Source organism: Martes martes (assembly GCF_963455335.1).
Source record: "Martes martes genome assembly, chromosome: 5".
NCBI classification, from domain to species: domain Eukaryota; kingdom Metazoa; phylum Chordata; class Mammalia; order Carnivora; family Mustelidae; genus Martes; species Martes martes.
Genome location: NC_137892.1, coordinates 82,440,109 through 82,728,466, shown reverse-complemented (window position 1 = coordinate 82,728,466; position 288,358 = coordinate 82,440,109). Strand labels below are relative to the sequence as shown.

At 42.3% G+C, this 288,358-nt stretch overlaps 2 protein-coding genes across 2 annotated transcripts; one reads left to right on the top strand and one right to left on the bottom strand.

The window, feature by feature from the left end:
* Positions 1–56,469: 56,469 nt before the first annotated feature.
* STK32A (serine/threonine kinase 32A) lies at positions 56,470–182,338 on the top strand (the record flags this gene model as incomplete). The annotated part of the gene is made up of 11 exons (XM_080804263.1): positions 56,470–56,521; positions 86,976–87,031; positions 88,212–88,363; positions 123,801–123,974; positions 145,405–145,442; positions 152,867–152,956; positions 161,018–161,115; positions 165,835–165,951; positions 168,518–168,643; positions 169,705–169,833; positions 182,270–182,338. 11 exons carry the CDS (start codon positions 56,470–56,472, stop codon positions 182,336–182,338), a joined length of 1,101 nt encoding a protein of 366 aa, XP_080660389.1.
* A 6,403-nt stretch (positions 182,339–188,741) lies between these two features.
* On the bottom strand, positions 188,742–248,118 carry DPYSL3 (dihydropyrimidinase like 3). Its single transcript, XM_080804455.1, has 14 exons — positions 247,984–248,118; positions 221,111–221,199; positions 216,871–217,055; positions 213,843–214,007; positions 211,748–211,809; positions 210,689–210,769; positions 207,073–207,141; positions 203,716–203,836; positions 199,818–199,974; positions 199,003–199,144; positions 197,304–197,474; positions 195,890–196,069; positions 193,390–193,552; positions 188,742–192,040 (listed from the first exon to the last, which is right to left on the bottom strand). Exons 1-14 carry the CDS (start codon positions 248,020–248,022, stop codon positions 191,952–191,954), a joined length of 1,713 nt encoding a protein of 570 aa, XP_080660581.1. The 5' UTR covers positions 248,023–248,118; the 3' UTR covers positions 188,742–191,951.
* Between the last annotated feature and the right edge of the window lie 40,240 nt (positions 248,119–288,358).

Here is a 288,358-nt window from a genome sequence, read left to right as displayed (position 1 = left end):
AGGGTCGCAGGGGAGAGGGAGACCCAGGCTTCCAGCTATGGCATAAAAGGCCCAACATAGGGAACATGGTCAGGGATACGGGGATGGCATTGTGTGGTGGCAGATGGGAGCCATACAAGTGGTGAGCACAGCATAACACACAGCAGAGGCGAGTCACTATTGTTGGACCCTGACATTAATGTAACACTGCATGTCAACTACACTCAGATTAAAAAAAAAAAAATTAAGGTTATTTAAATAAATAAGGAGGCTACCATGCCACTTGGCACAAGGGGTGTTTCAAGTAGCTCTTTACACATCAGAAGGGAGAAGGGGCACAGTGTAGACTGCACAGCCTCTGAAATCCAACATTAAACTCACGTGGGGCCATTTTCCCACTTGAAAAGCCCTCAGAACCACTTTTTTTTTTTTTTTGACAGATCTAGTTTCTTAATGGTTGCCATCTTACCCCTAAAGGCCATCTTTCGATACCAGCTTTCTCCTCCTTGTTCCTCTCTCCTCCTTGCTAAGGCACCTCTATAACTCACATCTTTTCTTTCTAAATGTGTGGCAGGGAAGCAGCAAGCGGGTAATCAATGCAACCCACAGGGGATTGTACACAGGCTTGTGCTAAAGCTCAGTTATTTTCCTGAGGGAGCAACTTTAGAATTGAACTACTATTTACTGACTGCACAGTCAATGCCAGACAACAGTCCAATCTTTTTTGCAAAGCAATTTCATGCCATCCTCTCAAACAGGCTACAAACAAGTTACTATTAATATCTCCATTTTGCAGACAAGTAAATTGAGGCACAGATTATTTAAGCAACTTGTGCAAGGTCAGACACAATAACAGACTGAAACATTATAAAGATAGAATAAAACTCTAAACAAATCCATTGTGTATCCACAACCCAATAAGAATGAAACTCAGCAAATGTCCCCACCTCTGCACAGAAAGTTGGACATAAAATTCAATGAGGATAGAACAATAGGCCTGGAATCAGTTGCCCCCTCATCTCCAATGTGTGATTCTTAATTTGGAGGCTTTCTGAAAAGTCAAGATGCAGCTGCTTCAAAAGGTAAAAATGTGGGGCGCCTGGATGGCTCAGTGGTTAAGCCTCTGCCTTCTGCTCCGGTCATGGTCTCAGGGTCCTGGGATCCAGCCCTGCACCCAGCTCTCTGCTCAGTAGGGAGCATGCTTCCCCTGCCCCCTGCCTGCCTCTCTGCCTGTTTGTGATCTCTGTCTGTCAAATAAATAAATAAAATCTTAAAAAAAAAAAAAAGATAAAAAAATGCATCGTCACTAATTGATCTTTTTTTTAAAGCAATTTATTAGCAATTTATGACAGATATTTCTGACCTCCACCTCATCTTCAAACTCAGCCACCAACTGCCCTATTTCTGTCCTCCACTTTAGGCCCAGCCTGGGTTTGGGACTGGAAACTGACCAGCAATGGGCTGCAGGTACCATCCACCTTCATCACCTTCTCACTCAAAAGAGCCCCAAACTGGGATGTCTGGGTGGCTCAGTCGGTTAGGCAAGCTGCCTTAAGCTCAGGGCTTGCCTTCAGCTCAGGTTATGATCCCAGGGTCCTGGGATCTAGTCCTGTATGGGGCTCCTTGCTCAGCAGGGAGCCTGCTTCTCTCCCCACCTCTGCCTGCCACTCTGCATGCTTGTGTGTGCTCTCTCTCTCTCTCTCTGACAAATAAATTAATAAATGAAATCTTTTTAAAAATAAAAAAAAAGAGCCCCAAACTTAATGGATTGATTTTCCCACTCTGTCAGACTCTCCCTACTTTCAAAACAGCCTTTTAGCAATGTTTTGAATCCCTCCAGATTGGGAAATTCTCATCCAAGCCCTCTTATTCCACAAGTGAAATGTTTACCTAAGGCGTGCTTGAAAGTAACAAGGACAGCCATAACCGTGGTCAGGTTTACGGAGCTACCTGGATCGGAGCTTTACAAAACATAGGCTATTTTCTGCTAACAATGATGATCCAGTAAGGGCTGCTTATTTCCATTTTTAGAGTTGAAAAAAAAAAAAAGGCTGAGAGAGGTTAACAACTTGCAGAGTCACACAGCAAGGAAGTGCAGGAGTGAGTCTTTGAGCATAACTTCACCTGCTCCAAAGCCAGAGGATTTCCCCCTTGATCCTTCCTCACTGCGCGTGCTCCCCGGCTCTTCTCTCTTCCCAGTCTTCCCAGTCTCTCCTGGTTCCTTGAAACGTCCTTTTCTCTTACATATTCTCTCAAATCCAGGTCGTCACCTTTCTCATGTGAGGAAAATCCCCACCTGAGGCAAAGAAGACCATGGGAGGGGAGGAGGCAGGCGGGGGAGGGGGCGCTGCCGGTGGGGCTGCCACCCCTCCCCCAGCTCCCCAAGACCTGCGCTTCTCCCCGGAGCCTTGGGAGAAAATCCTCCTCCTTCTGTCCTTCAGGAGCTGAGCATCCCGTGGCAAGCTAGCGAACCTCTGTGAGCCTTAGTTATCGCTCCTCCAGATGAAGAGAATTCTGGCTGTCCTGTCTACCTAACATGTATGAAATCTACGCTGATCATTTTGGCAGAAGATTGCCATATGTAACTGCATTTTTATTTATTTGCTTTTGAAGATTTTATTTATTTGCCAGAGGGAGAGAGAAAGAGCACAAGGAGGGGGAGTAGCAGGCAGAGGTAGAGGGAGAAGCAGACTCCCCGCTGAGCAGGGGGCCTGATGCGGGGCTCGATCTTGAGCCAAAGGCAGACCGTTAACCGACCGAGCCACCCAGGTGCCCCTGTAACCGCATTTTTAAAAAAGTTTTATGGTCAACAAACATCAGCTGTGCAGATTCCATGTAACAAGCACTAGGCTGAGGGCCACACGTCAGGATTTTAACATTCATAGCAATCATCAGGTCCCAAGTAGTGCTGATGAGATCCCTGTGGCTCAAAGAAGGCAAAGGCCTTAAAGAGTATAATCAGAAAAGAGCCGATATATCGTATATAAAACATGCTGAGGTAGTTTTTAAATTGTGAGGAAGGAGACCAAGAAATCTGAACTTGAATACATGGATGGGTTTAAGATTCAGAAATTCCTGTAAGAACCAACCATTATGCTAGCTAGGAAGGTACCTAAAAATAGCTCATTATCCTTCTGGATTGCATAAAGCGCTTTCAACCTAGGATTATGGCTTGTGATCACCTCTCTGTTAGCTGGTTTATATCGCGCTGTGAGCTCTTGCCACATAACCTTATGCATCTCCTAAGCCCCTAACATAGCACCTGAATTAAATGAAATGGAATCTTCTTGGGCAAGGATAAAGACAATATGGTCATTAAAATCTTACCCACCCTTTCTTTTTAAGTTTTTTTTTTTTATTTTAACTCCAGTGTAGTGAAATAGGTGATGGGGATTAAAGAGTACACATATCATGATAAGCATGGAGTAACGTATAGAATTGATGAATCACTGTATAGTACACCTGAAAATTTCACCCGTTCTCTGGTGCAGACACAAGCGAAAATCTCCAAAGAAGAGGATCCATATGACTGATCTCTGGAGAGGCTGATACTAACATTACTGATGTTATAATTAATAACAGTTCTGATGCAATAAAAATGAAATTGTGTTCTTGGAAGTTATGAGATATTTGTTAAGGTCATTAATAAGGATGAAGAGGCTGAACATAATACTAACAACTAACTTTATCAGACAAAGAGTCATGCAAAGTATTTTTTACTGTGTATTTTTTTTCCATTTTCTCTCTACTCTGGTGTTAAGGGAATCATAACATCTGGCTAAGGACATCACTACTGGGTGGATTACATGCAGTTTATACTATTAGTGTCTATAGGTCATAGATGAGAAAAATGAGCCTTAGAGAGTTGAAACCATTTGCCAAAGTTTATATATCTAGTGAACTGCAGATCTAGAATGAGAATTCATGTCAAGATCAAGTTTAGAGTGTGAGCTTGGACCTCCATGCCCCCAGCCTCCCTTTTAGGTGTGAAGCCCAGCTCAAGGCAGGTGGGCCTGAGCTCCACCCTTAGCAGCAAAGAAGAAAAGCCTGGAAACCAGCACTCATCACTCAGCTTGCTGCCTCCCCTTCTCTGGTGCCCTTTCCATCAAGTTCAAAACATTCTCTTCATACTAGGCTGTTAACTTTCTTCTAACTTCCTCTTCTTAATGAGGCTTTACTCCACTCAAGCATGGCCTTACTAGCTGCCCTTCTTCTCCATTGTAGCTGTTGAAAAATCACACCTAAGCAGAAGTAGTATAGTCAGGGGTATTGTAATAATGTCGTGGGGTGACAGATGGTAGTAACACTTGTGGTGGGCACAGCACAATGTATATGTTCTGGTGTTGTACACCAGAAACTAATATAAATTGTACATCAATTATACTCAAAAAAGGGAAAGACAGACAGACATACAAAGGAAGAGAAAAAAAAGCAAAACAAAAAGAAAAGGAAAGAAAAGAAAATGCACATCCTTTCAGTCTTAGTACCAATCAATAGTCCATCTTAGGGAATAGATTTTCTCTCCCTTCACGCTTCTGCATTTGTCATCAGCCTCCGAAGCCAGAATGCAGAAAGGCTGGAACCAAGTCAGCTGTACCTTTCCCAAATACTGATAAGTCAGCCACGGAAACCTGAGTGCTACAAATGCCTGGCTGCAGACGTTTGGTTTGGTAGCAAAACAGATACTGTAAGGGGCCCAAAATAAACCATTCCTGAAATCACCTTCCTCCCGATGCGCTAACTGACAAGCAGCCCAGGCACTTCATTTCCCAGGACCTCAATGCCCATAGCAGCCTGAACACAGGAAGTGGCATGGTGTAATTGAAAGGGCAGTCATCTTGAAACCTGAAGACCAGCTTGGCTGTGTCTCTTGCTTGGTACACAACCTTGGGTGGGTCATTTAACTTATCCGACTCTCAGTGTCCTCAGACATGAAATGGAGCTAATATTCTTCCTAATGGTATGTCATCCAGCATGCACATAAGCCAGAAATCTCCAGTCATCCTTGTTTCTTCCCTCTTCCCAATCCCAACACCCATTCTCTGAATTCCATTGATTCCATGTCTTAAATAACTCTCAGATCTCCTTGTCTCCACTCCCACCAGCTATGTTAGTTCAGGCTTAATATTGTCCTCACTAGACTAACACTAAGTCCTTCTAGCCCATCTCCCTGCTCCCAGTCTAAGCACCACCATCAATCCCTTCCTCTCATTGAAGACAGTTATCTTGCTAAAGTGCACATCTCATACTGATCCTCAGTAAAATCATTATGACTCTCCATCATTAACAGAAGAAAATACAAATCACCAGCCTAAGATACAAAGTCCTCCATGACCTTGATCTTACCTCCTTATAACAGCAGGAATCTTTCAGATGCTAGTCCCTGAAACACCCCTCCACTAGGCTTACTCAAAAGGCAGAACCTGGCTTCTGAAACTAAAAAGACCCTGGGCTGACCAGGTATGACCAGATCTGAAGGCTCACATCTCATTGGGAAGCAGATTCTCTCCATCTTTTGCTTTGTTTTCCTCCATAGTGACATTAATCTCGATTAGGCTCTTCCTATTCAATAACCAATTTGCCCCCTAGCTGTTTCAGGTTTACTAATTAATTATTTCACAACCTTTTGGGAAGAGAGCATCTTTTTCTCACTAATTTCAACACCAGGCAAAGTCACAATGGTCCACCTTGGGTCACTGGCATGTCCCTTTACCAAACATTGTTCCTAACAGGAATAGGGTGATGAAGCAAGTACACCCAGGGAGAAGTGGACAAAGTCAGCTGCGCCTAAACTACATGACTTAATAATAAGGTTACCTACAAACATCAGACTGTTACCACCAAAATAAGAAGAAAGGATGCTCGCATGGCAAAAACGCCACCTAATTTATGATTCTTACCTACAAGAACTTCTCTCCTACCCGGAGCTCCTAAATTTAGTGACTGAAAACTACCATTTTATCTTGTCCACTTTGTTTATTTTGTTAGTTTCTGAGAGGTCAGGAATTCAGAAATGGCCCAACCAGGCCTTTCTTGGTTGGGGTCTCCTATGGTTGCAGTGAGATGTCAGCAGGGGCTCAGGTGGCCTAGGTGTCACAGACGGCTGCCTCACAAGGTGACTGCTCATGCTGTTTGCCGCCAGCTCAGCGGGGCTGTCCACTGAATGCCTACACGTGGCTTCCTCAGCATGACCGCCTTGAAACAGATGGCCTTCTTACATAGCAGCTCAGGACTCCAGGCATTCTCTTCAATAAATGGTACTGGGAAAATTGGACAGCTATGTGTAGAAGAATGAAACTCAACCGTTCTCTTACACCATACACAAAGATAAACTCAAAATGGATAAAAGACCTCAACATGAGGCAGGAATCCATCAGAATCATAGAGGAGAACATAGACAGTAAACTCTTCAACATCAGCCACAGCTACTTCTTTCAAGATATGTCTCCAAAGGCAAAGGAAACAAAAGTGAAAATGAATTTTTGGGACTTTGTCAAGATCAAAAGCTTCTGCACAGCAAAGGAAACAGTCAACAAAACAAAGAGGCAACCCACAGAATGGGAGAAGATATTCACAAATGACAATGCAGACAAAGGGCTGATATCCAGGATCTATAAAGCACTCCTCAAACTCGATACACACAAAACAGATAATCGTGTCAAAAAATGGGCAGAAGTCATGAACAGACACTTCTCCAATGAAGACATACAAATGGCTAACAGACACATGAAGGAATGTTCATCATCACTAGCCATCAGGGAGATTCAAATCAAAACAACATTGAGATACCACCTTACACCAGTTAGAATGGCCCAAATCAACAAGACAGTAAACAACTAGTGTTGGAGAGGATGTGAAGAAAGGGGAACCCTCTTACACTATTGGTGGGAATGCACGTTCGTGCAGCCACTTTGGAAAACAGTGTGGAGATTCCTTAAGAAATTAAAAATAGAGCTTCCCTACGACCCTGCAATTGCACTACTGGGTATTTACCCCAAAGATACAGATGTAGTGAAAAGAAGGGCCATCTGTACCCCAATGTTCATAGCAGCAATGGCCACAGTCGCCAAACTGGGAAAGAACCAAAATGTCCTTCAACGGATGAATGGATAAGGAAGATGTGGTCCATATACACTATGGAGTATTATGCCTCCATCAGAAAGGATGAATACTCATTTTTTGTATCAATGTGGACGGGACTGGAAGAGATGCTGAGTGAAATAAGTTAAGCAGAGAGAGTCAATTATCATATGGTTTCACTTATTTGTGGAGCATAAGAAATAACATGGAGGATATGGGGAGATGGAGAGGAGAAGGGAGTTGGGGGAAATTGGAGGGGGAGATGAACCATGAGAGACTATGGACTCTGAAAAACAATCTGAGGGTTTTGGAGGGGTGGGAGGGTAGGAGGTTGGGTGAGCCTGGTGGTGGGTATTATGGAGGGCAAGCATTGCATGGAACACTGGGTGTGGTACATACAATGAATTCTGGAACACTGGAAACAAATTTTAAAAATAAATAATTTTTTTTTTAAATGAAAAGTAATTAGACTAATAAAGAAGGGGAAATTTCGACAAAAGAGAACCTCCTGGCCACAGGTATGGAGACATGGAAGAACAGATGTGGGAAGAAGAGCAAGCAGTTCGTGTTCTCAGTACCTAAAGTATAAGACAGAAAAGGACAGGTTTCTGGAGGCTCTAGCTAGTGAAGTTGTAGGCTGTCCTGGTTTTTCAAGTAGTAGAGTCTCTGGAAATCTCTGACTAGCTGGGAAGCTGGTTACTTACCAAAAGAATTCAAGAAACAATTGTGGAAAACTGAGCTCGAGGGAATTTTAAAAATTATTGTGTAGTGTTTTGTCCAAGCCAAATGGAATAGATATAGATATAGATATCCAGTTCTGCTTTTTACCATCTAGGAGACTTGGGGAACAATTTATTCATAGATTCTCTTTTATCAAACAAGAATACATAATATTTCTACCTACCTCGAAGAGGTGGTGGCAAGACCACAAATGATGGTATAAGGAGAAGCTCCTTAAGGAAAAGGGTTATTTTGCCCAGTCAGCTTCTCTGCCATTTCTAGTGGTGAGAAAACACTTCCCTTTCCTTCTTTCTTGGGGACCAACCTCCCTTACCTACCTCCATGTTGTGAGCATGTGACCTTAGTCAAACCAGTCATAACTATTTACTGATGACCATATTGAACAACATGGGCCTAAGCACACGCACCAGTTTGGTTCACAGATAACCAGAATAAATCTTATAATTCAGAGAAAATTTGGAAAGGAGAAGCTTTCTTTCCAATGGAGGTGCTAAGTCATTTTAGTTCAAACCAAAACCCACTGAAGGGCTACAACTAGTAAGGAAATGCCCAACAAAGAAGGCCACAGAGGAAAACAGCAGAACAAAGAGATGGGTAACTAATCAGATGTGATCAGACGTGAAGGTCTGGCTCCAGCTACCCTTAAAATACACTGTAGCTATTAACTAATTTCCATTTTTAAGTGACTTTTCCTTTTGTATCTTAAAACTATAAGGAGTCCAAATTTATATATACCCTATAATTTATGGTAATTTACCTATAGATCTCCTCCTTTATCTGAATATATCCTTTACTTTTAATATTACATTCTGACTTTCACTTCAAAACAATATCCAAAGGCTATAATTCAAGGAAACTTTCCTGGAAACAAATTACTCAGACATACTATATAACTGAGAAAATTGACTGATAATAATTATCAGCAAGATATGTAATTTTTTTCTTAACAGCTTTATTAAGCTATAATTCACATATCACCAATTCATCCACTTAAAGTGTACAATTCAATGTGCTTTCAGTATCAGAGCCAAGAAATCATTACCAAATCCGCTGTCATAAAGACATTCCCTTGTATTTTCTTCTAAGAGTTTTATATTTTTGGTACTTAATTTCCCTGATCCATTTAGAGTTTATTTTCGTGTATGGTATGCATACACAAGGGGTCCAATTTCATTCTTTTGCATATTGATATCCATTTGTCCTAGCATCATTTGTTAAAAAAACTAATCTTTCCCCCATTCAATTGGCTTGGCACCCTTGCTGAACACTGGTTGATTACAGTTGTAAGGGTTTATTTCTGGACTCCCAATTCAATTGCATGGATCTCTATTCTTACTCCAGGACTGTATCGTTTAACTTACCACAGTTTTACAGCAAGTTTTGAATTTGGAATGTTAAGTCCTCCAACTTCATTCTCCTTCTCCAAGACAATTTTATTTTATTTTTTAAGAAATATTTTATTTATTTATTTGATAAAGAGAGACACACAGCTGGAGAGGAAACACAAGCAGGGGGAATGGGAGAGGGAGAAGCAGGCTTCCTGCTGAGCTGGGAGCCCAATGCAGGGCTCCATCCCAGGACCCTAGGATCATGACTTAAGCCGAAGGCAGATGTTTAATGACTGAGCCACCCAGGCGCCTCTCCAAGACAATTTTAGCTAGCTATTCTGGATCTCTAAATTTCCATATAAGTTTTAGGAATGACTTAACAATTTTTGCCAAAAAAAAAAAAAATACAGCTGTTTCCTGACTGAGATTACATTGAATCTATAGATGAATTTGGCAAGTACTAACATCTTAATAATATTGTATCTTCTGACCAAGAACATAGGATGTCTTTCTATTTATTTAGATCTTTAATTTCTTTCAACACTGATTTCTAGTTTTCAGTGTACAACTCTTGAATCCCTTTGATTGAATTTACATCCTAGTATTATCTGATGCAATTGTAAATGTATTTTAAAAGTAAAATATTAATTTGGAATATCCAGTAGAATTCATCTGCAATATTCATTAGTGTACAGAAACTCAATCAATCATTTTTTTAAGATTTTATTTTTAAGTAATCTCTACACCCAACGTGGGGCTTGAACTCACAGCCCTGAGCTCAACAGTGGCACGTTCTACTGACTGAGTGATCCAGGTGTCTCCACAATCAATCTTTACATATTGATTTTGTGACCTGCAACTAGCTGAGATTGTTTATTTTTATAATAACTTTTTAGTAGATTCCTTAGAATTTTCAATATATGAGATCATGTCATCTGCAATAGAGATAGTTTTGCCTCTTCCTTTCTAGCCTAGATATCTTTATTTCTCTTTCTTGCCTAGTTGCTCTGGCAAGAATTCCAATACAATGTTGAATAGAAATTATGAGAACAGTTATTTTTTTTCTTGTTCCTCATCTTAAGGGGAAAATTAAGTCTTCTCCCACTAAATATGAACTTAGCTATGGATTTTTTGTAGAGGTCTTTTATCAGAGGGAGGAAGTTCTCTTTTATTTACTATTTGTTGAGCTTTTTTTAATCATGGAAAGTTACCAGATTTTGGCCAATGCTTTTTCTGTGTTTACTGAATGAGATATATTCTTGACAGAATTATTGACTTCAAAGAAAAAGTTTCTTAAGCATATAAGCAAGACAAAGTCACTATAAAGAAAGGAAAATCAAATCGCCATTGGAATTCTGAACATCAGTGTTTTACCTCAGAAGAAAAGGGAGTAACATATCTAACATACAAAAGGAAAGTAAATGCAAGCCACAGATTTTATATCTAGCCAAACTGACCTTCAAATATAAAGACAGATGGCTATCAAAATATAAGAACTCAGAGTATAATGTTACTATAAGCCCACATAAGCTATGACTATAATTAAAGCAAGGACTTTAAAAATTATAACAAATCACTTTTAAATAAAATTTTTAAAAGATTTTATTTATTTATTTTACAGAGAGAGAGATCACAAGTAGGCAGAGGCAGGCAGAGAGGGGGGGGAAGCAGGCTCCCCACTGAGCAGAGAGCCCAATGCGGGGATCCATCCCAGGACCCTGAGATCATGACCTGAGCTGAAGGCAGAGGCTTAACCCACTGAGCCACCCAGGTGCCCCTTAAATAAATTTTTAAAGTGCATCTTTTGGAATAAAAATAGCTCACCAAAACTAACTCTAGAAGAATCGGAAATTACAAGGAGAGCTTTACCCATTAAGGAAAGTAAACCAGTAATTAATAATTTATTCCTACACACACAGAAAGTACAAGACTTCCAGAGAAGAAAAAATACTTCCCAACTCATTTCATGAAGCTAGAATAACTTGATATGAGGACAGTGAGAACAAGGAAAAGTAACAGCTAGATGAGCTTATGAATGTAAATGTAAATGCCCTAAGAAAGTATTAGCACTAAGTAACTCTGGCACTACAAAAAAAAACATTGCCTAGGGGCCCTGGCTGCCTCAGTCAAAAGAGCACGTGACTTGATCTCAGGGTCATGAGTTCAAGCTGCATGGTGGTTATAGAAATTACTTAAATAAATAAAACTTTTTAAAAAATTACCTAGTTGTGACCAAATTGTGTTTTTTCCAGTAATATAGCAATAGTTTAATATTAGAAATTTAATCATTTTACAGTATTAAGAGATTAAAAGGGAACAAAATAGTTCATCTCAATATATGAAGCAAAAACAGGCATTAAATACAATTTGATTCAATACCCATTCATGATAAAGTAATTAGCACAGAAGGAATAGAGGAAAAGTTTCTTAATCTGCTTAAGGACATCCCTTTAAATAAACTTTCTTATTGCTTAGTGTTAAAGGAAGAAACAAACCACTCATTATTTAGATATGATATGATTGTCTAGACTAAAAAAGAAAAGATAATATAACAAACATGTTTTGCTAATTAATAAAAGGGTTCAAATGCATTTCTATTATCTATTATTATTTTATCCCTATTCTCTAACTAGGAATAAAAAGTTAGCAAATATAATTTTTTAATAGTACAATGCACTATTTTAGAAAGATTTAACTAAAGATACGTAGTATTTCTAAGGAAAAATCATAAAACTTTTTTAAAAGATTAAGATTTAAATAAGTGTAGAAATAATTGAGAAGAATCCATATAGTAAAAATGTTAATTCTTCCAAAATTAATTTATAAATTGAATTCCACTTAAAATATCAATTTTTAATGGATTTTGGCAAGTCAGGTTATTTTTTAGATTCCACTTATGAGTGAAATCATATGGTATTTGTCTTTCTCAGTCTGAGTTATTTCACTTAGCATAATACCCTCTAGGTTTAGCCCTGTTATCTCAAAGAGCACATCTCATCCTTTTTTGTGACTGCATAATATTCTTGGGGGGGTACCACATCTTCCTTATCCATTTGTCCATTGATGGACACTTGGGTTGCTTCCATATTTTGTCTATTGTAAATATGCTGCAATGAACATAGGGGTGCATGTATCTTTTTGAATTAGTGCTTTCATTTTCTTTTGGTTTATAAATCAGTTTTAAAATTAATGTATAATGCAAAGGTCCAGGAATAGCTCAGAGAATTTTAAGAAAAATCAAGTTTGAAGGCAGTGAGAAACATGAGAAAAAAATTAAGTTTAGAATTTTTTTACTCCCAAATATCAAAATTGCAAAACTATATAGGAAATAAGATAACATGGCATTGGTAGATTTAGATAAGCTGACCACTGGAACAAAGCAGAAAGCTCAGAAACAAACCCATACATATGCATAAATTGATCTAAGTCAGAGAGGGTTGTTGAAGGTCAGTGGAAAAATGACAAGCTATCTACAAATGATACTAGGACATATATGGGTGAATGATAACTGGACTTTTACTACAGACCAAACCAAAAATCGCTTCTTGATAAGGATCTTAATATAAAGAGAAAACCCTCAAAATGTTGAGAAAAATGCACCAACTTTATGACATTGGAGTGTTTGTTAAGCAAAATACAAAATGCATGAAGAAAAATTAATAAATTTAATGATATTAAAATTAAAATGTTCTGTTCATCAAAGACACCAAAAACATATACAATATATATCAAATCCAAAGATTTTGTTACTGACAAAAGATCAGTGTGTGTGTGTGTGTGTGTGTCCCCCAACAGGTGTATATTTTCTACGTATCTATAAGTAATAATAAATTTGAAATATCGGTAAAATATATGAAGCCAATATAATAGAGGAAACTCAAGTATAAAAAAGCAAACAAAATGTGTTCACATTCACTAGTAATCATAAAAGTGATCATTAAAACCACAATGGAAAACCACTTCACACCTATACAATAGGCAAAAATATTTAGGGAATTGGGGAAGATTTGAAGAAAGAGGATATTTCACATACTGATGGGTATGAACTGATACAGCCCCTTCCAGAACAATTTGGCAACGTTTAATTAAGTTGAGCATATTCCTACCCTAGACCCATTCAGTTCCACTTCTAGCTGCTACACACAGCTACTTTCACTCACAGGAAGATGGAACGCTACATAACCATACCCATCATCTCATGAGTAAACAAATAATTTGCGGCATATTTATAAAATGAAACGTTACACAACAGTAAAAATTGCCAAAGCTACAGGTAATGACATGGATGAATCTGGGAAAATTCATACCGAGGAAAAAAAGGCAAGTGACAGAACAGTTACCATTTGACACAATTTACATAATATTATAAAACAAGTAAAACAATACTAAAAATAATAAAGCTATATAAATGTGTAATAAAAATAAAGAGAGCTGATGGAAAGAATAAATACCAAAATGAGATCTGTATGACCTCTGTAGGTGCAAGAAGAAATTTAACTGGATTGCTCATGATGCTGGTGATAGATACTTAGCATGGGTTATACTATTCTTCATACTTTTTTCTATGTCCAAAACATTTCAAATAACTAATAATTTTTAAAGAGAGAAAAATCTCACACTACCATGAAAAGATGTTAGACAATAAAAAGAGCGAAAATATATCAACACCCCCATATATGCAGTGCCCATTTAAAAACAAAACCTTGGGGCGCCTGGGTGACTCAGTCAGCTAAGTCTCTGCCTTCAGCTCAGGTCATGATTTCGGGGTCCTGGGATCGAGTCCCACACTGGGCTCCCTGCTCAGTGTCAAGTCTGTTCTCCCTCTCCCCCTCCATCACCCTCTGTGATCTCTCTCACTTTCCCTCTCTCAAATAAATAAAGATGTTTAATAAATAAAAATAAAAGCAAAAACTCAAAGGAAACACACCTGCAAAATCAAAGAGTGGAAAGATATATGCTATAAAGTTAACAGTACTTAACATTTGGTGTTAGGCTTATGGTTTTTAGTTTTATTTGTGTTGTCTGCTTCATTTTCTCTAGGGAGCGTAATTAGCTGTTGAATCTTAATAAACATTTCTCAATATCACAGTTTTAACAGTGACAATCAATGCACTTGTGCTGAAATGTCTTTAAGAAGCAAACACAAGGGTGCCTGGGTGGCTCAGTTGGTTGGGCGACTGTCTTCGGCTCAGGTCATGATCCTGGAGTCCCAGGATCGAGTCCCACATCGGGCTCCCAGCTCCATGGGGAGTCTGCTTCTCCCTCTGATCTTCTCCCTTCTTGTGCTCTCTCTCTCTCTCTCCCTCTCAAATAAATAAATAAAATCTTTGGGGGAAAAAAAAAAAAAAGAAGAAGAAGAAGAAGAAGCAAACACAATCCGGGATGCCTGGGTGGCTCAGTTTTTGAGCATCTGCCTTCAGCTCAGATCATGATCTCAGGACCCTGGGCTAGAGTGCTGCATTAGGCTTCCTGCTTGGTGGGAAGCCTGCTTCTCTCTCCCCTACTCCCCCTCCTTCTCCCTCCCCTACTCCCTTGCTTGTGTTCCCTCTCTTGCTGTGTCTCTCTCTGTCAAATAAATAAAACCTTAACACACACACACGCACACACAATTAGAAAAAAGCTTCCGAGATGGTTAAAAAGTGGACCCAGTCCTCCATGAGGTTCCCGATTGGAAACAGACGGTTAAAAGTGGAAGAGGTCCCTAAGTTCAGCAAGCATTGCACTTGAATTTCAGTGCTCTCTGACATTTTAGACAAGCGGATTGTCCCCGCTCTGCCTTTCTGGTTCCCAGAGAGGAGCTAATGTCTTTCCCAGCAGTGTGAAATAGCTGTCAAATATGTCTTTTTTGTCACTGCCTTTTTCACACCAACTGGTCTACTTTCTTTTTCAAACAGGGAAAAGATAGCACTGCAGCTTTCCCCCAACTATAGAAAATGGATGTAACTGAAGCATAATTTGTGCTGGGCTTTTGTTTTTCACTCACGCCTTCGTGAAGATGCCGGCTCTCAGAGTATGCAAGGCTTCGCTCCTTGCTCTCTGGCCCAGCTTGTGAGCAAACAGCAACAACAAAAAGAGTGTGCATTTCTCCGCAGGATTTGACTCCTGAAAAAAAAAAAAAGTATTATAAAGGAAAGGATTTTGGAAATGTCAGGAAATGTAGGAACCGTTGTTGGTCTGGTTAGTCGTTTCACAAATACTAGAAGCCATTGACCACCTACACAGCACCCGTATTGAGACTCCTTGTTAACTTATTACCAAACTATTATCTCACCTTTTCTACATAGCTCGGAGCTTTGAAATTATGCTGACTCCATGTTCAAGGTCAAGGTTGGACCTGGACAAGCCTAAGTCAGCCAAAGTAAATCTCAGTTCCCCCAGACAATGTGATTCCTTCAGTTAACGTTGACTAAAGACAAGCAGCACATTCGTTCCCTCATAGGGAGGTTTAACTAAATTTGGGGCAGGGAGGTGAGCACCAAAGATATGCCCATCTGAAGCCAGAAACCACGTAGACACTGTCTACCCTACGGGAGGTTGGTCACTGGATGATACTGACACCATCAAAATGGGTAAGAACTTCCTAAATGTTATTTGTTTTTACACTAAAATTTTTGAAAACTTCTGTTGCAACTTTAATGGTGCTAGCCCTACCCAGTGGTAATTATTTTTAGGACATTCTCATTCAAACGTGCATATCGAGCTCCAGCTCATCTCTGCTACCAGTTGCCAACACCATTTCATTGAACTCATTTGTATGAAAAGGCAATGTCCTCTTTTCTCTGTTATTGTCTCATTTTCTAAGGCACTAACCTCTTAATGCCTATTTCAGGCAGTGTGGAGGCATTGCCTGGCACTGGTAATGAGCTTCCACTTCTGTTTCTTTCCTCTTGGAAAAGACACCCCAACCGCAGGTAAACAACTAACAAGCATTTTGCAAAATAAAATTTGTTAAGCATAATTCCTTGCAATAGACTTGTTCTAAGTTTCATCTTTCCTGGTGAATTTGAAACATCTTTTCCTTCACTGCCAAATGCCACTGACTGTTCAAGTCTCTAGTATTTTTCCCACATTAAATAACAAATATTATCAAAATCAGATAAATGGCTTGGTTTTTAGTATTAGAACACTGTTGTCAAAGACTTGTGGACCAACACCCACAAAAGAAAGACATTTTTGCATGTCCTCTATAGAGGAGCTTTGAGATGATAACTCGTGATAACTGGGAATGGTTTACTCCACCCCAGGACTGGCCCTCATAGATGGATGTTGCATTTCTCCATTTCTGTCCTCTGCAATTTTGCGTTTCCAGGTGGCCAATTTTTTGGAGTCAGGAAAAAGCTAATTTGCATTAACTAGCTCCCAGCAAATTTTTTCTAGAAATGCTCTTGAATCCGCCCCTTCTTGCATCCATCCCAGCAGCTACTGCCCCATTTCAAGGCTCCCACCCAGGTTACTCCAACAAACTTCTCTCCATTTCTCCTTTTTTCCCTTCCTACACCTTGTTGCTCCAGAACTTTCTTAGAAGGTAAATCTGGTGATCATATCACTTTCCTATGTAAAGCCTCTCATGGCTGTCCACTAGCCTCAGAATAAAATTCCAGCATCATGACTTCGTATTCAAGACCCTTTGTGATCTGCCCCTGACACAGGGATAGCCATGTGCCTGACCACTCCTGTCTTGTGGCTCTAGTGTACTACACTCCTTCATGGCACTGACAACACTGGCACTCTGACAGAATAGAGTGGGGCCACATTTTGAAAGAAAAACTTTTTAAAAAAGATTTTATCTATTTTTTTGTTTTAGAGAGAGAGAGAGACAGAGCATGAGCAGGGGGGCGGGGGGGGTGGTGGTGGTGGGTGGAGGGATGGACAGACAGAGGGAGAGGGAGACTCCTTGCTTAGCACAGAGCCCGACAGGGCTCAATCCCATGACCCTGAGATCATGACCTGAGCTGAAATCAAGAGCCAGACACTCAACCAACTGAGCCACTCAGGCACCCTTGAAAGGAAACTTTTTAATAAAATCAGTTATTTCTTCCCTACATTTTAAAAAAGTTTTTCTTTTCACATACAGTGCTTTAAAGTCCCCAACATAGTTTCCAGTACAGTATGAGGTAGGAATCAAGCTTTATTGTCTTTCACACATTAACTAGTTGAACAGATGGCATTTAACCAACAAATATCCTTAAGGTGGTCATTGTCAATTTCTGGAATATTATACCTACAAGAAAGCTTAGAAATAAATATCTTTGGGGAGTATGCAAATCTCCTTAAAATTTGGCCCCACCCAGTTTTCTGTGTATAGAGGACTTCTTAAGACACAAAGAGTACAATTCAAAAAGAAACAAAGTTGACAGATTTATCAAACTTCATCAACAGGACCTATAAACAAAATTAAAAGATCAGCTGCAGGGGCACCTGGGTGGCTCAGTGGGTTAAAGCCTCTGCCTTCGGCTCAGGTCATGATCCCAGGTTCCTGGGATCGAGCCCTGCATCGGGCTCTCTGCTTGGCAGGGAGCCTGCTTCGCTTCCTCTCTCTCTGCCTGCCTCTCTGTCTACTTGTGATGTCTGTCATATAAATAAATAAAATCTTAAAAAAAAATCAGCTGCAGACTGGAAATATACATTTATCACACATATTTATTGGATAAGGGGAGACTATCTAGGCTATATAAAGAGCTCAACTAAAATAAATAAATAAATAAACCAGAAATGTGGGGAACAGGTTTTGAACAGGCTATTCATAGCAGAGGAAATTTAATAAATCTGCTAAAAATGCTGAACATTCTTATTAATCCAAATATGTATGATAAAATTATAATAAAACTACTGTACACTTTAAAATTTGTTAAAAGGGGCGCCTGGGTGGCTTAGTGGATTAAGCCTCTGCCTTCGGCTCGGGTCGTGATCCCAGGGTCCTGGGATCGAGCCCCTCATCAGGCTCTCTGCTCAGCAGGGAGCCTGCTTCCCCTCCCCTCTCTCTCTGCCTGCCTCTCTGCCTACTTGTGATCTCTGTCTGTCAAATGGGTAAACTAAATCTTTTAATAAATAAATAAAATTTGTTAAAAGGCTAGACTTCATGGTATGTGTGTTGTTGCTGTTTACCAGAATTAACAACAGAAACCATGAAAAGCAGCATCACACTCACCAGAATAGCAAATAATAGGCCTGTGGCTACCAAACGTTGGGGAGGACAGGGCAGTGTCCTTTGATCATCCCTTGGTCCCCCTGGTGCTTATGGGAATGTAGAATGGAAGAGCTACTTTGGTACAGAGACTTTTGCTGAACTTCATGGACCGTGTATGGGGCCCTGGGACTGTGAATCTGGCTTAGGGTTTTTGAATCTGGAGTAAGAGCTCAGTTTATAGAATGAGCAATGCACGGGATGGAAACGGCTCTATCCAGAGATAAAGCAGGAGCCTAGTAAAAAGACTGTCCCAGAAGAGCATCAACACAGAGGGCTCTACAGAGGGCCCAGCTCTAGCTATAGGTCAGCATGGCTGAACAGGTGGACAGAGGGACAGAGCTAGAAGGTTCTCAGCAAAGGAGGAGAGACCTCCCAAGGCTGTGTCATACAGGACTGTTCATGAAGGACTCCACGAACGTGTTTGCAGCCTCTCCCAGCTGTGGCAAGTGTGAAACCCATCCCAGGTAATCAGGAAATTCCTCTACACTGGATTCGGAACTTACCCACCTCCACATTGGGGAAGGAAGAGTCAGGTTTTTCTTGGAGCCAGGATCACAGCCCTGCCTAGTTCATGGTTTAAATACTAGTCATTTTGTTTCAGAAACGAATCCTGCCCCTTTCTCTCTCAGACTGAAGAAAAAAAATTAAGCAATCAACATTCATTGAGGGACATCTTCATGCCAGCACTGTGGGGAATACAATCTAGCTCGAGATACTGTCCGTCCTACGCTCCAGGCTCTGGTCCTGGGGAACTCAAAACACTATTTATTTCAATATTAACATGACTTCTTTCTGTCATGGTTTCCCTCCTGCTTTCCATGAAAATAGCCAGACTCTTTGTATTTCTTCTTCCTAGGATTTTTTTGCAGAAATGAAGTAGTAGATTGCTGGAGGACAGCTCTCCTCTTCTCCCTCCCTCTCCATTCTCTTTTGCTCCTTCGTACTCCCTAGAGTGGAAATCTGAGTCTGTGAAAGCATTTACCATAGGGCAAGAGGAACCAGGAGAGTACCTTCGCAGGTAGCCAGGAAATTCTTCCATCAGTAACACATCTTTCCTGTTGGTGGTCCCAGTCTTCCTGACCCTGAGGCCTACCTGGAGAAGTGAGGCACTAGGTCCCCAACCTACACAAAGGCCCTCCAAGCAAGAAACACACGCAGCAGCTGCTTGACTTCAGGAGACCAGTGTGGACTAAAGCCCCAACTGCAGGTACCTCCTTGACCCTTGACACTCTCTAAGTAAGACCCTTGGGACTGTTAGGCAACTGGGGGAAGCGAGAGTTGGGGGGAGCCCCAATAATGACAATCCCGTGGGGTGGGGGCTCAGTCATACTCAATTCAATTCATAAGCAGCAATAAAAACCAACGGGATGTTACTTGCACACCCTTGCTTGCACAGTATTAACGCTCATATCATCTCTACACGTGAAATCAGAGAACGTGAGAGCTGGGGTGATCCTTAAAACTCGTCCACCTTCCTCTTGCCATCACATCCAAAAAATTGCTTAATTTTTTTTCTTCAGTCTGAGAGAGAAAGGGGCAGGATTAGTTTCTGAAACGAAATGGCTAGTATTAAAAAAAAAAAAAAAAGAAAGAAATGGCTAGTATTTAAACCACGAACTAGGCAGGTCTGTGATCCTGGCTCCAAGAAAATCCTGACTCTTCCTTCCCAATCCAGCAAGCCCAGCGATTGTTAAAGGCGGGCAAATTACAAAATTACAGGATCACAAGTAAACTCACCCCGGGTATTTTATCCAGCACCTTTTCCACAGGCTCACACCACTCAGTAGGAAAAGAATGGTGCTCTGAGAAGCTGGGACATCCCTAATCATTTTAAAGTGAGGAAACAGTAAGAAAAAAACAAGTATCTCCAGGTACAGAAGCAGGAGCGCTCAGAACGCACGCTGAACTTCAGAAGCAAACACTGCCTCATACTGCCCTCTGGTGGATTAAAATAAAAACGCCTCTGCTCAGCACGGCTGCGCTAAATTCAAAGTGAGCTTGAAACTCAAATTTAAAGAATGGGGGAGTGGGGGGAAGCCTTCTGTTCAAATTCAGATCCTCTTTACAGCTTCATAGATATAAAGCCTCTGATCACTAGGACTTTTGCCCCAAGGGAAATGCTAACATGTTGGACATATGTAACAGAAGCAGGTAACCAAAGAGCGGTTTTGGTCCCAGCTCTGGAACCCTGGAGATATTGCCCAGTCTCTCTAAGGCTCATTTTACCCATCTGTAAAAGGGATACAATAATAGGACCTCCCCTTGGAGAGCCTGAGTGGCTCAGTCAGTTAAGTATCCGACTCTTAATTTCAGCTGGGTTCATGATCTCAGGGTGGTGGGATTGAGCCCCATGTCAGGGTTCCAGGCTCATTGTGGAGCTTCCTTGGGAGTCTCTCTTCCCTCTGCCCCTCCCCCCACTCACGCTCACACACACACTCTCTCTCTCAAAACAAGTAAATAAAATCTTTTAAAATCTCCTGATGTGTAAATGCTGAGAACATATTCACTTTTTCAAACTTTATGCAGGAACAAGCAGACTCTTTGGGCTTTGAGGTGGCAGGGGGCACTGCAGTGGAAAACCAGTTTGAGTCTTCTGGCTAAGTGATTTGATTTCCATCAGTAAGGACATGGGAGCACTACCTTCATTTAAAAATGTATGGCACATAAAGTAGGAGGAATCCCAGAGCAACAGCTGCGTCTTCTGGGGAAAGGAGGGAAAAGTGCCCACGACTGAATGGGGCTTTTAAAGTTAAAGCTTCTGGCATTTGCTCTAGGAGGCAGTAGGTCACAGTGATCAGCATGTGGTTATTTTAGGGTGAGATGCACCAGCTCTGCTGATGGCCAATGTACCTCTTTCTTTACTTGTTAACTTTAAAACTTCCAAGAACTCAAAAGCACATCCTAGGGAGCCAGACTGCCAGGTCTGAATCCCAGCTTTGTCAATTGCCAGCTGTGTGAATTTGCTCTTCTCACTGCCTTATCTGTGTTCAAAGAGCACTTGGGAGTCTCCAGATAAAAAGCAGTTTTTCCCTGCATCATATGAGTTGTCTGCATATCTCCTTTCTTCAGTACACCATGATCACCTAATAATATTAACAATACTAGAAAATATTTCTAGAGCTTGTATCTCATCCTTCCTCTTATGAGTTGAACAATTTATGTGCACTCTATCAGTGAACATTCATAGCAACTCTAGGACAGGGTTCTTTTCTTTTCCATTATATGGAAAGAAACAGCACAGAGGATCAAGTACCTTGTACCCAGCTCGCACAGTTGGTAAACCATCCTTTGAACTCAGAAAGACTGACTGTGCACGGGATTACTCAAAGTCGGGATTACTCAAAAGGGGATCTGCAGACCCTTGACAGTGCCCAAGGACATACTGTTGAGGTCTTCCAGTTCATCTCTAAATATATTTTTAGTTTTTGCATTTACTTTGATATCTTAAAACACTATCAGCACTTCTGGGCTATCTGGATGACCACTTTCTAAGCCAATACAAGTGCATGAGTTTGGCGCCTGCATTCCCATCCGGGCTTACGCTCACATTGGCTCCTGGTGGCATCCCTCACTTGCCACAGGCCACTGGGACAAGGACAAGGGAAAATAATATGTCAATGCCATGTTCAAGCTATGTGAAGGCCAAATGATCATCCCAAACAAAGGTGTCATGGAACTTTTAATGGAGAAAAGTGGTGGCCGTATTGAGACATCATGGCCCAGTGTACCTAGAGGCATGGCCCATCGAAAAAAATTCCACCAGAGAAACACTGCCAGATTCCTGCTGTGAGTGGTGGTTTAATTTAGTAAAGTATGATTCATTTTCTCCATTAAACTGTGTTCATTTGAATTTTTTTGGTTTTATTCTTTGTTCAATCTACAAACATATTCGACTTTACAGTTTTATAGTAACGGTAAATATAAGAAACATATGCCTAGATTTATGCTTTGACTTATCATAAGCAACATTATAATAAAAATAAATTAAGCAAATTAGCTGACTGTAAGGTTTTTGTTTTGCTTGGTTTTCATTTTAAAAGAGTGCATTCCCTTAATTGTGAGAACACGGTATTGCACTGCAGTGAGCGTAAGGGCTGTGGGTCTAATGGAATGGTTTAGAGCTTGGGCTCAAGTCACACTGGATGGCGCTGAGGCTCACTCTAACACCTATTACCTGTGTGACCTTGGTCAAGTCACTGCCCTTAGATTCAATTTCATAATTGCCTAAATAGGAAAAATAGGGTTTCTATGAGAGCAAAATGAGAATATGAGAAGCAGTGGACTTGGCACAAGAGATCTGAGTAGAGCTGATAACATGAACAACAGACCACATGAAGACAATGCTTGCCCAATGAATATCCATCCATAGACTTTGATACACGTCTTGCCTGGCTGTGATTCTGAGCTAGGAACTTACTACATGGAGGGAGAGAATTCTCCCCAATACAAGAGAGCTTATAGTTCCTGAGGTGAGAGGTAAAAACCACTGCAGTAGATATGCAGCTATTTCATTTCTGAGAGCATTTTCCTTTTATTTTAAAGAGTAACTTTCAAAAATCTGGGACAGCTTCCAATCAGGCAATTAGAATGGTTTCCCAGAATTCGTTTCTGATTTCCCGCCGAACACATTTTTTTAGACCTATCTTCCCCACACATGCCTGTGGTCCAGAATATAGGAAATTTACTACAGATGCTGCTTTATTTCACTAGGGAGTTAGCATCCTGCTGACCCATGGTTTGGCAAATCACTTGGAATTATTTCAGCGGAAGAAAGGTAATATTTATAAGAAAGAATGTGGTTCTTAAACACCATGAATATTCAATTGAGACCTGATGACATTTTAAATAATTATGTAATAACATTAACCACTATGCCATTAGCGATGCCATAAGTGAAAGAAACCTGGCCATTTGTGGCCAATGCTGTTCAGTATACATTTTAATGTCAGTATCAGATTTGATTCTAGCTTGCCTGTTAATAGAGTGAGCCTGAAAAGTTGTCTTTACTTCTTGTTCTCTTAATAGCCGCTACTTCCAACTGAGAAAGAACATTATTTTGATAGCATGAGTTTTGGCAACTTGTATATCTTTTATTTCTACCTTCCCAGCAGGGTCTTCTAACCTAAAAGCCTGTTATAATTACTATAATTACTGTCATGGTACGTTTCATTCATTCATTGATTCAGTCAGCAAATAATTATTGAGTGACTACTCTTTGCCATGCACTCTAATAGCTCCTGGGGATTCGGTAGTAGGAAAAGAAGACAAGTTGTTTGCTCTCAAGGAGTTTATCTTTCATTGGAGAAGTTAGAAAATAAATGCAGAAGCAAGTAATTAAGCAAGATAGTCTTAAATTTGAATGACTGTTAAACATGATGCTATCATGGTAATAAAGCAAGTCCATAAATGGTGAATGAGGCCTCTGCTGGAGGGCTACTTCAATCAGGATGGTCATGGAAGTTCTTCCTAATTAGGGGAGTTAAGAGGTGAAGAATTAGAGGAAGTTGGCTGTGTGAGGATCTGAGAAACAGATCCTAGGTAGAGGGACCCATTAAAAAAAAAAAAAAAAAGCTGTGAATGATAAAGGAGCTTGAGCAGACTCAAGGATCAGTCAACACATTAACCTGAATGGCTGAAACACATTAACCAGAGGAGCAGGTAGTAGAAGACATTGATAAGCCAGAGCATACCAAATCTAGCAAGTCACGGTAGAATTCGGATTGCGTTCCAGATGAGGTAGGAAACCACTGAAGAATTCTAATCACGGGAGTGTTGGGATTTGGTTGCTGTGTGGGAAACACAGTATAAGGAATCCAGAGAGGGAAACCAGGCAGGACACTATTATTGTGGTCCAGGTGACATATGCTGATGGCTTAGACTGAAATTACACAAAAGGATATGGAGAGAATGGAGTTAGAGGGAAGTAGATGGATCCAATCCACGTTTTAAAGTAGAACAGAGGGAGATGTTACGACTTATTGTTTCTTCAGTGTCTTTGGTGTGGTTGTTTTTGAAATGGGAATCAGGATTATAATGCCCTGTTGTTTTCACCTACTTTGTTGAGACCCAAAGAGCTGTAATAAATTGTATGACTCTCTTGGGACAGAGTGCTAAAATCCACACCATCCAACAAAAATACACTTCTGTCCAGAGTTCTGAAACTTCCTCCTGCTCACTAGGAGCTTGCAGGCTAAAATAGAGCACATTCACAGAAAAGAAAAATGGAATGAACACGTTTGCCACATACAGTTTTCATTACAAAAAAAAAAAAAAAAGGAGGAGGCTATAAACTACAAGAACAGCTGTATTTGTTCAGGTTTTGCTGTGTGGAATTTGTGGACCATGTCTTTTGGGGCCATTTTATTGATAGAAATCACCTTCTGTTTACTCAACCCTGATAGATTCCAGATTCCTTGTTTTTGTTCATTTGTTTGTTTGTTTTGTGTGTGTGTGGGGTGTGTGTGTGTGTGTGTGTGTGTTGCAAAACAGTAGGGCAAATACTGGTAAACTATTAAAGCCTGAACTGGCTTGTTGCGAAGGAAAAATACTGGGTTGAAAGTAACATAAAAGGAGATAATACATGATAGTCATACCAAAAAATAGGATTCACAAAAATATGATTCACATGCTTAGCAGGGAGCCTGATGCGGGGCTCAATCCCAGGACCCTGGGATCATGACCTGAGCTGAAGGCAGATACTTAATAAGCTGAGCCACCCAGGGCCTCACAAAAGACATTCTTATGAATTTTCCCAAAACAGCCTCAAATCCTCCCTATAAGTCAGTTGTTCCCAATCTCTCTCATTATGGAACACAGAAAATCGAGATATTTATATAGGATACTGGAGCAAACTGAGAGAGGTTTGAGAGTATCTATATGGGCTGAGAGAATTTTTATTACACCTTACTTGTATCATTATAAAAACAAAACGCAAAGTATTATAGATTTGTCTAAATATGTACTTTGTACAAGCTCCAAATAATAGCTTGACACAATTCTTGATCAAGGCTTTTTGAATAATGAGTCTTCAAATTCAGGTTAGACATTATCCATAAAACACCTATTTTTTACTCAACTACATGATTTAAAAACAAACACAATTTTCAGAAAATATTTGCAAAAATTGGTTTTATGTAAAGGTTCTAAGAGTTCCTCTACCTTTTTTGACATGCATTGGGATAATGAAAATAGGTTTTAAACTTTATCCCTTTTTTCTTATCAAATGTTTCAGAAGAGAGATGGAATTTCCATGAGTCAAATTTACATGCTTGTTTACAGAAATTCTGAAGTCAGTTTGCCTAACACTAAAGGCACACACTCTACTGTAAAAGGATAGACATACTTCATATATAAAAAGACAGATTTGGACATCCAATTATAACTGCATTAACCAGATCCCCAAGTCTAGCTTTCCAGTCCCCCTATCCCTAGTGGCCACATTTTGGGCATTGTGACATGCTCTTTGGACAACCAGATCATGAAATTCTCTGGCCACTCTCTTTGTTCTTTGCCCACAGTGGGAAGTTGTGCCAAGAGAAGGCAGCTACCAGTGCAAGGCAGCAAATCTTAAGGTTTCATCGGCCTCAGAGCTGATTCAGCTGCCTGGAAGAGTGGGAGTGAGGATAGGAATAAATTTTGATGTAACCAAAAACAATATGGCTATATTCAAGAGTGTCACAGAGCACTGGTTGGGACACGAGGCTGTAAAGCATATAAGGAAGATACTGATGCAGATGAAGAAGCAGATGTTGTCAGAATAGTAACATGCCTTGCTGACCGTCCCACAGTTAGAATGTAGAAGGTCGGGGCAAAATCACGCTTATAATTGCACATTCTTTCCACTACACCTCATTTTCTCTTTCGAGGCAATAAGCTCCGTGGGAGGAGAATTAGAAAACTCAGCAGCACAGACTCCAAATGGTCTTTGGGGATTCACATTTATAAGGTCATGTTTTCAGCTTTTATGTGATGAATGAGAGCCTATAAGGTTTGGTAATGCAAAAAAGAAAAAAAAAGATTATGCAAAACCATTTACTTCTCCCCTTTTCGAAGGCTTCCGTTTATCCTGCAGTGATACAGTGGGAATTAATTCTATTTTAGCTATTGGTTTTATAAACTGAAACAATGAGTAAAAGCTTCCCCTTCTTCAGAAACCAGATGTCGATAAGCTGTCCACTATAGTCATTGTTTTGGTTTATAAAAATAAACTATGCCTCTTCAGCTGACAGCCTTGCTAAATCAGACTGTCATGGCAGTAGCATGCCAGCTGCCTCCACACTTGGCTCTTCCACAGTCAGGAGGTGGGACCTGCTGTGCTTGCTAGAGCCCTGTAGAGAGCTGAGACAGCAGAGCTGGTGAACGGATTCCAGGTGACTCCAGGGTGGCACACGGGCAAAGAGACGCAGGTTCTTTCGACAGCAAAGCACACGAGCCTCCCTGAAACTGAAGGACATTTGCTAAGGGAGGCACGTAAGGGTCCCCCCTCACCACCATAGGTGCTATTACCCAGAAGTGACTATCCCTCACCTGTTACCAACACCTCAGCAGCCTATGCCCCACGTGACTCTGCCTCCACAGAGTTACACATAATCCTAAACCACCCCAGGATAGAGGAAACCTGCAGGTGGGGAGTAGGATCAGGAGAGTATGAGAGGAAGTCTCCATTTTGGGAAAGTCCTGAGCTGGCTGCGTACTTATAGTCAGCATGGACACACCAATATGGCCATGATGGTTGTTAATGACCAGTGACCACTCTGTTGGGCGAACACCAGTGCCAGACAAATGCTAAATATTGTCAGCACTGCCCATAATAATATGTGTTCAGGTGACACCAAGAACTATGACGTACACAGGAGATATTTCCCTTGCAAACGTTTCTTTCATTATTACTATATACTATCAATGAAATGAATCATTGGGGACTTGCATATCAAATGTTTACCACCTAACATTCTCACAACAGTCCCAATTAGGTGGGTATTAGAATTACTGTCATTTAAAAACTTTTTTCCCATTTTTTTAAAGATTTTATTTATGTATTTGATAGAGAGTGAGAGAGGGAGTACAAGCAGAGGGAGTGGGAGAGGGAGAAGTTGGCTTCCTGCCAAGCAGGGAGCCCGATGTGGGACTGGATCCCAGGACTCTGGGATCATGACCTGAGACGAAGGCAGACACTCAATGACTAAGCCACCCAGGCACCAGAATTACTGGCATTTTAAAGGTGTAGAAACAGAAGAACAGAGAATTAAGTAAATTTATCATTCATATAGAGTATTAGTAGAGATACAAAGTCTCAAACTCAGGCAGTCTAACTCCAGAGCAAGATATATCTGTACGTTTGTGTATATGTGTGTTTAAGGTAGACACGAAACAATAAAACAATAATATATATTCATAAATCAAAAAAGGAAGTATGGAAGACACAAATTCCCACCCCACCAGTGGTAGCCTGGTCAACAGAGAATAAATAGATACTTCTTTTGGAGACATAGGTTAATGCTATGGCCTGAAGATTGGTATTCCCCTAAAGTGTTCTAATCTCAAATTCAAATATCCAGTGTGATGGTATTAGTAGGGTGGGCCTTTAAGAGGTGTTAAATCATGAGGGTGGGACCCTCAAGAATGGGATTAGTGCCTTAACAGAGGGGCTCTGGAAGGATCCCCAGCCTGTTCCACCAGGTGAGGACACGGCAAGAGTCACTGGGTATGAGCTGGGAAGAGGACTCTCACCAGAACATGACCATGCTGGCACCTTAATCTTGGACTTCCCGGACTCCAGAACTAGGAACAACACATCTCTGTTGTTGATAAGCTACCCAGTCTGCAGTACTGTATTACAGCATCCCAAATGAACTAGGACTGTTAATATTGTTAGTTTTTGCATAAGGGAAAGGTTCAATGTATACCGTGTATTTCAGTAACTCCTCATTTGCTCAGAATAACAGAAAAACAACTCAGGATGAGCAGAGCACATTCATTGACAGTTTCAGTCAATAAGTATTCAATAGTGAGTACCTTCTGTGTTCAAAGTATTGTGGTCAACACCGGGGGGTACAAAACTTGGACCATGCTCTTAAGAAACAGTCTGGAGGTGAATAGGGATTATAACACCCCAAAGCAGCACACAGCAGTGGATATTCACTCACTTGTCCTTCAGGGGACCATTTCTGAGGAATATTCTACAAGCTTCTCAGAGGGATCCCACAAGGTATAACCCCACTGACTACAGTTAAGACCAGCTCAGTAATCCTCTTCTCTGTTACCTTTCCTCCTTTCCCTGTTTCTGTCTTCCCAGTCTTCCTCTCCCTTATTCCTGTTCCCTAGAATCGCTTCCCAAAATAAACTGTCATATTCTGCTTTAGAAGGGAACCTAGGCTAGGCGGTTGGTATGCGAAATGGCCCTAGAAATCAGACCCTAGTCCTGAAGTTGGGATTCTAGAACTAGATGGCCCACCTGTCAGAAAATAGTCAGGACCCCTTTGCTGGTGGTGCATGGATGCAGGGAAGCCCTGTCACTGGCTGTCTCCCTGTTACTAAGACTTTTACCAAGAGTGGACTAGGATAACCTGGAGGTGAAGCACTGTCTTCTGTAGTAGTAGTAGTATAGGTGAATGGTAGAGGGACAATTGCTATCATAAGTACGGAGTTAGCTACTTCTTACTAATGCCTTTAGAAGCTTTGAATTAAAAATGGACAGTCTCAGGGTAACCACCTATCAACTAAAAAAACACAATGGAAGTCATCTGTAGTCCACAACAGAATTTCAAAGGTTCTTATCTCCTGCAGCCACAGGATAGACAATGCTGAAAATCAGACCTAGGATTTAATAATAAGAGTAGGAGAGCTACAAAGAAGATTATATATATGACAAACTATGGGGTATCGGTCCTGTCATCTTTAACACCATGTGTGCATTGAACTAAAGACCACCATATATTATTGTGTCCCTGAGCAACTAGAACATGAGTTGGGGACCAAAGACTGGACATAGGATTATTCTTACCCAAACTGCTAGAGATCTATTGAGTAATTTGTGTTTTCTCTCCCAAAAAATTTAGGATTTTTTGGATCTCAACTTCAAACCCCTCATTTGGGGACACTTCAACCACACTGTTCAGAGAAGGTTACACCCAACTTGAGGCTACAACCACCACCTGGTTATTTAGGACTTCTTATACCAAGCAGGCAGGCAAGGGAGTTGCAGGGGTACTGATTCCAATTTACAGTAACTATAAATATATATACCCAACATCAGAGCACCCAAATATATGAAGCAAACACTGATAGAATGGAAGGGAGAAACAGACAGCAATACCATAATAGTAGAGAGTTTTAATAACCCCACTTGCAATAATGGATAGACCAACCAGACAAAAGACTGATAAGGAAACAGAGGATTTGAACAACACTACAGACTAAATGGACCTACCAGACATTCATAGAACACTCGACCCAAAAGCAGTAGAATACATATTCTTCTCAAGTGCACACAGAACGTTCTCCTGAATAGATCACGTGTTTAGTCACAAAATAAGTAATAACTAATTTAAGAAGATTGAAATCTGCCACCTATATCTTCTGACCACAATAGAATGAAACTAGAAATCAATAGCAGGAGAAAAAATGGAAAATTCAAGCCTGTGGAAATGAGAAAACATATTCTTAAACAATCAATGAGTCAAACAAGAAATCAAAAGAAGAATGAGAAAATATCTTGAGACAAATGAAAATAAGATACAACATATCAGAACTTATGGGATAGAGCAAAAGCAGCACCTAAGAAGGAAGTGTATAGCTACAAATGTCTACAAGTAAAAAAGGAAGAAAGACCTAATGGGGCACCTGGGTGGCACAGTTGGTTAAGTGTCTGACTCTTGATTTCCACTAGGGTCACGATCCAAGGGTTGTGATATCATGCCCCATGTCAAGCTCTGTGCTGTGCATGGAGTGTGCCTAAGATTCTGTCTCTCCCTCTCCTTATCCTCTTTCCCCCTCCTCTCTTGCTTTCTCAAAAAAAAAAAAAAAAAAAAAAAGGAAAGGAAAGAAAGAAAGAAAGATCTCAAATAAACAATTTGACTTTATACCTCAAGGAACTAGAAAATAACACACTAAGCCCCAAATTAGCAGAAGGAAGGAAATAATACAAATCAGAACAGAAATAAACAAAATAGAGATTAGAAAAACCATAGAAAAATCAGCAAAAATAAGAATAATTTTTAAAAGAGCAAAAAAATTGACAAACCCTTAGATAGAATAAGAAAAAAAGTGAGAAGACTCAAGAAAATAAAATCAGAAATGAATGAGGAGACATTATAATGGATGCTAACAAAATTTAAAAGATTATAAGAGACTACTGTGAACAATTCTATACCAACAAATTAGAGAAACTAGAAGAAATGGATATATCCCTAGAAATATACAAGCTGCCAAGACTGAATCATGAAGAAATGGAAAATATGAACAGACCTATAATAAGTAAGGAGATTGAATCAATAATCTGATTTAGTGATCAGGGGGAATTCTATCAAACATATAAAGAAAAATTAACAATAATCTTCTTCAAACACATCCAAACTTATTTTATGGAGCCAACATTATCCCAATAGCAAACAGAAAAAGACAATACAAAAAATGAAAATCATAGGTCCATATCCCTGATGAGGACAGATGCAAAAGTCCTTAGGAAAATCACAGAAAACAGAATCCAATAGCACATTAAAAAGATCATGCACAAAAAATAAAAAAAATAAAAAAATAAAAAAAAATAAAAAGATCATGCACCAGGGCCAAGTGGGATTTAGGCTTGGAATGTAAGGATGGTTTAACCTATGCATATCAATCAATGCAATACATCACATTAACAGAAGGAGGATTAAAATCATGTGATCATCTCAATAGAGAAAAATCATTTCATAAAATTCAATACTCTTCCATAATAAAAATATTTAAGAAATGAGAAATGGGAGTAAATTACCTTAACACAATAAAGTCCATATATGAAAAACCCATAGCTAACATCATACTCAATAATGAAAAACTGAAACTTTTTCTTTAAAATTAGGAACAAACAAGGAAGCCCACTCTCACTACTTCCATTAGTAGTGGGCAGACAGACTGACAGAATAATTAGGGAAGAAAAAGAAATAAAAGTCATCCACATCAGAAATAAAAATATGAAATTATCCGTGTTCACAGATGACATGATTTTATATGTATAAAACCCTAAAGACTTTACACACACACTCACACAACTGTTCAGACTAATAACTTAATGTGGCAGGGTTGTAGGATACACATCTCTACACAAAAATCAGTTGCATTTCTAACACTAACACCAAACAAACTGAAAAGGAAATTAAGGAAAACAATTCCATTTATTATGGCATCATAAAGAATGAAATATTGAGGAATAAACTTAACCAAGGCAGCAAAAGACAAACTGAAAATTCTAAAAGACTGCTGAAAGAAATTGAAGAGGACACAAATGTGTTCATGTCTGGCAGACTTAAGATTGTTAAAATGGCCATATTACCCCAAGTGATCTACAGATTCAGTGAAATCCTTATCAAAATTCTAACATCATTTTTTTTTTAACATTTAATGTCTTTGCTAAAAAATAGAAAAACAATCCTAAAAGTTACATGGAGCCCTAAAGATCCTGAATACACACAACAATCAGTAATAAAAACACTGGAGGATTTACACTTTCTGATTTTAAATATTAAGAAGCTAGAGTAATCCAAACACCGTGGTACTGACAAAAATACAGATGTACAAACAAATCGAACAGAAGAGACAGCTCAGAAGTAAAACTACTGTATACAGTCAAATAATCTTCAACAATGATGCCAACATGACATAATGGGGAAGAAACAATCTCTTTAACAAAGGTCCGGGAAAAAGTGGGTATCTGCACATAAAAGAATAAAAGTGGACCACGATCTTATACTAGAGACAACATAGATTAAAAACTTAAATGTAAGACTTGAAAATATACAACTCCCAGAAGAACACATTGGGAAAACTTCATAACATTGGTCTTGGCAATGATTTCTCGCTTAGGGCACCCAAACCTCAGGCAATGAAAGCAAAAATACACAAGTGAGACATCAAATTTAAAAGCTTCTGCACAGAACAGAAACATCAACATAGTGAAATAGTAACCTGTGAGAAGGAAGAAAATATTGCCAAGATGTGTGTGTGTGTGTGTGTGTGTGTGTGTAGTGTACTGATTGATTGATATCCAAAAATATGTAAGGAATTCCTACAACTTAACAGCAAAAACCAAATTACCTGATTAAATGATGGGCAGGGGACTTGAACAGACATTTCTCCAAAGAGGACACAGAAAAGGCCAACATGTATATGAAAAGATTTTCAACATCCCTAACCACGAGGAAAATGCACATCAAAACTGCACTAAGGCATCACCTGAAGACCAGGATGGCCATTATCAAAAAACAGAACAAAACACAAGAAAATAATAGCAATGTTGGTAAGAATTTGGGGAAAAAATGGAATTCTTATAGTCACTATGGAAAACTGTATAGAGTCTCCTCAAAAAAAGAAAAATAGAACTACCATATGATTCTCGATTCCAGTTGTAGGTATTTATCTCAAGAACTGAGATCAGGATATTCAAGTGTTATCTGCAGTCTTGTGTTCATGGTAGTGATATTGACAGTGGATAAGAATTAAATGCAACCTAACTATCTATCAACAGATGAATAAAGAAGGAAAATGGGGTACACAGACCCCCATGGAGTATTATACAGCCATAAAAAGGAAATCCTGTTATAGGCTATGACACGGGTGAACTTTGAGGACATTATGTTAGGAGAAATAAGGACAAAGAAGGAGAGTTTTGAATGATTTCACTTATATAAGGAGCCTAAAGTAGTCAAAGTCATAGAAGCAGGAAGTGAAATGGTGGTTGCCACATGCTGATGGAAGGGGAAATAGGTAGTTGCTATTTAATGGGTATAGAACTGGAGTCAGGCAAAATCAACAAATTTCCAGGGGTCTGATGTACAGTATTGTGCTTACAGCTATCAATACTGTGTTACCCGGTTAAAGATTTAAGAGGGTAGATCTCATGTTATGTTTTTATTGTGATTAAAAAAAACTAACTTAAAACTAACATTTTGCAAAGGTATTTACCTAAACCTATAGCATTAACTTTCCAGAGAACAAAATTAGAAATAACTACATTTCAGGTTTCTAAAGAGCAGCTGTAATACCTCTTTATCACCAGAAAAATGTAACCCTTCACATCTTACCATGCCACTGTGGAAAATGATCAGAGCAGCACAATTAGGCACTGTCGGTGGAAGTCAGGAAAGGGGAAAAAAAAAAAATTGAACAGTGGCAGTACTGTGTTCACTCCAGAAAATGGAAAGAATGCTTCTCTTCATCTATAACATCATTTTCTTTGACTTTCTGGTTGCATCTGGGATGAAAGGAAACTATTTATAACACAAAGATTATTTGTGCCATATCATCAAGTCGACATACAGCAGGGGCAATGGACTTTTTGTTCTTACCCAACCAATAATTTGGAAGAGTGTATTTAGCAGATAGTTATAGGCTATAAGAAGAAAAGGGTATCTGCTTGGCAAATTAGAACTAATTGGGGAAAATTAGCCTACTGTCATAAACCATGAATAATCATCATGATTGAGCAATAATTTTATTATCATAATTTTTACATAGTATGGCAATTAATTAAGGAATTATACTGAAGCACAGTATATAATTTATGTTTTCAGTTTTCTTGTGCCAAGAAACAGATACAATACTCTCTCTGTGCCACAGAGAGGCATGCTGAATATAACCAGCACATAAGGCAAAACCTGAATAAAACCAGGTATTTTTAATCCGTGAGCAATACTCCAGTTTTTACCTGGATATTCCACTTCTGTACTTCCCCAAAGGCTTTAAAAATATTTAAACCTGGGAACAAGGAGGGGAACGATAGTTTGAATTTGTATCTGCCTTTGTATGAGTTCCTTATCTGTTTGGTAACCAATTTCCGGATGACAGAAACGGCGCCAAGCAAGGCAGTATGGCAGAAGTAACTTGTGTTTACATAAGTGGTGATCAGCATGGTCATGGGCTAATAACCAGGCATAGAACTGACATTGACCCTGGGCAAGGGCCTCAGCTTCTGCTGGAGTTCAGGATCATGGGTTGAAATCCTGTTTGTCTGATTCCATCTCTTCCTAGGATGGCTACAAGGGCAAACACTTAGCACAGGCCTTTTGATGATTAAGGTAAGCTAAAGACTTGATAATTCAATTAAGTTATCAGAAGGATAAAGAACACTCTCTGGCCTGCTAACTAGTCCTTTACTTCAAATATCAAAGCCTGAGAAGAATAAAGAATGTTAAGACACTATTATAGAAAGTCCTTCTGGCAAGTCAAAGGCATGAAATAAATTGATTCAGTTTCTCCATGAGGTGACAGTGAAGCATCCTTTCTTAATCAGTTCACATGGTCTTAAATCTTGGTGCCCTATGCGTGAGGGTACTAAGTAAAGGTTGAAGTTCAGTTTTTAAAGCCCAGTGTTACACTGGGCTTATTATAGGATGTCAAATTTGTGACCTAAAGTAGAGACACACCTTTCAACAGAGAGGGCTTTTAAGTATACCACATAGGGTAAAAATGCATCCAGTCAAATTGCCCTTAGGAAAGCTCCGTATGGGAGCCAATATAATACGTTTCAAAATATCCAACAAAACCAACTTTCTCTTCCTTATTAAAACATCTGGGTGCATCTGGGTGGCTCAGTCAGTTAAGTGACCAACTCTTGGTTTTGGCTCAGGTCTTGATCCCAGCATCATGGGATCAAGCCCCGGGTTGAACTCTGCACTCAGCGTGGAGTCTGCTTGAGAGTCTCCCTTTCCCACCTCACCCTCTCTCAAATAAATAAATAAACAAAGAAACTAACTAGCTAACTTAATAAATAAGTAAATAAACAAATCTTTTTTAAAAAATACTTTTTTAAAAAATTCTGACTGAACACTACAATTAAGTGGGTACCTTGCATCCAGGATTTGCTACAATTAAAAAAAAAATGTATTTGAAAATCTAGAATCATTCTCTGTATGGAGTTAGGTTCCTGGTTAAGCAAACAAGATATTCCTATGCAGCTTCTCACACAAGAGGAATATACTCATTGAGTGGAAGGGTGATCAATCAGAAAAGCCTGCAACATTTCAGTTATTTACTTATTTATTCTCTTTCTCAAACTATCATTCATACAATCTTGTTGCCTCTTTGACCTTCCCACTTCCTCCTCCCCCTCCTTTAGCAGAGCACAAATAAGTGAATTTACATACATTAAATATGCTCTCACTGTGATTCCACTGCAGCACTCAAGGCAGATAACATCAACCAATCGATACACAATTTTCTCCCATGAGGTCCGAATTGGACCTGACGTTCCTTCCCAACACAGTACTCTGGCCAGCCACTACCAGCTGACCAGTGCAGGCTCTCTGACAGTCCATAGAACTTCTTCAAACCACTTAGGTTCTTCGCTAGTTTTAAGCTTCATCTCTGTATATAATTAAAGAAAGAAAGCATTAGATAAGAAGCTCTCCAGCCCTTACTCTGAGATTCTATAATTTCATAATCCTTCAGATAACAGCATGGGTCAGCAGACCAACAAAATCCATCTCGCTGTTTTGTTATGACCTGTGAGCTGAAAATGCATTTTACATTTTTAAATTATTGGGAAAACTCAAGGTATAATAATATTATGTGACATGTAAAAAATATAAGAAATTTATATTTCACCACCCCAAAAAGTAATTTAAATTTCACTGTCCATGAATAAAGTTTTATTGAAAAATAGTCTCTCATTTGTTTACATATTGCCTATGGCTATTTTCACACCACATAGAGTTGAGTAGCTGTGTCAGAGACCATAAACCCTAGAATTTTAAAAATATTTACTAGTTGACCTTTTATAGGAAAAGTATGAACTGGAGTATGATGAAAACCTGTAGATTGAATGTCAGGTCAAGAGAACTGGAATCTACCACAGAGATATAAAGGATAAGAGCAAGTAACAGAACATGAATGCATATACTTGTCAAAATATTGTTAAAATGTCTATATTACCCAAAGTAACCTACAGAGATTTAATAAAATCCTTATCAAAATGCCAACAGCATTTTTCAAAGAACTAGAAGAAAAATCCTAAAATTTATATGAAACCATAAAAGACCTCAAATGACCAAAGTAATTTTGAAAAAGAAAAGCAAAGCCGGAGATATCACTATTCCAGACTTCAAGTTATATTACAAAGCAGTAGTAATTTTTAAAAGTATGGCATAAAATTTTATACTGCCATCAAAATAGATATAGATGAATGGAACAGAATAGAAAACCCAGAAATAAACCCACAATTATATGGTCAATTAATTTTCAAAGAAGTGGGAAAGAATATCCAATGGAAAAAAGACAGACTCTTCAATAAATGGGTTGGGGAAACTGGACAGCTACAGCAAAAGAATGAAACTGGACCACTTTCTTACACCATACAAAAAAATAAATTCAAAATGGATTAAAAACCTAAATGTGGGAACTGAAACCATAAAAATCCTAGAAGAGAGCTTAGGCAGAAAGATCTCTGACATTGGCATAGCAACATCTTTCATTTTCAGGATGCATCTCCTGAGACAAGGGAAATCAAGGGAAATAAAAGCAAAAATAATCTATTGGGACTACATCAAAATAAAAAACTTGGGGCACCTGGATGGCTCAGTGGGTTAAAGCCTCTGCCTTCAGCTCAGGTCATGATCCTAGATTCTGGGTTCGAGCCCTGCATCGGGCTCTCTGCTCGGCGGGGAGCCTGCTTCCTCCTCTCTCTCTCTCTGCCTGCTTCTCTGCCTACTTGTGATCTCTGTCTGTCAAATACATAAATATAATCTTTAAAAAATTAATAAATAAAATAAAAAATAAATAATAAATAATAAAAAAACTTCTGCACAGCAAAGGAACAATCAATCAAACTAAAAGGCAACCTATGCAATGAGAGAAGATATTTGCAAGTGACATATTGATGAAAGGGTTAGTACCCAAAATATATAAAGAACTTGTAAAAAATAATAATAATAATAATAAAATTTTAAAAAAGAACTTGTACAACTCAATTCCCAAAAAACAAATAAGACAATTAAAAATGGGCAGAAGACACGAACAGACATTTCTTCAAAGAAGACTTCCAGATGGCAAACAGATACATGAAAAGATGCTCAAATCATTCATCATCAGGGAAATGTAAATTAAAACCACCATGAGATAGCACCTCACACAAGTCAGAATGGCTAAAGTCAAAAACACAAGAAACAACCAATGTTAGCAAGGATGTGGAGGAAAAGGAATCGTCTTGCACTGTTGGTAGGAATTTAAACTGATGCAGCCACTGTGAAAAACTCTATAACGTTTCCTCAACAAGTTAAATATAGAACTACCCCATGATTCAGTAATTGAGCTAAAAAATACAAAAACACAAATTCAAAGGAATGTATGAACCCCTATGTTTACAGCAGCATTTTTACCATAGCCAAATTGTGGAGGCAGCCCAAGTGTCCATCAACTGATGAATAAATGAAGAAGAGTACACACACACACACACACACACACCACACACACACACACACACACACGCATATAATGGAATATTAATCAGACATAGAAAAGAATGAAACTTTACCATTTACAATGACATGGATGGAAGTAGAAAGGACAATGTTAAGTCAGTCAGTCAGGAAAAGACAAATAACATAGGATTTCACTCACATGTGGAATTTAAGAGACAAACAAATGAGCAAAGGAAGAAAATGAACAAACAAACAAACAATGACAAGCCAAGAAATAGACACTTGAGAACAAACTGATGGTTACCAGAGAGCGGACTAGGGTGGGAGATAGGTGAAATAGGAAGGAGATGGGGATTAAAGAGTGTACTTGTCGTGATGAGTACCGGGTAATATATGGAAGTGCTGAATTACTACATTATATACACGAAACTAATATCACAATGTACATTAACAATGGTGGAATTAAAATAATATATATTTTTAAGGTGAATTTTGTTATAAAATTTATATTATTTTTACTGTCTTATAAAAATTTGTTATAAGAAAGTGGCACCAGATATAAAAATTAAAAAGGAGCCAAGAATTTATGGGGAGCTATAAAGAAGAAGTAGACCTGAAAGTAGGGGCTCTGGGATAGAGGTTACTCTGAAATGTAAATTTAACATGAAATTTGTCAATATATCATAATTCAGCTAAGAAATAAGTTCAATGAATGCTCTGCGTTGGGTGAATGTGTTCTAGTCTTTTTTTTTTTTTACTTTTTACTAATTATGATTTTTTACAGTTGTTTTTACAAACAATTACTTTTTATAATTGTTTTTATAAAACAATTACTTTTTAGCAAGTAATTTAATTTCTCTAACCTCTACCTCAGAAGTTGAAATAAGTTCCTCCTTCTCCCATAGGAATGATGGAAGGAATTATTAGGAAAAACACTCCAAACTCTAAATCAAAGTATGATTATTGAGATTTATATTTATGTTAGAATGACGATTCTTTTAGAATGGTTAATGGTATGCATCTACATGCTTTTACAAGTCTTTGTATCTGCAATAAATTATGCAGACTTAACTCCAATTATGCTTCTGATTAAATTTTGATTCAAGCAAAATAAAGATTGTTTAATACTAACTAGCAATATAAGTGTCAATAATTTGAACTAGTTTGGAACCTAACTGCTCTCTGTAATCTTTACAAAGTAGTTTTTTCTTGTTTGAAAGGATTTGAGGATAATGACTCCATATTATCTCATTAGCCGATATGTAATGTGCTGCTTCTTCAACACTTGTTAGGATTTGGGTGACACTCCGTTCCTTTTACTGCGGGAGAACAACAGAGAAGGAGAGAATAACTGGGCAGCAGAGGGAACATAGTAAATGTCTAGTGAGAGTAAAGTGTTAAAGTTACAAAATTAATTAAGAAGAAAAATGTCTTCCACAAGAACATTTATCTAACTCTCCATGGTTGGAAGAAAGATGGCTTTCTGAAAGAAGCTGGAAATAGAGTAACTGAGTAATACTCAAATAAAGGTAGGAAAATTGAACTGATAATCTAGACGGTTTTCAAACTCCTAAGTATCATATATCATATTCAAGTTGCATTGGATTGATATACAGTCTCTAAAACTGTCTCCCGCAGTTCTTAGTGACAGAATTTAATCTGTCTGAACTTTAGATTCTGTATTAGTACAATGGGAGAAATTATTCACCCGCAGGTTTCTGTAAGGATGAAGTTCACAGAGTAAGCACACAATAAATGTTAGCAATATTCCCATAATTTTCTAGTTTTGTTCAGACATTGCAAAAAGTGTCAATACTAATGAGTCATTACATTTTAAAATACATATATTTGCACCTTTTGTTTTTACTTAGAGTTAAGGATTTTCTTTTTTAAAGATTATTTATTTATTTATTTATTTGACAGACAGAGATCACAAGTAGGCAGAGAGGCAGGCAGAGAGAAAGGGGGAAGCAGGCTCCCCGCTGAGCAGAGAGCCTGGTCTGGGGCTCAACCCCAGGACCCAAGATCATGACCTGAGCCAAAGGCAGAGGCTTTAATCCACTGAGCCACCCAGGCGCCCCAAGGATTTTCTAATTATACTGGACATAAACAGATGTATTTTGTAGCTTATATTATTTAAAATTGTCATTTCACATGATATTTTTTTTTTTTTATTTTTTTAAAGATTTTATTTATTTATTTGTCAGAGAGAGAGAGCGCGCGAGTGAGCATAGGCAGACAGAGTGGCAGAGGGAGAAGCAGGCTCCCTGCGGGGCAAGGAGCCCGATGTGGGACTCGATCCCAGGACGCTGGGATCATGACCTGAGCCGAAGGCAGCTGCTTAACCAACTGAGCCACCCAGGTGTCCCATCACATGATATTTTGTTACATGCTAAAATTCATTGAAATGTTCTTTGTTGTTGCCTAAACTACCCAGATTCATGGAAATAGTTCAGGTTCCTTATCCTTGAAGTGTAGATAATAATGGCTACCCAGAATCCGTGCTGTCAACAGTTAGTTAACAAAAACTGCCTTTTTGCAAGTAGGTGTTCAATAAAAAAAAAAAGTTATCTTTATTATATAACCATTCCCTTCAATCAGTGGAGGTAATTTTGAATGGATTACCACTGCTGTAATCTTGTCAGCATGCATTCCACAAGTATTGGTGCAAAGGCAAATTTGACAAAACAAACTAGCCTGCTATTTTGCAGAGAGAGTAGGTGAAACTTTCCCAACATATCACGTTGAGCATAACATGCATGGGAGAGAAAAGCACACCTGAGTCCCTTCAAATAATCTACCCTATGCTCTAGTTCTTCAAGTTTATCTAAGAAACAGAAAGCCCCAGTCAAAGGAATTCAAAGAACTCTCCAACAAATGCCCAGAATAATGGGGTCAGTGTATTGGGTATTGCAAGACATGAACCTGTCTAGGTTTGCCTTGGACTGTCCGCATGTTAGCACCGAAAGTCCCCATCTCAGGATATTTCAACTCTGGACAGAGACAGTTGGTCACCCTCACCATACATCATACTACAATTTCCATGCGACTACGGCAGCACTGGACAGAAGCATGCAAATGACCCCATCTAGTCTCTAACACATGGCAAGTCCAATCCCAGGAATGGGCTAATGACACCTTCAGAGGCGCAGCGCTAAACCCAGGGAGTGTGTCAGATGACAGATGAACTCCACTATTCTAATTCCACATTTGTGAATGTCACATAGGGGAAAGAATTGTGTCATGGCCAAAGGCCCAGACCTTGATACCACATTACTGAGGCTTCTACCCTATGACTCTGGGCAAGGTCTCCATAAGTCCCACTCTCCTGAACTGAAAATGGATATTTTTAAGCAATGAATGAGAGGGTGCAAATGAAGTTTTGGGCTCAGTGCCTGGTGCATAGAAAACACTAAATTATTAGTAATAACACTAATAATAATAGTAACAACACTAATCTTATTACTATCGTTAGTTTTAATCTATTGTTTTTCTTTTCCATTATTATTATTATTATTATATTACTATCATTTTTAGTTATTGGCTACTTAGAGCAAGAGAGATACAACCAAAGGTTTTCACTAAAATCATGTGGACTTTAAGTACATCAAGGTAGACTGTTTCACACTTGAAATTTTCTTAAGTCATTGTGAACTGTGTCATGCTGATCTGAACAATTTACAGACAGTTTTTGAAAAGAGACCTCTTTGACTATGACAAATAGACCCAAATTGCTCTAGTAATTCAACTTTGAGACACGCTATTTGGTCCTTCTAAAAGGCTCCTTTCAAAACGCTCGATCTTTACAACCACCTGCTAAGTCCCGAGCCGTTCTCTACAGAAGCCAAATAATTAAGAGCTCTCACCACAGGACAGGGCCCTAAAATAAAGAGAAAGTACATCTGAAATGACTGCATATACCAACAATACGATGGCAAAGACCGCAGAGGAAAATTTTGATTCAGAAGGTAATTCTTCATGAGTATAAGTAATATTCAGAAGGTTCGGCCTACTTTGGGATCTAAAAAAAAGCAAAATGCACCATTTCTCTTCATTCTATTCCTCTTTTATAGTTTAATGTTATAATTTGTTTTAAATCACTCCCAGCAGAATGTACAAAATGATGAATTAAACAGAATGGTAGAAAACTGAATCAGTCACCTCTGGAGGACCACAGTCCCTTTCTTGGATGTGCCCTGAATGGAGATGTGCTCTGAGAGGCACAGAGGACAGTATTTTACCCTCAATTTCATGGACACTTAAAGATATCTCATGATTTCCTACTATGACTGATACCCTGGATTGTTTCATATTTGCCTTTTCCAAACTTCTCAGTGAAATGGCCTCCAAAAATAGAAAAAAATTCACAGAATCCTCGGAGAGAAATCTCTAATTACAGTGTGGATAGGCTAGACTGAGAAACAATTTGTGTCTAAAAAGGTCGGTCCCACTAAAGGAAAAATTCTATTCCCAAAACTACATATTCAGGTATAAGATTCCAGGGCGAAATACATTAATCCAATGAAACTTAAATTCATCCTATACATGGAAAAGTGTATTTATACAACTATGGATTTTTAAATATCTCCCTAGACAATTAAAATAAGAAATATAATTTCATTAGACATATTTTCCATTGTTAGGGCACAACTTCATATCATCCACTTTACTCTCGGGTCATATGTAAGAGCAGCTCGTTGCAAAGACACCTCCGTTAGAAAAGAACTAACAGAAAGGAAGGAGAGGGGAATTGATAGATAAGCACTTGTTAGTTTGCTCTGTTCTCTCAGGAAATATCAAGTCTACTGCCTGCTCCACCATCATGCTCTTGGATATGCTAGTGTGTGGGTGTGTGGGTGTGGGTGTGCGCGCGCGTGCGCCCACACGCGTGCAGTGGGGCATGCATGAGCTGGGGTCCAATTAAATTGTTTATAGGTGTAGTCCCAAAAGCTCATTTCCACTTTTGTTTCCCTTGCCTTTGGAGACGTGTCTTGAAAGAGGTTGCTGTGGCCAGTGTTGAAGAGGTTACTGCCTATGTTCTCCTCTAGGATTTTGATGGATTCCTGTCTTACACTGAGATCTTTCATCCATTTTGAGTTTATTTTTGTGTGTGGTAGAAGAGAATGGTCGTTTTATTCTTCTGTGTATAGCTGTCCAATTTTCCCAGCACCATTTATTGAACAGACTCTTTTTCCATCATATATTTTCCCTGTTTTTTTCCTAAGATGTTTTGACCATAGATTCGAAGGTCCATATCTGGACTCTCTACTCTGTTCCACTGGTCTATGTGTCTATTTTTGTGCCAGTACCATGCTGTCTTGGTGATCACAGCTTTGTAATATAGCCTGAAATCAGGCAACATGATGCCTCAACTTCGTGATTCTATTTCAACATTTCCTTGGCAGTTCAGGGTCTTCTCTTGTTCCATACAAATTTTAGGATTGTTTGTTCCAGAACTTTCAAAAACGCCACTGGTATTTTGAGTGGAATGGCATTGAAAACATAGATTGCTCTAGGCAATATAGACATTTTAACAATGTTTACTTTTCTGATCCATGAGCAAGGAATATTTTTCTATCTTTTTGTTTCTTCTTCAATTTCTTTCATAAGTGTTCTGTAGTTTCTAGAGTACAGATCCTTTCCCTCTTTGGTTAGGTTTATTCCAAGGTATCTTATGGTTTTTGGTGCTACTGTAAATGGAATCAATTCCCTAATTTCTCTTTCTACAGTTACATTGTTCATGTATAGGAAAGCAACTGGTTTCTGTGCATTGATTTTGTATCCTGCCACATTATTGAATTGCTGTATGAGTTCTGTAATTTGGGGATGGAGTCTTTTGAGTTTTCTACATAAAATATCACATCATCTGTGAAGAGAGAGAGTTTGACTTCTTCTTTGCCAATTTGAATTTCTTTTATTTCTTTTTGTTATCTGACTGCTTCAGCTAGGACTTCTAGTACTATGTTGAACAATAGTGGTGAGAACAGGCATCCTTGTCATATTCCTGATCTTAAGGGAAAGACTCTCAGCTTTTCCCCATTAAGAATGATATTCACTGTGGGCTTTACATAGATGGTTTTTATAAAATTGAGGAATGTTCCCTCTATCTCTATCTCTGAAGAGATTTAATCAGGAAAGGATGATGTATTTTGTCAAATGCTTTTTCTGCATCAATTGAGAGGACCATATGGTTCTCGTCTCTTATTAATGTGTTCTATCACACTGATTGATTTGCAAATGTTGAACCACCCTTGTATCCCAGGGATAAATCCCACCTGGTCCTGATAGATAGTCCTTTTAATGTACTGTTGGACCCTATTAGCTAGGATCTTTTTGAGAATTTTGGCATCCATGTTCATCAGAGATATTGTTCTGTAATTCTTCTTTTTGATGGGGTCTTTGCCTTGTTTGGGGATCAAGGTAATGCTGGCCTCATAGAATGAGTTTGGAAGTTTTCCTTCTGTTTCTATTTTTTTGAAACAGCTTCAGGGGAATAGGTATTATTTCTCTTTGAATGTTTTATAGACTTCTCCTGGGAATCCATCAGGTTCTGGACTCTTGTTTTTGGCTAGGTTTCTGATCACTGCTTTAATCTTGTTACTGGTTATTGGTCTATTCAGATTGTCAACTTCTTCCTGTTACAGTCTTGGTAGTTTATAGGTTTCCAGGAAGGCATCCATTTCTTCCAGTATGCTTAATTTATCAGCATAGGGTTGTTGATAATAATTTCTAGTAATTGTTTCTATTTCCTCAGTGTTAGTCATGATCTCTCCCTTTTCATTCATAATTTTGGGACTTTATCAAGATAAAAAGCTTCTGCTCAGCAAAGGAAATGGTCAACAAAACAAAGAAGCAATCCACCGAATGGGAGAAGATATTTGTAAATGACACTACAGATAAAGGGCTGGTATCCAAGATCTACAAAGAACTTCTCAAACTCAACACCCCAAAAAGCGAATAATCAAGTCAAAAAGGGGTAGAAGACAAGAACAGACACTTCTCCAAAGAAGACATATGAATGGCTAACAGACACATTAAAAAATGTTCAATATCAATAGCTATCAGGGAAATTCAAATCAAAACCACTTTAGCAGCAATGTCCACAATAGCCAAACTATGGAAAGAGTCTAGATGTCCATCAACAGATGAATGGATAAAGAAGATGTGGTATTTATATATACAACAGAATACTATGCAGCCATCAAAAAACTTGAAATCTTGCCATTTGCAATGACATGGATGGAACTAGAGGGTATTATGCTAAGTGAAATAAGTCAATCAGAGAAAGGGAATTATCATATGATCTCTCTGATATGAGGAATTTGAGAGGCAGGGCAGGGGGTCATGGAGGAAAGGAGGGTAAAAAGAAACAAGATGGGACTGGGGAGGGAGACAAACCATATGAGACTCAGTCTCATGAAACAAACTGAGGGTTCTTGGAGGAGAGGGGGGTGGGAGGGATAGAGTGGTTGGGGGATGGACACTGGGAAAGGTGTGTGCTATGGTGAGTGATGTGAATTGTGTAAGATTAATGATTCACAGATCTGTGAATAAATAATGCATTATATGTTGATGAAACAAATAAAGCATTATATGTTAATATAATGCCCAGCAGGGACAAAAATTTTAAAAAGATTAAAAAAATAAAAACCACATTGAGATACCACCTTACACCAGTTAGAATGGTAAAAATTGACAAGACAAGAAGCAACAAATATTAGGGTGTGGGAACCCTCTTACACTGTTGATGCAAATGCAAGTTGGTGCAGCCACTTTGGAAAACAGTGTGGAGGTTCAAAAAGTTAAAAATAGAGCTACCCTATGACCCAGCAATTGCACTACTACAAAGATACAGATGTAGTGAAAAGAAGGGCCACATAAATGCCAATGTTCACAGCAGCAATGTCCACAATAGCCAAACTGTGGCAGGAGGAAAGATGCCCTTCAACAGATGAATGGATGAAGAAGATGTGGTCTATGGAATATTCCTCAGTCATCAGAAAGGAAGAATACCCAACTTTTGCATCAATATGGATGGGACTGTAGGAGATTTTGCTGAGTGAAATAAATCAGAGAAAGACAAAATTATCATATTGTTTTATTTATATGTGGAACATAAGGAATAACATGGAGGACATTAGAAGGAAGGGGAAAATGAAGGGGGGGGGGGAATCAGAGGGGGATACAAACCATGAGAGACTGTGGACTCCAGGAAAAAAACTGAGGGTTTTGGAAGGGAGGAGAGTGGGGGGATGGGTTAGCCCAGTGATGGGTATTATGGAGGGCACCTATTGCATGGAGCCCTGAGTGTTATACACAATGAATTGTGGAACACTACATCAAAAACTAATGATGTATTATATAGTGACTAACATAACAATAAAACATAAACAAACAAACAGTTTATAGGTGAATAAGATCACTCCTTCCCCTCCTGCTACAACTTTATCTGATCCCTCATAAGGGTAAATTGTAAACTTATGATGTAAAGAACAAAATCAAGAGCAAATGTCTGTTTTTTTTATAATACACGGACACTGTTTAAGAAATTAAATCATTTGTATATTTTGAGCTGTCATTCACAAATGGTTTGCTCAAATAATCTGAGGAATTGATATCAGATAAGCCAGGTTTGAATCTTTGGACTTTAAAACAACTTTATGGGACTGTCCTTTCTTTAAAGTTGTGTTTTTAATTATTATGATATAGAAGGGATTAAAGTTGCATCATATAGGGAGCCTGGGTGACTCAGTGGGTTGAGCATCCAATTCTTGGTTTTGACTCAGGTCATTTCAGGGTCCTGAGATCAAGCCTCATATCACCTAATAATGTGATTATTAAGGACCCCACCCCCCATGCTCAGCACGGAGTCTGCTTGTTCCTCTTCCCTGCTCCTCACCCCCCACACACTCTCTCTAGAATAAATAAAATATATATATTTTTTAAATTGCATCAACATATGCACACACCATACAGAGAGGAAGCCTGTAGTTTAATGGAAAGGATACTGACTTGGTAGTAAACCAGAGCTGGAAGTTCGGGAATTTTACCTAAATCATTTTTCTGCTTTCTGTCCTGAAAACAGAAGACAAAACCACATAATTTATGGGTTTGTCATCTAGATAATATAAAGTGGCATTACATCTGTCACATCCAGGATATAGCACTTGCTATTTTCTCTGTGTGTTGTGCCTTTGTCTTCCACAACCTTCAATACTAAAGCTCCATCATTTTCTCGAGTACAACTAGTTCTCTCTTGCCTTTGCACATGCTGTTCCTTCAAGCTGGAACAGTCTCTTCCCCTTCCCTATGCACAATTAACTTGTACTCTACCTTCAGGATTGAACTTGGGTATAGAACTTCTGTGACATCTTTCTTGACAGCCCTAGACTAGACTGTACACTTCATTTAAATGCTCATGGAGCATCCTAACTTCTGATCTCCTGCCCCATCACCCTGTATTCAAATTGCCAGCTAACCTGAATCTTTAATAGGATGAGCTCCTTAAGAAAAGTATTATCCTGCTCACTATTGTAACTATGTCTGGCAGCCGTGATCTTTCAAGAGTCAGTGCTGATGAGGGAGCATTTCACTTTTTATTTTTTTTAACAAAAGAGAGATATTCAGTGTAATAATAACAATAACAATAATCTGATTCTTACGTACACCCCTACACCCGTCATTGTGCTAAGCGCTTTCATGCATTATCTCACTTAATCATTGCAAGATTCCTTGGGAGCAAGTACTACCAGCATCCCTATTGTACTGACCAAGAAACAAAACCCCCTCAGAGTCTACATTACTTGCCCAAGGGCATGAAGGTATAGGTGGTAGAATCAGGAAACAAACTCAGGTTGGCCTGACACTGACAGTATTTTTTCTCAATGACAATGTTCCACTGTGCATGTTTCCTGGAGAGTGATTATATTAGTCACATCTCAATGAATGCTGTGGAATAAATAAGATCTAGATGTGTATACACATTAGGAGCCATAAATGTTCATCTCTTCTGTGATTTCATCCGTACCCATTTTTCCTCGCTTTCTCTTTTTCAGTTAATTATTTTCTAATGAGCAGGTAAGAGAGAGTAATTTGATACTAAGTCTATCCTTTATTTTGAACACCAGAAATTCAATGTTCCCATTACATCTTAGGGTGTTTTCCTCTCAGTTAAACTATGTCACACTCACAGGCTGAGAGGTGAAGGTAGAGTGATCTGTAGTGTGCGTGAGCTAGAACACCTGTGCCTCAAGAGTGGGGGCGGGTTTAATTCATCATTGTGTCCCCTGCCATGGCACTATCCCCACTGTAGACAAAGGATAAACCCTGCGGGAATGGGTTATGAAAGAAATCGTGAACTTGACTCAAAGAATTGTAAAGGCAGTTTAGAAACTGTAAATATCAGTCATCTCATGACACTGAAAAACAAAATAGAGGGTCTTTCTAAAGATAATATGTAGAAGAAAGCTTCAGGCCATTCTGGCAAGCAGTAAAGTCAACTGTGTGGGTAGAAGTAGATAAACCAGGTAAAACCGGACATTGACTTGAATTCGACAAAGATTTGGTACCTTACTAAATACGAGACATCAGATCAGATTTTTATTTTATATCTAAGAAGAATTTTCTTGTCACAAGACAGAACTCATCTTTTTAGTAACCGAATCATTTGCGTATCAGATCAAGAGAAAATAAAGGTTTGTCTTATGTGAAAAGGACAAAACAGTCTTCAGCTCTAACAAGGTCCACTTCCCTACAAAACACAGCTGATGGTTTCCCATTATGTTTACACTTCAAGCTACTTTCCATGCCATAACTCATTCTTCAAATCTTTTTCCCCATCTTCTGACTCCCATTACCTCCTCAGGCTCCCATTCCAATAAACTTGATGTTTCTCCTCAAATATTACGTTTTTGTGTGCCTCTAGTCTCCAGATCTGAACTGCCTTGCTCTCTAACTAGTGATCCTCCATCCTTCAAGACACAGCTCAAACATCATTGCACCTTCTGGCGCCTTCCGGCAGAGCTAACTGAGTCAGCCAGTGCTCTCCAATGGCTCCCATTTGGGCATCCCTCAGTCTTGGGCTATAGTCATGCCTCCACCCAAACCACAAAAGCCTCACGTCCAGCCATTCTTTCTCACCTGTGTCTGTACCCTTTAAGCAGCCCAGGAAAGGCCCATTTATGTCACAGGAATATTTGTTGCTTTGAGGTGTAATATGTCTCCTTCGTATTTCCTCCTGCGCTAAGCAATGCAAAGAATGATAGAAACATTTGGTTATTTTATTAAACACTTCCTATGTACTGAACACTGGTTCAACACTGTATTTTATATATATAACAGTGGATAAAACTCCTGCCTTCATGGAGACTGCCTTCAATGGGCGAAGTATAGCAAAGAAGTTACAAAAGGAAATTAGTTCTAGTTCATGGTGAATATTGAGATGGAAGAAACCAGAGTGTGTATGGGGGGAAGGGAGAAGTCGTGGGGAAACAACATGAGGTGAGGAGTTGAGGGAAGTTCTGTCCGAGCTAAAGAACTGTGAGCTGACAGCTGAATGGTGAGGAGTGCAGAACCATGTTCGTGCATAAAGAAGGCTCATTCAGATGTCCTGGCGTGTGGACAGGCTCAGCATGATCTTCAAAGAGCACCAAGCCAGGGTGGCTAGACTGGAGTGAGCAAAGAAACATTCTAGATGAAGCTAGACAAACTGGCAGGCAAGAGACTGTAGAAGGCCTTGTCTGCTGGAGTAAAGACCATCACTTTATTCTAAATGCAGTGGAACCCAGGGGACAACTTCAAGCCGAGAATGGACATGGCTGGAATTATGTAGTATTAATATTTATGTGCTAAGCCATGATATATAGACATATATATATATATATATTTAAAGTTCTGGTTATCTACTTGGACAACACTTGCTCACAGGCTCACAGATTTACTTTTCCCCTTCATTCTCCTCTCCACTGGGGGGCTCCAGAGATTGTCAGAAGTATCTGGCCTGGTTTGTCTCCCAACTAACTTGGTATGGCAGCCTCCTTAGTGTCTCCAACAGCTACATTTGAGATAGGCAAGAGAGAATAAACAACTGAATAAATAGAGAATTACAACACAATCAGCTCTTGGAAACAGGTCTGCTTTTGACAGACTACACGTGAGACCGTAACGAGAAGCACTATTTTTCCGAAAAACCTATGGTACGCCAAGCTTTACGTGACAAGACACATTATAACTGATTAGTTTTATTTTAAGCAAAAGTGACTGTACCAACAGAACTAAGATTTATAGAAGAGATCTGAGAAGTACTGGGGCGGAACCTGCTCGCCTGCTAATTAAAATGATGATGTTAACAGTTACCAGTCTCTAAAGGTTTACTCCGTGCTGTCTAGCACCATGCTAATTGCATTAATGTATACATTATCTCCTTGAGTCCTCCATGAATCATAGCCGATATGAATGCCCACCGTCTGCTTTACTGAAATTCAAAAAGGCTCAGGGCCCTTAAGTAACCTGTCTAATATCTCCAAAATATTAAGTGGTGGAGTTGGCTTTTGGGTAAAAGACTGTCTGACTCCAAAGCCCTTTATACTAACCCGGACACTAAAATGAAGAGGCTTCTGGAGACTTCAGTTCTAGTCTCAGCCAGCTTTCTTGCAATTTCCGTTTTCCCGATGGTAAAATGGTTATCATTATCTCCCAGGAAGAGGTAATAATACCAGTCCAACAAATCTGTAGGGAATGTCCATGCCATGAAGATACCTCGAGTGTTTTGTAAACGACAAGATACTACTCATAAACAATGTATTTTTGGCTGGGTGCCTGATTTTTGCCTTAAGAAGAATAGCCTCTCCAAAAAATGAATTCCTTAAGACATGATACTTTTTTTTTTCTCCTCAATTTCGTTGCCCTCTTTCAGAACTTGACTCCAATTCCACATTCAATGTTCATTTAAAGCATCTGTTCCTCTCTCAGGTTCTTCCCAAGGTGTTGACAACCTAAGGGAAATTTCTACTGGGCTCTGCCAGCAACTCACTGTGCAGCTTTGGGCAAATCCCTTCCTCAAGACCCCACATGCAAATGAGAGAGCAGGTTTGTTGGAGGTTCAAGGTTATTCCACATTTCAAATGACTACAGTAGAATGTAGCCCAGGGCTGAGATAAAAGCAAGAGGAGAAAAGGGGCTAGCTCATACTAGGGTACCAGACCTCTGAAACGTTTGTTTCATGAGTAAGTCATGGGGCTCTTGACCATAAGGTGACCGCTGACTTGTTCAAAAATTTCAGCAGATATTTTAAGATGCAGCGGACACCCTTCTAGGAGCTGCTACTAAAAACGTTGAACAAAGCCAATCTGCTTCCTGCGCGCTGCTCAACGCTCCAACTAGATAGACCAAAACAGGAGTCTGGAAAAGACATTTCAGCCACAGATGCGTTTTGTTTGACCAACACAGTTTTGAACATTTTCTAAACTTGCCAATGTTTTTAAATAATGGGAGATTTCACACAGAAGTTCTCGTTGCTAGCTTCTCTTCTAAAATCCGAATGTTTGGCAACACAGAGCTGGCATTTCCACATGGCAGGGAAACGCTGGAGCTGAAGAGAAGCTGTCCCCAGCCCACCCCAGCCTAGACCTACACCCTCCATCTCCGCCCTGCTCCGCGAGCGCCCACGATCCCCACCCTCGCCGCGACAGAAAGCAACCAAGTGCCAGCTCTCTGGTGTCTTATGCACGTGCGACAATTGGGTTGGTGGGAAAACAAAAGTTATTTCGACCTTATTGATTTACTACAAAGGGGAAGTACAGAGAGCGGCAACGGGAACAGCACAAAGAAAGTTCCAGGGGGATGGCCTCCGTGTCTGTGTCCCCGTCCCCCGACCCCTCCTCCACACGCAGAGGTCGAGGCTGACCAAGGTGCGCGGAAAACAAACGGGGACGGGGGCTGCGAGCAGGAGACCTAGGTCTGGAAAAAGTTTACGTTACACTCGGTGAGAATTTTCTTGTCCGTGCCTCAGTTTTCCCAGCAGTCAAACGAGGAAATCTGCTAGACCAGAAACAAAAGATGCTTCCTGTCGGGCCCTGTGAAATTCTCCATCCTCTCTTGGGTTTCCCGCAATACCCGACTTCGTCTAACAGGAAATCGCGCCCTTCTCCATCCCAGTCTGCGGGCCCGTAGCGCCCCCCCGCCAGGTCCCCCGTCCTCCGCTGCGCTGCCGGGGCGTCTCGGACGGGAAGGGGGTCGCTTCAGGCCATCTGGGGCTCGGTCTGGGAAGTTGGGGCGCGCTCCGCTGGCGGCGGCTCGGGACCGTGCCAAGGAGCCTCGGGATCCCCGCCACCGGCTCGGAGCCGCGCCCGCGTCGCTGTCCCCCGTCTCGCCCTCCCTCGGCGACGCACCGACCCCAGGGGACTGTCGCTCTCCCAGGCAACTGCCCGGCGGTTTCTGGGGAGGGCGGCGACAGGGGACGCCCGCGGGCTGGCCGCTCCCCTCTGCCGGCCCCTCCCGGAGGAGCTGCGCGCTCGGGTGGCGCTCGGAGCCCCGGCAGCCGCAGGTGCCGCCCGCCCTGGGCCAGTCCCGCGCAGCCCCGTGCCCACCGCCGCCCGCCGCCGCCCGCGCCCGGGCAGGTAGGCGTCTTTTCCTTGCTCTCTCCTCGGCTCCGGGAGCCCTTCTGCTAGCCCCCGTGCCCCGGGGCGGAAGCACCAGTCCGAGCTTCTTGAAGGAGAGGAGAGAGAACCAAGATCGAGGTGAGTGGTGGTGTAGATTTTTATTTCTTTTAAATAAACCTGCATGGTCAGGGCACTGCTGGGAAGCTAGGAAGTTAAAGGGGAAGAGAAATAAGACAAAGGCGGGTAGTCAAGACAACCCACCACAGCCAGATAGGGCTGGGATCAAGCCCAGCTTCCTAGTTACTGTGTACCCCCTCCTTGTCCACCAGCCTCTCACTGACTCAGGTCCAGACCCACACAGACTTCAATAAATGTTTGCTGGGTGGAGGTAAGCGCCAGGTGTTTCTGACTGTTCTCTACCCAGCTTTGAAACCAGCAGAAACTACCTTTGATGGTTGCCTCAACTCCACAAGGGTGTTTTCCCTAAGCCGGAAGAATTTGAACATTTTTACACAGAAAAATAAAATGCGGTGTATTCACACCGTGGACTGCTATGCAGCCCTTAAAAAGCAGAAATCAGAGCTTGCGAGACCAGCCTGCCTAGATCACAAAGCTGTAAGGGGAAATGATCACAGCAAGATGCGAATTGTACCTTCTAGTCCATGTCATTTAGGTGACTTATCTTAAAACACACGGTATGTGTAAAATAAATAGAAAGGGGACTGTACACCATATACACAATTGTGTCTGTCTTTGGGAAGTGTGCAAGGGAAACTAATTTGGCAGGGGGGGGTTCAGGTAGAAATATTGTTTACCTGTAATTTTTACTATATAAAAATGAGGAAGCGAGGTGGATGAAATATAACCAGTCTAACAGAATGGTGTGGTTTTTCATGACATTTTCTTTCTTGCTGTGTTTCTGTGTGTTTCTGAGTTTAAGAAATTCTGTATTTCAAATGCAAACTAAGTTAGGTGCATGAGCTATGGCAGTGAACGGAACAGTTCCATCTGTGAAGTGGCAACTTTCTCACATCACAACATAGGTGATTCAGTTCCTAAAAGACGACACCTCTTACTTAAGGGGTCTTAGCATCTTAGAAAAGCTCACCAGTTGACAGCCTCCCAAAATGCAGGCCGAAGCTCGTACGTTAGCCTGAGAAAATGAGTCTGTGGTAAATAATCTGATAACTGGCCAGGTCAGGGGAGAATCTAAAAATTTTCTGTGTCCTTATAAGACACATTTCTTTCTCTCTTAGATTTTCCATGTTCAGGATGTTGGTTTGCAGGGGTGGTCACTGTCCTCTAGACATCTTCAGGTGATTCTCGTGTCACCCTACAGACTCCATGCCAGGAGGTCAGGACGATGTGGGTTTGGCAGAGTAGAGTACTGTAGCTCTGCTGGGTCCTATGCAGCAAAACCGGAAGGATGTGTCTCCATTTTCCTGCCAGAGATCGTTTCTTTCTTTCTGGATATGGGGGGAAATTACCTAACTTGGTTATCCCCATGGGGAGAAAGTGGGAAAGACAGTTCTAACCTGGCTAGGATGCATCAGGTCCAATGGAGAAGCCATCACATCCACCTCCCCTTTCCCCAAACAGACACAAAAGTAGTTTCCTGTTGACATATTTCCTTCCCGCTTAAAAAATCACTGGATGTTTGCTGAACAAAATTGTCTGCATGTCAGGATGGAACTCTGAAACGTGGCAAATTGTGATAATATTTCGCTCTCTTTCTCTGTCTTGACAACTTGCAAGGTCAATGTTTTGTACATCTTATGCTACAGGAACACAGGCTACTTGACAAAAGCCTGAGAAGTGAAGAAAAATATAAGAATGACAGGATTGGGGCGTGGTGTGAAAATTATGTGTCTTAAGGTTTTACGCACAAAATGAAAGAAAATGTGATCCCAGTCTACAGTGTTAAAAATCTCAACTCGTTAAGATCAATGTTCTCTTTAGGACCAGTCCTCTCTAATGTGGTTCTGTCCTCCCACTATTCCCTGCTTATTCTGGGCTCTAAATGCAATAATAAAACACAGAAAGCACCCCATTCCCTTCTCCCTGGCCCACAGTGAAACACTAAGGGCATCATCCCACTTGCTTCCTCCTCAGCCCCTTTTATAGTAAAATTAAAAGCCCTTTTTTTTTTCTTTTTTATTTTTTTAGGGAGCATACAGAGTTGAGGTCTTTTTGTCCTCCTGATGTCAATAATTCCCCAGGGTTACTCGGGCCACCTGTTACCACCTGCCCCTCCCCCATACCATTTAATTGGTTGCTTCCTAATTGCTGACTCTTCCTTTGCTCTCCATTTAATGATTCTTTTTAAAGTCCCTGTGGCACTTAGCCAACTGTTGGCTTTTAGTATGAAAAGTAGCATTTCCTTAATGAGTCTGCCTTCCAAATGCAGGCTTTACTTACATTTTCCTAATGGGAAAATGAGCTTTTCTTCTAGACTTGCCTAGGAGCTTCTCAAGTGCTTTTTCAGTAACTCCCATCCTTCCCCCAGGTTTGCTTGGGACCCTTTCTTCAATTCTAGCTCTAATCTCTATTTCTGTCATGTGGAAAAAGTCCGAGAGGAAATCAATGAGCAGATGTTAAAAAAAAATTATATATAAGGAAATACAGTTACTATTAAAAATAGTATTCTATTCTTTGCAAATTATGTACCAGGCATTGTGCTAATTGCCTTATGGACATTATCTCATTAACTATATCCCAGGAGCTGTCTTTGTCCCATGAGATTTGCTCAGGCCATATAGCTGAAATGAATTTTTAAACATTGTTTTGTATAAAATCTGGATCTTTACCCCTTTTTTCGTCAGATCTGTGTTTCCGTGTGGCAACAAACTTTTAGATCTGAGAGTAGTGACTTCTTTTAGATGGAGCCTGGTTTCTCCAGGTGACCAGGGTCCCCTCCAGGCACTGACATCCTCCACCTGGCCCAGTGCATGCACCTGCATTTGTGCCTGGCTTGAATAAGGCATGGGAGTTTGTGATTCCTGAGGAAGGCACTGTGGTTTCCATCATCTTAGAGACGAGGGGTCAAGTAATTGGCCCAAAGCCATTGTTAAGTGTTAGTTTCAGAACCAGAACTCTGGACGCTGCCACACTTGATCAATTTCAGGGAAAGTTTTCCAAATGAACAAAGCCATAAATGTACATTTCTTCAGGGGTGTTAGCTCTTACACACATCCCTTTTTGAAGCTTTAGGGTGGCCAACAATCATGGAACACTTATGCTGTGAAAATACTTTCAGGTATTGTCCCAAATCACATTTGATTTGCCTTTGAGGAGAGGACCATCATCATCTTCAAGTTCAGGGGAAGGGGGGAAAAAAGAAACAAGTTTAGTGAAATTTAGCAGTTTGCTGGTGAGGTAAAGCCCAAACTCAGACCTTGTTCTTTTTATGTTGTAGTACCTTCCACAGTAGGAGGAAAGAGGTGGGAAATGTATTTTTATGACTAAAAAAATGATAAAGTTGTTGCTTCAAACATCAAAAAAAATGTTAACAAATAATATATTCTTAACAATATAGAGAGTCACAATGAAATATTTTTATTACATACTTCTTAAATACAACATTGTTGGACCAGATTTTAAACTTGTTTTCTTACTTAGAGAAATATTTTGCTCCCTTCCTTCTCTGTAAGTCTAAGACCACTACCCATGAGGCCATGTAGGGGGTTCTCCCAGACACCTGATGTTCTCTGTACTTGTGAAATTATCATTTTCAACACAAAAAGATTCTGTTCTAGGGGTACAGATCAGGAGAATATTGCAACCACAGTTCTGTGCTCAGGGTTCCTAGAGCCCACCATATTGTAAGGATACCATTTCTTTTTCTCTTCCAGATATCGAGCTAAGGCTTCCAGATCTCTGTTGAGTGAAGATGAATGTTTCTGCCAGGAGAGTTTAACTGGAGGATCTGGGTCTAGGCCGACTTGACCATGGGAGCCAACACTTCAAGCAAACCACCAGTGTTTGATGAAAATGAAGATGGTAAGAATATGTGATTACTGTATATAAAGTATAGAATTTTGCAGAATTCAAATATAAATACTTTGTTTCATACGTAAATCATAGTCTAAGACTAAAAGGAAGGAAGGAAGGAAGGAACCAACCAACGAACTACAAGAGTAAGCCTGAGGATCTTAGATGCTAATAGCTGGCTTTTACCTTCCACTTTCCATCAGCCCTTGGGCAGTTTTCTTAATTACGACTACACCAATACCCTTTGTCCAAAGGGAGCTGCGGACAGGCACCTGGTGGATAAAAGACCTTGAAATGAAAGGATTTGTTGTTCTCTTGCCATTTCCCTGACAGCTGAAGTTACCCCTACTGCTAGTTGTTATAGAAGATTTCTTGTTTTACCAAATTACATCTGAATGATAATCAATATTCATTATATTATAGAATGGAGTCATGCAAGTAGGAGCCGTCTGAGCTTCTTACTGGCATGCTTCAGGGTCCTAGACAAATTTCGCAAGGCTAGGTCATAGGAAAATGAATCAGTATTATTGGAGGAAAGGGAAGTTTCAAGGTCAGGCTCAGCCAGAAAAGAAATCAAAGCGAGGGTTTTCCTGATTCGCTTGCCATCCCACAGTGAGGCATGTCAGAAGAAGACATCTGCCTCCCCCTCTCACCCTTCGTTCCCAGCAAGGAAGCCAGATCAGCCTTGTCAGTATACGCATGGGGCAGCTACTGATAGGTTGACCGGAAAAAAGGCAGTTCCAGTCCCAGCTAGGAAACTGTTCAGGCCTCTCAGAGGGAGGGAGTTCTGCTGATTAGACCACAAAGGAAAAGAACAATGAACTGAAATTTCGGAATTCTGAGCACTGGTCCTATTCCAAGCTACCAGTGGGGCTCAAGAAGTTTATTTATCCTATCTTCAATTTCCTCAGTTAAGTGAAAAGATAGGGCAAACTTGAAGGTGTTTTTTTTTTTTTTAAGATTTTATTTATTTATTTGAGAGAGAGCACACACATGCATGAAGAGAGGAAGAGAAAGGAAGGGAATCCCAAGCGGACTCGGCACTGAACGAGGAACCTGACACAGGACTTAGTCCCACGGCCCTGAGATCGGGATCTGAGCCAAAACCAAGACTCAACCAAGACAAAACCAAGACTTAACCGACTGTATTACCCAGCACCCTTTTGAAGGTTGTTTTCAACTCAAAAAGTTTAGTTTGGAGATCCTAACACCACTTTCCAAAAATTATGAAGCAGCATCTGAATCAGCCATGGAAGTCTACTGTGTTAGAAAGTACATCTGCTGAAACAGAAACTGCAAATGACCACAACTCAAGCAAGATGGATACGTTCTTCTTTCTCACGTAACAAAATAGGCAGGGAGAAATGTGTGGCTCCAGAGGGCTGCTGCTTTTCCTTCTCTCCCTCTCCCTAGTGTCACTCTCATGCTCCTGCCCCAGGACGCTCCCCACCGCGTCGGCATTCCAGCCACAGGGAAGGGGTCAAGGAGGGAGACTGAGCCCACGCCTCCCAAGCCTCTGATCTGGCTGTTGCTTATCACTCTGGGGGACAAGCCCAGACCCAGTTACGACTCCCAGACTCCCAGACTCCCAGGAAGACTGGGAAACTTAGTTTATTATCTTAATGTGGCCATGAGCCTTCTAAAAATAAGTTCCGTTTTGTTACAAAAGACCGGAAGAACTAGCTGTTTAACAACTAGTTATCAGAGGACTACTAGAAGCTTGCTACCATCTCGGTCTTTGGTTCTTTGGATGTTCTCTTCTAAACACAAATGTCCGACTGCTCAGGATGCCCTGTCCCCAGTCATTCACTATCAAGTGAAAGGTGCATTGTTATTACCTGTACAATGTATTACAGGGGAACTCTGAATTACCCATTTAGAAAATGGTCTTGGTCAACCTTTTTTCCCACTCTTGTCGCCTGGCTTTGCTTTATCCAGTCATAAAGGCAAAGATCTAAAGACCAATGATGTTACTTGAGTTTTCCGTCTCTAAAATGAAAAGACGAGTAGGCTTGATTTCACTTGTTTGGTTCACTGCATTCCCTGTGGATTCTGAGCCCGTGATGTGCGTGAGGCCAGAGAAGAGGGCAGGAAAGAGAGGCCAGATTTATTATTTGAGAGAGAGAGAGAGAGAGAGAAAACATGCACAAGGAAGGGGGAGGGGCAGAGGGACAAAATCTCAGACTCCCTCCTGAGCATGGAGCCCAATGCAGGGGTCAATCTCATGACCCTGAGATCATGACCTGAGCCAAAACCAAGAGTTTGACGCCCAACTAACTGAGCCACCCAGACATGCCGCATGTCCTTTGTAACCCCTTATAGGTCACCACCTTTTAGCTGTTCATCCCCCAGCCTGGTGAGATCAGCCCACCAGAGTGCCCATAAAGAGAAGAGCTGAACATAACAGTACAGTCTGTGCCCCCGAGAGGTGATGCTGTGAGTCCGTCCACACACACAGTTGCCAGGCAGAATAAACGAGACAACTTGAGACAGTGTTGAAGTGCCATCAAGGGAATGACTCAGGGATCTTATGGAGAGGGACAGGGTGACGGTGGAGAGACCCCTTGAGATAGAGTGTGGTCAGAGTTGGCCTTTCTGAGGAGGTGACATCTGAGGTGAAGCCTGAAAGATGAGAAGAAGCCGCTAATGCAATGACATGAAAAGAACAGTTCAAGTACAGGAAACTCAAGTCGAAAGTCCAAATAATGGCAAAATCAGAAATGAACAATTGCCCGTATCTTAACATTCTCATGCCTGTGAGTTTGCATATTACAAAAAGGTGGTGTATTTAATTGCTATATTCACTTGTTTATTTACAAGATCACTGAATTTTTGGAGGGAACATATGACATTCTGAGCATGCATGTTTTTTGAGCAGTAAATCCTATAAAGTTGATTTGACCCCTTTCATAGCTCCAGATTGAGCACAAGGTACAATTTTATTTGACTGCTATGAAGCTTCTGACCAAGTAAAAAAAACAACAACAAAGCACTGACTAATCAAAGAACATTAATGCCTACATCATTTTCTATCTCATTTTTATATAAATAATCAAACCGGGCCAGAATCTAGGGCACTTAAATGAGCCAATTTAATTATTTTAAAAATATTGCTGAAAAGAATTCCAATACATGATGAAAAAGTGTTTAATATTTCCTTCAAAGTGTTTGCTTTTCCCAGTATATAGATTTGAGGAGAAAACGTGAACCAATTTTCCCAAATAATATTTCAAGATTTCTCCTGGAAAAGTGTTTTGATTCACTTTGAAGGTAATTAAAGAATAAGATATTACCAGGTATCCAGTAAAACAAGCTGTTCTTGCTGGAATTCATCCCGACACTTTGTATCATGTTGTTTCATCTGCTAGTGAACTTGAAAGCATCATTCTATTAGCTATTTATGGTGATCTTTGTTTGATGAAAACAAAGTGGAAGATTTATAGTGCCGTTGAATAGAATAAGATCTGCTTCTCTGATTACTGTTACCTTTTACAAAGTGGATCTCAAATTATACTAGTTTTGTTTTGTTTTGCTTTGCTTTGTGGCCTACGTTTCATATTTTAGTACAAATCTCAGTCGTAACTTTTTTTGTTTTGATAAAATATGCATAATAAAATGTATCATTTTAACTGTTTTTAAGTGTACATACAGTTCAGTGGCAATAAGTATATTCAGATCTGGGCAACTGTCAGCATCATCTATCTCTAGAATTTTTTCATTTTCCCAAACTGAAATCTGGTACCCATTACACAGCAACTCCCCTTCCCCACCCCCGCCCCGGCCCCCTGCCACCCCAGTCCTTGGCAACCATCTTTCTACTTTATGACTCTATGAATTTGACTATTCCAGATACCTGACATAAATGGGATCACGTAATATTTGTCCTTTTCTGTCCAGCTTATTTTACTTAGCGTAATGTTTCCAAGGTTTATCTGTATTATAGCGTTTATAACAATTCCGTTCCCTTTTTAAGGCTGAATATATTCTACTACATGTATGTATCACATTTTGGTTATCCTTTATCAGTGGACATTTGGTTGTTTCTACCTTTGATTATACTATAAATAATACTGCTGTAAACATAAGTGTACAAATACCTGTTCGAGTCCCTGTTTTCAATTCTTTCAGGTGTATTCTTAGGCGTGAAATTGCTGGATCATATGGTAATTTTTTTAATTTTTTAAGGAAACACTCCACTGTCTTCCACCTAATTAGGTTTTGTGTTTTGTAGTCGAAGACCGCTTAGCATAGTGGGTGAAAGCCTGGGCACTGCTATTAGAAACACATATACACAAATTTGAATCTCAGCAGCACCATCATCAAACACAAGAGTCAATTTGACTAGTGATAAAGTGTTCTGAGGGGACCTGAAATACCATGGGGAGAAAAGTCGCAAGCCTAAGTAACTACTAATGAATTAACATGGGGCGGGGTGGGGAGGGACTACCTTTCTATTCTGCAAGTTACTGAACCTCTGTAAAGCCTCAGTTTCTTCCTATATAAAATGCAAATGATTATCAGGCATCCTTCCTTGGGTCATTGTGAGGTTCAATAAAACAATGTAAGTAAAACACTTAGTGGGGTGCCCCAAATAAGGAAAGCACCCAATTAATGTTAGTGACACCATTATTTACGAGCAGAGTCTCTTAGCATGAGCTCTTTGCTGTACTTCAGCTTTGAAAGAAACGAAATTGATTAGAAGCAGCTCTTGTAGATGCCGTAGTTAATAGGACCCACTCACAATTCTATCAATGAAATTAAAATGACAGAATGGCAGATTTCATGGATTCTCTGAAAACCTATATAGAAAGCCCTTTAAAAAGAAGCCAGGTTAATGACCTCACAAAAACATAATCTCATCTGGTTTCTCTTTCATCGTTCCCCTGGGTGATTGTATTTTCATTTGAGGCAAAATAAAAAACTCAGTAGGCTGAAAAATCAATAAACTTCACTTTTTCTAATTTAAGCTCAAAGATGACTAGTTAAGTAATCCCATTTGATCAAAAGACACAGTGACAAATGCCCTCCCCTCTACCCAACTACCATATGGATGCTCTAGAGAAATAATTAATGATAAAGACATTGTAAGTTGTCTGAAAGTAAAGATTATGCTTGTAAGTGATTTTTTTTAATGTTTGTAACTTTTTCTTTAAGTCTGCTTTATTTCCTCTGTCTGAACAGTGTTTTTGTTTTGTTTTGCTTGGGTTTTTTTGTGGTTTTTGTTTTGTTTTGTTTTGTTTTGGCTTGTTTTATTTTAAAAAATCAGCATTTGAAAAGGCCAGTCATTGAGGTTTTCAAGGTGATTTAGGCAAAGAAAGTCTTGAATAGCAGGAGAAGGTAGCTTGTTTACAATTCAGGGTCTAGCAACAGGAGAGGATCTTGCAATCATTGTTAATAGTGCGTGTTTCTAAGCATATACAAAGAATATAGGGGTGACAGAATTGGTGTAGTTAAGCCAAGAGACAATTTTCTGGGGTGTTGTAGCTAAGAAAAGTTGGCTTTAGGTTAAAAGCTGCTACAAAGAGCTCATCAGCGCCCTGAGTTTTCAGAGAGCCAAATTATTGCATTATTCTTTGGACTTGCTGAAAACTCAGTGTTCTACTTTGATTTGGCAACACTTGTCTCCTAGGATGTGTGACTGGTGCCAGTTTTCCTACAACTTCTTTGGTGGCAGAGGCAATGGGTCCTTCAAAATGTTGGGCCAAAAAAATTGACCACAGATTTGCAGGCCAAAAGAAATGGGAGCTTCCTGAATTGATTCCAGCAAAGAAGGACTTTGAAAATCTCCTTTGTTAAAGTCTATGCGTTGCGTTTTTGTACCCAGTTGGAAAGGCAAATAAATTTCAGTCTTTCCCCTCTAAAACGTGGAGTCCTGTGCTCTTATATTATTTACTATTTTATATTAAAAAGATTGGGAGAGTATAAGGAGAATTTCTCTTGTGAGAACTGGCTTCTTAAAAAATTAAGGCATCATGGATGGTCTGACATTTAGTTAAAGCATTCGTCATAAATAACCTCAGCTCCACTGGTTTATAAGAATGGGTACTCACGAGAGCTTTATCTCCCGCATTCTATGGAGTTGGAAGAATCAGGGAGAAACTAGACAGCCAAGAAAACAGACCTCCCAGACAGAGGTAGTGCTTCTCATTTGCATGTTTCCTGAGCAGTGAGTTACGAATACATATTTAGAAGAATCCACTCTAGCTAATGCAGTAAAGCTACATCCTGCCTTCGGAGATTCACAATGCTTATTAGCATGTTAAAGACTCTGAAAAGTCCTAGAATATTGAAATCTTGGGATTCTGATATTTTTCCAACATACTTCAAAAATGAAACCATTTCTATAGAAAACCTTTTAATGCGTCGTGACACATCATATTCTGGGGATCTCAGCTTGGGAAATGAAAGGTCTTGATTATATCTCTTCTTTCTCTGTTGGAAACATGGTTTGTTCCCATTGATTTCTTCCCCCTCTGGTTTAATTGCAGCAGACTATGACAGGCGAAATCTCTTCGGCTACAGAGTGATTATGTTCTGCAAGCTTTTCTCACCATGAGTTCTTCATGGAGCTCAGTTCATGTCTCCTCAGGTTAATGAGTTAAACGCTAGGTAGTTCTGTTTAACTGTGAGATGCTGCATGTTGCTGGTCCAAAGAGGAACTGGATTTGGAGACAGTTCATTTCTTTCTTACTGCTTTTTTTTTATAAGATTTTATTTATTTAACAGACAGAGATCACAAGTAGGCAGAGAGGCAGGCAGAGAGAGAGGAAGAAGCAGGCTCCCCGCTGAGCAGAGAGCCTGATTCGGGGCTCAATCCCAGGACCCTGGGATCATGACCTGAGCCAAAGGCAGAGGCTTTAACCCACTGAGCCACCCAGGCGCCCCTCTTTATTGTTTTTTTAAAGAAAGAACATTTTAGTTCAGAGTGTCTTATGAATAAATTGTGGCAAATAGTTGCTCAGTATTAAATAACACTCGAGGCATACTAACTTTTTATTTTTATCCAAAGCTAGAGACATTTTTCAGTTTTCATATTGAAACTACCTAGATTGAACTCCCTAGGTCTATAAGCTGGTTTCAGTGTTCAGAACACATGTTGGTTCTCCAAGCCTACTGTCTTCAGTGAGAAAGGCAGTGAAGGAGGGTCCAACATCTGCTGAATGGCCGGAGAGGCCCGAGCTCAGTGACCAGTGCAAGTCATCAGTTGACCACTTGAGGGTCTATGCATGATACAAGGGATTCAACTATGCATTGCTGTGTGACCAATGTCATTTGGAAACAGCCACAAAAAGCCAATATGGAATAATATTCTTGTTAAACTGGGACAGTGAGCCCTGTTTCTATGGTGAAAACACCAAAAACCTGACAGTGATAGATTTTGAATTCAATAGACCAGCACTTGCCATATTTTATTCCTCTTGAGCTATTTCTTCTTCCCTTTCTGGTGTCATCTTTACAGTAGAAGAACTCATGTTAACCTTGCTTTATACTGGAGTAGCCAGTATTTTTTATTTCTGAGAATTACTTCACATAGGGGTTGGCAATCTTTTTGTGTGATGGGCCAAATAGTAAAGACCTTATGCTTTGCACTTCAGTCTCTGTCACAGCTACTCAGCTCTGCCATCGTGGCATGAAAGTAGCCACAGATAACGAGAGAACAAAAGAAGGTGGCTCTCTTCCAGTAACATTTTATTTATGGGCCCTGTGATTTGAATTTTACATCATTTTCACTTGTGGCAAAATATTCTTTTTATTTTTTTTTTCTGAACATTTAAAAATACAAAAGCCATTCTTAGCTTATAAGCCATTTAGAAATAGATGGTGGGTTAGATCTGCCCTGCAGGCCCTCCTTTGCTCACCCTTGACCCACGGCATCCTGTAGACATTTATTCACATGTTCTGAGGCCCCCTCTCATATCCATCCATAGCCCTCTAGCCTTAAACTGAGAAGCCAGGCAAGGGGAATGGTGTCTGTTCTCCATAGATGCTTAAAGTCACGCTTCACCAAATCTTTTGGCTCATCATTATGAACCAATGGAGAACTTGGGCCAGATAACTGACTGTTACAATGGATCAAAGGTATTATGTTTCTAATATATATTATTTGAAATTTATACTGACTAGGTTCAAATAAACGGGTTCCAGCCTGTAATTCACCTGAAATATCACAGTGGAACTGATTTCCTACCAGGGGCATTTCTTCAACTGAGGGGCATCAAACAGCCAGAGGTGTTGATCACCCCCATTCTACCCCATTGTTCTACTTTCTGCTTTGTTCTAAGGAAATAGCCAGTGTATTTTTGACTTCTGAGCATAGTCAGGAATTAGGGTTTAGTCAGCAGGAAAGGAAGCCATTGGTGCCCATTGCTTGGTCTTGGCACCAGTAGTGGTAAATCCCAGACGCCCTGGGACACAGAGTTTCATAAGAAGGAAGTACTGACTATGCAAACAGATGCCATCATTTGGCCTTGGAGGCTGCTTCTCTGGAGAAGGTCCAAATATATCCTTAGAGGACCTGCCAAGCTCCACATGTATTGGTGACAACCATTTGCTGCCAACCATTTGGTATGATTAAGGGTTAGTGAGCCAGCTAAGTAATTTGTCATCAGGGGATTAAAAGTGATATGTTCTAGAGCTGACCTTCAACTTTAGCTAGTATCAGGGTATCCCTTATAGGCTAAACCAGTGGCTCCCAGACACCCTCTGTGGACCAACGCCAACCTATAGCAAGGCTTTTCTTTGTCTGTGATGAAAGGAAAAAAATGAGGGCAATGCAATTAGCTTCTCTGAAAGCTAATACCGCTAAACATTTCAGTTCTAAGATCGCATCCTTGTGTGTGTGTGTGTGTGTGTGTGTGTGTTTAGTGGTTAAGTGGAAATAGAAATTTTTCTATTGAGTGGAAATAGAAATTCTTCTCCACTGTGAGAACTCAGTGAAGTGACCTTCCTCTCTAATCCCCAGTTTCCTTGTCTGTAAATGGGAGCTAAAATTTGATCTGCCTCATACAATTTTTTTGTAGGAATAGAAATTGATTATCCCAGGGCTGCCTGGGTGGCTCAGTCAGTTGAGCATCTGACTCCTGGTCTCAGTTCGGGTCACGATCTCAGGGTCGTGAGATTGGACTCCATGTTGGGCTCCACACTCATTGGGGAGTCTGCTTGAGATTTTCTCTCTCTCTCTCTCTCTCTCTTTCTCTCTCAAATAAATAAATAAATATCTTTAAAAAATTTTTGAAGCGACTCTCCATAAAAAGCATATAGCATAGTGCCTGGCACATAGTAACTGCTCAATAAACATTAGTAATACCGTTATCACATTATCATAATCACCTGAATTTTTAATGCTTTTATGTGGCAAGTAAAAAAATAAAACCCACCCAGTGTGTGTTTTCCTTTTCTCCTCCAGCCTTTTTTTAGGGTGATGGGATTTTCTGATCTGTAAAATTCAACTATATAATTGTAACTTTCAGTAAGTTCTTATAGATCACTTACTTAAGTGGTTGAGATGAAAAAAAAAAAAATGACCTATTTCCATCAGGATGATATTTAAGTGAAAGATAGTTCCCCAGGCTAGCAGTCTAGGAAGGGAGATACGAAACTGAGAATTGAGTCAACATTTATTTTCAGTATAAAATAATTGAGAATCACTGATGGTCTGGATGTGGAATAAGACAGAAAGGACAAAATCAAGAATGAATTCTATCTAGGTGTTTACTTGAATAGGCAGGAAGATGGCTGTGACACTTGGCTAACATAAATGTGGGGCACTGAGGGGTTGGGGACATGTCCAGTCATAATCATGAGTCCTTGTTAGGGTTTGTAAAGTGACCAAGAGGCTCTAAATCATGGTGTTGGTTAGAATCCTGAGACTGAGCAGTCAGAGGTGACTGGGGAAGTCCAGGCTAGCATTCTGAAGGTGTGGTTCTCAATTCTATGGGGACTGAGGAGTCTGGGCTAGGAGAGTATGTGAAAACAAAATAGGAGAGGAAGCCCATTATTGAGAAGTCAGGCAGAGGAAAGCCATCAAGCTAAGAAAAGTGAGAAGCAGCAGGCAGTAAAGAACAAGAAATGATTTATCCTGAAATTTAAGAGAGAAGAGTATTTTGGGAACGAGGGAGTAGTCATTTCTGTTGAATGTTCCTGTGGGATAGAGGCCGGTGAGAAATAACTATGGGATCAGGCAAGCAGGAGGAGACTAGGGATATGGATGAAAGCAGTTCAGTGGGGATGTGGGGGCATGAGCCAGACTCTGGGGAGTTGGTGGGTGTAGGTGAGGCGAGGACATAGACACAGCAAGTGTCAACTCTTTCAATAAGTGTGGTCTAAAGAGGAGCAGAGAAATGAGCCAATAGCTGAAACTGAATATGATGTGAAAGCAGAAATCGTTTTTTAAGAGGAGATACTAGACTGAGCCTACAAGTCTAAGCTTTCTACCAAAATAAAGGGAAAAAACTAGGAAATCACATGAATAGGAACCAGGGATGGCTCCACCCAAGTGGGATGAGAGCAGGTACACAGGACCTTACCTTCAGAAGTCTCCCACACCTGGGCTGGAATGCCCTGCGTTGCTGTCTCTGAACTCTGACCAATGTGATATCTGAATTTGTATTTGTGAGGTCTGATGAGACGATGGATCCTCCCATGAGGGCTTGAGGGCTAGGCTCATACGCTGCCCCCTCCCCAGGAAGAGTTCTAGGTCTGTTGATCCTAGTGCCACCCTCCCCCCTGCCACCCTCCATCTATGACAGAAGTCTGGGTACTGATGCAGGGATAGGTGGGGTGAGCACCCCTGTGACTCTGGGGCATGGTGGTGACTATCATTGCCCCAGGCTGGCAGTTTTTCTGGGAGGTGGCCAGTTAGAAACTCTCTCTTGGACTCTCACCCATCCTCGTCTTCCTCTCCATATACTAAATATGTCACAACGCTCGATTTAGAAGCAAGTGATGTGAAATGCACCCACTATCCAGTAACATTCTTGTTAGGCGTAATGGGAGAGACCAACAACCATAATGTACTTTATCATCGACTCAGTGTGCAGTTTACGCATGGCAGGACCAAGGCGTAGGAAGATGAAAGCACTGACCTAAAATCAGAGAGCCACACAACTAGATCCTGAATTTTTTCAAGGAAGCTCTAGGCCCAATATGGGGCTTGAACTCATGACCCTGAGATCAAGAGTCACATGCTCTACTGACTGAGACAGCCAGGCGCCCCTAGATCCTGAATCATGATGTTAAAAGAATCTCATTTCTTTCAGTTATAGATATCTACCTAGGATGGCCAACCAGAATGAATTTATAAAATCAAATGAACAAATGGAAAGAGATTCTTTTCAGTGAAAAACAGCAAATGTCCAGGGATGCCTGGGTGGCTAAGTAGCTCAGGTCATGATCCCAGGGTCCTGGGATTGAGCCCCGAGTTTGGCTCCATGAGGAGCCTGCTTCTACCTCTCTCTATGCCTCTTCCTCTGCCCCACCTCCCCTTCATGTTTGCTCCCTCTCGCTCTCTCAAATAAATAAATAAAATCTTACCAAAAAACCCAGCAAATGTCCATTACGTGTCCACTACTGAATCCTGCTCTCAGAGAGGTGCACCACTGCCCCTCCCAGTGTCCTCTACCTTTACCTCCACTGGTACTCACATACATATCCCTTAGACCACGTGGTTACTAAAGGGATAGGGGTTCCGTGTATTAAACCTTTCCTTGTCTGGCATGAATTATGCTGTTAATATCTATTCTTGAGCTTTGCTCATCTTCCTTTGTTCATCAAAGACAACAATTACAGTGACATTCATGTCTTTCTCAATTCATTTTACCATCACTGTCACTCATTTTTTGACCTATTTATATCAGCCTAATTTGTTTGACACCTGGTGGGATAATTTTGATTTACTTTTACAAAATACAGAACTCATTACCACTTTGATAACCTTCTCATTTTCTGTCCAGGGTATGTGTAAATTACCGGGGAAAATATTCTAAACTCAGGCTTCGCTAAGTGTTTACAAGAATTTGTTTAATTCTTACATTCCTAATGGATAACTGGAATTGGCTTACTTTCCTCGGTGAGTTTCCATCCAAGACTATGATTCCAGTATTCCCTGTGGTTCACATTTTGTGGAGGTCTCCAACATAAAGAGAAATGAACGTTATTGCAGCTGTTCTTAGGAAGTGTGTGTTTAAATGTGCATTTAAAACATTTTATAACTATAAAATTAGTACATTTGAATTATAGAAAGCTTGGAAAATATAATCAGGAAGAAAAAATTACCCATAATGCCTCAACCCATTGGTAACCACTGATAACATTTCAGGGAGTTTCCCTTTGCAGTCTCCATCCTGCATCCTTTCTGGCATCCCTCAGCCCTCTACAGTTTTCTTCATATTTCTTGTTTTCATTGACTTATTTTTTTGTTGTTGTTGTTTCCTACCACTAGGGAAAAAAAAAAAACTCAGTGAGGACAGGAATTGTGTCTGTTTTGTTCAGTTCTGTATCATTAATATCTCCTTGCTGAATAAATGAGTACTTTAATAGTCTTGTCTTTTTTACCTCTGTGTGTGTAGAAAAGCCTTCTGGTGTATTTGGAATGATGTACTACATACATCCCTATCTTCATTTTCACTTGCATCATGAGTAGCTTATCCCAGTTTTGTAAAACTTGTTGATTCTTGAAAGTATAATTTAATTTTTTAAAGATTTTATTTATTTGAGAGAAAGAGAGAGAGCACGAGCAGGAGGAGGTAAGAAGGAAAGAGAGAAGCAGACCCCATTGAGCAGGGAGCCCAATGCGGGACTTGATCCCAGGACCCTGAGATCATGACCTGAGCCCAGACAGATGCTTAACCTACTGAGACACCCAAACGCCCCTTGAAAGTACAATTTAATGTTCATGAAATTCTGCAATATGGACATATTATGATTTATTGAAACGTACAGTTTTGAACATACTTAGGTTCTGAAATGCAAAGGGAATTCTCAGAGTGTAGTTGCTCTTTTGTGACATTGAATAATTGTTTAATCCTGAAAAATATTTGGATGATCAGAAGGAAGAGATACTTATTTTGGAGTATTAAATTACTATTATATGAAATAATATTCAAAGGAGTTCAGTTGGTCTATTTAGATGAAGTTTAAGTATGAATATTGTATAAAAATTAAATGATAAATAAACTTGAATGAGGTGTGAAGGATTTTGCAGCATTTGTTGTAAACTGACTTTTTGAAAGCATTTTTGGATTCTGGGAAAATACCACATAAAATTTGTCATTTTAAATATTTTTAAGTATACAACTCAGTGGCATTAAGTACATTCACGGTATGTGCAACCATCACCACTGTCCTTTCCAGAACTTGATCCCAAAAAGAAACTCTGTACCCATGAAATACTAAGTCCCCCATTCCTTCTCCCTCTCACCCCTGGTAACTCTATTCTGCTTTCTGACTCTATGAACTTCACTCTTCCAAGCACATCCTGTAAGTATCATCATACGGTATTTGTCATCTCGAGCCTGGCTCATTTCCCTGAGCATGAGGTCTTTGAGGTTCCTCAGTGCTATAGCACATGTTAGAATATCACCCATCCTTTTTGGTGGCTGTATACTCTTCTATGGTCCATATATACCACATTTTGTTGATCCCTTTATCTGTCAATGAACACTTGGGTTATTTCCACCTCTGCGCTATTGTAGATAATGCTTCACGAACACTGGTGTGCAGGCATCTGTTCAAGTTCCTGCTCTCCTGTGCTTTGGTGTATATACCTAGGAGCAGAGTTGCTGAGAGAGAGCTCAGCAACCGTTACAGGTATCTACCATGCAGGACTGCACTTACCATTATGCAATGGTGGAGAATGAGCTTTCTGTTCCCTCCAACATCCTTTTCAAGAAGGAGCCCTGTAGTCATCTCAGGATTTGTACCTATACATCACTACTGGACATACCCGAGCTTTGGCTTATCCATACTGAAGGAGAGAGTGGCTTAGAAGACCAGGAACTATTATTTTATTTTTGTTCAAAAGATGTTGCCAACAGGCAATTTTAAGAGTCAGCAGATTGTGTTATAGGTAGAAATGATGCCCAGATGAACGATTTCCTCTTGGTCTCCCTCCTCGAGAGCCAAGCTTGGCACCAGCGAGATACCAGACAGTTATAGACCTCTCCTTCAAGAATCTTCAAAACTGTAATCTTGCCCTGCTCGACAAGCTTCTCAAACTTGCTTCTTGAACAGTGGGAGTCTACTTCCATCTGTTCATCAAGTTCTTGGAATATGTAATTGGAGTTAGAATTAGCCAATCTTTCTCCTGTTTTAACATGTCATCATATTTTTCTCTCCCTGCGTTTTGAGTTGGACATGGAAGGCATGTGTTGTAGTCTAGTGGTAACAAGCTTAGATTTTGGAGTCAGAAGCTCCAAATTAGTTTCCTATTATTAGTTTCCTAGGGCAACCATAACAAGTACCACAAGCTAGATGGCTTAAAGCAATAGAACTTCTGACAGTTCTAGAAGCTTTAAGTCCTAAATCGAGGTATTGGCAGGGCCATGGCCCACTGACTCTGCTAGGGGAGGATACCTCCTGTCCAGTTCATGCACTGGTAGCATCCTTTCAGGCTGTCTTCATGTGTCTCTGTGTGCAAACTTCCCTCCTCCTACCCAGACACCAGTCATATTGGATGAAGGGTCCACTCCATACTAGATTCATAACCTCATCCTAACTTAAACAGTTATATCTGCAACATCATTCCCCAGTAAGGTCACATTCTGAGGTACTAAGGTAATGACTTCAACAAATATTTTGAGATTAATCTACTCAAAACCAATACCCTTGATGTGACTGCTAACTCCAGCTCTTACTAGCTCCTTGACCATGAGCACCTTGCCTACTTTCCTTAAGTCTCGGGGTTTTATTTGTGTTTTGGAGCTCATGAGGATTATATGAAATAATTCAAGTAAAATGCCCTGTACAGTGCTTTGTATGCTGAGCAGTGGAAAGTGCTAGCAGATTATCCTTAGATTTGTGATGGGGATTTCTATGTAGGTTCTATGTTAGGATTCTGGTTTAAAGTTAGCATCTTTCTTTTTCTTTTTCCTTTTAAAGATTTAATTTTTTTTTATTTGACAGAGAGAGAGAGAGATATCACAAGTAGGCAGAAAGGCAGGCAGACGGTGGGGGGTGGGTGGGAAGCAGGCTCCCTGCTGAGCAGAGAGCCTGATGCGGGCTTGACCCCAGGACCCTGAGATCATGACCTGAGCCGAAGGCAAAGGCTTAATCCACTGAGTCACCTGGGTGCCCCAGAGGTTAGCATCTTCCATTTAAAAGAGATCTAACTGTTCACGTGGCATCCACCAATAGGATTCTGAGGAACTCCAAATGATACCAACATTAGTTCGTGTATTTGCATATTCTTTCCTGGAGAAGGCTCCATGTCATCTAAGAATGTGGTTACACTGATATTCAACAATGCATAATGCTCTGCAGGGGCAGGGGTGGGGGGACAGGGGGTTTATAGGGAACTTTCAGAGCAGGAAACTTAGAGCCACATCAGAGAGATGGGTGGCTGCCAGGTGGGCTAAGAGAGACTGGGGCTCCAGAGCGCTTCTCCAGTGTGGTACTTCTGTGGTTATCCTGTTCCACCATAGACAAAAATGGAGGCCAAAATACCAACACAGTGATTTACAGAGCAGAGAACTGAGAGCAAGTTTAGAAAACCTGCCCAAGTTCACACATCCAGGAAGAGGCAGAGCTGAAGCATCACCCCGCTTCTGTCTGCCTCCAAAGCCCAAGGCCAGTGTTTGACATGTGCAAGGTACTTGCTCATCCTTTTCCAATGTGACTCTTAAAGTAATTCTGAGATATGAGTAAGAAAGTGATCATCATCCCCTTATTCGGATAAGAATACGAGTCTAAAAATGGTTTTTAAAAAAACACTAGCCAAAGTCACCTAGCTAGTAAGTAGTAAAGAGATGGCTGTCTCTGGTTCCTAATGTTAAGTTCTTTTTTGGGAAAGAAACAGACAAAGAAATAAACAAAAACCAAAAAAACCCCAAACTCATAATTATTGAGTGCCTATTATATTCTTGATGTATTCCCAGTATATATTATCTCATTTAATCCCCACCACAGCCCTATGAGGTAGGTATCATTATATCTATCTCAAGAATAAGAAAAAAAAGTCAAGCAAGGCTTCAGGGTAAAATGATGAGTCAAACACTTTTCTCTACTTCCATCCCCTAAGAACTGGCAGTGTCCTGTGCCTCTAGAAGGACAGGTGAAGGGGGAGGTCTAAAATAAGAAGGATTGTTTGGATGATTGTATGAAAATTGATCCTGCCCTTCTATCACTTTGTTGAAAGAAAGAAAAAAGAAAAGAGAAGAAAAAAGAAAGAAAGAAACAAACAAACTAGTCCTCTCCACCCCCACACCATGGTTTATCCTCTGGAGAGGATGGTCTCCTAACTGTGAAGACCAGGTGCACCAGGCACAGGGGCACCTTGTAGAAAATGGAGGGACCAATCAGGTACATGAGCACATATTGGGTGCTTAGACCCTCAGCCCTCTTTTCCTATTTGGCTCTGATAACACTGGCAGCTGGGGTCTCAGTCTCCAGACAAAAGGATAATAGAGCGTGTGTTTTTTTGTTTTTGTTTTTCTGAAGACTTTGACCAACCTAAGAAGGAAGATGTATAGTTACCAACATGAGAGTTTTTTGAGCACAACATTCTAGCCATAGCTCTCTAGAGTGAAGCTTACTGTCGACAAGACTCCCCCACAGGCTCGTAACTTCCAAATGGGACTTTAGGTCTCCACACTTAAATATGAGCAGATAACTGAGGGTTTTCAGACACACAGGAAAGACTTCTCATAGGACAGATAAAGACTAGGTTTTCAACAGAAAAAATGCAACTTAAGGAAAACTGTCAGAGAGATGTTAAGAAAGAACAACTATTGGGGTGCCTAGGTGAGCTCTATTGGTTGAGTGTCTGGCTCTTGATGTTGGCTCCAGTCAGGATGGGATCCAGCCTTGAGTGGGGCTCTGTGCTGAGTGTGAAGCCTGCTGAAGGGTCTCTCCTTCTGTCCTGCTTGCGTGTGTCTGCACTCTTTTCCTCTCTCTTCATGAAAGAAAGAAAGACTTTTTTTTTAATAGAAAAAAAAAAGGATATCAAGAAAGCAACCTTTAGAGAGTTAAAGTTAGCTTTAGGAAAAAAATATATATAGCGTGAGTATAAAGATTCAAAGGTTTAGAAGATAAATTTAAGGAAATTTTCCAGAATGAGTAAACAGAGAAAGAAAAAAGCAGGACAAGTAAAATTTAAAGCCCAGTCTGAGAGTTCCAGTTTCTAAATAATAGAAGGCACAAAAAGATGGAAAGAGGAGAAGAAACCATGACCACTTAATTTAAGGGAAAAAAGAAAAGCCCTGAACTTAAGGACACATATTTCCAGAATGAATGAGCTGATTCAATGCACAGCACAATGAATAAAAAAGCTGTACCATTATGAACTTTCAAAGCATTGAATACAAATATACTGTCCTGTAAGGTTCCAGAAAGAAAACTCTTGCATCCAAGGATCTGGAATCAAAATAACTTTAGATTTCTCAGCAGTGACACAAAAAGCTAGAAATTAAGGAGGGCAATGCCTTCAAAATTTCGAAGGAAGGTAATTTCCAACCTAGAATTCAATACCCAGCTGACCTCTCAATTGGGTATGAAGAGAATAAATTATTTTTCATATATGCAGATTTTCAAAAATTAACCTCCCAAGCAATCTTTCTTACGAAGCTATTGGAGGATGTCCTCCACAAAAACAAGGGAGTAAAATAAGAGGGAGGAAGACTTTCCTGCAACGAGCAGGAAATCCATCATTGTAGAGGAATGAAGGAGATCCCCAAGATGGTGGTCAAGGCGAGTCCAGGATGACAGCTATGCAGTGAGATCACCAGTTCAGATTCGGTTAGGTCAGAGGACTCTGGGAGAGACAGTGTCAGAAATATGGAAATGTGATTGATGCTCTTGAACACATTCAAGGGGAATTTAGACAACTGGAGAAGAGTTGGAAATTTAATTAGGAAAAAGGATATAGGAAAATGAGCACATGTATAAACAACATTATTATTAATTGCAAGGAAAACAAAAACTGTTCAAGAAAGGAAAAGCCATCATAGAGTTTACTCTATGGCCTGTATCATTTCCATAGTCATAAGAATGGAAATACTGAATGCTGATCTAATTGAAATTATTCCATCAAATATAACTACTTTGGAAAGATGGGCTCACGTTGGGATGAGACCCCAAGAGCTGGAAGGTGAGTTAAATCCTCCCCTGCCATCTTGGAGATTTAATAAGTAATACCCAAAACTGAAAAGAAAAAAGAAAATTATGCTATTTAGAAGATAAGGTAGGAACTAGCAAATTCATTAGCTCGAAGAGGTATTAAGTGTCAGCTTCTTGGCCGGGAGAGATTGGAGAGAGAGACAAGGGTGTGAGAGGACTAAAATCAGTGTTTTATAATAAACCTTTAGAACTCTTTGGCTTCTCAAATTGTGTAGAAATGTAGAGAGATAGAGATACCTAGCTTTGATAAAATTAAAAATTTTTAAAGAAAAATTAATCAAAATATTAATTCATGCTTATCTTTAAACTATTTTTTTCTTCTTTCTACTTAATTTTGCCTCCTTAGTTCTGTATTTTTAATACCAAAATCATATTAGTTTTATATAAAAATAATCTTCTTTGTGAACAAAGAACTGACATTCAGAAGTGTCACATAAATTCCCTAATTTTTTTTCATCCTAGAAGTGGGAGCTAGGATTTTAAGGCAGTTCTGTCTGACTCAGATCATTTTTTAACATTGATCAAAATATCCATTAAAAATGAAGCAGCACAATTGTCATGTCACTATATTCCTCGCCCTGCCCCTGCCCCTGGAAGGTCCACAGAGCCTCTTTCCATACCAAACATCAACACTGGATAGCTTTCATCTGTCGACATATTTGCCTATATATCTATTTATTTATCCCCATCTAATTCCAGAAAGATGGAAGACTGGATTGCTAAGGTGCTATAGGAAAATAAAATACAAATGAGACAAGGGGCATTTGATCACACAGGTTACATGTTCTCACGAATGCAGCTGACTGAGTCATACTCAGTTTCCTGAGGGTGTGACTTAGTCCCAAGCTCCTTCTGTTTTTCCAAGGGTCTAGCAGAGTCATGCGCATATAGATCCTCAATGGATATTTGTTGGTTTGGCTTGCTAGCAAAACTGTAGCGTCTGGACAAGTGACCTTAGTTTCTTTCCCACTTTGTTGTGACTGTCTTCAAACGGTATATGTGAGCCTTTCTTTGTGACTGCCTCCATTTGGGAACATAGTATGATGACTAAACATTCATCATACTGGGAATGGGAAATTGCAAAATACACAGGAAGAACTATATTTTTAACCAGAAGTTCATTTTTTTTCCTGTTCTTTTTCTTTCTTGGCAAACCATGCAATGTCCATCCTAAAAAATGGGCAAAGCGACAACAGAACTTGGAAGAGGGACTGATCCCTCCTCTGTTCTGAGAAGGGCTGTGGCAGTCTTTGGTGTCGTGTGGGCCCCTTTCTGGTGACAGAGTGAAATACTCACACTTCTGGTCAAGGGTCATGCAGATATCCTCTGACTCCTGCTGTTAATTATCCTCTAGTCGCTGGGAGGTTATCAACCATGTCCTCACTTAGGACAGTTGGTGGGTGGAAGGTTGCCAAGGTGGAGAATGGCAGTTCCCAATGCTTTTGAGCTCAAAGACTGAGTAAGTCAATCCTTGAGGTTTTAACATGTAAATCCAATGTCTGCCGGGAAATCTCAGCATTCAAGTGGAGACTTACTCTACTGCCTGCCTCATTAAAAAGCATTTTGATTCTAGATTGTTGGTAAGACATTTCTTAAGAGTTACCTTTTGTAAATAATGATGTCTTAGGAAATCTACATGAAAGAAAAGATCTTTAAAATTTTTCCCCTAAAGCCATCTATAGTTCATAAAACTTTGATGATGGTGCTTCCTTTTTCCCTTTCTCCACTTAGTATGTATTCAGTAGGCCACTGCTCCGTGCCTGCCATGGTTCTAGACAGTGTGCATGTAATGATAGACTAGATGAGCCCAATGTCTCCCTTCACAGAGGTTCCATTCTTGGCACTGCTTGTCCTATGTGAATACTCAACATCATTTTTCTAACGTTATGGCAAACCAAGCAATGTTTTGGGCTGATACTAAAGTAACTTATCTAGTAACCATAACAAAACCAGCAAGAGTGATGGTACACTTATTGAATTTTTACTGTCTGCTAAAAATACTTGATAAGCACCTTTGATATGGTTTATTTCACCTAGTCCTCATAGGAACCTCGGGGTAATATACAGGATCAAAACATTGAGGAGAAATAAAGACTCAGAGAGGTAAACTGACTAACAAGTTCATAACTAGTAAGTAGTACAGCCGAAACCCAGACCCACAGTTTCATGCTCATAACCATCATATTGTATCATAAACTTTCTAGGACTTATCTGTAACATTAAAATTATGGAACTTAGAGCCACACGAAGACAAGTTCAAGTCTAAGCCCTCAAGACTTAACTTTTTTGGGTCTCTGTAACTCATCTGCAAAGTAGAACTAATATTACCACTCCGTAGTGTTTTGGTGATAAAATATCTGGACAGTGCCTAAACATGTATATAGATAATAGATGATGAATTTAATTATCAGCTTTGACCTAAGATGTGGTACAGTGCAGACAACAGAGGCCTATTATTTATTTAGAGACACCATTATTAATCTGCTTCAAATTCATGGGGTTGGGGGCAAAAGTGGAAGGGGAAGTTTAAGGCCATTGAAATAAAATTAAATAATCAACACACACCTATGGAGAACATCCTCACCCTAAGGTTTGGGTCACTCAGGAAGTGTGGTCTCCCTATGTTCCTCTGCTTGGTAAGCTGTTGAACTCTTACCCATTCTGCGAGGCCCTGCTAAAATGCTGGCCTTCCCTGAAGCTCTTTTTTTTTTTTTCCAGTTTTTCAAGATTCATTGTTTATGGACCACACCCAGTGCTCCATGTAATACGTACCCTCCATAATACCTACCACCAGGCTCACCCAACCCCCCCACTCCCCAACCTCCAAAACCCTCAGTTTGTTTCTCAGAGTCCGCAGTCTCTCATGGTTCATCTCCTCCTCCGATTTCCCCCAACTCACTTCTCCTGTCCATCTCCCAATGTCCTCCGTGTTATTCCTTATGCTCCAGAAGTAAGTGAAACCATATGATGATTGACTTTCTCTGCTTGACTTATTTCACTCAGCATAATCTCTTCCAGTCCCGTCCATATTGATACAAAAGTTGGGTATGCATCCTTTCTGATGGGGGCATAATACTCCATTGTATATATAGACCATATCTTCTTTATCCACTCATCTGTTGAAGGGCATCCTGGCTCTTTCCACAGTTTGGCGATTGCGGCCATTGCTGCTATGAACGTTGGGGTACAGATGCTCTTTTATCTTCTCCAGGAGGAGCCACTCCTGTGGCTTTTACTGTACAGAGTAGGAGTTCCAAAATCAAGACCCACAGTCTGCCCCAGGCAGTTTCCATCAAAATCCCCCAGGAAGCTGACTAAAATACGAATTCCCTGGTTCAAACTCCAGAGCCTGACTTAGAGGAGGCCCCCAAATCTGCATTTTTGAAAGTGTGTTCTGTGTGCTTCTAACAAGAAGACACAGCTGGGAAACACTGTGGAACCATGTATGACTCTTAATACATATAGATGACTTTATCATGCAGTTAGGCACATGTGTGTTTCATTTCTTTTCCTGGGAAATTATCTCCCTGATACTCCAATGCAATGCAGGTGTAAAAATGAAGAAAATCTAGAGGAAAGAGTTCTAAGAGCAAGTCCTTTTGCAGCACCTTGCTCTTCCTAATCATCTCCCCTAGGATATTTCGCTGTGTCATCTGGACTAGTTGGCTGTCCCTGCTTTCCATCCCATGACACTGTGATCTCCCTACAGCAGGACTTATTTTAGTTGGAACTTTATTCGTTTGGCTAAAAAAGTAAAAATGAAAAATCAAATCATTGGCAGAATATTTGGGATGCCTAATCAGTAACCAAAGTAGGACCTGTATGAATATAGATCCCCACACTTTAAGCCATCAGGACTCCCCCTTTATCTTGTGAGAGTACTGTATTCCATGTCAGCTTGATTCTTTATTTCCTTTGACCCACTGACCTGTCTCCTCCCCACATACTTTTTTTTTTTTTTAAACATTTGGCCAGTTCTGATCTCATGTTGGGAAAGCCTGGTAACATAGTGGGAAACATGCATTTCCACACCAGAAAGTCCTACATGAACATGAATATGTAGATTACAGTCGTGCTGGTCACAGTCCCAACTCTCAGACAGAAGGTTCTGGCTCACCATGTGGCACAGGGCAGGTAACAGGTAAGTGACGCATGCGTTTGGGGAGACCAGTGTTGGGAGAGAGCATCTGTGAAAAAGAGAGATCCCTCCTGAAGAGAGAAGCAAAAGTATGGACATCGTGGAGAGCCAGGTCTTTGCCTGACTCAGTGCTCTCCATCCTTCTTTCTTGGGCACCATTATCTGTGTTGAATGGGCCTCAGCGGTGAACAGTGTTTGAGGACAGCTCTGGAGTCACTTGAGGGGGACTTCCGTCCTGGCCCCCCTCGCCTCCTCCGCGGCCTTGGGAAACCTGAGTCATTACTCTGCACAGCAGTTTGCTCATCTCAAAAAATGGCAATAATAGTACTACTATTTCAAAGCACTGAGGAAAACTGAGATAGTGCAGGTAACGTGCTTAGCATAATGCCTGATATTCCTTACATAAATGTTGGATGTTAGCTATTAGTGATGATTCTATTGTCCACTAGACCATAAGCCCCATAAAGAAGGCAGCCTTGGCTTTCTCTCTCCCTGGCACTTAGTACAACGCCTGACTCCCACTGAGTCAGCCATCAGTAAATGTCAGTGAACACAGACTGAGTTCACTGCGCAATTTCTGTTTGCATCTCTACTCCTCCTCAGTGTCTCTTCTGCTATACTGGGGGTAACCAAATCTCTACATTCTTCCAGGACTGGAGGGAAGAAGGGGGACTTGTAGCCAGCTAAGCAAGAACTGTTTTCATGGTGAATTACCTTTGCCTTTAGAGAATCACAGCCCAAAGCAGTGACATGTTTAAGCAGCAAATTTGTACATTAAATTAGCATACCAAAGAGTCAGGCCAGACTTTGACTTGTTTTTTTGTTTTTTTTTAAGATACATATAGTATTATTCTCTGAAGAATTTATCTTGGTACTCCTGAACTTACTGGCTTAATTTGCCATCAATTGAAGCCGAACAGTACTGGAATCTAACATTGTGTTACATGAGCAAGGCATTTTACCAGCCTAAGCAAAATATGGAGAGCCTGCTTTATGATGATATTCTCCCAAAGCTCTTCAAAAGGATCCACTTTTTTTTTTTAAGATTTTATTTATTTATTTATTTATTTGACTGACAGATCACAAGTAGGCAGAGAGGCAGGCAGAGAGAGAGGAAGGGAAGCAGGCTCCCCGCTGAGCAGAGAGCCCGATGCCGGGCTCAATCCCAGGACCCTGGGATCATGACCTGAGCTGAAGGCAGAGGCTCAACCCACTGAGCCACCCAGGTACCCCAAAAGGATCCACTTTTTATTAATCCCACTGGCATGGCCACATACAAGGAAATTAACAATTGTTTTAACTTTCAACTTAAGCAGAGAAAGATTCCAGAAACTAAAACAGCAGGACAACAACACCTGGTCAAAATATAAGTACATGCCTTTAACAGTCTTGAAGTAAAAAAAGCCCTTCTAGGAAAGACATAAACCCAGGGGGCCCCAAAGGAAAAGAATAATACAGTTGACTATAGAAAATATGACTACATAAGACGCAAATGTAACACTGCAGTTTTCTACACTATTAAAAATGTTTAAAGTCAAAAGCCAAATGGACAGCCTGGATGAAATATTCCTAAGATTTGCTCAAGAGAGACTTAATTTATGTAACATTTGAAACACACTTGCAAAGCATAAAAGGCTAATAACTCATTAAAAACAGGCACAAATCTATGAATAGGCAGCTCTCTGGAAACAATACACATACAAAGATATGAGGCTTTATTCATCATTTAAGAAATACAAATTAAATCAATAATTAAATTTTTTCTTCACCTGTCAGGTGGTGGACAGAACATCATTCTTCCATACTATTGGTGTGGAGGAGTTTGGTGCAGCATCTTTGAGAGGCGAAGTACAGTGTCTATTAAATTGGAAAATTCACATACTTTTTTTTTTTTTAATAGCATTTCTACTTTCACAGAGCTAGCTTACAAGCCTTTGCACAAAAGCTGACCAAGGATGTTTGTACTAGTCTTCCACATAACAGGGTATAATTAAACCATCTTTGAAATGCCATCGAAAAGCTCAAACTCTTATGGGACATTCTACACAATATAATACGAAAGAGCTGTTTAAAATAATTAGTTATAGATTTGTACGCGATATATGAAGGAAGAGGGAGAATGTAACTGTATAGAAAGAGCTTGTAATCTATGTTCCTATAGGAATGATAGTATGTTGCTCCTGCTATCAAAAGGGAATACATACACGCTGAAAAATTCTCTTAAAGAATACACAGAATTTGTTCAAAGAGGCTGCCTTCTGGGAATGCAACTAAAAATTTAGAATGGGAAGAAGTCTCAATTTTCTTTGAATAATTGTGCGTTATCATTTGTAATTTTTAGTTTTCAGTGAGCCGGACATTATACTTCTGGTGTATAGAAGCGCATCTTCAAGACCACCTGTGAGTCAAGTTTAATTAGCGTCATTTTACAGCTGGGGACACACAGCTGTTGTCCTTGTTCCCTCATCAATAGAAAGATTTACATAAACACCAAGAAGTGCAGTTCTCCACAGTTGTGCATATGGTCATGATTTGGTATTTACTTAGGCAGCAATCATTTTTTTTAATAGGAAAAAATAAAATATTTTCCAAATATTTTTTCCTCAACCATAGAAAAAAAGGTGGTGGGGGGTGGGTAGAGTCTGATTTACCTTCTATTCTCCCAAATTCCAAGTGGCAGGGTGGTATTACTAACTCTAAAAAGGGTCTCCCCTTTCCTTCCTTTCCTTCTGTTTACTGCAAAGAATGCTGAGACAGGAGAGATGGGAAGAGAAGCCAAACAAAGGAAGGAAAAAGCATCAAGTACCACATGCCACAGTCAGCACGCTTCAGTTTAGGGAAAGACTTGGGGAAAGCGGATTTGATCCATGTGATTCTAAAAGGAGAGGCAAAGAAATCCCACCCTGCTTCCCCTGATTCTGCCTCTGGGATGGCTGGATACACAGTAATGACAGCATAAAGATGGCTATAGAAATAGGGGCTAAAGGGCACCTGGGCGCCTGGGTGGCTCAGTGGGTTAAAGCCTCTGCCTTCAGCTCAGGTCATGATCTCAGGGTCCTGGGATTGAGCCCTGCATCAGGCTCTCTGCTCATCAGGGAGCCTGCTTCCTCCCCTCTCTCTCTCTGCCTGCCTCTCTGCCTACTTGTGATCTGTCAAATAAATAAATAGAATCTTTAAAAAAAAAAAAAAGAAAGAAAGAAAAGAAAAGAAAGAAATAGGGGATAAGAGCCTGGGTCCAGAACCGGAAAGGTGTATACTGACTTTGCGTGACTGCCCCTGAGCAGACTTAGACGATTGGTGTCGCCCACTTGGGCACTCAGGCTTTGGGTGTGGTTTTGTGACAACAGTCAACCCGCTGTCCCCTCAGTTGCTTTTACTTTCCACGTGACTAATACATTTCAGTCTGCCAGTGAGCTGAGTGTGATGTTTATGCAAGAGCACCTAAATGCAATTCATGAGCTTCATTCGGTGCTCACACAGGACAAAACTCTGTGGGACATTTTGAAGGACTCCTTTGGTTTTCAAAGCAGTACATTTCTAGAGGATTTTCACGTGTAGTTTGGATGGACTAAACAAGGTTCCGCCCTAATTTCTATCTTCAGAACCTAACCCCAGGGTCATTTAATCACTATACTAGTGATGCCCACAGCAAGTTATTTAATCTCTCTGAGCTGGAGCACCCCTAGCTACACATGCCATAAGGTTGTCATGAGGACAAAATGAGACATAAAAATGAAATGTACACCAGGTCCTGGGTGGCTCAGTCGAATAACTGTCTGCTTTTGGCTCAGGTCATGATCTCAGGGTCCTGGGACCAAGGGCCATGTCGGGCTCCCTGCTGAGCGGGGAGTCTGCTTCTACCTTTACTCCAACCTCCAGCTCGTGCTCTCTCTCTCTCTCAAATAAATTAATAAAATCTTTTTTTAAAAAATGAAATGCATACCAAATCACACATAAACAGATCTCTTGTGCATATAGAATTTCTGCGTCGGGTTGATTTGTGGAAACTGTGCACTTACCCCAAAGAAAAACTCAAAAATAAGCCTTTTTATGGTATTTAGTGTAGATATTTTTAAAAAAATATTTGAAGTGGTATCCTAACATTAGGACCCATTCAACTCTGGCTGTTAACCTAATACACCTCCAGGCAACCTTAAGGACACCAGACTGATAGGATATTTGCTAAGACGGGGGTGAGCAGCCACGTGTGAAAGCAAGACGCCAAAGCAGGTAAGAAGGATATTGAAGGTTTCAGCTTTTCGGCCTGTTCTTCCACAGGCTGTATATACAGGCCAGCTCTGTCAGCAGAAGTGAGAACCAGGCTCTGCTCTCTCAACACTCAACCGCTGCCTTCCAGGCCCCACACAGAGCCAGGGTCTAGCAGTATCTCTAGAAGACCTTTATGTTATCTTGGCACCAGATCTCCTCCATGAACCAGAAACAAAGTTGTATAACAAGATACAAGACAACACATGACAAGTAAATGCAATAAAGGTTAACTGTGCTTTAGAGATGGGAGGAAGCACTGCAAAAACACCACACCATCGACTACCAAAAACCCCAGATGTGGAGAAAATGACACTGACAACCACCATTTTTTCCCTGCTGGCTGATAATATTCATGTGCTATGACAGCAGCTTACGATGGTATTTGCTGGGAGTCTGAATTAGGCTATTCTCTAAGATGTGGTAGTAGGAGTACTAGCGAAAGTAGCTAGTACCCGTTCATTTTCTAAGTACTTTATGTATGGTAACTCACTTCATCTTCCTCTAAATCCAATGGGTTGTATATTATTTCCACACCATTTCATAGATGAAGAAACAGAGCATAGAAGTAAACTGCCAAGATTATACAACTATTAATTGTGGGAGCTGGGATGTGAACTCAGGTAGTCTGTCTCCAAAGACGGTACTTTTCATCTCAGGGGCTGGTACACTTTTCTGTAAAGAACCAGCTGGTAAATATTACAGACTTTTATATGGTTGCATATTTTTGTTGTTTTTAATAATACTTTAAAAATGTAAAAACTGATCTTAGCTTATAGGTAAGACAAAAACAGGCTGCAGGCCCATTGGGACCATAAATAATTGCCTGGTTAATACTATACTCATTGATCAAAGGTTCAAGTACACAGAGGATATGCTATTTGATACCCAGGCCCTTTGGTAAATCCTATATGCCTTAATACAAATGGTTTTGCGTTGATAAAATAATCCATAATTCTGACTTCATCTCTTTCTCATTTTTTCTGAGTTATAAGGGCGTTTTCCATGAGCTTCCCCCTCCTAACTACTGTTCCTGTTGCTGGACATTTAAGAAGGAACAGTAAGTGGAGCCAGGATTATCCTGATTCCAAAACCCAAATTTACAATTTTGTTGTAAAGACACAACAACAACAAAAAAGACCTACAGACCATTATCTCTGATGACCATAGATGCAGAAATCCTCAACAAAATATTAGCAAATCAAATCCAACAACGTTTGTTAAAAATTAATTCACCATAATCTAGTAGGATTTATTCTCTGATACAAGGGTGGCTCAATATTCACAAATCAATGTGATATATCACATCAATAAGAGAAAAGATAAAAGCCATATGATCATTTCAACAGCTGCAGAAAAAAACATTTGACAAAGCACAGCATCCATTCATGATAAAAACCCACAGCTAACATTATATTCAATGGGGAAAAACTGAGAGCTTCTCCTCTAAGGTCAGGAAGAAGACAAAGATGTCCACTCTCACCACTTTTAATCACTGCAGTACTGGAAGTGTTAGCCACTGCAATTAGACAAGAATAAGAAATAAAAGGCATCCAAGGTAAGCAAGAAGTAAAACTTCCACTATTTGCAGATGGTATAATCCTATATACAGAAAAGTAGAGATGACTACCAAAAAACTACTAGAACTCATAATTAAATTCAGTAAGGTCACAGGATACAAAATCAATGTACAGAAATCCATTGCATTTCTATACATTAATAATGAAGCAACAGAAAGAGAAATGTAAAAAACAACTCCATGACAACTGCACCAAAAATAATAAAATAGGAATAAACTTAACTGAAGAGGTGACAAAAACACTAATTCAAAGGAATAACATGCACCCCTAGGCTTCCTGTAGCTTTATTTACAATAGCCAAGCTATGGAAGCATCCCAACAGTCCAATGATAGATGAATGGGTAAAGAAGATATGGTACATATATACAATGGAATATTACTCAGTCATAAAAAGGAACAAAATATTGCCATTTGCACTAACATGGATGGATCTAAAGAGCATAATGTTAAGCGAAATAAGTCAGTCAGAGAAAGACAAATACTGTATGATTTCACTCATATGTGAAATTTTAAGAACAAAACAAATGGACAAAGAGAAAAGAGAGACAGGCAAAGAAACAGTCTTTAATAAAGAAACTGATGGTTCCCAGAAGGGTGGTTGGTGGGGGGCTCGGTGAAATAGGTGAAGGGGATTAAGAGTACACTTACCTTGATGAGGACTGAGTAGGAATTTTGAATCACTGAATTGTACACCTGAAAATGAATACAACACTGTGTGTTAACTACCCTGGAATTAAAAGAAAAAAAGGGGGGGGTGGAATAAGAGCTCTTCCAGCCACTTTTAATCTGTCATCAGCTTTCTCCCCATGCTGATTATCATATATGGAAGTGACACTAGACAGTACAGTATTGGACTGGAGTCTGTTGTCTTTTTAACAGACTAGAAATGCATAAATAAGATGCATTCTTTCTAAAACTTCCGGTCTACCACTTTCCTGGGACCAGACATTAATTAAGGCAGTTACGTTAGTAGAACTAGCCACCTGGCATCTAATCTTTTATCATTTTCATGAAAGCTTAAAATGGCTTATAAAGAGACATGGTTCACGAAATGGATTAATATCACAACGGAACTTCATGCTTTCTGGGTACCTGCTGTATGCTTGAAGATTAAAAATGTCATTGCAACATTCTAGTCTAGGCTCCTAGTGGAGAAATCACTGTGTTATGTTACTAGGTTTGGTCAAGATTAAATCTTGAACTTGCAAATAAATCCTGGTCATTTTTTTGACACTTCTGTGGTACATAATATAGAACTGTGCCTCATGTAATAAGTGTGAGGAAATTCTTGGTTTAGCACTTTGAAACTTAAGAGAAAATTTATGGAAGTGTCTTTCAAGTTATTCTGACCACTACCTGGAAAAAATATATACCAAATATTTTATCATGATCCAATCCATATCTACCTACACACATATGTAAAACCAAAATAAAGTTTCAGAAGCAGTTGAGACATTTCTTCCTACAGTTGAGACGTTTCTTATTATTTTCTTACCTATTCTACTTTGTTTAAATTTTGGATGTGTCTCCTAACACCCAATTTATTTCATAACCCACGAATGGGGCTTGACCCCATTTGAAAAACACTCAGAAGATGTTCATGCTCACACTGCTCATGGGCCAAAGGTATGTCTTTCTTACCTGGTCCCATTTCTCTAGGACCAGATCTCACCATAATCATCAGTGCTCAGTGATGCTCCTCCTGACTTTGCCACTAATGTGAAATCCACTGTTACATGTTCTTAGAGCCTCATGACTTCTCTCTTCGACATGTAGTGGGAGTTCTAATTGTCCATTAATTTATGACTATTTCATCTATAAGTGTCTCTCTCTATATGGAACCCTGCCTAGACAACAGGCTCCGTAAAGGTAGATATTCCATTTTTACTTTGCTATGATTATATCCCCCAACTGTGATTAATGAGTAAGAAGTGTTTAAGAAACATTTATAAATAATAAATATAATAAATAAAATCTTTTTTAAAAAAGAAAGAAAAGAAATGTTTATTGAATAAATGAATGGGCACCCTAAGGTTATCTGGAACTTGTTTTAAACAGGGTACTCTAGTTTCACTTAATCTTCATTATTTATTAGCACCTGAAAAGCAACTGATAATCCTTCACATTGTTCTTTTTGTTTGTTTTACAGTTAACTTTGACCACTTCGAGATTTTGCGAGCCATTGGGAAAGGCAGTTTTGGGAAGGTGAGAACCCAAATGATTAGCCATCAGCAGGGTTATGTAACTCAGGGAACAAAGTCTAAGAATGTCCAGATTATTCAGTTACTGGTACCACAAGGAATGATAATTCAGAGAGGTTTTTAAAAATGCTCACTACAGTTTGCGGTGTGTAGTATAATGGACACCTATTGTTCTCAGAATTATTTCAGTGTCATGCTCATTAACTCTTTTAAGACTTTCTCTGTACTGTAAAATGTTGGACTCAGTTGCCAATTGTACCCATACCTTCCGTAACATTTATCCTGTCAATGTAAGAGTTAACTTTTTTTTTTTAAGATGTTATTTATTTATGAGAGAGAAAGAGAGAGAGAGAGAGCATGAGGAGGGGAAGGGGCAAAGAGTGAGGGAGAAGCAGGCTCCCCACTGAGCAGGGAGCAGCACAGCAGGACCTGACCCCAGGACCCCCTGAGCTGAAGGCAGATGCTTAACCAACTGAGCCACCCAGGTGCTTTTTATGTGGAAAAGAAGCTGCCCAATATCTGTTTTCCCCCCAGTTATACCATGTTTTTATTTTCAAAAATCTACCATGAAAGATAGATCCAGGCTAATTTTTTTGCAAGAAACTTCTAGATTCAAATCCTGATCATTAGTTTCTTGATAGAGACATACTTTGAGAATATTTACTTCATACTGAACTCGCCTTTTAAAATCATCTGCTGCCCACTTTATCAGACATCTAGACCCTCTAAAAGAATTCCCAAAACATGGACATCATGGTCAGTGCTTTCTTTTAGGTTCTATCAACTATGGTGTAAAGAGAAATTCTTGGCGCCATGTTGTTCAGCTCGGCAGTTCAGCCACACGCCTATCAGTCACTCAAATCAGAATAAGCGTGTCATTGGTTGTTGGAAAATTCCTGAGAAGGAAGCAGCTGTTTTCTCCAGCATGCTGTCTAAACAAAACCCAAAGACCAAAAAACAGGCAACCTTGTTTGAGAAAGCAGAGATTCACAAACTGACCCGGTACAGGGGAAGAAAATGAGATTTTCTACTCTGAAATCAGAGCTAAGCAGCAACTTTAGCATCAGAGAATTTGCAAGTAGGGAGGCCTCCAGGCCCTGCTGTTGAGCACCTCCTGTCCTGTCTCCCACAGCTGTGATCTGTCAGCTCCCTGACTGCTCTCCCGCTCTGGTTTGTGCCATTAGGTCTGCATTGTGCAGAAGAACGACACCAAGAAGATGTACGCCATGAAGTACATGAACAAACAGAAATGTGTGGAGCGCAACGAAGTGAGGAATGTCTTCAAGGAACTCCAGATCATGCAAGGTCTGGAGCACCCTTTCCTGGTTAATTTGTGGTAAGTGCTTTTACGGGCTCTCTGAATGGAGCCATTCCTGGCTTCACCCCCAAACACTGGTCCATAAACCCATCTGGATTTCCAGGTGTGCATGTGCAAAATCTTCAGTTAGGCTTTTCCCCAAAGGCTTTGGTTCTCCTTGGTTTCTTTGACTTCAAATGAAACGAACTGTTGTTTTATTGTCATGAATAAATACTGCCTTTTATTTATTTATTTATTTATTTATTTTGTTTTGGTCACAGTTCCCTGGTCCTTCAGGGCCCTATATTTTTAAAAACATGGCAGATAAATAGGCTGACAAAGAACGAGTCCGGATGTCTTGTCGTTCACTAGATACTTTTCCCCCATTAATTGTGGGGCAGCAACATCGGGTACTAAGTAGGTCACTAGCGGCTGAGGGGAGGTTGGTCTTGGGAACGTGTACAGAAAAGCACTTGCTCTCTACAGTGATTGGCAGTGTACATGGTTCCTTGCAGCAGCCTTCTCCAGCGTCCACAAATACAAACCTGGGAGTTGGAAAAGGACAGGTGCTGCCTTTCTCACCAAATAGCTTCTAACAGAGCCGGAGCTAAACTCATATCAGTGGCTAGACATTAGGTAACTGTGATCTCCTCCCTAAGCCAGGATCACAATCCAAGGCTTAGTAAATGGCTAGAAACTGGCTGTGTCTCTTACTCCCTGCTCTTTTCTTACGCGTGGAGGGCTATATGCAGCTCTCTCATTTTCCTCTACATTTTAATGCATCCATTATGTTAAGAGCCTGTTCCTAAAGCTAATTCAGTGTGACTGTTATTTAAATATGCATACCAAGCAGTTTCTACTAGCAAAGGCAAAAAAAAAAAAAAAAAAAGTCTTTATTCAGAGACTACTAATGGAAAAATACTTGGAATGTCACTGTGTGTTTGGGGACATTTTCCTGGAAGAGTTAATGCATAAAACCTGTCTCCCTCCATTTTTAATTAATATAGTTCACTTAATATACAATTCGTTCCAAGACGCTACAACCAGAGTTGAAAAGATGGCTCTGTGTGACCTGGAAATAGGTTCGTGCCCTCCTCAGACACGGTGGAGTCTAACTGTGGCCCACGCTCAGTGTGTTTAATCAGTAGCTTAGAGTGGCCTATTCACAGCACTGCCACGCACTGTTACATCCATGCAGCTCTCTTCTCCACCTTTCACAATCACCAGATTGCCTTCTCCCCCTCTCTCCACCCTGACAATGATGAGGTGCTCTCAATTCACATCCTCCCTTTGTTCAAAGTCACATTCTGCTTCTTCCAAAGCTCAGCCGACTCACTCTCTCCTTTTAAGACCAGGAACCCTTTAGAAGGACATACTCCACATTTCCCCCTTTCACACCGCTGGTCCCTCATCACTAAATATGGATTTCAGTCTATTCCTATTTTGCATTTTTTATAAGGTGGGTGTCTACCGATTTTGCCGTTTGCTAATTTGGTATCAGTGCAGGGAATACTTGGTGCGCCACGAATACGGACTTGGTGACAACCTGACACAGAGCCTAGCCTTCCCTCTCACACGGAACCTCACAGGACAGTGGGCACCAGTAACAGTGATAGAGGATAGAGGAGGGAGAAGAAACCCGTCCCCCCACCTTAATTCTAGCACCACATTCAGAACTGAGTGAGTGAGGGCATCCTTCAAGGATAGCAGAAAACTTTCCTTCATTCAGATCTTGAGATAAAAATGGTCAGGGGGCACCTGGGTGGCTCAGTGGGTTAAAGCCTCTGCCTTCGGCTCAGGTCATGATCCCAGGGTTCTGGGATAGAGCCCCGCGTCGGGCTCTCTGCTCGGCGGGGAGCCTGCTTCCCCCTCTCTCTCTCTGCCTACTTGTGATCTCTCTGTCAAATAAATAAATAAAATCTTTTAAAAAAATGGTCAGAAAGCATATTGATTCCTTCTAATAAAGGCTTTCTGACTTAGTAAGTACAACATAGGGAATGTAAGTGACTCTTCAACTATTAAGCACCTTGCAGTACTTCTGGAGGTGTGACCTGTGAGCAATATTCATAATTTTTTAAAGATTTTATTCATTTATTCATTTATTTGAGAGACAGCATGAGCAGGGGGAGCAGCAGAGGCAGAGGAAGAAGCAGGCTTCCTGCTGAGTAGGGACCCCGAATGCAGGGCTCAATCCCAGGACCCTGAGATCATGACCTAAGCCAAAGGCAGATGCTTAACCCACTGAGCCACCCAGGTGCCCGAATCTTTATCATTTTTAAGTCACACGGTTATAAGACGGGGTTAATGTGTGTAACTTGGGTTGTTTTTATGAGCAAAATGAGATACAGTGCTATGCTCAACACAGAGCAAGCATCGTATAAATGGGAGTTCTTTTCCTTCCTTGTTCCACGAAGGTGTAGCATTCCGAACATGTCCATCCCTGCTGGGCCGCTGTGGGCACCCCAGACATAAATTCCAGTGGCGCTCAGCCTCAAAACATCACAGGAAGTTGTGTGTGTGGTGGGGGAGGGCCAAGTCTTCTACTCATTCTCTATAAGAGCTTGTGATTTTTTGTTGTCCACCCTTATTCTGTAAAGCAAAGAACAAAGACTCAAAGATCCCCCCATTATGTATAATTTAATCAGGATTTTGTGCCTTCAGTTTAACTAGAGTTATCTTTACATCCCCAAAGTTTCAGGAGCCAATTTTCTCAAGAAGCATCATATGATTAATAATGTAACAGCCATCCTTTTTAATCCCTGCGTACCCCTTGCGTACTCTATCATACTGGTAAGGTCAGTAGGCCTCTCAGTATTGCTTTCAGTAGTCTTCTCCTGGATCCTCCAAATGCTGCTAACTCCTGGGGATGTATTCAGAAAATTCTGGTTTTCAGGCTGAGGAAAAAACAAACTGTTTCTTTTAAGCAGGTTTTACACTAACGTTAAGAAGGTGTGTGTGTGTGTGTGTGTGTGTGTGTGTGTGTATAGAGGTGTGAATACATACGTGCTATGTGAAAACTACACACATGGCAGTCAACTGGAAGAACAGAAAAATCACATAGAAACGAAAATTCTCCATAATGCTTCCACCTTGAAACAACCACTTCCAACACGTCCGTGTGTGCTGGCCAGAAAAATGGCTGCCTCTGGTTTTCTGGTTTTAATCATGCATTAGCCCCATTCGTTCCCCCATTTGTGGCTCTATTTACCGAGCAACACAAACAAGGTGGCATTAGGGTTGCCAGATAAGACACAGGACACCCAGTTAGATTTGAATTTCGGAAAAATAACCAATCGTTTTTAGTATATGTCCCAAATATTGCACAGCGCCCATTTGATCTGAAAATTATTCCTTTTCCAAATTTCTAATGTAAGTGGGCATCTTGTATTTTTATTTACTGAATTTGGCAACCCTCACTGTAATGTAGCTCCAGAGTGGGGGGACGTGGGGGTGAGCAGTAGCAGGCAGAGCCCCTGATGGACCCCACATTTCCAGTAACCTTGAGAGGCTGCTATTAATCAAAGGATATAATAAATGTATCGAGTGTGAGAGGGCATGAAGGACTAAGTAGAACGGGAGTGTGTGTGTGTGTGTGTGTGTGTGTGTGTGTGTGTGTGTGTGTTTCTGTGTCTTCGTCTGGGCCAGCTGAGTTAAGGGTGAAAGCACATTTTGAATTAAAATTGAACCTCCCCAGCCTCGGGGGACCTGACCCCACTCGGGAGAACAGTCCTCGGATGTAGGCCGCGTTATAAAGCGAAGGCTGCCTGACAAGGCTGGCATCCAGGAAAAGCAAATAAAATCTCCCTGCGAGTCCCTCCCTGAGGGCTGCTCACAAAGCCTTGGCAACCTAGAGCCTGCAAACAAATCCCTCCCAGTGCTGCCCAGCAGAGCCTGGTTCCCCAGGTGGCTTTTGTTAATTGAGATTAAGCCCGCAGCTGCACACACAGCTCCTCAGGGCGGCCTGCGGCCCCCTCCCTTGCCTCTTGTTCTGGGAACAGAAGGGGCCCACGTGTGGTTTCAGGAAATGAGAAGACAAGATCTTCTGTTGTAAGTGGAAAGGACCACCTGTATCAGGACTGGGAAAAGGGGGTCCTTGTCAGACCGCTGAATAGGTTCCCTGGAATCAGCCTCCATTATCGAGGACTCCACACCAGTGTTTCTCCACAGAATCATGAACTGTGAGATCTCAAGGTAGCCTCCAGGGCCACAGAAACAAGAAGGGCTTCCCTGTCAGTGGAATCCTGTTACTTCAGAGTTTTGCCTGTGTTGTCTCATTTACTCATCCTCACAATTTAGGTGGATGGGGATTATGAGTCCGATTTTACACCAGAGAAACGGAGGCTCAGAGAGGCTGAGTCATTTTCCCAGAGCCACACAGCCAGGAACTCGCAGAGCCAGGACTCAAACCCAGGAATTCTGGCTTCAAAAACCCTGCATTTCCTGCTACACTATCCCACCTCCTATGGACCTCTCAAAGGACTCTTACAAATTAGGAAGGAAACGGAATTTGTTTTCTTTATTGTCTTTTACATCCACAAGAATACAAACTCTACGAGGCAGATGTGTTTGTATATTTTGTTCACTGCTCCCACAATAATGCCTCGCACACACAGTAAGCATTCAACAGATCTCTGCTGAATGAATGAATGAATAATGGAAAGAATGAATGGAGATGGCACCAGGCTTCAGGTTTTGATCTTGCCCCATTCTACCACTGCCATTTCCTGCACATTCACAAACATCCCCTCATTTAATCAGGGCCATTCCAGGTTTTTGGCGAGCCTGAAGTCAGAGGGACGTGAGTCTGAATCCTTGCTTCACCACTTGGTAACTGTGTGAATGGACCAAATTACATTGTGTATTTGCTTGGTTTCCTCCTCCATAATTGGGGATAACAGCAAGACCCAGGGTAGAAGGTACTGCTATGAATAAGGATATGTTTCTAAAACACCTCACACATAGTAATAATATGTGCCTAATAAATGACAACTTATGGAATGCCCGGGTGGCTCAGTCAGCTAAACAGCTGCCTTAGTCTCAGGTAATGACCGCAGGGTCCTAGGATCGAGCCCCACATCGGGCTCCCTGCTCAATGGGAGCCTGCTTCTCCCTTTCCCTCTGCCTGCTGCTCCCCCTGCTTGTGTGCACGTGTGCACTCTCTTTCTCTGTTTCTCTGACAAATAAATAAAAATAAATAAAATCTTTTAAAAAATAAATAAAATCTTAAAAAAATAAATGAGGCTTAATCTTAAAATCTTAAAAAAATCTTAAAAAAAATAAAATCTTAAAAAAAAAATGAGGCTTAAAACAAAAACTCAGTGAGGCCTCTCCCCAGCCTCTGGAGCAGATTCCTGAGTAGACATGTGCTCCTGCCAGTGAGCTGGCCTGGCCATTAGGAAGTCTTTGAGTTTGTTCTAAATTGTAAAAAATTAATTAATTTTTTAAAATGAAATACACATTTTTAGATAAAATACAGACATTCTAAAGAAAACGAAAAATACCCATATTACGTTATGTAGAAATAACAGCTGTATTAGATTCCTGTTGCTTCTGGAACAAATTACCATAAACTTAGTGGCTTCATACAATGCCTACTGGTGGTACGTGGAGTTAAAGCTATTTTCACAATATAGCTAGCACATGATTTTCTTTTGTCCTGTATTTCCATTTGTCCTGAAAGTTCACAAACACACAAAACTAATCAGAGAAATGATTACCTACGGGATGCAGGGTTTAACGAGAACATAGCATGCAGGAAATTCTGGGAGCAGCTGAAATACTCTATCCTCATGATTGTGCTGCTGCCCTGTACCAGGGCATAGATTTGTAAATATTCATTAAGTCTACGCTTAATATCTGTGCATTTCACTGTAAATAAATTTTACGAATTTCATAGTAAAAGAATATGAAACAACTTAAAAACCACGAACTTAGCATCATACGCTTATGGAGGTCAGAAGTGCAAAATCAGGGGCACCTGGGTGGCTCAGTGGGTTAAAGCCTCTGCCTTCGGCTCAGGTCATGATCCTGGGGCCCTAGGATCGAGCCCTACATCGGGCTCTCTGCTCTGCAAGCAGCCTGTTTCCTCCCCTCTCTCTGCCTGCCTCTCTGCCTACTTGTGATCTCTGTCAAATGAATAAATAAAATCTTTAAAAAAAAAAAGAAGAAGAAATGCAAAATCAATCTCATTCGGCTGCAAGGAAGCTGTCCTCAGGGCTATGTTCCTTCCAGAGGTCTAGGAAAGAATGTTTTCCTACCTTTTCCTGCTTCTAGAGGCTACCTGCATTCCTTGGTTCAAGGCGCCTTCCTCCACCGGCAAAGCCAACCACACGGCTTCTTCCAACCTCTCTCTGACTCCAACTCTCTGCTTCTCTTGTCCATCTTTGAAGCACTCATCTGAGTACATAGGGCCTCCCTCTTGACCAGACTCTGGCCGGGCTCTTCTCAACCATCTCCTTGCCTAGGCCTCAAACTTGGTCTATAAACACTTGAACAAAACGCTAACATCGTCTATGAAACAGCTCGGGGCCACAACCCTAGGATGACACTAGCTCCCCTTAAACTGCCTGCTTGAGAAAAATGCAAGGCTGCCAAGAGAATTTACTGTTTGCTCCAGCTAACACCTGAAGACAGGGCCTATCTCCCTGCCTCTGTGGGAGGGGAGCGGCCTAACTTTGGTAAGTGCCAGTTAACAAACCCAGATGAGTTTCCCATGGAAACTCCATTCAGGCTCTTTGTAACTTTCATTCTGCTGACTACCAGGTCCTGGCTTATCCCCTCTCCATCTTCTCATCCTCCCTGTCAAACACCTGGTCACTTCTGTACTCATCAAAGTTGAGTTCACTTCACACTACGGGATTCTTGTTGCAATAATATATTATTGACTAAAATCAGTTCTTGTCTTAGTGTCCAGCTGTGTTATCTTAGGGAGACATGTGATTACGTTAAAGATCTTTAAAAGGAGAGGCTATCCTGAATGATCCAATGCCATCATTGGAAGAAGTTGTCCTTGCGTATGGCTCTGATGGGCTTGGGTAAGTGGAGAACAATGAACAGCAGTCCCCGAAGAACTTAGCAAAGAATGGTGTTAATCGTGTGCCCTATACATAGTAATGGCTGCACACATGGTTGTTGACTGACCAACTGATGGACTAATAGACAGAAAACTGAGTCCTTAAAATGCAGACATCCACTTACTTGTTTACTCATCAATATTGCCAAGAATTTCTTTCTTGTGTGCATCTGGGTGGCTCAGTCAAACTTCTGTCTATGGCTTAGGTCATAATCCCAGGTTCCTGGGATCAAGTCTCACATCAGGCTCCCTGGTTGGCAGGGAGCCCGCTTCTCCCTCACCCTCTGCCTGCCACTTCCCCTGTTTGTGCTCTTTCTGTCAAATAAATAAATAAAATCTTAAAAAAAAAAAAAGAATTCCTTTCTTGCAAACAACACAGGAAGCTATTAGAAAATGCAGGCTAAAAAGTTCTTTGGGAAGACACGGAGTGGCTTACAGTCTCAGACGTAAAGCTGAAGTAGCAGGTCTTGAGAAAGTGAAGGACAAAGGCAGTTCTGGGAATCTAGGTAGCAGAAATTAACAGACAGGCCCTTACGGCTGTCTCAGCTGGGATGAATCAGCTCCCATCAATTTTCTAACCTTATGTCACCCACTCAAGGTTCAAAGTCCTGGGAGAGAGTCCAACTGGCCTTGCTCAGAAAACATGCCTGCCCCTTGGCTAGAAGAAAGAATAAAATAACTCCTGACTCCCAGACTGTTGACCTGAGCCACTAGGTGAATGAATGTGTCATTCACTAAGATGGGGAGATCTGAGGAGGATCAGATTCATTGTGAAAATCAAGAAATCTTTTTTAGCTGTGTTCATTTTGAGCTGCCTCTTAGTCATCCAAATAGAGCTGCTGCATAGGCAGTAAGTCTAAAGCTCAGAAGAGAAATCCAGGGTCCAAGGAGAAAGCCAACAAAACACAAATATGGGAAAAATTGACTTGTAGATGCTATTTAGACCAGGGGCTTGAATGGCAGATCTCTGGAGAGAAGTTAAATAGCAAGAAAAGGGCCAAGGGCTAAAGACCTAGAGCACCCTTATAGTTTTGACAGAGGAAGACTCAGGAAACTGGACCAAAAAGCAACAGCCTGGAAGCTAGCCAACAAGATAGGTGTAAACCAGGCAACAGCAACATCCTAGAATCTAGAGGCTGTTTCACAAAGGAAGGGGTGCGAACTATTGCAAGTGATGCAGAGAGGTCAGGAATAAGGAGACAACTGAAAGCAAACTTGGACTTGGGAAGATAGAGATATTGTGAACTTGATAAGAGCCAAGTCCAAAAAATAGGACAAAGGATCAAAGGGACTGGCTTCAGGAGCACACAAGAAGTGAGCGATGTTATTTTTGAAAGGTGGGGTGCAAAATGATTTTGTTGTGTTGTGAGATCCATCCATATTTCATGGGTAGCAGTAATGTATTATCATTTCTCTCTCATATTTCATTGTATGAATATCCCATGACTTGTTTATACGTCTTTCTACTGATGGGTATTTGCGGGTGTTTCCAATGTGAGACTTTTACAAATAGTCCTGTTATTAACATTCTTGTTTGTATCTTCTGGTAAGCAGAATCCATGTCTCTGGGGATGGAAAGATAGGAATTAAGTCATTGGATCCTAGGATTTATGTAGGTTTAGCTGGTATACAGGTTTCCAAAGAAGTTGTACCGGTTTATACTCACATCGGCAATGTCTGAGAATTCAGGTTGCTGTAAAAACCTCACCAACATTGGGTATTGTCGGTTTCTTCACGTAGGTGTGCCAGTAAAGGGGTAATGGCTTCTCATTGTGGTTTTAGCTTGGATTTCCCTGGTGATTTACGAGTTTGGCCACATTTTTATATAATTGTTGGTCACTTTAAATCCTCTTTTATGAAGTGCTGAAGTCTTGTACATCTTTCTGCTGGTTGCCTTTTTCCCCTCATTGGTCCATTTTTGAATATAAATTGTTTGCTCTGTGAGTTACTTTACACTCTGCAAGGATGTTAATTTTTTATTTTATTTTATTTTGGTGTGGAGTCACTCAAAAAGCTTGAATTTAAGTGTGGCATAGTTTATCCATCCTTTCCCTTACGGGTAGTGCCTTCTGTGTCTTATGTAGGAACCTTTGCCCATACCAGGATGAAAATATTGTACCCTGTTTCCTAGGAGCATTACTGTTTTAGCTTTGACATGTAGATCTGTAATCCAGGATCAAGATTCACTTTTTCCCCATATGGAAATCAAATTAGCCCAGCACCATTCACAAAAGTTTCTCCTTTTCCTATTGCACTGCAGTAACACATATGCTGAGAGTCATACCACCAAATATGTGTGGATTTGCAGACTCTGTTCTATTGATCTCCTTGTGTGCATTTATACATCTGTCACACTACCTTAATTACTGTAGCTTTCTATGGGTAGCAGAATTCAGTAACATAATTCTTCTTCTGAATTATCTTGACTGTGGTTGGCCCTTTGCAATTCTGTATAAATATCACAATCAGCTAGTTAACTTGTATTTTTTTTTAAGATTTTATTTATTTGCCAGAGAGAGAGAGATAGAGTACACACAAGCAGGCAGAGAGGCAGGCAGAGGCAGCGAGAATAGCAGGCTCCCTGCCGAGCAAGGAGCACGATGTGGAACTCGATCCCAGGACCCTGGGATCATGACCTGAGCCGAAGCCAGCGGCTTAACCAACTGAGCCATCCAGGCGTCCCTAGTTAACTTGTACTTTTAAAGCTGCTGGTATTTGTAGTGGCTTATGCTGAAACTAATTCAGACAGCATTAAGGTCTTTTTAAAATAATAAACCTTCCAATTCGTGAATTTCATATATACCTTCCTGTATATTTCTCTCTTTGGTTTCACTTTTTATTGTAGAGATCTAGCATATGTATCTTTAGATTTATTCCTGGGTATTTAATATTTTTGATGTGATGATAAATGGTAATTACTTGCCTAGATTTTATTCTCCAGTAGTTTGTTGCTTGTTGAGCAAACTACAGTTGATTTTTAATATTGACTTTGTGTCCAGTGAACTTGCTAAATTCTCTGATTTATTTCTACAGGTTGGCCTATAGATTATTTTGGATTTTCAATATTTGCAATCATGTTATTAACTAATAATAACAGTTCCTTTTAAACTCATGCTTACTGCATTTGCATTGAGAACAGAGTTGAATACAGTAGACATCCTTGTCTGTCCTGATTTCATGGGGGAGTTTTTCAAGATCTCAAGATAGCCCATGATGTTTGCTTTTGGCTCTTTGTAGATATCCTTCACCACAGTAAGGAAGTTTTCCTTCAGTCCTAGTTTGCTGGAAGTTTTTATCATGAATGAGTATTCTATATTGTCAAATGTGTTTTCTTTTTTCTTGAGATCATTTCTATTATGAGGTGAAGTAAATTAATGGATTTGCAAATCTTATAATGAGCTTCCTAAAATAAACCGTACTTGGTCCTGTTCTATTAAAATAAATGCTAGTTGGTCATGTTCTATTATCTTTTTTTTTTTAAGATTTTATTTATTTATTTGACAGAGAGAGAAAAATCACAAGCAGGCAGAGGCAGGCAGAGAGAGGGAGAAGTAGGCTCCCCACTGAGCGGAGAGCCCGATGCGGGGCTCAATCCCAGGACCCTGGGATCATGACCTGAGCCGAAGGCAGAGCTTTAACCCACTGAGCCACTCAGGCACCCCATGTTCTATTATCTTTTAAAAATTATATACAACTGTAAAATCAATAAAAATAATTTTTAAGAGCCATTTAACCTGATAAATGGTAATACTGTAGTGGAACAAAATCACATTATAACTGACTACCCTCCAGTTTGAGATAAAACATACTGCCCCTCCCTGCTTCTGTGGAGGAGTTCCCACTGCTGGGTATCAGAAATAGAGAGGGTCAGAAAAGCCCCAGGAGATGAGGGTCAGAGGCAGAAATATCAAAACATGTCTGAAGATGCAGGTGGTCTGGTTAGACTATAAATCACTAGTGAGGTGAAGGAAGTGGGGAGCATGACAAATGGAGAAGCTAGAAGGAGGTCATGAAGGACACAAGTAAGAATTTCTTTGTTGGGTAGCAGTGCTGGGAAGCCCTTCCCTGACCCTGGAATTCTGAGACTTAGGGAACCCGGTTGGTAAGGAAACATTGCTTTTCTGGCTGGACAGGCAGAGGGTAGATCAGACCCTGGGCCCGGGTGAACTTTTTGTCTCTCCCTTTCATCCGCCCTGGAGATAGAGCCAATCAACATGTTTGACTCAGCCCCTCTCAGACCTCTTAGCATCCTTCAGGCATCCCCAGCCACTCTCGGGATCACACGTGGCCATTTGCAATCCCATCAAGGACCCAAAGTCATCCCACTGGACTGTCTCTCTGCAGTTGGTCTCCAGGTCCCATGAAGCATGTAAAGTTTTAGGTTCTACCACTTTTTTCCTCTGGACCCCTGATAAATTCTATGGGTGAGAGTCTGGTTTAATTGTTCTTCATTATCATCTGAGCTTGTGTCTTGGCTTTTGCTTTTATGTAAGTAGCAAGATGGTGTTATTCCTCTTTGTCTGCTTACTGACTGTATTATTCTCTGAGGTAACTATCTCAAGAGGTTCTGTAGAAAATAATAAAGCCAAAATTTCCCCAGAGAAGCTTCATAAAGAACATCTCCAGAGCCAGTACAGATGAGCTGGCAGATCACAAAATTGCATTCAGATCTCTGTCCAGAGAAAGGTCAGGGCTTGGGGAAAATCAACTACTGCATCAGAACATCGGGAAAATAGTCTGCAAGCTGTTATGTGTAATTTTTTAAAAATCACCCGCAATCTTTTTCATTGTGAAAATTGTAGATTTTTCTCATTTTATTGGAGTCTATAGTTCATGATTCAAAGCAGGCAGGTACCTGTATTACATTGTCTGAGGCTTTCCTGACCCCTCCCCCGCTCCACTCCTCTGCCCTCCCCGTCCCCCATGGTCAATCAAAAGTAGGGCCTCTGTCAGCCTCTATTATAGTATCCTGCACTTTCCTTTCACGGCCTCTAGCACATTTTTTAACTACATATTTGTTGTTCAGATATTTATTTCTATTTCCTCCTGGGTTCCTGGGTTTCCGCCTTCAGCTTCAGCACCTTGTACAAGTAAATATACAATAGTATGTGTAAAATGGCCACTGACTAAACAAGTGTTCATTAGGTACCAAGCTATATGCCAGGGTTTGCTGATAGAAACAGAGATGAGCAAAATACAAATTCATTAAATCATCCAGCCAAATGACGATTTCAGGCAAAAAAAATTCTAATGGCTATAATACAATATAATACAATGCAATCACTTATAGCTAGGTTTCTGGAGTGTTCTATAAAGAAATGGCAGGCTGCTGGGGAAGTGCGGAGAGAGAAACACAGAGGGATAACGTTTAATTTATGTCTGGTGAGAAGAGGTTAGGACTAAGGTGGAGGGGAGATGAACCTAGACCCAGAGTCTTTATGTCTCCTGAGATGTACATAGAAGTTTCTTGTGGTTAAAAAGGAACTTTTCATGAGCAGTTATTATGACTATTTTAAGGTAGTTCTCTCAAATTCATTCCAACTACTGCTAAAAAGATCTACATAAATTCTCAATTATCCATGTTGATGAATTTTAGATATGTGTGTGTTTAACCTAAATACATTGTATACATAAGGTAGACAAGAGTGGATGAGGTCATTTCTGCAAGTTTTGATGAAGGCATGGAAGGTGTGTTTTTTCCTTCAAGAACTTTATAAGACTACTTATGAGATAGGGAAAGATCACTTCATAAGTGTCAAATCTTCTTTCTCTACTGCTTGGTTTTTCTGAAGTTGAAAACTTCTGGAAATTTGGTAACACTCCAGAGAGAGAATATGGAGAAATAGGCACTCTCATAGACGGCTGGTGGGAATTCAAAATGATATACACCCTCTGCAGAGGTAAATTTGGCAATATAGAGGAAACATTACATATGCCTTGCTTTTTTAAAAAAAAATTATCTTAGCAAACCTACTTCTGGGAATCCCAAAGTTGTTCTGTTCAGAATACAAAAAGACATTTACAAAATTTTTTCCCATTATATTATCAGTAAAAGCAAGAAACTGGAAACAACCTATATGTCCTCCAATAAGCAACAAATTGATGAAACATGTGCCATCCATAAATGCAGCTCTATGCAACTGAGAGAGGCAATGAGAAATAGATCTATCTACTATTAAGGTCTGCACTCCAGAATATACTGTTAAGTGGGAAAAACAACGTGGCCTCAAATTCATCTACAGATTCTACACAATCCTGGTTAAAATCCCAGCTGGCTTCTTTGCAAACATTGACAAGCTGACCTGAAAATTTACATAGACATTTAAAGTATTTGAAATCTAAGAAATTCAAGGGAATTACTAAAACAGTCTGGAAGAAGAAGAATAAAACTGGAGGGTTCACACTTCACAATTCAAAAATTTACTCCAAAGCTATAGTGATGAAGAGAGTGTGGTGCTGGCATAAAGTTAGTCATGGGACAGAACTGAAATCTAAAAATAAACTCACATTTACAGTCAGTTTGCTTTGGACCAGGGTGCTAAGACAATTCAATGGGAAAATGTCTTTCTAACAAATGGTGTTGGGACAGCTAGATACCCAAATGCAAAAGAATGAAGTTGGACTCCTACCTCACATTCTACACAAAAATGAACTCAAAATGGATATAGACCTAAATCTAAGAGCTAAGACTATAAAACTCTTTTAACAAAAATAGGTGTTGATCTTTGTGACCTTAGAGTAGGTGATGATTTCTTGGCTAGGACACCAGAAGCACAATTAACAAAAGAAAACAACAGATAAATTAGACCCCATCAAAATGGAAAACATTTGTCCTTCAAAGACACCATCAAGAAAGTGAAAAGACTATCCACAGGATGGGAAAGAATATCTGCAAATCATATATCTGATAAGGAACTTGAATCTAGACTATATAAAGGACTCCTACAATTCAATGACAAAAAAGGGAAATAACTCAATTTTTAAATGGACAAATGGTCTAAAAAGATATTTTTCCAAGCCCATGAAAATGTGTTCAACATTGCTAGACACTAGAGAAATGCAAATCAAGACCAAAAAATATACCACTATACACTGATTGGAAAGGCTACTCTTTTTTTTTTTTTTAATGGAAAATAAAGGTTGTTGGTAAGGTTGTGAAGAAAATGGAACCACTGTGCATTCCCACCAGGAATGTAAAATATTGAAACCACTGTGGAAAACATTTTGGTGGTTCCTCTTAAAGTTAAATGTGGAATTACCACGCAATCCAGGAATTCCACTTCTAAGCATGTACTAAAATAATTGTGAGCAGGGACTCAAACGGGTACTTGTACACTGATGTTCACAGCAACATTATTACAACAATCAAAAGGTAGAAACCAGCCATATATCCATCAACAGAGGAACGGATCCACCAAACATGGCATATGCATCCACTGGAATCTTAATCAGCCTAGAACAGAACTGAAACTCTGGCACATGCTACACTATGAATGAACCTGGAAAACATTATGCCAAGTGAGATAAGCCAGATACCAAAGGGCAAACATGGTATGATTCCACTTAGATGAGGTGCCTAGAATACACAAATTCATAGAGACAGAAAATAGAGGTGGAAAAAGAAGGAAGAATGAGGAGTTATTTAATGGGTACAGTGTCTGTTGGGGAGGAAGGAAAAGTTCTGGAAAGTACCTCGTGGTCATGTTTGCACAACACTGTCAATGCATTTAATGCCACTGAATTATACACTGAAAGTGGTTAAAATAATAAATTTTATACCATATATATTTTACTACAAAAAAAAGTATTTTTAAAGAAGTTATCAGTGAAGAGATGGAGGAATTACACGAATAGAAAGAGATAGAATCTCAACTTTTCTCAATATACCTTGTTTTACGATTTCACTTTGAAAACATAAGTATTTTACATAACTATAAAATAGAATTAAATTTTAAAAAGAATTCAAAAAAATGCAACATAAAATGACACAAATTTACCTAAATATATATCCAGTTTGTAGCATAACTACACAGAAATGTACTATTCCAAGTCACCTTTAAGCAATAACTTTACTGTACATCAGTACATGAAATATACATCAATGACAAAAAAGAATAGCAAAAATAACTTAAAGTGTTTGTAGTAATGGTGTTGTAGGAGGTAGTGTTCATGTTGATGTTCTGAGAGTGGTTTTTATATATGGTGGGATAAAACTAACAGAATGAAGGATTATTTGGTGAAACTTCCTTGAGAGATTCCCAAATCCCTAAGAACCAGAATTTTCAGTATTGAAGAAAGAAATCACTGGAATTATACTGATGAGATTAAGAATTTCTGTTGTCTTGAATGTCAATAGAAAGTGTCATTAAGATCTTCCAATGTATTTCCCTTAGGTGACACTTGTGTGTGCCTGTACACAATGTACTGAACCTATACCACATGTCTCCATCTGTTCCCAGCTCTCTCCACTGAAAAAACCTACTAACAGTGACAACATTTCTATCATTCAAATAGTTTGGAGGAGGAATCCTACAAGATAGCCAAGAGTATTTTTTCATATCAGAAGATCAAAAAGCTATCAAAGCCTACTAGGGTCGCATCAAAATAACACATGATCCAATTTGACTCTGTGTCTACTGGCCAAAGAATGAACATTATGAACAGAACATCAATAAGGGGGATAACATCAAACCTGTGAGTTTCTTTTGCCTAAAAAATAAACAAAACTTGTTGTTTGCTTTGGGAGGTGTCTATGAAACCACCAAGTCATTTTGGAAAAATGATAAGGAATATGGAAGCATTGGTTTTACCTTTCTAAAGTGAACTCTACATCAGAGCAGCCAACTAACTGGTCAAAGGCGATTTCACTTTCTACAATACTCCACTAAAATATAAATTAGAAATGATAGAATTCAAATATCACAACCCCTAAACAATTCTTGGAGATAGTCATTCAGGAGATTAATAGCTGATAACACCTTGGAAAGATAGATTTATTTCTTTTTTTTTTTGTTTTTAAGATTTTATTTATTTATTTGACAGAGAGAGACACAGTGAGAGAGGGAACACGGGCGGGGGAGTAGGAGAGGAAGAGGGAGAAGCAGGCTTCCTGCTGAGCAGGGAGCCCAATGTGGGGCTCAATCCCAGGACCCAGGGATCATGACCTGAGCCGAAGGCAGATGCTTAACAACTGAGTAACCCAGGTAGATAGATAGTAGTAGATAGATAGATAGATTTATTTCTTATAGACCTTCTGATCAAAGTATACAACACCAACAGCCAAACAGTGGAAGGAACCAATATGCCCTTCAGCAGATGAATGGATAAAAAAGATGTGGTTCATATATACAATGGAATTTTACTCAGCCATCACAAAGTATGAATACCCACCATTTGCATTGACATGGATGGAATTGGAGGGAATTATGCTAAGTGAAATAAGTGAAGCAGAGAAAGACAATTATTATATGGTTTCACTCATATGTGGAATATAAGGAATAGAGCGGAGGACCACAGGGGAAGAGGGAGGGAAAACAGAATGGGAAGAAATCAGAGAGGGAGAGGGGAGGAGGATAGGGTAACTTGGTGATAGGTATTAAGGAGGGTACGTGATTTGATGAGCACTGGGTGTTATACGCAACTAATGAACCATTGAACACTATATTAAAAACTATTGATGTACTGTACGTTGGCTCACGGAAGATAATAATAATAACAAGGTACACAACACCATCTGTGAAGTCTTGCCCTCCAAAATCAAACCTGAATCTAAGCCATGGGATCTAACCACCAATTTTCTTGAAGTATAGAAAGTTGTGGAACATGGAGAAAGACATGGCAAGAATGCAGTCAACAAAATTCAGACTACAGGAATGCTACAGCAAAACTGACTTGGTTTCTCCAACAAAAAGTTACTAGGACAAAAAGAGTCAGTCAGGAAAGCTATAGAATAAAAAGAATTTAAAGGCACATAAACGAAGGACAAAGTATGGACCTTGTTTGAATCCATTTATAGGACTTAAATATTCTATAAAAGTTCTTTTGAAGTAACATTTCTAGAACAACTGGGGAAATGTTAACATCAAATACCTGATAAAAGGGTTGCCTGGGTGGCTCGGTGGGTTAAGCCTCTGCCTTCGGCTCAGGTCATGATCTCAGGGTCCTGGGATCGAGCCCCACATCTGGGCTCTCTGCTCAGCAAGGAGCCTATTTCCCCCTCTCTCTCTGCCTACTTGTGATCTCTCTCACTGTCAAATAAATAAATAAATAAAATCTTTTTAAAAATACGTTTGGATATTTTACATAGATTAGGAACTTACTCAAATGGGTTAGTTCCTTTCCCGATGAGACGACATCAATCTTTTTTTTCCTTTTTTTTTTTAATTGAAATGTATTTGACATATAACATTGTACAAATTTAAGGTATACAACATGTTAATTTGATACATTTGTATATCATAATATGACTACCATTGTGGTGATAATTAGCACCTCTATCTTGTTTTGTAATGATCCTTCCTTTTTACTGGTTAGAATCATTACATTCTAATCTCTTAGAAAATTTGATGATTATAATATTGTGGTCTATATCTACTTGACCATGAAGTAGATCTCTAGGGCTTATTTACTACTTGTTGCAAGGAGACAACATATATTAGACATATTAGGGTTGAAGGAAATATTTTTGTTATGTTTATTAGGTCTTTTAATATAAAAATATAATTTAAAAGTAAAATGTAAAATAAAATATAAATAAAAATAAAATTACTTATAACCCTACTATTTAGAAAACTGGTTATTATATTTTCAGAAAATATTTATTCATATATAAGCATATCTGTGTAATATATTTCTTTTCCTTCCATCGTATGTGTATATCCTTTTGAAATATATCCTTTTCTTTAAGATTTATTTATCTATTTCATAGAGAGAGAATGCAGGGTTATGGAGGGAGAGGGCCGAGGGAGAGGGAGAGAGAGAGAATCTCAAGCAGACTCGCCACTAAGCACAGAGCCTGTGCACAGGGCTCCATCTCACCACCCTGAGATCAGGTCCTGAGCCAAAACCAAGAATTAGATGCTTAACCAACTGAGCCACCCAGGCACCCCTGACATATATCCTCTTTATGTACACTGAGCATCTATCCCATAATACATATTATAGTATGACACTGCTCTTTCCCTCAGCTTGTCTTCATAATATCTTAGAACTCTTTTCACATCAGAATATAGATCTGCCTCATCTTTTTAAATTGTTGTACTGTGAATTTACATTAATTTATTCACATGCTTCCCTATTGCATGTAAATTATTTTTTATTTTATGTGATATAATGAGTCTCCTTGTAAGTACATCTTGTTATGATTTTTCAAGTATATCCATAGTGAAATTTCCTGGCAATAAATTTACAGGGTCAAAAACCACATGGGTTTTTGTTTTGTTTTGTTTCGTTTTGTTTTTGAAGAGATATTTCTAAGTTGTCTTCAAAGGGGCTTTGGCCAAATTACCCTCCATCAGAGCATAAGAGAGTAACCATTTCTCCATGTCCTCACCAACCATGGCTCTCATCAAACCTTGATACAGGTGTCCTCACTCTGATACATTAAGGAATAGAAGTTGTACGTGCTTATTTGGATTGTGAATTCCCTCCCTCTGAATTTATAGCCTAGAGAATTTAGATTGTTGTCTCAAGTTAGTTCCAGTGTTATCCAAGCCGTTAATCTTTCTTTACCTCAGCTTGTCATTCATGCTGTGACATTTCAGTTAAACACACACACACACACACACACACACACACACACACACACACACAGCAACAACAGCTGGGTAGAGTTTTTATAAACTGTTGAAGTCAGACTTCCCCAAACCTTGGGTTTTCTGTGTTGTCATGGCAAATGAATCAGGTGCATTAATACTGGTGGGTTGTTTTTGTTTTGTTTTGTTTTGTTTTTTGTAAGAATTTCACATTGGGGACGCCTGGGTGGCTCAGTTGGTTAAGCTGCTGCCTTCGGCTTAGGTCATGATCCTGGGGTCCTTGGGATCGAGTCCCGCATCGGGCTCCTTGCTCAGCAGGGAGCCTGCTTCCTCCTCTCTCTCTGCCTGCCTCTCTGCCAGCTTGTGTGTACTCTCTCTCTCTGACAAATAAAGAATTTCACATTGGATGTACTTTGGAAGATTACTACAGAGCCACAAGAGGAGAAATAAGATGGGCCACTGCTTCAAGGTTTTAAAATTCAGATCTGTACTTAACAATTGGGACAGTATACTCTAACCTCCTCTTGACCCATTCCTGAGGGATGTCTTCTCACAAGAGCTAGTGCTTTTCCTAAACTGTGAAAAGCCTGCTGTGAGCACATGCTGTTCAGAGTGTGAAAAACATGGATTAATTGTTCTATCCTTCGAGTGCATAGGACACCATTGGTTCTTAAAAATTCTTCTATGGAGATGCCTGGCTAGCTGATGATTGGAAATGGCCCACAACTGGAATGAGAATACCCTAGAGGCATACAAATTGAATTTTGAGAGTTGACTAGAAGGGCATTTAAATAACTATTCTATTCCCTGGCCAGATTTTATTGTAAGCTTTGGATGCTTTTTGTTTTATGAACTGTATTGGTCACTGTTCATACAGCGTGTATGTTAACTGTGTGGATTTAGATGCAATCTTGCTTCACAATTTCCTAACATATGATTCTTGAATAAATATATAACTTCTCTATACCATAATCTTTTTCCCCCTACTCACCGTCCTTTTTTAAAAAGTAATAACTTTATTAAGGTATATTTTACATGCCACAAAATTCACCCATTTCAAGGGAACAATGCAATGATGTTATGGAGTGGTGCAGTAATTGCTATAAATCAACTTATAGATTTTTTTCATTCTCTCAGTGAGATTGCTTTTACCCATGTAGAGTTAATCCCCATTCCCACCCTGAGCTCCATGCAACTACTATCGAGTTACTATATCTCTACTTTTGCCTTTTCTGGCAATTTCGTATAAATTAAATTACCAATAAGTCATCCCTTGTGTCTGGCTTCTTCTCATGTAGCTTAATGTTTGCAAGGTTCACCCATGTTGTAGCCTGTGCTAGGAGTTCATTCCTCTTTAGTGCTGAATAATATTCCACTGTATGTATATACACATTTTGACCATTCACCAGTTAATAGATGTTTAGCCCTTCTCCAGTTTTTGGCAATTCCAAATAATGTTGCAGTGAATATTTGTGTACAAGTCTTGGCACAGAAATATGTTTTTATTTCTTTTGGTTAGATAGCTAGGAGTGGAACTGCTAGGTGAAATGGTAATATTATGTTTAACTTTTTGAGAGACTCATGAACTGTTTTCCAAAGTGATTGCACCACTTACATTTTCACCCACAATATTCAGAGTTCCCTCTTCTCAGCATCCTGAACCAACACTTCTTATCACCTCTTATTATAGCCATTTAGATATGTATGATATTTGTGATTTTAATTTTCACTTTTCTAATTCCTAATGATGCTGCCCATCTTTTCATCTGTATTCTCCTTAGTGAAATATCTATTTGTGTCTCTGCCCATTGTTTGATTGGGTTGTCTTATTAACAGTCCTTTTAAATTCTGGACATAATTCTTTATTGACTATATATTTTGCAAATATTTTCCTCTAGTCTGCTGCTTGCCTTTTCATTCTCTTAAAGGTGTCTTCTGAAGTGCAAAAGTTATGAATTTTGAAAATGTCTAATTCATCAATCTTTAATGGTCTTTGCTTTCGTATTATATCTAGGAAACTTTCGCCTCTTCTTACATCTCAAAGATTTTTTATCTAAAATCTTTGTTTTATTCTAAACATTTTATTGTATTTGCATTGACATTTATGTCTAGGACCCATATGAGTTACCTGTTGCATATGGTGTGGTCTAAGTTCATAATTTTTGGAACTGGATAGCTAATTGTCCCAGCACCATTTGTTAAACCAACTCTCCTTTCCCAGCACCTTTGCCAAAAACTAAACAACTGTGAGGATTTATCTCTGGACTCTTTATTCCCTTCCATTGATACGTAGGTCAATATGCCAGTGCCACACTGTCTTAATAACTATAGTTTAATAGGACATTTAGAAATTGGAAAGTCAAGGTGTTCTTATTTTCTTCCTCTTCAAAATTATTTTGGTTATTCTAGATGTTTTGCATTTCCTTATAAATTTTAGGAGCTGCTTGTCAATTTATGCAAAAACAAAAAGCCTGTTGAGAATTTGATTAGGGATTCCACTGACTCTGTAGATCAATTTGGGCATAACTGACATCTTAACAATATTTGAGTTTTCCAATCCATGAACATGGAGTAGTCTTTAGTTACTTAGATCTTCTCTAATTTTCCTAAGCAAAGTTTTATAATTTTCTGTGTAGGCATCTTGCACAAGTTTCCTAAATTTATTCCTAAGCATTTCATTCTTTTTGAAACTTTAGTGAATGCAACCATATTCTTTATTTCATTTTCATATTGTTCATTGCTTATTTAGAAAAATGCAATTGATTTTTGTATACTGATCTAGTATCCTGCAACCTTGCTGTTTTATTTATTCTAGTAGGGTTTCTTGGTGGTTTTCTTATGATTCTTTATATGTAGAATTGTGTGTGATTAAAGATAGTTTTGTTTCTTTCCAATATGGATGTCTTTTAGTGATTTATTATTATTATTGTTATCGTTATTATTTTCTTTTGGCTAATTACGCTGGCTGGAGCCTTCAGTACTATATTCAATAGAAGTGGGACCAGGTGATCTTGCTTTGCATCTGATCTTAGAGGGAAAACCTTCAGTCTTTCCCCCATTAAGTATGTTGGTCACCATAGATTTTATCACAGATGCCCTTTATCAGGTTGAAGAAACTCTCCTTTATTCCAAGTTTGTTAAGATGTTAAGAGTTTTATCATGAATACGTGTTTTGTGGAATGCTTTTCCTGTATCTAATGGGATGATATGTTTTGTCCTTTATTTTACTAATATGATGTATTATATTACTTGGTGTCCAGGAGTTAATCTCATTTAGCCATGGTGTAGAATTCTTTAAATATGTTGACGGATTTGGATTGCTAACTTTTTTGAGGGTTAAACCTGAATTCTTATGATCAGTAAAAATGGACGTACTGCAGTAACAAATACAATACATAATAATAAGTACAATAATACACATAAAGTACCTAGCATAGTATCTGACACATAGTAAAAAGCTCAATCAGTGAGCATCATCACATTGCTTATACCATTGGTAGTAAATGTCTTCATATGACATTTCATCTTATGAAATAATGGGAAATAACTGCATAAAGTTAATCTGTTTAATACCAAAGCTATATTACATTCATGGGTGGAAGAATAAAGGTAATTAAAATTAGAGCTAACATTTACCCATTGCAACCTATCTTGCAAGCTCTGTTTTAAGTACTTAGTATGTATTAACTCACTTCCCAGTAGCCCTATGAGGTTTGTACCATTATAAGTGGGGATGTTGAGGGCTTATAGAACTTGTTCCAGTTATAAAGACATTAAGGGGAAGAGCTGGGATTTGGACACAAGCAGTCTGGCCCCAAGACCATGTTCTTTACAGCTACATTATGTGCCATCCTTTATGCTAATTACTTTACAAACAGTATATCTAATATACTATTAGCCACATGGTGCATAAAATTACTACCAATGTGCAAATAATCTCTCTGAGTTTAAGAGATTTGCTCTAAATTCACATGTGATATTTAAACCCAGACCTATTTGACACTTATTTATTTAAGTAGGCTCCACACCCAATGTGAAGCCCAATGCAGGGCTCGAACCCACAACCATGAGATCAAGACCTAAGTGAAATCAAGAGTTGGATACCTAACCTACTGAACCAACCAGGCACCCCCATATTTATTTTCTAATTGTATTTTTCTTAAGTGTGTGCTTAACTGATTCCTTGATGAATCAATCAATACACTTTCTCTCCAAAACCTGAGTGCTTTTAGAAGTAGGAACTAATATCAGTAATTCATTTCCTTTGCTTTTCTAGATGATGATATTAGAACTGACCCTTGCTTAGGCAGAGTCTGAATGAAGATTTGGCACAACAGTTCTGCAGTAGGCAGCAGGTTTTCCAAGGGTCACAATTTTCAAGTTTTTTTTACTACAACCCATAGGAAGAAATATATTTTTCATCACAATCTAGTAGATATCTAGTAGTCTCACAGATACACACACATTCGTAAAAACAAAAGTTTTATCGCCGATGTTCTTTTCTGTGCTATTCAATCTATTTTATTTCTTTTTTTAAAAAGTGCTTGTTAGAACCAACCAAAGTAATTTCATAACCCATTAATAGGTTATAAGCTACAATTTGAAAAATGCTGCATTGGAAATATTTTAGATATCTTCCAATGCTCAGATTCAGATTTATCTCAAGATGGCTTCCATGAGACAGCTTTCAAACATGAGTGACTTCTTCAATTTTAGTTGGTAACCATGCTAATTTATAAGAATAGACTCAAAATGGGTGAAAGACCTAAATGTGAGACAGGAGAGGAGAGTATAGGCAGCAACCTCTCTGACTTGGCTGCAACAACTTCTTGCTAGACACGTTTCCACAGGCCAAGGAAACAAAGGCAAGAATGAACTTTTAGGAATTCATCAAGATTAAAAGCTTTTGCACAGCAAAGGAAACTGTAGACAAGCCAAAAGACAACCAACAGAATGGAAGAAGATATTTGCAAATGTCTTATCAGATAAAGGGTTAGTATCCAAAATCTATAAAGTACTTATCAAACTCAACATCCAAAGAACAAATAATCTAATCGAGAAATGGACAGAGGACATTTCTCCAAAGAGACATATAAATGGTCAAGAGACACATGAAAAAAATGCTCCACATCACTTGTCATCAAGGAAATACAAATCAAAACCACAATAAAATACCACCTCATAGCAGTCAGAATGACTAACATTAACAAGTCGGGAAATGACAGATGTTGGTGAGGATGTGGAGAAATGGGAACCCTCCTACGCTGTTGGCAGGAATGCAAGCTGGTGCAGCTACTCTGGAAAATAGTACGAAGGTTCCTTAAGAAGTTAAAAATAGAGCCACCCTATGACTCAGCAATTGCTCTACTGGGTATTTACCACAAAGATACAAATGTAGTGATCCAAAGGGGCATCTGTACCCCAAAGTTTATAGCAGCAGTGTCCACAATAGACAAGCTATGGAAAGAGCCTAGATGTCCATCAACAGATAAATGGAAAAAGAAGATGTGGTGTATACACACACACACACAGACACACATGCATGCACAATGGAATACTATGCAGCCATTAAAAACGAAATCTTGCCATTTGCAAGGACATGGATGGAACTAGAGGGTATTATGCTAAGCGAAATAAGTCAATAAGAGAAAGAAAATTATCATATGATCTCAGTTGTATGTGGAATTTAAGAGACAAAACAGAGGATCATAGGGAAAGAGAGGAAAAAATAAAACAAGATGAAATCAGAGAGGTTGAGAGGAGCAAGATGGCGGAGAACTAGGAGACCTAATATCAGGTCCCAGGAGTTCAGCTAGATAGTTATCAACCATTCTGAATACCTACAAACTCAACAGGAGACCAAAGAGAAGAAGAGCAGCAATTCTAGGAACAGAAAACCAACCACTTTCAGGAAGGTAGGACGTGGGGAGTGAATCTGATGCAATGGAAAGATAGACCACAGTGGGAGGGGCCAGTTCCCAGCAAGCGGTGGAGCAGAACTATTAGAAGTCTGCTCCACTGAGGGACCATGCTCTAGAGGCTAAGAGGAGGTGGATCCCTTGTGGGGAAAAGTGTGGTCTCAGGACCTTCGGGGTCATAGACAGACCAGAGGTGCCTAAGTGTGGCAGAGCTCCCAGGTATCAGAGTGGAGTAGCTAGCTACAGAGATTGGGCTAAGGAGGGGGCTTTCAGGTCAGGCATACCTTAAACTGTGATCTGAGGCACAGTCGGACCACTGCTCTTCGAGCAGGGACCCCACACATGGCAGATCCGGAGAGACCCTCTCCTTCCTCCTCCGGGAGGTGCAGGAGCGTGAGGCAGGAATCTGCTGGGTGTGGAGACTCCAAACGGGGCCATGTGCCAGAGATAGAAAACCTCGGTCACAGGCCAGGTGAGCTCAGAGCGCAGCTGGAGACCAGGGAGAGGGGAGGGATTGAGCACTTCGGAGGGGGGCCCAAGATCTCAGCTCCTCCCAGCCAGAAACTGGGAGTCCACCATCTTCATTCCCATCCTCCAAAGCTCTACGGAAAGCGTTCAGGGAACAAAAGCTCCTGAGAGAACCCAAGCAGACAACTTAGCCTGGCCCCTGGCAAGGGCTGTGCAATTCTGCCTTGGGCAAAGACATTTGAGAATCAGGACAACAGGCCCCTCCCCCAGAAGACAGAGCTAGGGGAAAGCAACACATAGAATTCACGGCTTTTTCCCCATGATTCTTTAGTCTTTCAAAGTTAAATTTTTTTAATTATATTTTTTTCTTATTCTTTTAAAATTTTTCTCTTTCCTATCTTAACGTTTTAAACTATTTTATCTTATCAATACTTTTTTAAAAATCTTTTTAAATTTTCATTGTTATAGTCATATTCTATCCCTTCATTGTACTTAGCCTTATTTTTTGTATACATACAGGTTTTTCTTTCTTTAAAATTTTGGAATACAGTTTCCTCTAACAGATCAAAAAATAGCCTAAATCTAGCACAAGGCTTTGTTCTAGTCTCCAGCCTAATCACATTCTTTCTTTTTTCTTTTTTCAACCAACTTCTTATCAATTTCTTTTTTAGAATCTTTTTAAATTTTTATCTTTACAGTCATATTCCGTCCCTTCATGGGATGTTTATCCTTCTTTTTGTACCTATATAAGTTTTTCTTTCTTTAAAATGTTGAGAGGCAGTTTCTTCCAACAGACCAAAAATCAAGTCTGTGGCTTTGTTCTATTTGCCAGTCTAATTTTATATATATATATATATATATATATATATATATATATATATATATTCATATTCTCCTTTCTTCTCCCCAATCCCCCAGCTTCAGGTGTCTTCCGATTTGGTTAGTGTATATTTTCCTGGGATCGTTGCTACCCTTTTAGTATTTTGTTCTCTCATTCGTTTTTTCTTATCTGGATAAAATGACAAGGCAGAAAAACTCACCTCAAAAAAAAAGAACAAGATGCAGTACTGATAGCTAGGAACCTAGTCAATATGGACATTAATAAGATGTAAGATCTGGAGTTCAGAATGATGATTATCAAGGTACTACTTGGGCTCAAAAAAAGCATGGAAGATACTAGAGAATCCCTTTCAGGAGAAATAAAATCCCTTTCTGGAGAAATAAAAGAACTAAAATCTAACCAAGTCAAAATCAAAAAAGCTATTAATGAGATGAAATAAAAAATGGTGGTTCTTACTGCTCGGATAAATGAGGCAGAAGAGAGAATTAGTGATACAGAAGACCAAATGATGGAGAATAAAGACGCTGAGAAAAAGAGAGATAAACAACTACTGGATCACGAGGGGAGAATTTGAGAGATAAGAGATACAATGAGACAAAACAATATTAGAATAATTGGGATCCCAGAAGAAGAGAGAGAGAGAGAGAGGCAGAAGGTATATTGGAGCAAGTTATAGTAGAGAATTTCCCTAATTTGGCGAAAGGAACAAGCATCAAAATCCAGGAGGCATAGAAAACTCCCCTCAAAGTCAATAAAAATAGGTCAACATCCCATTATCTAATAGTAAAACTCAAGTCTCATGACAAAGACAAAATCCTGAAAGCAGCTCGGGACAAGAGATTTTAACAGAGAATGCTAGAAATATTAGATTGGCAGCAGACGTATCCACAGAGACCTGGCAGGCCACAAAGAACTGGTGTGATATATTGAGAGCACTAAATGAGAAAAATATGCAGCCAAGAATACTATATCCAGCTAGGCTGTCATTGAAAATAGAAGGAGAGATAAAAAGCTTCCGGGACAAACAAAAACTAAAATAATTTGCAAACACCAAACCAGCTCTGCAAGAAATATTGAAAGGGGTCCTCTAAGCAAAGAGAGAGCCTCAAAGTAGTAGACTAGAAAGGAACAGAGACAATATACAGTAACAGTCACCTTATAGGCAATACAATGGCACTAAATTCCTATTTTTCAGTAGTTACCCTGAATGTAAATGGACTAAATGCCCAAGTCAAAAGACACAGGTATCAAAATGGATTAAAAAAACAAGGCCCATTGATATGCTGTCTGCAGAAAACTCATTTTAGACCCAAGGACACCTCCAGATTTAAAGTGAGGGGGTGGAAAACCATTTTGATTTTGGTTTTCATGGACATCAAAAGAAAGCTAATGGACATTAAAAGAAAGCTAGAGTGGCAATCCTTATATCAGATAAATTAGATTTTAAGCCAAAGACTATAAGAGATGAGGAAGGACATTATATCATACTTAAAGGGTCTGTCCAACAAGAAGATCTAACAATTTAAATATCTATACCCCTAACATGGGAGCAGCCAATTATGTAAACCAATTATTAACAAATAAACAAATAAAAAAATTAACAAATTAATAACAAAATAAAAAAACTCATCAACAATAATATACAATAATAGTAAGGGACTTTAACACCCACCCCCTCACTGAAATGGACAGATCATCTAAGCAAAAGGGCAATAAGGAAATAAACCCTTTAAATGACACACTGGACCAGATGGATATCACAGATATATTTGGAACATTCCATCCCAAAGCAACAGAAAACACATTCTTCTCTAGTCCACATGGAACATTCCCGAGAATAGATCACATCCTGGGTCACAAATCAGGTCCCAACTGGTACCAAAGACTGAGATCATTCCCTTCATATTTTCAGGCCACAGTGCTTTGAAACTAGAACTCAATCACAAGAGGAAATTTGGAAAGAACTCAAATACATGGAGGCTAAAGGGTATCTTACTAAAGAATGAATGGATCAACCAGGAAATTTAAAGAAGAATTTTTAAAAATTCATGGAAACAAATGAAAATGAGAATACAACTGTTCAAAATCTTTAGGACACAACAAAGGCAGTCCTGAGAGAAAAGTATATAACAATACAAGCCTTTCTCAAGAACCAGAAAGGTCTCAAGAACACAACCTAACCATACACCTAAAGGAGCTGGAGAAAGAACAGCAAATAAAGCCTAAACCCAGCAGGAGAGGAGAAATAATAAAGATCAGAGCAAAAATCAATGAAATAGAAACCAAAAGGACAGTAGAACAAATCAACAAAACTAGGAGTTGGTTCTATGAAAGAATTAATAAGATTGATAAACCCCTGGCTGGAGTTATCAAAAAGAAAAGAGAAAGAACCCAAATTAATAAAATCATGAATGAAAGAGGAGAGATCACAACCAACACTGAAGAAATACAAACACTTATAAGAACATATTATGAGCAACTATACACCAGCAAATTTGACAATCTGGAAGAAATGAATGCATTCCTAGAGACGTATAAAGTACCAAAACTGAACCAGAAAGAAATAGAAAAACTGAGAAGACCCATAACCAGTAAGGAGATTGAAGCTGTCATCAAAAATCTCCCAACAAACAAGAGCCTGGGGCCAGAAATGGAAATGGAAGGAAAACATCCAAACTCATTTTATGAAGCCAGCATTACCTTGATCCCCCAAACAGACAAAGACCCCATCAAAAAGGAGAATTATAGACCAATATCCTTGATGAATATGAATGCAAAAATTCTCATCAAAATACTAGCCAACAGGATCCAACAGTACATTAAAAAGATTATTCACTACAATTAAGTGGGATTTATTCCTGGGCTACAAGGTCAGTTCAACATCCACAAATCAATCAATGTGATACAATACATTAATAAAGGAAAGAATAAGAACCATATGATACTCTCAATAGATGCTGAAAAAGCATTTGAGAAAGTACAGTATCCTTTCTTGATCGAAAGTCTTCACAGTGTAGGGATAGAGGGTACATACCTCAATATCATCAAAGCCATCTATGAAAAACCTACAGCAAATATCATTCTCAATGGGGAAAAACTGAGAGCTTTTCCCCTAAGGTCAGGAACACAACAGGGCTGTCCACTATCACCACTGCTATTCAACATAGTACTAGAAGTCCTAGCCTCAGCAATCAGACAACAAAAGAAATAAAAGGCATCCGAATTGGCAAAGAAGAAGTAAAACTCTCTCACTTTGCAGATGATTATGATACTTTACGTGGAAAGCCCAAAAGACTCCACCCCAAAACTGCTAGAATTCATGCAGGAATTCAGCAAAGTGTCAGGATATAAAATTAAGGCACAGAAGTTAGCTGCATTTCTATACATCAACAGCAAGACAGAAGAAAGAGAAATTAAGGAGTCAATCCCATTTACAATTGCACCCAAAACCGTAAGATACCTCGGAATAAACCTAACTAAAGAAGCAAAGAATGTGTACTCAGAAAACTATAAAGTACTCATGAAAGAAATTGAGGAAGACATGAAGAAATGGAAAAATGTTCATGCTCATGAATTGGAAGAACAAATATTGTGAAAATGTGTATCCTACCTAAGGCAATCTATACATTTAATGCAATCCCTATCAAAATACCATCAATTTTTTTCGAAGAAATGGAACAAATAATCCTAAAATTCATATGGAACCAGAAAAGACACCAAATAGCCAGAGGAATGTTGAAAAAGAAAACCAAAGTTGGCGGCATCACAATTCCAGATGTAAAACATCTGGAATTACAAAGCTTTAAACATCAAGACAGTATGGTACTGGCACAAAAACAGACACATAGATCAATGGAACAGAATAGAAAGCCCAGAAATAGACCATCAACTCTATGGTCAACTAATCTTTGATGAAACAGGAATGAATGTCCAGTGGAAAAAAGACAGTCTCTTCAACAAATGGTGTTGGGAAAATTGGACAGCCACATGCAGAAGAATGAAACTGGACCATTTCCTTACACCACACACAAAAATAGACTCCAGATGGATGAAAGACCTCAATGTGAGACAGGAATCCATCAAAATCCTCAAGGAGAACACAGGCAGCAACCTCTTCAACCTCAGCCGCAGCAACTTCTTCCTAGAAACATCGCCAAAGACAAGGGAAGCAAGGGCAAAAATAAACTATTGGGACTTTATCAAGATTAAAAGCTTTTGCTTAACAAAGGAAACAGTCAACAAAACCAAAAGACAATTGACTGAATGGGAGAAAATATTTGCAATTGTCTTATCAGATAAAGGGTTAGTATCCAAAATCTATAAAGAACTTATCAAGCTCAACACCCAAAGAACAAATAATCCAATCATGAAATGGGCAGAAGACATGAACAGACATTTCTGCAAAGAAGACATCCAAATGGCCAACAAACACATGAAAAAGTGCTCCACATCACTCAGTATCAGGGAAATACAAATCAAAACCACAATGAGATACCACCTCACACCAGTTAGAATGGCTAAAATTAACAAGTCAGGAAATGACATATGTTGGCTAGGATGCGGAGAAAGAGAAACCCTCCTACACTGTTGATGGGAATGCAAGCTGGTGCAGCCACTCTGGAAAACAGTATGGGGGTTTCTCAAAAAGTTGAAAATAGAGCTACCCTACAACCCAGCAATCTTACTACTGGGTATTTACCCTAAAGATACAAATGTAGTGACCTGAAGGGGCATGTGCACCCAAGTGTTTATAGCAGCAATGTCTACAATAGCGAAACTATAGAAAGAGCCTAGATGTCCATCAACAGATGAATGGATAAAGAAGACGTGGTATCATTGTATATATCATTGTGTGTGTGTGTGTGTGTATGTATGTATAATTGTATATATTATATATAATATATATCATTGTATATATTCCATTATATACAATGGAATACTATGCAGCCATCAAAAACTGAAATCTTGCCATTTGCAAAGGCATGGATGGAACTAGAGGGTAGTATGCTGAGTGAAACAAGTCAATCAGAGAAAAACAATTATCATATGATCTCTCTGACAGGAGGAATTTGAGAGGCGGGGCACAGGGTCACAGTGGGTAGGGAGGGAAAAAGATGAAACAAGATGGGATTAAGCATAGGAGATGCTTAATCTCAGGAAATAAACCAAGGGTTGCTGGAGGGGTGGGAGGGAAGGGATGGGGTGGCTGGGTTATGAACATTGGGGAGGGTATGTGCTATGGTGAGTGCTGTGAAATGTGTAAGACTGATGATTCACAGACCTGCACCCCTGGGGCAAATAATACACTGTATGTCAATTAAAAAAAGATGAAATCAGAGAGGGAAACAAACCGTGAGAGACTCTTAACTATAGGAAACAAGCAGGGTTGCTGGAGGCAGGGGAAGTGAGGACACAGGGTAACAGAGTGATGAGCATTAAGGAGGGCATGTGATGTAATGAGCATTGGGTATTATATAAGACTGATGAATCACTGACCTCTACTTCTGAAACTCATAACATATTATATGCCAATTAATTGAATTTAAATTAAAAAAATAGGTCTGGGGCGCCTGGGTGGCTCAGTGGGTTAAGCCGCTGCCTTCGGCTCAGGTCATAATCTCAGGGTCTTGGGATCGAGTCCTGCATTGGGCTCTCTGCTCAGCAGGGAGCCTGCTTCCCTCTCTCTCTCTGCCTGCCTCTCTGTCTACTGTGATCTCTCTCTGCCAAATAAATAAATAAATAAATAAATCTTAAAAAAAAAAAATAGGTCTGGTTGTTCTAAAAAAAAAAAAAATAAAGAATAAAACCCAAGGAATGTATGTATAGCACATACAACCAAAGCTTGGGCTTTAACCTTTTCCTTTCTTTAGTTCATTTATTAATTTGTTATTATTATTTTCTGTAGCTATTTGTAGAGGCTACATTTTAGGCAGTGTACTCAGGAGCCAAAGATGAGTAAAAGCAGGCATGCATCCTGGTAGCATAGTGGGAATGAAGACAGTTAAGCCAAAAGCACACAAGAAAATATTTTCAATTTACGCTAAGGTATTGTATGTATCAAGGTGACCTGATTTAATATGGAGTGTTAGAAATGTCTCCCTGACAAGTGTCACTTGGGCTAAGGGTAAGAGATGAAAAGAGCCTGATAGGGGACAGCATCGTGAGCATGGGCACGGGCCACACTACACTGCAGTCTTCTAAGGCTGGAGATAGCATCAGTTACTAGATGAGGGATGGAAGGAAGAGATCTAAAGTTAAGTCTGGAAAAGTAAACAGAGACAGACCATACAGGATCCTATACACCATGGAAAGAGGTGAAAGGGTTTTATGTGGCTGGGTGATATAAAGCTCATGGTGTAAAAATATAACTATGGGGGTGCCTGGGTGGCTCAGTAGGTTAAAGCCTCTGCCTTCGGCTCGGGTCATGGTCCCAGGGTCCTGGGATTGAGCCCCACATCCGGCTCTGCTCAGCTGGGAGCCTGCTTCCCCTCCTCTCTCTCTCTGCCTGCCTCTCTGCCTACTTGTGATCTCTGTCAAATAAACAAACAAACAAACAAATAATTATGGTGTGTAGAAAGGACTGGAGAGGTCCAAGATTATCCAGAGAAAGCTATGAGTAGCTACTGCCGTGGTCTGGGTCAAACATGGTGTAACAGGGTGGAGTATGTGGTAGTCTTTTGTTGATTATCTCTTATCCTACTGAGAACACTGCAGTGCATTTCATATACAGTGGGACCAGACTTAGTATTTTTGGAGCTGTCAGCTAAGAAAGAAAAGTCATGGAAATGCAACAGTGAGTCTCTGTGATAAATGGACAAGGTATAAGGAAGCTCTTACTCTTTTATCAATAAATAATCAGACTATGGTGTGATCTTGCATATTCTAGTCATCACCAAACTATATTATGCCCACATATTTTACTGGATATGGTTCTGTATAATCAAATACTCATCTTCCCTTTCTCCGAGAGTTTTTAAGATCTGTATAAGGGGCTTCAGATCTGATGCACTGAAGGAGAAAGATTCTTAACAGCCAAACCTAGCTCCATGATTAAATAAATTTATATCATGCTGGACAAGGGAAGCATGTTGTCTCTTGCCTCGGCTACATCTTTCTTTGATTAATAATCCCTTGCATGGTAGAACACTGTTGTTAACTTGCCTATGACTGACACCTTTATCTGTCTGTTCTTAGAATAAAAATAGCTTCACTCAAGTCTCATTAAAAAGGTTGTTCATCAGGGCAAATTTAATAATACCACTGCCCGTCCTTAGAGTTCAGTGGAGATCGGAGAGGAGTCTTCTGGTATGTCACCAGGTTTCTGACCATGACCTGCCTGCCATGGGAGCTAAATGCAGTCAGCAGCTACCCTGTATGCTAGCTTGGTCTGTGGAGGCTGTTTCCCTTGGCATCTCTTCTTTTTTGGATACCCAGGCCTCACCCATATCACCACATCCCATGAGGGATCGTTTCTGTTTCATTAGCTGAAAGCAATTGAAGGTGCAACAGGTCCCAGGGATGATTACATGTTTATTAGCACATTGCGGCTTACCAAAAGCCCTATAAAACACAACAAATATAACGCACAGTAGTGCAGTAGGAAAGACTGTGAACCAAATAGCTGAGTCCAGGCCCTTTTTCTGGTACCCATTAAAACCATGGCACAGATGACCAGCCAGTTATCACACTGAGGTGAAGAATGTCATTTCCAGAAGACAATGCTAAAAATGTATTCGTTGTCAGAATTTTAAAAAGCGCTTCCTGCATTTCTGTCTAAACTCCTCCAAGGGTTTAATATCTGTCATCTTCTATGTGAATCAGTCTTCAGTGGTAAACAAAATTGTATTCATTGGACAAGTAAACATCGGAGACTGGTAGTGTTCATCAGAATGTTACTGCCTCAGATTAATGCTTCATTGAATTTCTCTTGTTTCTTTCCCTTGCAAATCCCCACCTTCTCCTTTAGCACAATGATTGTTACAGAGAAGGAAAAATACTAAATATCGTTCTATAGTCATTGGTGTTCTCCATTTCTTTCCTGAGCAAAGAATTTGTCACCAGGAATTAGTTTGCATCCCTCGGCACTGCTTGAGAACACTTAATTCTTTGATTCAAATAAAAGTTTAAAATGTGATCCCAGTGACATTATGTCAAAAGAAACATGTCAAAACAGTGAGGATTCCGAGAGCAATACTGTGCCCAGAAATCCTGTCTTTGCTTTAAAGGAAACAAAATAAATCATAGCAGCAGGAATGCATTTTTTATGAGAGGCTCTTTGCAAACAGCAGAGTCCAGTTCTGCTGTCCTGTGTCTCATTTCCTCTTCCCATCTCTCCACCCTGTGCTCCCTCAAGCGTGAAGTCCATGCTTGATTGTACATCCTGCTTAAAACTCTTCAATGTCACCCCAATGCCTACAGACTCGTGAACAGGCACCTGTCAGAGGATCTGTACTGTGTTCCTCTCTGGCCCATGCTTCCCCATCATACCTGTTGTTAGAGCAAACCCAAACTAGTTTCCTTTCTCCGCTCACACTGTGTTCTTTGCCATTTCTGTGCTCAGTGCTGACTATTTTCCTCTATCAAATCTTACTTTTGGACCTGGAGAAGTCTTTGGCTCTACCATGTATTACGTGTTTGACTTTGTATCAAAGGCTTTGATTTCCTCATTTCTAAAGTGGGAGCTTAAGAGCAGCATTTTGGGGGTCCCTGGGAGTGCCATTTGTAGAGGGCTTCAGCACCTGCCCCAGAGAAGTGGCTTAATGGAGACATCGGTGACACTAACTTCATTTTGTGGTTATTATTGTCACCATCCTTCAAAACGTAACATAGGTCTCACTTCTGCTGAGAAGCTTTCCCTTACTCCCTATCCCTATTCTCTCCCAAAGTGAATTACTTCCTTGTACTATGTACTTTCTTTATTGCCCTTTTATATGTTTTTCTTATCATTAACATGGTACATGATTTGTTTTAAGGTTGCTGGGCAATGAAGTTGATCGTGTGGAAAAATGAGAATGCGAATGGGTTCAAGGACGCCTCGTAATTCATATTTTATGGACCTCCAGCAATGGTGTGGTTAGGATATGATTGTTAATGGTAAGGGATAAGTGTGGTTTTCTTTAGTAACTAAGCTTTATAGCTTTGTAAGCTAATAGTTATTGAGTGCTTACTATATGTCAGGCAAGACACTAAATGTAATATCTGTTCTTTACTACGATCAAATGTGGTAGATATTCTTATTATTCCCCTTCACACATGTGGAAACTGAAGGTGTAGGGTCATAGACCTAGGGATAGACCATCTGCTCCCAAAGCTTGAACTCTTCGCTCAAGAACACTCTGTTCTGATCTATGAGGTATCATTTGCCTCTGGGACTCTCTAGTGTGCAAATGTATTTAATACACTTTCATTTCTAATTCTATTGTAGGTACTCCTTCCAAGATGAGGAGGATATGTTCATGGTAGTGGACCTCCTGCTGGGCGGGGACCTGCGTTACCACCTGCAGCAGAATGTCCGTTTCCAGGAAGACACCGTGAAACTCTTCATCTGTGAGCTGGCCATGGCCTTGGACTACCTGCAGAGCCAGCGTATCATCCACAGGTCAGTTAGGTCTAAGGGGACAGCCTTGCATGGAATGTACAGGAAAGAATCCACAACCTGGTACATTGAACAAGTTCTTGTTGAACATGACAGGTAATTCTCACTGACACTTGCAAAAGTCCCTTAAGGTAGTCTTACTGTCTCTCTTTTGAAGATTAAAAAGGAAAATGAGCACATTGAACTTAATTTGCTCAAAGTCACAGTTAGTAAACAATAATACCAGAATCAATGAGTATTGGCACTAGCCAAAGAAAAGGTAACATACAAGAAATGTGTCTCCTTCCCTTGTGGAATCTGTGTTAAATGAAGACAGAGAAATAACACAGTAGCTATAAACTCTAACAGACAATAGACAAAAAAAGGATAATACTTTTATTTGTAAAGATATTGGTAGGTGGGGAAAAAAAAAAAAAGATATTGGTAGGTGGGGAGCCTGAGTGGCTCAGTCAGTTGACTCATGATTTCGGCTCAGGTTGTGATTTTGGGCTGTGGGATTGAGCCCTGTGTCAGGCTCTACACTCAGCATGGTGTTTGTTTCACATTTTTTCCCCCTCTTCCTCCCACTCATTCTCAAATAAAGAAATAAAATCTTTTTTTTTTTTTAAGATATTGGTAGGGTTTTTTTGCTTAGGCTTTTATTTCAATTCTAATCAGTTAACATATGATATAGTATTGGTTTCAAGAGTAGAATTTGTGTGATGTAAAGATATTGGTAGTTTTAATGGTGATTTCCTATATAGTATGTCAATCTCTATAATAACGTGGGATAAATGATCAGAGCAGGTATAGTTGGACCATATTAAGTATGAGAAAACCATGATTTGGAGATATTAAATTATTATCTGGGGTATTTATGAGAATTTTTTAATTAAGTTTCTGATTTTAATTTTAGTCTAGTTAATGTATAGTCTTATATTAGTTTCAGGTGTACGATAAAGTGATTCAACAATTCTGTACATTACTCAGTGCTCATTAGATAAGTGCCCTCCTTAATCCCCTTCACCTATTTCACCCATTTCCCCCTACCAACCTCCCCTCTGGCAACATCCATTTATTTTCTATAGTTAAGAGTCTGTGTCTCGGTTTGTCTCTCTCTCTCTTTTTTCCCTTTGCTTGTTGTTTTGTGTCTTAAATTCAATGTATGAAAGCAATCATATGGTATTCGTCTTTCTCCGATGGACTTATTTCACTTAGCATTATATTTTCTAGCTCCATCTACTTCATAGTACTGGAAGTCCTAGCCACACCAAGCAGACAACAAAAAGAAATAAAAGGCATCCAGATCGGTAAGGAAGAAGTAAAACTTTCAGTATTTCTGGATGACATGATGCTATAGAAAAACCTTAAAGACTCTACCAAAAAGTCCTAGAACCAATTCAGTAAAGTCAGTAAACCTAGGTCTCTCTGAACCCAAAGTCATAACTCTGTCTACTACACCAACTCGAATTCATGACACATATGAAATATAGGCATTAAGTATACATCATTAAGTGAAAAAATCAACACATGTGAGTCTGCCACTGTCTTATTTCTAATCTTTGAAGCACTTGCTAGGATTTTAAGTATGTTTACATCTTTACAGTGTAGTAAAAATCTGGCCAAAAAAACTATTTGCCAACCACTAAGTTGACGTTTGCCTAAAATTTGTCCAGATTAGTACAGAGCCTGTGAGTGAAGATGTAGCATCATAATTTATAGATTCTTTGTGCAGACACTATGGAACAATCCGTGTGTGTGTGTGTGTGTGTGTGTGTGTGTGTGTGTGTGTGTCCTTAACCCTGTATAACTATACGCTCATTGTTTAATTTCCTGTCTTTTGGAGGACTTATTTGTATTCGAAATACAGTCTTCAGGCAACAGATGAACAGAATTCAGACAGATTAATCATATAGGATCTTGGAAGTAAATGAACACACCTGGTGTTTTGTCAGTAACTGGGAACCCTGTTCCCAAGCAGTCTTTCTTCCATACTGACTTTCTGGACCCCATGGTTCTTTCGAAGGAGAAACTTTCCTATTGGTAGTCTGTGATGTCCTTCTCAGGGTATTCATGCTCACTCAGCCAACCCCAAATTGCCCACCCACAGTCTGCTTGGGTTGCTGACACTCTGGATCTCAAAAAGGAGGGCAGGTACCATGAGAAGTCTGCATGGCGACAAGTACCTTTCAACTTTCTTCTTCCCCTATTTGAATCTGGGTCCCTGCCTCTTCTCTCTGGGCTTCATTTTCTTTGCCCTATGCTTAGAAATGTATTCCAAAAGGAATTCAGGAGGGGAAAAAAACTCAGAGAAGTCAACATAATTTGTACCCTAAGGAGTTTGCTAACACCAGACATTGCTGCCCTTCACGTCTTCCATTGCTCTCTGTTGCTCTCATCATCATTCTGACACTTAAGTAAGAGACCAGGGGTTAACTTTCTGCCCCTTGGCCTTTACACACTCACAATTATTACTTCATGCCCATTCTCAGAAGAGCCTCTCTGAACTGAAGTGTCTCCTAACCATGGCAAATGAGTGCGAGGCAAACTCAGTGACATTCTGAGCATGGTGTGAAAATGAGAGCACATCTTCTTGGGTCAGAAAATAATGCAGTGTATTTCTGTTGCCTATAAGGCCCCACTGCACTTCCATGTGTTACATATGTGTGTGTGTGTGTGTGTGTGTGTGTGTGTATTTTTTAAAAACTTTACTTATTTATTTGAAACACAGAGAGAGAGCACAAGCAGGTGGAGCCGCAGACAGAGGCAGAGGGAGAAGCCAACTCCCCACTAAGCAGGGAGCCTGATGCGGGACTCGATCCCAGGACCTGATACTGGTACTGTGACCGGAGCTGAAGGCAGAAACTGAGCTGACTGAGCCACCCAGGTGCCCCACATGTGTTCCATCTGGTAGAGCACTGCAGCCCCTTTTACCTGTCCTCAGGAGCTGTGACATGTTGATGTGCAACTACTTATTATCTGCTGCTCTACTACAGTATAAACCTCATGAGTTAGGGCCTTGTGTATTTGGCTTTTCACTGTATAACCAGCATGTAGTAAAAATATGAGGGAATGAGCACTGCCAAAACCACACAAATGACTGACTAAAAGCCAGTTTTATAAATAACAAAGACAAAATTAGAATACAAGGCATGAAAACCAAGACTTTCAGAACTGCCTTGGTCTTCACGTGGAGTAATCATATGAGTTATCATCCAAACCAGGCTATCCTGGGAATGAAAGGAGTCACTATTAATAATTATGCTTGGGCAACAAGCAAACCCATAAATGTTCTGGAAAAAATCAGGACACATATCAACATCATTAAGGCTTTTCAAGACAGTAGTGGCCAAGTAAACATGTTAATTGGGACAGGGCTCTGATAACCATGGCTTTCTGCCTCTAGAGTACCGAATATCAAATTGAGAAGGTGTCAAGTGGCTTAAAACACAGGGACACAATAAAACAAGCTGTGTTCCTTTGTCTGAGGTGTTAAAAGGATAATAATGATGGTACTCTGAGGCTCCGGCTTGCAGGGCAGAGTTAAAAGCATGAAAAGCTTTTGAGTAGTTTCATTCTCTTTTTAAAATCTTTCTTCAGGGGAACCTGGGTGCCTTAATCAGATGGGTACCTGACTCCTGGTTTCAGCTTGGGTCATGATCTCAGGCTCATGAGATCAAGCCCCACATCCATGCTTAGCGTGTGGCCTAAGATTCTCCTCCTCCTCTGTTCACTGCTCTCCCTCTCAAAGAAAAAAAAATTTCTTCAAAAAAATCCACAAAATTTATGCTAGATTTGATGGCATCTAGGATAACAAAACAAAATATCTTTCCACTACTCAGAGAAATTGGATTGTAAGACCCACCCCTAGTTCTGAGTTATTACAGTGTGAGCAAAGAAAACAGAGTCTATGAAATTCAATAGCTTCCTAAGACAAGGAAAGACCATATGTATATATAAAATATATGAGTTCCTAATTTCAGACGCAAAACAACATTTTGTCTCTGGATACGGCAGAAGATTCAAAATCATCCCTCTCTGTCACCGAACCCACGTGGAGCAGTTGCAGTGGTGGGCTGCCATTTACTGAGGGACTCCTGGGGACCAGGTGCTCTGCTGGGCACTTGTGATTTATCTCATTTAATCTGCTCACAACCAGGAGGCTGAGGGTGTCACTGTCCCCATTTTACAGCCTAGGAAACTGGTTTAGAAAGATGAGGTAACTCGCCCAAGTTTGCATGGCTAACAAGCAGGTGAGACCTCCCTGAAGGACACGCAGACGTCTCCGCCACTCTCCACACTGCTGGTGCTCGGCATGGTTGTGGCTCTGAGGGGGCCGTGGGACAAGGTGAGACATGGCCACTGCCTGCAGACATGCAGTCTGGCTGCCCAGGCGAAGACGGTCCATGTGGAACCCACTCACAAGAGAACAGCCTACAACTAGATGCTAAATTGTGTGAGAAATCCTAAAGTACTTCAGACAAGATGACGGTTTGAGGGGACAAAACAAAGTTTCTTGAAAGCTCAGAGGATTTAAAAGGGTTTTAACAACCAGAGCAGAAAGAAGAGTCCAGTCTATGTCAGAGGAACTGTACTCTGAATAAAAGCACTCATTTATCTCCCTGGGTTGCAGAGAATCATCTCTGTTTTTCATTTTTTTCTTCACATTGACTTTCCTGCCAGCAGTGTCTACTTTAGTTATTTTTTTGAATACTGTAAATCCTGTTTCTTTCATAAATTCCACCCGAGACATAAAGGGGAGGTTGTTTGTTTGTTTGTTATCGACTTTTTTTTTTAATCCACCAACTTTAATTTTTGGCAGTTTCCTAAATACGTAGAATATTTAGCTACTTGTCCTCAATTTTAGAAACTTTCTTTTCTGCAGTTGTTGTGGAAGACACAGGATTGCACCATAACCATTAATTTTGAATTCTGTAATTGGACACTTTTCTTATTAGCAAGATGTCGAATATTTTTCTATGAGGACAGCTTGAAAATCAGCGTCAGTTTCCAAATGATGGCCAGCTTCTAGCTCAGTATTTCCCCCTTAACTGACATTAACTCGGTGAGTAAGGATTTTAAAATGTAGACACAGTGATTATTTGCTTTTATGAAGAAAACAGGGAACATGAAACCTGTTACAATCCTTCCTGTGGGGATAGTGGTATTTGAATTGTTGATTGCCACAGTCTCTCTGGTGACTAATGTGATAGAAAGTAATGATTAGGGCCCAAAGATAAATTTGTATTCACTCTCTGGTCAGATGTTAAAGAAGCCTCAGTTATAAATTCACGCTAATGAGGCCAATTGTACACGACAGTAAAAGAGTAAGTCATCCTGGATCAAAATACCATTTGTGAAGGAATGTTTGATCATTTTTTCCTTTAAGAATTACCCCGCTCTCATCAAATCTTATATATATATATATATATATATATATATATATATATATTCCCTGCTTTCCGAATCCTACAGGAATGAGATGAAACTCTAATTAGGCAATTTGTAGAGATAACTGCGATACGGTAGAGAGTTGCAAACATTTCATCTCCAGCTATTTCTGGAATGTATTGAAGGAGGAATAAAAGAAAATGTATGATCGCCCAAAATATAGACAGGATGGTATTTTCATTCATCATCTTTGTCTTCTTGGCTATCATCACAGGGACTGATAACTGATACTTGGGTTCATCTTGGAGCCTTCAGGAAGAAACACATAGGAACTAGTTTTCCCACATTTGCTCTTGGACTGAAGTAGCTACTTGCAAGTAGTGGCTATCATTCTTCCAGAAGTCAGCATTTCAATGGTGAAGAAAAATTTTAGGGATAATGGCTCTACCGTAAATATTCATTCAAAAACTGATTGGTGAGCACCTTGTTGCTAGACAGTGTTCTTGGTGTTGACTCCAATGGGGACAAGGACAGACAAGTGCCCTTCAACCAGAGTTAATGATATCACAGCGTGAAAGGGAGCCAAAGAAACATTTCAGTACCCATATCCTGTGGCACGTAGTAGAAATAAAATAGGTGTTTTTTTGCATATCCCAGCACACACACACACTCATTTGCATCTTCACAATGGTTATATTGTGAATGCATTATAATGCAGCTTCACAATGGTCAACTGCTGTCTCCCCCTCCCAAACTGAAGCCCTTATGGGTGGAGACCACCTTACTTGTGTTCTTATTCCCAGCATATAATTTAATCCAGCATGGTTGCTGAATAAATCAGTGACTGAACAAATGAACAAGGACAACCCAGACTTGTGATCCTTGGGTGAACATAGCAGGTAAAGGGTACTGTGGGTGATACTGTTTTAAGCAACTTTTTAAATTTATTCCACACATTCCTATTGTGTGCCCACAGCATGTGGAGCTCTGCTCTGTCTTTCCTCCATGGTGTATTAGTTGTTTATGCTATGTAAGAAATGACCACAAAGTGACTTAAAATAAGTCTCATGGTTTCTTCAGATTAGGAGTCTAGGCACATCTTAACTGGCTTCTCTGCAAGGCTGCATTCAATATATTGGCCAGAACTGGGTTCTCTTCTGCAGGCTGGCCTGGGCAAGGGTCAACTTCAAGTCTGGTCAGGATGTTGGCAGAATTAATTTCTTTGTGGCTGCAGGACGCGTGTTAGCTTGTATTCTCAAATTCAGTGAAGAGAGCAAAACTCTAGAGTGAGTATACTAGAAAGGTAGAGTATATATCCCTAAATAACCATTACCTAATAGAGCACAATCACAGGAGTGACATCTCATCAACTTTGTTACATAATGTTGGTTGGAATCAAGCCATACAATCAGCCCATACACAGGAGCTGGGGATGATACAAGGCATGAACACCAGGAAGTGGGAATCATCGGGGTCACCATCAATCTGTCCCCCATACTTCCTCTAAGGAAGCTGTACTACACCAGATTCTGACATCCTATTTCCTCTATGACCTTAAACATAGCCACAAACTTCCCTGTCAAGGAGGCTAGACTAAACCATCAGGAATGGTTCTTTCACACCTAAGAGTCTAGGATGATTTCGTCTTAGCTCTGGTAGGATGCTCTTCATGTATGATCTCATTGTTTCTTTGCTCTCTACCACATACCCATTTCTCCCCAAGAAGGCTGTGTAACCAAAATGTACTGTATGTGACGGCTGGGTGGTTCAGTTGGTTGAGTGTCTGCCTTTGGCTCAGGTCAAGATCTCAGGGTCCTGGGATTGCGTCACGCTTTGGGCTCCTTGCTCAGTGGGGAGCCTGCTTCCTCCTCTCCCTTTCACTCCCCCTACTTGTGCACTCGCTCTTTCTCTCTCTCTCTCATGAAAAAATCTTAAAAACAAAGCAAAACAAACTGTACTGTCTAAAGAGCGTGTGAGGGTGAGATGTGATAAACAGCTATTAGCACACTGGCCAGTTAAGGTCTTATTTACTGTCCAGTTGCAGACCAAAAGTATCTGTTTCAACCAAGGTCTTTAGTTTGTTACAGGCAGAGCTCTCCTGGCTGACATTTCACCTTTTTGTCTGACTCACACACACCATCCTGTCTTGAAAGTCACACTTCATTTTCCTGAGATGATAATGCATAGGGGAAAACGAGATCTTTCTGCAGCTGATCATTACAGTCAGCAGTTATTGAGTGACAGATGAATGAACTTGCCCACTCAGTGACACCCCCAGCTTTCTGAAGCCTGTGGGAGTGAGTCATCTGGAGACATGTTTTTCTAATTCCTAGAGGTGCCTCTTCCTTTCTGTTCACCAACATTTTTTAATCATTTAATTTATGCTATGAAGCACATATGTCATCTTCTTAATGACTTAAGAAGAGCTGTCATTTATTGGGCAAATGCCAGTGGCCACCATGATAATAAACATTTTGTATGTACTGCCTAATTTGAGAGTACCATGACGGGGTTGAATAATTTTACTAATATCATAGTGTACTAAGGCCAGATTCAAAAGTAGGATTATCTGATTCAAAGATAGCCTATGTCTGCTCTTAATATAGGCTCCCTTATTTTCACTCATACAAAAATAATAAGTACCCTCAAGATCAGATGAGCTATTTACTGCTGTTTACCCAAAAGCAGCAAACATTGGTTTAGATACAGTTATGGGCAATGAGCTAAATTGCATCTCTCCCCAAAAGATATGTTGAAATCCTGAATCCAAGTGTCTCAGGAGGTGACCTTATTAAGAAATAGAGTCTTCACAGAGGTAATCAAGTAAAAGAGGTTCATTATGGTGGCCCTAGTCCAGTGTAACTGGTGTTCTTATCAAAAGAGGATATTTGGGCAGAGAGAGAGGACTACATGAAAGACACAGGGAGAACACCATGTCAAGATGGAGGACTGGAATGGTGCATCTAGAAGGCAAGGAAGGCCCAAGATCACCAGCAAACCCACAGAAGCTAGGGAGAAGCAAGGAAGGGCTCTCACATACAGGTTTCAGAGGGAGCACGGCCCTGCTGAAAGATTTTGACTTGTACTCTCCAGAACTGGGAGATAAACATGTTTCTGGGGTTTTGCAAGCTCCTCAGTTGGTAGTCCTTTGTTACAGCAGCCCTAGCAAACTAACACAGTGTGCTTGTGCAGTTTGCTTAGCTGCTAAGACTTCAATCTTCACATGTAGCAGGTGCTACTCAGAACAGTGTCTGTCCTCACTCTTGATAGGCTGCTTTGAATATATTATGGGATGGGAGACCGAATTTAAAAAAAAAAAAAAACTTGCTAAAATTGCCTGTAAAATTAGGGTAACCCATGAGAATATTCAAGAAGTCAAATCCATTGGCTTTAGTATATGGTAAACCATGTTGTCCAGAGACTGTCTTCTTTGTTTCAGATCTGGCAAGATATTTCAAATATCTGTGGCTTTTTATAACATCTCTCTGGTCCAAGGTGTTTTGTTTTGCTCTGAAGCATCTATAAGGGAAGTTCAGTCTTTTTCAATATCCCAAAGCAGCATGTCCAATATGAGAAAACTAAAGGTCCAAAAAATGGTAGATTAACTGATTACTTATGCTTCGTACGTTCCACTTGAGGTCGGCTTCCTTCTTTGCAGTGTACTGATAATATCTGTTGTTGCAGTGGGATCCAGAATGTGGTTTCAGGCCATCATTTTCTGTGGAGTGGTTAAGAAAATGCCCTTTCTTTTTGTTTTGGTCAATCTTCTCTTCAGTAGATCATAAGCCTGGCAAACGTTCTATTTTTCTACCTCCCACAGCAGAAGGGCCACTTGAGCCTCAAAAACAAAACGGCGGAGCAGTAATGAGGGTATTAGGTTGATACATTCTACCCAGCACCTGCTCCCGAGCTACCGAATAATGAATGAGCATGAATAACACATTGCGAACACAGGAGAATCTGCCTTCTTCGTATTAGACATCAGGCAGTTTCAAAAGGAGTTTTGTGACCGCGCTTCTCAACTGAGACCACCCACCTATGAAAACCCACATGAAAAAGGCAGAGAATGGCTCATCTATAGGTTGACATTTAACTAGCCTGCGCTGTGCTTCCAATAATTTCTATAAGGCTCAGGGTTTCATTAATATGCAACCCACGACTTGGTCCAAATTAAATTTTACCTTACCTAAATTTTACACACACATTTCAGTACAAAGCTTAAGCTTCATTCTTTCAGGTTTGGTCCCTTGTTTGTGGGCCAGGCACATAGTTCTTGAACAGAGCTTTGAAGAATAAAAACCTGTTTTTTTGTCCCCATAGAGCTCATGGTTTAATTGAAGAGATAGACAATGAACAAGGAACCAGATATGCAAATCACAGTGTTCATTACAGATTGCCCTCAGTGCTTCGCAGGCAATAAGCAGGGATCTCAGAGAGTACGCATTTGGAGGGAAGCCTACCTGAGGCATTAGTGTGGGTCTCACAGAATCCCCAGGTGTAGGTGGCATCTGAAGCCAGACTTGCTGAACAAGCAGTTCTAAGGTGGAAATCTATTCTCTCCTGCAGCAGAACAGTGGTCTTTGTGGTTGGAATGTGTCTGAGAAAAGGGGAGAGTGGTTCAAGCAGTGGTAAGAGAGCGGAGCTGGGGCCAGGTCAGCTCACCATGTTTAAGCAAATCCTTGAACTCAACCTTACTTCCCACTTGTACTTGACTGAAAATATAAAGCCAGTCCAGAAAAGGGGACGTATTTGAATCTGTTATCACTTTTGAGGTAAGAGTGGAGGATTTTGCTATTTTCCAGAGAAATGTTAAGCAACTAAGGCCACTACCAAGCTGTAGGATAATAGAAGCCAAGGTTAGCTTAGAAATCAAGTCCTACCTCCATCCAAAGACAGAATTCCTTCTGTAACCTCCCCAACAAGAAACTGTCTTCCTAGCCTTTCAATACATCAGAGAATGGCCACTCGCTACCACATGAAGTAGTTCATTTTGCCTTCAGATACCGCTGATTTGCAGAAAGTTCTTCCTGTTGACTCACAGGCAACCTCACGGTTGGTTCTGCTGCTGCCCATGGGAGGCTTGCGTCAGACACAGCTTCTGCTTAGTTGTCCCCCACAGGCACTGGTCGTTCACCAGTGGCCTCCAGGATTGTTACTGGTCAGTGCCCTGTTCTGATTAGCCAGTGTTTGTTCCCTGTGGAGTAGTTTGAATATCACTTCTGGTGATAAGAAGTGAAGTCCTGACTTCTCATAATAATGGACAATAGGATAGCTCCATCAGCTGTCTAGGCTTCTGGGAGCCCCATCTATGGAAGGGAGAATCCCTGTACTGACTTGATAAGGCTGTTGAGGATAACATAGAATACAGCACTTAAAGGCTTATCCTGGTCTCTCACATGTCGCATTAAGTGAAATCTACCATCTTTAGAACATCACAATGGTTCAGTAATAGTTGAAAACGACTATTCATCCTTTAATACCCTCAGTTTGACATAAGTTTCTCACCATCTAGCCCTTTCTACCACTGGACACTTCCTAATCATTTGTTCAATGTTTTCTGACAGTTGAACAACCAGTGTGTGCAGACAACTGGACTCTGAGTTTTATCTGCCTCATCTCACTAAACCTTCACGGCAACCCTATAGATACTGTTACTGTCTTCCATATATACAATCAGGGGTCTCAGTCCCAGAAGGGTATTTCTCATCTTTTACTGGGGAAGCAAAAGTTTTCCTGAAGGCCCTTATGGTAGAATTCCCCTTAGGTCTCATTGACCGTTCTGAAATGGAACAAATTGCTTTTTGCCCCAGATTGAATATGCCTCTCCTCGATTTGGTTATTTTTTAAAAAACCCTCTCATGGCAGTTAATATTTACAATCAATAGATGACCACTTTTTGGTCTCTCATACTTTGTAGACTCTTTCCCCTCCTCGAACTAGTACATCTCCATCCGTAAAATCTCTTCAGATTGAGGGAAGATCCAGGAGATCTGAGTTCAGGCCAGTCTCCATGGCTAGGGGATTTAGTTCAGGTCCCTGATGCTGTGTCCTTGCTTCCCTGGTCACGGAACAGGAAACATGACCTAGGTTTCTATCTGTGTGAGTCCAAATTAAAGGAAATAATGGCAGTGAATGAGCATTGATCAATGCTTAACAGCAAGGCAGGGAGCCTTGTCATTAATCATTCTGCCGCCAAAGGTTGCAAAGTTGGCTGAAAATCTCAAGTGAATGGGATGGTTGTACAGAACTGTGCTTTTCGACAGGGGTGTCTGTACTACTGGGTCTGTACCATCAGAATAAGCATGAGTCACCTTCTAGAACAACAGATTTACTCCACAGTAAGACATGTGGAACTTTACTTTTACATTTAAAGAGACATGGTTATATCGTAGAGTAGGCTGGAAAATACACATGGTTTTCAACTCTCTGAGTTGCCCTTTCTTTACCTGCTGGGTATAATATCTAAGTTAGGGAGCTGTGGTGAGAAGTAAAAGATATGTCATCTATCATGTAGCTGTCATAACATGGACAATAAATGGCAGCTGGAACCATTCTGTTACTCAAGGATAATATAGCAATTTGACCGTTTTTCTATCAACTCTCCTCAACCCCCTCTTCTTGTATCTCTGTCAGAAATTGCTGATCAATCTTTGCCCTCTTTTCTCTTGAACATGAATGCCCTCCTTTTCAACATGGCAGACACTAATAACTAGAGTTGGCCCCATGCTTGGCACCTACTTGCTAAAAATAACCAAGTGAGCAATAGTGGAAAGACCATGACATTTAAATTCCATCTGTGCCAATTATGAGCTAGGAGACTGTAGAGAAGTCAGTGCCCTTAAGTCTCCTTTTGTAAATTTATTCTATTTATTTATTTATTTATTTTGGCAAATGTGGATAGTACTGCCTTCCTTTGGTATATAAGTGATAAATCAATAAAGGGAGGTGACTTTTCAGGGAGCATCTGTGAGAAGCCATGGATGGTGCACAGAAAGTCAGGGCTCAAAGGGTTGTGAAAGGTGAGCTGAGCAGGTTAGTATCTCTCTGCTGCACTGCCCACTTGCTGTACTGCTGTCAAATGCTTACCCAGCCTTAGTGACAGCATCCACGGCACATTTTAAGATTTCGTGGTAGTTTACACCAACCTTGGAAGTATTTAACTATGAAGAAGTTCCTTCTCAGATCCTGATTTAAGAACTTATTTGTAACTCCTTCAAGTGCTCTCTACTGAAGAACTGTCCTCTTTTTTCACCTAAGGGTCATTAAGATCTGGTCCCTACCACCCTTCCCCATTACCAAAGAAACCTGTCTTGGTTGGGTGAATCTCTGCATAAGCTGCTTGGGTTGTGGGGATTGGAGGAGAGTGAGATGCTGAGATGGGGGTCTAATGATCTAGCTTGTGTTTTGTGGAGGGGACATACACACTAACTTATTACGGATAATGGAAGGAAAATTCAGAAGCCACAGGAGAAGACATCTGAGAGAAGGAAGGCATGGGGAGCACGCTGGTGTCTTCAGTGATACTTCGGGAAAAGAAACACAAATCCGAAAAGGAATAACTGGGTAACATTTTCATGGATGAGAGGTTGGTAAAATCACTGCCCTCATCACCTGATTAACATATAATGGTATTGGATCTGTGTCGTGAAATGACAAATAAAAGGCATTACTATCCATGAAAAGCCATTACACCCAAAATGAATATGCAAACATTATATGTTTATATAATGTTTTATAAATAGTAGTATTTATAAATACTATATATGGAATATGTATTATGTATATTATTACAGAATATATTTGTAATTCATATCCCCTTGAACAAACCTGTGGGAAATGCTGGACTTGAACAACAACAAAACTAAGCAGGCAGAAAGCTGCTCAAAGAGTAAATCTTAAAAATTCTCACCACAGTAAAACACAAAGGAAAAAAAAAACCCCACTGTAACTATGTGCGGTGATGGATACTAACTAGACTGATGGGAGTGGTCGTTTCACAATATATATAAGTATCAAATCACTATGTCCTATACCTGAAACTAATATGTCAATTATATCTCAATTTTTTAAAATGAAATTTAAATTAAAAAGAAAAAAAAAGAAGAATCAGCCAGTTCGTAAAAAAGGATGGAGACTGTACCAGACCCATAATGTAGGTCTGGCCATCTTCACAGCTGCCTCCTGTTCCAAACCATGCATTTCTGCTTACAACTACCTCTTCCACCCTGCCATCCCCACCTCACTTTTTTTCTTAACATACATCTGTTTATGCGACCAATAACCTTTGTGTGACATCTTAAATAATAAATTATATAATCGTATGTATATTTTTTCCTTCTTAAGAACTTGGGGGATAAAAACCATTAAAATGTTTCTGTATTTAAAAAAAAAAAAAAAAAGAACTTGGAGAGGGCCCAGTATAAGACCATATTATATAACAAAGAATGAAACCCCAACTGTAGACCTCTCGGAAAGCCACAGACACCAAAGGGCTTGACTATGGTTTGGATGCGCGGATTTTCTTGTCCCCTGATCTCACAATACCCCATATAGGATTGCAGGGTGAACAACTTGATTCCAGGGTAGGAGCAGGTAAGGGATGTAATTAGCCTATTAAGTTCTGCTAATGTCTTGTAAAGTCATTCAAGTGAGAACGGCAGACAGATCAGTCCCACCTTGGACCCCACTGCAGGGAGCCTTGTATTTCCATGGTGCTATTTATAGTTGCCACAGTGGGCATCTGCTGATTCCGCCTTTTCTGTTTCATTGAATCAAGATGGAATGAAGAATTTCTACAGAATGTGTGTCCCTAGAACTGCAACTTACCACCCCCAAATTCTGTAGCCCCTCTCTGAAATCGCAGACTCTAATTGTGCAGAAATCACTTCTTCCTTACCCTTACTCTAATATACACTCAAACTTAATAAAAATGATCGATGTTTTAGTTGACCAATAGTAAATACAGTGCATCGGGGACAGAGAGAGGGCTTTTTGTTCTGTTTTTCCTCTCTTTTCTTAAGAAGAAAAGAAATACATGGCTTATTCTTCCAGAAGTCTGAGAAGACAAGGGACCAGATGCATGCATTTCTATGACAAATATTTACGTAAGCCCTTTCTTTGTTCTGGGCACTTCTATGAGCCTGGGAGTTATAGCATTGAGCAATACAGAAAAGACGTCCTTTTTTTAAGAACTTGCATTCCAGGAGGGTAAAAAAAATCATAAATAAATAAGAAAACAATGTTAAGTGCTGCACGGAACATAAGATGGAAGTCAAGAGGTAAGGATGGCGGGGGAGGCTACTCTAAGTCGAGTGGTTAGGAAAGAACTTGGAGGAGGAGATGATGTTTTATCAGAGACCTGAAATGACAGGCAGTGATGAACCAAGTGAAGGTCTAGGAGATCAGGATTGCAGGCAGAGGGGGCCATCTGTGCAGAGGGTGTAAGGCGGACCAGAGCAGCAGGACCATGGGGTGTGGCAGGGTCAGGAGGCTCTTGTGTGGCGCTCAGGGCTGTGTGGGGCTAGCGTACACAGAGGCCATATGATGCCAGCAATGAACGGCTTAGATTTTCTTCCCTGAGGGTTGGGAGCCAGATGATGTTGTTCAGGGAAGCTGTGTGCCATGAACACTACCGCTCTGGATGCTTTTGTGGTCAGTGGATTGTCAGGGGCCAATAGGAGAAGCAAGAAGGTACTACTACAATAATTCAACTGAGAGATATAATGGTAGCAGTGGAAATGATAATTATATTTATGTTTATTGTAGCAAAATACATACAAAATAAAATCATGTTAATGATTTGCAAGTGACAAAGTACCTGAAGTACACTGACGCTGCTAGGCCGTCATCTCCATCCACCTCCAGAAATTTTTCATCACCCCAAACTGAAACTCCATACCCATTAGACATCGATTACCCTTCCCTCTTCACCCCAGCCCTTGCTAACCACTATTCTGTTTTCTGTCTCTGTGAATCTGACTATTCTAAGTACCTCGTGTACGTGGAGTCATACCATGTTTGTCCCTGTGTCTGGCATATTTCACTTTGTATAATGTCTTTGCAGTTCAACCATGTTCACCAGAACCCCATTCCTTTTTAAAGCTGGATTCCACTGTCTGTACACACCACATTTCGTTGATCCTTCCCCCATGGATGGATAGTTGGTTTGTTTCTCCTTCTTGACTACTGTGAACCGTCCTGCTACAAATATGGATATACAGTTATCTGTTCAAGGGCCTGCCTTTCAATTCCTTTGGGTATAGACCCATAGAAAGACAATTGTGGGATCAGATGTTAATTTCCATGTTTAATTTTTTGAGGAACTGCCATACTGTTTTCAATAATTCTACTTCAAAGGTAAAGCTATCAAGAGTTGTTGAAGGACTGGTATTATGAGTTAAAGAAAGAATTAAGGGGGCGCCTGGGTGGCTCAGTGGGTTAAAGCCTCTGCTTTCGGCTCAGGTCATGATCCCAGGGTCCTGGGATCGAGCCCCGCATGGGGCTCTCTGCTCAGCGGGGAGCCTGCTTCCACCTCTCTCTCTCTTTGCCTGCCTCTCTGCCTGCTTGTGATCTCTGCCTGTCAAATTAAAAAAAAAAAAAACCTAAAGAAAGAATTAAGGATGATCTCAGGATGGGCCTCTGGGTGGCTCAGTTGGTTAAGCATCTGACCCTTGATTTTGTCTCAGGTCATGATCTCAGGGTCATGAGATCGACCCCTGTGTCAGGCTCCACATTGAACATGGAGGCTGCTTAAGATTCTCTCTCTCCCTCTCCCCCTTCTTGTGTGCACATTTCCTCTCTCTCCCTAAAAAAATAAATAAATAAATAAATAAATAAATAAATAAGAATGATGTCAAGATTTTCACTTTTACAATTTTCCCATTTTTACAATGGGAGAATTATGGGGCCATGTACTAGGGTAAGGAATTCCGGAATAAGAGGGTTTGGGTGTTTGTGTGGAATGTGGATAAATATCAAAGTTTCTCTTTAGAACATATTATATTTATCATGGCTGTTAGACATACAGATGGAAACATCAAGCAGAAAGTTTGATATATTATTAATCTAGAATTCCAGGGTCAGGGATACAGAACATCAAGCAGAAGGTTTGATATATTATTAATCTAGAATTCCAGGGTCAGGGATACAGATTTTATATATATATACACACACACACACACACACACACACACACACAGAGATTTTATATATACACACACACACACACACACACACATATATATATATATTTATATGTATTTATAAAATATATATAATATTTAAAATCACAGGACTAAATGAAATAACTTAAGTGGAGAGTAGTTATATATATGACTGAGCTCTGGGGAATCTCATCATTTAAAGGTTGAACCAAGAAGATACCCACAGACAAGACTGAGGAGGAATCTCTGTGGCAGGAGAAAAACCAGGAGAATGGGGCTTTTTGCAAGCCATAGGAATAAAATAGGTCAGAAGGGAAGGAATGTTTAACCACAGAGAAGTTAAGCATGATAAATAAGAGTGCACCCAGTGGATTTGGGAAGCTGGAGGTCATCAATGTACTTGACAGGCAGTTTCAGGAAGTAGAGGGGAGGGAAACCTGGTTAGAATAGCTGAGGAGAAAAATGGAAATGCTGTTTCCAGTTTCTCACCTATTAACCACTCAACCCAGAGTTGTTATTACAAAGGAAAACAGTAAAATTGGACAAGTGGAGGTCACTAGGCATGAGGGAAGTTATTTCCAAGAGACTCAATCATAACATATTTCATACAAGAGAGATAGAAAGGGAAGGTGTAGGAGAAGGAATACCTAGCTGGGAGAAACCTGTGAGAAGGTGAGAAAAGACGAGATCTGGAGCCCCTGGAGAAGCGTTGACTGGGGTAGGTACAGGGACTTTTCATCTAGTATAACTGGAGGAAAGGTCATAAGTATGGATATAGAAATAAGGAGGTTGGTAGACTTCATGGTAGATAGTTCTCTTGTCTCTGTGAAGTAAGGAGGCTCAATCATCAGCTGAGAGGAAGGGGAGGGAATGTGGAAGAGACATGAAGGCAATGGGAAAGTGTGCAGTGCTCCTCTTGGAGAAGGGATCTCCCTATGGCTTGGAACACTCGTGCTGGCTTGAGATGTGTGGCCATGAGTTTGAATGAGAAGTCAATACTACTGTGACCCGTTCTAGGAAAGTTCAAGAGTGTGGCTATAGGTGAGAAGAACGGGGGACCTGGGTTTAACCAATACTGGAGTTCTAATAGGTGAGTACAGTTGAAGCGCGTAAGAGAATTTAAAGATTTGTACAAGGAATGTTAACAATGGCTGTGGAAGGGAACTGAGGATATGAGTGAGAGTTGTGATGCATGAATGCAAAGTGACAGAGTCGATAATTGGTGGCCTCAGGGTGCTGCATGTGCCAGCTTGGGAGGTGGATTGGATAGAAGGTAAGGTGCTTCAGGGGGCAGGCTGTTGTAACAGCAAAGGAACAGTTATAGGACATACGAGTAAGGAAACAACAGGGGTCCAGAGACAGAAAGATAACTGTAGGTAACTCGGGGGACCGAGTGCCGGGGGATTCGATGGAACATCCACAAGACATTGTCATTAGCAAGAATGACGGATAGCAAGAGAGAGAGAACTCATTCATGACCTGCTGATTATATGCAAGATGTAAGAGTCCTCCGTATATATCTTAACCAAAGAATTTTGTCAAAAATGCTAAGTGTTGTATTTTTCCAGTGCCTTTTGGTTCCTAGATAAGCGTCCAAGAGGTTCATAGATTAAAATCAGATTGATATCTTTGGCTGTGGACAAGGCCTGGATGGTATTGCTGAAGATGACCGTACATCAGAAAGTCCTACAAGTTTATGTTTGTTTTCAGACAGACAGCTAGGCCTGGCCACAGAGAGTCTGACTGCCCCAGGGCTGAACTACGACAGAGAATCCAGGGGGTTTAGAGCCCTGCCGGGTGATTCTGAACATAACCATGGGGTTAAACCATAGTATAGTTCCCCTTAAGTGAAAGAAACAGCTTAGAAGAAGTTCTCTCATACTTAGTATTATTTCACCAGGCTAAAGAGATAAGAAAGTGGTGCTAAATTTCAAACCTAGAAAATGTCTACTTGTTCTATCAGGAATTTTAATATAGTACAAGGGGTTTATTTTCATGCTCTTCTGGTGATATGTGAATAAACAATGTTAGCATACTACCGTTTACCCTGTAGTGACTTAGAAGTGACCATGTCACATTTTGGGGAAGCTGTGTACTCAGAATCTGTGTTTATACACTTTATTTTTATGTTAAAAGTCCACTTTTAACAGGCAGGCAGAGAGAGAGGAGGAAGCAGGTTCCCTGCTGAGCAGAGAGCCCGACGCAGGGCTCGATCCCAGGACCCTGGGATCATAACCTGAGCCGAAGGCAGAGGCCTTAACCCACTGAGCCACCCAGGTGTCCCAAAAGTCCACTTTTTAAATATTTGTTTTATGTTTTCCTCTTATTGCTTCTCTGAATTTAGTAGTAAGCATGCTCATTTACCACCGTAAACCTTTTGGCATGGTTCCTTATGAACTTTTCTTACCCTCTCTATCTCAGAAAGAACTAGATTTCATTTATATTTCCTTTATTCTAGCACAGTGGTTTATCAAAGTAGTAAGTATTCAATGAATAAACGAATCTAAGATCGAAGTAAGAAGTATCACATGAGCTCTCTGATCTCTGCATTATTCTTTAAGCTTCCAGATGGTTTCTGGGAAAGGTAGTGGATATAATGACATGTGGCTTTGATACTTAAGAAAAATGAGACTCGATGATTTCACAGAAAGTTCCCGAAGTGTCAAAACCGCAGCAAGTCATTTTTCTCATCAAGCCCTCATAAACTCAGGCAAAGAAGTCATTTTGCTAATCTTGCTATACCCAAGTGTTTTCCCTCCCAGCAAAGCTCCATGGGACCTCCTTTTTGCAAAAAAAAAAAAAAAAAAAAAAAAAGTCATTGGGGCCGGTCTCAAAGAAGGAAAAAGAGCCTAATACCTAACACCCGGTTTGCCTTGCACGGTATCTGATGGTGCACCATTAGTGCTCTGGTTTATAGCGTTAGGATTAACCTCCTTGAAGGCACTAGAAATCCTCCTAGTATCATTTAGTCATTCACTGCCTACCAGCCACTGTGAGCCTATGTAATGGAACAGGACATTAACCTAGAAACCATCCCTGACTTCAGGAGTTTACGATCCAGTTGGAGAAAAATAAATATAAGCATGATAAATGTTATGATGGATGAAGTATACAACGCAGGTCACAGAGGAGGGGGCAGTGACTCAGAACTTAAAATTCAGAGAAGGCTTCCTGTAGGAAGTGGCATTGGAGCTTTGAGTCGAGGGATGAATCTGCTTTTTCTGAGCCCGTGGTGAGAAAGCTCTGTTTCAGGCAAAACAACAGCAGGTGAGGGGACGCAGGGAGCATGGCAGGGGAGGGGGAAACCCCACGTGCTTCTGTGTGGTGGGAGCCCAGGACCCGAATGATGAAAGGGACTTTATTTCATATGTGTGAGTTTGGACTGCATAATTATGGAAACAGCGGAATCCATCAAAGGGTTTGGGGTGGAGTTTGCAATATAGAGAGAGAGTTAGCCATAGAAACAGGCAGTCTGAAACCCTTCGATGCTCTGTCTTTTTAGCCAGTTGTACCCTGCACCAGAGAAAAATGAACCACACATACAGAGGTTCACTGATGAAGCCAGAATTCACGTTAGGAACCTCACAAGCAAAATGAGAAACTAGTCCAAGTTCATGAGCCTGTCCATGCACCAGCACGTTAGTGTGACATATGCATCGTTCTGCTTGTAGGTCCGGAGCTTGTTATTCACTAATATTTTCAAGAAAAGAGGACCCTGACATGCTCGGTCTGTCCAAGACTAAGGTCACCTTATTATGGGGGCATAAAAGCCACTTGACTGGGCTAAAAATGCGTCCCCAAACCTATTGCAGAATTTTATCTTTAATGGCTTTTGTGAATTTAGGCTGAAGGGCTTTAATGGTGCATTAGGGAAGGACAGTAAAACCCTGGGAAAGCAGAAGCAACGGCCCTTACAAACGTCAGAGCTGTTCTCTGCTTGATAAGTGCTGCTCACACCAATACTTGGTTGTAAGGACTCTGAAAGCGCTGTGGGCCCCTCCTCTACACATTTACCATCAAACCACTCCCTTCACGGAAGAAGGTGAGTTTTGTTCTCTCCTCTGGATTTAACGATCTCATTAGTGTCTGCAAGATGAGTCCCACTCCCTTAACTACCCCAGCAATAGTATTTACTAAAGTAACTAGAGGCATTAGAACATCATCCTGAAAAAGTTTCCAATTTCTGCAACTTTATAATACAACTATATTAGGTATCATCTTTTTCTCTTATTTTGTAGAGTCTTAACCTTCAGTCCAGTGACACAGATGAAAAGGATACTACCTTATGGCAATTTAATTGCCCCATGCCCCTCGGAGCTATATTCACATGTTTACGGGTCATAGGCTACTTAAGAATTTAAGAATGTGAGCTTTCGAAGAGGAAAAAATGAAACAAGACAAAACCAGAGAGGGAGACAAACCATAAGAGACTCTTAATCTCAGGAAACAAACTGAGGGTTGCTGGAGGGGAGGGGTGGGAGGGATGGGGTGGCTGGAGGATGGACATTGGGGAGGGTATGTGCTATGGTGAGTGCTGTGAATTGTGTAAGACTGATGAATCACAGATCTGTACCCCAGAAGCAAATAATACGTTATATGTTAATAAAAAAAAATGTGAGCTTTCAAATGAGAGAGACTCAAGCTCAAAGCCCAGTTCTTCCTTTTACTAATTTTCTGACCTTGAGTTAAGGTGCTTAACCTCTTTAAGCCCTTGTTTTCTGATCTATAACTTGGGGGTCTTCATGGTGACCATGTCAGAGATTCACCATGGAAGCTGGAATGATGACAGGCTGGCTCATTGTTTCTACCCCACTTGGAACTCTTGTGCATTTTCACTTTTATCCTGTAGTTCTGGTTTGTTTGATTTTGAGCAACTTTTCCTTTTCCTTTCACTCCCCTAGGGATATGAAGCCTGACAATATTTTGCTTGATGAACATGGTAAGTAAATGATTTGTTTGCAATGAACATGACTTGCACATAGAAAAGTACTTGGGACAAAGGGGATTACCCCAGCGAAGGAAGATTACATGCAGAAAAGGCCCTGCTTGATTCAGTTGAGTTCTATGCACAAACTTGATGTGATGGGTGTGAGAGACAAGATGGGTAGACTTCTTTATCGTAGCAGGGGTATAGTACCCCAGGATACCCTTAAATAACATGATATTTACAGAATGAAAAAGTCACTCCCTTTTCAACTTTGTTAAGCTTCTGTTGATTTTTTTTTTTTTTCCCCCAAGGAAACCGTCACAGTTTGTTTGGTGCTAATTTGCCTTACTATCTTTCTAAAATCATCTCCCTCTTTTAATAATGCAGAAGCCTCAAGCTCGGAGTATGAGGCAGGCAAGAGTATCTACAGAATGATTAGCGACACCATTTTGTTCACACCGCACCTACTTTTACGTTTTTTGGGAAAATTGTTTTCCATTTGCAGAAGAGATACCAAGATTTTTCAGTTTAAGAAAGCTCATCAATTTAAAAAAGAAGATGAAGCGGACAACAGTGTATGTGGCAGCCGGATGGGAAAGTGATACAAGGATTTGGCAATAACCATGAAGGTGATCAGTGAATGCCGGAAACCCAAGAAACACAGATTAAGGACATCCCGAGAGCAAGCTTTCACCAGCAATGATTAGTGTGTGCTGTCTCTTCCCACTGTTTCTTTTAATGTCTATTTGGATATACTGGTCCATCAAGGCAGACCACTAGGACACACGGCCTGCAGGTTATAAATGTTAGAGGGTCACTAAGGTCTTTCTGATAGGTTCTGGAAGCTGTTGGATGAGGGAATCCTAAGTATGCAGGGCTCCTTATTCATTGGACTTTTACAAAAGGGATTTGCAGTGGGACTGCCCCTCCAAGTACCATCCATTGCTCATTACTTATTTACCCCACTGCATTTTCAACCTGATTTGCCAGACCCCACCTGTGCTCAGAGGGCTAAGAAACACTTTTGTGTATGACCTCTAATTTAGAAGCTCGGGGTCATTATTTATTTATGGACTGTCTAAAAAGATTTTTTCCACTTTCTTCCAGTGCCTAACTCCTTCCTTCCCTTTACTGCTTCTGACACTCAGGAGCAGATGCTCAGAATCTCCAAAATGTGAGCAATAGTGAGACTTGGCATGAAGGTGACTTTCCAGAGAATACCAGCTGCCCGTGCCTCAGAGAAGAGGCAGAGCCTCTCTCACCTGGGTGCAGATAAACTCTGTGGAGCTTCACAGTTGTGGGGAGGGCCTCCCCTCACCCACAGAGGCCACCTCTGCCCCACTTAAAAAAAAGTTCTCTGTCTCCCCACCCCAGCATCATGAAGGTACATGGTTGGTCAGGCAGAACACAATCTGGGGTTCTGTCCCCACCTGCTCCCTTTGCCAGTCGCCTTTGTGTGTAATATATTGTTCTACCACTTGTTGAGGCCCTGAATGGAGACAGACAGGTCCTGTGCCCACAACCTTTTCAAGATTCACCTTCCATTCAGAGAACAATGTTTTTTTTTTAATTTTTTTAAAATTTATTAATTTGTTAGAGAGAGAGAGCGAGCGAGCACAGGCAGAGTGGCAGGCAGAGGCAGAGGGAGAAGCAGGCTCCCCGCCGAGCAAGGAGCCCGATGTGGGACTCGATCCCGGGACGCTAGGATCATGACCTGAGCCGAAGGCAGTCGCTCAACCAACTGAGCCACCCAGGTGTCCCAGAGAACAATGTTTTTATCTTGGGCTTCAAACATGGCTTCATCTTATTTCCACCATAAAGTCATCTGATCCTCTCTCATTGGACTTCTTTCTCCTCCTCATTTTCTTGAGAGCTTGGTCATTGTAGATTAGGAGAATGGTCCAGAAATAAATTAATCTTCAAGTTTACCTGCCTTAGAAACTACCCTCACGTAAAGAAGAATTGTGTGATGTTACAGTTAAGAGCATGGATTCTGGAGCCCAGTTGCCTGAGTTCAAGACCCAGTTTCACCCCCTCACGAATCACTAGCTCTGAGAGTTTCCACAGACCATCTATCTAAATCTTTTCTGAATCTCAGTTTCTTGAGGAACTAAAAGAGTAATTAATTCTTAGAGTCACTATAAAAATGAATAAGCATACTATTTATAAAGTGCTGATTGCAGTGTCTGCCACAGGGAAATCACTCAGAAGATAACTATTAGTATAATTCCATGAGGTAGTAGTGACTTTCTCCCTTACAGAAGGAAGCCAAAGCTTCTTCATCTTGTTTTATGTGGCTGTGTCTATAGCAGGTGGTCAGTGAAAGCCAGGCCCTTACTTGTCTTTCTAAAGAATTATTTTAGGGCATCTGGTTGGCTCAGTCAGTTGAGTGGCTGCCTTCAGCTAAGGTCATGATCCCAGGGTCCTGGGATCGAGCCCTGTGTCGGGCTCCCTGCTTAGTGGGGAGTCTACCTCTTCTTCTGCCCTCCTCCATCCCATTGCTTGTGCTCTCTCTCAAATAAATAAGTAAAATCTAGAAATAAGAAAAATTTTTTAGAAAGAATTATTTTGGTTCCAGAAGGGATATGCCAAAGCTTCTGTGTGCCTTCTTCTTAGCTCTTATGTTTATGCAGTTTTGCTCAGCACTAATTCTCAGGCAGCTATGCCTTCAGTGATCTCTTCTGATTTTCCCTCCTGGGCACAGGGGCCTAAGCCCACTTTTGGGGGCATTTTATTCTTGCTAGGGCTGGGGGTCTGTTGTTCAGGGAGTATGAGCGGCCATCCCAGTCAGCCGGAGGGACTGTCCCAGTCTACCCCTGTCATCCGGTGAACTATTTATAATGACCCTTTCACTCTTAAGGTTTTGGATTTCAACAATGAATTGAGAGGACTTTTTTGTATTGTTTTTTCACCCTGAATGCAACTTGAAAATCACTATTAAGAGAAACATTGTTTTGGAAAGGAACAGATCTGTGAATGGGATAGAAGCAAACAAACAAAAAAGGTAGAGAGCTATTGTCTAAACATTGTCCTGGGGATCCCTTTCTGAAGACATAATTTTTAAAGGTTACTCTCTGTTTACGCAATTCTGAGAAACCAAGCCTTTCGGGCATTGCTCAGGGACCGTAACTAAGCACTCTTAAATGAATACATCCCTGGTAACCCCTAGCCCCAAGCACATTCTGTAGAGACGCTCCTGTCCGAATCAGCTGCCCCACAAATCAACGGGCACCTTTTCGAGTGGCCACCAGCATGATTTTCCATGTCTCTTATTTGAAACCCTCATTTGTCCTCTCCGTCCGCATTTATAATGTTTTAGCCCGATGGGCCATCACATGCGCCTTTCGCATGGGGATTTTAGCAACCCTGAAGGATAACTGCCTATCTCCCACAGGCCTCCTACGCCGGTTCCTCCAGGTGAGCTCCGTATCACACCACATCGCTCACATTTTAATTCAGCACCATTTGGCAACAGGCAGAAAATTTATTTTATTCCTACTGATTCATACAGGTTTGTATTCATCAGAAAAGCCTGAAATTTAAAGGAGCTGAAGCCCTTTGTAAAAATGGAGAATCTTTCCACCGTGTCAATGAACATTCAGAGTGGGACTGAAAAAAAAGTGTTTTTAATTTAGAGCATACCTATTCCTGTTCTTCCCAAATGTCTCATTCACTAGTTCAGAGCCCAGGCTGGCATCAGATCTAGGATAGCTCATCATCAATCGTTGTGATAGATATTTTCATATCCTACCAACTTAAGTACCCCATCCAGTTCTATCAATTCCATAGTGTCTGAATTTTTGTGTTTGTCTTAAATTATTCAGGAAATAAATGCTGCATCCAGAGGAACAATAATGTCTGCCTGGCATATCTCAGGAAACAACAATTATGGCGTCATCTATAATTTAGTTTCCTTAATATCATCCCTAGTCCCAGGGAACGGAGAAAGGCAAAAACTCGGTCTGGGGGTAGGAGGAAGCACTAGGCATGCTACCCGAACAGCCTCTTCCTTGCCGAGTCCCAAAACGGGCCTAAAAATCTAGTGCGAAGCCTCTTTTTTAAGAAAAAAATTATGTAGGGGTGCCTGGGTGGTGCAGTCGGTTAAGTGTCCGACTCTTGGTTTTGGCTCAGGTCATGAACTCAGAGTCACGGGATCGAGCCCCCTGTCAGGCTCCACACTCAGCATAGACAGAGGGAGACCTCTGCCCCTCCCCTCTGTGCTCTTTCTCTCTCTCTAAAATAAATAAATAAGTATTTTTATATTGATAGTTGAATTAAAGGACTCCATGCTATTAATTCAGAGTTTTATTGTGCTGCTGTGTCTCTAGGTACAGAGGTGAAAAGAAAAAGCAAAAATGCTTTCCTAGGGAAATAAACCAGGAACTTGTGAGCCTTGTATCTGGAAAACCCCACACTAAGGCAGTGGTTCTAACTGGGGGTGGTTTTGCTCTACTTTCTGTCCCCATGTGGGACATCTGGCAAAGTCTGGAGACATTTTTCATGGTCAGGATTCCAGCCAGGAGTGGGAAGTGCTATCAGCCTCTAGAGGGTAGAGGCTAAGGCTGTTACTGAACTTACTGCGAGGCACAGGGCAGCCCCACGGCAAAAAAAATGACCATGTGTAAGAGGTTGAGAAATTCACAGAAATTCTGTGTTAGGGCCTCAGCTAATGGTCCTCCATTCCTTAGGCAATTCCCATGTCCCTCAACTAGCTGGTGACCAAAACTTCCGCTGTGAGCAGGCACTTGAGTTTATTTTCATGGGGGAGGGACAGTAGGGGGCACCTGGCAGAGGGAGGAACAGGTGCCAGGTGCGGGAGCACTCTGGGCCGGGAACTGCGGTTTGGGGCCAGTATCGACGGGCTCCATGGGGTTCTGCTTATCCTGTTTAGCTAAGAGCACCAGACTCCAGGTTCCAGTGGATCCTGGCCCTCACACAATTTCTCCCCACCCATACTGCTCCCCCCACCCCCGCCCCCCACCAGCAGGGAGAGAGACCCTGAGCCAACCGGGAAGGGACTGTTTCCGTGCATCCAGCTCTTTGGTCTTGCGATAAAGCACAAAACGTTTTGGGGAAATTCATAACTCAATAAAGGGGTCCTACACCAAATTCTCAATTCTAATCCCAGCTCTGCTACTTCTGAGCCCGGTGAAATTAACCACAAACATCTTTTCTGTTAAAGAGGGACTATTTCACCAGGCTACCCTGCTGGAAAATGGCAATTCATCAGATACATGTAAATACCACTGAAAAGTAAAAGTCAGCGTTCCATCAACAAATTCAAAAGATATATGATGAGTACTCACTGGGCCAGGATCTTCCACCACGCCAGGTCTTCCTTTAAAGGAGTGGTCTCAAGCTTTATTGAGCGTCAGGACCGCCTGGGAGGCTTGTTTAAACACTGGGATCCCACCCCGGTTTCTAATTCGGAAGGCTGGGGGTGGTGCTCAGGAATTGGAGCATTTCTAGCAGGTTCCCAGGTGAGGCCAGGGCTGCTGGTCAACGGGCCACGCTTGCAGCACCATGGGGCTCAGAAACATCCTACTCTACCTTTTATTTCTACAAGAGTGTGGATAATCTCAGGACTGAGGCGGCTCCGGACACCCACTCACACTGAAGTAGAGGTCCACTGCCCGGCTGTACGTCTGAATCACCTGTGGAGTTTCTGGTTGTTTCTAACACGCATGCCCGGCTCTCCTCCCATCCCACAGCTAGTCGAGTCTCAGCAGGGTCAAGGCCAGGCAGGTGTGTTTGGCAAAAGGGCGCTGGAGTTTCTGATGATGAGGAAGAGCAACAGCTGAACGCTTTCTTCCTTCCGAGTGCTGAGCTAAGTTCTTCCACAGTATTATTTGATTTGATCTTCCCCAGTAACTCGTAAGAAAACTCCTGTTGCCATCCCAACTGTACAGAGAAGGTGTCACCTTTTAAGGTAACACAGCGCATTCGTGGTTGAACTTGGACTTGAAGCCAGGCAGTCTGACTCCAGAGAACAAGCTCTGCTTAAGGACAGTGTCTCCAGGCTGAGGCTGACCTAATTTGCATCAGAGAACCACTTGAGCATGACGCAGAGGAAGGAAGGAAGGAAAAAAGGAAGGAAAGAAAGAAAGAAGGAAAAACGGAGACAATCTATATGATGATAGAAGAATTATCAAAATTATCTGTTGGTACGTTCGGGCAAGAATACCTTCAACTTTCAGCCGGACAAGTGCTACTCTTACTTTATTAAAATGTCATCGCATCAGCGACACAAAACACTTCTTTTTGCACAAAACAAAACCCCAGCAACAAAGGCAGTGAGGTTTGTCTTCAGCAGCTCACTGGATGCTATCAAGGGGCAGACTGAGAGGCTTGGCGGTGGGGAGTGTGGACTGTGAGACACAGAAGAAGAATCAGATGCCATCCCCTCCAATTGCAGCCGTGTCTCATCAAAACCACAGAGCACGAAAATGGAAATGCCAACACTTTGAGGGCCTCTGAAAGCATTATGAATTTTGTGCCAACAGCTAACATAACAGGTGGTCTGCCTGGGCTGCTGCTACGGCCCTCTTCCTCCTTCCAGGCAGAAATGCAGTGCCCTACACATTTTGCAGGGGCTGTTTCTTGTGGAACTTCAGTGTTAGACTCACGCTCTGTGTCATGAGTGTCAGAGCTGAGAGAGACCCTAGAGATGAGCTAGTCCACCTGTTTCTTTTTCTTTTTTTTCCTTTCTTTTCCTTTCTTTCTTTCTTTCTTTTCTTTTTTTTTTTACAAAAAGAAGCTTGGGTTCAACATAGAAAGGGACTGAAAGTCTATGATGTATTAGGGGCAGAGCTCGGGGCAGATCTCAGGTCTCTTGGCTCACTGCTCAGGGCTCATTACATAGCCTCTGTATAAATAAAACTTGACTTTTTGGCCCCTGCCTTCCCTTAATATACTATTTTGTCGGGGGTGGGTAGAGGATAACCTAAACTATCAGACAAAAAATATGGTATTTCAGACAGAAAAGGAGGAAAAAGGAGTCTTGCTTGGCAAAGAAATAAATACATGTATCCACATTTGTGTCAGCTTTATAGTAGCAATATTTATCTCTGAAAAAAAAAAAAAATCCCCCAAGAGACACTTGGGAAAAAACTCTTGGAAATTCGATATGTAACTGGTGTTACCCAGTTAAAATGTTGCCAACAAAAGTGGTTAAGTGGAATTACCGGGGCGCGAGCTCTTAACCAGGCAGGTTAAAACTTTCTGAGATTGATCTGCAGGTTTACCAGCAGATGCTCAGCTAGTTGGTGACTATGCTAGTCTTGAGGGCAGAATAATTGTGTTGCTGCTGCCTGGACCCCACTTGCAACCTGCCCCCAAGAACTGACAAACGAAGCTTCCAGAGGCTCTCAGAAGCATGGCTGTGCCATGGAGCTGAATGGGGCTTAACGTTCTATGTGGTGCTTTTGTCTCTTCAGGGCACGTGCACATCACGGACTTCAACATCGCTGCGATGCTGCACGGGGAGATGCGACTCACCACCGTAGCGGGCACCAAGCCTTACATGGGTACGCGCTCTGCGAGTGACGGTGCTAAGAGCAAGGCTTGGCTTTTTTGTTCCAGTAGACATTTATTCTGGGCTCAGTCATCCACAGGCACTTGCCGCGAGGAATGCCAGGCTCCCCTGTGACCTGACCCGGGGAGCTTCTGAGTTCACAGGTCTGAGATGAGCCTCGGGAGGCTCTGTTTAGCAAGTGCCCAACTGACCTTGATTCAGGAGAGCCACCGATGATGCCTTGAAACACTGTTTTAGGAGTTGCTTAGGACAGCTTCTACCCACTTCCTATCAAAAAGTAGTAGTTGATTGGATAAATATGACTAATTGCTTCTGTGGGCGTGGCACAGTGTCAAGTGCTGGCGACCTTGTAAGTGAGCAAAATACACAAGGTCTCCGGCTCATGGAGCTTACCTTCTAGTGAGGGGAGTTTTTAAAAGTAGAATCGGGGGCGCCTGGGTGGCTTAATCAGTTTCGGCTCAGACCATGATCTCAGGGTCACAAAGTGAAGCCCTGCATCCTGCTTCACCTGGAGTCTGCTTGTCCCTCTCCCTCCCTTTCTGCCCCTCCTCCCACTGAGCACTCTCTCTCTTAAATAAATAAATAAGATCTTAAAAATAAAAAATAGAATCAAATAGAAGGTGCAGTAATAAATCGGATAGTGATATGTGACCTAAGTACTACTATACCCATCATTTACATTACCCCACATCACACACCTAGGGCTGGAAAGTTCACGCAGCACCTCCCAGATGTCATTTTCTCTGTAGTTTCAGCACCATGACAAACCCATGAGTTCTCCTTATTAAAGATGGGGAACTGGATTTTGCCTGAAGACTCAAAACACACCAGAGGGTGGCTAAAAGGCTAAGGTTAGGTGCCAAAACTGTCAACAAGGTTCACATTTAATTAGTTAACACTCACAAATTACTACAAATTCTAAGTGCTCCTGTTGGAGTCTCTCTGTGTGGACGCCATTCTGGCAGAACTAGCCTTGCCTCCCACCCACCCTGAGAAACGTAAAGGGAGAACTGCTGTCCTTTCCCCAGAGGGATTCAGGAAGAAGGACTTTTCCGCTCTCCCCTCTTAAGATAGGTGAGTCAGATCTCGACGAGAATTCTCTGGAAAGTCTGTGGGTGACTGTGAGGCGAGAGACCTGACTCCATGTTTGATGACTGTCTGGGTAGTCGCCATACATGCTGATGGGTGCTGCTACCCACAGAGCCTGAGTTGTCCATGGGGTTGGTTGAGTTTGGAGCTAAGCCTACCTGGGGAGCATAACATTAGGAGACAGATGGACAGCAGTGTGTGAGTGTGTGTCGGGGTGAGGGGTGTGGATTAGCCGGAGGGCGGGATCCACCCTGTCAGAGACTCTGCCCTAGCCTGGAGGGAGGGCGGCTCCTATCAGCAAGGCTTACTGGAAACACCACCAGTTCCAGTAGACACAACTGTATCCGAATCTTGGAGGTGCCCCCCAGCACAGGGTGCCCTGAAAGCTCTGCAGGCGATTCGGCCATGCATCCAGGTCAAGGAGCTCTGCCACGCAGGAGGAGTGACATCAGCTATCAGAAGCAACTTAGGAGAGCTCACCCCAGGGCACTCGTGTTTTGATCCCTGCCTCCACTATCCTTCTTGCATGACCTAAAATGAATAGTACTCTCTAGGAAAAGGGACGAGGGACATGGCAGCCAGACTGGCCATCTTCACAGCAGGGTGGCTTAATCTAGCTGCGTGGCATGAGAGACATCCGGATCAGATTTGAGATCAGTCCTTAAATTCATAGGACTGGATTTTAAAGTATCTGCATTAGATGTTTTACTAGGCAAAAAGGATTAAACTGTATTAAGCAAGAGACTACGAACTATCATTAGGGGAGCCCTCTTCCCAACACAAATGGGAAGCTAGACACTGCATGACTGTTGGCAGATGATGGGGGGGAAAAGCCCCTATTTCTGCTTCTACCTTCATTATTTGAGATGCTTAGAGAAGATAATGTCACTGGCCAAGCCAGTGGAATTAGGGACGTGGAATGAATTGTACTGACTGGATATGGTCAGAGTCATTTATGAGCAAAATAGTTGACCTTGAAATCAAGGGTAAGAGCAGAGTCACTTTTAATAGGTCATTCCCTTCCTCATATAACTAGAGCGAGGGAGAGAAAACCCCTACATACAGGGCTGCCTCGCTTCCCAGGAGAAAGAAATCCTCTGGGAAAAAATGAGTCTTATTTTAGATGATATTTGAACAACTACAAATTTCCTGGCTTCCTATTACCAGCACGGGTGAATAAATCTCCTTCGTCGCTTCTAAAATAATGGACACATATAATTCAGCCTATTTTCTGCCTAAACCTCATAGTTCTCAGGTGATAAAAGGGAATATCTGAGCCCGCTGGTCTGATGAATTTATTCTGCAGGTTTCCTGGGTTTCCATATTAAGGGCTATTTTCTTGGAGCCAAATCAGAATGAGCATCTGGGTTTTCTAGGCCTGGTTTCCATGGTGAGAGGAGTAAAGGGAGGCTACCCTTCTTTTCTCTCCCCAGTGATTTTAAATACAATATCCGTGTAATTTAATTCTCCTCATATTTGGCATTTCGGGTCCTTTCACAACACGGAGCTAGGAAATTGGAGTGCATTCAAGGTTCTCTCCGCTATTTCACCTTCAACTTATAATTAGCAATTACTAATATTTATTGAAAGCTTTCTATGGGCCAGACAATGTGTTCAATGCTTAACGTTCGTTTACTCATTTATTTTTTTCTCTGCGAGTCTAGGAAGCAGACTATAATTATCACCATTTTACAATGAGAAAATAAGAAGCTAAGTCATTTGCCCAAGATCACATGGCTAATAACTGAAAAAGCTTAGATTTAAAGTAAGCTCAGACTTCAGAAAGTCAAGCTTCTTCCTGAAAGAGAGTTAAGGGAGAAATTTATTAGAAATTATTTGTGGTCCGTAAAAGGTTGTAAATCCAGTTAAGTAAGCCAAAGCATTCGAACTGTTTTTTGTTTCAGTACAAATGAGTATCTGTCATCCCTGAACTCTGAATCCAAAGGTTGCCTTTGCCTTTGATTTTTGGCTAAGAGTCTTTCTAAGAGGTGTCCTAGGTAGAAATCTGCCTTTTCTTTTTAAAAATTATGATCCAGATAATTTGGTAATATCTAGGTAACAGACATTCACCAGCATCCATACTCATTTTATAGCACTCCTGTGGGATACTAATTAGCAGTTAGAGAAAAAAAAACTTTTTTTAAAGATTTTGCTTATTTCGGAAAGCACCTGTGCAGTGTACCTGCACGTGTGTGAGTGGGGGGAGGGGAGGTGGGGGGAGGGGGAGAAAGAGTCCCAGGCAGACTCCCCTCTGAGCACAGAGCCTGACACAGGGCTCTGTCTCAAAACCCTGACATCATAACCTGAGCCAAAACCAAGAGGGGATGCTTAACCGAGGGAACCATCCAGGTGCTCCAGAAAGATAAAAATATTCTTTTTTTTTTTAAAGATTTTATTTATTTATTTGACAGACAGAGATCACAAGCAGGCAGAGAGGCAGACAGAGAGAGAGAAAGCAGGCTCCCTGCTGAGCAGAGAGCCCGATGTGGGGCTCGATCCCAGGACCCTGGGATCATGACCTGAGCCAAAGGCAGAGGCTTTAACCCACTGAGCCACCCAGGTGCCCCAGAAAAAAATATTCTAAGAAAGAAAGAAAACAAGGATGAAATACTGGCAATGACAGGAATATATGACACCTACAAGAGGAGGTGCTGAGTGTGTTATACAGCAGTTTCTTGACTCTGAACCACCTCCCTTTCAGCTCCCTCCTCCCTCCCCTCCTTCCTCACCCCCACTCCTACCTCTGCATCAATATAATCCGGGTCATTTAGAGCTTAACCAATGAAGACATTCTTCTCTTCCCTATTAAAAACAAAGCAAATTCACTATGGAAAAATGTGTAAGATGCTGATAAGCAAGAGGAAGTTACATTAATCCCTGTACTTGTAGCTATTTATGGTTTCCTTCCAGATTTTTTTTTTCTGTGCACGCACAAACACACATACATTTTTGTTTAAAAGTTGGGTCATACCTAATTTTTGTACCCTAAATTTTCCCTTTATAATATGATAACAACAGACATCATACAGTGAGCAGCAATTATGGCCCAAACACTTTGCTAAGCTTTTAACATTCATCACGCCATGAAATTCTCAAAGCAACCCCGTGAAAGAGGTTCATAATCACACAGCAAGTAACTGGTGGGTCACAAAGGTAAACCCACATCTAAAAACATCTCTCGAGCTGTAGAGCTCATGGTGGTGATGGTGGTGATGATGATGAAGGAACAATGGCTGACACAGACTGAGCTCTTCCTACTCGCCAAGCACTGGTCTAAGTGCGTGTATGACATTGTCGGAACCAAAACTTTCATGAGGCCAATACTATTGTTATTCCCACTTGAAACGTGCAAACTGAGAAATGAAGCACTTTGCCCCAGGTAGAGCTACGTATATCACTGTGAGGATCAAAGCCCCAACTCTTGACTCTCCCAACAGTCTGCTATGCTGGGCGACCTCTCTGTCTCTGGTTTCTAAACCTGCCTCAGCCAGAATTGCAATTTGTTTCTCTCTGACTCCGGAGGCTGGGTCTTGGCGAATGATACTCTGCTTCTTTTCCCATGTCCACATATAGAACTATCATTTTTCATGATCGTATGCTACAGAATTAGAGGACTGCATCAAATTTAACCACTTCTTTATTGTTGAATGTTAGGTTTTATCTCATTTTGAAACATAAATAAATTTGTAATGAAACTCCTGTTAGCAGAAATAGGTCCTGCAACTTGGTTATCTTTATGATAAACTCCCATTCAAAGAATTCCTGGTCAGTGGGTATGTATGTGTTAATGCATTTTCCTCCTGAAGTTTCACATTGGTTTCTGCTCATTTATTCTAGAAGTGTCTGTGAATATTTATTTCCCTGCATTCTCAGCAGGGCTGTACAATGAGTATCTTCAATCTTCCTGAAAAGATCATTTTAAAAGGTCCCTCATGATACTAATACTGAAATTCTCTGACTTCTGTAAACTATCTGTTCATGTTCTTTGCTAATTTTCTATTAGGGTGTGAATATTTTTATCCTATCCTACTATTTCTTATTGATTGTATAAAAAAATTCTAGAGCCATATATATTCAGATTATAGTATATCCTATGTGTTACAAATATGATTTCCTACCTTTTAGTTTGCTGTTGTTCTTACGGCATTTTTTATATAAAGAACTATTTTTTCTAACATCATCACACCATTAGTCTTTTTTATGGTTTCTACCTTTTTTATTTATTTTTTTTAAAGATTTATTGATTTATCTGAGAGAGAGTGTGTGTGCATATGAGCAGGGAGAAGGAGAGAGAGTCTCAAGCAGACTCCGTATAGAGCCCGGGCCTGACAAAGGGCTTGATCCCACAACCCTGAGATCATAATCTGAGCCAAAACCAAAGTCAGTCCCTCAACCAACTGCCACCCAGGTGTTCCTATAGTTTCTACCTTCGATGCTATTCTTAGTAAGACCTACTTTTCTCCAGATTTTGGATATGGTTACCTAATGTTTTTATTACTGTTACACTTTATTTTTCCTTATTCAGGTTACATATAATCTTGACTGAAGATACATCATAAGGATCTGACTGAACTTTTTGTTAGACCATTAAACAATTGTCTTGCAATAACATATCAAATAATATCTTTTCCATGTTGATTTACAATATGATCATCAAAAACTAAATATCCTTATATAAAGGCATCTACATTCTATTGTTTTCAAATCTTAATTATTACAGTTTTATAATATAATACATGAGACACAAATCTGTGTTTATTCTTTTTCAGAAGAATTATTATTCACAGATTTTTGAGGTAGAAGAAATTTAGAATTTTTTTTTGTAAATTTCATTATTTCTATTGTGTCACATTTATGGGTTAGATTTGAGGCCCTTTCTTGCTTTCTTGACCAAGAATCTACTATCTAGGAACACCTGGGTGATGCAGTCAGTTAAGCGTCTGACTCTTGGTTTCATTTCAGGTCAAAATCTCAGGGTCATGAGATCGAGCCCCGTAGCAGGCTCCGTGCTCAGCAAGGATTCTGCTTGTCCCTCTCCCTTCCCCTCTGCCCTTCCCCTCGCTCTCTCTCTAAAAATGAATAAGATCTTTTAAAAAAATCTTCTATCTAGGTATTATAAAACCTGAAAACCAAATGATGGTTATACAAATAGCCATAGACACATTAAAATGTGGTCAAGCTTATTGGTAATCAGAAGAATGCCTATTGAAACCACAATGAAAGCTCAATCCACACTTACTAGATTAGCAGAATTCAAAAGGTCAGTTAACACCAAGCGTGGGTAAGGAAGCTGAGCAAAGGAAACTCTGATTCACTGCTGGTCACCATGTTACTTGGTACTACCCCTTGGTTAAACTTGGTCATTTTCCAGAATGTGTGAAGAAGCACATTGTACCCCCAGCAGCTCCCCTTCCAGGAACACACTCTATAGATGTGTGGCCTCTTAGGAGTGTTCATGACAGCATTGTTCCAAATTGAAAATATCCAGATTTTAGGTATTCGCCCAGCACAATGGCCTGTTTATCACTCAGAGTTCTCCACTGAGATGCCTGTCACCTGTCATCTGGGATACTGGTAAGGGAAAGTGGAAATAAAGCCCATTTCCATCCAGTCTGGGGGGTGCTGTGGGGGGTCAGGGCCATTATCTCCCAAAGCGATGGGGAGCTGCGACTTAAAGATACAATGCAGTGATGCGTGGGAGATGAGTTCACTGGGGAATGAGGCTCATACAGTTGGGGTCTGTCCTGGGCATCGGGATGTCAACATTCTACCTCAGATTGGATGGTGTCCACAGGATTTTACTTGGGACTTGAGTATCCTAGCTAGGTCAAGCCTGTGTGCAGGCCTCACGTCATGCCAATTTCCTTTGTCCAGAACTGCCCCTTACTGGGAGGCTTGGGTTAACTGTGGATAGCTTCAACAAGTAAAATTCCCATTCCTATGAACAGTTGCCTCTCCAGAACCGTTTTTGGAGCACTTTCTAGGCACCAGGCACAGAGCTGAGATTTGGGCATGCATTATCCCGTTTAATTTCTCACCTCTCTAAAGATCATCTTATTTTGACTTTGCTGAAGAGGATTCTCAAGTTTAGGCAACTGACTTGTTCAAGGTCAGAATAAGTGGTAAAGGCAGGTTCTGACCCAGATGGTGTGACTCCAGAGCTAATAACTGTCACCATTGCTTGTTGCCTTGACTCCTTGTTGTTTATTTAGTCAACACATTTCTGTTGAGTGACTCTAGATGCCAGGTTCAATATTAGACACTAGAAGTGTAGTGGTGAGCCCACTGCCCTTGCTTTGTGCTTTATCCCTCACGAGCTAGGTATATTTTGGAAGAGTATGAAGAAGGTTCATAGGCATCAAAGTGCTTAGAAAATGCATAACTGGGCAGTCACCACAGGGGGTAAAATTGACTGTAGCTTTGCCTTCCCTTGGAGTCCTTTCAAATAACTGTGTTACAAAGTGTAAGTTTCTCCACCTAATGTGAAACCTTCTATTTCTCAGAGCGCCCACTCCCTCCTTCACTCTCCCTTGCCACCAAGAGCAGGCTATAAATGCTACCCTTGAGTCTTCCAGAAGACTACAAGATGGAGAGGCAATCCAATATGCCTTGCACCAAATTCTCAGTGTTGATTGCAGCAGGAATCCAAATATTAGTCCTTTAGCACAAACCCTTCGACTCAAGGCAACAGAGAACATCTTCCTAGCCTTCCTGCTTTTAGGGTCAGCTGAACATTGGAGGCCTTATGGGATCCAATTTTTAATAGTTACGGGATATATATAAGAACAAGAAAAACGGCCATTTTTGCGTGCTGGGAGCAATCTAGCAAGGGATGGTAAGCATCCATAACAGTGTTTAGTCCTTTTACTTACCCTGGTGCTGTGCCTTAGGAGGAGCACACTGGGAGCAGAGATCTGTTAACGTCGCACGTTGTAAAACTGACCTAACTTTTCTGTATCGTCAGCACCTGAGATGTTCGACTCCAGAAGAGAAGCCGGCTATTCCTTTGCTGTGGACTGGTGGTCCCTAGGAGTGACAGCGTATGAGCTCCTGAGAGGCCGGGTATGCTAGAATTGCATTGCTCTTTGGTTATTTTTCCAGCGAGTTTCATTTTTAGAATGAAAGAATGGATTTTTTTTCTCTCTCTAAAATCGAGCCGTTTGTTTGCAAGGGGAAAACGCTGTCACATGATTCTTGGGATTTCGGCTCATATTCACTCTCCCATATGTGGATCCGAGCCTGTGAGTTAACATTAACTACAGATAAAATTAAATGAATAATATGAGTATTATAAACTCCCGGAGAGGGAAGATCAGTGCACCTCACTAAATATCTTGTGGAAATATATTTGTTTGTTTAAAGAAAACCAATTTGCAGTCACAATACAGGACTCTAATGTCCACCTAGTTCCCCAAGGTGAGCGTCAACTATTAATACAACACAATTCGTGCCCTGTCTTGTTGGATTCCCCTCTGTCATTTGGCTCCTGGGTTCTGAGTTCAGGGGCAAATTAGAGTACTTCCCTTTTAAAGAACATACTTCTTAAACAAAGAAAATGCCTAGGAAGAATTTTACCCAGAAAATATCCCCCCCATATTATTTTATCTCTGTGATAGTTCTCTGTGATAGAATGTATTAACATTATCAGATTAACTTTTTCTTTCAATTTTTGGGGTGGGGAGGTAAAGAAAAGGTACTAACAGATTATTGAATTTAAATCCATTTTGCAAAGTATTGCCCTTGTTGAGTTTTTCAGGGTTTATCAATTTTTACTTAATCTCTTTAATATTAGTTTTTTCAGATCTTATTTATTTATTTATTTGACAGAGAGTGAGATCACAAGTAGGCAGAGAGGCAGACGGGGGTGGGTGGGAAGCGGGCTCCCTGCTGAGCAGAGAGCCCAATGTGGGGCTCGATCCCAGGACCCTGAGATCCATGACCTGAGCTGAAGGCAGAGGGTTACCCCATGGAGACACCCAGGTGCCCCTCTCTTTTATATTATTGAATTATAAATTCATTAAGGTGACGCATGTACCTCATAGTTTAGTATTATCCCCAGTATTTAACTCTAAATAGATACATAACAAGTGTGTACTGAATGAACGGGGGAACAAGGCACTACATCAACTCTGCAGCGTTCTAGCAAAGAATCACCAAGTAGGCTGTAGGTAATTAGGTTTCAAAATCTAGCTAATCACATTTAATTACAACTATCAACACAACTAAACCACAGAGGACGGGCGCTGAACAATGATCTCCTCCACATTTACAAATTCTCATTTATAGAAAAATATACGCCTCAAAGACAAATATGCTTGACATCTCTGTGGTTTCTGAACTTCACTGCAATCTTGATGAATGGGTCCCTTAGCTATTAATCTGCTTTGTCTGCCATTGTAAGGGCAAGGTCTGTCCCTTCTAGCTTTGGGTTATCCTTAAGTGTCAGCTTCTGCTAGGTACACACATAGCTTTGTACTAATTCTATGTCCTTAGCTGCAAATCATTCACTCTTGTACTCCTGATATAAGACCACAATCACAACACCTCATTTTCTCCCATCTAATGCTTTACTTTTTCCACCTTATTTGTTCTTTATATTCTTGTTCTTATTTTATATGCTGCGTTAAGAATTGTTTGATATATCCTGTCACTGCACACTGTAATTTCTTTATTGCGTGCATTCCATTGATTTAGGGGTGTGTGTGTGTGTGTGTGTGTAGAGCCTACATAAATATTTATGGTTTCTGAAAGTAGATTATAGGCTCTCCCAGTGTGGAAATCACGTCTCTCTCGTTCTTGTATCCCCAGTGCCCAACAGAGGTGCTGGGACATCATGGGCATTCAATAAATATTTGGCAAGTGAATAAATATGCAATTCTGGTAGTTGATGAATTAACATGGATTTTCAATTTGAGAACTAGAAAGGTATGTTATTGTCTAAGACAAAGGCCATTTGGCTATTTTTAATAAGTTGACAGGTCATGAGGATTCTTTTAAAATATTAAGTACAATCACCTGGGCTTCTAAAGTAAATGGGAAAAAGTATGCTTAAGCCAGTTGCCTGTGGCATTTATCAGTTAACTTATTCATTTATCAAAGCATTTTATGTTTTGAGGGAGAAACAGTAAGTTTAGAAGCAGCAATGAAATGAAGAAGGAAATTAGAAGAAAGAAAAAAAAATGTCTGTATCTAACCGTGGAAAATGAAGCATGCCAAACTTCTCTTAATGGTATAAATGGGGAGTGAATCCCGTGTAGTGAGCCACAGTGGCTTTGGCTAGTAAACATTCCATAAGCAGTGATCATGGTGGTAAGGTACGGAGTACTTCCTTTCTGAGATGGAGTTTCACAGGTCAGCTCCACCATATTGTTACTGAGACAGATGAATTAGCTACAGTCCTTCATTCAGTCTTGTGGGAAGAAAATATACGGCAGATAGATAAGTTTAAACCTTGTGAAAAAAATAAATAAATAAAGTTTGGCGGTCTCCTTTTTAGGGAATCTACTCCAAGCATTTGGTGGTTCCCTGACTAACTTGATGTTGACATAGCATGTGTAGAATTAAGCCTTTCTTCACATGGCCTTTATCGATGACTCGGCTTGCTCTTTGCTATTCACATTTATAGCCGCCCTTTCTAGCCCATGTTCAAGAATCATGCAAATCTTTCTCCTGCATTGTGTGTAATACGTGTCAGCTGCCCTGTGAATTTTACATGTCCTATGCCATTTAGTTTTTCCAACAATCTCATGTGGAGGTTTATTTTACAGATAAAGGACAGATGAAGGAACAAACTCCAATCGAGTGCCTCAATTTGACACTGAAATCCTTTTTTGCCTTTGAAGCTCAAGATCTTAACCACATTACCTTTCTTCTCCCCCAAGCTTTTCTTGAAATTCCGTTAGCTAACAGTATAATATGAGTTTCGGGTATAGAATTCAGTGATTCATCATTTACATGTAACAACCAGGGCTCATCGTGACAAGTGTCCTCCTTAATGCCCATCCCCCATTTAGCCCATCCCCCTGCCCACCTCTCCTCTGGTAACAATCACTGTGTTCTCTATAGTTAGGAATCTGTTTTTGAGTTTGCCTCTTCCACCCATAGCCCCACGTTCATTTGTTTTGCTTCATGAATGAAATCATGTGGTATTTATCTTTCTCTGACTTATTTCGCTTAGCATAATACTCTCTAGCTCCATTCACGTCTTTGCAAATGGGAAGATTTCATTCCTTTTCGATGGCTGAGTAATATTCATACACACACACACACACACACACACACACACACATATATATGAAGTGAGATATATATATATGAAGTAAGTTACACATATACATATATATAGTATCAGTTCTTCTATATCCATTCATCAATCAGTGGACACTTGGGCAGTTTCCATAGTTTGGCTATTGTTCATAATGCTGCTATAAACATCATGGAGCATGTATCCGTTTGAATTAGTATTTTTGTATCCTTTGGGTAAATACCCAGTAATGCAACTGCAGCATTGTAGGGTAATTCTATTTTTAGTTTTTAGGGGAACTTCCATACTATTTCCCAGAATGGCTGCACCAGTTTGCCTTCCCACCAACAGAGTAAGAGGGTTCCCTTTCTCCACATCCTCACCAACACCTGTTGTTTCCTGTCTTATTAATTTTAGTCATTCTGACAGGTGTGAGGTGGTATCTCATTGTGGTTTTGATTTGTATTTCCCTGATGATGAGTGATGATGAGCACATTTGTATGTGTCTACTAGCCACCTATAATTACATTACCTTTTAATACTAATTTACAACAGGAAGAATATTAAACTCTTCCATCTCTCCCAATTTATTCCATCAGTCCGCAGTCATTTGTTAAGTATCTTGAAAAGGCCAGGCACTTGATGAATGTATGTAGCCATATTAACTGTCCCACTGTTGGTTAATCTAATACGGAAATTGTGTTCACTCAACAAACATGCAATGAGCACCTACTAGGTGCTAGGTCCAATGGACACAAATATGAGTAGGGGATGATCTCTGGCCCTAAGTAGCTCACAGTTCACACAAAAGATAAAATCTCATAAATCTATTTTATGAAACAGAGAAATTAATATAGGTAAAGGCTGCTCTCTAGTGGGCAGCTGTGAAAAATATAACAAAACCACTGCTTTCTTTACTCCAAAGTTAAAACTACAAAAGAACATGGTTCTCTCAGAGGTAAAAATACTATACCTCATCATAAAATTCTCCACCCCACTCCACAGAACTAGCAACTCATAACATTTTGGACTGGAGTTAAACTTTTCTGGGTAACATTCTATCCTGAACTTATTACTGATTCAAAAAGCACAAACAGGTGTAGAGTAAAACTCTGGATCTCTTTCTAATCAACATTTAAGTAGCAGTTTTTTTTAAAGTTCCATTTACTGAACACTTTTCCCATGTTTTATGTAAATACTTACATAAGCTGCCTTACAGAACAGCCCCAAATTGGTATCTCAGAGGTGGATTTAGTGTACAGAAATGTTTCATTTGGCCCAGGGGATTTACCAAAGTTTTTAAAAATTCTGAGATTTCACAGGAAACTAGGGATTTCTGGGGTCTTTTTTTTTTTTTTTAATAAAAGATCTGACAACAGTAGACCACATTTGCACATGAAAACAACAATCAGCTGGAAGGGACCAGACAATGATGCGAAGATTTGACTGGTTGAAAATTTACGTCGGGAACATGGGCAAAACAAAATTTTTTCTTTACCCTGTAAAAATGAAGACTCTTCCTTCTTCTCTCCCCCAAGAGACCATACCATATTCGCTCCAGTACCTCCAGCAAGGAAATTGCACACATGTTTGAGACAGCTATTGTGGCTTATCCCTCTGCCTGGTCACAGGAAATGGTGTCACTACTCAAGAAGGTAAGGAGGACTGCAGGACAAAAGGAAGTGGTAAAAAGAAGCATGCCTTCTGGTTTGAGGTGAGAAGTTAGTTTATGATACTGGAGGCAGCTATGATGATACACATTTCTAGAGTAGACTTTGCACCTAACAGCTTGCAAACACATGGCTTCATTCGGGCAACACACATGTCCTCTTGTTGAGCCACGTCTAACTCAGTGTGTCCAAAATGGAGTTCCTGATCGCTCTCTATTTCCTGGACTTGCTATCATGTTCCCTTTCTCAGTGATTGGCCCCCTCCATCCTTCCAGCTATGGAAGCCAGAAACCAAAAGTCACCCATCATCCCCATATCCAATTCACAGCCAAGTTCTATAACCTGATTTTGTAAATATCTCTTGACTGTGTCACTTCTCTTTATCTCTACTGCCATCTCCTCAGTCCTACTGCCTTATAAGGTCTTACCTTATAACTGGTTTGTCCTGGACACTTTCACACACTCCATTTGGTTCTCCCCTCTGCCCCATACTGATCTGTTCAAAGCAAAATTCATTGTCTTATTGTTCTCAGAATAAAGACCAAAATAATCTATATGGTATAAAGGTTCTAACTACCACTCAAGCCTTACTTTGGACTTTTGTTCCCCTCTTGACTACACATAGATTTCTTTTTTTCTCTTCTCCTTTTCTTCTACCTCCTCGCCATTATTTATCGACCTCTTACCACAGGGCCTTTCCTCATGCTCTGCCTGAAACAGTGCCTCTATCCCCAGCTCTTCCAGCTCCCTCCTTTAGGTCAGCACTACTCAGTGAGATTCAGTGACTGGTTCAAATCCATGAATTGTTCCCTACAGGTCCATGAGAAGTATAGAAATTGAGAGAAGCATTTAGAAACTGTTATAGCAATGGGATACTGCTGATGTTTTTAAGTACATGGTCAGTGGACTCATCTTACTGAACAGGGTATTAACTCAAATCACAAGCTGTATGTGCTGCGGCCCTGCATATTAGCCATGCACAATAAGACCACATACTGATCTCACTGGGTAGGAAATTAAATGGAAAAAATTGGCCCTCCTGCATAGTTTGAGAAACACAGCTCTAGATCTCAGCTGAACTATCACTTTCTCAGGAAGCTTTCTTCTGTCGTAAACTCACATAGAACTGGCTTTCCTTCTTACCATTTTTTAAAATTTGAATTTATGCATTATATGTGTGTGATTCTTGGGTTAATGATTACTGTTGTCTAAGCCTTATGAGAGGGGACCACGTCAGGCTTCTTCACCTGAGGCAGCTAGCCCAGAGCCTGACAGGTGGTAAATCTGGTATTTGAATAAATGAGGTCCATAGTGTCCATCAGATTTTCAGGGTGCCCATCCATGTTCATGGAAATGGCAATTGTAGGAGCAGCTAAGTAGTATGCATTGAATGATTATGTGGAGGAAAGAATGAGGAACCCCACAGGATGCACTTGGCTTTCTTTTTTTTTTTTAAGATTCTATTTATTTATTTGACAGACAGAGATCACAAGTAGGCAGAGAGGCAGGCAGAGAGAGAGGAAGGGAAGCAGGCTCCCTGCTGAGCAGAGACACCCCCCCCATGTGGGGCTCGATCCCAGGACCCTGAGATCATGACCTGAGCAGAAGGCAGAGGCTTTAACCCACTGAGCCACCCAGGTGCCCCTGCACTTGGCTTTCTTCGAAGAGGGAAACTCGCACAGGTTGTGGCTGGCTAAGGACAAGAGCTTTGAGGGCCTACAGTTCACACCTGTGCCTCCTGAATTTTGGGTCAAGCTCCCTGTGTTGGAATAGGGATATTGATAATGTCAAAGATGAAGAAGAGAGGGGTGATTTTTCATAAGCAAATTGTCCTCAGTTCCAAGAAAGCCCTCCTCACCCCAAAATCACACCCCGATGATCTGCGGTTGTAGTCTCCAGGAGCGTTCTCAAGCAGAACTGACATTTCCCACTTGAGCCACAGGACTGATGTGATACTGACTGTGGAGCAGTTCCAGGGGGAGAATCTTTAATCACAGTTCGCAAAACCCCAAAATCTAATGGTAACCTTGGTTACATCTTATACAATATATTTTGATTAATTGTACGAACAGCTATAACTTTTAGTAGGAAATTAATTTCATTTGTAAAAACACACAAGCATTCACTACCTAATAAGGGGAGACCTTCTCTTAGGTACTTTATATACATGGCCTCATTTATTCCTAGCTACAACCACACAAAATAGGCTATTATCCCCTTTTTATAGAGGGTAAACAAAGGTTTAGAGGACAAGCTTGCTCACAGTTAATAAAGTAGGGGAATCAGGAATCAAAGGTATGTTTAACTCAACAGGACCATCTATTTTCACTCACCACACAGCAAAAACCTATTTACAGCTCATTCTATGCATGCATTATCCCATTATTTATGTAGGTATTATCTTTATTACTTGATAGGATTAGGGAAGGGAAACACTACCTTGTTTCCTTCAAACCTACACTTGAAAACTTTTAGAGGGAGTTGTTATGTGTGATTTTTTTGCCCCGTGTTGACCTTCATTATGATCTTCGTGTTTGTATTCTATTGACAGCTACTTGAGCCTAATCCAGACCAGCGATTTTCTCACTTGTCTGACATTCAGAACTTCCCGTATATGAATGACATGAACTGGGATGCAGTTTTGCAGAAGAGGCTCATTCCAGGTTTTATTCCTAACGTGAGTCAATCCTAACAAGTCCATAACAACCCTCATTCAGTTACAGACATGGTCTCATTAGATAACCCCACCCGTGTTTGTTGCAACAGCCCAATTCCTGTCTCACAGATGAGACAACGGAGGCACACACAGGGGAAATGGGCCACCGTAGGTCATGTGGCTAGCAAGTGGCCAAGTGGGATTCTCATCCAGGTCCATCGGCATCTGGAGTTCTAGGTCCTAATCCCTTTTTGTGGTATTCTTCTACTGGAAGGAAGCCCTAATCCTCCGAGGAGTCATTCCCAGGAATCTGCTCATTGAGGAAACAGTGTTTTCTCAGATTTCAAAGATGTAGAAATTTGTTTCCATGGTTCTGTGAGTCACAGCACTGAAAATGTTGGGGTTATTTTTACCACTCACCCCTCTTCCTTTGGTGGTTCGCTGTCACAGAGCTACATTCATTAGGACTATAGTTCCCACTGGTTGAGTACCTGACTGTGGGACATCTGTGGCCTCGTTCGGACCACTGAGAAAAGCTGGAGTCCAGAAGCTTCGGCCAAGAAACCCTCCTCTGCATCACACCACAGCCATTAGCTATCCACTCTGCCTCAGGAGAGGCTCTATGTACGATTCTCTGACTTACCGTCCCTCCAAGTCATCTGGGGAGCTTGTTAAAAATGTAGTTTCCTCAGCCTCTGTTCAGAAACACTGACTCTGAAGGTCTGGCCGGGGAACTGGGCAACTAGAGAAACAACTCAGGTGATTCTCATCTATAAACACGATCATCAGAGCACACTTTGGGAAACATAATTCACAAGTTCAAGCTTTGAAAAAATGACTAGAGTTTGATTTCCTTTCACACTCACTGAGGGCTTGTGGGGAGTTTAGAAAACAAACAAAATAGAAAATCGAAGACTATGAAAAACAAAGCCGGCCATAAGTTATTTAAAACATGGTAGGAACCGGAGCTCCTTATTCTTGGATGGCTCCATCAGAAACAGGTGCTGTTCCTGGTATTAGGTTCGGCATCTCTGTAGAATGACCCAGAATCAAAGGAGTGAGCCAACTCGTCTTTCTTGCAGAAAGGCAGGCTGAATTGTGACCCCACCTTCGAACTCGAAGAAATGATTCTGGAGTCCAAACCTCTTCACAAGAAAAAGAAGCGTCTGGCAAAGAAGGAGAAGGAGATGAAGAAATGTGATTCCTCTCAGGTAAGCAGGTGCCCGCCAGACTCAGGGTCACGGGACTCTTCCTGGCGCCCATGGTTGGGGAGCTTCCGGTGGGAGGGCCACTCAGCACCCCGAGCTGCTGTTTTGTGAACGCATGGAGTCGCTGAACCCCCACGTTTCTGGAATGGCAGGCCTGGGCCGCACTGGGGTTCCTAGCAGAGCGGTAACATTTAGCGGTGGACTCTGGCTCTGCCGTGAACATCATTCAGTTATGGCCCTCAAGTTCTCATTTCAGATTTTACAATTTCCTGGAAGACAGTCCAATCAGTAGCTCTGCAAACAAATATTCTCAAAGTCCTTCATGTCTCTAGCCCTCCAGGGACACTCTACACTCTCACAGTCAATTTAGCCAAGGCCACGTGCAACCCTACAAGTATCTGACCTTCACTGACTACAGGTTTCGTCCTTCTTTAGGACCCTTGCTCTTCCCTCTTCCTTCAATTTTCTACTCTCAGATCTTCACGTAGGGGGTTTTCTATTGTCCCTTATACCTTAAACGCCATTTGCCAAAGATAAGGTCTCTTCGATATACTGCGCTCTTTCTCAGCCCCGATTTTTAATTCCCTCGTGACATTAACATAATTTACAAATCTTTATGTGTGTATTTGTTTCTTTTTCTATCCCAATAAAATGAAGGCTCCTTGTGGGGGAAGCCCAGGTCGCACCCACCAGTGTCTTCATACAGCGTAGGCTCAATAAACAAGAGGTTCAGTATATTGGAAGGAAAGGAAATTTTATAACCGGACAGTGAAAATTGGGCATCGCTCTTCTTAGAGTTACAAGGTCATGTTGCCTCACCGGACATCTTCCTGGGGTCTCCTCTTGTCCTAGTTCTTCCCCAACACACAGCCCCAGGAAGCCTCCCTCCTGATGCGAAAGGCGACGAGCCACTTACCTGCAGGACAGACCCTAGCATTTTCAAAGACCGCCCAAATGAGGGACTCTGCTTCCTCTTTCTTCCAGGCCCCATATCGACCTCAGGATCCTTTACCAAGAAGTGTTTTTGCCCAGGATAAAAACAGGCCCTTCCATCTCTACTCGGGGAAGTGTACAACCGCTTGATCTTTATGTTTTGTTTTTAAAATTTTATTGAGGTAAAATACATATAATATGATATTTCCCATTTTAACCATTTTTAAGTGTACAATTCACGATGCTATACAGCCACCACCATTCTTTAGTTCCAGAATTTTTTGGTACCCCAAACCCCATATTTTTCCTTAATTTATTTCGGCAGTGTTCTACAGCTTTGGCGAGTACAAATTTTTCGTGTCCTTCATTAAACTTATTAAGAATTTTATTCTTTTGGATACTATGGAAATGAAATTGTTCATTTCCTTCTTGAATTATTAATTCCTGGCATATAGAAACAAGGGATTTGTCTGTATTGATTCTGTATGCTGCAACTTTGCTGAGCTCATTTCTTAGCTCTACAGCTTCCTTGTGGATTCTGTGGGATTTTCTATCCATTAGACCATGTCATCCGCAAATAAGGCTAGTTTTACTCCTCTTTACAGTTTGGACGCCTTTAATTCTTTTCTTTCTTTGATTGCTCTGGCTAGAAATTCCAGTACACTGTTGAATAGCAATGGCAAATGCAGGCATCTTTGCCTTTTTTCTACTCTTAGGGGGAATACCTTTTACCATTGAGTAGTATTGTGTTAGCCGTGAATTTTTTTGGAAAAGCCTTTTATCTTGTTGAAGAAGTATTCTATTCCTAGTTTTTTTTAGTGTTTTCATTATGAAGGGTTTTGAATTTTGTCAAATGCCTTTTTCTGGGTCAAATGAGATAATCTTGCACATTTTTCTTTTCTTAGTTCTATTAATGCAATGTGTTATGTTGGCTGGTTTTCTTATGGTGAACCATTCTCACACTTCTGGGATAAATCCCACTTGGTCATTGTGTATAATCTTTTAATATGCTGTTGGACTTCGTTTGCTACAATGCTGTTGAAGATTCTTTTATCTATATTCATAATGAAAATTGTCCTGTAATTTTCTTCTCTTTTGATGTCTTTAGCTGTTTTGGTATAGGGGTAAAGCTGGGTCCATTGAATGAGTCGTTTTTTGGCGGGGGGGGGGGGGGGGGGGTGGCTTCCAGGCAAGTTTGAGAAAGATTGGTGTTGTTTCTTCTTTACACATTTGGTAGAACTCACTGCTAAAGTCATCTGGTCCTGGACTTTTCTTTGTTGGAAAGTTTCTTATTACAGAGTTTTACTTGTAGATTACTCTTTACTTGTTATAGGTCTGTTGAGATTTTATATTTCTTCTAAAATTTTTGTAGTAATTTGTTTTTTTACAAATTGGTCCATTTCATCTAGATGTTATTTGTTGATATACAGTTGGTCACCCTGGTTTTTTTATTTCTATAAGGTAAGTCTGGAAGTCATGTCCCCACTTTCATTTGTGATTTTAGTTATTTGCATTTTTCCTTTTTTTTCTTTCTATATGGCTAATCATTTGTCAGTCTTATTCATCTTTTCAAAGAACCAGTGATTATGTTTGTTATTTTTCTATTCTCTATTTCATTGGTCTTTGCTCTCATCTTTGTTATTTCCTTCATTCTGCTAGCTTTGGGTTTAGCCTGCTTTTCTTTTTCTAATTCATCAAGGTATGAAGTTAGATTATTGATTTGGAATATTTCTTCTTTTCTAAAGTAGACATTTACACCTATAAAATTTCTCTGATTACTGCCTTCACTGCATCCCCTAAGTTTTAGTGTGTTGGGGTTTTTTTGTTTATTTATCTTAAAGTATTTTCTAATTCTTGTGATTTTTTTTTTGACACAATGGTTGTTTAAGAATGTGTTTAATTTCCATGTATTTGTGTATTTCCCAGTTTTCCTTCTGTTGTTGATTTCTAGCTTCATTTTGTTGTGGTCAGAGATCATTTGTATGATTTAAAAATTTTAAAATGTATTGAGACTGTTTTTTACCCTGACATATGGTTTCCTTCCATGGTTTCTTTTACCTTTCTGAGCATATTTAAGACAGTTGTTCTAAAGTCTCTGGGGGCGCCTGGGTGACTCAGTCAGTTAAGCATCCAACGCTTGGTTTCAGCTCAGGTCATGATCTTGGGGTTGTGAGATCAAGCCCTGCACTGGGTGGAGTCTGCTAGAGATTCTCTCTCCCTCCCTCTCTCTGCCCTTCCTGCTCATGCTTCACTCTCACTCTAAAGTAAATAAATAAATCTTAAAAAAAAAAAAAAAAGTCTCCATTTAGTAAATCCAATGTTTGGGCATCCTCAGGCATAATTTCTATTCCTTTGAATGGACCTTGTGATTTTGTTGTTGAAAACGTGACATTTGAATATTATCATGTAGTAACTCTAGAAATCAGATTCTCTCCTTTTGTAGAGTTTGCTCTTTTTTGATTGTTGAAGGCAGTACTCATCCTTTTTAAAGTAACTTTTACAAACTACTTTTGCAAACCCCATATTCCCTGTCTTGTGTCATCCCTGCAGTTCCTATTATGTTAGCTTGTGTTTAGCTAATATTTTGACAGAGATTTCCTTGAACACCAGAAGCATTTTTAAGTTGCTTTTTTTCTTGACTTAGTGTTTCCTTGGTTGTTAAAAAAAACTTTGATTGCTTTCCAGAATTCTGACAAAGTTAGCTCTGACAGTTTCTGCTTGTTTTTTGTTTCCGTTGATGGGAGCTTGGAGCAGCCTACTCTAATATTCTGTCCTAGTTCCTCTTAATCTGGTACCCTAAGTTTAAAAATAAAAATTATTTTGCTTTACAGTAAAGGTTAGTATTTCCAAGAATAATCAGAAAAGATCATGAATCTCAAAATAGCACTCTATCTACTCTTTGACATCAAGGTTTTTAAAATGTGAGGATCAATCTTGGCAGCTCATTACAGTATTACTATGTTCATTCATTCATTCATTCATTCAGTACATGATTATGAAGTGCCTGCTATGTCAGGAAATGTCTCATTGCTGCCCTTAGAGGTACACAGTGCTCTGGGAATTACTCACTCGTCCTGAGTGAGGGTCCAAGTTAGGCTTTCCAGAAGAGCGAACATCTGATCTGGTTCATCTTCTGGCCCAAGCCTCTTGAACACAGCATGAGTATTTCCTACTGTTGGCAACCATTTGCCATTTTGTTTCTTTTGAAATAATGAAAGCATTTCTAAACTCTCAGGATATAAGTCCTGAAATGCCCTTATCCTTTGTTTTCTGTGCAGTTGTCTCTATTCAACCTAGAGGAACCAGATCTGGAACCAGATCTGGCTTGGAAAAGAGGTCAGCGATCCAACCGTGATCATTTTAGTGATAATGCATGGTCTCCTACTACTCCCTCAGTCTGTAAACACTGCTTCGTGGTTAGGAAAAAACAGGCACAACAAACCCATTGGCTTATCTTCTTCTCTAAATTCCATCTGCTTTCTTATTTGGCATTTCATTAAAATGGAAATTTTTATAACGTAGTCTTTTTTTTTTTTTAAGATTTTATTTATTTATTTGACAGACAAGTAGGCAGAGAGGCAGGCAGAGCCAGAGAGAGGAGGAAGCAGGCTCCCCGCTGAGCAGAGAACCTGACGCAGGGCTTGATCCCAGGACCCCGGGATCATGACCTGAGCCGAAGGCAGAGGCTCTAACCCACTGAGCCACCCAGGCGCCCCAAAATGGAAATTTTTAACACAATTTTTAGCCAAATTAATTGTATTAATAGAGCCATCATTTTCATTTAAAGATGTGCTTAAATATCCCGCAAACCTGTTAACCTGTGTTTTATCTGATCTGTTTTGGTTAAATTGTTTTAAGAGGGGCACCTGACTGGCTCAGTTGGTTAAGCACCAACTCTTGATTTTGGCTCAGGTCATGATCTCAGGGTTGTGAGATTGAGCCCCACATCAGGCTCCATGCTGGGCGTGGAGCCGGCTTGAGAGTCTCTCTCTCCCTCCCTTTTTTGCCCCTCCCACCCTCTCTCTCTTTTAAAAAAATTGGTTTTTTTTTAAGATTTTATTTATTTATTTGACAGACAGAGATTACAAGTAGGCAGAGAGGCAGGCAGAGAGAGGAGGAAGCAGGCTCCCTGCTGAGCAGAGAGCCCGATGGGGGGCTCGATCCCAGGCCCCTGGGATCATGACCTGAGCCAAAGGCAGAGGCCTTAACCCACTAAGCCACCCAGATGCCCCTAAAAAATTGTTTTAAGAGATGCTAGGGTTAGAGGGAAGAGATAATTTGCAAGATCTATTTTTCCTATGGACATATATGTATATCCTAGAAAGCTTTATTAAGGGGAAAAGCCCTACAATACCATTTTTGTGTATGGGAAAATAAAACCTATTGTAATCTTTTATATATATCTTATTTTATATATTTATTTTTATTTATATAATATATACTTGACATACACACATATATAAATATATAGTTGTATCAATGTAAATATATATTTATACATATACTTACATAAACATGTGTAACTCTAGTAGAATTGCTTTGTTTTTGTTTTTTAACTTTTTCATGTGGGAAAAGAGGTGAGGGTAGTCATGTCTCAGATGCCTTCTCAACTTGTAAAGGTAATCAACGTAGATATTTACACCTTAGGGGAAAGGGATAAATATAACTACTATCACCAGGCCCACAGGTTATTAAGGAAGGTTATTAAGGAAGCAATCCACTGGACATCGTAGACACACTAGAGAGTAAAATTTATTTCCACAGGGCTTATTAACAACCTCTGAAGTCCACAAGTCTTATAAGAGACCTTCTTAGAAATATCTGCTAGAATCTGTTCTTGTGTGTATGTGTGTGTGCGTGTGTGTGTGTGTTATTTTTGTTTGTTTTTGTTTGTCTTCATGATGAAGATCTCTTATCTGTATCTGTAAGTGAGAGGGAACATTCTCTTCTTTTCATCTTTACTCATGTAGACTTCTTTCACCCACCATTAGGAGGCTCTGTGTGCTTCGAGACTAAGAAATGGAATCGTGTTAGTGAGTACAGAGCAGAAAGAGGCAGGCTTAAAATGCTCTAAACTTATAAGGATAAGAAAGGGGTAGAATTATCTTGTTAAGAGACGGAATGTGGGGTGTGTAACTATCTGCAATGATGGCTTCTACATGTTGAACAGTCAACGCTAATCCAACCAGCATGATGGCAAAATGATCTTCAATAGACTGTTTAAAATCTGTTAGAGAGTGTCTGTCCCCTCTCTCCAGCAAGAGCTATCATCTCTTGTGAATGCTTCCTACTCTGACTGGATGAGGCAGTGTGTAGTGGTTACTTCCCAAACAGCTATATGATCCTTTTAAATGTAATTACTTAAACATTAACTCATGAATCCTTTGTAAGTGTTGATTCCTTTATATTAAAAAAAATCAGAACAGTAATAGGACCTACATGATCGATCTGAGGAGGAAGTAAGAAGTAAGATGATGTTAGGAAGGCATATTAACAATTAACTGTGTTAAGCCGTGGATTTGTAAAAGGCTGAAAGCTTATCATGTGACCCCTTGGACTTCTCCTCTGGGTCCCTATTGCATTAGTGCTTCTCAACCTTAGCACCACACTTAACCCATATGGGAAAACTTTTTTAGTATACTGGTGTCTGGGTCCCACCCAAGATCAGTAACATTTGAATCTGGGAGTATGGCCTGGGCATCAGTATCTGAAATGTTCTGCAGGTGATTCTATATATGCAGCTAAGGTTGAGATCCACTGCTGCAGGATCCATGATACGACTAAATAAAGCAAAAGCACTACAGTTTTCCCTTTCCTCCCGTTTTCTCATTTATAAAATGGAGTTGATATCAGCACCCACTTCATAGACTTGTTCTGAGTCAATTAGTACATATAACGTGTTCGGCAAAATGATTAATTATTATCTTTTACTCTTCCATTCTACATCCTGACTCCAGTCTTCTTTCTTTCCCATGTTCCTACTTTTGCTCCTATATATGTCAGATGCCTCTACTTCTTTGCTTCCAGAATATTCTCCCTTCATTCCTCTCTGCTCATCAACAACTTTCAAGTATAGAACCAAAAAGACAGACACACCACCTAGCTGGTCTGCTGTTGAGGCAAATGATGAAAGTCCTCTTCTGCTACCTCTTGAGATTTCCACCTGCTGCAAACCCTTGAGATACTTTTGTTGCCACCTCCATGCATACCAGTGTAATAGCCATCAGTTCTGCTCATTTCTAAGAAGTGGGTTCGAAGAGTTCTAACCAACCTTTTCCTTCTCAGTTACATAAGACCCATTCATCCTTCCATTCTCTTTCCCTCCCTCTCCTTTCCCTCATCATCTCTTTCTGGCTACTGTTGTTGACTTATCCCTGTCACTGAACTTCTCAAACTTTTTCACCTAAAGCAGAGGAAAGAGAACATGTTGAACGTGAACATTTCAAGGACCAGTGTGGGTGGGTGGGGGGCAACTCATGGGGTCTGCAGTACCAGCTCACAAACTCCTCTCTGAGTGTCTATTTTATATCTTTAAGGAAAACAGAATTCGGTGGTAGAGAAAAAAATTCACATGGATTTCTACATTTTAGTTGATTTTAATCTTGATTTGTAAGGTTAAAAATATTTTTAAATGTATCTTTTATGTTATATTTTAAGTAACATTTATATGTCCATATATGTATATAAATCTTTATATATGTTTATGTAAATGTTTTGTTTATATATTCTATATAAACATATACATAAACAAACAAACATATTACACAAATTTACATATATTTTAATACAATGATATATATGATACATATTATGCATAAAATATATACATATATAAACATATATGAAATATTGTATATGTAAAAATATTGTATAATATATATGTTTCTGTATTTTTGTTTTTTCTAATACTTTAATGTTTAAAAAAAACCCACAGTGAACTATTCTCAAAGAAAAAAGAAACCCCAACTTTTAGCTCAATTAACCAAGGTAAAAAGAGAGAGGACCCAAATCAATAAAATATAAATGAAAGAGAAAACATTACAGTGCCCCTCCCTAAGAGCACAGAAATGGTAAGGAGCAAAAGAAATCACTATGAACAACTATATACACAACAAAGAGGACAACCTAGAAAAAAAAATGGGCTTTTTTTACTAAGAAAAATTCTTGGTAACATACAACCTATCACTTCTGAATCAGGAAGAAATTAAAGATCTGAAGAGACCAATTACTAGTAAGGAATTTGAGTCAGTAATCAAAAATCTCCCAGCAAAAAAAAGCCCAGAACAGATAGTTTCACTGGTGAATTTTACTGAACTTTTACACTTGATCTTAGCCAAAAGGCCGAGAAGCAATTTTACCGAACTTTTAAAGAAGAATAAACATTAATCCTCAAACTCTTCCAAAAAATCAAAGAGGAGGGGACATCCCCAAACTCATTTTATGAGGTTAGCATTACCCTGATTCCAAAGCCAGAAAAAGACATGAAAAGAAAAGGAAATGTCAGGCCAACATCCCTGATGAATACAGATGCAAAAATTCTCAATAAAATACTAGCAAACCAAATTCAGCAATACATTAAAGGAACATTTACTCAAGCGGGATATATCCCTGGGATGCATAGATGGTTCAACATATGCAAGTCAATAAGTGTGATACATCTCATTGATAGAATTGAGAGAGAAAATCATATCATCTCAAGAGACACAGAAAAGGCATCTGACAAAATTCAACATCTATTCATGATTAAAAAGTCCTAACAAATTAAGTATAGAAGGAACATACCTTAATAAAGGCCATATATAATGAGCCCACAGCTAACATCATACTCAGTGATGAAATACTGAAAGCTTTTCTTCTACGATCGGGAACAAGACATGGGTCCCCACTCTCATCACTCCTATTCAACAAAGCACTGAAGTCCTAGCCAGAGCAATCAAGCAACAAAAAGACATCAAAATTGGAAAGGAAGAAGTAAAATTGCCTATTTGAAGATGATATGATTTTATATATAGAAAATCATAAAGACTTCACCAAGAAACTCTTAGATCTAATCAATGAATTCAGTGAAATTGTAGGGTACCAAATTACCATATAGTAGCATTTCTATATACTAACAACGAATTATTTGGAAAAAAATCAATACCATTTATAAGAGCATCAAAAAACAGTAAAATACTTAGGAATGAATTCAACCAAGGAGGTGAAAAATATCTGTACTGAAAACCACAAGAAATCTGATTTTTTGCATATAATACCTAAATTATATCCTAGGATATAATACCTATATTATAAATGATTTTTTGGATATAATACCTAAATCCAGGAATAAAATAAACAAGTAGGACTGCATTAATAAAAAGACAACAAGACATTGATGAAAGAAATTAAAGACAACACATATAAGTAAAAAGGAATCCTGTATTCATGAATGGAAAAATTAATATTGTTAAAATGTCTGTACTACCTGAAGCCATCTATAGATTCAATGCATTCCCTATTAAAATTCCGATGGGAGGGGCACCTGGGTGGCTCAGTGGGTTAAAGCCTCTGCTTTCCCAGGGTCCTGGGATCGAGCCCCGGTCGGGCTCTCTGCTCAGTGGGGAGCCTGCTTCCCCCTCTCTCTCTGCCTGCCTCTCTGCCTACTTGTGATCTCTCTCTGTCAAATAAATAAATAAAATCTTAAAAAAAAAAAATTCCAATGGGATTTTTTACAGAAGTAGAACAAAAAAATCATAGTGTCTATATGGCACCACCAAAGACCCCCAAATAGGCAAAGCAATCCTGGGAAAGAAGAACAAAGCAGGAAGTATCATACGTCCTTGTTTCAAGCTATACTACAAAGCTATATTAATTAAAACAGTATGGTACTTGGAGAGAAACAGACACATAGACCAATGGAATAGAATCAAGGGCCCAGAAATAAACCCATACAAATACCATCAACTAATATTTGACATGGGAGCCAAGAATACTCAATGGAGAAAAGACAGTCTCTTCAATAAATGGTGCTGGGAAAATTGGACAATCCCCTGTAAAAAAATGAAACCAGACCCTTATATCTTGCAAAATTAACTCCCTAAAATTAATTCAAAATGGATTAGAGACTTAAATATAACACCAGAAACCGTAAAACTCCTAGAAGAAAAGGTAGGAACAAAGCCCCTTGACAATGGCCTTGGCATTGATTTTTTGGATATAATACCTAAAGCACCAGGACAAAATAAACAAGTAGGAATTCACCAATAAAAAGACAACTTATTAAATGGGAAAAATACTTGCAAATCATATATTTGATAAAGTGTCATTATCCAAAAACATGTAAAACTCATAGAACTCAAAAGCAAAAAACAAACACACCAAAAAAACAAACAAGCAAAAACACCAAATAATCCAATTGAAAAAAAGGGAAAGGACCTGAATAGATGTTTTTCCAAAGAAGATATATGAAGGCCTAGAGGTACCCAAAAAGGTGCTCAACATTACTAAACATCAGGGAAACGCACATCGAAACCACACACACCTGATAGAATAGCCATCATCAAAAAGACAAGAAACACCAAGTTTTGTCCAGGATGTGGAGAAAAGGGAACTCTTAAACACTGTGGGTGGAACTGTAAATTGGTGCAGCCACTATGGAAAACAGTATGGAACTTCCTTCAAAAATTAAAACCAGAACTACCCTATGACCCAGAAATTCCACTTCTGGGGCTATATCGGAAGGAAACATGAATACTGTGTTGAAGACATACCTGCACTCCTGTGTTCACTCTGGCATTATTTACAATAGCCAAGACATGGAAATATGGATGGGTGGATGGATAAAGGTGTGGTACGCTCACACACACACACATATACACACAGGAGTATCAAATTCATTCTTTAACAAGAAGGAAGTCTTGCCATTTGCAACAACATGGATGGACCTGGAGGGTGTCATGCTGAGGGAAATAAGTCAGACAGAATGACAAATACTGTGCAATCTCAGTTGTATGTGGAATCAACCCAACCAACCAACTCATAGGAAAAGAGATCACATTTTGGGAAGGAGACACGGGGGACGGGGTTTGGGTAATTGGGTGAAGGCAGTCAGAAGGTACAAACTTTCAGTTACAAGATAAGTAAACTCCAGGCATGTGACATACAACATGACAGCTACAGCTCACACTGGGGTATGATCTAGAGGAAGGTGTGAAGACAATAAACTTTAAGAGTCCTCATCAAATGGAGAAACCATTTTTTCTTTTTTCTTTGTTAATCAACAGGACAGCAGATGTTAACTGAACGTGTAATTCACAATATATGAAAATCAAGTCATTATGCCATACACCTTAAACTTATACAGGGCTGGGCACCGATTATATCTCAATAAAACCAGGGGGAAAACAACACTTCTTATAAAGATGTTTCTTGGGACACTATGTATAAGCTACATATATTTATTTATATAAATTTTTAAATAAAAATCTTGGGTAGAACTGCTGCCAAGAAGCTCTATCAGATTGTATTTACCCCATAGTTTCATGTCCCCCATGACTGATACTAGAAACCCTCAGGGTTACAAATACCCCATTTAGAGAACAAGAGTAAGTGTAGCAGAGTCTCCTTTCTCCCCTTTGTCTTGCTCCCCTCCCCACTCCTCTGAAATGTCCTCTCCTTTTCATTTGCCTCTTCTATCACCTAAACATTCACTCAGGAAAGAAAATTCTCCAGTACTTGAAGACTTACTATTTCTTAATTCTTGGATTAAAAAAAAAATGAATGAATAAATATCTTTTTGTCGGGGAATATTTTTTTTCTTCAGAAGTCATTTGGAAGTATTTTATTGTAGGCTTGTAAAACATTTGATCTGGGTGGGACACTGTCCTGGGCTTGATGATTATCACCATTTTGAGGGTAAATTTCCTCATTAGGATTGAAAAGTCTTCAAAAGATGTTAAAAGCTGGATAATACTGTCAAAGCAAATGTTTTGCCCGTCTGTGAAAAAGTCACAAATAAAGATTTTGCTCACTGTGCCTGAGATACAGTTAATCAACCCCAGCACAGTTGTTGAAGGGAACATTCCCCCAGAACTGTGTTTCTAGACTGTTCATTAAATCTAAGTAGAACCTCCAAACCTTTTATAGGAGGGCCAGGAGATGACTGGCGAGTAAGCAACCAGCTCAGTAAACCCTCATCCCCACCCACCTCGAAGCCATTGTTTCTTCATGGGCTGAGAGGCTGAGAGACCTCAAGCTAATAAGCCATAACCCACATCTTCCTTGCTGTGGGGAATAGAGTTGCCCTGTTTTATCCTCTGGCAGTTTCTTCCTTATTTGCACCCCTATTACTCTGATTGGGGTCTCCTGCCACACATTTTCAGATAGTGTCCTTTTGGAAGATACCCTGGTGCTTCTGAGATTTGAGCCAGTGAACAGACAGGGGGTTCCTGGCTGTTTGAGGCTCCCCCCGGTCCGCTAACCGCATCTCTCTCTTTCTCTCCCCCACTCCCACCTGCTCCCCCAGAAGACGTGCCTTCTTCAAGAGCATCTGGAGTCTGTCCAGAAGGAGTTCATCATTTTCAACAGAGAAAAGTAAGTAAGCCTTGGTTCAACAGCAGCCCAGAGGATGATGGATGCTTCAGCCAGACTTACCTGCAGAGCCTTAACTGATTTTTTTTAACATTTTCTAATTTTTTCTCACATCAAAAATGATACATATCGATAACAGAAAGATTGAAAAATTCAGAAGCCTTTTCCCCCCTGTATGAGATTTCAAAAACTGCAATAGGTAAGTTAGCTTAGCATCAAGTTTCGGTCTCAGGGAAGGACAGAGGAATGGGACCAAAACACTTAAATTTGGTGACACGTTTAAGATGGTTTCCTTGTGTCATGCTGCTTTATAAATTGTGGGGTCTAATTCTGTCATTTCAAAGCTTAAATCTCTTCTTTTTCTTTTCAACGATAAGTCCTGGTTGTTTTTCTTTTTTCTTTTCTCTTTTAAGAGTAAAAAGGGACTTTAATAGAAGACCGGCTAATCTAGCCTTGGAACAAACCAAAGACCCCCAAGAGGAGAATGGTCAGAATAAGAAGTGAAGTCCTCCGCATCTTCTGCTTGGGACCTCTCCTGCCACCTCAGGCCAGGAATTGCTGACAGTAGTTCTCACCTCTCCACACCTCACACACCTTAGAAAATGTGTACGAACGCCTTTGCGAGGAGGCAGCATGACAGAGACAGAGAGTTCCGGGTCTCCTGGGACCTCGTTTCACCACGAATTAACTACGTTGCCTTGAGCAAGTCACTTCCTCTATGGTCTTTGCTTTGGGTCATTCACCTAAATGAGAGGGTTATACAAGAGGAGCTCTGTTCTCCCTTTCTACTGTTACCATTCTGTTTTTCCACACAGCCTTTATCTTTATTTTAAAAGGAATATTTAGATGTAGATTTATTTTTCCACTCATTCTAACTACACTGTGACAAATGGGCAAATGGACAATGATGGGTGGCTGATGACTGTGTGAGGCTCTTCAGAGCTAGGAAATTTCTTAGAGGGGTCAGAGTGCCCCCATCTGACTGAGGAGAGAGAAGGAATTCAATCAGGAAGCAATGAATGGGAGCGGATTAGAAGTAAGATTTCTGAGGCCTTCCAGCGGCGTTCTGGAATCAGCACACCCTGTCAGCTCGAGTCAGCCAGCAAGAGCCCAGTGAGCACGTCCTTCCCATGCCCTGGACAGAGACGTGAAGCTGGGCAGCTGAAACTGGTCATGACTGGCAAATATTGGTGATATTTACACCACAGAAATGGGCAAATGCTTCAAATCAGGGCTCCCCACCCTCCCAGCCCCCATAAGCCAGTTGTAAAGCAGTTATCAGCATATCGCTCACCTCCTAGCCTTGAGAGTGAATTGTCCGCTTACCAGAGACCCTGTCTGGAGAGATCAGAGAATCTTACCATCACACTGAGACCATGTCCACCTTTTAGTAATCAAGCTCTCCCTTACCTGTACAGGGGTTACAGTCTGAGTAGAATGGGAGGGGAATTTGGGAGAGAGGAAAATTTACACTTGGAAACCCCTTTAAATTACCCACACCGTGGTGGGAATCTTTTCTCAGCGAAGCCCAGTGCAGTGAGCCACCTTCCAGTAATGAAGCAAATCACCATGAGGGGGGTTTGTTTTGATTCTGTCTTTTATTTCTGGTCTCATTTTTGGCCAGTATCAGATGAACCAAAATGTGTTTCCGATTATACATGCCTTTATAGACTGGAATAAGAGAACTAGGAGATGTAGTCAGGCCACCTAAACCTCGTCCTTACAGACAGTCAGGGCCTTACCAATATAGCAGAAAGCAGGCAACAGGGAAGAGCAGACCGAGAAACCATGCAGAAGTAACAGATCCCACACCTGCCACACCAGATATCCAAGGAGGGAAGCAGCACTCGGGCAATTAAACATGGGTAGGAAGCCAATGCTGGATTTTAACTTGGCCTCCAGGATTTCCTCCTCACTGAGTTAACAGGCCCAGAATTTCTGGCAGAGCTGTGAATAGTGTGTCTCTACTTTAAGAGCAACCACATTTTTGTTAAGAATTAAAACCAGCTCTTTCCTTCTGTTTGACTTTTTTCTTTCCCCTACATTTCCCACATATTATTTTTCCCGTGCTGTTTTGCTTTTCTCCAAAAGCTACAAACTATGCACTGGGTCCGACTCCATTTCTGATTATGTATGGAAAGAGCAAGGGGAAGGTGACCAGGTTCTGTTCCAGGCTGGTCACTCCAGGAGTGTCAGGGGCCACTGGCGTGGTTTACCATCTTGCATCTTCCATGTGTTTTGCCTCAAGTCCTGATGTGCTGTGGACATGTCTCTCCAATCACCTGGTCCCTCCTCTTGCTGTGACCTTGTGTGTATCATCAAGGAAAGACTTCAGGAAACACTTGCCACAGGGCCATGGGATCAGGAGGCTCTGCATGGGGAAGGGAGCTGGCCGTCTGTGCCATTTCACATCTGTACAATGTGTAACAGGACAGGAACCCCGTAACATCTATGTAGTGTGAGCCCCTAGTTTTTATGTCCAGTGAGTTCCTGCTGTGCCCGAGGCACCTCTGTGGACATTCAGGAACTGTGGACACACCAACTAGACAGCACAGCCTCAGAGTGGTAAGATGGATTTTCAGTCCCAATCAGGTTACAGACCCACAATGTGTTTCCAGTTAGAATGAGAAAGAACCATATCGAAAGCGCCCAACAGTTGACTGTCAGCATCTCCCACCACCACCCATTTTCAACATTAGAACAAAAAGGTTTCCAGAAACCAAAAGGAGGCCTAAGTCTGTACCATGATTGCTAGATGTTGGTATTAGCTGCTTTGGTTTTATTCCGTAACTTGGGCCCAAAGTTACTACCCGAACCAGACGGAACATGTCTCAGCAATGAGATGTGTGACAAGCAAGGCTCGGGGCTCAGAATTTTAGAAAACAGGCTGAGTATTGCCACCCTTTGCCTGGTATTCTCCCATCTCCTTCTAATTGCTTCCTCCCTTCTCAGAGCCCCTGGAAAGTCTAGAAAAGTCTAAGCAAGTTCAGAAATATCCAGGTTATAACAACTCTTACACTGCAGCTGGGTCACCCACCCCCTGGCATTGTGACCCCCTTCCCAGTGGCTGGGGTGTGAGAGGGCATGCCAGCCCTGCGACCCTGCCCATGCCCCGAACTCCATTAAATACTCCGCTAATGGCTGACACATCTCAAGGGCAGTCCTGGTTCTGGCTGGGATCATTGCTAGGACAGCAATAAGTGTCCAGCCGCACAAAGCCCTGCTAAGTGAATTATGGTCATTAATTCGTAGTGAAGCTTCTTGTGATGGGAAAGTTTGAACCGGAAACTAGTGGGCTGTAGATCATCATAGCTTCTCTAGATTGGATGGGCAAGTACATAGCTCGGGAGAAAGAATGCTGATAGAGCTGGGAGGAAGCAGTCTTGCTGCTTTCCACGGTACAGTCATGCTAAACCTTTTGTTCACCAGCCGGACGAAAAGGCAAAGGTGTGCAACACATCGTGTTTGTTTCAGTAGCCAGTTGTGCCTGCCTTGTCTACACAACATCGTTTCCCACTGTCCTCCTGCAACTGCTCTTTCTTACAAGCTCAGTGTGTCTGACTGATGTTAAATGCTGAGGTTCAAAATCCAAACTTCAGTGATCCACGCTGTTGTGAACAGGAAGCCACTTGGTGGGAAGCATGTGCTTCTGTCGCTAGAATGTAAATGTGCCTTGGTGTATTAAAATGTCTTCTGTATACAGTAAGCCACTGGTGCTTCTCAGCTGTGTCACTGTTTTTCCTGGAGGTAGGGCTGTAGGTGCCCAAAGTTACTTCTTCCTACTTCCATTTCCCACTGTGAGCACCGTCCTTGACCAGGGACATGATGGTATTAGAGATGATGTCCTAGAACGGTGGAATACAGCGTAATTTAACTGATCCACCAATACAGAAACTAAAAGCCTGACCCCTTGAGCATTCGCACATCAGGGAGCACAGCCAGAGTTCCAGATTTTGCCTTCTGCTCTGATCTTGTCCATGACAGCCCATGCCCCTCTTTTACAGCACTGTGCGTTGCTACCCTTCGGTATCTTCGTCCTGTCCCATTCCAGGATGTTCCAAATCTGGGACAGGAGGGTCACAGGCAGCTCTGGATCCTTGTAGCTGGAACAACTCCCCCTTAGGCCCACAGAAGCTAAGTGGCCAGTAGGCCAGCTGGTTCCCTGGGCTTGTCCTGAAATCAGTAGGCTCTTGTAAGTCATGTGGGCTCTGAAGTCCTAAATGCTGAGTGACCTGTTGTCCAGGCCATGTCAGGTGCCCTGTTTTGTTCCCAGTAGCGAACTGAGTACTTGGCAAAATCCAGAACTCTTGATTCTAAAGAGTCCCGGCCTTAAGTATGTGATCTCATTTTAGTCAATTGCTTTGGCCCTTCCATCCCCCATGTCCTACTCATGGTTGGTATCCCTTTTGTGATGGTTTGATGGTAGCAGAGCTGATTCTAGGAAGTTCTTTTTCTCTCTTTTTCAAAGAGAGACCTTTATATGCCTGTTCAGTGCTCTCATCCCCCACCTGGTCAGGTGTGACTCCGCCCCAAACAGTTCTAGCCCACAGACATGTGAAACTCACTATGTCTGTTTCACATAGTGATTTTTAAACATGGTTTCATCTCTTTGTAAACCCTGCAACCTGAGTTCACTTTAGTTAAGCTCTGCCCATGCCCTTAAACCCACTCTAATCCTAAGCAGAGCTCAGTTGCTGCCTTGGTCCCGAGCTGGGACAGGTATTTCACCAATCCCGAGTTCAAGCTGCAAACTGACTCTGTGGGTCAAACCTTGAACCTCAAACTGAAATAATTATGTGCTGAAAGTAGCTTTTGATGTTTTCTAAGCTTCGGTGTTAAAAGCTATCATCATTCCAGGCTCCTGTACCGACACACTGTTCTACAGAAGGGTTTGTGACACATACAAGCAATGAATAAGAAAACAGCATTTTCTGATCCCCATCTCTACCTGCTCCAACCTACACACAGGCTCTTCACTCAGCAAAACACTCAGGCCCTGCAGGCTTGAGAAAGGTACCATGGCCGTCTGCTGGTTTTGCCACCCGGTATCTAAATCTGGTATCATAAATTGGTTGTTTTGGGGGTGATCCCGAGTTCCTCAGGCTTCACGTGGCTCTGGGGCTAGGCACATGACCAGATGGGGCTCATGAGTCTCAGCGTCCTGGCCAGGGTGCCTAGCCCTGCGGTGAACACAGGTCCCAGGCCAGGCCAACAGGAATGGGTCTCTGGTTGTAACTAGTGAGGGAGCCTCTCTCCTTCCCCTGAGTTGCTAGGCAGGCAAAATGAAAACCTGGGGACGCCGATGGCCAGTTCTGTTCCCATAGCCAAAAGTTTTCCAAAGAAGCACTTACTGAAAGCAAGCGGGGCTAAGAGATTAAGAGAAACCACATTCTAGACCCTGCTATGATTCAGTCAACCTAATTGTATCCCTTAAGTTCTCATTACACCAGACTTTAAAATACCCTTTTCAAAAAATTTTTGTGCATACAGTAATCTGCCATTTGCAATGAGAAGTATCCCGTACAATACAGAAGTGGATCCCAAAGAGAGTTTGGCATAATAGGTTCACTGGAATGTTTAAGGAGGATATAAAAGGGTTCCGCAGCCAAAAAAAAGTTTGAGAACCTTCAACAGGATAAATTCCGAAAGGCTTAGAAGATTTCTCATAGCTTTTAACTTGATGATAGGACCTCACATCTGTCAGAGTAGCTTAGTAAATAATCCTTTCCAACACTCCTATACCACTTGGGATCAATATGTCAAAGAATATACATTTGAGGGGTGCCTGGGTGGCTCAGTCAGTTAAGTCTTTGGCTCGAGTCCTGATCCCAGAGTCCTGGGTTCAAGCCCAGAAGTTGGGCACCCTGCTCAGTGGGGAGTCTGCTTCTCCCTCTCCCTAGACACCCCACCCAACACCCCACCCATGCTCTCTCTCTGGCTCTCTCTCAAAAAATAAATAAAATCTTAAAAACAACAACAGAAAGAATGTAGTTTGAAAAATATATATATACACCTTGGAAAATGTTTAGTTTGAATTTTCTCAAAGTCCAGACTTTTAGGGAGAAGCAGAAAATCTTTTAAGGGGATGACAAAAAATGAAAAGATGCAAGAAACCCTTTCAGGATCTGTACCAGACTCAGACAGACTTTATCTCAAATGACGATGCATTTTACATGAGACAATCCCCAGAAAAAACTGCAGTTACTCTAAGTTTCAATAACAGTCACCAAACTCGGTGTGCAAAACAAAACTCAACCTCAACTGGTAAGACAGAAACCCCCCAAATTTCCTCAGGAAACCTCTTGTTGTCATCAAATCTGCCCCCCTCATCAACCATGTCAGTTTTATTGTCCAGTTTTGATACTGTAGGTGAAACAACACGTCGCATACATAAGAATGACCACATCTGTAGTTTCATAGTTATTTTAATAACCAGGTGTACATTAACAGTCACTTGATGAACTTTTCTTTAATCTCAGCTAAACTCAAAACACAGTTTTCTTCACGGTTCAAACCAAACAGCTCTTCACGTTCCAGAGCTACCTCACAGCTACCACAGATCACAGGGAGATTTACGGTCTGTTCATATTCACCAGACACAGAACTGAACACCCACACACCGTTTTCCAAAGAGGGAACTTGTACAATGAATGCTGGCTGCCCGGGACAGCCCAGGGGTATATCTGGGACTAAAGCTGGAGTTTTCCAAGGGGGGAAGGCCTGGGAAGCTTGTGGCTAGAACCAAAGTTGGGGGTTCATCTGCCCTGTTGGGAAGGGCCTCTCATGTTGAGTGTAAGTCCAGGCTTAGGATTAAGGCCTTTGCCGCAGAGCATGACTCTGGGTGTAGGCATGAGGAAAAAGGCCAAAGGGTGACTGGTCTTTGAAGAAAATCCATTTTCAGGATGACTACAACACTGCCATTTTTAGAAAACAGAAATAGAAGAAACACCTCTATGGGGTTGGCTGATTTAACAATTCCACAAATACCTTCTCAACTGCCCAAGGTTATGGCCATCCCAGAGAGAACCCCAGTGGACTGCCATCTGGGTAAGGAATGACATGAGAAGGTTGGGAGGGGGGCAGTAAGCCAAGGGCATCCTTAGGGGCCAGGCCAACAGACGAGAAGGCAAAAGAAAGCTTGGGCAGGAGAAGGAGGTCCAGCAAGCCCTCCCGCACATGGATGAGATGCCACAAATTTTGTGAGAGCTGTGACTTGCATCATGTTCTCTTCCTAAACCCTTCTATAGGGAGGGCTCTTTGATGCATCTTATGGAATAGGACACATTTGAATATAAATTTCAACTTAAGTAACAAGGTACAAGAAATCAAAGTCAAGAAAAGAGAGGGAGTTTTCTTGCAATTCTTAGGAATCTCTATGCTTGGGAAGTTACTTGTAGTAAGTGAAGAAAGGGAGGCTTTCCCAGATCATGTTGCCCATCGGGAAGGCATTAGCGGTGGTTTCTACAGCATGAAAAGCTTGTGTCGGATATGAAGTTCTGGTTGAATGCTTCATTCAGCAGTCCCAGTGCAGTGCAGATGACCAATGTGGCCATGAAAGACTTACTGTAATGGCACAGAGAGGTCATGGAGGGAGGAGCTGGACTCTGGCTAGGAAGCAGGAGTAGACAGTCCCCAAGAGGACGCGCCCACTAGTTTTTTGTCTTTTCCTCCACCTGGTGGTTGTGACTGGTACTGCAACACATCCCTGCAGAACGGCCCAGCCACTGAGGTATATAATGTACATGCTTCAGATCTGACAATCTCCCTCTGCCTGCAAAACTGTCATTCTGAGTTCTACGACAGGCCCCCAAATCTTCAGAGTTATCAATCAAGAGCTACATGCTCCCCTTAAGTTTGCTTTAAAATAAAGGCACCATGAAAAAGCCTTAAAAATAGCAAGATTCCTTATTACGAGAAATGATTGTTTTCATAGTAATTAGATGGTTAGGGGAAATCTTCTTTCTTGGCTATTTCCAAATACCTTTTTAGCCACGCACTGTTCCTTTTTCTCTAGTCTTCAGCTTATGAAAACTGCTGTCAGAGAGAATGGCTTCTACTGAGCACCTGAAAGGTGTCTGAGGCCTGCTCTTTTTCTTCCAAGTACCTAGTACACACAGTTAAGGGTCCTACCAGCCGGATCCCCCAAGCACAGATATCTGATCCCAGGGTGAATGTACTTTTTCAGCTCTGGGCCGTAGTTCTACAAATCCTCATCTGGCTCAGAGAACTTTCCCCAACATTGAATTTTCAGAAGTGGCAGGATGGGAAAACAGACACTGAGCTCCACTTCCATTCTGGGCCACATCACACAAGGCTGCATGTCACTGCCACTCACCTTGGGATGCTTTATAAGGAAACAAAAAGCTCCCCCAGAGAATGTACTAAAGGTAAGGGAGACAGATGGTTCAGGGCTGAAAAAGCAGACCCATGGCCCCAGAATATTCTCCCCCAGCTCCACAGACTAGCTTTCCCAAATGCTTGCTTGGCTCCCGTCTCAAATGAGATCAACTGTTGGGAGCAAAACTTCGAGAACACCTAAGCACTTAAGTTTTCAAACAAAAAATCCTATTCAATCACCAATGTGCCTGAATCTTGAGACGGAAAGAGTACACCACTGACCAGCAGCGAGAGAAGCCCTTCCTGGGGCCCTACCTCGGCTCGTCCTAACTTGGGACACCGGACACATGCTGCTCTTCCCGGATCGGTTCACAAAGCCAAGAGAATGCGAGGTGATCTCCAACACGTGGTTAGAGGAAGGGGTGTGGGCATGGCTGCCCTCGCCCCGAGGGCCTGTGTGTGCTCCCAGCTGCTGCCTTTGAAAGAGCACCAAAGAGGCAGGCAGGACAGAGGAGAAGATTAGTTTCCGCTCTCCTCGCTTCCTTCCCAGCCCAGGAAAGAGAATTTGAAAGCAACACTGAGAAAGAGGCCCCACCAAAGTCTGGCACGATCAAGCAGGTGAAAGTAATGGTTGGGTTTTGGTGTTTTAATAAAATGTTCAAAAGAATAAAATCTAGGAGGGATGTAACAAAGTCTGGAACCTGAAGACTGCCTGCCTTCTCCACAGACCCTAGGGACCGTGAGGAAGAATGGTTGCCCCAAGTAGCCATCTTCCATGGAAATAAACATGCTTCATTGACACAATACACAAGCCCCCTTATGCTCCCCCACCCACCTGCCTCCCCCATCCATCCCACCCCAGCCCCTCTGAGCCTTCCGCCTCACTCTGGGCTCCCACCACCTCCTCACCCCAAATGACCATGTCCCTTTATTGATTTTCCTGACATCCCAGCTTTGTCTGTCCCCTTGTCGTAAAATGCAGCACTACACACGCTCTCAACACTATATAGCAGACTTTTACCTTAGTAGCCTGTCTGATTGCATGCATGTAAATGCGGGGAGGCAGGGTCAAACCAATCAAAGCTATGCATGAACAGAAAACAAAGCAATATTCGTAAAGCTAGGCAAGCGAGTGTAGCATTGGAGAAACATAAGGCTTGAGGCTTATTGATTCTTTAGATCGCAACCGTTTGGATTCGCTTTCCTTCTTAAATATTGGTGTACCATTTTGGCTTCAAAAAAATCTCTTCTTGCTTCTGCCCCTCTCTTTGGGGAGGGGTCGCTTAACTCAGGGACGTGATGTTAGAACGGCCTCCGGGGGGTGCCACGATGCGCTTGCTGGCCGAGCGGACCCCCTCATCCACTTGGGTGCCTGCAGTCAGCAATGCATTCCCAGGAAGAGAAAAGGGAGAGCGGGTGAGGACAAGAAAGAAACCGGACTCATTTTCAGAGCATCAGATGGCAAGCGCCTTCCTGGCCTCATCTCCCAAGAAACTTCCATTCTAGTCTGTCAAGCATTCCAGGCGTTTTGTATCCACCCTCTTGGGGAACACCCATCTGCACGGAGAAGAGCCAGGCTCTCACCTAGATACCTTCAGACCCTCAGCATCATTAAGAACAATAAAAAAAACAAGGCCAATGATCTGAGAAACAGCTGCTCACATTCCCCGCGACAAGCAATGTTTCAAGTGCCCCTCGGACACCTCACTTGATCCTCACCACTTTCCTATGAGGGAGCTACTGGGATTGTTCCCATTGAACAGAGGCAGTAACTGAGGCTGTGAGAGCTTGGGGAACCTGTCCCAGGTCTCACAACCTGGCCCAGGGATGCTCAGGCCCCTGCACGAAAGGAAGAATTCACATGTGTCACGTCCATTCACAGAGGAGCAGCCAACACGTTAGGGAGCAATTCAAACGGCCAAAAAAACTGACAAAAGTCACTTGCGATAATCATAATGTGACTGTGGCAACGCTGCCTCAAAACTTGCAGCCTTTTCCTTCTGCCTTCCTCCCCATCCCCTCGACTCTTTCTGGCTTCCGTCATTCCTTGCTCCTCTTCTCTTCCTTCCCTAGATCCACTCCTCTTTACCTCTCCCTGTACCTTCCGGTGGTCTTGCTTCCCTCACACTGAAATTATTCATCGTAGAGACACATATCGACATTCACTGTTCCCCCTTTGAAGACGACTGGTTATGGAGCAACTGGGTAATTATTTTCTATTAATATCAGTTCTTAAAGCGAAGTCGAGATGAAAGGTCCGGCCAGCCCGGGCTAAGTATTTACTCGAAGGCAGCTCAGGTTAGCACTGTCACCTTCAGGAGGAGAGGGTGGGGAGAGTAAAAACGCCGGGTTCGAAGAAGCCCCTGCAATCCAAGCTCTCTTTTTATTCTGGGCACACAGAGATGGGACAACACCAGGCACAGCTCCCACGGTCTCACATGGCAAGTCACCATTAATTCCTCATGGGAAGCCTCTCGCCCCCACCTCAGCAGGTTGTGATCTCTAAGCAGGACTGGTCATCCTTCTAACCTGATTTTTAACCTCAACGAACCTTATCCTGCCTTCTCACCGGGACGCCTTTTTGACTGGGCAAAGCTTCCTGCTGGCCCCAACCACTGTCTCCCAGACCGTGGTCCGGGCTCAGGCTCCCTCCCAGATCACCAGCCAGGTTGGAGCACCCGCTTCTCCTCCCTTGGCCCAGGGGCCCCACGCCCCACTCACCGGACAGGCTGAATCCTGACTGATGGAGGTTCCTCACCGGTGGGTTGGGCCGCGTGGGGGAGCCCCGGGTGGAGCCCGCGGGGGTGCCCCCTTTGGGTGTGGTGGTCAGGTCAAACACCGGCCCGTCGTACAGGCCCCTGGGGACGGCGTGCAGGTCTGCCATCTGCAGCAGAGAAAGCCCATCACCCTTGATTCTGTCAACAGTTACCGTCTGTGCTTGGTAGCAGAGGTAAGTCAGGGGATTCAGGGTGTGGTGGGAGCCAGAAAATAATAAAAACAATAGGGTCATTTTGAGGAAAGGAGAAGACGCAGACAATAAAGGGGGTGCGGGGATAGTGACAGCGGAAGAGGTCACGGAAGTTCTCTCAGTAGGTGAGCTTCCCTCTGAAGGAATAAAGGAGACTTTTGTGGGGCGGGGCGGAGGGAAGGGGGGGACCACGAGGGACGGAGGAGCGGGGTGGAAGGCAGCGTTCCCCAGCAGAGGAAGCTACACACGGAAGGACCGCCTACAGACCCGGAAGCAGAGGGAGCCGGAAGGGCAGCGGATTGGGCCAAGGTCCTGAGATCTGGCGGGAGCTCCACCCACACGCCCCTCACCTCAGAGCAGAGCTGGCAAACCGCAAGGTTCTGCAGTCTGACCCCTGGCCTCTCGCTGTGGCTGTGAACCTGTCCTGGGACTGGGGAACCAGCCAGCACCCACGCCCCCTGGGCATGCTCGGGGCTAGGCCTGGTGTAGGGAGCGGGGAATGAGGGTCACCCGAAACACAGTGCCTGCCCCAGAGGGGCCCACGGTCTGTCAGACACGCGCTGATGGGCGGTCCTCGGCCCGGTCCGACCCCTGGCGGCCAGAGGAGGCCGGCAGGACAGGGCAGCTCACGGTAAGACGCCGGGGACGTCTGCCACAGAGCCTGCCCTCCCCTCCGGGGGCAACTCGGGTGCAGGCACAGGGCCGACCCTCATCACGTTTTCAGATGCGCATGACTCAGGTGGGACCCTGTCTCTGGCCGTGTTCCCCAAACACCTTGGCCAGTAACTCTAGATCATCGTTTCTCTGGGTGCAGGATCTAAGTCGCTTGAATGGAAATAAAGGCCTGGCGTATACGGGAGGCTTGGGATCCATTCTCTTCTCTAGAAGGCTACAAGCAGAGTGTGGAATGAAACTCCGTACCGCCGAACTTTAAAGGATCACTCATAAAGAGAGTAGGATGGGTACAGGGATTCAAAACACTGTCCTAAGGGGCACCTGGGTGGCTCAGTCAGTTAAGCATGTGCCTTGGACTCAGATCATGAGCTCAAGGTCCTGGGATGGGAGCACCGAGTCAGGCTCCCTGCTCAGCGGGAGGTCTGCTTCTCCCTCTTCCTCTGCGCGCACGCACTCTCTCTCTCTCAAATAAAATCTTTAAAATAAATAAAATAAAAATAAATAAAACGCTGTCATAAAATAAGCAAGCGTAGGCTACAGGGATATTCAGACTAAAGGACAAATGCCCCTGGAAACAGACACACGCCCTAAGAGACCATGCACCTCCTTCAGTGAGGGCTAGGGGAGCAGAATAGAGCTGGCCGGGTGACATCAGAGAGAGAGTCTGGCCGCCAGCAGGAAGACACCGGTTCCCATAGGCGGAGCTTGCAACCGCCTCCTCCCTAGGACCACACTCAAAAGGCTGGATGGCCAGTCACTGGGATCACTGGGCGTCTGGGAGTGGCTTGGGTGCATAGGTATGGAGTTTCTGTGAGTGTCCCGAGCCTCCCAGGCTCGCCATCACTATGACTAAAGACTCATTCTCCCAGCTGCTGGGTGCTGGCGCATCCCATGTGGACCGCTGAGCGTATGCCTTCCAACAGATAAGGTTGGGCCCAGGGATCAAACCCCACCCCCATCCTGGGATTGGTCTAACCCTATTCTGTGGATCCCTAGTCTTACTGGAAGAGACCTTGTGGTTGGTGTGGGGGTAGCAGGGGGCTCTGAAAAAACAGACTTCTGGGCCTCACCCCTATTATCAAGTAGAGCACTCTGTAACATGTAGATAGATACATAAACACACAAATATGCGTCTGCCTATCTATCTATCTATCTATCTATCTGCCTATCAACAAAATTAGGGATATAAACAAGATTTTATGTGAACCACAGAACTAGCTAAAAGGATCATAAACATTTGCCCTGTGGAGCAACACTGGACGGAAGAAATGAGACTGGGAGGTGGGGGGTAGGTGTGGGCTGCTAATTCTCCCTGTAAGCCTTCAAGAGTTATTTTTTTTTTTACTATATGAACATTATTTTAAATTATTAAATTTTGAAAAAGGTTTCTTGGGCCAAAAAAGTTTTGGAGGCCCTCTTTTCCTAGACCATGAAATCTGTGTGTATCTTGGGAAGAGATCACCGCTGTGAATTTCTCTAGGTGGGTGCAGGACATGCAGACCCCTCCGGATCTCATGCTGGAATGGGGCACAGGCCCCTTCCCCTGCACCCCCACCCCAGGCTCAGCCAGCTTCTCACCTTCCTCCGGGCTTTAATGCGCTTGTAGACATAGTCAGAGAACGGGCTGCAGGGGATGAAGCGGCCAGCCCCCTGGGTCACGTGCAGGTTGCCGTCTTCCAGCATGATCTTGCCCTGGCAAATGACCACCAGAGGGGCCCCGCGCAGCTCCAGCCCTTCAAAGATGTTATACTCCGCAGCCTAGAGACAGGGCGAGGGGCAAAGCCATGAGTGTGGGCACAGAATGGTGAGGGGAGGAACACAGTTTTCCTGGGCTGGGGACCCAGTCTTCAGCCTCAGTATAATGGACGCCCCAGGAAGGCCAAGAAAGGCTTCCAATGCTCCCTGTAAGCTCTGGTGGGTAGAAGCCCCAGGAGAGAGATGGCTGCTAAGTAGAGACGGGACTTCCCAGCAAAGAGAAGCATCAATCTTTAGAAAGGCCCTGGTGTGGATGTACATTTTGTCACTGGCGGTGTTCAAAGAGAAGCTCGGGCATTATCAGGGATGCTGCGTTTGACACTCCCCTACAAGCTGGGTGAGGTCCATGACCCTTAGGTCTCCACTAGCCCAAAAGGAAATGATGTGATGTGACATGATGTTTAAACAGAAGCCATCTCCACCAAAAATAGGATTTCCCTCTCTTGCCTCCATTTATTCACCAAGTGCAAGGCATTACTGCAAAGCATCAAGGACATTGGTTTGGAGTCTATAATCCAGAGCTGTGTGGGTCTGAATCCTAACTTCACCATTTACTCACTGTGTGAATGACTGAATCTCTCTGCACCCCTGTTTCCTCCTTGATACAATGCAGGTGGTAACAGTGCCTACCTCTTGGGGACAAATACAGAGATTCAGTGAATGAAAATCTCACTGCCCGAAACATAAATTCTTTAAAAATATGAGCTATTTTTACCAACACGGATTAAGCCCTTTCCCTTAGGGACTGGGCTTTAATTATCCTCCGCACGAAACTCCTCATGAGGAAGTTGTCCGGGCTGCTGACCAATTTTTTTCACGTTCTCTCTCCTTCTCGGTGCAGGGGGGAATCCCTACCTTCCCTGGCCTCCTGGGGTAAGGTCAAGCACAGAGGTGGCTTGGGTCAGTGCAGTGTGAGAGGAAGTGCCCTATACCACTTCTCTTAGGAAAGCTCTCTGAGCCAGGACTCCAGGGACCAGGATCTGGCCCCCGCCTCAGCGATCATGGCGGAAGGGGCTGGTGTAGACATGGCGCCTCCTTGCAAAGGAACTGTGCTGGGAGCAGCCCCCTGCGGACCCATCTGTGACCTGCTGAGGTATGATGTCACTGAGAATTGGGTACGGTTTGTGATCCATCCTGGTCTTGCTGGCCTGGGACAAGGGGCAGATACACATCTCTCCTGACCAGGTCCCACACGCGCCCTGTCCATGCTGCTCTTCTCCTGCCATGCCAGCCTTACCGATTGGTGGCTCTTGGCGGAGACGATCTTCACCGCGTCCGGATCCCAGATCACCAGGTCGCTGTCAGAACCCACAGATATTCTCCCCTTTCGGGGATACAGGTTGAAGATCTTGGCGGCATTGGTGCTTGTCACAGCCACGAACTGGTTTTCATCCATTTTCCCAGTGGCCTAGGGGAATACCAAAAAAAATCAGCACCGGGCTCCTGCATTCGGAGCACAGTGACCACAGGGGCCAGAAACTTGCACACCGGCCTAAGGAGACGACCACAGACCCCACCCACAAGCTGCCCAGTGGCTGCGGCTCACCTGTGACTTCCAAAGGCAGTTAGAGTTCCTGGCGTGCACGTTTCTTCTGGATATGTGCACACACTTACTTCTTTGCCCCTCTAATTCCAAAAAGAATTACAGAGTTCCCAGTAAAATTAAATGTGGTTACGAGCCCATTTTTTAGACATTTGTTTGTATTTGCGTGGTCACAGGATAAAATATGGAAGAGCCTCCCATAAATGATAATAATGGTTATTTAATCCTGGGTTGTCAAATTATGATGGATTTTTGTCTTCTTTTGTGTGTGTGCTTTTCTGTCCTTTCCAAGTGCTCTTTTAATGAGAATGATTCATGTGGGTAATTAGAAAATATATATCTTATTTTCAACAATTCCAGAGTGTACCTACTATATACATTCATACATACATATATATATGTGTGTGTATACACACACACACACACACATACAGTGTTTAAGAAAAAACAAAACTTAAGTATGTGAGAGAGGAGACAAAAATATTTATACTCTCCCTCTTTACAAAACAAAAAGCCTGGATAAGGAAAAAAGAATTTAATTTCAAATTTAACTTTGAGCTTCCTAAGAGCCAAGATGAGAAGGGAAGAAATTTGGTGGCTTACACTGTGTAGATGAGTGAAGCATGAGTTCATATGCAATATATGTGTCTCAGAAATAAGTGTCCCTAGAGTTTTTAAAATAAAAGAGAAGGGGAGTGCCTGGCTGGCTCTGTCGGTGGAGCATGTAACTCCTGCTCTCAAGGTTGTGAGTTCGAGCCCCATGTTGGGTGTAGAGATTACTTAAAAATAAGATCTTTTAAAAAAATGATAAAAAAAAAAGAGAGAGAGAGAGAGAAGGAAGTGATCAACTTACTAATGAGTTAACTATTATTTTTACTAAAACCTTTGGACAGCCTTCATTTGCATGGCTATTTCTTTTGTCAGCTTCTGTCATGTTACTAAAATAAAATCAGGCCTACCATTAGAAGACACTGGTCAACAATCACTTGTACACCTGGATGACCACACACTCAGGGAAAGGCATCCTCGATGAGCAAGCTGACTTCAGTCTCTTAGGCACATACCCCTTGCTTACCATTTCAAGGGGTTCTATCCAGCCCTTTCAGAAGAGGTGATAACGCTCTCCAGAAAAGAATCTTAATTCACTCTTAAGTACAGATCATTCACGCCATCAGTTGAAGGGTCTGAATGCATGGTTCCTAGTTCTTAACAGTCTAGAGAAGAAAGTCTCCTCAGATTCTCAAGGTTTATCCCCCTAGAAGTGACATTCCTAAACCGCTTGAGACATGCGGTTCCAGAAACATCTCAGCAGGTGTGAGGGCTCACCTACAAAGACGCAATGGCAAGAGGGTCTGATCTGGCCCTGGCCCCCATCCATGACCTTGATCCTTACCACAGCCTTGTCCCAGATGACAGACATCCGCTCTTCCACACCATTGGTGCCCTCGGGGATGGCTGTGAAGTTGTCCTTCCCAATCGCCTTCTGGGCAGTGCTGAAGGTGCAGTGGGCACTCCCGGAGAGCTGCAGGTCTCCACTGGCAAAGGAAGAGAGCTCCATGTAAACTGGAGAGGTGGCACAGAGGCCACCAGGGACAAGCAGCGAGCATCTAAGGTCAGCATTTGGGATGCCAAGACTTGAGTTTAGGATCTTTTGTGTACTTCTTGCCAGCTGCGTGAGCACAAGTGAGTTCATTCCCTCCCTGGGGCTTACAGTTAGCCCATCGGGAAAATGAGGGGGTGGGGTGAGATCACCTCTGGGTAACAAAATAAAAGGGACCCGAATGAGTAATGGGACTAACCCTATATTTCCTGGCCAGGGGTGGGCAGCTACCAATGAGTCTCCCTTTAATTTCAGTTAGGTGCTGTTCAAAATTAGGCCCTACATGATCTGACCCTCTGTTGCTTAACCTGTAAAATGGAGATGACAGTCCCTCACTCATATAGTTGTCGTGAGGATCAATGAGATTCTGTGTGTCATCTCATCCCAGTGCTGGGCACGTGACATGTGTTAACTACAATGGTCATTATTAACATGGTTATTGTTAGTAATGTGCAAACTATGATGGGGGAGAGCCTGTTGTTCCCCACGTGGTTCTCCTCACCACGGACTCTAGTCTAGCTGTGGATGGGCTGCTCCCGTCCTCATCCCCCTCCCCGGGTCCCACGAGGTTTCCACACGATCATGCCACTTTTCATCCCCACACCCACCTGGCCAGCAAGGAGTTGATGTAGTCAGGAGTGGTCGGATCAGGGCTCAGAGGCGGGGATGTCACAAAGGCAGCTGCCTTAGCCCAGTTCTTGCTCCAGTAATGTGTCCCATCTGTGCCAAGGCTGGCGGTGATGGGCTCACCAAAGACCACATTTCCTGCAAGGGTAGGAAACAGGCGATGGGTTATTGTAGGCGATGGTTATAGGAAACAGGCGTCTGTGCTGCTTCGGGCCTGACTCAGGTTATCACAGCCCCTAGCCCTCCTCCTCAAGGCTTGTGGCTTTGAAGTCAGCCAGGCCTGGGGTCAAGTCCATGGGCCCACCTTTTCTAAGCCTCTGCTGTTCTATCTGCTAAACATGAACAATGTCAGATCCCCTAGTTCACAAGACGCCATCGGTTATAAGATGCAGCTTTAAGCCCCAGTTTGAGGCAAATTAAGATTTGAGGCAAAACAAAAAATGTATACTGATTCTAAGATTCACTGACATTTCGTAAATATGAAAATGTGGACCAGGTCTCTCCTGGAACAGATGAAATAAGACCATGTCTACTTCTCAGGATCCTGAAAATGAAGGGATCAGGCACATACAAAGTGTCTGGCACATAAGAGATGCTCGGTGACTATGATTTTCTTGCTACTCCTTCCCACAGTAGAGTCCCAAAGCCCCCAGCATGCCTGCATCCCTGGGAACTGCTAGACCCTTCTTGTTGCAACGATAGGCTTTGGTTCAACCAAGTAAGTCTGCTCCCTTGGAAAAGAGGCTCTCATGGTCTTTCCACCATGCTCGTTTTTCCATAACCTAAAAGAAGGAGTGATCTGCTCGAAGGTACCAGTAACCTGGGACACATCAAAGATGAGGCTCACTTCTTGGACCTGTGTCTGCAATTTGGAGTTTATATGCCCAAACCAAGCAGCGAGGAGGAGGAATACTAGGAAATAAACTGATCTAAGCTGAGCTTCTTAAAGAAAAAGGGACAGAGAAAGAGAAGGTAAATGCTGTCTCACAGAAGGTTGGTTAGTACCAAGTTTCTCTACACCAGAATCTTGCGCGAAAGATGACCCATAAAGCCCTGGACTTCTCTAACTTCAGTCTTAACATCTTCCACGTTCAGTTTCCCCCCAATGTCAAAGTGTAGGAAAGCTCTATGGCCAAAATGATAAGTAGGTCTTGCCTTCCTTCAACTCCAATCTATTGGGTTTTGGTTGCCTGGAATCCTTTCTCAGAAGAATTCTAAATATTCTTTTGGTTTCACTGCAAGACTCAAGACTGGTTTGTGATGTCTGCCATGGGCAAAAGAAGGAATCAATGGCAATGATTCCTATATGACAGCCTTATTCTTTGGGAGGTTGGGGAAAAGGATCTGTACAAGACTAATGAGAATTTCAAGGGCTCTCTAAAACAATTTACCCAACTAAATCATATAGGACCACAAAGAAAGAAATGGAGGTCATGGCAAGCCTCGGGTACTATTAAGAGAAATACAATCTTGAAAGTGGAAGAACTCTGGGATGCTTGGGTGGCTCAGCCAGTTAAGCATCGGCCTTCAGCTCAGGTACGTCAGGATCCCAGGGTCCTGGGATCGAGCCCCATGTCTGACTCTCTGTTCAGCGGGCAGTCTGCTTCTCCCTTTCCTCCCCACTCATGCTCTCTTTCTCTCTCACACACACACAAATAAATAAATAAAATCTTAAAATCTTTAAAAAAAAAAAAAGAAGTGGAAGAACCCTCTCTTTGGACTATCTTTAGATGGAAGAGTAGAATAAGCAAAATAAAATAAGCAAAAATTGTAACCATAGCTGGGTTTGAACAGCAGCTCCCCTGGCTGGGAGACCCTGACACATTGTGCTTTTAATTTCCTCATCTGAAAAATGGGGATAATGTCTATTTCTCAAGGCTCCCTGACAATTCTACATAATAATAAATTTGAAGTATTTATCTCAGTGCGGGGCAAACAGTGGGTCCTCGTTAAACGGCGGCTCCCCAGTATTAATTCTGAGCCGCCGTGCAGAGTGGCCGAAGAACACTTGGTGAGTGAGCACGGGGCTTCAGGTCAGGATGGGAGAGTGAGGCCCGCCACCCTCCCTCCCTGCTCTGAGTACTCTTCTGAGAATGACAGGTCCCGAGATGTCTCCTGGCTCCCATGTCAGGAGTCAGGGTCGCAGCCCTGAAACAAGGCCTCCCAGCCTCCCTGCATCCTGGAGAAACTGCTGTGCTAGCTCTTTTGGCCCACAGTCATAAGCCAGGAGGCGAAGGGCGAGGCATCCTTCTCCAGGAGTTTAAAATAAGACCCAGCGTAGAGCGCTCTGTCCTTGAGACCCTCAGGTCATCCTGAGAATGGTCCTGAGGAAGGATGGAGCCATGACCAGAAGGCACCAGAGCAAGTGTGGCTGGTGGTCTTGGGGAGCAGCTGGGAGGGTTCCCCATGCATTTTGCTTGCTTGCTTTCTTGGTTTTAGGGTTTTCTTTTCTTTTCTTTTCTTTTCTTTTTTTCCTTTCTCCAAGAATGGGTAAGAAGGATTGGGCTACTTCTCTGGCTCTCGCCCAATGACTCATACCCAGTAGAGCAGGCACACCATGTCATGTTGAGAGATTTAAAAGCAGAGAAAGAAAACATCAGGTTTACTGTGAGCGGGGTAAGGCAGGAGATGCCCCAGAACGTGCCAGCTACAAAGCCTGTCTAGACAATTAGGAAGAATCCCCTCCCAGAAGAAAAGGGTCCCCTTTGCCAGAAGGCAGGCAGCCCAACACCCAGCCATCAGAGTCAGTCAGTGGGACTATTTTTAGCCACCTGAGCCTCCCACAGAATGGCCACCGGCACAGAGGTAACAACTACACACACAGGCCTAGGAAATCCTCCCTCCCAACTAAACACAGGGTCCCGTACTTCCAGGTTCTCAATCACATGCTGATCACAAAAGAGCCCATTAGTGTGCCATTGAAGACAAGAACAAAAAGAGGAAGAGAAAGCTCTGAAATGAGAGTAAACTTCCGCTTGGCCCCAGAGGAGCAAATGCAGCCCAAGTTAACAGTCATGGAGGAAAACAGTTCAAGTCAGAAGGCGGTGGAGACAAAGCCCTGGGGCATGAAGGCTGTGCCACTAGTCATGCTTTAGAGACCCCCTTCACCCCCTTTTCTGAAATAACCTGTGCTAACCTATATGGCTCAGGTGGTGGGACCCCACCCCTGCACGCTGCCCTCTACTACCCTGGCCTGTCAATTCCAGCATCCCCAGTGCAGACACACTGGTTCAGGGAGGGGCCATGACCCAAGCTGAGGCAATGAGAGCCCTCCTGGGTGCTTCTGCTGGAACCACTGGAAAAGATGTACTCTACTTCCTCATCAGGCCCACCTCTCATCAAATGCTGAGGGCAACATAAAGCCTCTTAGCCTTTATTCTTGTCACCATGCACCCTGAAAGCCAAAAGAGAGGAAAGTAGGGACAAGAAAGGATCAGGAGTGATAGAGCCCCAACATCATAGCACCTTGATCCAGCTATGACTGAAACACCTTTAACCCATAATTTATTTGTGTTTATTTATGTTCATTTGAGTTGGATCTTTGATTTCTGCACTTACTATAACCATGACTAGTATGTCTATTTATAAGGCTCAGATAATGTGAAATGACAGTGAAGGACCAAAGGGAGGAAAAAGACGCCTCAAAACACTGACCGAAGCTGTGCCATCTGGGACAAACCACCCGCCCTTCCTGCCAAGTGGGAGAAATGCCAGGGTCCTGCCATCCACACAGGATGCTAAGAGGATCCCCTATGCTAACATGGAGGAAGGGCTTCCCAGAAAGCCAGGCAAGGAGCAAAAGAGGCACCATTTCTACAGGACAGCCAGAGGGGGAAGGAGCCACATGGCTGGCGCTGAGCTCTTAGGAGCACCCATCACCTTTTTTCCTGGCTTGAGAGATCAGGTCTGCTGCGCTCTTGCTCATGACCTTCGTGACGTAGAGTGGACAGTTGGTTTGGCTCGCAATGGTGATGGCACGGAACACAGCCTCGGCTTCCAGCTGCAAAAAGAAGTCCCGGGAGTCAAGAGAAGCATGAGCTTCTCAGCTGCCACTCCCCACCTCTGCAGGCTGAGGATACAGGGCAGAGGTGAAAACCCAGACGATCTGCACTCGGTGGCCCCCGACCCACCATGTCCCCGTTGTGGCACTTCCCGTGGCTTCTCAAAGTCTCTCCCTCACCTCCTCTCTCCTCTCACCTGCTTCCCTCCTCTCCCAGTGTTCATCCCAGTGGCTACATGTGATAGAAGCCTTTGCTCCTCAGTTTTCCCAGACAGATTCTCTGGCAAAACAGCATCCCAACACCAGTATGGAAACAAGGACCAGTAAGGTAAGTAACATCAAAGCCTTTCCTACAGCCACGGGTGGTCCGTGGGGGCAACTCCAGCAGGCATTTGTTACACTGATAATCCCCAGGCTTCCGGGGCCCTGGGTGCCTCGGTCAGTTAAGCATCTGACTATTGATTTTGGCTCAGGTCATGATCTCAGGGTCGTGGGATCAAGCCCCATGTCAGGCTCTGCACACTTAGCGTGGATTCTGCTTGAAATTCTCCCTCTCCTCTCCCTCTGTTCTTTCCCCCACTTGTGCGCTCTCTCGCTCTCTCTCTCTCTCTCTAAAATAAATAAACAAAATCTTAAAGAAGAAAATAATTCCCAGGCTTCTCAGCAGAGACTTCTCTTCTTCTCAGTTTCTTCCATCCCACCCTGAAGTAGAATCTACATGTTCCAACATGCTAACCAACGTGATTGAATTTATTCAGTAAGAAATAATGAGTTTCCCTTTACTTATTAACAAAGCAGGGTCTTTAGAGCTCGGGCTCTTTCAAATGGCCTGGCTCTGAGTTCTGGTCCTGCTGGAGAAGCTGGGTGACCTCAAGTATGGTATATAACCTCCCAAAGCCTCAGCTTCCTTTCTGAAACGGGGACAGTAATAGGACCCAGCCACAGGGCTGTGAGGATCTAAGAGCTCATCCTTTAAGGCAACTGGTCCACCCTGGGATAAGGCAAGTGTGCCTGGCAGGCTGGCTATTGGTCTTATTGTTGATCTTAGCTCCTGCCCAGTGTGGGAGAGCCTGTGTCACTGCCCAAAGCCCACAGAAGTCCGATTCAGCCCAAACCGGGGATACCAGCATTCTCCCATTCAGTCAGCAACAGATCCATTTTGGATGGATAGGACATTCTGGTCAGCCGCCTATGCAGCCCAACACTTTAAAAAATACCAAAAATAGCTTGCAGATACCCGGTGTTTTCATAACGCAAACCAGCCACTGCCCTCGGTGGGTGTGGTTCAGCAGACAGATTCTAGAACTTGGCGGGTCTTGCCTGCGGGCGTCCCCCAAGCTGCATGTGGTTCCAAGGGAACAAGCCCCTAGAGCCCCCGACCCCAGGTGAGATCTGCCGCCTTCCTCAAGCACCCGGACCTCAGGAGCACAGCTCGGGTTCAGCTCTCCCCGCATGGCATCACTGGAGATGGTAGTGGGGTGTGCTCTGAACAGAAGAGGGGCCGCTCCTCTTCTGCCCTTCCCTCCTTCCTCACACCTGTGCTGCCCCCTGCACTCTCCACAGCCTCAGTCCTGACCCCTCGGACCCCAGGCCCCCGCCAGCAGCACTTCGGGTTCTTCAGCACCTTGACAACATGACTATCTTTGGAAGGTGACATCACCCTCCAGCTTCACCCAAAAGGGCTTCCAGGGTTGTCCGGATCTACAGCTGAGAATCTTTTTACTAAAAAGGAGACGGGAACAGGAGGAGTGGGGTGGGGAGGGGTTGGAAAAACAAACCAAGGAACAAAAATAGACTTTGCTCAGAAATCCCCTGGCTGCTGCTACAGAAATCCATCTTGCCAGCAAATCTGTACAGGGACCAGCATTTAGGAACAGTTTCACAAACAGTGCTGATCACCCTGGCCCACTCACACCGCGGAAACAGCTTTCCAATCCTTCACATGGGAAGAGCCAGGGGCTTAACCTCTTGAGCTCTTGCTTCTTCACCCAACAATAATGCCAGCTGCCCCGAGCAGCATCAAGGACAGCTAAGGTGATCAGCACAGCGCCAGGTATGGGCTCGCGTTTCATAGAAAGGGCCTGGTATTCAGGGGACAGACCTTTCTGGAATGCTGGGAAATAATGATAAATGATTTCGACTGGGAACAACAATGTCATCAGACACAGAGGAGTTTCGGGAATGCTGACAGTTCTGCTTCTCCAGCAGGGCACGAGTGACACACCTGTATTCAGCTCGAAAAAATTCCTTGAATGTTTATGATAGGGATGTTTGTCTGTAGGTGCATTACCTTTTAATTTTTAAAAGCCTCTAAAAGAGATAGGCAACAAGAATACGCTCCTTCTGGTTCTGACTCTTGCTTCCTTCTGCAGAATGGAGGGCTGGGGACTGGAGAGCAGGAGCCAGGCTCAGGCCACTCGCACAAACGGCCCCAAATGCAGTCTGGGTGCCACTCCGGGGCTGGCCTCCCATAGCCAGTGTGCTCTCGGCCGTACGGGCAGCCAAGTCCACACTCTGTACCCTGTGCCAACAGCTAAAGCTGCCGACATCCTAAACACATGCAATCAGCCACTGGTTATCTTTTAGTCCCTCGTCAGAAGCTAAGCAGGCCCTATTCATCATTCACATTCATCTTACACGTGGGAAACTCCCATACCCGGACATCATCATCACCTTACAACCAATCGACAGACATAAAGTCTGTAAAACACCCACTCCACCTACTGCGCCTATGGCCGGGATCTTATTTGGCAGGACTCAGAACATAACATGGAATAAGGGAGGAAACGGAAATGTCTTTGAGATGGACACTGATTGAGAAAGGATTTAGGTGTTACCTCTCCAACTGAATCAGTGTGGAGGACCCTGCACCCTGTGTCCTCTTTAAAGAGATGAGAGGTCACAAGCAAGCATTTTCCTCACATTGCTTTCTACTTTTCTGAGTCCCTTGAGTTGGTCCATCAGACGTGTGGCCTTTGGAACAAATGTTCCAATATGCTGTCTGGTCCTCACAGACTCTCCTCACTTTTCCTCAAGGTTTGTTCTACACCGTGTAAGCAGGTGCCTGGGGGAAGGCAGGCCGAACACAAACTCTCCAAATGACAAATGAGCAGCGGGCCATACGCCGGGCTGCTGGGGACTGGAGTCACAAGAGTCTCCCAGAAGATGCTGGAAGGACAGAGCACCCCCAACGTTGTCCTGTTCCCCACTCCAGTCCCTGGATCCCCACAACTCACCTCCTCTGGTCTGCTCAGCACATGGCCTTCTGGGCCAGTGATCCCCATTTCCAACATCCGGGTTTGCTCCTACAATGAGAAAAGAGAGAGACAAGAGCTCCACTGAGGTGTGGAAAACCGTGCTGCTATCTTTAAATCTGAAGAAAAGTGATCAAGGGGAAAAAAGAATAAAATGTGTATGTTGAATACATTTGTTAAGGTTCCATCTGGAATTGTAAAATAGGGTCAAGTCTTAACTAAGAGGAGAAAAAAACATTTCGGAGTGGTGGCTTTTTTTCATTAAAAGGACGGCAGTCTTAAAGTACCAGAATTTTTTCGCCAATATACATCAAAAGTCACACCAGCTAACTTACTCCTTAGCGTCTCCTGCTGTGTTTTGCAACAGTCCAGTTGCGCAACCCCCCCTTACATCAGGATCGCCCGGCTCGCTTTTGCAGCCGTGTGGCTGTCTGGCCTTCTCCAAATCAGGATGGAGAGGAGAAATTCTAGGAATCTGAGCTTTAATAAAGTCCTTGGGCTGTCTTGTCGTTTAAATGTATGCCTGAAACAAACGGACTCAGAACTTAACCAGACAAAATGATGTCTCCGAACAGCATTACCTGACTCAGTCTTGTGGTCAGATTCTATTTAATTAGTCTGTTCTGTGACAAAACGGCCTAACCCCTCACAGCTGATGGCTAAATTCCACGGACTTGTGGCCAGCTTTCTGGAAGGAGCAGGTGGCTGGGCAGTGAGCACATGCATGGGCTAATTGGGACTGGCAGGAATCCTCAGCTGCCGTTTGTGCAGTTTTGCTGGCCTTCAGTCTCCAAATACGAAGGTCAGTGCCAACGAATGTGTGCGCTGTGGAGGGGGAGACGAGGGAGAGAGCGGGACCTGAACAAAGCCTTGTGCACCTTGGAACTATGAGAAATGGAGAAAGGACAGGAGTTCTTCTCCCTGCGAAAGAACTATTCTGTTGTTGTTTGTTTGTTTGTTTGTTTGTTTTGTTTTTAATAATATATATCATTTTAGACGTGTGGGAAGAAAGATGCATACACTCTCAGCGACTGTGAGAAGTGAAATGATCTCCGTCTCCAGCTCTACAGCAGGATTAGAGAAAAGGTCAGAGGCTGAGTTTTGCAGCAAAAGAACTTCACTTTTCATTCTTACTGTTCCATTTCTCGAAACTTGGACTGAACACAATTTCTTCTGAACTCTGGAGAGTGTCCACTCTGCGTTGCCTCCTGAAGTCACATGAAGGTTGAGGTGTCCAACTACAAAGCCTCTTCTGTCTCATCTGACACTGTCACATCTCTCTTGTTCAAGAGTGCGGGCACCATGCGCAGGAGGGAGCTCGCTCAAGTCATGGTTTCCCAGCAGAGTCACATGGCGTGCCTGCCATTTATGACCGACCTCCTACATCAGAACCTCTGGAACCGGGAGAATCCCAGGAATCCCAAAGCTCTGCAGGGGACTTTAATGCACTGCTCATGCTGGGAGGTCCCATTCTAAAAGCCATGGTGTCCCTACGGTTAAAGGTTAAGAAGGGCATGCAAAGACCCTTCAAAGCTCCCTTACCTGGGTGCAGGGGGCCTGGGCACTATGAGGCACTGACCATTGCTGTAATTACATCCCAGTTAGGGGCATGGCACAACTTTGGTTTGCTCCATGAGGAAAGGAACCCTGCTTTATTCATCTTCCCTCTCGAAGCCTTGGCACATAGTAGGTGCTTTACAAACCCTATTAGATGAATGGCTAAAGATGCTACCCTCTCAGATGGTCCTGCTGGCTTGAAACTTTTGATGATGTTCATGGCGCATACCCATGAGAGAGAGATTTCTTCTAGCTCCTTGGTGACTTCTGCATCCATCAACTCTGAAAACAGCAGCTGCCTTCATTCAGACAATGTGATAAAGTCTTTCAGCTCAATCTGAATGTAATAAGCACACACAAGAAACCTTCCCTGACTGAGAACAGAGCCTTCACAAGGTAGAGAAGAGAGGGGACGGGGGGGAACCAGGGACAGTTCGGTGCTAAGGAGCCACCAGAGGAAGCCGGAAAGGGGGCTTAGCATCGGAGCCCATCTGCCCCACAGGGGCTTGGAGGGAGGAGCAGGGAGTTTGGTTTCTCGGGCATGTGGAGGGAGGGCTGGGTCCTCTGGCAGCTGTGCCGAAAATGCAGAACAAGAGGAGTGACAGCTCTACCACCACGGGGATGCCTCCTGTGAGCACTGGACCCTCTTCGGAAAATGATTTCATTATCTCTGAGTGTGTGGGAGAACGTGGGAGAAGGCTGTCAGGGGTCTGACTAATTAATCTTGGTCAGTAAGAGGAAATTACATATGTAGCTCCCCTCCTCCGCTGGTGAGATAACGTCCAGAATCTGAAATCCTAACAGCTGGAGCCCTGCACGGCCGGGACATGCTGTGTCTCTGGGGGGCCTGCAGCGGGACTGATGGGGCAAGAGGCCCGGGACACACCAGCTCTGGGGAAGCCACACCATCTCCGAGCTAAGATTTTCTTCTCCCCATTACTGACTGTGGTCATTGGCTGGTGACCAAATCCTTCTGAGTCCCATATCCTCCTCTACAGAACACGGCAGCCATCTTTGAAGGGCCAGCTGAAGAGGGAGGGACAGTACACTAGAGCACATACCAGTGCCCGGTACACGGCAGTAAGTGTTCACCACGTGGCAGCTGCCATTAGAAGCTCACGGGTCTGGGATGAGGGTCGGCCCCACGGTTCCCACACCTCGCTGACCACATCCATCAAGTCCTCGACAACTTCTAAAATGAAGGCACAGCCCAAGGACTAGTGAGCTACGGAGTGCGTCTGTTTTGGCTCACCTCAGTAACCTTGTGCCCGGCACAAAGCACTCGGGAGATACTCTTTGAAAGAATGCAGAATGGTTTTTCCATGAATGTTATTAAATGAACCAAGAGGGCTCCCTCTCTTCTGGCGGCCTCCTCCTAGTGGAGGCCAATCTTGAATGCTTCTGAGATAAACAGACCCTGGCTAAGACCCATCTGTGCATCCAGCCCATTAAGCGACCCAGGAGATGGAGAGAGTGCTTTCTGCTTCCTCAGAAACGATCGCTTTGGGCCTTGGGGCCTCGCTTTCCTCACTCTTGCCTCAGGTTTCTCAGTACAACTTCTAGGAAACCAGTGGGGCGTCTGATCCCCACAAGATCCACGTTCTTTATTACCTAAAGCTGTGAGCTCCACAGTCCTGGAACAGATTTCTGAGAAGTGCTATTTTAGGGTTTTTCTCTAGGACAGAGACTGTCCCGTAGCTTGGATTCACTTCTCAAAGAGAATCAGCGATGCTCTCCCACTAAATAGCCCAATTTGAAAACCTCTTCCAGCATGCCTGTTCTGATCCCTGAGAATGACCATACAGCCCCCCTTTTTACAGCGTCCTCAGCTTTCTCCCTCGCTTGCCTTTACTGCCTCCTCCTAGCCTGGTGCGTTCTTTAAGGGAGGTCCTGTTTTTAGCACAGGATTCAGGACGGAGCCTCACACCTGTTAAGAGCTCACGTAATACTGAAGTAACGAGGCAAGAGACGGTCCCGAGACCCAAGCCCCAAGCCCCAAGCCCACGCAGAGAGCACACCCCGGGGAGCCACACAGCCTTACCTGGGCAATGATATCCCCATTCTCGGCATGAACCTGCGCAATGGCTCCCAGCTCGCCCAGACAGGTGAAGATCTCGTAGAGCTGAAAGAGAAAGGAGTTGCTGTCACTTTCACAAGCCACTGAGGCTTTCAGCAACTCCACGCAGGGGTCCATCACGAGGGCCACAGGTAAAACAAATGAGGGAGGAAATCAGTGATTAGGGCAGAAAACACAGGCTAAAACACGAACGACCAAAGTGTGAGTCCACAGGAAAAAACAAATGAAGGAGGAAATCAGTGATTAGGGCAGAAAACATAGGCTAAAACATGCACGACCAGAGTTTGAGTCCACAGGAACTCTAGGAAACTGTCTCTATAAAGAACACATCCTGTCTCCTCAGGGGACAGGGCAGACGTACAACAAAGTCCTATGGAGCCTTCTGCTGTGCCTCGAGCACACGTTTTTAATGCTAGTCGATCCTGTTTGGCTGAGACAGACCTTCACAGTCCTTCTCAACAAGTGCTCCTGAGAGCGGCTACAGCCGGGCCAGCAGCTCAAGGGAAAGCTGGCTCCCCGATTCCTTAACCTTTCAAGATAGACCTCCCCCAACCTCCTGACTAGGAGGGATGGGAATTTGTTCTTCGCATTTCCTCTGAAAACATGAGAATCATCTCAAACCAGCACATGCCACGAGACGGCCTCGGGGAGAGTCAGAAGCAAGCTGCTACCCCAAACAGCAGAAGGCCCTCCTTAATGCTGCGAGGCAGAACACCTCAAACTGCACCGAGCTCATGCAGGGTTTAGGGCTTGTGAGCTACATGGAGTTCGGTGTGCCTTTCCTCTTGTCCTTTTGAGAAAGTTGCTGCCAGTGGAAATTCTAGCTCCCGATCCGCCTTGCCATGGGCACACTGCCTGCTCCCTTATTTAAAACACAGCATGGACCTCGAGGGCTTTAAGAAGCATGCGGGCCCAGTAGCCTCCCACAGCAACCACAGTGAGTCATGCTCCGAGAGCCAAGGTCATCGGCAGCAATGGGAAACCCATCCAGACACCCCAAACCACACAGCAATGGCTTGTTACCTCTGTGTTGGACACTTGATACAAGTCCTTGTAGGCCATGTAAACCATGAAGGAGTTAACCCCTGCAAGAGAGGGAAGGGAGGGGAAACAGGAAGAAGACAACATTAGCACGACCGCTCTCCTTCCTTTGCTCCCGTCACCCGTGGGGTCCCAGTGCATTACAGGAGCCTGTCTAACATAAAGTAGATGCTTCCCATTCTCCGTTCTCTACTCAGGTGCAAAAGCAGCCACGCCTTCGTGGTGTCAACAGCAGAATGAGCTCTGTGGTGTCTCTGTCTGCCTCCCCCTGTCTGTTCCCCAGCCCAGAGGGTCAGTAAGCTTTGCCATTGCTCGAGGCAGTACACACTGCCTAGAATCAGGGGCAGCAACCCATACTAGTTCAGTGAGCTCAGAATACCTCACCTCTTGGTCTCCTCACCTATAAAATGGAAAAATGACAAAAGCCTGCTTTGTGAGGCAGTTGGAAACATTAAATGAGACAACAGATACCGAAGTCTCGGCACCAGACCAGCCACCGTATTTGAGCTTCATTAATGGAGCTCCTGGGATGGGTTTATTTAGCCACTTAAGGGATGCCTACTCTACACTAGAGCCTGGGGGGAGGGGGTACGGGGGGTTGCATCTAGGATGGAGGCCATGTCCTTGGGGTGCTGGTTTTTTTTATTAAAAGGACGGCAGCAGCTAAGGGGCAGAAGTCAAGGTGCACTGTGTAAGGGCTATAAGGGCTATAGGGAAAGAGCAATTTAACTCTTCACCCCAAAAGAGACTATTAGTGTAGTAATTTATATAAATAGGTGGGGCTGGGGAACAGAGAGTCATTCTGAGGAAAGGAGGATAATTTTGGTCTCCAACCATTAGGGCCATCTCAGCCCACAGCGTTCGAGGCCAAAAGCGGGTTGTAATGTGAGAAGTTCCCTACCCAGAGTGGTTCAGCTCGGGGCAGCTTTTCCCAACACTACCCTTCCCATAATCCTCTGCGTCATCTGTGGAATGACCTGGGCCCTTTGGAAGGGAAGTGGGTGTTAAAGCCGTTCCATTTTCTACCCCAGTTGAGACGCCGAGTGTGAAAGGAATCACAAGAAAGGAGGGGGTTGTAATCTCATATCCTGGATCAGGAGGGTCTGGGCAGAGCTCATCGGTTGAGGAGGGACATGGAACAGAAAACTCATCCTCTGGGAGCCCATCCTCTCCCCTGCAACCCCGAGCCCACTCTTCGCCACTGCCCTCCAGCAGCTGCATCAAGGCGGCACACCGAGAAGAGTCTTATTAAGTTAGTGTTGTAACAATGCATGTTAGTATGTTAGTATCAGGACCGTGACTGTAATGAAATTAGTACAATACTGTTTCTATTACAATGACATTCTGCACCCTGTGGCATTTATCCTGTTGCCCTTCACTTGTCTGCTTCCTTTTGCCTGGGATGTTCAGCAGTGACCATACCTTACACTTCCCTAAATCCGCAGGCCCCGTAATGAGGCCAAGCACACGGTGTGTCTGTCTGTGTGTATGGGGGGGACTGCGGGTAGGCAAAATATCTGACGATCGAAAGGTAGAAGGAAGTAGAGAACAGAAGAATCTAAGAAGACCAGGGAAACCTAAATTATGGATTCTCTGAGAGGACACCCATGTTTCCATGTCCTAAGCCCCAAGCCTGAGTATGAACACGTCTTTGCTCCCACAAATGCCGTTGCCTTTTCCGAGGATGGCACTGTTTGAGAAAGTAATGGTTTGATCTTCAGAGCATAAGTTACAAAGGCTAAAAATTCCTAATCTCGTATAAGTGGCTGTGTGACTTTCCATAAGATGCTAACTTCTCCTGGCCTCAGTTTCTTCCTCTGTCAAATGGGCAGTGTTGCATGAGGTGAAGGGCACAGACTTTGGATACTTTAATTGCTAACTAGCTCTGTGATCCCAGGCCACTTATTCTGAGCCTCAGGCTCTCCTCCTCCAGCCTGAGGATAATCATCCCCTAGTATGTGGGTCCCGAAAGGAGTGAGATGGCATCCACCTAGACCGAGTGCCTGGAACGCAGCCGTACCCCTTAAGGTTCCAGGCTCCGAGCAGGGAGAAGGGAGGTGGGCACACAGGGGCTCACCTTTGTCCTTGATGAGGTTCTGCACCTCCTGCTTGACGCTGTCGTTCCAGTGGGTGATGTCTACGTGCAAGGCATAGTCGCAGCAGCTCTTCCCATCTGCCCACTCTCGCCACTTCTCATAAGCCTCCGTGAGGCTGGCCTCGGGCTCGGGCACCACGTGGTCAACTGAACGACAGAGACCCCAGATGGGGAAGTCATTGACACCGACTCTGCTCCCCCCTCTGCACAGGCCTGCTCCCGCTTGTTTAGCTAACACTGCGAAGCCACTATCTCCTGAGCATGGAATTTACCCTAGAAAGTGTTCTCTGGCAGTTTCCAGATTGCTGATCATTTAACTGTTGCTTAGCCATGTTGCTCATGGACAAACTACTAGCTTCTCTAAACCCCAGTTTTCTCATCCTTGACATCAGTACTCAGTGGGATAGAGGGTGGAATGTCATAGTTCCTTGCTTCTAATTTTGTTACATGACTAAATGGTAAAATGCATGAAAAGATTCTCATCTGATGCCTGGCACACAGTAAGTGCTCCATGATGTCAATGTGTGCCTACTATGTGCCATTATTGCCAGTATTACGGGAAGCAAGTCAGACTCCCTTCTAAGTTGGAAAGAGGGTAAAGTGATGTCAGATTACAGGACACTGATGTCCTTGTGCTTCCTGCCATAGCGAAGAGCCAGTGTCACAAACCTGACGCTCAGCCCACAGATCTTATTTCCATGTAAACTTTTTATCAAGAGTATCTTTATGTGGGGCACCTGGGTGGCTCAGTGAGTTAAGTGTCCAACTCGCGGTTGTGGCTCAAGTCACGATCTTGGGGTCTTAAGATCGAGTCCTACAGCGAGATCAGCGCAGAGACTGTTTGTCCCTCTCTTCTGTCCCTCTACCCCTGCTCTCCATCTCTCTAGGACAAATAAAATCCTAAAAAAATATATGTTTCCTGGGGCACCTGGGTGGCTCAGTGGGTTAACGCCTCTGCCTTTGGTTCAGGTCATGATCCCAGGGTCCTGGGATAGAGCCCCAAGTCGGGCTCTCCGCTCAGCAGAGAGCCTGCTTCCCTCTCTCTCTCTCTCTCTCTCTGCCTGCCTCTCTGCCTACTTGTGATTTCTGTCTGTCAAATAAATAAATAAATAAATAATATATATTTTTTCTTTTAAGGCCCAAATCGACTCCTGCAGCACCTGAAACCGTGGATAGCACTATTCATGAGGGGATGTGCAAATTGGTACAACATCCCTAAGAAAAATTGTGAAACACACATCAAAAATCTTGATTTTTTCATACCTTAATTCGATGATTATGTCTGTGCCTAAGACTTATTCCCAAGGAAATAAACATGCTGTTTGCAAAATGTGGGTGCTGAAGATGCTTGCCACTGCAAACATTATCTACATATTTATTTAAGTGAAAAACTGGAAACCATCAAAGTCTTCAACGGTAGAGAAGTTTGGCTACATAATAAATACACCTTCATAAAATGGATGATTAGGCACCCATTTTAAATGCTGTAGTGGAATGAAAATAGGTGAACGGAAAGACATCCAGGCCAGGATTATTTGTGAAATGATATACTAAAACACCACTAAGACACAGTACGTCTATTTTGATCCTGTTTCTGCTTCATAGGAAGGAAACTATAGCCAGACTATAACAGGGACGTGGACTTTACGGGTTTTCTTCTCTGGCTGCCTATCCAGGGGCTTAGATTATCTAGGAAGGACATGTACAGTTTTGGGTTTCTTGGTATGGTTTTCTCACGTGCCCCGCAACTCTGGCTTCCCTCTAGCTCCTTCCCTAACCTAGAAGACCATGCACAATACACACTCCCTGGACATTGAACAGGCCCAGCTCCCTGCCTGGAAGGCAGAAAGCCAAACCAGGATCACTCACTTCCTCAGCCTCCTACCACAGGCTGCCCACATGTGCTTATCAGAAAACAGACGCCAGGAGCCGCATCCCTGACGTCTGGACCGGCATCAGGGCTTTGGTGGGCAGGCAGCTGCTGAGAGGTCAGCTGGCTTCCTCCCGTCGACTGGAGAAAAGCTTCGGTCTCCCTGAATTGCACCTTTTACAGCCTTGGTGCAATTTTCCTGGGCTTCCACACCCAACCTGCTGGGGACCAATCTTGCTAGAGCTCCAGTCACAAAGGAGGCAGAAGACAATGAGCCACCCCACAGCTCAGCCATTCTGTGTTCTTGAATGGGTATAGACAGTGGTAAAATAAACAGTGCTCTTGCTGACCAAGTTTAGGCCTGGGACTGGGAGGGGACCCAGTTCCTTGGGATTCCTTTGGAACAGGAAGGACTGCCCTGGAATGCTATCTGTTCCGTAATCCAATGGCATGCAACTCCCTAGGTTTCTCTGGAATTGCAACAGTTCCCAGGAAAAGAAAGAGAGAGAGGGAGAGAGAGAGAGAGGAAGGAAGGAAGGAAAGAAGGAGGGAAGGAGGGAAGAAAGAAAGAAAACAGAAGGAAAAAAAAAAAAAGGGAAACCTCCCCCACCACTTGCCTCATCTTCAGCTAGGAACTGGTCAAGAGACAGGGCAGACCAGATTAACAGTCAATGCCACCAAAGCCCATGAGTTTCTCAAGCACTGCATGTCCCCATTACCCTTCCCTCTCAGGGAGGCTGAGCCCCATCCACACAGCTCTGCCTGGGCCCTCTGCCCCCTCCTACCTCGGGCCCGAGCTGGAAATGCTGAAATAATGTGTAGCCCATCTCCACACTTTTCCCAGTGTCCGACCTGGAGATGATTGCAGATTCCCCACCCGCCACACACCCAGCCATGCTCTCAGGTGGACAAGAGGGGACAGCTGTTTTCCTGGCCGTGTGCCCCATGAATCTCCTCTAGGCAACTTCAGGGAGCTCCCAGGCTCCTCACTACCACCTGCTTTCCTCAGGTCCCGTCAGGCAGAAGATCTGTACACCAAACTGACAGACTGTACAAGCTACTGCCAGAGAGCACGGGGTTAACCCGTCAGTGAAAGAGTCACTTGTTGGGACCAGGAGTGTGTAGGGCCAGGCGACTCACTGATCATGGTGGTGCCCCCCGCTAAGGCAGCCTTCGTCCCTTGGAAGAAGTCATCCACTGTGGTCATTCCCTTGTACGGCATCTGGAAGTGAGTGTGGACATCGATGCCTCCAGGGATCACCATCTTCCCATTGGCTTCGATGGTCTTCACTCCTCCAGGGACAATCAGATTGTCTCCGATTTGCCTGGTGACACAGGAAAGCAACTGATCATTTAAAAGAGCCACTTTGAAGACAAACATAGGATTATAAAAAGTTTAGACATGGCAACTTGTATTGATCGGAGTAGTCTTTGCAAGTGATTTGCAAGCCGAACAATCAAGAAACAAATGAAGACAGGTGTACACCCAGAAAACAACTTCTATAGACACAAAATGAGCTGATCTACTGCTGGGTGGATCTTGGCTTTGCACTATAATCCTGTGGGTTGGACAATGTCTACAATATAGGTGCGTAAGAAATTTTTTTTTTTTTTAAATAGGTGTTTTGGGTATCCCTTTCATTTTGTTCTTTATCTTAGGGAAGGGTGGAAAGTAACATTTGGAAAAGGATTAAGAGAATGTAAAATAATGAACCACTAGGAGAGACTGAAGGAAGTAATGAATCTTCTAGAGACTACGTATGTGAACTTAGCTACCCTCTTTAGCGAGAGCATCTGTGTTCCTAACAAGAGGGATCTGCTGGGGTAATTTTGTACATTGGTCTTGACTCCCAATTCCACCCTTCCCTGATAACTTATCTATAAATCACAGCCAAAGGCAGATCCAAAGGCAGAAGCCAAAGACGGACACACCCAGTGGTGGACATCTTAGCAGAAGCATCAAGAAGCAAAAAGGAAGGTGAGGGTGACCACCTGTACCAGACACACCTTCGCCCAGGAAGCTTTGGCGCATCCCTGGAAGGAAGAAAGGGGACCCGGGTGGGGAGGAAGCTGATGAGCACTCCAGAGACACACTACCTACACCAGGCAAGTGACAAAGACAACTGCTCCTGGCCAAATGTTACCTCATGGACTGCCTGATGTTGCTTGGTTTACAGGTGACTTCACACCTTTGGCTTAAATGGCCAATTAATTCTAGGGAGACTTAAGAGTCACAAGCCTCAACATTATGACTAAACACGTCCTAAGTCGGGAAGACCCCACCACCCGTGGCATGAACACATTCCCCTTTTGTTTGCAGCCAGCCCAGACAGACTTCCTCTTGGGAGGGTAAGAAGTCCACCAGGGGCCTTCCAAAGTCTAAGCTCTGCAACTAAAATAAAGTATTCCTGACATCCCTAAGAGGTCAACTTCACCACATCCCCCCACCCCCGCCCCAGGCCATTCCAGAGCTACCACAATTCAAAACACACCATGGAAAAAATACAGTCTCTGACTGTACCTCCATTAGAGTCCAGATACTGGCCCCTATGTTCCCATTCTTCTCCCTCCCTGATCTTCCTCAGAGGCAGATGGAGAACCAAGGCCATGAAGAGGCAGCTACTCAGCCTGTGTGTGTGTGACTGCTTGTGTGTTTCCACCATCTTGAAAATGAGTGGAATACCACATCTGAAACAGAAACGCCTTCCCCCTTTTTCTCCACGGAGCCACTCAAGGTCACATGAATCCTCAACTGAAGGCTTGGCTTCCATCTCCCCTCCTTGGTCAAATCCCGACTGACAGCCTGGTCTAATAATTAAGAGCAGATCTGCCCTAGAAGAGACTATGTGGGTTCACGATCCTGGCTCTGCTAATTACTGGCTTTACGACCTTGGCAAAGGTGCTTAACCTCACTGTGTCTTAATTCCCTCCTCTGTAAAATGTAATAAAAATGTTTCCTCCATAGGTTTGTGATGTAAATTAAGTGTTAGTATGCATTAAGCCCACAGAACACTGATAGGCACAGGAAAATTCCATAAGCATCAGCTATGGTAATTAATAAACATGCTAATACCACACAGCACCCTCTTCTCATCCTGAATCTCATCTACTCCACTACTTCAACCATGGTTACTGACAGTAACTGGTCATGTTATGTCCCTTGCATTAATACAAATGTCTCAGTCCCCCTCGGAGACTGTAAGGTCCTGGAGAGGCGATGTAGGTCCCAAGGACAGCCACCAAAGCATGTGACATAGTGTGGGTCCTGTGCCTTGGGCAACCACTTTCCAAACAGCAGGCACTCCATAAACATTCACAGACAGACAAACAGCCATGTAACCACTGGAGGGAATTATTTCTGTTTTCACACTCTGTGATTTCTGAATGTTTTTGAAGACCGAGAAAATGTCAGGACTGGATGAAGAGCCACCCTTCTCTCTACCACCGACACACACATATCTGATGGTTACATCCCTTCTATAACCTCCTTAGCAAGCAGCCTTCTCCTCTCTTCTAGTAGAGAAGGCATCTCTAGTAGCAGATGCTGGGCTCATGGCATGAAGATGGATTCTGAGCCTGTGTTTAAGGCTCAACTGTGCAAAGTGCTGTGATCAATTAGGGATACCCATCATGAGCTCTGAAATGAGGAAGAAGTATTAGGTACTACCTTTTTTCCATCTCTGAGAATCTCTAAATGAGGGAACTTGCCATCTCCAAAGAGAGCTGATGATACACCATAATTTTTTAGTAAGAGAAAAATATAAGATCATTTGGGGCTTGTCTTTTGAAGAAATTCTTGTTTAATGTTGGTTCGCTTGCCTACTGTTTCCATTTTTCCAACAGTCTTCCTGTAGGTAAGGTGACTAAACAAGAATATCTTCATTCATGCAAGTTCATTCATTCATTCATTCATTCAATGTACTTGATCAATATGTTGATTGTTACCAAGTTACTTCCTCCCTGTGCTCTTCTTTCTCCTCATCTGAGAAAAAGGTAGTAATCATACTTGCTTCGTGGGATTGCCGGTGGATTAAAGGAAACGAGGCACGTGAAACATTTAACCGCCGCTGGCACAGGCTTCACTGTCACTAAAAGGTAGCTCTTATAAAAGTCTCTCCGTGCTAAGGACTGGGTGACGTGCTCAGATACGGAGCTGAATAAGACAGGGTGCTTGCCTTCAGAGTGCTCAACAGTGTCAGAACCACTGCTGACTGAGAAGAGCACAAGGGGTTTTGAAGCCTCATGGAAGGGAAACCAGCCTAGATTTGGGGGCTGACAAGGGACAGCCACCTACAGAAAGTTCTACCTAAGCCAGGGCTTCAAAGATAAGGAAGAGATCCACTATGGCCAGAACCTTACACGAGCCAATGAGTTTACAAATATAAAAATAAAATGTAGCAAGGCCTGGGATGGCTGCTAGATACACTGCATACACTGATCTTATCCAAAATCTTCTCAGGGTGGGGGCCTGTCTCGCTGTCCGTGATGAAAGGCTATGTACAGACCATATCTCTTTTACAGGTTACTCCGGAGGGAGCCTGCAGAGAAAGGGAACCCAGCTGCACCACTTAAAGGTACCCAGTAACAAATCATTTTGTAAGGTAGGTGTACATCCCTGAAGCATCTATTTGAAAATCTTGTCTGAGGTGTATGTCCCATCTGTGCTCAGCTCACCCAGGTTCTGCCTAAGTCATGGCTCAGTTCAAATGCTCTTTCCAGCCCCATAACATCCTCTGAAGGGATTTCTCCTTTCTGGGCATTTATATTCACTTGAACTCCTTTGACACCAACTGTACAAGGCCTTATATTTTTAGGGTGCTGTCATTTTGTGCACATTTTTTCAATCAGCTTAAGGACAATAGTCACACCTTCCACCTCTCTAAGATGCAGAGAGTGCCCGTCAATATAGTTCACACAAGGGAGCCTGAAGCATTATTTGGTTGATCAAATTCAAATCTCTCACTTCATTCACAAGACCCACATAAATTAAGGCGAGCTCCCATTTTAAGGGATTATGGGCACCCAGAACGAAGGGTTCAAATAAAGATTCACTTTGGGGCGCCTGGGTGGCTCAGTCAGTCAAGCATCCAACTCTTGGTTTCAGCTCAGGTCATGATCTCAGAGTCCGGAGAAGGAGCCCCATATCGGTTTCATGCTCAGTGGGAAGTCTGCTTGAGGAGTCCCTCTCTCTTTCTCTGCCTTTCCCCCTGCTCACCCTCTCTTTCTCTCTCTCTCAAATAAAGACTCATTTTTAAGGAGAAGAAGAAATGAAACACAAAGAATCAAAGGTCTAGGAAGCAAAAAAGAAGCAAGCTTCTTTCTGAGCCTCTGATGAAGAGAGGAAGTACAAAAAGATAAAGATAAGGTCCTACATACTTACTTTATTAAGCCATCTTCCATGTAAATATCAGCATAAAAGGACTGATCATCGTTGACAATTCTACCGCCCTTGATGAGAAGACGGTCACTCTAGAAAAGAATGCAAACAGCAGTTATTCTCAGAGCTAGGAATCCAGAGAAGAAGGGCAGGCCGAGGTTTTCCCAGTTCACTGTTCTAGAGGTCTAGTAGGAACCTATCAAGACAGCTGTGTGCTCAATGCAGTAGGTGTTTGAACTGGGTATATTTGTTGGGGATCCGTCTTTCACATTTGCCCCCAATTCAAACTATTCTACAGTTCCACCTCTTGCTCCTACAACCTACCATAGCCACTGAGAAACATCACTACCTGAGGGAAGACACTATTTGTATTATCTTTCCTGGCTCAGTAAGCAATAAATATTTAAAGCGGTATATAACACATACGCCAGTGCCTAGCACCCTGTTGGCGCTCAATGGTGATTCTCAAAAAGGGAACTTGGGATCATGCAATGAAACAGCCTTTGAAAGTCTTTATAATGACATGCGGATATTTTAAAATTTTACAATTCAGGATATTTACACATGTATGCACACGTACACACAAGGTGGTAGAAAGTGTAGGACAAGCAGTGAATGGAAAAAAGATAAAATAGCTCTACTGTTCTATAGTATTTAACCCAGGGTGGAGAAATTATGCAGGATTCATATTTGCTTCATTAAACTCCCACATTTTCTGAAATGTGTTTGTTGCCATTATGATGAAAAAAAAATGGCCTTTCTTGTAATTAAAGTCTTTTTAAAAATTATAGCTTAGATGAAGTTTGGATAAGGGATCCAACTGGAAACAATGCACATACACTCCAAGGTTATTAAGAAAATATGGGGTCGGGGCGCCTGTGTGGCTCAGTCGTTAAGCGTCTGCCTTCAGCTCAGGTCATGATCCCAGGGTCCTAGGATCAAGTCCCGCATCCTTGCTGAGCAAGGAGCCTGCTTCTTCTTCTGCCTGTTGCTCTCCCTACTTGTGCTCACACTCTCGCTCGCTCTCTGACAAATAAATAAAATCTAAAAAAAAGAGAGAGAGAGAAGAAAAGAAAATACAGGGGCACCTGGGTGGCTCAGTCGGTTAAGCATCTGCCTTCAGCTCAGGTCATGATCCCAGGGTCCTGGGATCAAGGCTCATGTCGAGCTCCCCTCTAGTGGGGAGCCCACTTCTCCCTCTCCCTCTGCCCTCCCCTTCACTCGTGCTCACTCTCTTTCTCATGCTGTCGATCTCTCTCAAATAAATAAGTAAAATATATTTTTACAAAAGAAAATATAAATATATAGTTCATATATTTCAGGAGGGGAGCCAATCAGAGTCAGCTTTTAATATCCCAGATTTCATTAAAAGAATGACTGGAGTTTGGATTGTAGCATGAGGGGTAGATGTGGCTTTACTGGATTCCTGAAGGAGAAGAGAATTCGCAGGAGCCTGGCTGAGCGGAACAACTTGAAAAGACAATGGTACATTGCATTTGTTAAGAATTCAACTGACAGACTTCAAGTCCATCCATCCATCCACTCATCCAGCAAGTAATTAATATGTATGACTAAATACATAGAGAGGATCCTGTTGTTAATGAGTCATACCATGCCACTGCTTTCATGAAACCGAAAAGGGATATGTGGCAATCAAGGAAAAAGAAAGTCAATGAGACAAATAAAAGAACGTAAAATTGAATCAAGGGTCACAAAGTACAGGTGAGCGAGCTTGTTTAACCAGAGGTGGAAAGAGGCCTTTGTGGAAGATCATGTAGATGGGGCGGGGATGGAGAGCTGCAGGCAGAGGGAATAGCACGCCCTGTGGCAGAAATGAGTTTTGTTCAAGATGAGGAGCTCAGGGATCAAGAAGAAAAGCAGCAGAGACAAAGCTGGCAAGGCAGACAACTGGCTTTCAAAAAGGACCTCAGATTAATGGGGGAGGAAGCCCACAAACAGGCTGACTTCTAGCTTCGGAAATAAAAGGGTATGAACAAGGCCAGAAAATGAGAATTGAGGCTGGGCATCCACACGGGTACAGCAAAGTGCCACTTAGATCCGCCCACTCCTGGGGATTACATGAGAGTAGATTTCATCACACCATACTGTCAGGGGAGAGGCTCTGAACGAGGTACGGATCAATGAGGCACCAGGGAAAACACCCACGTGTGCCGCAAGGAAGATGTGTGAATGACATCAATTGCAAAGTCCCACCACACATGATCCACGAACCCCTCCCGATCTGGGATTAGTCCGTAGGCGCGCCCTCGTTTCCGTCATGGATGGCCCTGTATCTCATACCACAGCAAAGTAAGACGCATGTAGTTATTTTCACATAGCAGGCTCTGTGGCCGCTAAGACTTTGCCACAAAGTTCTCTCTGCCTTCTCCCGTGTTCACGTGGCTTCTGACAACCACCCTCTCCTTTGTCAAGCCTCCAGTCGAATGGGTTTCTCCTGTAGAATGCTTTACCTGACTTGCCAGCAAATTCCACCCGCTCTCCTTGCCATTTAGTTCAAACAGTTCTATTGTTCTAGAATATCTGCTTTCCTGTTTTGCCTAGAGCAAACACTCCTTTGGTCTTGGGGCCATGCCTCTTTTGATCTCTTTGCCTTCATTCCTGGAGCCCATCCTAGACAGCTGTTAAGTTTTGGTAAAACAGTTGGGTGAAGGGTGGGACACAGGAGGTTGTATCATGTCATTATGATGGAAAGGCCATCTGAGTCGGCCTTTTGTGAAAGGCCACAAAACGATGTGATGTGGCCAGAAAACTGGACTACTGTTTTAACAGTAATTGCAAAATTATATGAGGCAGTCCCAGGGCTACGCTTCCCAAACTAGGGTGCACATTAGAAGAATATGGATTCCCAGGCCTGGCTCTAGGCCACGAGATGTGTACTTTATAAACTCCACAAAAGGCTCTCATGCAGCCATCAGCCAGCCCAGCACCACGTGAGAGATTAGCACAAGAAACCACGGTTCTGTGTGTCCCAGGCACAGTTCTGTGTGTCTAGGGAGGCAGAAAAAGCATCTCCAGCAGAAACTTAATATAATAGTCTTAGTGACTACACGGTTTCTCTCTAATAGGTCAGTGATCTTCTGGTGTTCTTTATTTTCTTAGCAAAGGACTGAAGTAAACAGCTCCGTGGAAAGGGGCCAGCTACCACCGGTAGCGAGCCCAGGTATGAAATATGACCACCCTCCCACCTAGGGAACATCTAGCCTCCGGAACGGCTGGCATGATCATTACTTCCTTCAACAAGCATCAGATATCAGCCAAGGGGCAAAAGCTATCTCGGGCCCATGGTAGTACAAAGACATGAGCCAAGTGGAATTAGCATCATTGAGATGGCATCATTGGAAACTCTTCAAATGCTAATTAAATACACCTTCTCTGGCTCAACAGGAATCTAAATAGATAAAGCACAGAGATGGGTTACAGGCCTGGTGTATGTTTCAGAGATAGGAGTAACAAGACTCTTGCTCTGCGGACTGCTGTAGTGCTAATATTATTTCTTTTCATCACGCAAACCAAGATATCCAAACCTCAGTTCACAGAGTTTGAACAAACGCTGTCCCTCGAGGTCCCCAGCTTGTCCCCCACCTTTTATTAAAGGGGTTCATTAAACTACTTCATTAATTTGAACTCTTTCCATGCATGTGATCCACTACAAAGGATACCGTAGGCAAACTGTCCTCAGACACAGGAAAGTCTGAAAGGCAGGCTGTGGGCTTGGCCTTGAAGAACAGCATAACTGCTGACCACCCCCAGGTTACATAAAACCAAACCTTACTGGCTACAAAACATGCTTGCCTGTGAGTTCACAGACCAGCCCTATAGATGAACATGTGCTAGGGTTGAAAACCCACAAGACAAACAGATCTGCCATCTGTGATGAAAAGTCATCCTCCATGATGTTAGAAAGGGCTGTTGCCTGGGGCTCTGCAGGGTTCCTCACATTCCATGCCCAGCCGCTGACAGGGTCCAACATCCATGAGCTGATGTCCGAAGAGGTGAAATGGTCTAGTCTGGACATCTAGCAACGATGTCGTATGATCTATACGAAGAATGATGGTATTTCTAGAGCACACTGGGACCATCTGGAACCCCAAATAAAACTACTCAGAGCCTAAAATATCCAAGGACCCTCACTGCCTTGGGTCCTGCCCTGCTGCCAAGGGCTGAGTACAGTGAGGTCCTGCAGGCCAGTAGGGTGCTGGGCATACCAGCAGACCGGGTTGGGTCCAGCTGGTTACTCCCACGGCTGGGAAAATCAGGTGGACAACTTAATGAGGTGTGGGATCTTGAGTTAGGACTTAACCCCTCAGAACCTCAGTTTTTATCAGCTCAGATAGTAATTACTAGCTCACTTCTCAGTGTGGCTGCATGTGTGTGCACACATGCACATGTGTGGGCACATGCACATATTACAAAACTAACACAGCACACACTCTTGAATATTAGTTATATTGATTCCATTCAAATTATTCACAGCACTTAAAAATATTTCTAAAAGCCTTAAACTAAGTATATTGAAGAGAGACCATTTCCAAAGGGAGAGATGTGCACAAAGGCAAGTGACTTTCTCCAAGCGACAGAGCTAATTAGTTCCAGTTGGAAGCGAATCCACCTCTCCTACCTCTGGGCCCTGGACAGATTTCCACCTGAACCCACCAAACCACTGAACCACAGATCCTTAACCTTTACGACAAAGGGCTCTTTCTGATGGGGCTTCTCTTTACTGTTTGCTACTGAATCTGACTGTTCCAGGGCTCAAACTGATGACCAGTTCTCTACGGAGGGTAACTTTAGGAATCCAGTAACTTTGAACCCATGACTTTTAAAAGCAGTGCTTTAAACCTGCCCCTTATGGCCTGGCTGTATTCATGCAGCTTATAAAGGGACCTAACTTTACAATTTAGGATAGCACCGATCCTTCAGGTCTGACTACGCACATTCTTTTCACCCTCACTAGTGGATGGTAATGATTAGAAAAAGCAACCATAAAAAATGCAGAGATGATCAGAAAAAGGGAGAGAAGAGAGAAAAAGAAAGGAAGAGAAGGAAAAGAGGAGAGAGAGAGCGAGGGAAGGAGGAAGGAAGAGGGAGAGGGAGGAGAAAATAAACTCTGTAAGGAGGAATGTGGTTACGAATGGCTGGATTCAGGGCACCTGGGTGGCTCAGTTGGTTAAGCATCTGACTCTTGATCTCAGCTCTGGTCTTGACTCAGGGTCGTGAGTTCGAGCCCCGCTTTGGACTTCACACTGGGTGTGGAGCCGAAAGAGAGGAAAAAAAGGCTGGATTCCAACTAGAACAGAGAATGAAAGAACAGAATCTTGAACTCAAGCCTACTGGAGATGTGGGTTCCCATTTTAGTCTTCCTCGTCTAGTTTTCAACTTAAAAGAACTTAAATCACCACTTCTGTCTATCTGAGGTAATGAGAACATGCCTCCCAGAGAAACCGGAGCCCTCTGTGGACTTCTTCCCGGTGAACAAAGTCAGCCTGAGAACAGTACTTAAGACACATCTGTTCTATACTCTGCCGACATTCCAGCAGCTCAGAATAAGAACTATAATCCTAGGAACAGAAAAGGAGAATATAAAATGAAGACTGTGTTCCAACATCAAATATTTTGTTACCTGCGTTCAAATCACAAAGCACAGACTCTGATCCCAGTGGGGACCTGAGATCCTTTTAAAGACAAAGGCGCAGGTGGTTATTTAAAATAAATTCCCATCTGGGTAATTAGAGTTAGCTCCCTAAAAACATTCCCACTCTGAAGAATATATTGGGATGGACAGACAGCATGGATGAAATCTTGCTGGGTTTTTTTTCCCATAGAGCAGCATCATTTAAAGAAGAAAGAGAAAGGGCTTTCTAAGAGAGTCTGGTTGACCCAAGAGAGTATGCAGGAAAGGTACTCAGTAGGACCAGAGCTCCCATCCTGGGTCTGCTGTCAAGTATGCAGCTTCAGGTGAGACACACAGACTGGAACTTAACCTCCAGCATCAAATGCTACCACCTGTGCCTGGACAAGTGACTTGGCTTCTCCAGGCTTCCATTACCTCGAAGGGGACAATGCTAGCCTTCTCTGAGGGCACTGGTGAGCATTATGGAGCTACTGCATTCAGCCCTGTATACACGCTGAAGATATGTGAGCTCCCATATTTGTTAGAGCTAGCCAGTGTAGAGCGGCCCGCTCACAAAAACTCAGGAAGACCTGAACGAGCACTTTAGCAATCAAAATAGAACAGACCTTGCCAGAAAGGGAATGCCAGAGATGCCAGGGCCCACACAACTCCCAGCAACTGTTCTCACTCCTGCCACCAGCAGCCAGGCTCAGCTAAGACTTCTCCTTTTTTTTTTTTTTTTTTAAGATTTTATTTATTTATTTGAGAGAGAAAGTGAGAGAGAGCATGAGAGGGGAGTGGGTCAGAGGGAGAAGGAGACTCCCTGTCGAGCCGGGAACCTGATGTGGGGCTCGATCCTAGAACTCCGGGATCATGACCAGAGCCGAAGGCAGGTGCTTAACCAACTGAGCCACCCAGGAGCCCCAAGAATTCTCCTTTTAAACGCACTCCCCAGAGGACAAGTTCCCATGCGTCACCGTGCTCCCCCCCCCCCCCCCACCAGGTCATTCTTCCTCTGGAAGAGGAGGTAACACAAGGAGATAAAAATCCATGCGCTCTCTTACAGCAGTAATGGAGAGTGGAAGGCGAGATCTTAAGCCTGTCCCCAAACCCACTCTCCCTGTGCCATGTACGGATCTGTTTCTAGGACCCTCCATGACAAACAGACCTTGGCGACAGACGGAAAGAGAAAGATCTGGGAGAAGAGAGACACCTTGAATGGAAATGCAGTTTCTTGGCTCTGGGTCTCTACTGCAACTGAACACAGTTTCACAATCTTGGGTGTTCCAGACCTCTGAAATGCTACAGACATGTCTCAAAAACATTGTTTCGCTCATCATCCAGACATACTTAAGGCCAGGTATGCTACGTGAACCTAGGGCAGTCCCTTCAAACACAGAGCCCACCAAGCAGGATTTGTAACAGTGGGAACCACCATTTTTGCTTTCTTTATTATGTTCACTTTGGCCCTGGCAGGGCAGAACCCAAGGCAGGAAAAGCAGGAAAGAGGTGCTAACAATAGAGGAAACAGTAGCCAGGAGAGGGGTCCTAACCGCCGCGGAGTGGCTGCTCACTCCTCTGAACTAGAACATCAAGGCCAGCCGCGTGCATTCTTCCCTCCCCAGAAGCATGTCAACCATTTTAAAGGGGTGATTATCAGAGGGCCAGACAAGGTATGTGGCCTGCCCCGGGTCAGAGTGGAGTGGGGGATGAGCTGTGGATGGCATCGTAATCCTCGCCCCTGATAAGGGTCCCTCAGTCATCTGCTGGGTTCCAGACACGCATCAGCACAAGTGGATAACCAGGGTAGGAGTGAGAGGACAGGGAGGGGAGGCAAACAGGAGGAGCCACGAGGCTGCCCCAGTTGCAAGCAAGAGGGTCAGCTGGGCCTATGAAGCCCAAACCTTGGTCATGCGTGCGCCACTTTCATGATGGCTGCCGTAATCTGGTAGCGATTGTGCTGTCCTTTACATAATATTATCCTTACGTAAGTGTATTTTCCAAGTAAACACCGTCTTACTCCTATAGTACTTAGTCTAAGCCAGCATCGCTTACCAAAAATAGACAGCCAACCTAGGAATGGATATTATAAAAACATCACTCCATTTTGGCGACATTCTGCTGCCTTCGAGGGGGTTCTAAAGGAAGAGCCCAGATCTGCTACGTTTGTTAAAAAGCAAAGTTACCTAGTGTCAGGGAGGTGTCCAATAGAGATAAGCACAATGCTGAGCCTTCTTCCTTGAACTACTCAGCTGGTTAGAAAAAGAATCAGAAAGGGGACACAATACCTCACTGTGGGATTCCGTGTTATTTAATGCCCTCTTACAAAACAACCTCATGTAGGACCTCAGGTGGGAATGACATGTAGGAATCCCACCCGTGCTCTTCATCAGGGACCACTCTGGGCCAACATGGGCCAATGTGGGTCCACAACAGGCTTGTCAGAAGCAAGAGCAGGACCCAAAGCAGAGCCACAGGGAGATTACTGGGGCTCATGAAGGATCTCTGTGTCAGAAGGTTCGATTGGGGGAGGAGGGTGAAAAAGAGGCAGACTGGGGAAGAGGGGTGTGGGAACACACCTGCCTTCTCAGAAGACTGGAAGCGCCAGACCTGGAGAAAAGAAGCAACCGGCACATCTCTAGCTGGACTCTGCGAGGAAAAGATGGAGAGGTTGCTGTCCGGGATGGAAGCCAGCCCTGACAGCCGTTGGCAGAGCCACCCAAGAGTTTAGGGAGAGACCAAGAGAGTGTGGAATTTATAACTAACATTTACTGAAACTTTTTTTTTTTTAAGATTTTACTTATTTATGTCAGAGAGAGCAACAGGCAGAGGGCGAAGCAGGCTCCCCGCTGCACAAGCAGCCCAATGTGGGAACTTGATCCCAGGACCCTAGGATCATGACCTGAGCCGAAGGCAGATGCTTAACTGACTGAGCTACACAGGCGTCCCTACCAAAACCTTCTTGTGTGCTAGAAAGTCTTCAAAGAGATCAATGAATCGTCAGGGAAATGCTGTTATTCTCCTCACTGAATTGAAGAAGACATGAAAGCTTACAGAGGTTGGCTCGCGGTCCAACATCACATAAGCAGTCAGTAGGAGAACCAACTGTACCAGCGCTAGAAATGCATTTCAGTGGGCAACTGTGGTGTTGCGCAGAGTCCCTGATGCCTAGGATCCTGGAATGGGGGATGCAAGAGATGGCCGGCTAAAGAGTGTGACCTTCATTCTGTGAATGCTGGGGAGCTCTAGAAGGATTTTGAGCAAACGAATGAAATGCAATCTCCAAGTAGAAGAGAAAATTAAGCTGACAGAATAACCATGATGGAGATAAAAAAAAGGAACCAGTGGAAAGCAACAGCAGATGGCGGGAGAAAAGAAAGAAAAGAAACACTTTATACCCACTATTCAGGGTCCCAGGAAAGTGGGACTGTTCTACCTGGATTATTAAAGAGAGTTTTACAAAGGGATTCTTTAACAAAGTGTGGGCAGGGTTTGGGCCATTAAACAGACAGGCGGCGTCGAAGGCCCACCAAGAGCAGGGAGCCACCCCATCCCCAGCCTGAAGCCGACCAGGGGTGGGAGTAGCTCCCCAGCTGAAGAGGGCTGCTGTATGCACAGCTCTGTCTGACTGGGGCTGGGACCTTCAGGAGAGGCAGGCAGCCACTCCCCCGTGAGCAGCAGGAAGGAATCAGGAGGGCGAGATGCCCTGACCTCCGCAGTGCCCCTTGCTTCCAATCTCCTAGTTGTGCTGAATGAACTGAATCCAAGTAGGAGCCCAAGGGCAAATGGCCTACAGTTGCAGGCCAGACAGCCCCCCAGCATGGAGCAGAGCAGAGGAAGTAGAGGGGGTAACTGGAAAGGTGAGCTGAAAATGTCCCACCCAGTGAAACCCCCTAGTGCCAACCGTGGGATGTGATGGAGTAACACCACAAGAGAGCCACACAATGGGTTGTCCTACACTTATTTTTCCAACAAGTTAAATCTATATCTTGACTTAAAATAAGCCACCGATCAGGGGCACCTGGGTGGCTCAGTGGGTTAAGCCTCTGCCTTCGGCACGGGTCATAGTCTCAGGGTCCTGGGATCGAGCCCCACGTCGGGCTCTCTGCTCAGCAGGGAGTCCGCTTCTCCCTCTCTCTCTGCCAGCCTCTCTGCCTGCTTGTGATCTCTCTCTCTCTGTATCAAATAAATAAATAAATCTTAAAAAAAAAAATAAGCCACAGATCAATCAACATATGACTCTATTGTTCCAAAAGCAAAAAATACTATATGTAAGTGTGTTTATTATGCTTTTGTGTGAGCAGGAGAAAGATCTGAAAGGATCTTTCATCAAATTATTTTCAAATATTCATCAAATTATAACAAAATATATCAATATATATAAACATATCAAATATTCATCAAATTATAACATCAAATTATTAACATTAGATATGGTAGGGGGAGAGGATGAAGATGGAAGGGGTATGGAAAACTTACTTGTCCCTTTTTCTTTCTCCACTATTTACTTACACTATGTCACTAGTTGCACAAAGCATATGCCGTTTTATAACTTTGACAAGAGGCTCAGTAAAGAAAAGTATAAAGAGCAAAAAGAATAAGGTGATGGCTATGGTCCCGGCGACAGCAAGGATATGGATTAGAAAACTCATGGCATGCTGTAGAGGAAAGCTAGAATCAACTCAGCGACTGAAGGAGAAGGGAAAATGATGTGTCTGAGTTGACTAAAGTGTCAAGGCAAGACGGCCAGGAAGGACTCATGAATAAAAATGGAGAACAGAAAGGAGAGGAACAAAGTTGAGGTACAAGAGTCTCACTCGTGATTTTGAGGTACTGGTCAACCACACAGCCATGAAGCAAATAAGCTAGACATGGGGGCCTGTGACTCAGAGGGACGGGCAGGGGTAAACGGATGAACTTGAGATAATGCCATACTGAACTTGGCCATCCCAAGTGAAAGGCAACAAAGGAGAGTAGAAAAACTCCCGGAATGGGGGTCAGGAGCCCCGGATTCTGGTCTTAGCTCTGTGACCCTGAGCAAGGCACTTGGCCTCTCTGGGCTGCTGTCCAGTAAGTGGTACCCACTTCCTCTTTTAGAAGTAGACTCCTCTATGATCATTTCGGACTGGCAGCTGGCTTTGACGGAGCCTTTAGAATGACAGGGAAGCCTAGTGAAACCCCTAGTGCTCATCAGAAACAAGAAACTCTTTCACTGAATCTGAAAGCCAGCCCATTGCAATTCCCAGGGGAGGAATGCGGCTCAGGGCTTGGAATGTGTGAGTGGCACCTTCAAATGACAGGCAACTGCTCCCTGGCTATTTGCGGAGGCCACAGGGATTCTTCTCCAAGTCTGACCTTATACTTTTAAAATTGGCGGGGCTGCCCGGGGATTGTGGTTATAAGCACATAACCACTGGCTTATGCAACTTCCCAAAACCCGTCCCATGGTGGATGTGTTAAGAGAGCATACAGCTGATACTCCAGCTCACACCACGTTGCTGTGGAAGGACCCTTGGAGAGGGATCGTGGGAGTAAGGGACTGTGTCCACGACCAGAGATGTCCCCCAGTCTGTTCTGCCTCGGGGCGCAGGCATCAGAGATCGGGTCTGTAGAGGAACGCGGAGAGGGGCCCCATCACTCATGCTGCAGCTAAGGAACCCAAGTGGCAAATCCATGCCAGACGGACTGGAGGAAAGGGGAAGGGCTTTGGAGCCCAGTCCTCACCGTGAAATGAGGAAAATGATATCCACCCCAAAGGACTGAAGTGAGGAGTGAGCCCAAACTCTGGCACATAGTAAGTGTTCAATAAATGCAGGTTTCTCTACAAGCTAGGACACAAAGCTCAGGTCAGTGCTTCTCATCTGGGTGCCTACACGCTCTCTCCTCTATCCCTGAAAAGTAGCTTGACATTTCATTTCTTTTTAGTGTGTACGTTTGTGTGTGTGTGTGTGTGTGTGTGTGTGTGCGTGTGTGTACAAACCACCTTCCTACAAGAACCCAACCACTTCCCAAGGAGTATGGGGAGCTGAGAGGATGGACCAGCTCACTCTTTTTTCTGGCTCTTTCTCAACACAATAAGCAGATAGTGGTAATGACCAATTCTCTTGCTCATTCTTCTCTCTGCCTGGAAACCTACAAATCCACAGCTCTGTTTTTATTTGACAGACAGGTGGCTATTGAAGCAGTGGCTATTTTTTTGACTCTTGGACACCAAACTTTTCCAAGTAATACAGAGAAAAGTGCAGATGCTCTGAGAACAAGGACTTCGAGAGGTCAGGTGGACATTGAATAAAATGAACCCTTGAAATAAATACAACTGAGCCTCCATTTAAAAATCATCAGAACTCAAAAATGAGATTGGCAGGCAGTTAATCCCACAACAAAACGTTTCTTCACACAATAGGCACCTCCTAGGATGTATTTCAGACTGCCTTCTATTTGCAAGTATCACACCGAAATCACAGGACTGTATGCCCCACACCTGAAGGCTTACACACTTCCTCCCTACCTGCAAAGCCTTGATGGTGCTTCTCCGCCTCATAAGCACTATTTCACATTCTATGATTCTAACACCAGCAGAATAATCCTTTGAAATAAGTCCCAAATAGTCCTTTCTTTTATGACCTGCCTCTCCTCAGAAATGTTTCAAAAAGGGCTCTGAGGACTGACGTTTAGAGTAGCAAACATTGGCTGCATACCCAAGTAAGATGTGCATTGTGACATGTACTCAACTGTGTCTAAAAAACATCAAGCAAATTACAACTGTTGCAAGTCTCTTCTCTTTGGCTCAGAGGGAGCAGGTGTCTGTCCATATATTACCGCTGTTGCCACTGTTCTCAAATCTTTCCACCTTCATTCACTGCTCCTATCATTCAAGGTGAGACTGAGCCAGGCCTGGGTGATACAGTGGGAAGGACACAGAAGCCTTCGGATAACCCTGTTTCCTTGACACCTGTTCTCCCACACCACAGACCCCAAGGAAAGCACATTAGCCTAAAGTAAAGGAGCAGTGAGCCTTTTCATTCCTTGATTTATTTATCCATTCATTCTGTCATTTAACGTTTATAAATGCCTCCTGTTCACAGTAGTAGGGATACGACATGAACAAAATACTTTTCCCTGCCATTGTACTGTACTGGTTGGAAAAGCAAAGAATAAATACACTAACTACGTTAGCAACGGACTTGCAACACTGATAAGGGGAATTCAGACAGAGGGGCAGGGGATAGCGGAGGCTTGGGAGAGTCCGGGACTGTGACTGAGGAGGTTTTCGGAGAAGACATGTTTAAGAACCTGTCAGATGGGGCCGCCTGGGTGGCTCAGTGGGTTAAAGCCTCTGCCTTCAGCTCGGGTCATGATCCCAGGGTCCTGGGATCGAGCCCTGTGTCAGGCTCTCTGCTCAGCAGGGAGCCTGCTTCCACCTCTCTCTCTCTGCCTGCCTCTCTGCCTGCTTGTGATCTGTCTGTCAAATAAAAAAATAAAATCATAAAAAAAAAAAAAAGGAACCTGTCAGCTGAACAGAACTCTGAATGATCTGAGGGAGCAAGCCAAGTCAAGAATAGCTCTTAGGACAGACGGCTCCCCACTCCCAGGGAGCGGCAAGCACGGCAGCCCTGAGCTGGAGACGAACATGGCCCAGGGAGCGAGAGAGCTGAGGATGGCTGATGTCAGTCACTGAGGAGCAGGGGCAGGGCAGGGGGTCCAGAGAGGAGGACGGTCAGGGCCAGGCCACGTGGAATCTGGAGAACCACTGTCTGTTTTATTCTAAGTGCAACAGATGTTCGAGCTGGGGGAGCAACTTGATCTGATTTACATTTGTAAAGATCACCCCAGTTATGCCCACAGAATGATGTGTGCGTAGGCAAAGTGGGAGCACGAAGATCAATTAGGGGGTTACAGCAAGACCAGGGAGGCTTGAGCTAGGGCGGTGGTGAGTGATGAGAAATAGTAACAAGGGCTTGGATTGAGATTCTACTCTAAAGGCAGAACTAACAAAGTTGCACGGCTAGTCTGGAGCTGAGCTGAGCCTTAGCCCCAGCATCTGCTGAAAACAAACCCTAGTGCCCTCCTAACTTGATTGCGCCTTCTTACTAACAAAGTCCGAGGGACTTTAACCTCCACAACGAAGCACTGACAGGCCACACAGAACAGGGAGGACAGAGCTGCAGGACAGCCAATTACATTCAATCTGTAAAGCATCTCATGTTTCCCATAGGATAAGCTTTGGGGGATTACCATTTGCTCAAATTAATTTGATGTTTTCTTTCATTCTTTTCTTTTTCTTTTTTTTAAGTTGACTGCATATTTATCAGGCCTTCCTGTTGAAATTACTTCTAAAACATGTCATTATAAAACTCTGGCGTCGACAATTTCCGTATCTGTATGGGTCCGGATTCCTGCTTTAGCAAACATGACCCAGTATGGATAAGCGACTCCCCTGAGATGGGTCAGATCTCTTTGGGGCCTGGGGTCCATCATTCCAAACCTTAATTCTTCACTATGTCTAGCTGTCCATTTTGACAGGTGAAGGTATAAAGCCACTGGGAAGAAGACTTGTAGTGAAATTCGGATAACTTATCTTTTAAAAATTTCCTGTTTTCTGTATTTTTCTTAAAATCAGGGGCCAGATAGTTCCTGTTCAATCCATTAAGTGGATTCCAAGTCACTGAGACTCTGGAGTACATTTTGTCTTCTTCCTAACTTTAAACAACTAGATGACATTGGTGACTATGCAGCTTGGATGAAATTCCTTCCTGGGAAGTAGCACCATGTAGGAAGGGTTTCAACTCAGACAAGCTGCTCCACCAATTAGTTATTAACTATTTAACTTGGGATAAAATAACCTCCTGAATCTGTCTCTACATCTGTAAAGGGAAGCTACGAATAATTATAATCTGGACGTAAGGATGAAATGAGATGTCATGGATAAAATTATGACTAAAAATCAGTATACGCTCTGACATGGCATTATTTCTTACATTATTTATGCGGGTTTCCCTCTTCTGTTCCTTGAGAACTTCTCAAGTTCAAAGATTTGAATCTTTAAATGTCTTCGTCCTTAACTTCCCCCTGTATCCATCTACTAGGGCTGCCATAAAAGAGTACCACAGACTGAGTGTCTTAAAAACAGATATTTATTTTCCCATAGTTCTGGAAACTGGAAATTCAAGATCAAGGTGTCAGCAAGGTTGGTTTCCCCTGAGGCCTCTCCCCTTAACTTGCAGATGGCCTTCTCCTCCCTGTGTGTTCAGATGGTCTTCCTCTGTGTCTGTGTCCTAACCCCTCCTTTAGGGCCAGTCATAATGGTTTAAAGGCCCACCCTAATGACCTCACTTACCTCAGTCATGTCTGAGAAGGCCCTATAGCCAAATCCAGTCACATTCTGAGGTACTAGGGGTTAGGACATCACCACACTAACTCTGAGGGGACAAAATTCAACCAATAACAGACCCTCAAACTCTCCTGCCCCGGAAAAAAAGGGTGGAGGTGAGAAAAGTACTAAACTAAAATAAGGGAAATGAGTGCTGCGTTTCTTTTCTTCCTTAATTATTCTGCCGTGTGACCTTTGGCAAATTACTTTTCCTTCTTCTGCCCATATTTTCTTAATCATTAAAATGAGTGGTTGGGATAATGGATCCCTTATTTCTCTTCCTGCCCTTAACTGAGCAAAGCTAAGTTTTTCCCATAATTTCTCACATCAAAAAGGGTCTGAGATAGAGCACACCATGAAGTAACTGAAATGAAAACAAAAGAAAAGAAAAGATACCTCCTTTGTGGAATCAACCCATGATGAAGTCTCTAGAAACAGAGGATTAGATCCAATTGCTTTAAAACCTTCTAAGTTGTTTATGCCCTTTCTCTCCAGTAAGGCCATAATTTAAACCAATTTGGTTGAATAAACCAGAAACCCCAAGCTGAATTTATCAATATCCCCAAACAAAGTAATCTCATCAAGATTCGGGGCCCAAATTTGCTTTGAGGGAAAGAGTATATGATTTCAAATGAAGGTCTCCTTGAAAGAATTAAGGGGGAGAAAGTTTTAAAAACAAACATACATACACACAGAGAATGTAAAATTAAAACCAGCTTCCTGAGCTCATAGGTTAAGCCATTAAAGAGAGGGGAGAAAGAGCTGGGCATGTTTCCTCTCCAGCTGTGTAGCTTCAGGTCCCAGGACACTGTGTACCTCTACAATGTCAACAGCCTCAGCCAATCCGACAGGCAAGCAAAGGCGGACGTGAGAAAACCAACGTGCTCATGCAAGAACAGAAGAAGAGAGAGGGAAGGTAGAGCTCTCCATGGAAAGTGGCCCAACTGCCAAAGCCATCAGAGCAATGGCAAGAACACAGGAAGAAGGTGAAAGACAGTGGGTTTCAAACTTAAAGTCTGACAGCCTTGAGCTGAGCAACTCAGGGCAAGTTACTCAACTTTTCATTTGAGAATAGCTTTTAACTTAAATTCACTGAAAACAAATGCATCATTTCATGTTTGTTGTTAATACTGTGATCGTAGAAACACACACAAAAATTCAAACAAAACAGGATTAATTTAACCAGATCCCCAAGCACTGGGATAATATGTGAGGTTTTTCTTTTTAAATTATGTTATGGAAGAGTATCTGAAACGTAGAAAGATGTCATAATATATTGTGGGATGGAAAGCAGTACATAAAACAGCATGAAAACTACATTATCCCATTTTAATAAATGGCATATACAGTCTTAAGAAAAAGTTCTAAACGGGTATATTCATAAAATTCACAAGGGCTGTCCCTGATTAATTTCACTATAGCTTATTTGTATTGTCCTCATTTGGTTTATTTTGGTAGATTTTTCTATAACCCTCACGTTTTTTATATTTGGGGGAAAAAAATTCCTACTTAATTTTAAAAATCTCAGTGCCCTACAGTAAATCACATAGAAGAAGCCCTAATTCATTCGACTTGTGTCTCTGTCTCTGTTTTCTTCCCCTGTAAGGGAAGTCTAGACTAAAATACTCTCTAGGGGAATTCTGACTCTATCACAGAGCTACATTTAATCAAAATCTCAGCAGAATCTTGCTTTGGGTTTATTGTGAAGCTGGGGAATGTCCTGTGGGGTATGGAATGAGAAGGATTCATTCAAATCCACATTAAGAGGAAACCCTCATAGGTATTTTGTTAATTCAATGCAAAGTAGTCTTCTTTGCTAAGAGTGGTGGCCTCCTCCATGGCAAGCGGGCCTTGGATGCACCATGGTATGGAGCCGCTCTGGACGTACTGAGAAGTGAGGCTGCCCGGAGTGGGAAGGCTGGAGAGCTTCCAGAACCAGGCAGCGCTCATGCAGAGGAGAGCAGCAAATGGTGGTTGCCTGCACCTCAACTACTCATACGTCATAGGAAAGAGGTGCAGGGAAGGGCTTCACCCTGGGCCTGAATTAAGTGAATTCCAATCTGAACAAATGTGAGTGTCCCGTGTCCCTGGAGGTGGGAGAAGATAAAAGACAGCAGAATTTAAGGTAGCTCCGCCTAGCAGTTGAGAATGTAGGCTCAGTCAGTTCGAATTTTGGTTCCACCACTGAAGGCATACATGATTTGAGGCAAATTTTCTGATCTAAGTTTTCTGCACAGTAAAATCAGAAGACCAGTTTGGAAATCCATTACCTAACTGAACAGTTCTGAGGATCACATGAGGTAATGAATAAAAAACACTCCACACAGGATACAAAAAACATTTGTTATTGCTAGGAGGAGGAGGAGTTGTTGTAGGAGGTTAATTTTCCCTCTGTGTTCCAGACTAGAGGCTCCAGAGACAAGTGTCACATTGCCAGGTCCAGAGTCAATGGTCAATACTTATTTGACGGTCAAAAAAGAGCCCTGGGGTGCCTGAGTGGCTCAGTCAGTTAAGCATCTGCCTTCAGCTTGGGTCATGATACCAAGATCCTGGGATAAAGCCCCAAATCAGGCTCCCTGCTCAGTGGGGAGTCTGCTTCTCCCTCTGTTGCTCTCTATGAATGAATGAATGAATGAATGAATGAATGAATTCTTGGAAAAAAAGAGCCAAATGCTATTATTATACTTGATTATGTCATACATGACATTTTCTAATACATAAAGTATTTCACACGCTTTCTGACCTGAAGTGTTAGGTTCCCTAAATAGACTTTAATTCTTCATTTTGCCTTCTCTTATAAATGCCCCCTTTAAAAGGATCTAGGGACTATTATTACCAAAAGATTATTGAGACCATAAACCACATGGTTTACAGCCAGGGATGAACTTGATAAAATGTGCTTGAAGTGTAACTGTCTTCACCTTCGAAGCAAAAAATGAACTTCAGAATAAATGCTAATAACAGAAATAGCTCCAAATATAAGCCCAGAGAAAGCTGACAGATGCAGCGGAGGGACTAAAAATCTTTGCGTAAACACACATACACACAAGCATAAAAACATTCCATCTAAATGGCCAACCCTAATAGGGAAGCAAAGAAGACCTAGGCCCGGCTCCTTCACCAAGATTTCTAAAAGGCGGGTTTTCTGTACAAACGCAGACCCCCCTATCTAACTGCTGCTAAGAACTCCACTGGCTTGTGGTTTCTATGCAAAGGCAGAAAGGCCTCAGTTCAGATCTATGTTGGATCCTTGTTCAAAAAGTCATAGTGACAGTTTTCTCTATTTGAAGGGAGGCATAAAGTTCTCTTTCTTTTAAATCATTTCCTGGAAGAGAAACAGCAGGTCTGTTTGCAAGGAAGAAGTACCCAGGTAAGCCCTGAAACAGGCTGAGAATGGGGTCAGATGTAGTATTTGGATGAAGGGGAGGAAGAGAGGTCTACGAGGACAGAAGTACAAATGAGGGCCAGGCTCAGTCAACCCCGGTCAGGTCCGGGAGCACAGTTGACTCTGCTCGTTCTGCTGATGTTCTGTGCTGTTTCTCTTGGCTTAGGGATCCTCTCCTGGTTTCTTAGAACCAGGCCTTCTCTCTTAAAAGTTAACATTCAAGAAAGCTGCCAGTGAAAGGGAGGATGATGAACAAGCACAAATGTATGCATGTTCTGATCATCTTCTGGCTTGAAATTATTCCTGCAACGTAAGTGTTAAATGTACCCATTCATTCAACAAATATTTACAGAGGGCTTAATATGTGCCAAGCAAAGACTGAGTGCTGCAGATTCACTGGTAACAAAACCCAAACCATCCCTACCTCGTGAGATGTCCGTGGCACTATTTGGCTTTTGGGGAGGGGTTATTTCCATTGGATGGCAGCCACCACACTTAAAATATGGCAAGAGCAACTGACAAGAGCTTAGCAGAGCATAGACAGACTTGGAGCTGTTTTCTGTTGGTCTACCTAGTCGCTTGACCAGTGTAGATTTGGGGCAATTTGTCAACTTTGTGCCCTTATTGATGGTAGCCTTCTCCAAAAGAGAAATTGTTCGTGCCAGCAAAGGAATCATCGTCTCATTTTAATTATACTCATTTGCATTGATACCAAAGTTCTGCTAAGAAAAGGCCATCGTTGTTCTATTTCTCTCCTGTACAGAGTCTATTAACCAAATCTACCCTCTGAATGAGAAAAAGGCTGGGATTTTAAGTGTAAAAGGCAACCAAATACCCTTAGACCCAACACAGATTTGGGCCGGTCCCGCTGAATTTAAGCCAACAAGGGCTGCTCTGACTTTCTTCTCACCACATTCCCTTTGCTTACGACTCTTCTCTAAATTCGGAACACAGTGCCGAGGGCTGACCATGATCTCAGGAAAAAAGAGAGGGCACAATAAAGTCTCATAAGGTCATGTGCACTGGCAGGGACCTTGGGGATCATTTAGTTCAATGCTCTCATTTGACTGATGAAGAATTGAGAGGGATGATAAGGGTTTGCCCAAAGTCATGTGTAAATTAGAGGTGAGGCCAGGCCTGAACCACAACATGCTGACACTCCACCCAGGGCTTTCTTTCCCTGTGTCAAAAACAAGAGGGCTCCTCTGCTCTACTAGCCAGCAAAACTTTTCCCTCAAAAAATAAAATCTCACTTTATCCCACATATTTCATCATCCAGTGCTTCCAAGGAAAAAAGAGACTAATTAAGTCATGAGAAATGTGTCCTTGAATTCCAGATGTCCCAAATCGGGTCCTGAACTATTCTAAAGTCAAGCTCCCCCATCCAGCTTGGAGTGCTGGGCGTGTCCTGTATTTCTCTGGTGGAATGGGAACGGGGAACTTGGCTCCTTCCACGTCTGGGAAGCGGACAGGGACAGAGAGTGTGAAGGGGCCTTGGGCAGGAAAACAGTATCTGCTTTTCCACCCAGCACTTATACATGCGTCTGGGCAGAAGCCAGAAGCTAACTCAGACAGCTGGCAAAGCAAAGCATGAACCACTGTTGGGAGGACATACGCTCAGTTGTTGTTCCAGTGGTGATGTGATAGGTTTGGCCAGATCATCCCCACTCCTTCCATCCAGTGAACCCTGACCCACGTTTGTGAGCTAACAGGTGAGGACAGCTGGAGGCAATGGGGAAGGGAAAACCACCTATGGATAGGGAATGATGGCTTTCCTGCCTAGAAAACTAGCTCACCTCTGGAGGGATCAATCCCAGGATCTTGGTTTTTCAACTGCATGACTTTAGTCTAGTTACTAAAACTATTGGAGCCTCTATCCAGAGTGCAAAAATGGTGTTTATTTCATTGCAGCTACAGGAGATATGAGTCAAGTGAGGTCATCCACAGAGCCCATCAATAAATGGTCGCTTAACAGCTCCACTATGCTTAGTCCCATCTTCTGACTACCAAGAACCCTATAATCTAATTAACAGAAGAAAGCTCCTCAAGAGAAGTTGGGTTCCTATGTATTTATTTATTGGAGAGAGAGCGCAAGCACAAGCGAGCAGGGGTTAGAGCAGAGGGAGAGGGACAAGCAGACTCCGTGCTGAGTGCAGGGATAGAGACAGGGCTCGATCCCATGGCCCTGAGCTCATGACCTGAGCCAGAAATCAAGGGTCAGAGGCTTAACTGATGAGCGGCCCAGGCGCCCCAAGAGAAGTTGTTTTTGTAAGTAGACTCCGTGTAGAGACTAGGGCCATACCAAGAGGCCAGGCTGAAGGGCTCATCCTATTCTACCACAGGGTGTTTTGGGTCTATTTCAGAGATTGAAATAGACATAGACTGAGTCTGATGAGAGAGAAATTTCACAACAGGAGAGTGTGAAAATAGAAAAGAGCCCATGTCTCTGGGTTGTCCAGGGTCTTTCTCGTTTGTTTCTGAAAGGCCTATAGAGAATGGGAGAAAAGGTAAAACAGAGCACTGATTTGAGGTGGGAATAACTGGGGAGCCAGCCAGGCTATTCCCGTTAACATTAATCAGAGGAGGCGACGACAGACTCAAATTTCCAGTCCCCTTATGATTAGGAGCAATTGATTTAATCAAAGAGGGGCAGATTTATATCCTAGGGAGACATCCCTACTGGTGTAAACATTCTGTAACTTTTCACATGTAATGAGCAAAAGCAAATGAAATATGTCAACAGGTAAAGAACAGAGGGCCCATTAGGACATGGCGGGTGGTTGTTCTTTTTCAAATTCAATGTTTTTTGTTTGTTTGTTTTTTGCTTTTTGATTTTTCAATGAAGGAGAAGGGGCAGAGGAACAGGGAGTCGTGAAGAACCTGCCAGAAAGGGTATTCATGATCTGTGTCACTTTATTCTACAAACTAATTAGGACTGAAAAACAACCTAGCGCAACCAAATAAGAAAAATGCGCTATATTTAGGATAAGGGAAAGTCTCTATATCAAAGACCAAAGGCAGTCTAATGACCTCTAAGAAGCCTAATTTTGAGGAACACTGTAACATAACTGAAGCAAGAAAAAAAAAAAAAAAAAACCCAAGAGCTTTTACATAACGTTGTATTGATTTTTGTTTTTGAAAACTTGTATTCAAAAAATAGTTTCATAAGTAGCCTCTTTCTCCGCCAGACCTTTATCATGTCTTCCCCTTCACGAATTTCCACATTCCAGAGTAGCTGAGATTTCATAAATAAATCAGCCTTTACTTCTTTGAAGACCTCGGGGCTCGGAGGCCACTTTCAGGGTCACTATCCTCATTTGGGCCTTTCAACAGCCCAGGGAGATCAGCGGAAATATTTTCATTTATAAGCTGACAGCTCTACCACAGAGACTGGAATTCTCTGAGAAAATCTATTCCTCTAGAATTCCCCCAAATGCCCAGCCAGCTCCAACACAGCTACTAACAGGCAGAGCCCTTTATACACCTGAGGTGCTTTGCTCCTGTTTCAGAAAGAGGATGAACCCAGCGGTGCCTGGGTGGTTCAGTCAGTGGAGTTTTCGACTCAGGTCATCATCTCAGGGTTGTGCGACTGAGCCCCGTGTCAGGCTCCACACTCAGCTCGGAGCCTGCTTGGGATTCTCTCCCTCTCTCTAACCCCCTCAAATAAATTTTTGAAATCTTTTTAAAAAAAAAGAAGAAAAGAAAGAGGGATAGCCTGGCTGAGAATCGCCACATAGCAGCTCAAAATATAAAGTAACAAATGAACACCCCAGGCACGGCCTGGGCTGAGATTTCCACGATCAGACTTCTAAGATGCTTTCCATTCCTAACTTTCCCTCCGTCTTTTACTCTGGTATTTCCCTACCAAGATGCCTTACACGGATAAAGCCGACTGTGGGTGACTTCCTTTCTTTCAATCTCCTAAATGCTAGTCTCCCATCTCCTAACACTTGCTCCCGGCCCCAAGTGACACCTCTTGAAACAAGAAGAAAGCACATAGGTAGGAGCAGAGTTGGACTTGTACCTCCTCCAAGTTCTCGGCTGGTTCTAGCCCCCCAGCTTTGTTGTACTTCATAAGGCCCATTCCCTTCCCCTTGGGAATAAAACCTTCCCAGGCCACCCACAATACTCACAATCATATCCTTCAAGCAAGACCACAGCACCCTAACTATATACCTGGGAAAGAACTCTCCAGGCTGTGTTCCTGCCTGAGGATGTGGATTCTGTGAATTCCCAAACATCACATCAACCCAGCCTCCAATGAGGCCGGAATGCATTATCGGCAAGATAATATTTACGGAAATCCAATTACCGTTTGCAGAAAGCCAATTCTCTGTGATGTGTCTCCCAGAGAGAATTCTGGAACTCTTTATCCACACCTTCCGAATCTCTGCTGCATGAGCCTCTGGGAGGCAACAGCTGTTCCAGGACAGGAAACCCTGGGTTTATTTCCAGCTTTGCCCCCAAATTCTCGCTGGGTAACTCTGGATAACTAACTTCACCTCTCTGTGCTTCAGTTTCCTTAAAATGGGCTTTTGCAGAGACTTTGGCAAGAGAATATATATAAAGCCCTGGAACCTGACTGTTGGATCCCTCCCATCCTGCCGTCAGCTTCAAGCAGGAGCGTGCAAGAAGGAAACAAGGACTGTAACTATTCTAACCTTCCACCTGCAGAACTGATATGCTACCGTCCCCAAAAGTGTTATTTATACTTATTGAATACAAGAAGAAAGAGACCCATGTTAAGGGATCTGTTGACAGTGTCAGGCAAAATATGCTTCCCAGATCCTACCAGGACTACTCAGAGAGTGCGGAGTATTTCCCCTATACCATTTGCCTTACTAATACCAAGTAATAGTGATGGTAGAAGCAGAAACACCAAAAAGAGAGTGTGTGGGGGGAGGGACATGCTTGACTTCAAGCAGGTGTCCAGGTTTCAGACCTGCCTCTAACACATACTCAGTCTCTGATCCTGGGAAAAGGCATTTGATTTTCCAGGGGTTTGGGGTCTTTTTTGGGTTTTGTTTTGTTTTGTTTTGGATCTATAAAATGGGAAGGACTATAGTACCTCTCAGTGTTGAGTCAAGGATCAAAATGAGACAATGGAGGTAAGGCACGTGGCACAATACCTGCCACAAAATAAACACTCACTAGGCACGAGCTCTTCTTATTAGGAACAATTTTTAATTCATTTATTGATTGAACTGATAACCAAGAAACCTCTATGTGCTAGGGACCATGCTAGGCAGTGGAGACAGAGGTGAATGGCAGCCCGAGGTCCCTGCTCTGATCGGCTGAACCAGCCTGAGCTGCGAGCCCGCCATTTAGAAGCAAGGGCTAGTATCGAGGTAGACCAGACAGGTCATGCACGTGGATAACCTGAGAAAGAACAATAAGATGGGAGGCCTGAAGCCACTGGCAGAGAAAGCCCCAGCCAATTCTACCAACAACAGAAACCCCTCTCTCCAAGAAACCAAAAAACACAGGTATAAAAAGGCTTTGATCCCAGGAGGGCAGCAAAAAGAGGTGGCAGGAAAAACAAAAACAAAGCCTTATGGGCGGTGGGGGGTCGGGTGGAGGGACAAATTGTGGCAGAGGGTGGTGTCCAGGGAGGCAAAGGATAGCCAGTAAGAAAGACTGCCCCCATCAGTCCTCAGATTCTAGTGACATTTTAGCTACTGGGTGGGGCAGCCTTCACAGAAAGGAATACAGCAAGGCTAGAAAACTTAATTCTAATGCCACAATCTTAACATTTAAAAAAATATGCCGGAATTGACAGTAGGGGATATATGTCACATTTAGATCTTTCACGACATTCTATATATGTATATCTGTATCCATATTTTAATGTTTTTCATTATATCTAGGAAGATTATTTCAGCCTTTACATTATGGAGATAAGTATAATCATCTATGGACACACAAACATGCAAAAATAATTGACTCTAAAATAGGACCCTTGTTCACAGAAATACAACACAAAGCCTGAAAAAAAACCTATAAATGGATTCCTTGTCCTCAAAGACCAATACCCACCCCCAGGCCCCGCCCCATGCTCCTCTTCTCCCTCCCCACCCCAGCCCCCTTACAACAATGTAACTACAAGGTAGCCTGGCTTGAAGAAATTCACAACCACTGTCCATTCTTGTCACAGCTGCTGGAGACACACAGCCCCAGCTTCAAGGCAGAGGCGGCTATGCAGCACCACGCCCCATGCACAGAGAGAAAGGATGGAAGCCGCGCTGAAAATGAAGGAGGCACCCCAGGGAAGAGCATCCAGACAAGAACAAAAGGGAAACCCTTGCAAACCTGGCCCCAGGATTAGGGCACAGCCACATTTATGGGGGCTTCGAAGGCAAGTTCTCAATCAGGGCTAAATTTCTGTAGCCCTCCTGCAAGGTGGCCTCAGGGATACCTATAAGGATGGGCGTGGCCCCCAATGCCAAGCACACACTGAGTCCTTAAGAAGAACCTTGCAGTCTTTGGACTAGAAAGAAAAAAAAATAACCTTTTCTCTGCTTATCCCAAACCGGAGAACTGGCAAGTGTACATAGAGGTAAGGCAAGCAGCATGCAAGCAGCCTGCTAAACACATGGAACAGTATGAGAGCTGGGGTTCATCCCCCCTCACTGAGGGAAAGAGTGTCAAAATTGAGCTTTTGTCCCGCTCTTTTTTTTTCTTTTTTCTTTTCTTTTCTTTCTTTCTTTCTTTTTTTTTTTTTAATGATCCCATCCACAGCTCTCTGCAAAGACAACTGGTCCGGACAAAGTAACATGCATTGTAAAAGATCCACAATGTTTTTTCAATAAGGTAAAGTCAATGATACCCTGCAGTGATAAAGGAGGATATGTTTACACCTGACACCTTCCCCTGGCAAAAGGATCCCTACCCACCCCACCTCTCTTTCTCCTAAGCAGCGTTTATTCCCTAAGACCAGGTGGACGGCAGGGAGGGGTGGGGTGCCCTTGTGTGGGGTGAAGCTCAGGTGCGTGAAAAAGATAGCATGCTTCAACAGAAGCAAAACCACTTGGGAATAGAGTGCACTGGAGCCAAGAACAGCTTCCTCCTGCCTACAGAGGTAGGGTCCTGCATTGGCAATCTCGAGCACACAGGGCGTTCGAGTTCTAAACACAGCAGAGCAAGTGCAAGCGGACTCATGCCCACAGCAAAATCTGGTGGGTCCGCGGCAAATTGACTATAGTAGCAGGTACAGCTCTGCCCTAGGGCAGCTGCAGAGCCTCCCAGGGGCCAGTTGATCACTTCCTTTGTTCGCCTTGCAAAGATGGAGTAGCCACCCATTCCCCCACTATACACACACACACACACACACACACACACACACACACACACACACACACACACACACACATTCACTACAGACAAAGCACAACCATACTGCTTCATGCTAAAACAAATGTCAGTGTTTTATGTTATTATTGTTTTGCCCCCACCACCACCACCCCTCTTTTTTTGGTAATGCCCATCCCAGCCTGTTGTCTGCCCCTTCCATTCAGGGGCATCATTTCAGCGCATCCCAAAGAAGCCCTGAGCCCGGGCGCGGTATTATGCCGATAAGAGGGGCTCTGGTGAAGATGCGGCTTCTGTACCTGATAATGGCACGTCCCCTCTCCACCCCGCCCTAGGCGCTCGCCCAGGGCATTTGACATCCGCCCGCAGCGGGTGGCTCGCTCTTGCACACAATGGCAGTTGGACGTGCAAGGCACACAGCATGCGCCTACGACCCCAAACTAAAATCTGCTCTTAAAACTCAGCCTTTTCTTGGGATGAGGGGGGGAAATGACATAAAAAATGTAAAATGCTATGAGGGGAAAAAAAAAAAAAACCAGTTGGTCGATTCCCGCTACAGCCACATTAGTTGTCCAACCCGGAATATGACGTACAGAAATATGAACGGGGTGAATGCAGGCAAGAAGGGGACAAGGTGAAAACCCAAGGTCCAGATACCCTGCTACCCTCGCGGAGCGGGAGGCAAAGCCACCGGGTTGGAGCTAGGAGAGGGGCGCGGTCCTGCTCCCAGGCACCCCCGAGGAAAGGTGTCATCTCTCCATACCCCGCCTGGCCAAAAGGAACCTAAAACAAAAAGCACACGCCGCCTGGGGCAGCGCACACTGACACCCCGGGAGGCGCGGGGGTCCAGGGAGGGCCCCAAGCCCTGTGTTATTTGGAAACTACCGGCTGGGGGGAAAAGAGGAGACATAATCCAAAGTTCTCCGCGCCACTCTTTGGGTTTCCTCTTTGTTTTGTTTTCCCCAAACGCCAGGGTCGCTCCGTCTGGGTGGCGCCCGGCGCGCCGGCTGGACTGACCGCCGCTCTCCACCCCCGGGACCCCGGGTCCCCGTCCCTCCCCGGGGACCGGACCAGGGAAGCCAGCGGGATCCAGGGCGCCCCGCCCGCGGCGCAGCTAGCAGCGAGCGAGCGAGAGACGCAGGCGGCGGCGCCCGGCGCCCGGCGCCCGGCGACCCACTCACCGTGATGCGCGGGATGTTCTTCTTGCCTTGGTAGGACATGGTGGCGGCGGTGGCTGCAGCAGCTGCCTCCCTCCCTCCTTCTTCTGCTCCTGCTCCTGCTCCTGCCTGCCCGCGCCTTCCTCAGCGCGCAGCGCCGGAGATCAGGTGGAGCGAGTGGTGCGCTGGCCGCAGCCGCCGCCTCCTCTCGCCTCCGCCCCCCTCCCGGGCTCCCGCGGCGGCTGCCAGAGACAATAGTAAATCTCCCCGGTCCCCCCTTTCACCCCCGACCCTCCCCCCCGCCACACACACCCTCCTCCACTCGCGTTCACGCCCGGGCCTTTTTTTTTTTTTCTTTTGCCGTGCCAGCTGGGACCCCGTAAGACCAGAATGGCTGCTCCGCGACTCCTCCCTCTTCTCTCTTATCCCTATTGATTTTCCTCTTTGCATCTGCCTCACCCACTTTTTCTTCTTCTTCCTTTTTTTGTGACTTACGAGTGCGGCGGAGCCAGCCGGCCCACAGCCACCAGGGGGCGCGAGGGACTTTTCGGGGCGGGGATGCTGCAGTCCCGGGTGGAGGAGGAGGAGCGCGAGCGTCGCGCCCCTGGCCTCGCGGGCCGAGCCCCGGGAAGCGCTCACGCCCGCGGCCAGCCCCGGCTCCGGTTTCCCACCCTCCCGACCCGCATTTCGGACCGGGGAAGGCTCCCGACTGTCCTCCCGGAGCCCGCTCCCCTCCGCCTCCACGCGGGCTGCAGGCGGCTGCGCCGTCTTTGTTACAGCGCAGGGCGGCACGCCGCCTCTGCCGGCCGCTGCGGGTGTAAACCCGCCGCAGAGGCCCCAAGGAAAACCGAGACCCGCTCGCCCTGGGTGCCGCCCGGCCGGCCCGCGGCTCTCCTGAGATCCTGGCGCTGCGTGTCGGAAAATGTGAAAGACAACGCTTGCTCTCACCGGCCTGAGAGGGACTCCGTGTCAGTTACTGGCAACTGTTCTCTGTATCTTAAAAATAGTCTCGAAATAATACGTTGTAGAGGGACTCCGCTGCCTGGCGCTCAGAATCGGTGAGCATGCATTAATGCTGCTCTGTGAGTCAAAAGTAGAAAACACCTGTGGTTGAAAAGCCCCGGCACATTGCTGGTGTGCAGCCATGGATGTGCAAGGAGCACTACTGTTGCTTCCCCTGGGCAGTGAACCGTGGGCACTGCTGAAAATCCCGAGTTTACTTTAGACAGAGGTGAGAGTCCAAAGTCAGTGTGTCATTGGGAGCAAACACATGGCCTTTTAGCACTGGAATATACTGTCCTTTGGCTACTCGCTAAAATGAAATGGCCAAGGAAGACCTATTTGGAGGGGCTTTTGCGTGTGAGGGTTACCTGGTGGTCCTGGTGCAGGAGATCCCTCAGGTCTCCTTGAAAATTATTCCAAACATACCATCTACATAACAAAAATGGCTCACTTTGCAAAAATTGTAAAAGCCCTTTTCGAAGATGAGTCTCACACCATCCCCACTCCCCAGTTGTCATTGCTAATGGCCTACTAAGTATTCTGTAGGTGTCACTATGCACAACTAGGTCTGTGTTAAGAATCTTAAATTCACATTTCTGTAAGGCAGGCCACTGACCACAGTTCTAGCCATCTTTGCATTAAATTGAAGGCCTTTTCTGCAGTAGAGGAACTATATAAAGCATCCACCAGAATAGGAACAGAATACTCAAGCTTGGGCTTTCCAAAACCCTAAAATGAACCACCCTGGGCACATACTGGAAAGGAGGCTAAGCTCCCTGAAACACTCCTTCCTCTCAAGTGAGTTAATCCAAGCTTCTGGTTATTCATGGGTAAGCAGACTGAAAGCAGTCTTCCCAGGAAAAGTCCACAGCGACCTCCACTTTATTTCTGTGATACTCTGGCTAGAAGGATGAATATCAGGCCAAGTCACCTCCCTGTACTCTTTTGCAAAGCCTGAGCAGGGTTTAGGGCCAGAGTCACGCCCAAAACATTTTGCTTTGTTCTTATGCTGAGACCACTAGCCAAGAGTTGTGAAATTACAAAGCATTCTGGGGATTGGCATGCAAATGAGCAGGATTATATTTAGAACAGGGTAAAAAGAGAATTGACTACATACTATGAAACCCCGCAGAGCTCTCTGTATCTTTCCCAAAGATGTGTCCCAAACTTGCTGGATGGGATCTTGCAAGTTCTTAAGAAAAGCAAAAAATATGTAGGGATATTTACAATCCTAAAAAAAAAACCACTGCCTTTTTTTTCTTTTTTAATACTATGGGTTTCTTTCCCTTTCTTGCATCCTATTTAGGTCCTCTGTTCCTGTCATTATAATCCAGAATAGTCTCTACTAAATAGATTTCTACCATGCTTTTTATCACGTGTGTGTGTGTGTTGTTGTTGTTGTTGTTGTTGTTGTTGTTTCAAATTAGAAGACTTGGGGTTAAACTCTTTGAGGTCAGGTTTGCATGCTAGAGGCCATGGAGAATAGGACTCATGATGTGTTTCTCCAGATTGGACTCCAGTGTCAAGCCATGCACAGGAATGCATAATAACCAGCTAATCGGTTCAAGCTGTTGCCACAATCAGAAATGTACGACAAACACAATTTTTCCCCCCTTTTGTCCCCTCAATCATCTTTTTCTTTCTTAAATAAAAAGAAAGTGTCCAAGATGAGTTTGAAGGAAAAAGCCTTCTTTGGCTGGGCCTTTTCTTTGAAAAAGAAAGGCAGCCGTCAACACAGGATGCCTCTGTGTCTGGCCAAGAGAGTGAGAAGTGAAACCAGCACGGATGTTTTCCACAGTAGAATGACTCTGAATGGTTTTCCTTGGATACACAGCAGTGCTTGGCTTTAGGTATCTCAGGAAACTATGAGAGAGGGAAAGGAGACATAGGGAGATTTAATTTATGGTCCCAAAGAAACTTAATTTTGGCCACCAAACCTACCACATTGGTATACTTCCACACCTCAATCAAAGCTACTTTATTCTAGTTGCTCTGGCCAAAGGCATGGCATCAACCTTGACCATGACTCCTCTCCTTCAATCCATCCAATCTGCACTCCATATCCAATCTTTCAGGAAATGTTATTGGTTCTGTTTCTTAACTATATCCAGATTGATGAAGTTAATTCATATATTGAAACCCACAAAACAGAGGTGGCTCCAGTCACTGGGACCATGTCACAAATCTAAACCTAAGTCAGCCTCCACTTATCAGAAACTTAACAGACATGAATCACAATCTTCCAACTCAGCTTAGCTAGCTCATTTTACCCTAAAAAGTAGGACCTACTAGTATTATAAGGAAATCCTTCACCAATCATGCCCTATTTCCATGTTGCTTCTTCTAACTCTGTAAAACTCTCTCTTGCCCCAAATCTCTCAGAAAGTGTGCTCCACTGCTTGTGAAGTCCTGAACTCCCTCAGTTGTTTACCCTTCAATAAAGGACATCAAACTAGTTATGAAGTTGTACTCAACAATATGACCTCTTAATCTGCAAAGCTTATTCCTGTGCCTAACGCCATGTCTCAACGTGGACTGTTGCAGTAACCACCTCACTGGGTCTCTCCATCATTCATTCATTCATTCTCACAATATTCACACAATATTTATCTTGTGCTTACTACACACTATTAGTTTGCAGGTGCTAGTGTTATAAGAGGTGAATAACAATAAAAATGTCCCAGATCCCATGAAGTTTACCTTATACCCTTATTCAAAAATAAGGTACTTGGTGCCCTTCCATGCCTGCTTCATCTTCATGGTACTTTTCACCATATGTATAGTAAACTATCACTGAGTATTATATCTTTATCCCTTTCATTGGAATGTAATCTTCTTGAGGGCAGGGAATGTGTTGGTTTTATTTATAGCTGTATCCTTAGTGTGGGAAAGAGGGCTCTGCCCATAGAAATTGCTCAATAATTATTAGGTGAGTGACTATACGAATTTTTAAAATTGTGTCTGAAGAAAGAGTAAGTACATGGAATAAGCATGTTCCTACAACTAAAAGGGTATGTGATAGAATCTAGATTTTAGAATATCTATATTTGGGGCACCTGGATCTCTCAGTTGGGTAAGGCTCTTCTTTCAGTCCAGGGTGTGAGCCCAGAGTCCTGGGATCAAGACCACATCAGGCTCCCTGCTCAGCCGGGAGTCTTCTTCTCCCTCTTCCTCTGTCCCTACCCCTGCTTGTGAACTCTCTCTCTCTCTCTCAAATAAAAAAATAAAATCTTTTTTTCTTAAATATCTAGGGGCGCCTGGGTGGCTCAGTGCCTCAGGTCACGATCTCAGGGTCCTGGGATCAAGCCCCACATTGGGCTCTCTGCTTCCCCTTCTCTGCCTGCCTCTCTGCCTACTTGTGATCTCTCTGTCAAATAAGTAAATAAAATCTTTTTTTTAAAAACCCTTTTTAAAAAAATTAAAAATAAATAAATAAAAAGAATATCTATTTTCGCTTCTCTAAAAATTCTTAGCATTTCCTGATTTCAGATTTCACAGCAGGTGAATTTAGGCTGGTGAGGAAATCCCTTTGCTAATATGATAGAGTCACAAAATTCTAAGGCAACATACGGGCCAAAGAACAACTCAGTAGAATAGATTTGGTACCTGAGCACTGATTAGAGAGCTATGACTTTGAATAGAGCTGCCATCAAAGTGTATGAGAACACTGGCAACCTTGCGTTAATTTAAAGAATTAAAAAACGATTGATACTGGGTTTTGAGGGAAAGTAGGGACCAAGAATGGTATGTTATTTAAGGATCTGGATTTGGAAATAGAGAGACCTTGGTCCATATTTACTTATTTATTTACTTTTATTTATTGAGTACATACTATGGGCACCTAGACGTTAGGAACTCAAATATTTGAATAAAGCAGACAAAAATCCATGCCCTCTTGAAGCTTACTAAAAATTTTAGGAACGGGACAAGTAAAGGGTTAAAAATGAGAATACATGGAGGTGCCTGGGTGGCTCAGTGGTTTAAGCCTCTGCCTTCAGCTCAGGTCATGATCTCAGGGTCCTGGGATCGAGCCCCGCATCAGGCTCTCTGCTCAGCAGGAGCCTGCTTCCCCCTCTCTCTGTCTGCCTCTCTGCCTAGCTCTGATTTCTCTCTGTCAAATAAATAAAATCTTTAAAAAAAAAATGAGAATACATGATGTTTAAAATGATGGGAAGTACACTGAGGATAAATAAACCAGGAGTGGGAAGGTGAAAGTCATTCTGTTGTCTTGAGTTTGGGCTGGAATTTTACATACAGAGACCACAGAAGGTCGGGTGAGATGATGATAGCTTGATGATGGTAGCCTGGACCAAATGGTAACAGTAGAAGCAGGGAGAAATGGTCACATACCAGATATATCTCAAGGTAAAGCCAACAGTATTTGCTGATGGACTTGACCAGGGTATGAGAAAAAAAGAACTGCGAATTACACTAAATTTGTTGACCTAAGCAACTCAAAGGATGAAGGTGTACCTCAATGTGACAGGGAAAAATGTCAGAGGAATGGGATTGAGGGGAAGATCAGGAATACATCTGTGGACATTCCTATTAAATATTGAAGTTAAGGGGCACCTGGGTGGCTCAGTCAGTTAAGCGTCTGCCTCTGGCTGGGGTCATGATCTCAGAGTCCTGGCATAGAGGCCATATCAGGCTCTCTGCTGAGTGGGGAATCTGCTTCTCCCTCTCCCGCTGCCCCTCCTACCCTCTCATGCTCAAGCTCTCTCTCTCTCTCAAAAATCAGAAATAAAGTATTTAAAAAATATATATCGAGGGGCTCAGTGGATTAAAGCCTCTGCCTTCGGCTCAGGTCATGATCTCAGGGTCCTGGGATCAAGGCCCACATCGGGCTCTCTGCTCAGTGGGGAGCCTGCTTCCCTCTCTCTCTGTCTGCCTCTCTGCCTACTTGTCAAATAAAATCTTTTTTTAAAAAAATTTTTAAATAGGGATGCCTGGGTGGCTCAGTGGGTTAAGCCACTGCCTTCGGCTCAGGCATGATCCCAGAGTCCTGGGATCGAGTCCCCCATCGGGCTCCTTGTTCAGCAGGGAGCCTGCTTCTCTCTCCGTCTCTGCCTGCCTCTCTGCCTACTTGTGTGCTCTCTCTCTCTCTCTTCCTCTCTGACAAATAAATAAATAAATAAAATCTTTAAAAAAAATTTTTTTAAATAAAAATTTAAAAAAAAATATATATATATATCGAAGCAAAATGTTGCACAAGCAGGTGGATATTCAAGATTGGAAATCTAAGGGATGATCTGGTCAGACACACAAATTTGGGAGTTGTCAGCCTCTAGGTATTACTTAACAATGCTGGAGGAGATGAGCAAGGAAGTGAGTGGAGGTACAGGGCAGACAGCTTTGAGGTAAGTAAGCATCCTGTGGGGAAATGAGCAACCAGGAAAAGGAGTGGAGACAGTGATCAGTGAAACAGAAGGTACACCGTGGGAGCATGGTGTTCTGAAGGTCAAGGAACTAAATTAGTTCAAAGAGAAGAATGTACTCACTTTGTGAAATGGTGCTGAAAGTTGAAGGAAGATGAGAAATGAGAATTAATTAGTGCTGAGGGCCTTCACCTGAGCACCTGTAAAATGAGTATCTTAACCACTACCTCACAGTGGTTTTGTAGGGGGGCATATATTAAATTATCCAAGTCCTATTTCCTGAGTACCTACTGTGTGTGTGTGTGTGTGTGTGTGTACGGCGCGGCCTGATTAAGTCGTGGGGGTGAAAACTAATTTGAGTGTTTCCAAGAGACAATCAAATTGGAAATTGGAGACATCTGAGATAGACACATCTTTCAAGGGATTTCATTGTAAATGGGGACAAGGAGGAAATGGAGCAGTAACAGGCAGAGGAGTGGAATCTCATGTGAGAAGTAAGACCATGGTTGTAGGCCTATGGGGCTGACTCTGTAAAAGGATGGGGACAAGAGCCCTATCATCTGTGAATGGGCAACACAGGTGACATCTAGTGTTTGAATGGGGGGCTTGCCCATAGCATGGAGCAAGATGGCTCCTCCACAAGGAAGTGAAGGTGGAGCATGGGATCTTGGCTCCTTAAACAAGAAAGGGCATAAGTGGATAGGAGGATAAAGGATAGTGAACATACTGAAGAATAAATAAGATTATTCATGTAAAACTCTTAGCCTAAAGCAAGTTCATTAGATGGCAACTATTCCTGCCACTACTTTTGCTGTTCGGATTTTTTAAACTCGTTTACATCAGGGACTATGTCTTATTCATCTTTTCAGTGTCCTGCTCTTTCACAATGCTTGAAATAGAGTAGAATTAATGCAGTACAAAATAAATTGAATAGGGACATCTGGGTGGTTAAGCATTTGCCTTCAGCTCAGGTCGTGATCCTGGGATCGAGCCCCACATCGGGATCTCTGCTCAGTGGGGAGCCTGCTTCTCTCTCTCTCCCTCTGCCTACTGCTCTGCCTACTTGTGCTCTCTCTCATCAGATAAATAACTAAAATCTTAAAAAATAAAAATTAAAAAAAATTAAATTGAGTAGAGGGGAAAATCAAGAATATTATCTGCTTTCCTTTTAATATCCAATATATCTAAAATAAGTGATTAGCCATTTCCATAGTTTTGATCACTGGAAATATTTTCCACTTTTTTAAACGAAATTTACATTTTGGCGTATTAACATGGGGAAACATTTTCCTTGATCTCAATTTGAAGAATAGAGGAAAAAAATAGTCCCAAAACAAGTGCAGAATGAGTTCGGAAGGGCAAAAACATATACCAAGCCTTTGTGAAACACATAGGCTATTCCAATATTAGCAAATACACATTTAATCATAGAACCGTCCATTACATCACTTGGGTCCATACATTTTACCCACAGTTCAAACAGGGGAAATCTAAGTCATATACTTCCAGTATGACAGAATGAAAATCAAGGTGGTGATTCATTTGCTATTATTAGATTTTATACGTTAAATACACGGAAATAACCAAACAATTCTACCTTTGACACACATAAGCCAAAAAATTTAAAATAAAAATATTATAGACACACACAAAATATCCCCATGGGCTTATTCCAAAATCATACTTATACCAGCCTGAGCAATGTATACAAACCTACTTCTCCCTGGATAGAGTTTCTCATTCATTTCTTCAGTAGAGGATGGTTCTGCAGACCTCTGGCCTTCCTAAGATTTGATGGTAGTTCATTTCAAAGCCACAGGCAGGGCCACACGGGCTAGGGTTATGGAGTAAGGTTGGGAGGGAGGGAAAAACTACTGTGTGTTCATTTCCATCTCTGGCCCAACACGTATTAGAACCACAGGTGAGATGACATTTGCTACAACAGCAGTAGGAAACTAAAACAGGTAGTAATCAAAATGAATGCAGGACTGATGATCAAGTCGAAAGTAGTACTCCACTAAAATGTCATAATCCCATGGGGCGCCTGGGTGGCTCAATCAGTTAAGTGGCTGACTCCTGTTTGCAACTCAGGTTGTGATCTCAGGGTCTTGGGTTTGAGCCCCACATCATGCTTTGTGCTTCTGCTCGGTGGGGAGTCTGCTGAGGATTTGCTCTCTCCCTCTCTGTCTGCCCCCTCCCCCCAGGCTTGCACACACACACACTCTCTCATATAAATAAATAAATCTTTTTTTTTTTTAAGTCATAATCCTGTGCCCAATTTCTAGATCTGACCTAGTTTTGAGGCTTGCAAAACATTAATTGAAGGAGAAGGAAAGATCTTAGAACGTCATGTCTAGTATGATTCCTCTAGTCCTTCCCCAAGGGGTCCTAGGGCCAACTACTAATGTCACTGTAAACTGGGAAAGGGGGCTACCTAAACATCAGGAGGGTGGATGGATGTAAGTTCCCGGTTGACAATGATACCCAGAGACTTGAGGTCAAGTCATAAATGGACTCCTGGTCCAGTTCTGGCTTACCTTTGGCCCACCAGCTTTATAGATCAACCTACGTCATTTTCACAAACCTCTATTGATTAATTGGAATGGACAAATATGGCAATTAGCATACCTCCACATTGGTTTCTTAGCCTGTGGGGCAACAGCAATGAAGTTGGAAGATCAAGTAGAAGGCTCTAAAACTGTTCCCCATCTTTACCCCACGATGTTAAATCAAGATAGCAAATTTAAAAATTTTTTGCATCCTGAGAGAATGGCCTTAATGACCAAAATGCTATGGGGGTGATAATCCCCATTATATCGTTATTTAAGTCACTTCTCTGGATACTACAAAAGCCAGACAAATCCTAACGCATAACTCAATCAATTAAGAGCCGAAATCGAAAGTGTTCTGACACTCTCCTAGCGCATACTCTCATGTACATGGTACACAGCTACTGAACTACCCAAGAAGTTCTTTTCTATCCCTGCCAGCAAAGCAAACCAAACCAGCTTGCATGCAGTTGAAATAGATGACAGCACACAGGAAGAGTCTTGAGCAGGGCTATAATCACCCTTCCCTCCGTTTTAACAGTCTGAAAATATCTTAAAGAACATCCTATTGGTACACTCTTTGGATTACATCATGCAAAACTGATGAGATGAGCAAGAAGTGACAAGTGTGTTGAGGCTTTGGTAAGATACATGAGCTCTACAGGGTACATGAAGGACACACGAACTTTGTGGGGGAGAAGGCCACCCCCTCAAAACAAATAAATAAATCTTAGGGGAAAAAAAAGAAAAGAGATGAACACGTACTCTAGGTATGGATATGCCTTTGCTGCTGCTGGAGCCTCAGTTCAACACTAAGGAGTCTTTGAAGCATTGGCATGGGTTCCATAACATCACATCAGACTAAGCCGTCTATTTAATAGCAAGTAAGATGTATGAAAGGTCGTATGACTGCAGGATCCAGTAGTTCTATCAAATACTCCCTACCTAGAAGCTGCCATACTAAATGTAAAGGAATGATCTAGTGAAGGCACAATCTACAGAAGCATGAATTCTGGGATGATTCCTTGCAAGGATAAGGCACCATTCTCCAGGATGCACTGTCATTTTAAATCAGTGCCCTTTATCAAGTGTGTAATGTCCCCAAAAGAAGAATACATGAGTCCAAGAACCAAGGGGAAGAAGCAAGAGTGACCCCTCTGACCATCACTCCCAGGGACCCACATGGGAAATGCCTATTTCACATCCCTGCAACTCTGGGTTATTTCGTAACTTTTCACCAAAGGGGAAACGTTTTCCACCAGGGGGCAGAGCAAGAGTCCTAGTGAACTCTGAGTTACTGCTGCTATAGGGCATTCAGGTCTCTCTAGGCCCAGGGACTAAATAGGCAGGGAAGACAGTCAGCAACCTCATAGGATTATCAGATTATCCAGAGGAAGTAGGGCTGCTGTTACACAATGGAAGCAGGGAGGAGAATGTATGACACCCTCGCAATGCACATGGGTTCTTTTAGGAACTACCTTGCCCAGTCTTGATAGTAAATAGACAAGTACCTCAGCCATAACCTGACGAGGGCTTGGTGATCTGGGTCCATGTCCCAATGCCAAGTAAACCACCAGGACCAGTGAAGACGTTAGCTAAGAATGAGGAGAATCTAGAATGACTAGTAGAAGACCATAATGAGTATTATTGAGGCTCTAAGACCAGCTGTGGGAAAAAGGCCCTGACACTCCTCCCCAGAAAAAAAGAGGCACACCCAGATTCTAGAGTTGGGGATCCCAGGCCTTACACAAAAAAGCCAATGTGAGCAGTGTAACGAGGTGTCTGTAACAGACACTCTGAAGGTCCACCCAGACACCCCCCTCCCCACCCGCTGCCCCCTTCAGGATTGAAGGAGGACTCTGTCCTCCAGGTGCTCTCAACCTTCAGCGATGAGTCCTTTCTGGAAACTGCCCTTGTCTCAGGTAACCCGACCCCCACCCCAAGGGCAGCCTGATCCAGTAAGTGGTGAATGTGAGTGCAAAAGGGCCTGGCCTCCTCACCACAAAAGGGTAACAACTCCTAAGCCTGTCAGGTCAGTTAAAGCCTTTTAGACCACATCACAGCTCAACTTCCCCCTCTGCCCAACAATTCCCCCTTCCTTCCCATGTGCAGATGTTGATCCCTAATAAATCCCTGCATGTTATTCTTCCAGAATCTGTGTCCCAGAAAACCCAATGTGCAAAGTGAGGCTGGTATTAAATGAATGTATATGTGGGATAATATTGTTTTACCTAGCCAATATTTTAAAAGGTACAGATGTGGGGCGCCTGGGTGGCTCAGTGGGTTAAAGCCTCTGCCTTCGGCTCAGGTCATGATACCAGGGTCCTGGGATCGAGCCCCGCATCGGGCTCTCTGCTCAGCAGGGAGCCTGCTTCCCTCTCTCTCTCTCTCTGCCTGCCTCTCTGCCTTCTTGTGATCTCTCTCTGTCAAATAAATAAATAAAATCTTAAAAAAAAAAAAGGTACAGATGTCACACTCAAATTAAGGTATCTTTAAAAACTGGAAAACTTGGGGGCACCTGGGTGGCTCAGTCACTTGAGCCTCTGACTCTTGGTTTCAGCTCAAGTCAAGTCAGGGTCCTGGGACTGAGCCCCATGGTGGGCTCTGTACTCAGTAGGAGTCGGCTTGAAGATATTCTCCCTCTCCCGCTGCCCTCCTCTCACTCTCATGTTCTCTCTCTCAAATAAGCAAATAAATCTTTTTTTTTTAAATTGGAAAACTTGGCCATTCTGGGCTCCCAGAAGCACACTGGTGCCCATCAGCTAGAGTAAAAAACTAGCTGCTTTTTGGATGAAACACATACTCTCCCATTAGCCATGTCTGCTGCTTCCTTTTCCTTGAAGAAGGGCTGGCTGACGTTTATTGATGCCACCTGCTTGGTGTATAGTCATGTGAATTTCTGACATCAGATCATGTGGAGATTCTTGACTTATTTTTTTTTTTGAAGCAATTTTAGTTTTTTATTGTTTTTTGTTTTTTGTTTTTTGTTTTTTGTTTTTGATTCTTGACTTATTTAGGCATTAAAGAGTAGGGGCCTCTGTGTCTCAAAGATGAGGTCTCAAAGATGAGGTCCCAAAGCAATCTTTGGTGCCTGTTCAGAATTGAGAGAGCAGTGAGTTCTCTCCAGGGAGCTACCTCCTTCCCCGGGCCACCCCAACTCCACCCCCAGCATGCCCTAAACCACAAGATTGAATCCCGGAACTACAGACCGTGTGTTAAAAGCCTGTGTGAGAACCTGACTGGAGCTGTGGGACTCTATGGCTAAGTGCAGTCAGTTTCACCCTCGGACTGAAAGGAAACACACAGGACTGGATTCAGAACCTATCCCACCCTCCCACCCCATGGAGCACAGAAGCTCCCTCCCAGATGAGGGATGTGAGACTCACCCTTGGATGGAGGCTCACAATAGCAAGCCAGCCCCCAAATGCAAGGTGGCCACTCTAGCTTATATTTTCCAGGTTTCCCCAATCTCTCCAGGAAGGGACTTTGGCTGCATGTCTTTTGGGTGTTTTTTTTCCCCCCTCTGGTTTCCTATAGTCAGTCACAGCAAATGTTCCAGGGCTGTGGGGCCTCATCAGCCTCTGGCTCGGCACCTTTGCAGAGAAGGAGGAATGGCAGAAACATGTGCCTGAAGGTCTAGTCACAGGTATCTATGGGCAAATTTCCGAAGGAGCCGCTGAATGAAAAAGAGCCTCCTCTTGCTTATCCCTGTTATGTCAATAAATGTGCACTTCTTTGTTGGACTGGGCACAGTGCTCTAATCCCAAGTGAAACCCTGGATTTCTGACCTCAGGACACCCAGGATCAACTGGTGACCTGGGCCCAATCAGAGTGCTTGGTCAGTTTTGAAGGTCCCCGTAGTCCATTTTTCACTGAAGACGTGAATATAGCAGCAAGAACCAGAGACTGAAATAGAGAAATGCTGTTTGATTTTCCAAATTCATTTCAGATTGGTTGACTTTAGAATTAACAGCATGAAAACTTTCTGAGCTTTACTTGCTTCATCTGTAAAATGGGTCAGTAGAATAATGGAGGAAATATGCTAACAGAAACATGAGAGAAGGGGCACCTGGGTGGCTCAGTGGGTTAAGCCTCTGCCTTCGGCTCAGGTCATGACCTCAGGGTGCTGGGATCGAGCCCCACATCGGGATCTCTGCTCAGCAGGGAGCCTGCTTCCCCCCACCCCTCTCTCTGCCTGCCTCTCTGCCTACTTGTGATCTTTGTTTGTCAAATAAATAAATAAAATCTTTAAAAAAAAAAAAAAGAAAAGAAAAGAAACATGAGAGAACAGGTCTTATGAAATAGAAAGATGAGTGAGGAGCACCTGGGTGGCTCAGTCGTTGGGCGTCTACCTTCGGCTCAGGTCATTATCCTGGGCCTGGGATGGAGGCCCGCATCAAGCTCCCTGCATGGCGGGAAGCCCGCTTACCCCTCTCCCACTCCCCCTGCTTGTGTCCCCTCCCTCCCTCTTGTGTCTCTCTTTGTCAAATAAACAAATAAAATCTTTTAAAAAAAGAAAGAAAGAAAGATGAGTGGTTCATTTGAAAGGAGTTGCTGGTTTATATCATTTTGACATGGAATGATTAAAAGAATAGGTTGGAAGTCTGTATAATAGTGAATGGATGGAAAATGGAGAACCCTTGCCCAACCCAGCCCATGGGCAGTTCCTAATCTTGCTTCCCCTGCTGAAATCATGTACCAAATTTGATGAAGACTTTCTGGACTTATACCACAGTACACTGAGATCTCCCAAAAAGGTACACACAATTAACAAGTGCATATTTTAACAAGTAACCAAGTCCTGTTTTCATTACTTCACATCCACAAATAATTTACAATGGCCTCCATTTTAAAAATCCCAACGCACTGCTAACAGAGACGAACACATTTTGTTATCGACATTTACCTAGTTTATACATTTCCTAGAGATTCTCTACAGCACAAATGAAAGTAATGTATAAGCAGATGTTAGTAGAACAATGGTTCTGTTGCAATGAGGGTTTAACGCTAATGCCAATGTGGAAAACAATTATCATAAAAGCCCACATATCTCCTGTTCAGCCTTAATTAAAATTAAAGTTTAAAAAAGGGGCTATCTAGTTTCCAAGCAGGGACCCCAGAAATCACTTGTAGAGGTAGTTCTATGGGGAAAAGTTACTGAACTTTTATATATTTACCATATAATTTAAGGTGAATTTACTATAGAATTTAAAGTAAATTTAAGAACTTATATTTATTATCTATTTTGTCACCATAACATTGAGTTTCTCTTTAAGTCTCCTAAGTTTTTGTCATGTTGCAAGTTTGTTTTAATAGGATCCAAGGTCTCCTCATTTAAAATCTTGGGACTGTGAAAGGTTCTCCCAGTAAACTACTTTATCACAAAATTTCTTATAAAAGTTTCTATTCAGTTAAAGGTAGTAACTGTTTTTGTCACAGAGGTCTGATTTGACTCATTAACAATGTGATGACAAATTTACTGTAATCTTGCTAATTGACTTTTCATTAACTAATATAAAAAATGGTAAAGACTCTTGGAAATATATTGAATATTTGAAATTCAATAAATCTGATCCACCACAGTGACAAAACAAAAGATAAAAATCCTACGGTCATCTCAATAGATGCAGAAAAAGCATTTAACAAAATTCAACCTCTGTACATGGTAAATTTCTCTCAACAAAGTGGGTTTAGAGGGAACAAAGCTCAAAATATGAAAAACCCAGAGCTATCATACTCAACAGTGAATAACTAAGAACTTTGCCTTCAAGATCAGGAACAAGAGAAGGATGTCCACTCTCACCACTCTTATTCAATATAGTATTGAAAGTCCTAGCCACAGCAATCAAAAAAGAAATAAAAGGCAACCAGACTTGTAAGGAAGAAGTTAAACTGTCACCACTGGTAGATGACATGATACTATACAGAGAAAATGCTAAAGACTCCACTAAAACACTATTAGAAGTAATAGATGAGGGGTGCCTGGATGGCTCAGTGAGTTAAAGCCTCTGCCTTCCGCTCAGGTCACGATCCCACGGTCCTGGGATCGAGCCCCACATGGGCTCTCTGCTCAGCAGGGAACCTGCTTCCACCCCCCTTTCTCCGCCTGCCTCTCTGCCTACCTGTGATCTCTGTCTGTCAAATAAATAAATAAAATCTTAAAAAAAAAAAAAGAAGTAATAGATGAATTAAGTAAAGTTGAAGAATACAAAATTAATACAAAAAATCAGTTGTGTTCTATACACAAATGACAAAGTAGCAGAAAGAGAAATTAAGACAACAATCTTATTTGCAATTGCACTGAAAAGAAGAAAATACCTAGGAATAAACTTAACCAAGGAGATGAAAGACCTGTACTCTGAAAACCGTAAAACTGATGAAAGAAACTGAAGATAACGCAAACAAATGGAAAGATATTCCATGTTCATAGACTGGAAGAATACTGTTAAAAATGCCCATACTACGGGGCACCTGGGTGGGGGGCGGGGACAAGAGCAGGCAAGGAGCAGAGGGAGAGGGACAACCAGACTCCACGTTGAGAGCAGAGGCCAACAAGGGGCTCCAACTGGACTCTGAGATCATGACCTCAGCCAAAATCAACAGTCGGGCACCCAACCAACTGAGGCACCCAGGTTCCATTCCCTTCCTTAAATTGGGAAACTCCCAACAATCCTTAAGAATCAGTTCAGGCTTTATCTCTTCTAGAAAGCTTTTCCTGACATCTTTTCAGGAGCTTCTGCCAACCTCTAGTACTGGGCTTATAGAGTATGCTATGATTATCTCTTTAATTGGCCATCCTCCCCAGGCTTCTTGAGCAGAAGTGGGGCTCTGTTTAATCAGCATTGTATCCTCAGTGTTCGCACAGTGCCCTGCATATAGATGAAAGCACTCATGAGATGTGGGTTCAAAGACTGCCTTGGATGGCGGTGCCTGGATGGCACAGTCAGTTAAGTGTCTGACTCTTGGTTTTGGCTCAGGGTCTTGAGATCAAGCCCCAGGTCAGACTCAGCTCAGCACAGTCTGCTTGAGAGTCTCTCTCCCTCTCCCTCTGCCCCTCCTGCTTGTGCTTGCTCTCTCTCTCTCTCTCCCTTAAAAATAAATAAATAAATCTTTTCTTCAAATAAAGGATGACCTTGGATGAATCCGTGCTACAGACATGCATACACCTCTGCATGCACGCACACACACATACACATATGCACGCATAAATTCAAACCAAATGCAAACCCTACTTGAGAGAAGAATCCTGAAGGATATTGGGTTGGTGGGGGTGGCAGAATGTTTTGGATAGACTCATGTGCCTGTTAACGGGGTATCATTTAGGCTAACACCTAGTAAAAACACCTTGTTAAAAAGTTAAAGATAACAATTGCAGTAAAACAATTTTTTAAAAAGGTGGGGGGGGGGGCGGGTACTGGATTGGAAGGATCCAAGTGGAGGTATCCAGACAGGCTGGAATCAGGATCCATCATCCACAGTCTTTTACCTTTTGACGCCTCACAGGCCTGCACCCTCATTCTATTTACATGTTTTTTTCTGAATATTTCGCTGCTTTGTCTTTTTCATTCTAATCACACTGAGAGAGTGATAAATTTTATAAAGGTGATCTTTGAAAACTTAAGTCCGCCTGCTTGCCATATGCTAATTAAGTGTTCTCAGTCCAGATGTTTACATGAACCCGTATCCCCCCACCCCTTCTAGCTCTTTCTCAAGCTTCTTGGTCTCTGTCTCTGGCTGTCTATTTGCACTAGCTTTGTTCTTCTTTTAGATCTTCAAAGAGATCACTCCATGAGACCATAGCTATCAACTCAGTCCTACCGCTGAAACACATGAGACTAGAGAAGGCATATGGTTTGCAAACCCTAAGCCCACCCAACCCTAATGACACTATCAGTGTAGGGCTCTGACCTGTTATTCAGAGATCTGCCATCTGTCACACACTGCCTCAATTCATCCTAGTTATATAGGGGTAGGGTGGGCGGGGCGCGTGCCCTGGTCAAAGCTTCAGTACCACTAAGCTGAGTCTCCAATGAAATAAAATGATGCAAAGTATTAGAAACAGAGAGGTAAATGCTGAGCCACAAACAATTACTATTCTGAGAGCCAAAGCATAATGATGAAGTATTGTTGTGAGAAGAGAAAAAAAGTAAGGAGTCAAAAGACTCAAGTTTTGGGGTACCTGGGTGGCTCAGTGGGTTAAAGCCTCTGCCTTCGGCTCAGGTCATGGTCCCAGGGTCCTGGGATCGAGCCCCGCATCAGGCTCTCTGCTCAGAGGGGAGCCTGCTTCTCCCCCTCCCCTCTCTCTGCCTGCCTGCCTACTTGTGATCTGTCTGTCAAATAAATAAAAATAAAAATATTCTTAAAAAAAAAAAGACTCAAGTTTTGGTCATGTCTACTTTATTAAAAAATTGTTTGACCTCACACAATTCATTTACCATCTCTCCATCTCTTTAATAGAGAATAAGTTATTTGCTTCCAACCTCTTTGGGCTGAACATCAAATGAGATCACGGAAATGCCCCTGTTTGGAAAAAAAAAAAATGCACTCCAAAGGTTATATGAACACCAAGCCTCAGTATTATGTTTCCATCATGTTACACACGTATCCGGGACTGATATCCACTCAAAGCCCTATTTACCATTGTTGGTTTCCAAGCCTGACCTTGCATTAAGTACCTCTCTGTTTTTCAAATTATGTATTTCTCCAGATGCACATTTCTACTTTTCCAGGCTGATCTCATTTGTTCATTTCCTGTCCATCTTTCTACTCTCTGGGTTGCTCTGTGCTATGTCTCTTCCTCACTAGCGTCTGTGACACCACCATATTTACCCTCATCTGCAGATCTAATTACCAGAGTAGGTTTACAAGCTCCTTCCAAGCCATCCATAACAAAGCAAAATGAAATGCAACTGACCATGAACTCTGCAGCAACCTCTCGGAACTTGCTGCACGCCATTTTTCATTCTCGGTGGGGTTTTCGCCACTTTCGAGGTCATTTCGTATGGTTCAGAGAACCTCTTAACCCAACCCAAGCCTTGTTTTGTTTTGCTTTGTTGTGTTAATCATATGGGAATCAGACCTTGTTTCTCCTGCCCATAATAAAATAAATAAAATAAAGTAAGATTAAAAAGTAAGTTATAACATGCCAACACATGAAGCTTTATTAAAACCCAGAGAATAAATTAGGGGGTTCCTAGCCAAAGATCTCCTGTCTCGAATCAATATGAGAATGCTCACTGGGATTCTCGCTCTGGGTTGATCCAGAAGAAGACCTAAGTTTTCCGAGTGGAATTCCAAATCCTTGTGTTTCTTTCCAGTGGTAACCTACGGCCAAGTTCCTCCATAAACCTGAGGAATGGGAACGCATAATCTTTGAGGCTCTCTACAAAGGAAACGACTTCTCTTTGTTGTTTTTCTCAATAAATTGGCTGACATTAGAGTCCCATCTTTGCTTCCATTACAACACTTGGCAGTTGCTAAAGACAAAGGAGTCTGAAGAAAAAGAACACAAAGACTAAGCCATGGGTGAATAAACTTGAGAAATGGCTTTGATGACTTAGTATTTCAAATGATTTTCTTGTCTTCTGAGCATTTATTTAGTTCTTGGTTTGGTTTGGTTTGGTTTGTTTTTTTGTGTGTGTTTTGTTTGTTTGTTCTTTTAAGATTTATTTATTTTAGAGAGAAGGAGAGAAGATGCAAGTCGGGGAAAGGCAGAGAGAGAAGGAGAGAATCTCAAGCAGATTCCCAACTGAGCGAGGAGTCCAAGGTGGAGCTTGATCTCACAACCCTGAGATCATGACCTGAGCCGAAATCACGAGCCAGACCCTTAACCAACTGAGCCACCCAGGGACTCCTTGTTTTGTTTTTTAATTGAGGTTCACAATGCACGAGGACTTGGCCTCCTAACTTCTAGAACACATCTCTTCGTCTCTTCCTGAGCACTTCTGGCCGTGGACTTTGCCAGGACAATTTTGCCTTTTACAGTTCAGTTCTCATTCAAGCTCTAAGCGGGTGGACATTCAGGTTGGATAAAACCGTGGTGTTCTTTCTGAACTATCTGAAAGATGTCCACATTTCTTTTAAAAATCCATTAAAAATCGTTTGTTTTTTTTTTTTAAGATTTTATTTATTTATTTGAGAGAGAGACAATGGGAGCATGAGAGGTGAGAAGGTCAGAGGGAGAAGCAGACTCCCCATGGAGCTGGGAGCCCGACACGGGGCTCCATCCTGGGACTCCGGGATCGTGACCTGAGCCGAAGACAGTTGCTTAACCAACTGAGCCACCCAGGCACCCCAAAAATAGTTTTTAATACCACCACCATGAAAATGCTAAGTCTCCATTTCCAAGTAGAGAGAAAATAAAGTGAAAAGCAGCAAGTACGTAAACACCAGAAGTTACTTGTAGTGTTTGAAAAACAGTCTCATAGACATCAGTTTACACGTGGAAGTGGAAAAGCATGAACATGGGACCCAGACGTGGGTTTCTATCCTGGATCCCTCAAATTCTTGCTTTATGAAACTGGGAAATGCTCTTAATCTTTTTGTGTCTGCTTGCTCTTCTACCGAACAGGGATACTGTTACTCTCTGTTGTGGAGCAATGTTTGGAAGAAATGTGCAAAATGGTAACTGGTAACTATGGTGTCTGGTGCATAGTAGGCAATCAGTAAATGTCAGCTGCTTCCCCTGTGCCCCCCTATACACAAGGGCAGAGTCTGTCATCTTTTATTAATATGCATGGCTCACTTTCTCATAATACTATTACCAGGCAGTTATGAACTGCTAAGAGGAAAATGTCCTCTCACGAATTTAATAACAAGGAAAATGATACTGGGCAGGCAGCACTCTAAATGCTTTTATATGCATTATGCCATTTAATCCTCACAAAGGGAGGTAATTTTCCTTTTTCCATTTACAGAGGAGGATGTGGAAGTTCAAAATGGTAAAATGACATCCTAGTTAGTAAACAGGGCCTGGTTCCATGTGTACCAGACGTGTAATACCTGCCGCATAGTAAATTCTTAATAAACATCAGAAACTGGGTGACAGAATAAGATTTATTTTATAATACAAGTAGATACTTTCTTGGAACATCCTTTTTCTTCCTACATATTTATTCATATAACTTACATATCATAAAATTCACCATTTAAGGTGTCCAAGTCAATGGGTTTTTTTAGTGTATTCACAGAGTTGTATAACCATTACCACAACATAAGAATACAACAATTTTCTGTCACCAGGAAAATCCTTTATTTTTTAACATCTGAATTTTCATAGCTTTCTTAGAGGATAAAATACTATTGTGTCAAAAGTACACAATCCTTTGTGTATGGTTGGAAAGCAAAAAGCAACAGCCCCTCCAAAAAATAATGTGGCAGTTTCCTACAAGACTAAACATGCAATAAGTATCAACTTAGCAACTGCATTTTGGGGCACTTATCCCAAAGAAATGAAACTTTGTGTTCCCTCAAAAACTTGTACACAAAATGTTTATAGCAGTTCTATCAGTAAGAGCCAGAAAGTGGAAAAAAACCCAATGTCTTTTAATAGATGAATGGGTAAATAAAGTCTGGTACGCCCACGCAGTGCAATCCTACTTAGAAATAAAAAGGGTCAAACCATGGATAGACAAAAAATAGGCGTGATCTTAAGGCATGAGGCTTCATGAACAACGATCATTTCACAAAATGATACGCTGTATGATTCTATTTACACAACATCCATGGAATGACAAAACTATAGAGATGGAAAACAGGTTAGTGGTTGCCAGGGGACAGGGGTGGAGTAGGTGTGACAATAAAGAGGTAGCATGAGAGAGTTCTTCTGTAATGATGGAACAATTCTGTATTTTGATGGCAATAGTGGTTATATGGGTATGTGTGGGAATTGCTTAGAATGATACACACGCACATAAAATGCGTCTAAAAACAGGTGAATCCTGAATATGGCCGTGGCGCCCAGCTCACATCATTGTACCGATGTTAGTTTCCTGGTTTTGATGTTGCACTGCTGATATATAAGCTGTGACCAGAGGCAAAAGCTGAAGGAAGTGTTCAAAGAACCTCATGTATTATTTTTGCCACTTCATGGGAGCCTGTAATCATTTCAAAATAAAAAAGCTAAAATAGTTTGGGATTTCAAAAGGAAAGTCAAGATAACTTCTGAAAAACCTATCCAAACCTGAAAGCTGGCATGTCTATGATTTTTCAGACCATTCTGATAACCGACACAATGTGATCCTCACTGCAAAAGCCTTGATAGAAAGAGTGAAATCACAACAGAAATTTCTCAAAATGGAAAATTATTCAAGAGAATGGAAAGAACACCTGGAGAGAACAAGAAAAGCAGAGCTTTGAGGCTACTTTACAAACACAAAACTACCTTAAAGAAGTAAAAGATGGGGCGCCTGGGTGGCTCAGAGGGTTAAGCCTCTGCCTTCAGCTCAGGTCATGATCTCAGGGTCCTGGGATCGAGCCCCACATCGGGCTCTCTGCTCAGCAGGGAGCCTGCTTCCTCCTCTCCCTCTGCCTGCCTGCTTGTGATCTCTCTCTCTCTCTCTGTCAAATAAATAAATAAAATCTTTAAAAAAAAAAAAAAAAGAAGAAGAAGTAAAAGATACCAGAGAGGAGCACCTGGGTGGCTCAGTGGGTTAAAGCCTCTGCCTTCGGCTCAGGTCATGATCTCAGGGTCGTGGGATCGAGCCCCACATCGGGCTCTCTGCTCAGCGGGGAGCCTGCTTCCTCCTCTCTCTCTGCCTGCTTCTCTGCCTACTTGTGATCTCTGTCTGTCGAATAAATAAATAAAATCTTAAAAAAAAAAAAAGAAGTAAAAGATACCAGAGGAAAGATGGAAAGATCAAATTAGAAACTACAGAAGTAATCCCACATGAAGGATTGTCTTAACATGTCATCATAATGAAGAAGACGACTCAAACTCTTGAAAACACTCTTAGAAGTAGGTTTGGATGGGGCGCCTGGATGGTTCAGTCGGTTGAGTGTGTCTGACTCTTGATTTCAAGTCAGGTCATGATCTCAGGGTCCTGAGATGGAGCCTCATGTCAGGCTCTGCCCTCAGCAGGGAGTCTGCTCCAGGATTCTCCCCACTCTGCCCTCCCCCTCTGCTCTTCCCCTGCTAGCAAGCCTGCTCTCTCTCTCAAATAATAAATCTTAAAAAAAAAAAAAAAAAAAACCTGTGACCTCTGGCTCTGGATCAGACAGCAGCGATCCTAACACTGACTTCTTCTACTAGAAGCTTTCTAATGTTGGGCAAGTTATTTCATCTGTCTCATTTCACGTATCTATAAAATGGTAGCACTCAGAGATGATCAGAATGCTTTGTGCATTCAGTGAAATGATATAAAATGCTCATACAGTGCCTGGGATATAAGAAACATACAAGGAGGGCCCCTGGGTGGCTCAGTGGGTTAAGCCTCTGCCTTTGGCCTAGGTCATGATCCCAGGGTCCTGGGATCGAGCCCTGCTTCAGGCTCTCTGCTCAGCAGGGAGCCTGCTTCTCTCTCTCTCTCTCTCCCTGCCTCTCTGCCTACTTGTGATCTCTCTGTCAAATAAATAAATAAAATCTTTTTTTAAAAAAAGCAAAAGAAAAGAAACATTTAAGGAGCATTAGCTAGTGTTACTGTTATTACCATATCTCATTTGATTTCATAATAGCACTGCAGTAGACATAATTTGTTTCCATTTTCCCAGGGAATTATAGTATTTGATAGTTATTGGCCCATTTAGGATCACAATTAGACTGTTTAGAAGTAGGACCAGAATTCCTATCTCCCGTGTGCTAGCTTTTTGAGCTCTCTAATTATTATTCTTATAAAAATGTTGTTAATAAAGGATTTATCCCGGGTTATCCACTGAGTAGGATGACACATCAGCCAAAGCTTCAAACATCCCCTTTGTGTTTATTGGTCTGTTAGAGGAGGCTTCCAGATCTTAATAAACCCTCTGACTTTTTTATTTTCATTGCATGTCCAGGCTGTACACATCAGTGTCAGTTACAACTGGCATTCAGCCATGCATAACCCTGTTTGTAAGGGAAGCTGGAAAATGGGAGTTTTTCAAGCTGGGCATTACTGCCTCCCTCGACAAAAATGAGGGCTGTCTTAGTAAGAAAGGAGATAAATGATAATTGGTTAGACAAACACCATAATGTACAGAAGAAATGGTCCGAGATGTAGAAGGCATCTCTGGCAAGAAGGAGGCAGCCAAGAGAGCGAGAGAGTCCGTGGTCGCTCCCAGGGCTTATGGCCCAGCATATGCTCTTCGTGGTTCTGCATAATTTGGCCCTTCGCTGACCGCTCGGCTTTGACTTTTACCCTACCTATGTCCTCACTATCTATAGGATTTCAGGTTCTTAAGCATGCCATGTTTTCTCTTTTATAGATCCTCTACTGGAACACCCCTCCCCCCAGTATACCATATATGCATATTTTGGTAGGCTAACTCAAACAAGCAATGAGGCCATGGGAAGCCTCCCCCATCCCCCAAGTCTTGGTTCAGTCCCCCATCTGTCACTTAGCTCTTCTGGCCCTTCATGCATACCCCTTTTGTTATAGGCATCACACTGCCCTCTAAATGTGTTTGGCCAACTGACCTCCCCCACACTTCCAGAACTGTTAGCATCTCAAAGTCAGGAATTCTATTCTAATTGCACAGGCCAACTCTGTACTTTGCTCCTTTTTGGTTCACCAATTATTTTCCCAGTATCTGGCACCTAACAGGTGACCAATAAACTAATTAATAAATTCAACTCTGAGTATCTCAGTTCATAAAAAACTAGTGTATGTGGGCAGTAATAATCATTATCATGTGTTGGGGGTTTACGAAATTGAGGCACACTGGATTTGGGGCTTTACATGAATTATCTTCATTCATTTTCCTGACAACCCTATATCACACATACACCTGCCAGGCTCATTTTACAGATGGGGAAATTGAGGCTTAGGGAGGTTATTTGCCTAAGGTTATACAGCTAATAAAATGCTGAGCAGGGATCCGAACCCTGGTTGTTTCTACTCGACAGTCTACAACCTTAATTACCAGGCTAGGCTGCTGAAACTCCAGTTGGCTGTATGTTCTGAGAAGGCTCCGTAGCACAGAGCTCCAGGAACACTGAACAGCTGTTTCGTGTACAAATCTCGCTGACTCACTGAAGGCCATTTTATCTTGTCTGATGAGAGAATGAAGAGAGAGAGCACTGAAAGGCCATAGCGGGCTTTATTTTGGGACAGGGAGGAAGCAGGATGACAAATGAAGTAAACTGAGAATCCCACATCAGAGCAGCCACAGATCCAATCGAAGACAAGCATTTCATCAACACCATTCTGACAACCAGCTAATTAAATATCCCCGGGGAGAGGGTTCCCATCTTGAGGCACAAGGGCAAACTCGGAGTTCTGAAGCCTGTTCTCCACATGGGGCTTAGCAAAGCCAGCTTCCCAGATGGCCTGATAATCCCTGAAGCAAGCGTAATACCCCAGCCCCCCTGGAAAACCGGCAAAGGCAGCAGATTATATGGAAAGCAAGCTTAGCATAATAAGAATGATAAAAGCTTACATTTATTGGGCACTTGCAATCAGTCCCAAGCAACTGAGTGGTTATTTCATTTAATCCTCCAAAAGGATCTAATGAGAGAGTACATTATCCCCATTTTACAGACATGGAACCAAGGGACAGCAATTGTGCACGTTACTTGCTGTTTCTCAGCCCCAAATCTATCCTGCCACAGTCTCTCAACTCTGCTTGGCTGGGACTCTGCACACTCCATGACCCAGCACCCAGAACCAGCTGGTTTCCTATTAAGTTCTGCAAACAAAAGACAGCAAATGGACTTGCTGAGAAAGTCCAAGGAAAGGGAAAACCAAAGAAAGGAAAAGCGAACTTCCTTCCTGATTCCCTGTTCCCGCAGCCTCACTCCTGGAGGGCAGGGGTCCCCAGCCTTCAGCGTCTTCAGCCACTGCTACCCCCAGTTTTGCCACACCCTGTCCACAGCACCAGGAGCAGTCAGCTGGAGTCACCCTGAGCCCCACCGATGCAGGGCAGCCCCTCTGAAGACCTCCATTCTGGAAGCCTCATCTCTTTGTTCATCCAGCCTCGAGTGGCTGGTGCTTCTTCGAGCTGCTCTCTCTGGATTTACATCTATGTTCCTTTTTGTTCTTTCAGCTTCTAACACGTGTGTACTCCATTCTCTGTACTAAATACCCTCTGTCCGAAGGACCCAGTAGCGTGTCTGTGATTATGACTCAACCTTGACTGATACAGAGATGTTCAGTATCTTCTCCAGTGTCACACAGTTAGTAAGCAGCATGGCCATGACAGACCTCAGGTTCTCCACAAAGGTTGGAATGGGCAGCTTCATCTGCTGTGGGGAGCGACGATCATCACAGATGGCCAGTACGGATGTGCTGAACCAATTTCTTAGGGCTCACGTAACAATTAGAGTTTTATTAATAATAACATGTATGTATAATGCTTTAGAGTTTGGAAATTCTGCAGCCATTACTTCATATGACTCAGAAAGGAAATATATATATTTTTAAAGATTTTGTTTATTTATTTATTTGTCAGAGAGAGAGCGTGCACCAGCAGGGGGAGCGGCAGGCAGAGGGAGAAGCAAGCTCCCTGCTGAGCAGGGAGCACGATGTGGGAATCGATCCCAGGCCCCTGGGATCATGACCTGAGCTGAAGGCAGATGCTTAACCGACTGAGCCACTCAGGCGTCCCCAGAAGGGAAATACTTTATAGTTAAGGTTATAACCTTTAGAGCAAGACAGACATAAGTCTAATTCTTGGTTAAAGATGAACTTCGTAATAGCTGTGTGACCACTGGCAAGTTACCAAAAGTTGTTGAAACTTTCCTGACCTATGAAATCTGGTAACTAGAACTCCCTACCTCATATGGCTGCTGTGATGATTTAACTAATGTAATGTAACATATATAGCACGTCAAGAACTACACAGAGCCTGAGATTTAATCATACTTACAACCAAACAAGTTAGCCTATTGCTATTTCATAGCTGGGGGCAGAAGACAGGGAAACTCCTGGGTCAGAGACCAACAACTTCACTGCCGGTGACAAAAGCACTAGCCAGAGATGCTTCTTGGTTTTTTTGATTGTTCACGCCCCTCGAGTCTCACGGGATGACACAAAGGGCCTGTCATGGCTGCCGACACATATGGCGGGTTACATTATAGAACACTGTGCTTGGGGGACTCACTCATTTTAGAGTATGTTGAAAGAAGACTACTCCTTGTCTGGGGGAAACATTATCTCATTTGTCAAGCTTCCTCAGTGAAAACACAATCATGAGAAATGATCCAGGAAAAGAGCAGTTCAGGGCCTTGCATTTTGGGGATAACCACGGGAATATGCAGGGAAACTCGAAGCCCACGGTAGACTACCTCTCCCACAAAATTTACTAAGTACTTAGTAACTATAAAGTAAGTGGTAGTTAGCACTGTGAATCTCATAAAACCCAACCATGAAAGAATACTTTCCTGAACTTATGGAGGAGGAAACTGGCTCAGAAAAGTGAAATGACTTGCTCGATGGTAATAACCTTTAGGGAAGTGGTGGTTCTGGGTTCAGAAACCAGAAAGCCAAATCCCATGCCCAAACATCCCCATCAAGATGCCTGTTTGTAAAGATAGGTCACACATACCATTAGCCCAGAATTGGCTATACAGTTTGCAGAGCTCGGTATCCATATTTCTAAAATTCTTGAACTTCAGAATGAGAGGGGCCCTACATGTAATCTATTCTAGTAGTTCTGAACTGACACTTACCAGGAAGCTAGTTGTTGGCTGAGCTTTCTCAGAGGCTACCAAGAGTGGGTGTAGGCACATGAAGGGAAGACAGGGAAAGACCTCTACCCATGAAGGTCCACGTTTATTGGGGTTATGCATAAGATTATATTTTATTCTTTTTTTAAAGGGGAGGTATACCAGAGAACAAACTAGTGATTGCCAGAGGGGGGGAGAGTCGGGGGGGATGGGCAAAATAGGTGAAGGGAACTGAAAGATACAAGCTTCTAGTTATGGAATGAATAAATCACAGGGATAAAGGCACAGCCTAGGAAACACAGTCAATGAAATTATACCCACATTATATAGTAACAGATGGTAGCTACACGTGTAGTGAGCACCACGTAACATAGCATAGCATAGCACAGTACAGACATGTTGAATCACTGTGTTGTACGCCTGAAACTCATATGTAACACTGTGCGTCAGCCATTTTTTCACTAAAAAAGGTGGAGGGGAAGTATGTTCTTAGAAAATCTCAAATTTAACTCAACTAAAATTTGAGGGATTCAGGGTTTTGTTTGTTTTTAGAATTCAGTATTTTAAAAACTTTATTTGAAAAAAATTTCAAACTTAACATAAACGTACAGAGGAAAGCATGATAAGCTCCATGTGTTAATGATATACTTCAACAACCATAAAATTTTGTTTTAAAAATGAAGAGCTGGGGTGCCTGGGTGGCTCAGTGGGTTAAAGCCTCTGCCTTTGGCTCAGGTTATGATCCCAGGGTCCTGGGATCAAGCCCTGCGTCGGGCTCTCTGCTTCCTCCTCTCTCTCTCTCTGCCTGCCTCTCTGCCTACTTGTGATCTCTATCTGTCAAATAAATAAATAAAATCTTCTAAAAAAATAATAAAAAATAAAAATAAAAATGAAGACCCTGGGACTCCTGGGTGGCTCAGTTGGTTAAGTGTCTGCTTTTAGCTCAGGTCATGAGGCCGGGGTCCTGGGATCCAGCCCTGCATCCGCTTCTCCCTCTCCATCCACCTGCCATTCCCCCTGCTTGTGCTCGCTCTAAAATAAATAAATAAAATCTTTAAAATAAAATAAAATAAAATAATAAAAAATAAAAACAGAGATGCTAAGGCCCAGAAGGTGAAGGGATTTGGTCAAATTTGCATGGAGAGTAACAGAACCATGAATCTCCCTCGCTCTCATGACTTTCAGACAAATATGCTCCCCACCAGGGAGGAGGTAGACTCAGATAAGTGTAAGAGCTCTTATATAATGAGATGTGAGAGTACCACGTCAGTATCAGGAATCCATGCATTTTAAATTGCCTGGCCAGACACAAGAATTATCTCTCCTAGCAGCTAATTCAACAGTGTTAGAAGTCAGAAAAGCTTGGCATGACTCCCTGATACACTCTGTGATGAGCTAATTGATGTTCATTCCATTAACCATTTCACTCAAATATTCATTGAGGGTCTATTATATGCCAGAGACTATGCTAACTGCCAGGATATAACTGTGAGAAAGACAGAGTTTGAATAAGTTACTGAAACTTCCCTATTCATCCATTTATTCATTTGAAAATATGTATTAAGCATGACTGTAAGTCAACCCCTGTGTTAGAAACTAAGGGCACTGGGGCGCCTGGGTGGCTCAGTGGATTAAGCTGCTGCCTTCAGCTCAGGTCATGGTCTCAGGGTCCTGGGATCAAGCCCCGCATCAGGCTCTCTGCTCAGCGGGGAGCCTGCTTCCTCCTCTCTCTCTGCCTGCCTCTCTGCCTACTTGTGATCTCTGTCTGTCAAATAAATAAATAAAATCTTAAAAAAAAAAAAAAAAACTAAGGGCACTGCCTTCAAAAAGTGCCCAGGTTAGTGGGAGAGGGCAAACAAGAATTTATAGAACAGTGTTAAGTATCAGATACAAGTTCATTAGGTAGCCCACAAGAGCACCTCACCTGACTTGGGGGGCCCAGGGAGAAGTCCCTGAAAACACTCAAGATAGGAAGGAAAGCAACTGAGAGCAGCCAGTTGTCTCATCTGTAAAATGGGAATCATGGTATCTTGTCCCTCAGAGATGCTGTGAATGTCCAAAGAAACATTACTCTGAGGGCTCTAGCCTAGCACACAGGGAAGGCATGGCCTTGCACATTACTTCCTGTCTCTATCTTCCTATGCACGTGTGCTGACCAGGACCTTTTATCTGTCTGTGGCTAATGATCAATTAAGTCAAGAGCCCACATAGGAAAAAAGCCTTGTCTCCTGCCTCATCAGCACCAGAGTCCAAGCAAGTGAGCAGGCCCAGACCCGGGCCCTGGAAAGGAGCCTGTGCTGCTGGCCATTTCGTTTGGTAATTTCATCCTGTGGCAAAGACCGTACCAAACACAAGCTTCCTCCGAAAGTGGTTTCCTCCTTCCCATTCCCCCACGGAGTTTCCCCACCCCCACCCCCCACACCAAGTGATTGATGTCTCACTGAGGGCCTTTTCCCCTTCAGAGCCCATCTGGCCTTCCTGCCTCAGTCTGCGGGGAGGGTGTAATCCTGTGTCTGCTGCTTTGCCAACGGTTTCTATGGAAATTATGACAATATTACAGCCATTGTGAAGCCGCACCAGTGCTGACTGAATGAGGAGACAGGACGTGAGAGGGGAAATGTGGAATTAAATCTCAACAACCTAAGTCCTCAGAGACAATGACTAGCTTTTGTAACATTCCTATCAACAGTAACAAACAATAACACACAAATATTGTTCTTGCATGAACAATATGAGGAAGGGTTCTCTCTCCAATCCCTCCTAGGGACAACCCAGAAGATAAAAGTCAGGCCCCCAGCAAGTGCTCCCTGGTGATATCAGGCAGTGAGAACAAAGGAACACTTTGGGGAGGGGTGTGAGAATGGAGGAGCCTAACTTGAGTACCTGAACGCTGCCAACCTCCACCATGTCATTCCAACCAGGCTGCCACCGCCCAAGATGTGGTTGTTCACCACTCTCTCCCAATTCATCACAAGAACTTTGTCCAGAATTGCTTATTTAGGGAAAAGGAGGGGTCAGCAGCCATTCAGAGTTCCCACATGTGGAGGTGATAAAGAAGAAAGTAGCCACAGAACTCTATACCATGTAGGATCTCTCCCCAGCACGGCTCCTTACTTTCGCTGGGGCCCGTATTTTCTATCCATTGTCTTCCATGACAGGTTGAATCTCTCTCTCTCTCTTTTATTTTTTTTCCAAGTCCACAATGTTTTGAGGTTAATTTGAACAGGCTTCCCTTCTCTGTGAGTGAAAATTAATGCTTTTACTCAACTTCCGAAGCAATGCTACGTCATTGCAGAAAGGATGGAAAATGCGGCTGAAGGAATAAAAGAAAACACAAGGTATGATCTCCCTGCTCAGAAATAACACTACTGCTAAGATTCTGTTAAACGTCCATGTAATTCTTATTGTGGCTGAGTGTGTGGTGCGGCAGTTCAGATGGGATTTCGGCTCTGCAAGCTGTCTGAGCTCCTATGGATTAGGAGAGCTGTCTACACCTCAGTCTTCCTGCCCAGAGACTTGCGAAGGAGGAAGGACTAAATAAACCCGGAACATGTTCTCTCACTATTATTCTTCAGCAGTATCCTTTTTCGTGGCTCTGTAGTACTCTGCCGTTTAAACAGCCCATAAATTATTTGCTTCTTATAAATAACTTCTTATGAACATAACACAAAAAACTTCTTTTTTTTTTAATTTTATTTATTTATTTGACAGAGGAAAGATCACAAGTAGGCAGAGAGGCAGGCAGAGAGAGAGAGAGGAGGAAGCAGGCTCCCTGCTGCGCAGAGAACCCGATGTGGGGCTCGATCCCAGGACCCTGAGATCATGACCTGAGCCGAAGGCAGAGGCTTTAACCCACTGAGCCACCCAGGCGCCCCACAAAAAACTTCTTATAAATAACCTCTAGTTTTGGGGCGCCTGGGTGGCTCAGTGGGTTAAAGCCTCTGCCTTCAGCTCGGGTCATGATCCCAGGGTGCTGGGATCGAGCCCCGCATCGGGCTCTCCGCTCAGCAGGGAGCCTGCTTCCTCCTCTCTCTCTGCCTGCTTCTCTGTAATCTCCATCTGTCAAATAAGTAAATAAAATCTTTAAAAAAAAAAAAAATAACCTCTAGTTTTCCTTTTGTTTCCTATGCATTACTTAGCAGAGGGGTTCAAGTCACCAAATTTACACCAAATACGCTGGCACGTGGACTGTGGTTGCCACTGAGCAAGAGAAGTCAGAGTGAGGGGCACATCCTGCCCTTAAGAGCTGAGCTAGTGGGGAGGGTGGAAGGGGCGCCGGGCTGGGAAACAGGACATCTGGGGCTTAACTCCCCCTCAACCTCCTCGAATGAACTGTGTAACTTGGGAAAATGACCTAATCTGTCTTTTCTTATCTATAAAATGAGTGTAATTACAGAACCTCCCTCCAAGGGTTTTTGAGAACAGACTAAATTAATACATGTAAAGGACTTTTAAAAAAAAATGCCTGGCACAGCAGTATTCACAAGACCCCAAAGTAGAAACAACTGAAATGTCCGTGAGCTGATGAATGGAAAAACAAAATGTGGTATATTCCATACCTCAAACTAATATAATACTATATATCAACTATACTTCCATAATAAATTTTTTTAAATCTTACGCCGCTAGGGCAGTGAAACCATTCTGTATGATACTGTAATGGTGGATACATGTTACTCTACTTTTTCAAAACCCACAGAATATGCAAAACCAAGACTGAATCCTAATACAAACTGTGGACTTACTAACAAAGTATCAATACTGGCCCATCAATTGTAACAAAATACCACAGTATTGCAAGCTGTCAATAATAGAGGAAATCGGAGGGTGAGGGTAAGGAAGTATACTGGAAATCTTTGCTTCCTGTTCATTTTCTCTGTAAACTGAAACTGCACAAAAAAAAGTAAAGTCCATTAAATTTAAAAAAAAAAAAAACTATTCAGAAGGGACTTGGAAAAAAAAAAAGTGGCATATCCATACAATGGAACATTATCCAGCCATAAAAAAAGAATAAAATACCAATGCATGCTACAACATGATGAACCTTGAAAACATTACACTCAGTGAAAGAAGCCAGACAAAAAAAGGCCACATATTGTATGATTCCATTTATATGGAATGTCCAGAACAGGCAAATCTATAGAGACAGAAAGCAGATTAGCGGTTGCCAGGGACTGGAGGGAGGAAGAAATGGGGAGTGACTGCTAATGGGTACAGAGTTTCCTTTTGGGATCATGGAAAAGTTCTGGAACAGGATAGTGGTGATGACTGTACAACACCGTAAATGGAATTATAGTTTAAAATGGTTAATGTCAACTACGCCCGAATGAAAGAAAGTCAACCACCATACCTCAATTTTTAAAAACTAAATTAAAAGTGGTTAAAATGGTAACTTTTGTGTATATTTTACCACAATTTAAAATAATGCCTGGAATACAAAAAGCGCTCAAAATTTTTTATTTTTCATCCTTATTCCCATCTTGGGGATCTCAGTGCTCCTACTTGGGGGTCTCAGTGTTCCTACTTATAAAATGAAAAGGGAAAATGATCTTTGAAACTGCTCCTAGCTCTGAGACTCTACCTTCTAGTAGGATGAATCTGCCTTGTGATGGAGAAATCTGTTCGGTGAATATCTATTTCCTTTGTTCTCCCTCCCTTCGCAGGAGGGAGGCCCGGAGCCCTTCTTCTGTGTGCTCATCCTGAAGTTGCCATCACCTCTACTGCAAACTCCTTCAAGCACCTGACAGATCCCTGATCGCTGGTGATCCTGAAGAGGCCAATGATGGACTCTCAGTAAGCACCTGTTGGTGTTTACTGTTGGGTCCATGAATGGATGTAGCAATAAAGAAATGAATGAACACTCAAATGGAGAGCCACCAACTCTCACTGCACACCCCGAAGGGAGCCAGCCCCCGCTGAATTCCTGACAGCAAGTCACGTTTCCTGAGCGGTGAGCATACATCTTCCAGAAGGAAGTACACACCTTCCCAAGTACACCCTTTCTCTGAAAACTCCTAAGCACACACTTATAAAGCCATTATTGCAGCTCTCGCAACTCCCCATTTTCAATCTGTTGACGTGTCTTGCACGTGAGCAAGCCTAGCATTCTCCCCGTTCACTTAACAATGTCACATTCTGTTAACAACTCCAAGAGAACCTATTTTCCACCACTTCCTCTCCTCTTTGCAGCTCCAAGCTGCTGGCTGCCTTCACACCTCTCCTTTTTCTAGAACAGCAGCAAAGCTTTATTTTCTGCCTGACCTCCTTCTTCCTAATCGTTTGGACTTCCGGTATTTGTTTCTTTCTCACTGCCATTTCCAGGTTATCCTCTGCAACCAACCCCTTTCCCCTGTCTTTGTTCTTTATAGAACCTTGCCTCGGTTTCATAAATTGGCATTCTATAAAATATCTTGCAATGTTTTCCTCTTCATTTATTTTTAATTTCCTCTTTCAATCTCAGACATCCTGAAAGGACAGGTGTTTCTGAGCCTTTCAAATTGTTTTGTCTAGTTATCATATCTACTTCAAGTTTCTGAATATTTTCATATTGAAAAGTTGCTGAGGGGCACCTGGAGGGCTCAGTGGGTTAAGGCTCTGACTCTTTATTTCCACTCAGATCATGATCTCAGGGTTGTGAGATCGGTAGTGATGGGCTCTGCACTCAGTGCAGAGTCTGCCTCAGATTCTCTCTCCCTCTCCCTCTTCCCCTCCCCCCTCCTCTCTAACAAGAAAGAAAAAAACAAAACAAAACTTAAGTTGCAGGGTCCTCCTCTGCCACTCCAATGCACATACACATATCATCACACACTCACACAGAAGCACACATACACACACACATCCCACACACCCCTGTGCCCCTCTTATATTCAAGACCAGGAGCTGGCAAACAATTGTCCTTAGGGCAAATCCAGCCCACCACCTGACTTCTGTAAATAAAGTTTTATTGGCACACAGTCATACCCATTCATTCACATATTGTCTATGAATGACTTTGTCATACAGACTTTGGTAGTTGTGGTAGACATCTTATAGCCTGTAAAGCCTAAGATATTTATTATCTGGACCTTTATAGACTCCTGTTGTAGACAATTGAGGGATATCTCATCCTTCATTTACAAACTCTTAGCTGACAGCATGTACTGACAGATACTGGCTTCCTTTCAAATCCCCAACACCCATTCAAACTCCCTGCTCCCCACTCAATAGTCTCACTAAAACATTCCCAAAGTGTACCATTGGCTGGTTTCCTAACTCTTGCTTGGTGTGAGAAGAAAACTGTATCTCTGGAAATGTTTTCCCTCCCTACCAATTGTGAGATAATATTATTCATCAATTGTGGTTTTTTCCCTTCTCATTTAGCATCCATTTATCCCACAACTTCTCAATTCAACGGTTTTATTTACTTCTATCCAAGTGATAGGATGTGAAGATGTTAGTAAGAACAAAACAGTCCCTCCCTATCTCACCTCCAACTCAACATAACCACTGCATCTTTTTTCTTTGGACATAAGCTAGCTTCTTGGAAATAAACGAAATAATTCTGCCTTCAGTGGAGTCTGTCTAGAAAAGTGGTGTGTGAGCCCAGGCCTCCTGTAGACCTCGATTTGAGCCTTATCTGCGACCATTCTTTGAATATGATCTGCCCTTAGCAGATAAAGGTGGCTTTAAATCAGGTCAACCTACTAGCAAGCCACAGCATCCACAAAAAATTGTCATTAGGCACTTGGGGCATATCACGAAAACTGCCTGAGCCTCTCCACTTCTTCCTTCTCTTGCTCCTATCTCCTGGCCTCCCTCTAGGCCTCATGGCTTCTAATGTCTTCTGCTGCAGTTAGTATGTTCATCTTTTGTACTTGATCAAATTCAGGCTCTCAATTTTGATTCTGCAAGTCCCATCCACTCACTCTCCAAAGTTTCCCTAGTAGACATTTTATTTTGGATAATACTCTTAATCAAACCAGTTCTAGCACTAGACCCCATTCAGTACCAATGCTTAGCTGCCACCATATAAAAGAACAGCAAAATGGTATATAAAAAGACAATCAGAGAGTCCTTAGGCTAAATTCTGGACTTTGTCTATTTCCTGTTGTAGGATTACAGGAAGTCAAGGCAGCTCTCCAAGATCCGGTTTCTTTTCCAGAATGTGTAGTTATTAATACCTATTTTGTAGAATGATTGTAAGAACTGGAGGTAGCAACGCCTTGCAAAAATAAGTACTCCATAAATTGAGCTATTCGTTAGAACACACCATGAACCTCTCATCTGCACCCCAAAAGCCAAGGACAAGTAAAATTCCAGTAGATTATGGTGAGAACTACTTTGGTAAAGAAAGAGAAGATACTTTTCTCTTTCCACATTTTTATCTCCAGCTAAGATTTAAAATCGTCTTCTTCCCATGTCTTTTACTTTGTCCCCACTTGCCTGGCTCTTGTGGTGTCTTAATCCCATCTGCTGTTGAGCAATGTGGGCCTGGTTGCTCTCCTCCCTCTTATGGAATTTACACAGAAGTGTTCCCTGGTTTACCCAGAGTTCTGCCCTTGAAGTCCACATGGCAAGCGACCACCTCATGCTCGGTAATCCTCCAGCAGGAAAATGATCACACCACATGTCACCATTTCTAGGAATTTTTCACTGACAAATGATAAAGAAATGAACATACACAAAGACTTGGCGAGAAAAAGGTCTATCGCCCTCTTATTTACAATGGCAGAAGAAGAGAAGTAAAAGTGAAACCAAAATTGAAAACTAAAATATCCACGTCCAATTAAAAGAAACTAGTAATTCAGGGTTCCTGGCTGGTAGAGTGTGCAGCTCTTGATCTCAGGGTTTTGGGTTCGAGACCCATGTTAGGTGTAGAAATTACTTAAAAAAATAAAAATTTTTAAAAAGGAAATTAGTGATTAAATATGTGATACCACACAACAGAGTACTACATAGTCATTGTAAATTACATTTTGGAAAATCTTTGATGCTCTGTAAAGATGCCAAAAAAGTTTAAAAAAAAATAAGCTTAGTGTTTTCAGGTCAGAATGAAAGAAGCTAATAAGTTGCCACTCCACTCTAACAACGAGTAAAAAGCTGAGCAAACTGACAAATCAGCAATTCCCCTTAGATTCAGCAAGAAGGTAAAGTTACATGGAAAACCACTGTCCTCAGAATTGGAGAGACAGAGAGGCAAATATAGTCATGACTCACCTGAGCTTTAGTCCACAAGCAAACAATTCCACAGAAGCCAGTGCCAGGGTAAGAAAACCTGAATTGTGATGGAAGAATGGATGGAGGTTCAGTGTGGACAATCTCAAAAGAGTTCAAAACTCCAGGGAGACCCAGTAATGGGAGGCCTTCCCAGTTTTATGACTCTTACTTCCAAGAGCTCCCTGAGGTCCTCAAAGTGACTACAAGAGAAAGAGCCCCTCCCACTTCTGCAATGGGGAGGGGTGAAGGGACTATTTTTAAAATAAACCAGAATATTCCTTTCTTCTTAACAAGGCTTGACTCTAGGAAAATCTATTTTACCAGAGCCTAATTTGCTATCAGAGCTTAATAAGCTACCTGAGGGAAAGGGGAAAATACTCAACACCACATCTATGGCCTTCCACACGAGAGAAGGAAAATAACTAACTCCAGCTCCATTAATCCTTCCACATAGGGGAAAGGAAATACACATCCCCATCCAGTCACCTTTTCCCATCTAAGGGATGGCAGAAGAATGAGAAGCATGATGAAGCCCACAGTCCAAGGGCACAGGTTCGCCAAAAGACTGAGATCTAACCATAAGACTACAGAGTGCTTCCCCTCTGATCCACACTTTACTACTACATTAGTAAAGATTTATTTATTGGAGTTCCTGTTACCCATTTATTATATCCACCTTTCAAGAAAATATGACAAGGGATACTAAAAGGGGAAAAACACAGGTTTAAGAGAACAAACAAACATCAAAACCAGAATCAGATATGGCAGGAATGTTGGAATTACCAGAGGAGGGATTTAGAAAAAAATTGATTAATTTGCTATAATGGAAAAAGGACATGATACTCAAGAATAGATAGATAATGGGGCACCTGGGTGGCTCAGTGGGTTAAAGCCTCTGCCTTCGGCTCAGGTCGTGATCCCAGGGTCCTGGGATCAAGCCCCGCATCGGGGTCTCTGCTCAGTAGGGAGCCTGCTTCCCCCTCTTTCTCTTCCTGCCTCTCTGACTACTTGTGATCTCTGTCTGTCAAATAAATAAATAAAATCTAAAAAAAAAAAAAAAAAAGACAATGTAAGCAGAGAGATGGGAATTCTAACAAAGAATCGAAAAAAAAAAATACTAGAAATCAAAAACATTGTAATAGAAATGAAAAATGGGGGCGCCTGGGTGGCTCAGTGGGTTAAAGCCTCTGCCTTCGGCTCGGATCATGATCCCGGGGTCCTGGGATCAAGCCCCACATCAGGCTCTCTGCTCAGCGGGGAGCCTGCTTCCTCCTCTCTCTCTGCCTGCCTCTCTGCCTACTTGCGATCTCTATCTGTCAAATAGATAAATAAAATCTTTTTTTTTTTTTTTGATAAATAAAATCTTAAAAAAAAAAAAAGAAATGAAAAATGCCTTTGATGGGCTCATTAGACACAGCTGAAGAAGGAATCTCTGAATTAGAAAATATAATAGAAACATCCGAAATGGAGCAAAAGAGAAAAAAAAAAAAGACAGAAAAAAATGGAACACAATACCAAAGAACTGCAGGACAACTACAAAAAGTGTAACATATATATATACTAGTAATATCAGAAGGAGAAAAGAAAAGAGAAGCAATATTTAAAGCAATAATGACTGAGAATTTCCCCTAAATTAATGTCGACAACATATCACAGAAGACCAAGGAATGTCAAGCTCAAGGAACATCAAGTACCCTCCTGAAAAAAAACTATAACTGACTTATCCTATTCATATTTCGGATAATCAGAGATAAAGACAGAATCTTGAGAGATGACAAAAGGAAAAAAAATAAACACCTTACCTATAGGGAAGCAAAGATAAAAGTTACTCTGATTTCTTCTCAGAATCCATACAAGCAAGAGGAAAGTAGACTAAAATATTTAAAGTGTTGAGAGGGGAAAAAAAAAACCCTACAATTCTGATCTTGCAAAATATCTTTCAAAAGTGAAAAAGAACACATGAAAAGACACTCAACATCGCTAATTATCAAGGAAATGCAAATCAAAACCACAGTGAGAGAACACTTGTACCTAACAGGATGGCTAGAATTAAAAAGAAAGAACAAGTGGGGTGCCTGGGTGGCCCAGTCAGGTCAGCGTAGGCCTTCTGCTCAGGTCATGATCCTGGGGTCCTGGGATCGAGTCCTGCTCGGGCTCCTTGCTCAGCGGGGAGCCTGCTTCTCCCTCTGCCTGCCTCTCTCTCTCTCTGACAAATAAATAAATAAAAATTTCTAAAAATTAAAAATTAAAAAAAAGAACAAGCATTGGTGAGGGTATGAAGAAAAAAAGAATCTTCATAAAGTGTTGGTGGGAATGTAAATTGGTGCTGCCACTAACACCGGCTGGAAAACAACATAGAAGTTCCTCAAAAAATTAAAGATAGAAATGCCAGATGATCCAGTAATTCCACTCCTGCATATTTACCCAAAGAAAACAAGAACACTAATTTGAAAAAATACATGCACCCCTATGTTTATTGCAGCATTATTTACAATAGCCAAGATATGGAAACAATCCCTGTCCATCCATAGGTGAATGAATAAAGAAGATGTGATAAATATATAGAATATTATTTAGCCACAAAAAAGGATAAGATCTTGCCATTTGCATCAACATGGATGGCCCTCGAGGGTATAATGAATGCTAAGTGAAATAAGTCAGAAAGAGAAAAACAAATGCCATATGATTTCACTTACATGTGGAATCTCAAAAACAAACAAACAAACACACAAACAAAAAGCAGAAAAAGATCCATAAACACAGAGAAAAAAACGGACAGTTGTCAGAGAGGAAGAGGGTCAGAGAAGGGGCAAAATGGGGGAGGGGGAGTGGAAGATTCAGGCTTCCAGTTATGGAATGAATAAATCATGGGAATGAAAGGCACAGCACAGGGAATGTAGTCAGTGGTATTGTAATAGTGCTGCTTAGTGGGAGCTATACTTCCGGTGAGCACAGGTGAACACAGAATAACATACGGTCTTACGGAATCCCTTTGTTTACCCTTGAAACTGATGCAACATTGTGTGTCAAATGTAATTTTTAAAAAGGGAAGGAGAAATAAAGACTTTCTCAGACAAATAAAACTTGAGGGAATTTGTTGGCAGTACATCTGCCTTCCAAGAAATATTAAAAGAAGTTCTTCAGAGAGAAGAAAAATGAATCAGAGGCTTGAATCTATATTAAAAAAAAAAAAGAAAAGAAAAAGTGCTGGAGAAGTGACAAGTGAAGATAATAATAAAAACTTAAATTTTTCTTATTCTTAATTGATCTAACATGTAACAGTTTGTTCCACATAATAATAGCAATACTGCATTCAGTTATATATGTTTATATATGCTTATGTATAAGTGAATAACAACAATAGGACAAGGGACAGGGCAGGGAAGAATTGGGAATATTTTGTTATTATACAGCTCTTGTACTTGAATTAGTGATAAATGCATATTGTGAACTCTAGGACAACCACTAGTAAAAGTAAAAAAGTATAACTGATATGCTAAAAAAGGAGAAAAAAAAAGAATCATACAAAATGCTCATTTAAAACCACAAAGGGCAGGAAAAGAATGGAAGACCAAAAAAGAACAAGGGAAAGGAACAAGTAGAAAATACAAGCAAATATAGTAAATAAAAGTCCAACTGTATCAATACTCACTTTGAATGTCAATAGTCTACATGCACAAATTAGAAGACAGAGATGGTCAGAGTGAAAAAAAAACACAACCCCATGAGGTACCTGGGTGGTTCGGTCGGTTAAGTATCAGACTCTTGGTTTCAGCTCAGGTCATGATCTCAGAGCCCTGGGACTGAGCCCTGGTAGGGCTCCCTGCTCAACAGGGAGTCTGCTTCTCCCTCTCCCTCTGCCCCTCCCCACCACTCATGCTCTCTTCCTCAAATAAATAAATAAAATGTTAGATAGATAGATAGATAGATAGATAGTTAAAATACAAGAACACACATGAAACAAAAGTAAATGGGTAGAGAAAAACATACTATGCTAACACTAATCAAAAGAAAGCAGGAAGAGCTATATTAATTTCAGATAGAGCAGACTTCAAAGTAGGAAAGCTATCAGGTATAATTATAAAGGGTAAGCTCTCCAAGAGGACATAATAATTCCTAACATATATATGGTTATAAAAGGAGTATCAAAGTATATGAGGAAGAACTAATGGAACTGCAAGGAGAAACAGATGAATCCACTAGCATACTTGGAGACTTTAACACCTCTCTATGGAAAGTGGGACAGATCCAACAGACAGAAGATCAATAAAGGCACAGTTGAACTCAACAGCCCTATCAATCAGCTAGATATAATTGATATCCGCAGACTACCTCATATATCAACAAAAGAGCACACGTTCTTCTCAAGCTCACATAGTTACATTCACCAGGATAAACCACAATCTGAGCTATAAAACACACTATAAAAGTTATAAAAGAAGAGAAATCATATAATGTCTGTTCTCACACCACAGCAG

Coding starts and splice junctions, on each gene's coding strand:
- DPYSL3 (XM_080804455.1), bottom strand. CDS start 248,022: ATGTCCTACCAAGGCAAGAAGAACATCCCGCGCATCACG. Junction 203,837..207,072: donor TGCTGAGCAGACCAGAGGAG/GTGAGTTGTGGG, acceptor TTCTTTTTGCAG/CTGGAAGCCGAGGCTGTGTT. Junction 192,041..193,389: donor GTCAGGATTCAGCCTGTCCG/GTGAGTGGGGCG, acceptor TGCTGACTGCAG/GCACCCAAGTGGATGAGGGG.